The sequence below is a fragment of the Cataglyphis hispanica genome, chromosome 5 (assembly GCF_021464435.1).
Source record: "Cataglyphis hispanica isolate Lineage 1 chromosome 5, ULB_Chis1_1.0, whole genome shotgun sequence".
Classification (NCBI taxonomy): Eukaryota; Metazoa; Arthropoda; class Insecta; order Hymenoptera; family Formicidae; genus Cataglyphis; species Cataglyphis hispanica.
Genome location: NC_065958.1, coordinates 4882501 through 5112376, shown reverse-complemented (window position 1 = coordinate 5112376; position 229876 = coordinate 4882501). Strand labels below are relative to the sequence as shown.

Sequence of the window (229876 nt, the reverse complement as noted above, 5' to 3'; positions counted from 1 at the left end):
TATTATAAAGCATTATTTCTCATTTAGTTTCTCAAATGAATTCAAATTTAATTTTTATTTAAAATTTGTCTATAAAATTTATTTAATATTAAAATTTAATGTCAACATTAAAATTTAAAAAATTGTGACAAATAATAATATATTTCGAGTCCAAAAAAGAATTGAATTTATATTTTAAAGGAAAATATAAATTTTATATATTTGTGTCAGAATTCATATTCATATTTATCACAACTGTCAGAATTCATCATTGGCGTAATAAATTTTTCGAGGTGAAGCCGCTCTCTCCTGTTTGTTGGCAAAAATTCGTGGCCTTCTCGCGGCGTTTTCTGAACTTTCTGCCGCGGCCAGTTCCTTCGTGAATTAACTGCCTTGTTCAATTGAATAATTGCGCATTAACTGTTACAACGTATAGCGAACGGGTCGACCAAAGTGATCTGTTATTATGGCCTCTGACCTCGGGCCGCGCCGCGACAAGCAGCGCCGGTAATCGGCGCTCTCCGGACGATAATTATTTTGCTTACAGTTATCTCCGATCAATCTCGTAATGAGAGTGCATGGCACTAGGTTTTTAATTATCGAGAAATTGCGCGCGTGTCTGACGATGATTGCCGCTAATTGCCGCGCTGAATATCGCGTTAATTTCTGATTAATATCTGCGTCCGCAGGATGGCGGAAGTGCGAAAGTGGATGATGATGCGTTTCGGTGAAGCTTCAAGATATCTCTTATTTTACTGTAAGTAAATACTCCCACGTTGATGAAACGTCTCTTGAGCAGTATTTGAGCAAATATAAACTGAGGAAGTTATTCTTCAATATTTGTTGCGAGGGATCTCGAATATTAACTTTAAAGAATATAAAGATAAATAAAAGAGGTTGAAGAATTGCAAGAAATTGAAAGCTTCCAAATAATTTGTAATATATTATAAATAACCATTTTTATTTTTTTTATTAGAATATTGTTTTGTAATTAAACAATAAAAATAAAAATGTTAATTTTGTTTCCTGGTGCCATTAATCTAATCTTTCCCGGTCAATAGCCCAGTTATTTGTCTAATTCAGTCTGCGTGCAAGACACGAATATAATTATCGCAGGCGCCGCCTTGTTGATGTAATAATATGAAGATAAATGGAACTCCTCCCCTATTGATCCTTTTCCGGCCAAATTTATAAACATGAGAAACGATTAAAGGGACAATTATCTGATAGTAGTTGATAAGAATCGTTTGATCGTCGAATTTAACTGATCGAATGGAAAATAACGTTTCCGCTATTATATAGTATATCCGATGAATAGAGAGAGATGAATAGAGATGAATAGAGATTCAACCCATTTCTTTTCATTTCTATATAAAAAAAAAAAATCAAAATGACCTAAAAAAAGATTGCGATATGAATGAACTCACATGTCGTCGATTACGTATTGTAAATTTCGACAGAATCGACGACGGGACCATCTTCCACTGTGGCCACTTTTATCAGGAAATGCACAATTTAACAATTGTAGCCAATTATTTTTCTAGCGGTCTCGTCTTTGATTGGTCATCTGAGACCGCGCCACGTTGTGGGCCTTTACATCGCGCAGTATGTCACCGTGTGTGACTGACTGAATGAACGATCGTCGAACTCTTATATTTTGTCTGTCGGAGGAATACCTTGTATATAGGCCGAATCACATGCTCGCAATATGATAACTTTGTATCGTTGGCAAACACTCCATATATAGTTATATATATATATATATATATATATATATATATATATATATATATATATATATATATCAATGCACAAATAATTATTATTATGTATTAATAAATGTTAATTAATATATAAATGTAAATTATATATATTTAATAAAATAATCATATTCTTGATCAAAACATCAGTTTTTTCTATAATATAACGAACAACAAAAATTATTTGCAAATACATATACGCGCGAGCGCATACAAAAATAAAATAATATATATATATATATTATATTAGAAACAAGAAAACATTTTCTAATATATATTATGTACTTTTAGCAATTTTCTCAGATAGGTATTTTACAATTGCATAAAACTTTGATCGATTTTCGTAAATAAAGAATTTCACATTATAAGGTGCGATCAATTTACATCTAAAAAATATAGATTCCGCTAATGATATTTTAATGTTTCTTTCATGTTCAGTTCTACTTAAAGAATTGCACACGACATTACTTAGCGATAAAGCTATTTATGTATAACTGAAATAATTATGTCACAAGAATACATACTTTTATTTTTTAAACATATTGTAATTTATGTGAATTATATTATGTAACTTAATTATTCTATTAATAAAGAATATAAGCGATTCTATTCCATATTTCAAAATTGCATATTTTGAAATGTTTAAGAAATGTATAAAAACACGATTCTGATAAAAATAAATTTATAACTTTTTGAGAATTCACAATGGTGAGTTCGGACTTAGCAAAATTGAAATATCGGAGTTATCCAATGCTTAGAAATTTATTAACCAAGCTATCTATAATTCAAATTATTAAAGTGACAAATAAATATATAATTATTATAAATGCAAGTTAAAGACTGAACGCCTAGATACTGCAGAAATCATACACATATAGAACTTTCCTCTTCAATCAAAAATCATTCAAATATAATTTTATAAATACAATATTATATAAGTCGAGTTCTTTTTTTTCATTCCACATACATGAGTCTTTAATATTTTAAGAGATTTAAGAGAGATGAAAAATTGCTTGTATCAAACAGAAACCAATTTTTAATGACATTTATCTAAAACAATTATACAAACTGCTTAAGAATTATTGATAAATAATAATAGTATGGTTTTTGTTAAGTTATTTATTAATAATTATATTATGATAAGAATTTATCATGTTTGACATAAAGTATAAAGGCAATAATGAAAGATTGCATTATTAATACGGATATATAGTTTATTTTATTAAATTATTGATCGGTGAATTATAATCATTGTGAAGGATGACATATTGGATTTAAGAACAACTTCACTTCACCAATTTAATTTGGAACATAAAACAGCACTCTTGCTCTTGCTCATTCCACAATTTCCATTTGAGATCATACGTTCGCTGTAATAGAAATATAATGTTTTAAATAATATTTTTAGATTTTTTTCTTCCACATAAAAAATATTTATACATTGTGAATCATATTTTTACTCAAATTACATTTAAATTTTCTATTATTTTATCGTTTCATTATTAAATTTTTATATTTGAATACATTTCAACGCAAGAAATTGTGTGTGATCAACATTTATATTACTCATACATACATAAAAAATATTATATATAAAATAAAATAAAATACAACTAAGAAAAAGATAGTTGTAATAAACAAGTACGTATTATAAAATGTTTATAATTATTTATACATGTACATAAATGTAGTATAAGATAAGAATGAAAAATAGCGAATATATATAATCAAATAATAAATCAATAAATAACTTACCGTAGGGAATTTCTTGGAGATCGGCAATATAACTGAGTATGTTTGTTGTTCACCAGGCGTAGCTGGACAAATAGTGGATTCGCAAGCATCAAGTGGCATACCCAAAAATGGTAAATCTACGATTTCCGAAGCCCAGTAAGCTCTGCTGAATAAATTACCACTGAACTCTGAAATAAAATATATATTATTAATACAATATTATATTACAATATCTTGAGTATTAAGATTGATATTTTTTTTTAATTCAAAGTAAAAAGTATTTTCAAAGATAAAATAAAGAATTAACGTCATCTTCTAAAATTTATATAAATTAATTTTTATCACAAAATGTTTTAATATAAGCGTTAACACATAAATATTAGGGCCAATACATTGATTTTTCTTATTAATAATATTATTTAAAAAATTTTTCTAATTTATAATATTTTATTAGAATATATTGTTACAATTTGTAATAATATTTAATAATTGTTACATAATTTTTAATGATTATTATGTATTCTATTTTTTGATATATCTTTTTTATACATATAAAATTCAAACTTCAAACTATGCATATAATTATAAATAAAAGACCAACTTGTTCATGTTTCTAAAATTCGAAATTATCTTATTGGTGTTCTTGCAATATATTTTTATTACTTTAATATGAAACATTAAATATCAAGCATATAAGAAACTTTGATTTTACTTACCGGAAGTGTAGTCAAAAATTATGCTCGCATTGCGACCCTTTTTTAAAGAACATGGCTTTCTCTCTGAAGCTTCTCGGCATGGATTTACACGTACTTCATGTATAGTACAAACAGAAGTGACATTTTCAGCTGAAACATTGAAGATAAGATTTCATAGAGAATCTATTCAAAAAGTTGTGTGTCTTTTAAAATTCTCACATCTCATTTACTGCCTATAACTTAAGTAATAACAGAAGGCATTATAAGAATAAGAACTATCATGATATGTTGAAAATGTTAAATAAAAACAGATTATTTTATAAAATATTCAATATTTTTAAATAATTTCTAAATTTTATTTTAAGTTTTTTTTATAAACAGATAATCTATATATATATATATATATATATATATATATATATATATATATATATATATATATATATAAAATATGTATAAAAAGAAAATATCATTTTACTTGCATAAGATGTTATGAATGAAATAGCAGATATTATATATTTATAATATTTTTAAGTCATCATTTTGCATCTTCATATAATCCGTTGTTTCTTTCTCGTATAAGAAGTAATGAGATAAGCGCGCGTATCATCGATGGCGTAATTTTTTTATGCATCGGCGCAAACTAGATCAAAACTGTAATCTAGCAAAATTTTCCAACCCTAGATGAAGCGAAATGATTACGACATCTTGATCTTCTTTTTCGTTTTTTTTTTTTTTACAAAATCGTATACCGAATGTTCGGTTCATTCTTCGAAAATAAACTCAGTTATAAATTACAATACGCGGAAAAAAACTCTCGCAGACATTCGGTGAATACACGGAAAATTTATTAAATTATATTTCAAGCGAGCATATCACCTCTATCTATGTCAAAGTTTTGCTTCATTGATTTAGCAGATTTTTTTTCAAACTATTTTATCCAGAAAGTTAAAGTTTAACTGCTCTTTTCCACGAACAATAAATTTACGTCTTCGATGCTGCTTTCATCTATAATAATTTTTGCTTTTATCAAATTTTTGCTCACGGAGAAATTTCACGTAAGCTTTTAGCTTCGTTGTGAGATTCATTTTAATTTTTTTATTCCTGGAATAATAATATTTTTTTTTCGGATTAACTTATCATTTGATGCGTTTCTAAGTTCACTTTTTTGTAATTTTAATCAGGTTACTTCATTATCGTTTCCATAATGTTCCACGTGAATTAACTTTGAATTAAATACATTTCTGCGAGCATCAACATTTCAATTTCATTCATTTAATCTAAACAGCATGTTTGTAACAAATGTTTAATAAATCGTTCAATGCATGTACATTTAATTCATCACCATTAAGTTGATTATAATATTGATATTTTATTTTTCTAATATAACAATGTTCGAAATTAATTTTCTATAGAATTAAAAATTCTATTATAAAGTGAAGAAAATAAAACATTTCAAAAATGTTTCTTTTCTTTAAAAAACTATTCAAAATTTGAAAATAATGAATTTTAATGTAACTTCGAGCACATTTTATTGAAAGATTCATAACTCATGTAATTAATAAGTGAGAAAGGAAGACTAAAATTAAGGCGATGCTATTTTAGTCTAACAATTCCTTTTTTGCATAAAAAGAGACACTACTGCTTCAATCTTCGTTTCTTTCTCTCTTTCTCTCTCTTGCTAATCACACATTTATAGATCATTTATCGTTTAAAACTGTGTTGCAATAATATTTAATCATCTCTCATATGAAGAGTACATTCTCTAAATTAAAATCTTACAATAATTGATTTATTAATTACAATTTCATATATTATCATACTTTTGTATATGTCGTAATAAATATATTTTAATTTTGCAAAAAATATCAAATCTAAAATTTAATTAAATCAATTATGTAAAACTTTTTCAGAAATATTTAAATATTAAAAAAACACTTAAAAATGATATTTTTAAGCATAATATTATTAAAAAATTTCCAATTTAAATTAATTTAATTTCTTTCAAAATGGCAATAATCTAATACATACAATATAAATTTTTTATTTTTCTCTTAGAGAGCTTAGCTTAATTAAAATTTTCTCTTTATACAAACAATATGTATAACGTATATATATATATATATATATATATATATATATATATATATATATATATAAACAATACTTTACAGTAGCAATCAGATTCGTAAATAATCATTTCCCGAAATACGCACTATAGATGCATCAAAACTGAAAATAAAAATAAATAAAAGTGATCGCGGAAAGTCTCATTTTAGTTTTAGATACTCCAATTTATTTACACGTCCGCACACGACTCGATATATGGTAATCGCGTTAAATAAGAGTTCGTCGCTCCGAGAACGATAAAAAAAGCACGCGATCAATCGTATTCGTCAAAGGATTTAACCCCCATATTTTTCCCCGACTTTCTTGTTGATTGACGTCAATTGCGTGTTGATCAAGGATCGTTGACGATATTATGCTGAGCAAGAAACGTGCCGTCACTTTTCTTTTTATTACGGAGCCCTCTCCGTTTAATTAGTAAATCGCGTAAAGGAGAGATACTCACGGTTAGGACATGCCGTCCAGTGTACAACTTCCGCGTAGATCGTGCACAGAGTCAGAATGAGGAAGAGTGCGCTGTTTCGGATCATCTTCGATGGATGGTGGTTCGTAGCCAAGTGAAAGAAGATCGACGTGAGGGTCAGTCCACACAGAGGCAGATAACGGAGCGGTGAATCGGGGAAGGGAAAGGGTAGTGGGGCCGTAGGTCAATTGAGATAGCGTCTTGATCACGACAGAACTTATGCGCTATGGTCGTGTCTCTTCTTCCAACAAAACGCGTCACAGAATTCCGTTCCTGTCGCCGATGGCTAAGCAGCAAACGATCTCACGATAACCCTTCATATCCGGGATGGGAGAAAGAAAGTGAACGATATTTTTTTTTGTGTCCATAAGAGTCTTTGTTAAAGATAATCGAACCATTCTATCTAGTCTCACATAGGGTGGATATTATTTATGCACATTGTTGATCACATAAATATGGATTTGTTATGTATATTTTGAAGTATCTTTTTAAAGTGCCAATGCATAATTTCAATTTCATAAATTTATATTTTTATAATCATCCATCGACAATATTTTATAATTTGTGACTGAAAAACATTCATAATTTACATAATGTATAATGTATCAGAGACAAGCTAGCAACGATACGTCAGGCAATAGAAAGCGAATAAAAGCGATAATAATGAAGAATATTGATAATACAGCATAATTGTGTACATATATATAATATAATATAATGTATATAATATATAATATAATATAAATGTCAATTTCATAAATATTACATAAAGTAGCATAAAGAAACATCCAAATAAAAAAAAAATAAACGCTGCGGACAGGATTCGAACCTGTGCGGGCAAAGCCCATTGGATTTCGAGTCCAACTCCTTAACCACTCGGACACCGCAGCTATTGGTATCATAGTTATGTACGTTAGTATATAAAGCACATCTGTCACTCCAAGAATAATGTTGTTAATTTATTTCGAAAAGAATGATAATACAATATTGTATTTAAAATTATATTTATTTAATAATAATATCAAATAAATTTCATATAGAAATTTAATATAAATAAATAAATTTTTACAAAGATATATGTATATAAAAATAAAAAAATTTGTAAAGATAAATAAATAGTAAAATCATTATATCTTTACAATATTTTTGCTACAAGTTGCAAATGCAAAATGCAGATAATAAATTATACAATAATAAATATACTTTATTAAAACAAATTGAAATTGACATGATTATACACAAATATATTATTACATATATTAATCTTTTACTGATCTCTTCTATATAGTAGGTGGATTATTGATCTTTATTAGATGTTTTAAAAATTCAATAATGTACTACTGAAATATGACCATGAGAATCCTTTAAGATGGCGTCATCTGTCGGGAAACTATCAATAAATGCATACATTTCTTTTCTTATTAAATTCTCCATCGGTAAACTAATGAAAAAAAAAAATATATATATATATATATATATATTTATATATATATATATATATATATATATATATATATATATATATAACATATATGTAATGACTTTGCATATTAATTTAATTTAAATTATTAAATAGATTTATATTTTTAAAACACAATAATCTATAATTAGTAATAATTTAAAAGTATACATATAATAATAAAAATAATAATTTAAAAGTAGCATAAATTTTTAAATAATAATATTTAAAGTTAAAGAATTCATACACATAACTCGTCTCCATATGGTATCAATTTTCATAACAATATTTTGGAAGAATTTATTAATTTAATTTTTTGTCTATTTTTAAATATAATATATATTAACGTCAAATAAAATAAGACATAACTTTATTAATTTTTACAATAAACAATTATTCATAAATAAATAAGATCAGAGCAAATGAGAAACAAAATGCTGGGTGAGGAATGTCAAAAATATGTTATTCCTTGTATGTGTAATTGTATTTATTAATTAGACGTTTTGGTCTGAATATTGGATCATCTTCAATAACTGCATACAAAAATAATAAATATAATTGGAGTGTAAAAGAGATTTACATAAAAGAAATGAACGTACGTACTTTGACATAATAAAAATAATGTCAGGAACGTGTCGAGTGAGTCGTACTTGTCAATGTTGATGATACTAATGATGTGTGAATTTTCAAAACACAAACGTTACGACCAAAATATAAACAGACATACATAACATTGCGGAGACTTAAATTTTCCCCAAGTTGTCTATTATTAATAAATATCGTATTGGCCTCATTTGCCTGTCTCACTTTATTTATTTGTGAATATTATTATATATTTATATTAGAATCTAATATACTAACAATAAATTATCTTTATACAATTACTTTATCTTAAAACACTTTTTAAAACATTGTAAAGCATTTTTGCGCTAAAGAGATAACCGTAATTTAACTTGTAATAGATTATCTTTGTAATATCAATAGAATTCATAATGACATAAATTGCGTCAACGAGATTATGACGCAAAGAGATACAAGTTAAGTCGGCTCCGATATGGATACACTAACATGATAAGAATTTAAAAATCATATATATATATATATATATATATATATATATATTCAGAAATCGAATTTTATCGTATTAGTCAATATCGTTTAGATATGTTGTTTTTAAAATTGATAACATAAGCTCTCTTTGGTGTCTTATTAACTAAAATTAATAAAGATTATATTTTTGTGCCTTTTTTGATACATCTTAAAATTTGAAAAATTGCGCAAAAACGTTTATGTACATAATGTATATTATATACATATTAAAAAATGCAGACGGCGCCATATCCGATCATAGAAGAATGAACCGTTCCCACGCGTAAAAAAATGTGACAATCTTTACACTTTGATTATGTCACTTTGATGCTGTAATCACCGTAAGAAATAGAAACTACTTGTGAAAATTATACGGAAGGCGTAGGCGGATCGGGAGGATCAACTCACAAGATAATAAGGTGATGGCTTCGTGAAGCACTTTCGGAATGCGAAATCGGCTGGGTGATTTGAATAGAAGATTGTGCAAAAGCAGCCGGACGTCTTTCGAGCACTTTTACTTTGTACGAGAAAGAAAGCCATTAAAGGAAGTTAGGCAGTGTTAAAAACTACACATTCGATATAAGAAATACTTGTTCATTGTAATATTCATTGATTTATATCAAATCTTCCTCTTTGCCTTCCTAGGTCAAAATTTTTATTTAGTGTCTTTGAATATATATTTTTATATACATATTGAAGCAAAATAATGTAAATGATGTTTTCGGATACTGCATTGCTTAAAATTTGTACTAATAAATAATCAATTAAAAATTTTAGGCGAGATTTTTTGCTAACAATAAATAAGCCTGCTATTTTTGTCCAAATTTTATAATTTATGCGTTAAATAATGTCTATGCAAAAAAAATATTTAAAAATAACTTTCGTGAAGACATCATGAACAAATTCTATTTATAAAAAAATTATTGTTCTTTATTATAAAAATTATTAAATAATTAAATCTGATTATATCTTTATTTTAAAAGTCAAGTTGACCAAAGAAGATAATGGTTTTGTGTTTAAAGCATATGTGCTTTTTTAATATTTAAGTGAAAAATTTTATCCGTGGAATTCCATTCATGGAACATTAATAGTAGATTATAACCCGGCTATAAATGAACATAACGAAAGAAAGAGGCATAGAAGGTGCATCAGATTAACTATAGAATTCGCATAATAATAAACGTAATAACTCACATTTTTCACTGCCTTTAACGTCATCAGAGAATCTATTCTCATGTGAATACGTAAAAATTATAATTTTCAGATAAGTACTTATATGTGTAGAGACAGTAAGGTGATATTAATTACTCTCTATTGTAAATTAAAATATAGTAACTAATAATTTAATCTCTTATTTCAATGCACTATATGACTTGATAAATTGTAATAATAACAAAAAATCAATAAACTATTTACACAATTAAAATGTAAAATAAATACTATAAAACAGAGATAATAAAATATAAGAACTCTCGATATGTTTCGCGAAAATTGTTGTACATTTGCCGGACAAATGAATGTAAACTACGCATATCATAAAGAAATGCGGATGCAGAAACTTCGTGTCGGAAACCGCGATCACGTCGATATTTATGAGAAGCGGCGGAGCGTCAGTGAATTATCCGGGAACATTTGTTCGACATATGTTTCTTCCGGATTCGGAGAGAACCGGTTCTCTTCCATAAAGCTCTACAATTTAATTCAAGATCGATTCAACAAAGATTCAAATATTTTATAATATTTATAATTATTAAATATATCGATTGACTCATCTATTATCTTTATTGATTATTTGCCTTTCTTTTTTATTTCTTTATCTTACGAGTTTGTTAATTTTTTATATTGTATAAATATAAATATTACGATTTAAAAAGCCCAAACAACTTTTCCTTATAATTTTAATAATAAATGGCCAAAAATCTGTTTTATTTATTTTTAAACTCTCTCTCTCTCTCTCTCTCTCTCCCTCTCTCCTTTTCTCTCTTTCTTTCTTTATTATTGTTTCTGAAATATTTTTGTATTATTCATAAATATTATTTCATACGTAAGACACAGACTAATCTCAGATCACAGACTCTCAATGAACTTTCAAACATGCATATGTTTCTGCTTCTCAGGTAGAGAAATGCAACTTTTATACATTGTCCCCTCTCATTCTTGTCAATTCGATTGAAAACAGCAAACCGACACGACGTGTCAGGTGAAGTTTAAAGCGGCAGATTACGCTCCTGACATCGCGCTGCGGCATCGCACCTTGCCCTCGGCAGGATACCAGCGTGATACACCACTGGCCGTAAACCGCTGGCATGGCTCACCTGTTGGCCTCAGCAGTACTTGCTGGGTTCTCGACCGTGCGGCACCTTTCGCCCGTCGTTGCCGACGAAGCGACGACGACTTTCCGTTTCTCAAAGTATTCTCCAAGTATTCGCGCGTGCGCGTCTAGTTTGACGATTTTCGCCAATCTTCGAATTCCAATATTCCTCATCGAGGAATTCCGATACATCCGGTACCGGAAGAAGGAACCGGAAAAAAAGGGGCCCTCGGAGCGAGGCCCTTCGCCTTCGATCTGAAGAAACACGACGCTCCTCATCGGACGAAGACGAAGAGAAGGGAAGGAAGGAAGGAAGGCGGGGAAGCTAACCGGTCGGTCGCGCTTTCCGCGGATTCCGGAGCCGGATTGTATGCAAATAACTTGCGGAAATATCTTCGTGCGAATTGCAGCTGGCCAAAAGGACTCGGTTGCCCCATTCCTCGAGCAAGAATCTTCCTTCTCGTGCGGATTTTCGCGATCCTAAACAGGTACGTGTGTCAACCATGTGCGAAACTCGGAATTTGCCTTCATGTATGCGAGAATTTTCGCAAGAGACAGGCGAAATCGATAGTCACGCGCGTGAACCAGATCGCTCGCATGTAACGATCTATTTATTCTGGAGCATTAGAAACGAGATTAGTAAAAAGAGATCGCCTGTAGAAGCGAGATTCAAAGCAATTGATTTTTTAAGTTGATTTTACTTTACAATCAATTTGAATTTAAAAGTGTTTTAATTTATAGAAGTTGATATTTGTATATATAGATGACATGATATGAAGAAATGTACTTTCTCTCTTTTAACGATAAATTTTTTAATGGCTCTCTCTCTCTGTAACAAAAGCATAATTAAGACGCATGATTAAATGTGATTTAATCTTTATTATTGAATATTTTGATAATTAATTCTAATTATTATTTAACAAAATAATTTAAATTAATTAATTGTTATGTATATGAATAATTTATGAAAAAAAAAGATATTTTTCTAATACTAAATTACTTAATTTAGTGTTGAATTTCTTTGAGTAGAAATTTTTGATTGGAAATTATTTTGTTGTTTGCAATAATCTTTATTATTAAATATTTTGTGCTAATTAATCGTGAATTAAATTTTTTAAATAAGAAAAAAATCTTAACTCTAAACTCAGAGAACAATTTCCTTCAAATTAATGAAAAAATCTATAATTGAAGTTTTTTAGACTTTCGATATATTTTGTATATAATCAATAATTTATTTCGTCATAACTTACATCATAACTTACTAAGAATCAGAAAATCTGAGCATATTTAGTCATTTTTATTTAAAGATGCAGTATTTCCTTCATGATTAATGAATTTTTTTCTCAAGATACTATAGCAATACAGATACATAGATAATCACAGGTAATGCATCGGCAATGCTCTTAATCGTAGAAAGTTGATCGTGTCGCTTGATAAAAAAGTGTTTTAACCTTTCACAAGCTTTTTATTTGCATTAATCAAAAATACAATTAAATTTCCATCACGATATATCAAAATATGTGTGTACATTCCATACATGTACAATAAATATTATATCGATGATATAGATATCTGTTTGTCTGTAAATCAATTTTTCAAAAAAAAAAAAGAAATAAACATTTCTCCCTCTCTCTCTTTCTCTATTAAAAATATATAAAGTATAAAAAATACAGTATTTAGAGTATTATAAAATAAGTATTTAAATACTATAAAATTAAATATAGAAAGCTATATTGATTGTTTCATTTAATTTATTCATTCATAATTACATGATAAAAGAGGTTACGTCAAGATTTTATTTAATCGCACAAAATTACTTTGAATATATATGCATAAATCATTAGATCGAATCTGCAAGTACAAATATTATATTTCTGCGCGAATATTTTATTTCTACATCACGAACATGTATTAAAATATTGCGCATTTACCGCATTCTTCTTCACACGAAATCGTTTAGCAAAACTTTGCATGAGATGGAAAATTTTAAAGTTGTTACAAACTGTTGACGCGATAATTCGATAAGGCCGAGGAGAAAACTCAGCTGTTCATGCGAGCGTTGTGAAACGCTTTACGGGAAACAGTATAGCCTCCCTTTAATAATTATTCCGCTAATATTCCGATAGAAAAAAAAATAACGGTAAATCCTTTTTTATAAAGTTTAAACATAAAGTAAACTTTCTTAAGTTAAGATTTTTCTATAAATTATTCGTAACAAGATAATCAAGATTATCATTTTAAGTACATCGCTCATTAAGAAACGGACTTTTAAAAGAAAAATTATATAATAAAAGAAATTAATTTATTTTCGAAAACTCTAGTAGCAAAATTATCTTATTTCTCTTAGGGGACGGCGAGGTAAACGGTAAAATAAAATGCATACTATGCAAATGCTACAAGCGTGTTTTATATAATAAAATCTGCAAGTGTCCTTGTAAGAATTTATGTTAGTTTTGTGCGATATAAACAAATATATTTTTGTTTTTTTCCTCTTGTGTCTAGTACACGCGAAAAAATGTGACGTTTCAGCACAAGCCGCAACACAGTCAGAATGTCTTGAGCAACAACACATGTTTTATCTCTTTTTCTATAGCTTCTTCAATTTTGTAAAGTTAGGTGAAAGAGGGGTTTCACACGGACGTTTCTGCGAAGAAACCGCACGCGTTTCCGTTCAGATTATCCTAGCTCTCACTCGCATATTTGACGCAGGACGAAAAAGGCCAAAGATCTCGAAATCCAATTATGCGGTCTGTTCTGACAATGAGCCAACGCCGGGTTCACCGGGTTCACAATATATATTCGTCGGCGTAATTTCTCTCGCCATTGTTTAAATCGTGACGTGCGGAGAGCGAGACTCTCATGAGGCGACGAAAAAGCGGAACATAACGGTGCGGCAGCGGAAAAATTGCACGTCATTGTCACGTCATTGCCATAACTCGAAAGAAGCTCGATTTTTGTTATCGACGACGAAAATAGGTATCTCGTCATTGCGACGCGACGCAATCGCTGTCGATTATCCGCGCTCCCGCGCGTGATAACGCGACGTGCGAAACGGCTAATTATAGCTAGCGTACGAATGAAAATAGGAAAACATATTTTCAACATTTTTGTATCGTGTCATTCGTGCAAGCTAGGTATTCGAACATGCGAATGACGCGACAGGCAACATTAATATGTTTATGATATTCTTCGAGAGATCGAGAGAAAACTAATAAAGATCTGGTAGCGAAATAAAACAATTACGGTACAGTTAGTTAGACGATTTTATCATGACAAAATATTTATCCTTTACTCTATTTTAATCAATTGGCACTTACCACACGTTTTGAGAAAACGCCAATGTTAATAATAGTGCGTTATACATAGAAACTTTAAATTATTTTAAAGTTTGTCTAGGAAACTCTTAAATCATGTCAAAAGAAATTTTCTCATCAAATTACAATATCTATTCAAGTTTTCGATTTTCCTATTTGTTTTTTGCTTTCTTTAGATCACTTCTGAGACTCCCTTACTTTATTGTCTACTATTCGAGATACTCAAGCTGTATTAAGTAGATAATACTATCTGATAATACTGTCTGTATTAAGTAGATAAAAATTACTTGTTAAATAGTTAAATACTCTCTCTATTATTGATGAACAGTATGACAGGTAAATTTCAACTAGCTAATATCGTTAATACTGCAATAGATCGAATATAATAAATGATGATTAGCTATATTTACAAATTCGATTCAGCTGACGGATGCGAGAAATCAACCAGATGTCAAATTTGCTACAGTTATGTTAAAGCTGGGAACACAATAGCGAAGTATGTAAAAATGCAGCATCTACTTGAAAAATATCTCGCAACTTGTCTTGGTGTACTTTAGCTACTCTACGAATACTATCTTATGCCGGTGTATCTCGATTATACACAAGAAAATGAGATGGCGATTTGAATAAATTTGTTCTTGCGTTTTAAGACTGCAGCGAGATGTGTAATCTTCTGGCTTTCTAGCCTTAGACAACGACAGTTATGTTCAGAGATGGAAAACAAATGTAATAAATTGCTTATGTTTTTTTTTGTATATAAAAATTTTAGGAAACATTAAAAGAGCGAGAAAAATGTATACATATTATTGATAAAATGCAATTAATTGTGTTCAAAAATTATGTATATTGATAAAATAAAAAGAGAGAGAGAGAGAGAGAGAGTGTGTAAATTAATGATGTAAAAATAGTATTTATTTATCGTAATATCAGACATAAATTTAAATTACGGATTTGCAAAATTTATTAAAATTTGCGCGATATTAAATAGATGCATTAATAGATTTAGAAAACAAGATTTTATAGTTTTACCAATTTGTCTAATGTCACATATTAAATCGTACGCTGTGTGCATCCTGCTTTTATACAAACATTCCATTAAATTTTATTGCACAATATATATAAGAAGATAAAAAACAGTATATAACAAAAGTATATAAAAGTATATAAAAATAACAATATATAAAAGTATATAACAATATAAAACAAAATGACAAATTGTATAATGACCGTAAACGTGCAATCAAAAGCCTCGACGATAATCGAGATAAGAATTTTATTTCTTCTTTATTTGTGTTATGCACAGTCGACTTTAACAGTCGCCTACAAATTTGTTTCGCAGGAGATAGGGTGCAGAGATTCCCACGGGATCGCGATTAACTCGACGGAAGTTACGAGGAAATCGCGACGTGATATCATGCTTCCTTATCGTTCGTAGGGGGAATTTCAAACAAAAAGGTGTACATTTTCGTGTCGAAGCTCATTATCTACTTGCGATAAGTGTCAAGGTCGCCAATCGTAGGTTCTGTCAAAAGTTCGCAGCATTTAATTATCACTGTTTTTAGACTGGCGACCTTGAAAGAAAAATCAAAATGTTAAAAAAGAATTTGCACTATCAATTAGTCGGAATTTGCACTGAAAAAATATTTGAAAAAGCATTGATTTTTTTTTTCACGTAGAATGAAAAAATTTTCAGTAGTTTTTATGCAGACATTTTGCAAAAAAAAAAAAAAATAGACAAAATAACGGATTATTTTGTCTATTTTATATTTAAACTATTTAAATTATATATAAAACAATACAAAAGAGAATCCACTATATATTTATATTTTTTGGTAATTTAACAATTTATACAAATTGTTTTTTAAAATTAATACAATTATTCAGTTTCATAAAATTTATAATTAATAATTATGTAATATATTTTTTATATTAATGTCAGTCAATTTAATACGATGAGAAGATGATCATGATACAATGCTGAGAGAGAAGAGAAGAGACTTTTGGCAACATATTCTCGACCTTCATTCGCATTCCTAAATATAGCCTAACATGGATATAATTTAACGACCCTGACTACAAATGAGCACTTTTATTTTCTTTTGCAATGAAATTCTTGTCCGATACACAACATCACTCACCTTTAAACCGACTCCAGTCTCGAACAGAAACAGAATATTTTTAGAAATTGTGCGTACGAATTGTCACTATTCCAACATACGCTTTTCATATTATTATAGAATTAATTAATATAATAGAATTATTGATATGTATATAGAATATTTTAATAAATATAAATTATAATAAATGATTCAATTAACAACATGATGAATAATAGTAAAAAAAATTCTCATTTTAAGAAATATAAAAGTAATTTTATTTTATTAATTTTGGAATATATAAATTGTATTAATATAAATTGTATTATATAATAAAAAATCACATAAGTAGGTTCCAAAAATTTAATTTTGTATTGTTTTTATTTTATTATTATAATTTTTAATTTTACAGAAACGGGATATAGCTACGTATAAATTTGTAGCAATGATATAACATATAAAAATAATAATATAACATGCAAAAAATTATATATCAGAGCTATAAATACCATGCATAACTTGTACGAGTTTGATAGATGCAAATACTTACAGTGCCATTGGTGTGCACAGTGAATATGGAGGTCAATCAACTGCAACGCAATGTAAAGTATGCATTTGCATGTGCGGGATTGACACGTAAACCTTTCCTTCGACTGTCACGACTTTCTCGATATTAATTCGCGCGATCCATGAATAAATTAAACAAACACTTCATTGAATTTCCTACCAAAAACATACGCATTTTAACTTTAATTTATTTATTTAATTTATATATATATATATTTATAAATATTTTATTTTATAATAATAACTTTAAATATGTATTATACAATTTTATTAAAAATATTGATTAAAACCGTTAAGAATTTCATAACACGCAGAATCAGAAAGAGGACTGCGATTGCAAATTAATTCTGTAGTGAAAGATAAAATACATTTATAGTTTGCAAGCAAGCATTAAATAGCCATAATTTCAAGCACGGAATAACAGAGATTATATTCACTGATTGGTATATATTACTTAACGCAATGTATTAATATGTATACAACAGAATATGTGGATAGGCTTAAAGGTAAACTGGATTAAAATCCAGAATTGATGCCTTGGGGAATATATAATAACCGAGCGTAAGCCTACGTATTTCTAGACGATTAAAATATGATATATGGTTATTTTCATAAACATTAATTAAAGTTATATACGGTTAAACAGGTTTTCTGTTCGTTCAGTCAACTTTAACTGAGCTATTTATACAAACAAGTCACATAGTACTAAAATAAATGAAAGTAGATGCATCAGTTAGTTCTCAATTTATAAAATTTGAGAGAGACTTATTTTTACCTATCCATTGTAAACGGAGTCTTAGAATAGACATTGTACTTTGGCATTAAAGTATAATAAATTCACCTAAATTAAATAATTGCGATTATATATGTTAGAGTTATTGATACGCGAAGAATATATGGAATTGCTCGCTATCTTATCGTTTCAGAAAATGCGTAGACGTAATGTGACAAGGTGTGACGCGATTTCGAGACCGTTCCAATCCATTTCATGAAATTACATTTCAATCGTAACAATGTTTAATATGAATTTAATCTCCAATAATTATCTAGAAATGCTTATCTTTGCCAACTAATAACATTTGCCGCATCATTCAGCAGATAAGAAAGAACCAAGCCTGCCGCGCGAATATGAATTTGCATTGCATAAAGAATGCAGCGGGAGATTTTGTACGTAATATCATGCTGCAACTTGTTATCCGGAACAAGATTTAAACGTCTAACAGGAACGGGAGAGTTTCCACAACGGGATCTCGTGGTTGATAACGTTATCGATCAATTTCATCTTTATAAGTCACGACAGGTCTTGCAATCGTTCACTTTTGAATTGCTGCGCGATCATCCGTGAATATAAAAAGAAATATTTATATAATTAATGATATTTAAATAAGTAAACAGAATTTTTAATAAATTTTTAATAACAAAGTTAACAATTGAAGAAATTGAGTAATTTAATGACATTTACAACCATGTATAGAGATTCTTTATTTTAAAAATCAATCGATTATTATTATATATTTTATTTTGCTTATTTTTCGCTTTTGCTTTCTCACAGTAACAATAAATAATCCACCAATTTGAGTCGGAATACCTTCGATTTATCCATAGTCCGTGCCTGTTCCTATTTATTTATCTTGACGCTATTCACATGCGCTCACGATCGTGTCATTGATGCGAAGGATGCTGTGCCGAAATTTGCATAATACTCGCCCACGTCTTGTTAACTGGAAACATCTCTAAACTCTAAACACGAGATGCGAATAGTTTAATGTTATTTCTTTGTGATTAGCCGCAGTGATAATATATATTTATATTTATCGATTAATATTAAATTGCTACAATTTTACTATATTTCATTTATTTTCTAATTTCAACAAGTTAACTTCTAAATTTTAATAATTATGAATCCGTTTTAATCGAAACTTTTACATTTTGATTTTACTTCTTTTACATTTTTTTTATTTTTTACATTTTAAAGCTAAGAAGTTTTATTATTATCTGTCAGGAATGTATTAAGAAATATAAATGAAATAATAAAATAATATTTGTATGATTTTACAATGAAGAATGAAATGAAAATATGTGATAGCTTCAAAAATATGAAAAAATTTAAATATTTTCTTCTTGCCTGAGTTTTTCTTTCAATATGACTTTTTCTTTTAATGTAACGTTTTCTAAGATGCATTGTTCATAGAAGATAATTATAATAACAAATTATATGAAAGGAGAAAGTAATTATCATAGCTAATTTAAAAAGAATACACATAAACTACATATAAACAAAATATAATTTAATATTAAAATATAATTAAAATATATAATTTACATAACTATAATATATTTTAATAAGCAAAGGTAATATGTATTCTATACGATAATGCGCGTTGCCAGAGGTTTAGATTTAAGATCGTCATTACATTTCTCGATGCAGCGTGCGTAGAGAGGAAATGCGTGATTAGAAACTGAAAAGACGCGGATTCTATGCGCATAGTCGTTTTATTTAGCTCTGACTACGCGCACAGCTATTAGCGCTTTGTGGATGAGCTGCCGAAATTTACATAACCATCCACCTACATATCGCTGCCTGAAAGGAGAGACTTCAATGAATATGCCGAAGAGATTATCTTGATGCTTAGCGATGAAATTACATAACATCGTATGTATAGTTTGATAAAGACAAAAAACAAACTTATAATTTTTTTTATCGTCGTATATAATACCTTCATCCAATTAATTCAGATAAGTATACCTACTTTATTCTTTATTATTAATATCAATTCACTAGCCACAAATTTATTTATTTACAAAATAAAAAATTCCTGTGCAAGAAGAAAAAAAGTAAATTAAGTTGCTAAATCAAGTAAAAAATATTTATGCAAATATATTAATATTCTTATATTGTATATTTATATATTTTAATAAATTACTTAATTATTAATAAATAATTAATAAATAATAAAAAATTAATAAAATACATTAATAAAATTAAAATATACTAACGAATGGTTTGGAAACTGCAAGAAAGGTATGTACGACGAGAAAGTGCATTGCACGCAATTAATTAACGCGAACACAAGATGAGGAACACGGAATTGCGGTATCTTGCAGCGTCGTGAGAAAGTAAAGCAGTTTACCTTGTAGTTGAACGTCTTTGCAACTCTGATTGTGAGACGTTGCACGCGTAAAATATTGTTACATTCAAATTAAGTTTATCATATTTTCTCATTTTTCCCGCGTGCTTGTTACAAAATTGAAATACATTTTCTAACGTACACACTAACTTATTTTTAATTCTTTTTTTAAGTAAAAATTCAACAAGTTTTTAATTTATTATTTTATTTTATTAATTTATTATTCCATTTCAATTTAGAATGTTAATAACATTTGGTATTTTGTTATCTCTGTAATTTTACATCCTTAAATTTTTATCAAACATTTGAAAAAAATAAAATCATATACATGTAAGTAGAAAGCTTAAAAAATAAAATTATTTTTCTATTTTATTTATCAAGATTGCCAAGATTGTCCAGAAATTGACAAATATTTCAAAAATATATATGTGATGTTTATTTTACTTAATAATATTTTTTTTTCTTGAAAATTATACGCTGTTGCTCTCGAAGAGGATAATTGAGAATATTCAATTTAACAAAGTCATTTTGCTTAATATAAGATGTTCTAGATTAATTAACTAGTTGTTTCATTAGATGTAATGCGTCCATGTGATATATTGTGCCACTCACGCATGTGAAATCATGTCATAATTACGCAAGAAATTTATACGAAACTGCTATCATATGATATTCTATTTTTCGTGATTATAATTATCAATTATTAATTAATTATGTAGGAATAGAAATGCAAATCATCTTATGCAAATATCTCTATTAAGAATATTCTACATATTATGACAAAATAATATATAGCAAAACTTTATAATTAACGCAAAAGAGGAGAGAGAGAGAGAGAGAAAGATAATAGCGCTAAATTACAAAAAAGATACTGCTCAACTAGACTTATAACATTTTACTTTATACGCGTGTAAAGACAGACATAAAATGGTTAAATATTGTGAAACCTCGAGCATTCCCGTCGCCATAGATTTAACGTCGGTCCACTTTTGTCGGCTGGCTGTCTGTTAACTACCAGCTGTGTTTAACAAGTCCTATTCGAGCCAACTAAGCTCTACCGCCATCCGGACGTCGCCGGTTCGTCATCTCATGACATTAATTCGCGTGTATGCAAATTCGTTTCGCATTGTTATAGCGCGCAAAACGCGCAATCGCCCTCACCTACGAAAGGCATTCTTGATTTGCCGCTTGATTTCCACAACTTCGTATGAGTGCATGTCCTTATTAGGTATTCTGCCGCAAGTATACTGTGTATAGTCAGTTAAACGGATACAGCTGCAAAAATTTTCCCACAATAAAAAGTTTAGTTCGCTCTTTTCATTGTGCAATCTGTAGAATAAAAATTTAAATACGTACAATGCTAGAGTAATTCAATAAATAAGATAATATTAGCAACTGTATTAGTAACCGCATGTAACATGTCTTGTTATCTTATTTATTGAATTGTCCTCGTACGTGTTATCTATTTAACGCTTTTAAACATGGATCGAATTAATAACTCTTTCTCTCTTTAATCTAACTTATTTAATTTTATAAAATACACATAAAATACATTGTTGCGCAATTTACTGTCATTTGATAGTCCCTTTATCACTTTCTTTTACAATATTATTTAAATATAATTAATTAACAAATAATTTTCAAAAAGAAAGAGAAAGAAAGAGAGAGAGAGAGAGAGAGAGATAGAGAGAGAAAGATCTATTTGATTTCAATTTTAAATTTATTAGAAATATGCTAACAGACATAACAGCTAAATATGTAGATTACCAAAATGCTATAAAAGTTAAATACCGCTTTACTTCCCAATCATATATTATATAGACGTGTTCATATGCCTCGATCGTAACTCACATGTAGACTCTTACTTTTTATGCTAATTTTTGCGATGTATTAAACGGTAGATACAATTGCAACACAACGGTATTTTGCCAACCTAATGCAATCATCGTGCAATTATTTGCGATTCGATGGGGTTAAGTTAACGGCGTTTACCTTAACACAGAGGGACAAGAAAGATATCGTAAAACGATATCTTAACGTATATAATAAGACCGTAGGCGCGACTATATTTATGTAATGTCACTTGACTGGCTCGAGAGAGTTTTAACATTAGCTCTCAACAGCACGGGGGCTACCTACAGACGAGAAGCGGTGAACCAATTATCCATGTCGTGTGTAATATGTATATAAGACGCGTATATACGACGTGCTTACGACGGATAACAACATTCATTGTGTGTGCCACAAATGATATCGCGTAAAATAAGCAGCGTGGGGTCCGGTCTTATGGCACCAATAAGGCAGTGTTCTGGTCGGGTCAATGCTTACTGGTTTTGTGTTTCGAGTCGCTCCCTCGAGAGCTCCTTTCGCGCTCTCGGTCCTTTGCCTTTCCTTTTCCGAAGATAGGCTTGTTGGCGTTATCTTCGATAGATCATTCGGTTTCTTTCTCGAGAAAATACTGTTATATTGGAGCAATCAATCTAGAAAGAGAATTTGGAAATTTTAATTTTTCATATGTAAAAATTCAGAATATTTTTTCAACTCTTCCAGTTTTATTTAAAGTAATATGATAAAATAATATGTATAATTATGAAAGCATGTACGTATGTTATAGAGCTGTTAAAACAATTTGTCTAAAAATGGAAATAAAAATTTTTTGAAATGGTTCAATGCAAAAATAAAAAAAGTGCTACATTAAAATTTGGCGATGACAAAACAGAAGATACATTTTACAATATTCTAATCCATAAAAACCGCAAATCAAAGTTATTATGTATCAATAAAGATCAGCATTAAATAATTACAGTATTGCTCGTTACATTGCCTATATTATTTATTTGTTATTTTTATTGTAATCCATAATATGATAGTTAAGAAACATCGGTATTTTTTTATAACAAATTGTCTTAAAACGAAGAAACACCAATCATCTTAAAAGTAAATAAATCGCACATTGAAAAGAATTCCTAAAATAAACGTATACGTCTCTTATGCTGATTATTATTGCACGACGATTCACAGAGTTTGTAGCAGCTTCTTTGATTCAAGAGTTGATAGTTGGCATCAGGCTGCATCAAGTGAGATTGTAAGCCATCGAGTCTGCCACGTATCCTGGCCATATTCGCTGAGTAATATATTCATCGTGTCCCAGATTGCGATAATGCACTTCAGATCTCTTTCCGACACACATTCGCTCGAGTGAAGTAGATATCGATAGTTGCAAATGCGTAAAAGCAGAGCGCCGTACGTAAGACGCAAAAATGGAGCCAACGACGTCGAGATGAGACGATGTCTCTCAGCGAGCAATCGAGAAATTGCGCGAAAGCGGAACAAATGACAAAGGATATGTGCGAAAGCATGCCAGAAAATTTATTTCCATTTATTTATTTCCACTCTGTGAAATGTCAAAAAGAACAATTCAGATATTCGCACAGGAAGACTCTGAACGTGGCAATCTCTATGTAATGATTGTGAATTTAAGTTAATTAACAAATTATTTATTCGTGAAAAAAAAATATAGAAATTAACATTGTTTGACAATAATTATTTTTTGACGCCACTTGCAGACAATTTTTAAAGCAATATTTCAAATCGTGCAAGCATGCTTTGTAAATACTTTTCTAATTTTTATTTATCCAATACGTGCCTAATTAAGTTTATGTCTGTGTACTTGATTGTATTCGTAACATAATTCGTGAATCTTACTTGCACTCTTCACATTCGGCATTCAATTATTGATAAAAGAGTTCGCTAAGAGTTTTCTCTTAGAGCGGCTATAAACATGAAAGGTGCAACGCGTCCTACATTCTCTGGCGTTTCTTTATGCACGCACACCATCATATATCGCAATTCGTTTTCATTGACCAAGGTCGTTTTACGTTGATGCTCCTCCTTGGAGGAACGAAATTGCCGGCAATTCACGCTCGCGGGCAAAAACGCGCCACGGAAAAACGTGCGCGCGTACGTTTAAAAGTTACGAGATTTTGTTGCTTGCGGCTACGATCGATGCTTACGTAAAGGCCGAACACGCCGACGTTAGCCTCTTGCAGAAAGTCTGTACCAAGAATTGAGAGTTACGAATGTGATTTACAGAAGAGGGACATAGGTATGTAAAAATTTTTATATGCGCGATATTTTCGAAAGTCGACATATAATGAAAAAAATATTGGAATTTTGCAACATGAGACCTTTTATAAACACATTGCGAGTGCATTCATTATATTATTTAAATTAAAAGAGAATAACATTTATTTTAAATATCAATTTTTCATGTTCAGAATTTTATTCTCTTCTCGATCTTATATATGTGTTATAACAATTTTTTTATATGCATATATACGTAATCATTATTAAATTATTGCTAGCTTTCAATTATTTGAATTGATTTTTTGTTTAATGCATAGCAAAGGTTTTTATAAAATAATCATTTTTAAAAGCTGGATATATATAATCTCAACTATCGATAATCACCCACTGCATCCTTGGCTAAGACCATTGTCTTCGAACAATGGCGTGCTCCGTTCCGGGGGTAATTACGGAAACAATTAATAGGGAGACGCGAGATCGGAAGTAGCGCGTGCGACATTTCGATGCAACGGGATATGATGCGCGCAGTGCAAGTGCATTCGATGCACAATACAATCTATATATGTATATATATATATATATATATATATATATATATATATATATATATATTTCAATAGCTTTTCTTTTGCAGACGCGGGATCTTCAATCAAGGCGCTTCACAAGTATGAAAAGGAAAGTCCGAAGTCGACGATGCGCGTAAACGGGCATTCGGAACACAGTGCGAGGCAAGAAATGGGTAAGACTGCGCTTTCCACAATAACAGCACTATCGTAACGAATCGCTTATTGCAAACCGCGACAAAGTAGCGGAGCTTTCTTTGTCGCAGCACTTCTAGTTAAGCATTTTAATCCTAGTAAGATCTGCAGCATACGTAAGAGAGAAAAGAAAAATATTTAAAAAAAAATTTTTTTAAACTTTTTCTATTAGGCACATTCAACTTTGAAACATGGATTGAAATCGTTGTTCCATAATCTATATTTCATTTGAACGTACCTAATAGAATGTAAAATAAAAATGAGGCAGTCGCAATAAATCATAAATTGAATTGAATAAAATATATTTTCTCTCTTTCCATGTTGGTGAATTTTTAATCGAATGGCAAATTGCTTCAGATAGAAACATAGATATAGTATATCGTATTTGAGATGAAATCCTCGTATATACAAGGACGCGAAGCGATGAAAAAATGGCGTCGAAGCGAGACAATGTACATGCTCGCATACGAGTCACGTAGCGCACATTGTCTACAGCACGGTGGCACTTGTTATATAAGCCATTCAAGGTGGCACGATGACGTTACTCGAAGGTGCGCCGAGAGCTCATCCTGTTCTTTCATTAATAACGATCCTCGGCGCGCGCGGCTTCTGTGCCGAGAAGCGCAGTTAACGGTGCCTTCTGGAATTTCGACGAAATTCCTCGTCTTCTCCTTTGGTTCAATTTTCTGCATGGCGAATACCTTTGCATACCACAGTATGACAGAATTGCTTCGTATTAGTTGCGCTATTCAAGCAAAATGCCAATCGATTTTTCGACAGAAAGTCGTACCGCTAAACACACAATCATGATTCTAATATTTTTGTAGAAAATTAATTTCAAATTTGTCATTAATAAGCAAATAAGATAAAATAGACGAAACACATATTCAATTATATTAAATTTTATAAATCAAAAAACTAATATTAATGTAATATATTTTTGCGAGTTTCTAATTAAGTTTGCACATAAAAAATGATGAAAGAAATTCAGAAACTTGATAAAGACCGAAGAATATTATTCATCATAAAATCATTAGATTAGATTAGATATCGAAAAATATTCTCTCGTAAATAAAAATTTAACATAATGCGGAAGTAAGTGATGGAACCATATAATTTATGCGTAACAATCATTAATTTTTTTTTTTCGCTCCGTTGTCAATATTATGTATTTCATTTTAAACTGAACTTCTTACGCCTACGTATCAAATCCTGCAGATTGTAGCTAAAAATATCACTGGTAATCGATCCTCGATCAATTATTTCAATTAATAAAAGTAATCTGTTAAGAGGCACAAAATACAAAGTAAAGTAAATATACTGACTGAATTTATGACTAGTAATTTTGAATTTATCAGCGGATAAAAAATACGCGAATTTATCAAAGTAGAATTATATTGATAATATAATTATTTAATAGACAATTGTATTAATAAATGATTTTTAAAATATGAGATTTATAGAGAAATCTGTACATCTCTTTATACTTTATACATGTGTTCTCGATATACCAGTTTAAATTTTTTTGAAACTTTAAACAATGGAGATTAAAAGAATATCTTTTAAGTAGAATTAATATTTTATCATTTTATTATTGTTCTTTGTTATTTTTATTTTTCGTAATAATGTACGCAATCATTATACAGCCTGAAAGTTTGTGAAAGCCGATAGCACGTCGAGAAAGAGATACGATTAAAATGCTTGTGTGTAGCTCGCTGTAATTAAGACCGTATTGTCTTCCAAGTAATTTATTATTCCGAAAGTTTCTGAGTAATCATAAGAAAGAGCAGATAGACTTGCATCGACGCTTCTCTCTCACTACAAGTAATGTTTCAATCTCTAATGAAATTCAGTCGAAAAAATATGTATAACCTTATAATAGAAAATAATATATAACGCTATTATAACATTCTTTTTCCCTGAATTTTTAATGGATAAATAACTCCAAAATTTCATTTATTCAACTTCTCCGTTTCTTACTTTCGCGTTTTTTTCTCCCATCAATTCTCCCCAAATGCAATGCAATTTTGCAACAAAGGGTCGAGCCCCACCTGCCAATATATCGCGTTAATTATCGTATCTACAGATGATGTAACGGCGATATTTTTAATGGACTAGTTCGGTATAGGATAGAACTATTTCGAAGAATTGCGAGGGTGCGCCGTTATACAGAATACGATCGTCATTTAGGATCGCAAAGAGAGTCGGGCAAAATCGAAACTAATAGATAATTCATCCATAAAGTTATCTAATGTTTCAAGTCTTGAATCTTGAATTATGAATATAACGCGCATCTTTAGAAAATTTATTAGAAGAAGATTATATTATATATGTATAATTTATTATCGTACATGAAAAAAAAATTAAATGAAAACAGAAAAAAGACAATATCCAACCTAAAATAAAAAGCTGATCCGTCCAAAAATAATTTCAAGTTAAAAATTATCTTTATTATATTTATGTAAAATTTTTATCATAAAAAAATATTTACAAAAACAAAATTTCCTGAAAATATAACACACACATACATACATGCGTGTGTATATTCATGCTCATATTAATCTTAATTATTATGCAATTGTCTCCAAAAATTTACTAAAAATTCCTAAATTATCTAAAAGCGTTCAACAATAATTCATAATGAAAAAAAAAAGAATAGAAAATTGTTCATTCAAATGTTTTTTTTAAAATAATAAATTAATAAAGATACGATAAAATTCATTCGGAAAGAATTAAAATCCAGAGGCATAATAAATCCGTTAAAAATCTGGCGTTAATACCACCTTGTGATTAAATGACGATTGATTTCCGCCGGGTAATCTGACAAATCACTTATCACTGGGGCCAATCTCGCACTATGTACGTCCTATCCACAGTCAATGGCACGGCGTAGCCCGCCGTCATCTAGATCATCTCGACTATCTAGACCGTATTGATCGCGGCCAAAGCAGCTGTAGCCGTAGTCTGACAGTAACGTTGGGGCGGCCGTACGGAAAACACACGTGTTACACGAGTAGCGGTCACGATGGAGTCAAACTCGGCGTCCCTTTCGATGAACAAAGAAAATCGTTCAAACCTAGTGGATACATATTGATCGTACGGATCTCATGTAAATGATTTCCGGTCGGTTTTTCCGAGGCGGAAGCATCTCGGCGGCGGCGCTTCCGTCAGTCGTGAGATGCGTCGCGGAAATTCCCGCCGTCAGAAAGTTCGATAAATCTCATTCGATTTGATTGCGATTGATCAGCTTTTGTAATACTTGACAACATGTGCGGAAATAAATTCTGCTCGTCGATTAAACGATTTATTTCACCCCTGTTTTATGTTTTTTTCGTGTGATAAGTGAAAGGTCGTGAAGTTATCAGGGTTGATGTTCTGCTATTCTTCATTTACTACGAAAGTGATTTCAGTGTGGATAGCTAGTTCCTAGACAAATTATTATATATATAATTATTATAATATAAGTAAATCAATCGTGTTACATTTTTTTTTATTTGATTCGCGTCAAATTAAACTTTTTGTGTTTATAATGTGTGAATTCGTCTTTCTCAGCTTTCAAAGAATATATTTTCCAATTTTATATATATATTTTTAAATAAATTGTGTCTGATTAATTATTTTTGAAAAATGATCGGTAAGCCACATTACACCAGACATGGATAATTTATTATCAGCGCACGCAGCTGTCACCACCCACCAAAACAGTAATGTCTCGTAAAATGTTTATATTCGAAACCAATTAAGTAAACATCATATTGTATGCATGAAGTCAGTGCATAAAGTGCATAAAATACATAAAGTCTGCGTACAATAATTTTTCGTGATAAAATTTTATTTTAATCGCGAAACTCCGCAAATAAACGCACACTCGAGTGTTCTCATACTTTATATTAAAAAGATTTACCCTAGCAGATATTTCCATTAATGTATATCTTGCTATAAAAAAAAATCACTTCCGTATTAGTACTCTATCGATTATTAAGCATTTTTCTGCAAGGTACGAGACACAAAGAGGACGTGTAAGCACGAGGGTAAAGAGCTTACGGTCGATTATCGTTCATCTCGCTGAGTGATTATCGCATCTTTCAGTAGGAAAAGCACTGCCGCGGAAGAAGAGAGGAGTACAAATTCCACGTTCTTTTTTAGGCTTTACAATAGAGATTGCATAATTTTTACTACATTTCTGCAGATATCACACGTTTCGCAACTAGATATCGTATTATATTTATCAAGTTCAAAAGTCATACTAACTTTTGAATTATTATAATGAACTATTAATATAAACCCGTGTTCGCATCTCATAATTCTTTTTTTTAATTAAAAATATTATTATGTATTCAAATCGATCAAAAATTAATTAAAGAATTTTTAACCAAAAGAAAACGCGTTAGTCCTTTGGCATTTTTGTAATTTTTCATATGCATTTACCTACGTGAAAAATGTATATTTATAAATGTCAAGAACGGCGTACATGTCTTTTTTTAGATAAGATCATACTGTGAATATAAATTTTTATTTTACTTTTAGAATTTTACATTTATTTGCGTAAAAACGTTAGTGACCGATATATCTACATGCTGAGTTCACGTGACACGCTTGGCATATTCGAATTCTTGCTGTTCGCGACGTTTCAGTTTCGACAGTATCAGCGGTAAGAAATGACGTTTAAAGTATCTGTCCCGTCTCGCGCTTACTATAATTTTTTTTTCTCTTGTCATTACGTGTTGACGAAAGAATCGTGCTAATTCAATGACGTAATACTTCCACGTGCTAATCGCAAAACGTTAATTGACGTTCAAAATGCTGATTAATGATGATGTTCACTAGTGCTGTGAAATTGTGTGTAAAATAGTAAACGTGTGTAAAGATTTATGATTAATATTTCAATTTTTTTACACTTTGTTCCAGTGTTACATTATAAATTTATAAAAAATATATAACTTTACAATCTTAATTAGAGAATTTCTTCTGTTTTCTGATTAAAAGATATAAAAAATTATTGCATAAATGTATTACGTTTTTATTTTTTATGAAAATTTCAAATGAAAACATAATGATAATTAAACATTTATAAGATATTTTATTTTTGTTTAGAACGCAGTAAAATTTTCGTAATCAAATTTCTCTCTGCAATTAACATGCGTTTAGCTGCAAAATTTTTCCGTCCTCACATTGTTTCTTTTGACCTCGTATTATTAATAAATTGTGCGTGAGAAACGCTATTTACAAGTTTTACCAACTTTTATTTACATAACATACATAGATAGGTATTATATATAGTTGTAGGCGAATGAGCTGAGCTCGTCGAGGTTAAAAGAAGGCGTTAAACAAACTGGATATTAATTGTTTTGAAGAAGAATCGTTGAAACTGTGGCGAAAGAGACATGTTGGTAGAGAGTGTATTGGTTCTGTTTGTGCTCATTAATCAATTCAATTGAATAACGTATTAATACTCCGGGGTCATCGCGAGGGTTAATCGCAATGTCCACGCCGGAGACGATGGATACCATCGACGAGGCGGAACAAGCGTGGCGTGAGTACAAAAATAATTCAGCCTTTTTTTTTAGATACCGTCTCTTCGAATCGCAAAAACGACTGATTCTTCGGCGAAACCAAAAGAATTTATAACAAGAAAATCCGCGAAAATTAATAATGTACAAATAGTATATGCGTAATAAATTTGATAAAAGAAATTTTTTCGGTTTATATGTATGTATAATTTTCCAAATAGTGCTATAAAAAAGAAAAAATTTTTACTGTGTATTTTTAATGTGTACGAACAGCATCATATAAGATAATTGGAAATCATCTTTTAAAATTTATCTTTTATTACTACAAAGATTTTACGAGTTTTTGTAATGCATAGAGTGTAGACGGCATTCTGACAAGTCGATTTGTATGTATTGTATGTAGCGATGATTTATTGCTGATATAAAAATGCGAAAACGGAATGATTTATTCTTGACTTATGGATCTCCCACAACTTTTTGTTTAATATATTCCATGAATTTCAAATTGCCAGACGACACACTGTGCGGGGTAGTAAATCGTGCAACGGAAAAAATTTTTTTTTATCACGAGTACTGTTTGCGAGATATGAGGTATAAAAGATCCAACCGATAGACATGCGAAAATGAACGCTCGACTCACGCATGCACAATTCATGAGTCGGCACCACGTGGTTCATCTGCTATCTCGCTCGAGGGGGAAGAGTTTAATTTTTATCTTGACAGAATGCGGGGAAACCATGACCTAGTTCTCTCTATTTCTGTATGAAGATGTTCGTAAACGCGTATATTTTTAACACGCTAATTAAAATACGTCAAATAAATCGCGTGATTCCCGTTTGCCAATTGAATTGCGCGAACGCCATAATAATCAGGTCTATCTATATACATGGCATTGTAAATTATGAATATCATCATATATACTTGTCGCGCAAGGTTTGGTTAGTATATACGTCGTGCGATTGATAAGAATGATATTGACACGCGTTTAACGTGATGCTATGCTTACTTGCGGCAATATTGATAGAAAAGTATAAGAGAAAAATACATTCGTTACATTTGTAATAATATGACGTCTTTAAATATTTCTTTATATTAGTATTGAAGTATACGACAAGATAAACACACATAAAAAATTTACATACATATAAAAGAGAAATGTTATATTGAAATGTTATATAATCTTTATTTTTTTATTAATAAATATGCTATATGTATGTATATTTAAAAGTAACAAATTTTGTTTGTAATGTTTTCCTGTTTATCAAAAATATAAAATTGCTTATTATTCTAAAATTTGACAGGAGCCTGCTTGTTGGTTCATTCGAACGATAATTGAAATATTTATTTTACTTTTATCAAATTCTTGCTCTGCAGAAACAAAATTATTTGTATGTATTTTTTAATCCCATTAAACAATAAATTCCGAGAAAGATTAAAAGGGATTGGCCAGGGATCAATCTTGCAAAAAGGGGATAAAATGGTTTGGAGCCAAATTGCCGCGTCTTTGCGACATGGTAAATAGCAATCCTCTTTTACAGATGAGATGCTGGAGTGCGAGACCGGGTCTCTTTTGGGCAGAGTAGCGGATCTCGAGAGGCAATCCTTGGCGCAGAGGGACGAGATAGTATGTCTTCGCGCCACTCTTGCGGACGCGCTAAGACGAATCGCCCAGCTCGAAGCGAGAGAGAAGCGGGAGGATGATAGGAACGAGAGGAGAAACGAGAGGATGGTGTCCTCGCCTCTAAGAAACGGCCATGTACCTCTCAGAAGTAAGTTGGCAAAGTTGCACATCGATTACGGAAGCCTAATGTTGAAACGCCTTAATCCCTCGTAATTCGCGTCCAAACCGCAATACTTTCTTCATGTGTATGTGTGTATATAAAATAATTAAATAAAATAATCAGGTTTTTTAAAAATTTAGAGTACACATGGTATATTATCAACTTTTAATTTTATTATGAAATCGATTTACATTAATATACTTATTTGCTGGAGTGATTAATCTTTCATTCTGAATTATTTTACTTTCTTCTTTCTGATAAATCTCTGTTAAAAAAAAAACTATCCTGATTATCGAATTTATCTTTATAACTTGAATCGATAATTGACAAGCATGACTAAAAGCGTATGTTTCGTTCGCAATAACGAAAGGAAAGTTGATTCGATTGATTGATGCGTGACTCGTAAACAGCATCGGATTAGCACCGCACCTTCGTCGGTATCTAGGCCACAAAGACGCACTCCATTTCTTATAATAATCGTTAAATGAATATTTCAGTTATATCATTGATGCGTTAAGTTATAATCAAACAATAATAAAAACCATATAATCAATCATGTGATACAGTTTAATATGATATGATATCACGTATTAAATTTTTTATCAATACTTACTAATTTTAGAGATCCAATTATTAATAAAATTAAATTTATACAATACAACTTTGTTATCTCAAAACTTTAATAATTATTAAGCTCTAGAAAATTGTTTTGCATTTTATTCTTGCAATTGAGAATATTTACTTTTTCTCTATAAATTTTAAAGTATTCTGTTTCTTACTTATGTCCAAAATGCAAATAATACAATATTGTCCCTTTTGCTCTCACTTGGAGCACTAATTTTATCTACAATTATTGAGAATATACTATTTTATTCTGACGTGTATTGTCGTATCGGGTTTTGCAAGATTGCGGAACGGATGCATATCGATGTTGCGAGGCGCGAATTAATACATCGATGTAAGTGCGAGCGCCGATCGCATACCTACGATATGCAACCTAAGTCAAGCGTGCATTTCTAACGGATTTGTGCGCGCTAGTACTTCTAAAGTTTCGATCATTAGGACAACAATCGCGGACACGAGGAAGCCTTGCGAGATTGTCTGGAAACGAACTCGATATATTGTACCTGTTGGCACGCGACGGTTTTAAGGTCACGTTCGGTTTCGCCCGGCGCAATCGAGAAGCTCGCTCACGAACGTGAATGGATTCGTAATTGTTTGTCGGTCTTCGCCATTCGTGCAGACCTTGGGAGAAGATAAAGTGTTTGAATCGGTATTTGAATTCGCTGACAAGATAGAAAGAAGAAACATAAAGGATGCATTAAATATCATATATTGACAGCATTGCATATCTCGAATATTGTAAAAAATAATCTTAAAAATAAATATTATTTGTTAATCGATCATATTAAAATACAATTTGATAAAAATAGAATGTTTAAATTTTTTTATAGTTTTTAAAATATGGAAAAAAAAATGAGGCCAATTTTGTATTTCATACTTCCAAGAGCAAGCATCACTAAAATTCGCAAATATTATTCCGAAATATATTTGAAATTAAAAAATGCAATTCTAGCAGATATAAAACAGCAAGTCATATTTACAAAGCTAACAATGATTGGAATACTTTAAAAAAAATAATTTTAAAATATCAGATCTTTATTATATATGTATATCTGTAATTATTTAATTAATATTTATTTAATATTGTTTTTCAAATATATCCAAAAATTATTGTAGACATTTTTTAATATCTTCAATTTTAAAAGTTTTTTTTTTTTCTCTTTCTATAAAATATATTATAAAAATGTCAAATATTTGATCATTTTTATGTACATTGCAAAAAAATATATGTAATTCTAAACTTTTTTTTATAATATATATTTATATTATACATATATCATTTGACGTTTAATTTTTACTTCTAAATCGAATTCTGCTGCCATAGTAGAATTTATCGGGAAAGAAATTGAAAACGAAACAGAAGAATCGTTGTTTTGACGATCATTAATTCTCTCGTGCAATTAAAGTGTCTGTTCGCAAACGTGAATGGTTTTCTAATTATTCTCTGTGTTGTCCGCATTCCTGCGATCGAAAGCAGTGTGAATATTCCTCTAACCTTGCGTCAGATGATCTGCAGGAAATGAAAACGAGAACTGCTGATGTGCATAAATTACAACAGCCGACAGCACTCGTAGCTCTTAACGATGAATGCAGGAAAGCTGTAATACACGCGGAAGACATTTTAAATATCGCGCACCGTTATGCACTGCTATTGAAACTCAATTATGCGTTTTGCAATTGATAGTCACGCGTTATTTATACAATATTCCAAGTTAATGCGAGAAATAGAGCTTGAAATTTTAAAGTCAATTTATAGCAAAAATATTCTTATTATAAACGAACCAATATTTAAAAGAAAAACCATTCCATGTTTCCTCTCTGCAGATTATAAAAGATTTTATGAAATATGTACAAAATTGAGATAGTTGAGAAAGAGGACATTAATATGCCAAAATATGTAAGCATATATGCAAAAATGTTGTCGTAAAGTTTGAAAGTTTTAAGTAAGGTATACAGAATATCTTTCACTTGCTTGAAATGTTCCGAATGAGAGAGAAAAGTATTTTTAGGTAGTCAAAATTCGGTGCCACAAAAGGACTTGAGGTTACGCCAGACTGGCGGTCCCAGAAATTCCACCACTTCTTCAGGATCGTCGCAGGACATCCGCGACGCGACGTTCAGTTCGAGACGGCCTGCCAGCTATGTACATCCCTCCCAACTTCCTCAAAGGTGTGAGCTGTATTAATTATAAATGTATAAAATTGTATTTGATTTAGAATTCAATTTTTTCAAAAGATGTCAAACTGAATTCAATTTTTTCAAGAGATGTGAAACTGGGCAAACAGATTAAACAAGACATCTGTTTTCTTTTTTATAAAAAAATTTATTTCACATTTTCATCTTTTAATTATCTTTTGTTTTAGGAGATCCGTCCATTATCAGTCAACGGGCTCTTTGCATTCGGATAGTCCGAGTAGTAGTAGTGTTTCTCCGGTGCCATCGCCAAGTCCTAGAGCTACACCACTGCCTGTAGCCAGGTAAGAAATCTAATTAATTTGACATATATGTATATATAAATTCACTGTAAAAATTAAGTTATGAATATTTTATGCCGTGAAGTAGAAACCAAGCTAGGAATTTCTAATGCGAATATAAGTCCGTTTATATAAATCAATTCCGATTCGATTTTCGCAGCAACTTTAATTATATCAATAGTTATTATCACTGCACTTAATAGTATGTTGCGTGTATAATCGCAACAAGTATGCGCATGTACTTCTGTGCTTTCATATCATCGCCACCAGTAATGTATCTCTCTATTAATTAGTATACTGATTTATTTCGATGTAGTTATTACGATGTTATGCGATGCGTAAATGTTATGCATGGCGCTGTTGTACGAGAACAGAATTCGATGTCTTAGATCGCCCACGGCAAGATCAAACGGACCGCCGCAAAGTAGCTTAAGAAGAGCGAAGAGATGGTCGTCCACCGGCGATTTTACACACTCTCCGCAAAACCAGGGAAGCAATTCCCAGCTCGTCGGCACCAGGTTAGCTCACGGCTAATGATGCAACAGTAAAACGCACCGTTTGCTTGCTATTTGTGATTTTCTTCACATCACACTGATTAGACACGAATTGAATTTTTTGTCAAACATAGCCAGTTCTCTTGCTTTCTTTCTCGCACGGATTTTCCCGTCAAAGCCATCGGTCGTTTCATTGACTACCAGATCGTTCTTTTCTATACTGTTCTGTTCTTTTCGTACATAATATATTTTGACAATACATTGAAATGATTGAATATTGTTTTTTCGTATCAATTGTTAATAATACAGTCATTAAAAACACCTGTGAAAGATAAATTTTGGATACCTCGCAATAGGCAGAACAATTCAATGATAAATTCCTAATAAAAGATTTTAGTACGCAAAAATGAAATAAATCTACAATATATGCAAAGTCTATTTTGACATGTCTATTATGATGTAATATTTAAAATGGTATTCACAAATTATATATTTAACGAGAATTAGCGAGTCGTTTTTCAAAAAAATTATGCTCGAAGCACGTCAAATCGATAAGGAATTTTGTCAATCCGTCAAACAAAGCAAGAAAACGATAGTAAAACACAGTTCTCCGTCTTTCTCTTTTTTCTTCTGGTCTTGTTTTTTGCACCGCATGGTTTTCGTTTGCATTTTCATTCATTATAGATTGTCTGCGTCTACCAAGTCCCTGTTCAACCTGTTTAAGCCACCGGCGATGAACAACGTCAAGCACGGGTAAATAATACCAAGTATAATACTTTAGAAAAAAAAAATATATATATATATGCATGTGTAAATTTGTGTACTTTCCTGTGACTTTATGCACCTGCATTTAGGCGACTCATATGTTGCTCGCCCGCCGATGCACGTGCGCATCGACACAGTCTTAAGATGCAATTTCGGCAGGTGAGCATGCACGGTAAAACCTCGCTTAAAAGCGACGCGAGTTAAATGCACGTGTAATATTTCCTGTGGATTATCATACGATATACATCTGTATGACATATAATCTGTGAGATATATGATCGGCGGCGGTTGATTCCGAGCTCATAGAATGAATGGCGGTTTACCTGTTTATGATTAAATAACTCGAATTTTATGACATTTTGCAAAGAAGGATTCATAAATTTAAGTAGGGCTAATACCACTATTAAATTTTGATACTAATTATTATTAACAAAATTTTTGATAATTTCAAAATTTTTCTTATAACTTGATTCTACCTCAATATTTCGTTAAGCTTTTATTGAAATTGCAATACTGAATGCAATGGCATTCATACACCCCGTGCATGTTATAGTTTCGCTTGTAATTCGTAGATGAATGAAAGATCTTTCGAGGATGTATAAAAATAGATCAATTTTTACAACTTTTATGATTTAAACAGTAGAAGAATTTGTTTATACTGACAAATACTAACTTCTTCGCTTGCCAATTCGTCGAACGTGTTGCGAGGAATGCCCGTTAAACGGGAAATTTAACGGGCCGCACGCGTTTGCATGTACATAACATAGCATGTATTATCACTGTATTGGCATGCCGTTAATTATCATGATACGTGTTACTTTCGACCTTCGATTTCATGCATGCAAACATCGCGCCGGTATGATGTACGAGATTCTCTTATGAGACCATGGAACCTTTAGCTTGTCAAAAGTACATCAATTCAAAGGGGCGTCCATATCTGATGTGAAGTGTGAAAGCTACATTTTAAATTTAAATGCCACGCCTGAAATTGTTTGATGTCATATCTGGATTACGATCAAAGCTAATCGCTAGTTTTCTAAAACGTATTCTCATAGAATTGATATGGTTATTCAATATATAACAATATTTCTATAAAATATTGATATGATTATTCGCGATTATAAATTTTATACTAAAATTTAGTTTCTGGCGTTTTTCATTTAGTAATAAAAAACTAATACACGTAAAATTGTTTTATATCATAGTTACGATATTTCTCTTGCGAATAAAATAGACGCAGGATAAAGCTATGATATTTCATAGGAATTGCTGTGAAAAAAAGAATAAAATAGCAATAAGGTTATTCTGATATGATTTCTTAATATATACACGTTAAAAGTATAGATATGTGTATATTTTTTACGATTTAAACAAGATTAATATACAAATTAATGGATTTATCTCTGTGTAAGTTTTATTTTTTTTAAGTGCATAAATAAATTCCATAATTTATTAAAATAATTATTCCTTATATATTGAACTATATAATGATCACAATAATTTTGTGCAACTTCTGTACTTCAGTTTATTATATGCATGTTTTGCAATTAATTTATATTACTAAAAAATTATGGAAAATAATTGTTTTCTGAAAAAATAGAATTTTGATAATCCAACGAAATTTATAATTATAAATATTCATATGATTTATTTGTAAATTGAAGAATTTTCGAGAGCAATTTCAAACAACGTCGTTTTTTTGCCGTCATTTCCGGCATGTTCGTGACACCGTGACGTCGTACGCACCAGGAAACGCATGGTTGTGCAACGGCGAGAATCGCGATTCACTTTCTTCGTTAACGCAATAGCGTGTTTCGCACTAGGACGCTAAATGAACCACGTGGTCATACCTGTTGCCTTCCTGCATCGTTCAACGTCAAAAATGTACTCGGAAGTACTTTGTCCCTTGTCCGCTCGTTGCATTATTGCGGGCGAACACGACACGAACTTCATTTGAATATATTGATCGTATCAAATCATAGACATCACACCATGAGAGTTTATAAATACGCTAGTTTCTTTAAAAATGTGATGATTCGTCTCACGGAGAAATATGCTAATTTTTAGAATTATTTATTCGGAGAAAATTATATTCTATTATATTCTAGAAAATTTTATTACATTCTAATCTTATATAATGAATAGTTTGAATTTCTTTTATATATATGATATTTTCTTCATCGCAAATATTGATTGAAAGTTTCAATTATTAAAAGTTTTTATATATAACTATATTCCCAAACATTACAGTAGTGAAGGTATCGAATTGTCATTTCAAGAGGAAAAAATTCAGTCAAGGCTCCTTCATTTCTTCATTTCGCATTGACTCGCTTTGCTCGTCTACTGCTGCATCTTTTCTTCAAATACACGCTTTGCACTACGGGAGAAATTTGGAGAAACAGGCTCGTTGCCATCAGAATAGAAATCGCGAAATTCGAAATAGTAACGCGTTTTATGAGCCCAGACACTGAAATTAATTAAAAGATTAAAATTTGCACGAAAAGGGCGCTGTTTATTCGCAGCTTTACGAAGCGATCCTCCTCGTGCCCAATCGAGTCGATCGTTAAAACGAGGTCTGAAGGAGTTAACCTTGAATTAATTCTACTCGGGACGAGCAGATATCATGGGTGCGATATTAAAAATATGAAAAAAGAACGCAAAATGATGTAACGCGGTGCGCGCGGCGCAACACGCTTCGCGAAGTAATAATGCCGATCTCATTGCTCGCGTGAGTCATTCGTCGTGTTTACCAGACCACATCGACACGGAAAGTCTGACGAATTCTCTCAGTCTAGCGCGAGCAGTGCGATCAAAGAGTACGGTCGGTCTCTGCGAATTTTCGAACAAGATCGCGAAGCTTTCTCGTGGGAATTCGCACGGGGTGAAGAACGGATCGTCGTTATTTGCAATAAAACGTGAGAAAAAAAAAAGCAAATCGTCGACTTTCGTTTCCTGGGATCACATTCTTGTAACTACATAAGTTAGAAATCATATTAAATATATAAAAGAAATTTCTCAAAATTTCTCTCTTGCAAATTATGGTTTGATATCGAGAAAACGGGGAAAATAACATCGAGAACGCAAAGGAAATTCATTAATTAGATCATATTTTATTCAAAAATTTATTTTTCTTCGTAAAAAATTTTTACCGCAAAAGTATCTTTATATTTTTCGTTGAAACGCTATTAAAATTAAAACAAGAAAACAATCGGTCCTAAGGTACAGCTAGACATAAGTAAGAATAAGCGAGAGGCGAATGTAAAAAACGAGCGATCTTTTCGCAGCACCAGAGATATGCAGTACAACGAGGAGGAGGGCACCGTTCGCATGTATTTGCGCGGCCGACCGGTCGTCCTTTACGTCCCTACGCCCATGGTAGAAACCTACGATCTTCACAAAGTTAGCACACCGCCGCAGAGTAAATTGAAGCTCGACTGGGTGTACGGGTACCGGGGCCGAGACTGCCGTAGTAATTTACACCTGCTGCCGACTGGCGAGATCGTATACTTCGTCGCGGCGGTCGTCGTTTTGTATAACATGGAGGAACACAGTCAGAGGCATTATTTAGGTCATACGGACGACGTTAAGTGGTGAGCGAGAAATTAAAAAGAAAGCGATAAATATTTTGCGGATGATTAAAATATTTGGCCGTTATGATTTATGCCGACAGGTATTTAAGAAAAAAACAGCCATATAAAAATATATTCTATAGATGTATATAGAATTCTCAATATATATATTTTTCCCTCATATATATTTTATAATTAAAATTTTTGTTATTTAAGTTTAAGCTTTATTTCAATAAAATCATAATAGAAAGATGTGTCTCTTTATAATGTTGAGAAATAAAAAAGCACAAATTCTTTTTTCATCTGTTGCATATGAAGAAAGGAATCTTGTGGGCAATCTACAGATTATATTAAATAATATTAATTTGATATTTTTTGTTACAGCTTAGCGATTCATCCTAACAAATTGATCGTCGCGACAGGACAGGTGTGCGGGACGGATCGTCGAGATGCTATGGTAAAATATCACCGAACAAATAAATAAAAAATAAAATAAATAAATAAAGAACATTCTAATTGTATGTAATTTACATCTAAATTATGATGCAATAAAAATATCTCGACATCTTGACATTTTAGCCACACATCAGAATATGGAACTCCGTGAGCCTAACGACTCTCAGCGTGATCGGCAATGGCGAATTTGACGGATCGATTTGCTGTCTGTCATTTTCCAAGGCTGACGGTGGAAGTTTCCTGTGCGCCATCGACGAGACCTCGGATCACAATATATCGATCTGGGACTGGCAGAAGAGTGACCGCGGCACCAAAATGACAGAAACTAAGGTACGCGACAAGCACGCAACGATACGACACGCACGTAACGATCGTAAGAACGCGATAATAAATTCTTGTGACACACACGCATATATGTACCTATTCATAATATCGCGAATATAATCACGATTCGCGTATATTCTGGCCGGAAGCAGGCTATTTAACGGCCAATGACTGCCGATTACAGTGCTCTGTCGACACGGTGGTTTGCGCCGAATGGCATCCGTTGGAACGAAATCAGATCGTCTCCTGTGGAAAAGGACACGTGTCGTTCTGGTCCTTGGACAATGGTGGTATGTTGTACAAACGTATGGGCGTCTTTGAGAGCAGGGATAAACCCAGGTATGTTACCTGTGTCGCCTTCAATCAAAACGGCGACGTTCTCACCGGCGACAGCAATGGCAACATCATTGTTTGGGCTCGAGGTAGTTTCTATAATAATCATAATTCCGTAATAATCCTCGTTAATTTTTTATTAGAATAAAATACAAAAAGGTATCTTGATTTCAAAAATGGATATAAATAAAAAAAATTTGTTATAATGATTAAACTATTTCTTTTTTTCTATTAGGATAAAGATTCTTTTTTAATAATATTTCTGCTTATTTATAAAGCCTAAAGTTATATTTTATGTTTCATGATATTTGTTTCATGTTTGTAATGTATATAGGCACTAATACAATCTCAAGGCTAATGAGGAATCTTCACGAAGGATCAATTTTCTCAATATGTGTTCTGAAGAATGGAAACATTATAACGGGAGGCGGAAAGGATGGTCGGATTTTACATTTTGATGCATCCTTAAATCTGACTGGAGAAGATGCCCAGGCAAGTCAGAGAAACTTGACATTAAATTTAAGACGCATGCTTGTTCGGTTTTATTTATGCATGATATTTTCTTATGTTATAAAATAAAAAAAAAAACGATATTTATTTAATAGATCGAGGATCATTTTGGAGGAATTCGGACGCTTTCGGAAGGAAGGGGCACTCAGTTGTTAGTCGGCACGACGAGAAATTGCATTCTCGTCGGCGACGTTGAAATGGGTTTCAACCCAGCTATGCTAGGCCACGCCGAAGAAGTTTGGGGACTTGCGGCTCATCCGACTTTGCCACAGTTTGCGACCGCGGGACACGACAGATTATTGCAGATGTGGGACAGTCTGAGCCACACCGTGGTGTGGAGCAAAGACATCGGGGTATATTGTCTTTATTTATTTAGGAGAAATAAAGAGCATGTTTAAACAGCTGAAAAAATGAAAAATAGAAAAATATTTTTTAATTAATATCTATAAAATAAATTACGAATATCAATAAAATAAAATAAATGATGATTTTAACTCTTATTTCTTAAGAGAAACAAAATCTCTCTCATTTCTAGAAATTAATATTTTGAAAATGTAATTTGGTTAATAAAATAAAATACGAGATTTATAATAAAAACTCAATATATAATATATTTTTTTAATTTATAAGTAATATGTAAAATAAAATAATATAAGAATAAAATTGTTTTAATTGTTGATTTTTACGCTTTATTTAGGAACAAGCACAAAGTATCGCTTTCTCGCCGGATGGCAATATCATAGTTGTCGGTTGTGTGTCCGGGAAATGGCTAGCTATTGATAGTGAAACACGAGAATTGTACACACATCATAGCGATGGTTCGGAGCCTATTCAGGTACAGTCTCATTACAAATTAAAAATTGCTTCAAAATCAATTTCTCTGAAAATAACTTAATGATGTTTTTAATTAAAATATATACAAGCATGACAAATGTAATGTGATATGATTGAACTTTATGATGAAAAAGTCATTTTTTGCATCTTATTTCATCGTAATTTAATTTTTAGGTCGTTCAATTCTCACCTGATGGTACTCTACTCGCACTCGGCTCTAGAGATAATTATATTTATATTTATCAGGTGAATGAAGATGCGACCAAGTATAGCCGCGTCGGGCGGTGTATGGTAAGTTCTTAATGTTACTCATATACTCTTACTATATATATCAATACAATTTTTCTATATATTTTGTAAATAAAATATTTTTTAATCAAGCTATTATTTTATAAAAGATAATAATCGTATCGTTATAGTTTAATATTACATTTCAAATCAAATTTATTTTTCATGTTCGTAATGTCGTTTTATAATTTTTAATATTATCATAAAAATTATTATTTCTTTAATATTTTCTTTCATACTATAAAATCGCAATATATCTCATCTTACATTTATTTTATTACAATATGCTTGATACTACTTGTTATATGTGTTGTAAGAAATTTAAATGTAAGTACATATTTATCTCTTTATAATGAATCACTAATTGTCAGTTTTTATTAACAACTTGTTTATTAACGACTGTTAGCTTAAAATTGATAAAAACAACTTTAATATAAAAAAACATTAACAAAAATATAATATATCATTATTGATTATACTTGTTTCCATTGTTAAAAAAAATAAGCAATTTTTTTCTATCCTGAATTGTATATATGACGTCATTAACAAATGATTGTAGATGATTGTTAAAAAAGCTATAAATATATGTATATAGTATTAACTGTAAATATAATTTTTAGAATTAGCAATATAAATATGATGAAATATGTTTTATTAACAAATGTTTGATCGCTCAATCTTACGTAGCCTTATTGATACCTACTGAATACCATTCTTTTCCATTTCTAGCCAAAGCGGATTCGAAGGCACGGAGTAAGACTTGTGTTTCGGCCACTTGAAAACGTAGAAATCGACATCGCGTTGCGCACAAAATCGTTTTAAATAGATGCAATTTTTCGTAGAACAGCGCAACGCGATGCACCTATTTATTTTCATACACGAATAGAATAATCGTCAATTACGTAGCTAAATTTTTATCTGATCTTTTAGCACCCGCACGCACCTTTAACCACTGCTTATGCGTAAAATATTACGATTGTAATATGATTGATAATAGGATTGTACCGTATTAGTTATTTATTATAACATTATGTAATATTAATACTTATATAACATCAATTATTTAGTATTTTATAGAGCGATAAAAGAACGCAAGATATGCTTGCAATTTATTATAACAATATGTGACAGCGTATAGGCGTATATAAATGTATGGATTTTCTTTCATTTCAGGGACACTCGAGCTTTATAACTCATCTGGACTGGTCCGTGGATGGTCAGTACCTGCGTAGTAACAGCGGAGATTATGAATTGCTGTATTGTGAGTAAAATTATTTTTAATAATTTATCGAATTAAGCACAACTTATGACAAATTAAAGCAAAATAAGAAAGGAGAAAAAGGAGATGGCTAGTTGAAACAATGGTCGAAAAAAAATAATTATAATTATATATAGAAATATTATTGGAAGCTTGTACGTTCTATATATTTCTGGAGTGAGCAAAACTTTTTGTTAAAAATATTTAGCTTCTTTATGCAATTATTGCATTCTGCTACTTTAAAAAGTCTCCTTTAAAATTTGGAATTTTTGATTTCTATGCTGTATCTCGCAGATCCTTCTGCTTGGATAATTTAAATTTTTCGCATATACATCTGTTGCATTATTCTGAAAATTTTATAAATATTACAAGTTTATAATTATTATTTGTCTAATTATTATAAGATTATTATTTAAAGAGAGTATGGCTCCTCCAACAATTATGAAAAAATTTTTTCTTAGAAGAACAAGAAAAAATATTACAGTTTACATCAATCGGCAATCATATCGTTCTAAATTAAGGAAAGAGAGAGAGAGAGAGAGATACAACGTTTACTTGATTATGCGTATTTGAGATAAATTTAATAATTAGGATAAATTTTTATAATTTACAGGGAATCCAGGGGTGTGTCGTCAAATACCGCAATCTTCAACGTTAAGAAACGTTGATTGGGCAACCCATACCTGCGTAATATCATTCGAGACAATAGGCATTTGGCCAGAAGGTGCCGATGGTACTGACGTAAATAATTGCACTCGAAGTGGCGACGGTAAGCTCTTAGCTACGGGTGACGATTTTGGAAAAGTCAAGTTATTTTCTCATCCAGCATGTCAGCCGAAGGTAGTGTATTTAAATTATTTTATGTTACATGCTCGCATAAACTTTAGTACTTCTGTACTTTACTAATCTCAAAACTCTTAATACGTATTAAATTGCATTAATAAATACGTATATATTATTCAAATAAAATTAAATAAATCTTTAATTATTTTTTTCAGTCACTGTACCATTCTTATGGCGGTCATTCGAGTCACGTGACGAACGTCTCATTTCTGCAAGATGATTCCCGATTGGTATCGACTGGCGGTGCTGATACTAGCGTTCTTCAATGGATAGTTAATTAAGAAAACCGCCTGAAGCGAATAATTTTTACAAGTGCACTTCAAAATCAAAGAAAAGAAAAGAATGTCATCGCGCCGCTTAGAATGAAAGATACCGCACGATCTACTTAATTGCGACGATGAGCACATTGTGGCTTCTATGTTCTTTAAAAGATCAAAAATAGGATTATCCTTTCGCTTCGACTTTCCAACATCAGGATACCGTCCGCTGCACGATTTGCTTAATCGTGATAAACACGGTCTTTTTTAAACGGATTCTATCTATTTGAAGATGGAATCGACGTTTAACGCTTCAATTGTTAGCTCAATTGTTAACTTTGTCGTCAGACGGAAAATATTCAAATATGTTTTTCATACATATATTTCATTCATACATACATTTTTCATAAAACATCTCAATGCTCCATGTACGAATGCGTTTCCTTTTCGTATCAGTGTATGTGATAGCACCAATGTAATATTTCTCATATCATTGTATCTGACATGCACAACATTAATGGACAAGTGCCTCTGCACGATCAACATGGTTACTTTGAAAGCGATGGAGCAGTATTTTTTTGTTAATATATTGCGACAATTTTTGTTAATTTTATTAATTAAAGCAGAGATTCGTTCTGCGACGCTTTACTGATTTATCTTTACGTTTAGAGAAAAAGAGTCTCTTTATTTTTTTGCACATATACTGCTGCTCTGTTATTTTTGTACCAAACATTTTCTTTTCTTGATCACAATAAGAAAATTGTCGATTTAATAACGTAAAATAATTCGATTTTATTTTTAGTTAATTTTGTATGCATACATATAAAGCAAATGATCTTTGAATGTTTCCAAATAATACGTAAATAGATGTATTTTTTTTTTTTTTTCCTGAAAGTATACGTGCACACATATACACATGCACGCAGTATGTCGTGCATTAATCAGCGAGTAGAGATTTTGAAACATAGAAGCTATTATAAAATATCAATTCGAGATACAATTGAATTTTATTTAAAATATAAAATTAAACATATGTTTATCTAAAACTATAAAATTTCTCCAAATATATTTTATTTATGTACATGTATATTTTATATATGTATATACACACATATAAATATATATAAAACTAGGAGCGAAACGGAGAAATAAATTATTCTCTCAAAAATTATAAATAATAGAATATTTTAAAAAATTTACGTATATCATTCTGCATATAATTATGCGCGACATACTTATATGTGTGTGCATATAATATTCTTAGATTCAAGCTAAATATCTTAAATATATCTACGCGCGCAATATGCGATGTCGAAAGATACTACGATGAATCTCGAGCAGAGAAGCGTGCGCTTTTTCATAGAGAACGTACGAAAGCAACTTATCATGAACGAAGGACCAAGACTTTTCACGGTCAAAAGGACAAAAGACCTTTCTAATGCGAAGGGCTTCATAAAAGAGCTCGAAATGGCTCCTCGAAAAATCTCGCAAAAGAGAACGATTCACAGTGCCGTAATATGCCGTCCAATAGGAAATGTACGCAGCATAAGTCCATAATTCGTATATATGCTTTTGACGCGGCGAAACTGTCACGATCGAAACAGTAATGACGATTAAAACAGACTAAGTTGCGGATAGAAAAAGGGAAAAAAATAAAATTGTACTTTTTGAGCCCGTATGACGAATGTATATACGATACCTTCTCTGCTTTTCCCCCTTTTTGGCAAGAACTAATTTACCAAAGTGTAATAGAGAGCAAGAGAGAGAATAATCACTTTTTATTTTCACTCATCGTCAGCGTGTAAGATATATCTATATATTTTATTTATGTCACGGTAAGATGTATGCGTATACATTATGTATGTACCGTCAATAGATAATAAATCATCTTCAAGACGTCGTGAGACATTTAAGTTGAAAGGAATGTATAAAAAAGGATAACCCAACTTTACAGTATTAACATAATATAAGAGTTACATACAACGTTAAGATAGATTTATATCCATATGATAAAACATTTGCAATAAACAACAGTATAGCCATAAGTTCAATCACTAAATTGTAGCAGATTGACATTAACTACGTTCGCAATAAATTTATGTTCTGTTGATAAAAACTGCAGACGGCAGATTGATAGCAGAAATTGAGTACATCTGTTTCGTAAGCGTTTAAATAATATATCAATCTAGAATCTCTTCTTTCTTATTGTTACTATTATTTTATATTTACTTCATTTATATTTAATTTGATACTTTAATTATTTTATCAAACCATATCATCTAAAACTTTTTATTATAATTATTCGTGTCCCAATATTGTTTTCGTCTGCATATCTATTAAATCTTCGCGAGAGAATTACTTTTATGAATATTTAGAAAAAAGTTCAAATTTTTTAAAATTGATATTCTTCGATGTCTGAAAAGTCTAGATCAAAAATGTTCACGTTAAATAAAAAAATTTTAGACTGGTTTCAAAAATAATTAATTATGCATTATTAACTATTTTAATCAAATTAGCCAATAATTAAAGCTGATTATGATTGTGGATCCGGAAAGTATTTCTTTATCATTTACATTTAAAATTAATTTATATTACAACTTCAAATTTCGAAGAAATTAATAACAGATCATCTTGAAAATGAGATTACATTTTCATTAATAAAGCTTTTAATTTTTATTTATTTTAATTATTGTTAAAAAGCTCAACATTACGGTTTCAATAAATCTAAATTTATTATTTTACCTTCTTAATCCAAACAATTGATTGTTAAATTATTATTAACTTGATATTTTTCTTTTTGTGCAAATCGTAAAATTAATCCCTAGTAAAATTTCGAATTTGTCATAAACATTCAAATGGCAATTTTTTGGTGCGATAAAGGAAATACTATTCTCAAATGCATTTGAAATTGAAAGCGATGAAAGTTCAGTCATTTAATGCCGATTCGTTAAATCTCAAAGTCGTAGGAAGAGACGAAATGAAAGAAACGTGACGAAAAAGGTCAAGGTTGCGTGGGAATGAAAGCGAATCCCAGTTCGCGTAATGAATTTTCCAATTTAATTGCATCGCATTCAAAAAGCCGTCTTAATCGAACTCTTTTCGCCTCGAGCACCTCTTTCCGGCTAGGTTTACTTCCTGAACACGTGACTTCCTTCCGTGAATGACACAGAATTTTAGAGACACATTCTGTATCGATAATCACTTCCGCTTCGCTCGCTTTCTTTGGCCTAGAGTAAAGGTTTATACCGTGACAATACCATTAATAATTTTTACAATTGTTTAATTTAATTAGAGAAACCCACAATATATAAAAACAATAAATATTTATTATAAATAAATATATAATTATTAAATAAAACCTTTAAAAATGTCTTTGAAAATTATTAAAACAAAAAAATTATCAAATATATATAAATTTAAAAAATTGGCATTTTCAGGCATTCTCAAATAAATATTAAGTTAACAAATCTGTCAAATTTTTTTTTTTTTTTATTAATAATGTCTGCTTCACCATGTTTCGCAAATATCAGGACGAGTAATTGTTTTGAAATCATATCAATGCACGTATGATAAATATTAAATCATAACTAATTATTGTCAAAAAGCGTTTAAAAAACGCAAAAGTTGCGAAAAATGAAACGGAATAACCTCGAGACATCGAGGCAAAATTGAAATACGTTGATTATAAAGTTTACGTTTTTTTTTATGCGAAAGAGAAACTTACAATATTGTTGACGTAAGGATCGACACCTGGGCTTTCTTGCACGCAGCATCAGGCGACATTTCTTTATACGATTATAAAAATAAATGTTTAAATCCGGTGAGAGTTTGAAACATCCTGGGAGGATTTCATGAAGCTTACTTCGGCACGTTCACTTCGAAGGGGACCCCCGAAGTCACTTTCGAAAATAACTTCGTTTACAAGAACGACAGGATTCGACTTCGCTCGCTTTATAAATAATCTCGCTTTGTTCGTCGACTGTGTTGCCAACAGTCATGAACTCAAAACTTCGTTCCCCTCGCGTTCGCCGTGCGTTTTATGATGGTTTGCTTTTTTCGTCAACGGATATTCGATTTAATTAATCTTTTAAATTAGTAAAACATATAAAAGATGCGTATATGAGAATTTTTAACCACAAAACAATTTCCTAGAATAGGATTAAATAGATTACAAAAAATAATAATTTTAAAATAGTCAACTATTTGAATCCACAAAATCATATATCTTATTTTTAAATGTATAAATAATAATTCAGTACTTCTTAATCTTTTTCGTCATGATAGAAATCACGCAGCATAAACGGAAAATATACGAAATAAAAAGGTGTATAAAATATCATTAAACATCATTAGTGCATTAAGGATATTTCGGAAATCAATTCCATGCGCATCATTTATTATGTAATCTTATTTTTGAAAAAGAAATAAAAAGAAATAGTTATTTATAATCTCTATCTATCGTAATAATTCTTTCCAATGCACAATGTTTGAAAACGAATGAGCGACAGCACGTAATTTCGATGGGGGATTCGTTATGTACCAATAAAGATCGTTTATTTTTCGATCGGAGCAAACGAGATTGCACACGCGAAAAAATGACGACGACATGACGTCGTTACACTTCTCAGATTTAATTCGAGTCGATCGAGGCGGTCTGCCGAGCAGCTTCAAAACAACACCGCCGTCTCGTCGAGCAGTTAAGCACTTCTGGATCCGTTTGGCCGTTCGGTCGTTCGAATCATCGATCATGCTTAATTGTATCGCATCGCCGATATCACCCTGTCATGCGCTAATATATTATGCACGTTTATCGATCGCGATCCAAATGACGTAGTGGAAGGAAAGAAGAAGGAGAAAGAAAGACAGTACATTGAGAAAATATCAAACAATCATTTATCGACGTTGGCGATTGTGCCAATTGAGAGAGACGAAATTAATCGACGCGTTGCGAGAGAGATGCAACGAAAAAGTGCAATCGGAAATGACGTCACGATTGTGCACCGAATTCATGCGAATGTCAGATTCGAAGCTCACGTAATTCGCGCGTTGAGAGCTCATTATCAGAAATTATAAAGTTGTATTTTTTTTTTTTTTTAATAGTAGTGATTTCTTTTATTATATCTGCGATATCAGAAAGTCTTGGTGCGATTATATAAACAAAAACCTATTTTATTGGTTTCCTATTTCCAAAGAAAAAAAATTGTTTGATAATTCTAATTGATTAAAACCGCGTGTAATCGTCAGTTTTAAATTAATTATTACAAGCAAATACAAAGATATTATTTATTTTCGAGTATTATAAATTATCATGAGTTTTCTAATATTTTGCAAAATAAAACTGCAAAAATTTCATAAGAAAACTATACTTGGCTTATTTAAATTATTTTACTATACATAATTATTCCCTTTAAATTCTGTGTAATACAAGATCATGTGATAGATGTGAGACACGTAAGATTCATCGAAATTGTGTTGAAATTTTAATATTTCATTCTAACGATGCGGAAAGTTAAACACGATATAGCCGAGTAATACGAGAGAATACGCATAGAATCAGAGCGGAAACGGCAGTGAAAATCTTGCGAAACCAAACGAAAGTACACGCCTAGAAGACAATTCTATCGTTTCGTCAATGTTCTCGCTCAGCGCTCATGACACAGATAGCCCGAAAAATTGGGAAATGTATTTAAATTCAATACTCTCTTTAGGATGTGCAATCCTATCTGTGTAATATAACCGGGCGGTGAGCAATATTTCTAATTAATTTTATAACTCTTTTGCAAGAAATCGTAAAAATCCACGAAATGTTTTATTTATAGTTTTAATTAGATTACCCATTGTTTTAAATTAAATTAAAAACATAAGTTAACGGTCCGCGACACATGATATTTATAAGATCGAAAAGCGGCGTTATGCGAGTTTAATTCACATTAACACGTGGCCGAGACAAAGGCGCTCGCCTTTCGTCAATTCATTTACCGAGATATGGAACGAGGCAATTAATGGCGCATACGGGTTGAGCAATAAAAATGGTTTCCCGGTCAAAGTTGTGTTCAGCCAGTCGGAAGGAAAAGTAGCCGTTTCCCACGACAAAGGGTCGATTACATCGAACCCGCTCGAGCTTTAAAGCAACTCTCGTTCTCGCTCCGTGTACGTGTGTGTTTATTCACAATCGCGCGTGTGTCGATGCGTGTACGTGAATACACGCGACGAAGCGCGCGAGCGAATTTAAAGGTGCATTCATACAAGCGACATTTTCCTTCTTAATTATTCTCCTAATTTATATGAGAATAAATGTTATATTTTCTATGTAGATAAAATTAATTTATAAAATTAAATTGTTTATCTAACAAAAAACAATATAAATATAATTTATTTACTTATTTTAATCATCATTAAAATAAGCAGACATAAGAATCTTAAATTACGCAAGACATTTTCTAAAAAATTACGCATTAAATATATCTATATGACATATAAATTTCGTGTAGATGTAATTTTGGATATTCTTTTAAATTACACTTACATATTGCTAAAATTATTATAATATTTTCATCAACAATTTGTTTTCTATTTACTTTAAACTTTTTTCGCGTTTTTGTAATTTAATAAATTTTTCTCTTTGCATTTATTCGAGATTGACTTCTTATGGCCTAAGTGTGTAATTCTCGAATTTGTCAGTGCAAATCCTGCTTAAAGAATGAGTCGAGCAATCTACTCAGGGAAAGTGCTGTCCTACTTGCGCGCCCACCACCATCGTACACATCACCGCACTCACTATCACCGTACCATAGTGTTACCAGCTACCATTGCTAATGTGTGGGTAGTTGCAACGAACAAACGCACCTATGCGAAGCACTCGTTTAGGACGCCTTTATGTAATCGAGCGTGTAACGCGGCGCAAGCGTGTCGCAAGATTTCATGAATGAATCGTGTGACTCGTGTATCGGCACGTCCTCGAAACCGATCGGTGATAGCGAGGAGGAATCTTTGCCTCGATGAAACATCGTCGCGAAAATACGATAGTGACAGAGCTTTCGCTAAGAGAAAATATATACATTTAACTTTGTCGACAATTTTATTACGATACTTAAAAGTATTAGATTTATATCGTTATATTATTATATAATTTATATCGTTATATTATTATATAATTTATATCGTTTATATTATTATATAATTAAAAATCGAAATCTGTTTAAATAATCCAAGATTACTAAGAACTTGACTACTAGACTTGAGATAGCGCGTAAATATCAAATAATCAATATTCAATTTTAGTCAAAAAAATTATTCATATGCGAGCTACGAAAAAAAGAAAATGCCTCGAGATATTTTTCGCAATCTTCTCACTACACTTATTATACGGCTAAGCCTTTGTATTGAAGTACGCGCTCGCTGATTATCGCTTCTCTAATCACAGGTCACTGTTACAGTCACGTAATCTGTGTATTCGATGTTCACACGATACAAAATATTTTTATGAATTAATGCATGAGAGTAGAGATATGCCGGGTGCAACAAATCAAATGCGCATACAGTCGCAGTATTCCGCTTAAGCTCAATCTTAGACTGCATAACTTACGAAACTTGATGGAGGATACAGTCGTCCCGCTTTCCCGAGAATCAGACGACCGGTTTTTTGCCTCATTCCGGGAAAACCTGCTGGCACGCGTAATGGAACAAAAAGATTTTCAAAGATGGAAAACGGAGAAAGTTCCGTCAATTAATTGACCGCTGACAGATGAAATCATTTTAGTCAGGTTTGCGTGATTAAAGCATCAATATCGTTGTAATTAATCTAAAAATAAATATTTTGATGCATATTATTTTTCTTAGCAGTGTTATTTTTTTCTTTTAACTCTAAAGTATCATTTCATTAAAAGCAAAAATAATTAATTTTTATTTTCTGTTCTTATATGTTCTACAATATGCAATTTTTATAGTTAAGTATCCTATACATTTATTTTTTAAATGCAATATTCAATATTAAATATGTAAAAATGTGACACATTATAGTTAATTAAAGTAGCAATCTTAATTTTGAAATAATATTAACTGATTACAGATTCTATCATTTTTTAGAAAATCTCGCCATCTCTTTTAATACAATCTTAATATAGATGCATACAATTTAACGATGAATAAAATGATTAATTGATAAATAAAGATAAGACCGATCAATCTAGAACTAATTACAAAATTATTTTCCAATTATCTTTTGATGAAGTAAACTATTGAAAATATGATGGTTCAACGTTACACGGCAAATTTTATCCATGCATTTTCGCAAATAAATAACCATTAAAGAAGAAAGTTAATGCCACTTTTGTATTTTTAAATATTCAGTCCTTAATATATATTATTAACGTTCAATCGCACAGATATCGCGACACGTATCGTATGCATAAAACGCAAATGAAGCTTTAATACTCCTCTTTCTTTTTGTCACTCACGTCGTAAAGTTATTACATATCACTGTAACAACGCGGTTGTTTTGCAGCATGCATAATTACTTGAAATGCGAGACGAAATCATCGCGGTAATTAAGCAGCTCCTTTCTCCGTGCTACAGGGACGAATTAACTGTATATAAAAAGCCCGCAATAATTACGGTGCACGAAACGGTTCAACATTAAGTTTCGCGTGTGAAACATTGAATCGCGCGATTCCTACCACATCTCCGTCTTGACACTTTCTTCTCAACATTGTGCCAGCTTACGCAACCGCTCCAGTTTTCGTGTCCATGGAAATACGAAGGAGATGAGCTATTATTTCTGTAATCGATGCAATTAGCGCGTTCTTTGCGCAAAGAATCAAACACATCGATTATATGGCAAAATAAATGTTTCATACAAAATATTACAAAAAAGAAATCGCCTCAGTCAGTAAATTTAAGTAGAATGTCATATCACATATTTAATCACTTATATTATTGAAAGATAGAGTACATTAAAAAAAATAACGTCTTCAAGAATAAAAAATTAATAATCTTCACGACTGAGAGGCAGATCTCCGTCACGTTGGATAGACCAAATCAGGAAGATCACAGGAAGTCAATGCAAGAGAGACGGAGGACAGACAATGTTGGAGTCATAAAATCCTCCAATACTCATAACCATGTATCACGACTCTTCTGACAAGAAGATACGACTTGGAGAAAAAAAATAATAATCTTCACAATATATAAGCCATTAGAAACTAAAGGAAGTTTACTGAAAATTAAAGTTACTCAAAATTAAAATTGAGTTAAAAAAATATACAAAAATTTTTAGCGGTAAAAATTTCCGTGAAATAGTTATATGATTATATAAAGTGTAAGAGAAGCTTCTTTTATAAATATATATACTTGAAGTTCTCTTTAATGAATATCTTTAATGAATATATTGATTACAATAAATGCAAATACAATAATAGTTTTTGTCCATTTTATATAAATCGATTTCAAAACTTTTTTACAAAGAGTTGATCCACATTTTATGTTTAAATTTTATGTTTGATTTTATGTCTGCAATTAATCCCTTCGCTCCCATCTCTTTGCTGTTTAACGGGGGCGACCCATTTAACAACGCGACGCAAATTGAGAAGGGACCATTGAACCAATTAGAAAAAAGCTCGTGCGTGTAGCGAGGGTAAATAAATTCTACGGAGGTGCAACGCGCAACCACCGGGACGGTAGCAGGCAACGCCCTTAAAAGCGAAGCGAAAACGATCGCGATGGAACGGCAAGAGGGGTCCATTCCTTTCGGAATGGAAAAGGACGAGGGGCGGCGGGTGGGATACGGGGGGTCGAGGCAGGCAGGGGGAAGCGAAGGGGAGCGTAAAAATGGAGGAAAAAGAAGGAGGATACTCTCTCGGCTTCAAATCAAGGGACCAGACGAACCGGTCTACCCCGTCCGCGAGATGCGTCTCATTTTTTTCGATTCCTTTTTGCCCCAGGGCGTATCCTCCCTTTTTCTCCTTTTCCTCCTTCTCACGTCTCTCCCCCTCTCCCCCCCCCTCTCTCCTTCTCCCTGATCTGACCCCTTCTGGCCGCCCCTACAGTCCCTCTTTTCTTCTCCCGGCCAAATCCTCGCAGGTGTCCGAGGCAAGAGCAATCCAAAAGTCACGGACTCCGATGGGCCCAGATTCAAGACCCCCGCGTTGTTATCCTAAGGGAGGGAGAAAAGCAGGGATAAGAATTGGCGAATGGTTCAATCTCGCAAATGATTCAGCAAGTTAATGTGTATGTATGTATGATTCGATTGACAGAAATATGAAGATCTCTTCCTCTCACAAATATTTGTCGGAATAAAATCATCGACTCTCGTCCTTTTTTCTTATCTAGCCCTATATATGTGGAATTATAAAAAATCTTTTCTCTTATTAAAGCAATATATATATATATATATATATATATATATATATATATATATATATATATATATATATATGAAGAATAAAAAAGTTAATCTCAAATCTTTTTTTGCGAGAGGCAAAATATAAATTATTATTATTAATAATTATTATTACTAAATCCCAATTATTATTACTAATATTATGTACATCACGTACACAAATTCTGTATGTGTGCGCGCAGATGCAATTAAATATTTAACAGTAGAGCACAATATTCGCCGAAGCAATCGTTCAGAAAACCCAATTTTCTTTAATAACACCTTCTGTCACGGTGTCCTGTTTCAGTTGCATATTCGTTGCACGCCCACTTAAAAGGACAATTTCTCGATCGTGAGAGCCTTGTACGAAGCTCGCCTTATTTCTTTTGCGAATCGCAACGTGCGCACAGGTGATCGAACTCCGTCAAGGGTTGCGCGAGGATCTTCAAGGAGAAGGAAGAGAGGAACGCCTCTCTCGTGAGCGCTTGTTGCTGCTCTCAAGAACCGCCTTTCGCGCAAACTTTTTATTCCCTCTTTTATGACTCGGTAATTTAAATTTTCGGAGCCATCCCGAACGAAAGACAGACAGAGAGAGAGAGAGTTAGAGATAAAGAGGAAGATACTACGCAGAGCGAATGAGATGTACGCGAGCATGTTTTTCTTCGTCGTGCGACACGTTCATTCAGAGTCGCGTCCGTTCTCCATCGATCGTGAACCAGGATCTACTTCAAAAATACTCGTCCATAGGAAATCGTACGATGATCGAAGCTACACGAGAGGAATATCTAAAAAGACGCATTGTTGCACGGCTCCTCAATTTGAATGCAAAGCCGTGGCATAAAAGGCGAAGCGAATCTCTCTCTCTCTCTCTCTCTCTCTCTCTCTCTTTCTCTCGACTTTATGCTATTCGCGAAGATACAACAGGCTATTCCAAGATCATCGATTCTAATTTGAATAAAAGATACTTCGATGTATCTGAAGCTATTTTCGTTTTGACTAAAATGTGATATAAATTCAACAATATAAATTTGTTATTAAATTCATAATATATTAAATAATAATACAATTAAACAATAACACAATTTTATCATCCGATTCATGTTATACGATTATTGGTCAAATCCTACACTCGCGGAATCGACCTCGCACGATCTTTGGCAATCAGTGGTACAGCCATTTGTTATCAACAACGCGGAAGCGACTTCCGGTCATTCTCAACGTTTCCTTCCGGTCAGAATTATTATTCGCAAAATTATGCCTCGCAACAGCGCGAAATCGCGGCGAGCGACATTTTCAAGTAAAAATAAGCGGAAAGGGAAAATGCAGATGCGACGTTATTTATCGATGTTTATATTCATATTTTCGGTATCCATTGCATTATAATGCATCTATGCTGATACATGCCGAAGGCCCGCACGGCGATGGCGTAACGGTGAGCATATAAACATTTTACATTGTTGCTTCTGAAAGGAAGAACGCGCATATGACAACATCGAAAGCGAACGATAGCTCGTGAGAGGTACAAGGTCTCCAGAATAAAGCAACCTTGAAATCAGGAGGAAGAGGAAAGTGATCGCATACATGAAACTGGCGTCTCATTTTGTGGAAACTTATTAATTGTTGAGAACATTATTTTTAATAGTTCTAAAATTCTTAACAGAACTATTAAAAATGAAACCTTTTCGAAAACTAATTATATTTCGATCAAATGCTGCACTTGTTATAACCGATATATCTTAGCATGTGAAGAGAGAGCAAAATACATCTTAAATTTTCTAAAACACTTAATGAAATACAAATACGAATTCATCTTTGTTCCTACAAAAAGGAAAAAAGAAATGCACGGGTCTCTGTTTGTCAGCGTATATAATGCTGCATGATTAGATAATCGACGTGGCATTTACAAAGATAAAAGTAACGCCTCTGTCATAAAAATCATTCGCTACGGGAAACCTTGACGCAACTGCACCTGTCGCGTTTAATGGACTTTCACCCAGTTTTAAGGCTGATGTGTGTAACGAGGAATTGCCACGTGTAATCTAGCATAAACACAAATTGTCGGTTACGTACGTCGCGAGCCGCGCTTCACCAACCGCGACTCTCCCGTGGCATGTGTAATGCGCAGCGCATTTAGAGGCGCGTACGAGTGGAACGCCTTTATCTACTTTAAAGCAATTTGTATTAATTTAACAGCCCGTATTTACATTTTATACGTATACTTACGGTTGCTTATGTTTGTCATAAATTTCCCTATTTTTTGCTAATCTTTCACAAACATCAATGATATATTTTTTTATAAAGTTAATCGTTTTTTTTATTTGAAAAAAAAAAATAGAAAATTTGTACGCAGAAAAATTTATATAAAATATATACAATCATATATATTGTCTATTTTTTTGTCTATTTTCTTGTCGTTCTTCGAAAGATGATAGAATCAAGCACTAACAAATTAAAATTATTTCTTAATTGCTAATTACTAGTTGGCAGAGTCGCTTGTTCGTAAATTACATAAGAACAATTACGTAAGAAGGAGGAGTTCCTATAACTCTGCTATCGTGGGGCAGATAAACAAGTAAATAAAATGTCAAGATGCGCATATCGCGCGGAACACCTTCTCGATCTAATTAAAGGCTTATCGCAACTCAGCGGTCGCTCGAGGAAGATCGTCGACGATCATGTAGGCGAATCACGCACGGATCGTTCAACATACCAAGCACGAAGTGCGAAAATCCAATACGTTTGCACGAATTATTGCCGTGGTCGTTGAAACCGGAAATCGTGGACTTTTCCACGTCCAGCGAGCGCGCGCTCGTTGCAGCATCGCGGCGTTTAACACGAAAGATCGTGGAGAGGCCTCCGTGTAAAAAGGCCAGCAAGAAGGGACCCCTGGGGGCCAGAAGAGAACCCGTTTTACGACTCTTACTTCTTCCCTCGCGGCCCTCGCTCCTCCTTTTACACTTTTCTTTTTTTCTTTACTCCTCTTCCTCCTCTTCTTTACTTCCTCGGCATCGGCTTTCGTTGCGGTTGACGTATTTTCGAGGATTCGAGCCGCGGCGAATTCGCGAAATCCTCGCCGATGCATTAGCCGAAATATGTGCTTATCACATCAGTAAATTGTATACGTATCGGCAAAAATCGGCGCTTGTATAATGAGGAGATGACGCGAGAATTACGAATTAATGAAAAATGTAACGTGAGATTGCCAAGATTAAATCATATTTTTAGCATATTTGCATTTCTTTTTCGTTTATCTTCAACATTTCAAAAATGTGTACTTATATGACTTCATTTCTTACGTTGATTTGCATATTTTTGATACTCTCAGATTTCTTCAAAATTATTTGAGTTTTAACGTGATCATCTGTGTTGTCAAGAGCGTACAAGAGCTTAACATATTATTGCTGTACATTTAAGCTTTGTTTATTTTCTCATATCAATTCCTTATCTTTTGTATCGTTCATAACAGACAAATTGTATAGATATGTATTATCAAACTTAAAATTTTCTGCACGATTTTTAATCTTTCATTGATTTGAAATATTATATAATATATATATATATATATATATATATATATATATATATATATAAATTTATATGTCGCCATTGTTTACAAATATGTTGTTTTAGTAGTCAAACATCATATAGTCCATAAGCTTGATGTTTCTGCGCCGAGGTTCTTTCCTTTTATTCATAATAATTCAGTAGTTAAGAAAAATTATCGTTCTAATAATAACATTTTGACGAAACATATAAGAATAATAAAATATACACTTAACATGTTGATTAATAAATGTTATTCTCCGCATATCCGGCGTTTTAATCTCTTTAGTATGACGCAGTATACAATATACAGGGCTACGCGACAAAATACTCTTATCGGCCGTCGTCAGTCCGCGGCAATTTATACCAATTGAGGAGCCCGTATGTCAGCAACACGCGACCTGGTCGTCTGGTACCGGAGCATTAATGCAAGTTAAGGGTGACGACGGGGTGCGGAGAGGAGCAGGCAATTTCTAAATCACACTTGAATGGGGTGGCGCGCGGGAACGTCATCATGCGGGTTGCAATAATAATGGGGAATCGGGAAAACGAGCAGATCGACGCCCTCGCGCAGATCGGCAACGTGAATGTCCATCGAATCACCTTCCCAGATTCTCACGGAATTATGGTGGCGATCGCGTGTGCTTCAATTTGATGTAAATATCGCGATAAGAAATAAAGAACAAATATCAAAAATTATAATCTATCAAAATATAATCTATAAAATATAATCTATATAATTATAATCTATAAAAATTATTAATCTTCACGGGTCTAATATTACAGATATATTATAAGAAAGTACACACGTTTATTAATAGATAAATTATATAATTTTTTCTGCAATTAAAAAACACATGTTTAAAAATATTTTAGTAACTAATTGAATAAATCGGAGAATCAAGAGAAAAACAATTCTACTATAAAAATCTATAATAGAAAATGAAATTTTTTTGTATGGGAAATCATGTGTTATAAATTCATTCTTCGTTAATTAATCATACATTGCCTACGTAATCAAGATCTTAAAGCGACGCTATGTCTCATACATAAATTAGAAACTTCGATCTTCCTGCCTTTTTTTTCAATTCCAGATTGGCCAGCACATTTATATCTTAACTATCATCATTTCGATATTAAAAATAAACTTGTTCTTTAAAAATATAGAAAAATTTCCGCAGTCAGAATTATTTTCAATGTAGCAGATATAACTTTTTTGCTATAAGTATAATTTGCAATTCTGATTTCACTATTGCTATAGCTCTTATCCTAAAATATTCAAAATCTGAAATTATCACGCAAAATTACATAAGAATCATTTATTTTAGCCATTTATGCAATTAAATATTAACTCGACTTAAAAAAGTTTGATTTTATTCATTTATGTTCAAAGTAAAATCAATCTATTATAATATTTAAATACAGTTAATTACAATTATAAAAATCACACTAATTATTATAGATTTTATCATTCTTGTTAATCATGTCAAAATAAATTTAATAATACACAATTTAACAATGATTTAACTCGGTGCTTCCCAAATAAAAAAATTATATACTGACGATATTATATTTTGCACGCTTTCAACATTATTACCTTATGATCGCTATATTATTGCTAAATAATCGAGATGATAAACTCATGGAAAAGACTTACTTAATCAATTAATGGCCAAATATAAAATTACAATTCGATGGTTATAGATGATTCGCGCTTTGATGAACATCATTAGCGACGCATCGATCGTAATCGCGATTGGAAGTTAATTTCTCGGTCGTTTATTGGCAAACGCGACCGCGTTTTATGCATCGTCCACCAGAATCATCAGCGCGACTGCTTCGTTTAATTCGACATGTCGTTATTTATTAGTATCGCATCCACTAGCCGCATATACAGAGCAGGATCTCAAATACGTACCGCGTATCCTCTTGTAAATATGATTGAATAAACAGCCGGGCGGATTTTTAGCCGCTATTTCAGTTCATCTTGGATCCGCCGTTGAGTTTCTCAAGTTCCGCGATTGCGACGACAAATCGCGCGTATCCATAGATATTTACTTGTTTTTTGCTTAATCTCACGACGAGAGGAAATTGCAAAAACTCATACAATGCCGGCCAATGCGAGACTGTAATTAGACGTTATTCAAAGCGAAATTTTTAAACAGAGCTTTCGAGAGCTGCCTTTCCTTTTATTGTATATAATTCTCTTGCGTAAATATTTGATAATTTATAAGATATCGTTAAATGTTAATGTGAGATATTGTCATACATATTTATGCAGGATAATTTCTAATTGCAAGTAATGAAACGTGATATTTTGTATCTGGAGACTCAATGTGTTATTAATGTATGTCAACTTGGCTTCTTTGACACAATATTTTTAATTTAATAAAATGCTATTGTTTACTAAGTAAATTATTTTTTCATAAATTTTTACAGTGTTATTTATGATAAATTTAACAAAAAAAATGTTTTAAGTTACACTACCTTGTGAAGAATTATTATTCAACTGTATATTAATTATAAAATTATACATTTATGAAATTTTAACACATCATTGATCTTGCAATATACTTTTACAGTTCCTTTTGAAGTCCCTTGACCCTGCTCGCGGAAAATCTATCATGGCGTCTACTTCTTTTTTATCGAAGGCCTCTTTATAATGCACGTTGGCGAAGAGTGCATGCTGTGGCATTTCAATCGTGTCGGCTGCACATCGTGAGCACAGCTATTGCGAATGCAGCGATTTTTATTTTTCTCTCCGCTGTTATTCGATACTGACGATATTTTGCACGCACACATGTCACGCTTGCAAAGATAATATTATCATCTTTCTATGTCATAAATTTCGCAGAATTATTAGATTGCATTTTAATTTTATGTATTTTGTATCTTATGAAACAATTTGAATCAGACATCATATTTTTCTAAGCATATTTATCATACGATTAAATCTCATCGTTTTTAATTGTATCTGCTTGAATTGCAACTAATGTAATTAATTCATACTTCGTTACATCAAAATAATACTTATACTATGTTTCTTTTGCTCGCGCGTCAATTGAATAAAAAAAGCTGCAATAATAAATAATCTAGCATCTCGATACGCGAGTCATTTTGCAGTAGAAATAAAATCGTGATATAAAAAGACATATAAGAATTTGACATCAGTGATATCTCGTAGCGGTCTTTTTTTTTAAAATATATTTGACATTTTCTTAATTGAAATAATTGTGGTGGTTGAAAAAATGAAATGGAGGAATCGATTAAGACAAGGTTGAAGTTTAGCGAGTTGATGTTACCTCTATCTCTTCCGCATTAGCGTTACTTTTACTCGTACGAAACATAGTCCATCGATGCGATTGCAATTCTAACGGGTCGCGGGCCACGCCGCGCCGCGGCGTTTTTCGCTTTTCGATTGCTTTACGACTCGCTTGATGTAACGGTCACCCGCAGCGGACTTTGTAAGTAGCCGGTTGTTAGCCGGCAATTTTCAACAGCAGGCGCTTGTCATTAAACGTCAGCGTCACTCTTAACCACTTGAGGCCCATCACGCTTAAAGCGAATCGGCCAATCGTGGCCTGTAAATAACGATCGTCGTCCTAGCCGGAGGTCTTGCGCCGCGAGTTGCGCGCGGCTAATTCTCTTATGCGGCGCGCGTCTCGACCGCGGTTTATGCAAGCGTCTGGCATGCCTAATAAACGATAAAAGATCTTTTTTTTCTTCTTTTGGTCGCCTGCCGCACAACTGAGATTATGCCTCGCCGGAGTTGAAATCGTCTCTCGTGGGAGGTGGACGCGCCACGGCCATTGCTTCGTCGCTCGTAATCATTGTTCGCATAATCCACGCCAGCAATTCTCTCTCTCTCTCTCTCTCTCTCTCTCTCTCTCTCTCTCTCTCTCTCTCTCTCTCTCTGTCGTGTCGATTACGAGAGATTAGGCTCGTCGCCGTCGGGGATTATATGTATATAGGTGATTGCTCGGGGATGCGAGAGGATCGTTCTTTCCTATGGATATTCTCCTCGTGAATGATCTTGTGCGTTAATCTCATTCCTATCACTATATTTACATTGCTGTAAATTATATGTTACATGCACTAATAACAAGCTGCAAATTGCTCCCTAATGAAACGCATTGTAAATTAAATTTATACGCGTTTTTATCAACCAAAGAGATAACATACTGTGTTTGTAAGTAGAGTTTTATATGTTTCTCGTTATTCTATTTATTATTTATTTTATTATAAAGCAGTTATGCACGCGGAATAAGTGGTTATAATGTTTCAAATAAACGACTGTAATAAAAAACATTTTGAAATCCTGACGAGAGAGAAAGCAATGGATTTCAATTGACATTTTAACTACTCAATGATGTAATTTCAGCAGTTACTATAAACAGACTAATGCAAGTAAATAATAAAATGTTACCTTTCAATTATTTTTATGTAAAGTTCGATATAATGTTGAAATAAGACGAGGTTGCCATTAGATCAATCTTCAGAATTTCCAAAGAATTTCACGTCTTATTAAATATTGACAAAAAAAATTAGTAAAAAAAAAAATTCTTTTCGTCTCAACTCTTTCTCTTAAATAACGTCTTATTCATCAAACTTACTGATTCTTAAAAAAAACAAGTTTTTTTTTTTTAGTAACAACTGTAGCACGGGAAATTAAGGAAATTCTTGCTATATTTATTAAATAGATTCTTAGCATGAAGACAGATTTTTTTTTTCACGCTGTACCATCTGCTGAAATACGGAGAGTTTATAAATAGGATGAAATGGCACAAGCGCAAGCAAGGAGTAGACTCCACCTGTCGGCCGCCTTCTACATGCCGGCACGCAATTTCATTCATTTCGATTCGCATTTAACTTTTCAGTCGCCAACGAGCCCGATATAGACCGCGTTATGAATAGTGCAACGTCGTTCTCGGAGCGTTCAGCATCGCTGCCCCACGGTGTATCGTAATTCTCTTTATCACGTCGTGTCTGCAGTCTCTGCCTCTCGCTCTCTGTATATCAATGCGATACGAACGTATATGCAGAACTGCGCACTGCATACATACATGCATGCAGTGCACAAGGAAAATCGCGCCGGAGCCGATAAGAAGAAATCCAAGCGGCACGTATCCTCTCGGCGAATGCAATGCCTTTCGTCGTCTTTCGCAAACAAAGCAGTGTTTTATTAAAGAAATTTTTGCGAAATATATTATCTTAAATTCTCTTCTAAAAATAGGAAGAGATTTCATGTAAAATATGTTTTAGAAAAAAAAGGATATTCTAATCTTTAAATATAAGAAATGCCTAAATAAGTGAAAAAAAAAATATTTTAATCTAAGTAAAGAGAATTCTTTCACTTAGTTAACATTTTTTCTATAAATGGTAGTTGATGACACTCAATATATAAGTGATAATCATCCCGAAAATATCGCTAATGAAATTGTCTTGTAAAATATGTTGATTTACAATGTTCCTGAAATGAAAATCAAGTTGTGCTAAAAAATCAAATCAAGAAATCATTTAATATCCTAAAAATAAACATATCTGCTGTATTTTTTGATTCTGCTATTTCGACATCTTGTATATGTTTTTCGAAATCTGAGCATGATCGTTTCATTGTGAAAGAAAAAAACAAGCGTATCACAATCTCGCGGAAAATTTTCTGTTAATACGCGCAATCTTACACATACAATTGCATGCTTCCTCGATAAATAAGCATCAATCATTTAGTACGCATACAACGATATGCTCATCTCCTACTACGACAGTTATTTATAAATATGTATCAACGATTGAAAATGGCAAATCATTGTGACGTCACGAGTTTGCTGTTTTCTAGATGAATGTTTATTATACATTCACGATTTACTAAAAATAACGATGGTGTTATCGCACGATAATGACACATATTGGTTCAAAAGATAATTTCATGAGTTTTTCATATTTATCAAACAAATTAATTGTGCAATATAAAATTTTTAACGATGTACATACAAGTACTTACGTAACAAATATATATATATTTGCATAAACATACATATGATATTTGTACAATAATATTCTGTATAAAACACAAAATCATTTTATTACTCATAAAGAGATATATTTTGATAATTTACTTTAGTTATTATTTATATAAAAATAATAACATATAATTTTTAATATTAAATTAAATATAAATAATAACAAAATTTTTAAGTACATGTATTAAGATTTCCAAGACAGCTCATTAAAATCTTTCAAATTGCAATTCGAATGTTTCTATTACAACTCATTATAGAAAGTAAATTTTGATTTTGTGATGTAATAATTTTTTTTTCATTTTCTTTATTTTTTATTTTAAATTATCTATGATTTCGTTCGACAGATTATAGAAGGAATTATTCGGATAGATTATAGGAGGCATACAGGAAGGATATCAAACTTTATTTAGCAAGCACGATTAGAGCTCCGCGAGATCTTAATCTGACTTTAGCGATAGTAGACATTTGACACACAGCTCTCGGTTTCCGCAATAAGATATCGAGATGTTTTACCCATCTAATGGGATGATGTTCAAATAGAAAATTATTTCTCCCAGTTGCAAGCATTTTGCATCACGCTGTCGATTTACATAAATTCCAGCTCAAAGAGAAGAACGAGACGCAAACTATCTTATTACTCGCTCCCATGTGACGGTTGCGTTAAAATAAACGCGGCGACTAATTTCCTCGAGGGCAGCGTCGTCATTACAGTCTGCTTTCGACATCGTAAATACTTGGGGTATACTCACAAAAGCAAAGTATTCCAATCGTGTTTGAAGTGTTGACGAGAGAAGGATGATATAAGATATACAAGATATCCAGGCAAGATGCGATTCTCGCTTGAATAAATATTTTCTATATTAATGTTAAGAAATAAGAACAGATTTTGTAAAAATGTTTAGAGAAATTTAAATCCTTAATTAAAGTATATTCATTACGAAAACAGTATTGGAGAAATAAAATTTCCCGCCTCGGTTACATATTGAGATTTATATTCATATATTTATTTTAGAAAAAAAAAATACATCAACCTACAATTAAAAATTCCAAAAGATATTAAAAATTTTTACGTTTATATAAATATATGAACTTACATATACATGTATCTCTATGAAGCCTACGATCAGGTCTTTCTTGGACATTCCGCATCGCGTTTCCCGCTCGCGCGGATGCAGTCGGGTAGGGAATAAATATTTCACAGCCACGTCTAGTCATTTGCACAGTCGCCACCGCTATTCCCGATGCGGTCCCGCGGATTCAATAAGTCTCGTAAGGGCCAGTCTCGTCTTCTCGCTCTCCGCCTTGTCGGCGACGATACAACCGCGCGTATCCGCCGCCGGGCTTTACACGCAGGATGTCCCGTTTAAGAATATAAATGTGGATTTATCCCGCTCGCGAATACGTATCCTTCCTCTCTGCGAGAAAACATTTTTACGAGACATTCGTAAATGTATATGTGTCCGGACTTATTATTTAGCTTTTGATCTCTTGAATGGTCCATTGATTCGTATTATTTGTCGGTTCTATCACTCCAATGCGATTGATTTTTTTTTTTAATACAAAAGTTAACTAATTTTATTTAAATAGCAAAGCAAGCGGAAATATTTTCTGAAAAAATGTATTTAAGAAATTATATTATTTTTTTATTTCATTCAGATATATTATTTATTATAAGATATATAGAGAGTAATCTCTCTGATAACGAATTATCCAAATAGATTTTATAAATGCATTTTTATCATTAAACTATTATCTTAATTAATTATTATTTAGCTGCATAAAAATTTTATACCAATGCTAATTTCACGTTTGAGGTATGATGCGCACAAGATGGATATCGGGCAACCATCTTACGTTCATGTGCATAACGGCTAAAAAAAAAAAAAGAAAGAAAGGGACGAAGGTCCGCATTTTTTTCAAGTCGGATGGCGCACTTGTCAACGAGACTGTACCTTGCCCGAGTCGCTTGAAAGCCCGTGGTTCATATACGGTTGTGTCGGTGAAGGAGCTCGCGTGTGAGACTTAATTTGTGGTTTTGTGACGCGTGCACGTACGAGTCACGTACACGGGGAACTGCGACAGCGCGGCGTGCGTGTGAATGGACCCCGAAGACTCACCTTGAAAAGGAGCGAGGAGTATCGAAAGAGAGTCTTATGCCGCGGCGCGGTATATAACGTGTGCGACAAATACGTGTGCGCACCGCGGCCGTTGCACGCGAGACGAACAAGACGCTTTTTTACAGACGCGAAAACCGTTAGGGCAACGCCGTAATTGTTAGCGACGGCTGATTGAAAGTGCGACCGGATCCATCGCTACCAGCCAATCGCCTCAATGATCGATAGACTCGAGTACTATGATCTTTACCGGACAAAATGATTCATTGTCAAGGCAATTGTGATTAAAGTACTCTAGACCATGATCCTTCAATTGGATGATTTCTATACCGAAGAATGCGTTCGATCGCGATATTTTCATTGGTCGTATAAACTTGTCTATTAATTTTGATTATAGATATTTCGGAAATTATCCAATATATTTTGAAAATATGTATCTTAATTTTCTAAATATTCATGATCATTTAAAAAGTAAATTACATCAAAATCAAGAGGCATTGAGATTTCAATAATGATGTGGTGATATATGATTGCAAGTATCAGTGTAAAATTTAATTAATCTTGAGAATCATGAAAGTCGCGCTAATCTTGTTGTTTCCAATCGCGAGAATAATGCGTATGAACCTGTGTGTATCGCCCGTTGTCTGCGAAGGTGGGAGTGTAATAACATTTTACGAGGAGATGCGCGCGCGCGTCAAGTGAATTTACAACCTGACAGAGAGAAACACGGGTGTAAATTTATAATGGAATTAGGAGATACCGTAAAGAGATTATTTTTTCAAGTACAAGCTCGTACGCTCGTATCATGTGTATCAGACTTTGCATCTATCAACAATCTTATTTTATTATGTATATTGTAAGAAAAATGAAAAATAATATTTTATGTACATTAAATTCTTAATTCACGTATATATCCCGATATATAAATAAACGATGATCTTTCATCAAATTTAATACTTCTTCCTATGTTTGGCACTGATTGTAGATAAAAGCAGATAAGTCTCGAACGTATGTCACGACAAGCAAAAGTTTAAATTGTGGTGCCCTGTAACTCGCCGTTCCTTTGTAACGACTCATCACGTGAAAGTAGAAGTAGTTTTTATGTAAAAAAGCATATGCATAAAATCCTGTTTTATAGAAAACTCGAGATATATTCTCTCTCTCTCTCTCTCTCTCTCTCTCTCTCTCTCTCTCTCTCTCTCCGAATTCCCCGTGAGAAGGATCGCCACGACAGGATTGGGAATTAGGTATTCAGGAAAGCGCGCGGTTCATAGGAAGTCTGCTACGTGACGACGATGTCAACCCAGGGTAAAGAAACGAGAAATGATTAAAAAAAAATAAACAGAAAGAGAAGAGAAAAGAGGAGCGCGGGTAGAGAGAAACGGCGAGGCGGGTAAGGCGACGAAGAGGCGTTCGACCGTTCCATCTCTCGCATATGTAATGCATCCTTAAGGAATTTTTTTTAGCTTCGCTACACGTTCTTATCTTGACTTTTTACCCGGGCGACAATTTCGTCGGGGGAAAACTTGTTTTTCTATCCTCAATTATATTTGCGACGAGGTCCAATCTTGTTTAAAAAAAATATAAAATATGTTATCTTTCTTTGATTTTTTTTTTTTTTTCTTTTTTGCTTTCTTCGTAATTTTACATGTGACACTAATGCTTCCTATTATTATGACAAGTAATGTAATATAAGTAGTAATAATTATGTTATTCATTTGTTGGAATTATTATTGGATAATTGCTTGTCCTGTCAAGTATGAAAAGATTTCGGCACGCGAGAAACAATGTGACTGGAGGCCGCTGTTAACCTTGTGATATTTATGGACCAAATGGAGCGCCAAAACAGAGGACCCCTCCAAACCTCCGGAATTATCTTCAGGATGACGCGGGTCCATACACTGCTACTCGCACCTGCCAACTCCTTAAAAATTCCAAATAAAAGAAATGTTCGACCATCCATTGTATACTTTAAAGCTGATCGAGGGACTATTATCTTCTTGGTATTTTAAAAAATTTTTTTAAAATTAACTCAGAGTATTTTCAGTACATAAATTTAAAATTTCGTTAATTCGAACTTTCCTTTTTTCTAGAGAGCGTTATTAGACGCATTCATTTTGAAAAAAAACCGAGCAATATCAAAAATTTTTTCAGCGGATGCTATTTATGTTTTCAATAAGGAATAAAAGTCTATATATGTACCGCCTAACAATTTAATAAGCAAATAAACTCCAGTTTTTAAATTGTCAAGAGCGTAAAAATTTAAATGGACGGCTGATAATTTCGGAGACAAAGTGACGTCATGACCGACGCCAACGAGGGTTGGTACATTATGACAAGAAGGGACCATTTGACCCCACTCATTGTTTCTAATCCCACAATAAATTGAAGCAGCTGTACCAGCAATTGATACAAATTTACGTACAGTCCAATTCATAAGGCGTAGTTCTTACTCGTTACGACGCTGTTATGTGCAACTTAGGCTCTGCATGCATGACTTGTTTATTAAATTGTATTCTGTTCTGTATTCTACATAATACAAATCATCTCTTCGATTCTGATGAATCATAAGCTATTAAGAGCAATATAAACATCAGAGCATTCCTATCATCGAAATAAAAAAACGAATATAATACATGAGTTTCAATTATATATATTAATATTACATGGAAATATTTGAAAAATAGTCTTTAAAGTTTTTAAATTTTTTCCATTTCATATAAATTTATATGCGTCAAATTTATAAATTATTATGTTAGCATATATATATATATATATATTTAATATATATATATATATATATTTAATATATAAATAGTATTGTAAAACTATTTATATAGAGAAATATTATATTTGAAAATATCGAAAAAAAGTAAAGTTTTTCAAAATTATAAGCATAATTTTGCATTTATAATCTTAATAATTCAAATAATTTGAGCTTTGATGATGATCATATTATCGTACATAATACTTTGTTTCGTCGACTTGGCGACAGGTGAGCAGAAATTTTATGCAATCTTAGTTCTTATGCGAAAAGTGAGTACACATATTTATTAATTAACGTCAGCGATTAAAAAAACAATCGGTTTTTTTTTTCATTTCCTTTCCGCATATCACATTCGCATTACTTTTAACATTTGTCTATTTCGCGTAATATGATCTATTCAAAAATATTTCAAGAGTCCTGAGTTCTAGATTCTGATGACTTTAAGTATATTGTATTACTGAAAGATTTCAGAAAAATTCTATCCTCAAAGAATCATTTTTAAGATCATGTTTTATATCGTTTTATATGTTTTATATTTTTAAAAAATGCAATGTGCAACAAGCGTAAACTTTTCACCTTGAAAAGTCACGTGAAAAATGCACGTTGTTTTTTTTTTTTCTTTCGAAAAAATAATGACGAATATCAAAATGTGGGTGCAGAAGAAGAATCTGATTTATCTTATACATACGATTCACGCCACCCGCGATGGTTTCTGGCTGCCACGTATCTGCAACGAAGATAACACGGATTGACGCGGGCAGGCCGCGCGATAACACACGGCCGTTGATTTTTCTGTGGAGTCAGTTAAAAGTTATCGGACAGCCTCCGGGAGGTCAGGCGGTCTCGACTCGGTTTACAACCATTGCTTCTCTTCTTCCACGCTCCGGATAACCCTATGCACGGTCATCTTTCTTCATCCATCCGTCTGTAAAATGTCAGAAATAAAGCGATGCTGAGTGCATAATATATACTCACATTGTGTATGCATTTTTTCATATAATACACATGTCTTGCAATATTATACTTTTTCGAAGACATCTGTAATATTTCTGATTGTCTTATGATATTGATTCTTGCATAATTGAAGAGAAATACGGCATGAACATTTTTTCTCGATATTTGTGAATTAATTCACTCTCTCCCTGAGCTCTCTAACAATAAGTTTTATTTTTAACCTTTCACTGTTTAATTTATCAAAAATGATTTATCTGTCAAATATATTTTTTATATATATATATATATATATATATAATTAACTATAATTAATTATGTTTTATCGCAAACAAGAATTTTTTTTTTAATAGGTCTGACTCGATTTAACCACTTGGCTGCGTGATGCAGGCCATTATTTATTTTTATTCTTTCCGCAACAATTTCAGTATCGGACTGATTGTAGGTTGCATCTATTGCAGGAGAGGCTTTGTTTTCGTGAAACTTTGGCGGTTAGTTGATCACCGAGCGATGACGACACGCGATTTATCGTGCGCGTATAATTATAACTTGCGAGAAAAAACATCGGCCGGTTTTAATAGTGAGATTGGTCGATTATGTGTCGGTCGGTATTATTCAAATTAATTTTAATAAATGATAACCGGAGATAACCTCCCTTGCAGGCTAGATAACGCTAACAGAAAATCAAGGAACCTTTCTGTTTCTCTGCTTCGCTCAATCTTTCTATAGATCTTCTATGGTAATTGTAGGCGAGAGTCGCGAGATGTATTTCTCGATTCTTAAGCACGCTCGATGAACATGATGATAACTCGATCCGCTGTTTTATAAGCTATTTCTACCGCATTTTTAATTTCATAAAATTAATATTAAAAACAAAAGTTTTATTATTGATGCAAAAATATTCATAGCAGATTCTTGAAGATCTTTTAAAGTTTTCAACCTCTATTTTAAAATTTCTTTTCTTTTATGTGTGATTAAAATTATCTCTAAAGAATATTAATAGAAATAAAATAACCGTATTAATAGAAAGATCAATTATTTTTATGTTATCAAAAAGTCAATATATACATAAATAGAAATTCATATTTGGTACAAAAGAAAAAAGCGTAAACAATGAAAAACATTTTTGTATTATTGTAGAATAGAATTTCAATAATTTTTGACAAGAAAGAAAATTACATAAAAGTACCCGTACACTTTCCAGGGCTTTTCAACGCTGATACGAAACAAGTATTCGTTCGATAAATTCTCGATCCATGATTTCGGTGGCCCTGATAATAATCGTGAGAAGAAGGTCGCGATTGTGGGAAAAACAGCGCGCGGGAAACGAGTTAACGCGGTCACCTCATCTCTTTCCGGGGCGCGAAAATTAATTAACCTGCCGTCGTGTAATTTCACGAAGAAGTATGATGGTAGAGATCCGATCAACAGGTGACCACTGCAGTCGTAGCATTAATGCCGAATACAATATCGCGATACAATGTCTACGGCAAATCGTTCCTGCTTGCAGGAGAACTTATATAATCTACGAAATGAGATGGGATAGAAGAGCGCGTGCGCATGAGCTCTGCGAGTTTATCAATGGCTCGCGGAGAGAGCAAAGAGAGCTCTTCTCTCTCGATGCAACGGACGCGTCAAGATTACTGTGCGCGCGAGAAAGGAGAACCTTTGATCCGGGCGTTTCATCTCGAAAAGCCTCTCTCGAGGACTCTCTTGGCGTCTCGCGTCTCGTGTATTTATATGTGAAAGCGTGCCCAAAGTTCGCCTTCGCACATTAAATACGTAACTTGTTTCTCTGATATTTTTTTTAATGAACAGTAATAAATAATATCAGGGAATTAATTATCACTTATATAACACTTATATAACAATGCACTTCATGTATTTCATTATTTATATATAAGAGCAAAATACATTTGAAATAGAAATCACTCATTCTGGAAAATGCAGCTTGTGATAATTATTTCAATGACTATAATTAAATCCGTCGGGAAAGATATATTTTTTCACTGCATTGTGAATATTTCTTCTAGAAATAAATGTTACTTATATTGCCTTTTAATTATCTTATCGTAAATGTTAATCCATTTATTCTTTATACATAAATTTTTGTAAGATAAGTATTAGAAATATAATTTTACTTCTTATTTTTCATATTTAAAGTGTCTTCTTAAAAAAATATTTTTTTAAATTTATATTTCTCCTCTGTTTATAGTCATATTATATTCATATAATATTTTTTCGAACATACAAGATTTCTAATTTTTAAGATTATTATTTATATGATCTTATACGTACGTAATAAGTATAGACTAAGATTAAATTTTTTATTTATGTTATATACTATATAAATCATACGTAATCGTAACAGAACGTAAATCGGAATAAATTAAGAAACCCTAATTGCTCAAATTATATATTCTGATTTATATATACTCAGAGTTATATTCTGTCATGTATATATATATATATATATATATATATATATATATATATATTGTTGCAAGCTTCTTTGTTCCATCATAATATACATGTGCAGGAAAACAATATATAATATAACGGTCGACATGGCCGAATTATCTCCTCTCATTTGAAATTCAAGCTATTTCTATGCCAATTAAGCCACATCATCAAAAAGCATCGTTAAACCTTTCACTGCCCTTACACGAAATACTGTTAAGGCAATGCGTGCTGAATATGTTTAACATTTGGGACGAGACCCCATCTAATTGACTTAAAATTATCTCCTTTTACCCGAACTCGACCTTAACGAATTATGGAGGCTATGTTCCTCATCTTTCTTGAGCTATTTGTATTTCGATATTTTATAAACACAGTTGTGTATTTTCTTTATAACAAGCATTCGTTGGTCTTACCGACATTGTATTTTAATGTAAATTTCTTTCAAATAAATATATTAAAGACAAATTGAAATATTAAAGACAAATTTGTTTTTAAAACAAAAACCTTTATAGATAAAAAAAAAAGTACATACAAATCAATCAATAATTTTTATGTTATATACATAATTTACAAAAAAGATAAATTTTATATTCAATTATGTAGCTTCAAAATGCAAAACTCTTTAAATGTTCTTTCGAGTAAATTATGAATCCATAAAAAGATAAGATCCTTCCTTCTATCTTCCATGGCAACATTTGCGCATCAAAAGGCTGTTATGTATTGGAATATTTTTTAGTTACGTTCGTTTAGCATCTCAAGGGGCTTCGTGAGCTACGAAAGCTCGTTGATCCTGACAGCGAACGATCCTTCCCATGTTGTAGAGAAGGAATAAATTGAAAGGATCTAACTGGCAGCGGTGGAGGATCGATGGTTATAAAACAAGCGAGCCACTACGAAGTGAGAAAACGAGATGAATGACTGGCTGCGAACTGGTCTGGTCGGGTTCGAGTGTCCATCTATGTATTGTATAGAGTCGGAAGTATCGAAGTGTATGTCTACGAGATATGAAAACTCAAGCAACGTGACATATTCTGCCAAAAAACATTTAATATAAAATAAATCTCGCGCTTAAGCGTAAGAAATAACGACATAAATCTGTATCGAATATCAGAAAGTTGGAAGCTAAATTTATATGAATTTATACAATAAATAGAAAGAAAAAGAGTTACATAATAATATGTGCGAGATTTAAATGAAGCTATTTTTAAAATTTTCCATTTTTAATTTTAGACTAATTTTAAAAAACAAAATATTAATATTTTTTTAGCAATTACATGTTATAAGTATTATCCAAAAATTATATAATTTCTGCTTCATTTGAAATATATTCTATACAAATTCGTCAAACATAATTTAAATACTGTAACTCATTTGTTTACATTAATTTATATATTTTTCATTATTTACGCAGATCTTTTTTTATGAACTTTTATTTATTTTTTATGGTGCATAAAACATGTCTAAATATGTATGTATGAAGCGGCGTATTCTCCTGCGGAGCAAAACTGTTATCACAAAGTCTGTAAAACTAAAGCAACAGGAGCGTGACAGGATGGAGTTATGTTAAAAGAGCAAGAACGCCGTCCACCCCTTTCCTCTGATAGCGGAACAAAGGAAATATACGGTGGCGATAGTGAAGCGACTTTCAACACAATTCTTTCCCTCGTTCTCTTTTTCGTCTTTCAATAATTGTCCGCTAATGATATCAACCTTGTGTATAAAAAAGAAAAACGTAAATTTTTTTATTAAAGGCAAAATTAATCATTTTACGATTGTACTATATAATTTTTTAATCTCTATCGGACATTTAAAAATCTGCTGAAAAATTGTCAATTTATTATCCAGTTTATTAGCGAAACCAAGGAAGAAAGAGAACGCTGTTGAGTCCAGTGTCTGAGAAACACTGCTGCTTACGACCAATGGACCAGACCCACACGCATACGTACACACCCGTACGGGACACATGCTCTTATACGAGAGAGATCCGTAATTCCAAGAAGCGTACAGTCATCGGAAAAAGTGAAGGAGCTTTCTGGCGAAGAAATATGGCGGGGGTGAAAACGCTGGACAGTGCTGGTGCGTATTTTTTATTCGTTGAATATATACATGAAAGTTCCTTGACATCGCCAGCGGTTGCGGGAGGTCGGTCGAAGATCAAAAAGGAAATGCGTATTTCCTATTGTGACCGGTGTGGTTTCGGTCGCGAATTGGTCGTATTAGATTATGGCTTTTATGTTCCATCGCTATAATATTCTGATTGTAATATAGAGGTAGGTATTTTGAGATGAAAATATACGATGCACATAAATATATATATGTGTACCCCTTTGGTAAAATTATATATGCTCAATTATTAATTAATCCTAATGTCACATTGTTAAAATACAGTAATAATAAATGAAATATACATTATGTCTTATCAACATTCCTTTTATTACGAGAGAATTATCTAAGCAATCTGCAAATTGTTTGTGTGTAATAATTTTTTTTTTCAATTATAATCTTCTGTGTGTCGTAAGATTTTAATTTTCAATTTTAAATATCTTTTTTCTGTGATGATCAAGCATTAATATATAAATAGTTTATACAGTTTAATAAGTACATAAAACATACGCATAAAATAGAATATTCATAAACCTGATGAAATGAATGCAAATGCATAATTTTAAATATCTAGAAATAAGAATTATATATACAGGGAATTTTTTTCAAATATCAAGCAACAAAGTTTTTTCGTTTATTTCGCATAAATGCGATATTACTATTAAACAGCGGTGATAAGATTAAATAGCAGATTATATACATTAATCAAATCTTCTCTTTTGCATATAGTAACTCTGCTCCGCAAACGTTTACATTGATATTCAATATTAGTTGTAGAAGATATAAAATATAGATAGAGAAAGAGTATCTACATACAAAGTCCCATTTTTCACCCAACAAACACCTTCGACCCTTCCCAACCCCGTTCGCATATATGGTTCCTCCTTTTTGCTTTATTTCCATGTCCGTTAGCATGAAAGCAGCATATTCATGAAAGATTTTTTTTTTTCATGTCGACGACCTCGCGTAACCGTGAAGGGACATCGAAGGAAGAGACAAGGAGCCGCTTGTGCCGCTCACACGTGACGCGCACTAATCGGACGATTTCTCGAAGGGCTCGCATCGTCATTTTCCAAACAGCGCCTATTTGCATCCCGATAAGCCTATTCGATACACAGTCTCCTCCTGTAAAATCATAATACATCGCGTCCTATGAATTTTACGTACATATATGATATTCATTTGGGAGAGATATAGTTTCTTTTTAACATTGTAACATCTTGACACCTACAAGTTCTTTTTATCTCTCACATATGTTCTTAATATTTTTTATAATAGTAAAATAAATAAAATATAGTAAACCTAAAATAAGTTTCAAAAAATAGACGATATTCTAATTTTTATTATAATAAATTTAAAAAAAAAATTAAAACTCCTTGAATCTGATTACTTTTCGTTATATCAAACAGAGAAAAATTATTTTACATAAAATTATGAAGGTCTTACAATGAACAAGGGTTAGAATTAAATTATTACGATAGTGTCGCAATAGCTTTACGCGCGAATATATAAATAAGTTTGTATGTTTTAGCGTGCGTCATCTCGTTAGCAAAATCTCAAGAACGAGAACACGATTAAAAAATTTGGTTCGCTCGGTCCTAGCTAACTTATCATGTTTAATTATGCGTCATTGCAAAGACACAACAGTGTGTCAGCAGTTAAACGCAGCTGTCGGCTTTAGTAAACGCAACCTCGATAAATCTCGGTATTATTATGAAATAGTTGCTACAATTTAATAATATCAAAATGATTCTTTAAAATAAACAAGTACGATCAAAATTAAATCAATTTGATGATTAAATCAATTTAATCTAAACTCTTACTTATTGTTAAATGAAAATAATAGGCTTGAAAATAACTTCAATAAATATTACTAATAAATTTAAATATTCGTAATAGTATTGACAAAATCACATTGGAAAAAATCTACGTGTGATATTGTAATTACTAAATTTATAAAAATAGTAACAAACGTGGCGTGAATAGGTTTTATTTTTCCATTAATGAGATTCAGAATAAATAGCATTCGATGAAGTTTTTCTAATCATAATTATTGAACTTCATTTACGTTGCATTCACGCGATGCACTCTCGCATGATGTTCTGACGTCTTTGCAACGATTAATTCTGCGTAAACAAGCTTTAACCTCCTCCCCACGTAATAATGCGCCATGCGTACTTTGCAAAATTTTCCTATGTTCGTATTTTAAAATAAAATCATAACTTTCATAAAATGTTTTTTAATCACACTTATCAATGCGATAAACATAAATTCTGCGAACTGAAATGATATCAAATATATTATTATAATATATGAAATATATTATAATATATTTTACATCATTTCAGTTCGCAGAATTTATGTTTATCGCATTGATAAGTTCGATTCAAAAAAATTATAATATATTTTACCGCACTTATCAACTATAATATATTTTATCGCACTTATCAATGCGATAAACATAAATTCTGCGAACTGAAATGATGTAAAATATATTATAATATATTATAGTTGATAAGTGCAGTAAAATATATTATAATATATTATAATATATGAATCAACCTCACTCAATTTCTTTACACATCCTATATTATATATATAATTATTATATATATATATATTTAACGAAATGACTCTTCAAATTTTATATATATATTTGATATTTAAAATGACCGAATATCACATATATAATAAAATAATTTAATTGCTCTTATGCATAATATATATGCAATTGATTAGATATTATATCAGGCCGCATATGTTGAGCATGCAGCATTTTTACAAATGTACGATCGTACTAAAAACTAGCAATAAATAATGGATGATTCTAGCGTTAATGATTAAATTTCTATTGACTAGCTAAATATGTGTTTTCGCGGACAGCTGATTTACGCAGATACTTTCTGCGTATAAATTTATATAAGCATTTTATGCTCTAAATAGATTAAATGAGCAATTTATGATGTATATTTAATTATATCTCAACACACGTGACTTGCATTCGAGATATATTTGGATGAGAGGCAAAAACGTATGGACTTAATATGCATTTACAGTGTTAAAATGTTATACGAGATATTTATAACTCTAAAAATATAACAACAAATGTTAAGATTAAAATTAAAAAATAAAAGCTAGAAATTTATATTTATGTAATAACTATAAATTACAATTTCTTGGGCCATTAAAAAATATATATAAAAAGAAAAAAAAATATATATATATCATATAAAAGTATATAAAGATAATAATAAAGATAATAATATCTATAATATATATATATATCAAAATATGACGACAAAATTGAATTTAGATGTCAATTCCTAGGAGAATAACATAGAATACTTCATTTATCTCTTACTTTTTATAACTGGTTATAGTTACACTTTAATGTTATAGTAAATATATATCTTAAATAATTTTAAGTTTTAGTTTCACGCAAATTTTATCAGCGATACAAGTTTGAAATATCATTTTTTCGACGAAGAAATTAATCTGAATGGCACGATTTCGACAAAGCGTCTCAGATTTGGAGATTTGCTTATTTTCGGCACCGATCGTTTCCAGAAAGAAGAAACGATTCGGGTTCAACGATCATCGACCCGGATCGGCAATTAAGATGAAGTAGACCACACGCGAATCTGACCTCTGGTTTCACGTGGTCGCGCGTTTCATCGGCGAACAAAGGGCAGAATTTGTTTCGCTGGACGATCCATACACGCGAGCGATATACCTGCGTATGCGTAACGGATACGCAACATGTGCGTGCGAGAGGGATCAGTGCTTTACGGTTTACGACGTACACACACGCCGGCGGCCACACGTGGCCCAACATTGGCGTCTTTGACGAACAAAGAGAGCGATATGCTTCGGTAATAATCGACCCTCTCTCCCGCCGGAAGTCACCGTATTTTTTCGCCGATGTCGTGAACTCCGGCCTCGACCCTGCCTAAGGTGAATTCCTTAATAAGATACGGGTAGATAAAAAGAGAGGGAGAAAGAAATACTTATCACAGCATATTGTATCTATGTAATATCTTCTGATTTCGTTTGCGAGTCAAAATGATTTACATCTGCAAAATATATAATCCTTTCTATGTATATGTTATATATATAGAGAGAGAAAAATATAATTTTTTAAGCTATATATATAATAAATTTAAAATTAAATGTAAAGAATAGATTGAAATATTTCTAAAATATAATGTTTTTTTCGTGTTGATTATAATTATTTGAATATAATAGTTTTCAGAATAAAAAAGTTAAAGCCTAGAATTTCTGATTTTTTTATTATTATATTATTATACCATCTTTTATATTAATGATATTTATATGCGTCTCTTACATATAATAATCACTAAATAATACTTAAGATCATGTCTTCTGTTATAAGGATTCTGCACATATACATACACACAATCAAGATCATGTAGATCACCACAAACAAAATTACAGTTTCTAAGATCTATTGCTCGATTAGTCGGTATTTCAATTCGACCCTGTATATTCTGGCTGCTCGATTAATAACCTACGTAGAAATATGAGAAGTGCTGATCAACGACCCGCGTGGTGCAACAGCTGAAACGGTCTGCTTTTTCTCATGTGATGATGTCACATAACTGGCATAATCGCGCCTTCTCTTTATCCTTCTTAGATGGAGAAAAACGCCTCCGAAGAAGCCTCCCGTCCACTCCTTTTCTTCGTCTCCGCGTAGCTTCGCTCTCGCATCATTTTCCCTCCTCGGAGTGTTTCTTCGTTTCTCGGCCGTGTTTTTGTCCGCGTCCCCCGACAAATCGTTACTGCTAAAATTACACGAACCGCGCCGAAGTAACCGCAAGGCATAAGTCGACCTATAGTTTGTGGCAACTATGGTCGATCAACGAATCGGTTTTAGAAGCAAGGCGCGCGATGTCTCGCGCCTTTAAGAATGAAGAAGTTTCATCGAGAAATGCAATTGAACTCTGCATTTTAATATTAAAACATATCTAGAGCAAAACAAATTCTAATTTTAATCGATATATTTTCGAGTCAATAAGTCAGATTCATATAAATCATCGTGTCAAATTATATCATTTTGTCAAATCATTTTATTATTTTAATATCTTGGCTTGATAATTTAATATCGATATTCTTGAGAAAAGTCTATAGAAAATAAAAAATTAAGAATTAATAATAAAGTTTTAATTAAACTATATTTTAAATTATTATATGTAAATTATTATATGATAATTAATGAATGTATCGTAAAAAATTACCAGATTTCACATGTGAAAATAGTTTTGGTTATTGAATATGATATATACTCAAGAATTAATTGAAAATGCGTGAGACGACGATTAAACACGAGCTCGCAATGGACAGTTGACGGATGCATCAATGCAGAACGTTAAACTGCGGCGAGCTCCGCCGCAAATAACCAGTCATAACCGCGAACAACGTGAAAAACGCACTTCTCAGTTTATTGACAGATAACATTATGATAAACGAGTCGATCGATCGAAAAATAGCATGGAAACATTCCAAACAGTAATAGTAGATACATTATGGTACATGATATATTATTTATTATTGTGATGTAAAAAAATGTTTTTAAAAATGGAATAAAAATGATTTATTAAATGTAATAATTAATTCATTATACTATTCAGATTTCTCGCCGGATTGCAGATTTTCAAAATGTTTACGTATTATCAAAAGGGATGCTGATTTCACAAGAAGAAAAATAACAGGCTGGCAACAATTATATCCATCGTTAAAAAATGGTTTAAATCATATATCTTTTATTTTAAAATTATTATTATTTGTTTTTGTACACATATTAAGAATATAAAAAATAGATAAGATTTTTGAGAATAAATATTTAAATATACTTCTTTAAATAAAAGCGCGCATATATTCTTGGTATGCACTCGAGAAATTTAAGAAATTTAAATTATTTGAAATTATTATACAATATATCATATATTGTGTTTTCGTAATTACAAAATTTTATTTCATAATAATATGAAAAAGATTCCGCGAATGACTCAATTTTCTTAATTAGTATCTCAAGCTCCTTTCACAATCGTGATAATTACATTAATATTATCGACAATCTGTTATTTTATATATCGAACATTATCACGTATTGTCAATTAAAAAAAAAAAAAAACCATTTCGAACTTCCTTGAAACTGACATATCATTATTATTCAGCGTGAAATATATTCTTAGTGATGAAGTATTTATTATTAACGTTGTTGATTTTTCAATGCCGATTTCATCGATAAATCATTATATAACCGAACTTTGAAATTCTGAAAAAAATACCAGGCGAGGAAAAACACTCAACATGTTTTTTTTTTTTACAACGGCAGATTGAGTTCTTTTTCATATCATATCACAAGTTGAATATCATCACGACTATTTCCTTGCCAACTGTTCTAAATAACTCACAGAAACTACAATTAAATTATTCTTTCAAGTTCCATATAAAACTGTGACATTTCCTGCCAAACATAATTTTTTATACTTACAATTAAAAGAATTAAATAATAATTAATGAGTGAAATATTATGCAATTAAATATTTTACACGTATTTAATATTTTATGCCAATCTGGAATACCATATGTAAAGACAAAATAAGATAATTTCAATAGATACTGACATTACAATACAGATAATAGCACAATAGAATTAGTTTATATTAATTTTTCATCTATTGTTTCTCTCTTTTCTATTCTTACTTATTATACATATATCTTAAAATGCAACATTTTTTGTGGTGCGATATGTCTAGTTTAGACATCTAACTAATAGCAAAATTAATAGCCAATTTGCATAGTGAAGTTGCGTGATCGACTTGACGCATTAAAAGCTTGCTCGCGCTCTGCAATGCATGTAACATGCTTACTAGCATCGTATACAGCGTATGTACAATTTTCCAAACTGGTTTCTCGATAAAACAAACGGGTTTGCTACATCATGCATATATTTGCCAACGAATTTTTGTTGGCGAAGCGTGCACAAATAATGCGAAAACCGATCGCGTATGCATTCACTTTCCACTTCTCTCGATTCCTACTGTTCATATATTCGATTGAACTTTAAGAAGCAAGATAAGATGAGATTTACAAACAAATTGGAAATATATCGGTTTAAAAAATTTTGAACGACATCAAGAATAACTTGAATCTGTTTTTCTGAAGTTGTTTATGCATATGAAGGCAATAATGCAAAAACTTTAAACTGAGATTTAAAAAAAAAGTTAATAAAAAGAATATATTTAATAATTCAAAACGGCAATAAGATATATTTTAATCTTTACATGTGTTTGTAATACCAGAAACTCTGCTTTTTTAAAATTTTCGTATAATTTAAATCTTCATAAAAATATACAGCTTTTAACAAATATTCAAAAAAGTCAAGAAAAAACTTCGTTAAAACCGATGTGAAATAATTAACACCAAAATCTTATGTAAATTAAACAATCCAATGTTAAAATGAAAAATTAGAAGAATAAGAAACTCAAACTAGCGCCATCAAAGTTCATTATAACGTTTTTGCAAGATCGTATTTTTCCCGTTACATATTACTATAGAAAAAATGCCAAGAAGTCACATCCGGGTTTATCAAAGAGCTATTTACAAATTTCTTTTTGTCAGAATTCTCTCACGGAAAGAGTTGTCATTACTGTATAATAACGCGAAACAAATTGAACTTAAAACAGTCGTTATATTAATTTTCTTTCTTATTTTGTACACATGGTGTCTTATTTCTAATTAAAATTTTTAATCGCGCGTAATCTAAGAACTTTATAAGAGCATTGATATTTGATTTATTCGCGTAACGAAAGCTTAGCATTTTTAAGAAGATATAAAACTTTCACATTTGGAATGTGTTGATCTCACTAAAAATATATTTAATTTCTCAAATAAAAGAACTCATAATTTCTTCTAAAATTACATTTACCGGAATACTAACTTGTGATGCTTAATCGCATTTAAAAATAAAAGAAAATAACTATGTATATATAAAAATTTATATACAATTTTTATGAAAAAATAGAATTAAAAAAAATAGAGAGAAGTATTAATGCTTATTTTTATTGTAAAAGCCATACATATGTAAGCCACAACACAATATGCCTTTGAATAATTATTCTACGAAAGGATGACTCTACATCGAATTTATTTATGTGCAAGAAGAATATATAAGATCGCAGCACACGCAATAGGACAAAGATGAAACGATAAAGTAATTTGCTCCTGGCGCTAGAATGAAATTGTTTACTCCAATCGAGGATTCTACGAATCGATAAACTATTTCACGGTAACGATATGAGTGCACCCTGCATCCGCGGGTGTTTCGCAATATTCATTCATGCCCATTGCAGCGCGCACAGATACGTAATGATGCAATTATTGTAATTGCGTCTTATCCATAAATAATGCTGTTTACTTCACATGATCTTTCTACTTCTCATATCAAATATACATATATAGTCAATTATTATGAAGATCGTTTTGCAACGATCGTAATCTTCTGATTACTTCTGACAGCGCAGTAGTGGAATCAATTCAATACGTTTGCGGATTCAAGGTAATGCAAACTATGTTCACTGTTTTTACAATTCTTTTTTCATGACTCAAGAGGTCTGCTATTCTCTGCTTTTTTGAAAGCGCAATATTATAGACTACGTAATAAAGTGTTTCTCGCAATCGTAAAGATCCGCGGAGCGTATAAATTATATAACGAGATAAAATATAACGAAATAAGCGATAAACAATTTACAACTTTAATATAAAAGAAAAATTTTTTGCTACATCACATTGTAGTCAATATTAAGAAAACATCACTACTTTGTAAATATTTACGTAGGTAAGAATAATATTTCTGTGACACGAAGCTTTTAAACAGGAAAATTGTCAAATATTCAGAACGAATTTCCAAGACATTGCTGATGCATATAGTTCGACGACTATGTTTTCATTTGCAGGCATGCTTTATTTCGGATGACTCGGCCGGGGGAAAACACATTCGACATCAGTACTCAGCGGGCATTTCGGAAACTTGAATGGACGCCAAAATCCGCGCGCTAAAATAGGCACAGAAAGATAACATCTTTTTCTTGCACGTGGACGGAAACGAATATTACTATTTATAAACGTCAAATATTCTTTATTATTCTTCGATCCTTCGTGTCCTAGGTCTCTTCCTTTCGTGCAAATATTTAAACTATGTACTCCGTGTACACTCCATGATATACTTACACAGGTTTCTATTATTTTGGCGATATGAATTAAATCATTTATTTTAAAAAATATTTTTTTTTTTAATTATAAAAGAGAATAAAAAGATGTCAAATATATTCAAACTTAAAATTATATTCTGTAAACTGTTTATCCAAAACTGTACAATATATGTATTTTTTAAATAATATTAATTCAAATAATCAATTACTACTATTGTCTTAATAACTGAAGCAGCAAATTTGAAAATTGAAGACTAGTATAATCATGTCCCATTATCAAGAATACCAAATGATTGCGATAATTAGTTGAATCATAGTAAAAGTCATAATTTCGCACTGGTAAAAGTGACTCTGAAAAGACAAGCAGAATTCACATCTAGTGAATAATTGCAATAGCAGCCAATCCATGATTAGCACCGCTCAAGTGTGATGCATACTTTGGTTACCGAGCAGTTATCTTTCATTATAACTGCCTCGGTATTTTTCAAAACCGGTCTACCGCAATCCGAGCATGAATGCGTAGTATCCTCTGTCATCTTGAAAACACCTTTCCATCTCGAAAGACGATGGAAAAGATACCTTTGTAAAGACACTTATTAAGTGAAAGCTTCTTGAATAAATGTCACCATGTAACGCATCGTTAATTATTATCAAATTAAAATTTAACCTAGTGATATAATAATTAAATAAAAAATTTAATGTCACCTTTTTCGGACTAAATTAATGAAGCCAAGCAAAAATCAGAGTGAAAAAGAACACATGGCAATGCATGTTGGAAACATTGCTTGATCAGGGAGAAGTCACGAACGCAAAAGAAAGACGAGATGAGGAAAATAGTTTTGTTTGAGTAGAGAAAGAAAAAAAATGGGACGACTCACAAAAGCCGCGGAGCACGTTCGATTCTTTGTTGAAGATTTAACCATAAGTTTATGCAGTAATTACGAAATGGAAATTTTTGGGAGATAAATACTCAACTAAGGTACGTATATATTGCAGATGTAGTATATATGTATGTATTGTGTGCGTCCATGTGTTTGTGTAATTGCTAATAAAATATCTATGTTTTAGCATATAATAATGTAGCCTAAAATTATTATTAATATGCAATTTGTGTTGTAGAACTTATACGTTATTAATATATATTATTAATATATTATATATATATATATATAATAAAATACTTTTTCTATTAATATTTAAATTATATACCGCACACAAAGAAATAAAATAAACTTGAATTTCTGCGAATAATAGAACTGCAATAATAACATATAGATATTCACATAAAATATCAACTTTAGTAGAAAACGGGTTTTCTTTGGCAAAAAAAAAAAATATAACACATTATACGAAGTAATCGAGAGAATCTGTATTGAACGCCGAGACAAAAAAACGAACGAGTATCTTGATGGGGCAATTTCGAGATTTAATAAACGACTTCTCTCACTATCGAGGGTTGCTTAATGAGCAAGAAAATATCCTGAGTGCGTTTCCAGTGCGTGGTAGATATCATGTGTTTCTCCGAAATCGGGGGAAAAGCGGGGGAAAGTTTCCAGGGGAACGAGAAGCATGGGGAAAACTCGGGTACTCGATCGTTATTTCTAGCATGCGGGACATCGAAGTGGTCGGTCTGACAGGTCAAAATGGTTTCTGACCTGCTAAAACAAACCCCGGACCTATCTTGGACCGGTTTTTATCCTAGTCCCCGTCTTCCTTGGGCCTAGCCACGTCTAAAACGAGTGGATACCCCACTGTGTTGTCTTAGTCCCAGGTTAGGCCGTTTCTCGAACGGATATGCGAAGCCTGGGTCGAGTTTACTCTGGAAGACTCCCGCTCGAGTACGAGAATATCCACATTTAAACAGCAATCTCCAAAATATCGCTTGCGAAATAAAACAGAATTTAATTCATCCTTCGGCAAATTTCTCGAACGCTTTCGTAACGCTCGTGTAATGCTAGCTTTGTGGTGTAGAATTTATAGTTACGAGAGAAACACATTTCAAGATTGAATTTATAGATCTAATACATATTTTTTTGATAATCGTTTTCTTCTCTCTTTTATGCAGCTTAGTTCTAAACAAATAAATATGAAAATTTAGATAAAAATTGAACACATATTTAAAAAAGTATGCTCTCTATAAATTTTATAAATAGCTTATACATTTAATACATTAGTTTCATTAGCGCAGAATTTTATAGAAGACTCTTTTAAAAAAATTTACAAACAAGTTTATAAACTAGATTGCCTTCTTTCTCTTTCTACCTATATATATATATATATATATATATATATATATATATATATATATATATATATTATATATATAGCTAATATTCTATAAAATTTTAAATAATTGCAAAAAATACAAAAAATCGTTTAAAAGAAATATAAATATATTTTAATTATGCCGACTCTTTATATTATAATAAAAATGATTTTATATATCACTTTTTCTCTGTTGCACAAACAGTTTATAAGATTATATCTTAACGATAATCGCAAATGTGTCATTTGGCAATTTTTAAGTGTTGAAAGTAATCGTGTAACAAGATAACGAAATTTAATTCGTTGTTTAAAGTTCTTGAAATGTTCTGATGCGGCCTCGTAGGCATACACATCCTGGTAATTTAATCGTGACGCTCATATTAACTCCACCACCTAAACCTCCATTCGTGTTTTGACATTCCATAAACAGGCCAATGGTCATGGACAAATTTAACTATCGTGAACCAATCCAGCAGCGAGCCTCTTACTATGCTCCTCACACACGAAACCTTACATATAAATATTTTTCATTGAGTAATCGAGACATTGAGTATGTCGTGATTATATAAATGTTACTCAATGTATGTATGAGTTTGAAGAGATATCATCTATTAATTGTGTAAAATCAAATCATAAATTAAAATACAAATTAAAGTTTTACGTAATGCATTATATCGATGATCATTCAATAAGTACTTATATTATTTCATTGAGATAATTAAAATAATTGTTAAATATAAATTTAATTAATATTTAATTTTTTCATTTTGTTTAAAATATAACGTTATCATGTGTTTATTTTTATGTACAAATTTTTACATCAAACAACTGCCAAACTGTATAAAACGATGAGGATAACATTGAAGATAAGATTAAGTCGCAATTTCTTTTGATTGTACCGCATTTTATTGCAGTTCTGTGGAGCGGATGGTGTACCAGCATTACGTGAAAATAAAAATACTAAATCAAGTAAAGCGGCAAACTTACGTTACACGCGATGCAACGCATACTGCACACGAAACGCATACTTTGAGTAAACGCTCGCTCCCGTCCGCTTGTAATAAGCAGTGGCTGCATCGCGCGCACGCGCGGATGTTTTATGCATCTTCCAAACGAAAGATTACATAAATTTTTATTGTGCGTATCGACGAAATTAATGCCGCATTAATACTACATGAGAGTGGCATGAGACTGTAAGCAACGTTGAAACGTTCGTCCGCTCGTTCGATATTCACGTTACATATTATCGTGCATCACATATTATCAAACATTGCACGCGCTTCTCTTATTCTCTGATATTTTTCTAAATGTTTATTATCTGCATAATTTTATATCAGAAAGATCTGCTTTATTGAAATGTAAGGTACGACAGATATATAATTTCGAGAAAAATATATTATCCTGTTTTAATAATATATATTTACAAGCAATAATATCTACTAATTATAATAACTTAGATGTGCTGTTCGCAAGTAATACAATCGTAAAAATACACTACAGCACAATAAGTCGATGCAGGCGCTCAAGCCGAGCCAAATAAAATTAGAAAAGAGACGAAGGAGGTAGTAGCTTTTTCATTTTTAACGACCTCATGCTGAGCGGCAAGTGCAGGGCACGCAGTGTATAGCCAATAAAAAAGGAAAAAAGTGGGGAGAAAAGAGTCATCCTCTCCTCCCTCGCAAGAAATAGTTTTTTTTTTCTTCAGGACATGCCGCGAGCACACAAGAGAATCCGCTCACTTATCATGTGACTCTCCGGGTTAAAGGTACATTTTAAAGTCAAGGAAATATATAAGAAGCAAGAAAACAGATGAGATTTGTTTTTAACTGTCGCAACACACCCTTTGCTTCTTTATTTCTTCTTTTTTAAATATACATCTTTTATGTAAATTAAGATATAAAAATATAAATCTTAATTTATTTTAATTTAATTTAAAAATTATTTTAACATTTTCAATCTTTCACTATTGTATTTGCTTTACGCGTATCACATCCGCATTGCGTAACTATACATTCAAGTTTATTCGACAAAGTTATGACTATGACTCGCAAAAATTCATTCAGAATAATGGCTCGTTCCCTGTTATACACGAGAAAATTCTCTCTAAATTTACTTTCAACACTATTCAAAAGTATGTCTCAATTACACATTTAATATTTCTCTTTAAGAAGTCAAAGATATTCTATATAAAAAAATAATATTTTTAAATAGATTATATTTTTTCTTATTCTTTCTTCTCGTCAAGACAATTCAAAAAAAGATATATTTTCTTCGAGAACGATTGTCCGCTCTAAAACAAGATAATTATATATATTTTTTTTCTTCTATTCTAAATATTCGTTTATATAATATCAGGGAGTGATCCCTGAATCAAGCGCCGTATTCGTATTATATTTCATGGAAAAAACGAATCGCCGTCGAGCCATTCGGTCGGTGATTACAACTTGTAACATGAGATTCGGCTGAACTGGTGGTGCTATCGCTTTGCAGTGTAAACGTATGCATGGGGAGGCACGAGGGACAAAAACATTTGCCTCGGCGATCGTACGCATCAGCGAGGGTGGGCGAGATCTTTGGCTCCGGGCTCGAGGAAAATACGAAGATTTCGAGAGCGATTGACGAGAAAAGCTATCGTTTAACTGGCATATGGCGCTTTTCTCGCCTAACATACGGTTTCTGATGATGCAACCTTGAATCTGTGAGAGGAAATGTGTAATTTCAAATCTCGACGAAGGCAACGAATCGATCAGGAAAATAAACGCGACTACCGCTGAATGTTTTTCACGGACGAGCTTTCCAAAGTTTGCGTGCAAACTTGCGTGTATAGATATTTAATATTAGTTCTATACTACGAAAATGATTATGTATATCGCCTATAAGTTTTATTATTTTATATGTAATTCGTTTTTGATATTTTAAAAATACACAACAAAATACTTATATGTACATTTTGGCAACAATATGTCAATAATATGCTTTTTTAAAGAGTCCTTGTAACCACTACTTATGACGCATTCCTTTAGTTCAAAAACTAAGAATCAAGGCAAATGAATCCAACTTTGTATGATCGATGATACAACCGTAAATACGGGATGTTAAAAAAAGAAAACACATAATAACTCTTTTTACAAATCTTTTGATTATCTCAAAATTGATTATTTTTTAAATATAAATGTCAGCTGTATATATCGTATACCTTGTACTAATATTAATCGTAATAATATTAGTATTATATCGCATATAGTATACTAGTAATATGAAAAATATTATATAAAATATATTATTATTAATTACAATTTTAATAATTAATAACTTATTATAATTGACTATAATATACATATTATACCATGAGGTAATGCTACAATTAGAAAAACCTAGATATTGTTCATGTAATTTTAAAACAAAAAAAAACATGATTATTTCCAATTTTTAATTTCTCAAATTACGTGAATAAAGATGGTTTTTAGTTTCTCGCGAAGATATCTCGTACCTCAGTCTTTTTCTATTTTGTAACAGCTGCGGCAGTAGATGTGTTTGCACCTGCTGAAAAGTGACATATTAGTGTCGTCATCATGATACAAAAACACGCAAGCAAAGTCACGTTCTGTTGTTTTCACACTCGGGCGTAAGCGAAAAGCGAGTCTCTTATCATCCACATCTGCATTCACGTATGGATGATGGCGCGAGAAACGTGAACGGATAGTTTAGCAGCATATATTTCCCATTTTTCTCGTTAGAATTTTCTATCTATTGTAACATAAAATGAAAATCCACGATTACGAAAAAAAAAAAACGTGCTCTATATCAATTGTTTAATTTTTATTTTATTCCACCTCTTTAAAAATAATTTCAGAATTATTAATTAAATTGATAATGTAAAGAAATAGATTTAGAAAAATATATAATAAAACATTTTATAATCTTATAATATAATCTATGTTTAATCTTTATCCGTCTCTTTTTTAATTTAACGCAAATATTAATCAGAGATACTTTTACAGATCAAACACTAAATAAAACATAATATTGTACGTGTTTTTTGGTAAAAATTATAAAACCTTTTTTTTTATATTGAACATTCTTTTATTTTTTTGTATAATTGTGATAGTAAAAATTATTATATCTATTCAATTTATCCGACAGACTTATTTTTTGCAATTCAGGCAGCAAAAACGAATTGAACGACCGATTCTAACAAAAATTTATCTACATATGTATATCTGATTTTATATAATGATGAGCGTAGCAATCCGGTTGATTGTTAAAAGTTTCTAATGAATATTTTTTAGCGAACCGATCGTAAATTAGAGAAAAATTGTACACTCCTGATAATCTAATGTGAATTCGAAAACAACCAGAGAAGAAAGTCGCTACGTACATTTGAATAAATTTCTATTCCGCGAAAAAGTAGAAGGAAGATAAAAATGTCGCAATATCGGTTTGGCTCTCTGACATTATTGGCCTATCCAATGAATAAACACCCTGACAGATCATGCCGAGCGAAATGGCAATGGCTGACATTAAGTCCTGGAGTCGTTGCGCGAAAAAAGAGGGGACTAAATCTTTGAAAGTGTTTGCACATGTGTTGACGAAAGTCAAGAGATATCGTATGTGAGGTTCTTTTACTTTGATAGATTCATTATTTTTACCCACATGTTCTCAATATGCAAAAATTATATTCTCAAAATAACAATATCTACAGCTACAAATATGTATAAATATATATGTAGGCTATTATTATTGTTTCCCAACTATTATTATACAAGCTCATAGTTAATGATCGATATTATATGATTTTAATGGAAAGTGAAAATTTAAAAAACCATGGAAAATTTTGTGCTTATGAATCATCATTACAAATCAATGACGCATTCATAGATTACAACAATCTTTCTTTATGTGTATTTAATTTCAGTAAAATGTCTTTCTCTCTCGAAGTGACATCTTAAACTTTGAGAAATTCATAGACGGAATAGATAGAAATAAATCTAAAAATAAAATATTTATAAAACCATGATTATACAGGATGAGAAAGAGTAATGTCCAAAAAATAGAAGTTAAATAAATTCGAGTCCATGTATTATTAAACTTTACTTTATATTTAGAGAGAGAGAGAGAGAGCGAGAATTCAAAGATAAGATTACCGGATGAGAAACGGTAATATTTGCTGTTGGATAAAGAGTAACGATAATACTGTCGCATACATGAAAAGCATACATGAAAAGATAACACACATATATGTGCAATATATATTTAGAAACAGCCTTCCCTCTCTCTAAAAAAAAATATTTAAGTAAAATAATAATTTATAAAGATAAGTTAATCAAATTCTGTTATTACAGTAATAAATTCCGCACGCAGAATACTATCGTATATAATATAGATAATATATCGTACATAATATATCGTATTACCTTTTTTTGAATAAATTGAACATTTGCGAACCTAGAAACAATTTGTGTCTTTTAAACAATACTGGTATTATTTTTGTTAAATAACAAGATTGAAAGATTAATCCTGGGAATCGAAATAATACAGCTGTTATTTTTATCAAAAAGATTATCCGACGAACTCGACGTTTCTCATTTATCATAACTTCAACAAAGCCCGCCTTCACCATTTTTCATCTCGAATAATGCATCGATTTTCAAGGTCGCGAGTAAGACATTCCACTATAATTTTTAAAGATAAATAAAATAGTGTATTTAAAATAGAAAATAAAAATATTTAACTAAGTAATTATACTTAATTATTATTTTCCTATTGCATTATAAATGATTAATACAAATAAAATAATTTATTTGTATGTAAATTAACATTCTATTTGAAATATTCTTAAAATTTGCTACTTAACAAATCAAAAATAAATATTTCCAATATATATTTTTCATTAGAAATTTTGAATATTTTATTTTAAACTATAATATTATTTCAATTTTTAATAATTTTAATTTTGCATTTCACTATTATATTTTTAATAAGTATTTTCTATATATTCATACTTCTCTATTCATTTTCGCGATAAATAAAAATTTAAATAACATTTTATTTAAAGGAAACTATTTATAAATAATTATCTTTAATGTTCTGTATATGAAGTATGTTCACAACTGCCCATCGCAAAATTCTGTACGCGTGCGTGCACGATTACGAGCGCACAGATGCTTTACAATCGGCCATCGTCATAATTTACGTGATTTAATTTGCCGGCTTGTCAGTCATGTCGTCCTGTCAGCTATTAATCTGTAGGGGACATCGTTTTCATCATGTAACGATGTAGTTATGCATTTGTTTGATGCAGCCATCTCGATGTGCGCGTCAATGCCGCTCAAGGATTTCCGGCGTTTGGTGTTCAACATCCATAAATCCGTATATTTAATCGCGAAATCGACTGTGAGCGTCTAATCGATCATGCCTGAAACGAGCTTCAACATTTAAAATCAATTATGTATGTAATGTTATATCTAATAAATTTTGTTTCATAAAATATAAGATATTTTTTTTGACGTTTAGTTGAAAAATGATATAATTTCAATTAATCCCTCTATTTTTCAAATTATTTTATGATAAATCGTAATATACATACATTGAGCTGCAATTTATGTTTATTTAAATGATTAACCAAAAAAATGATTAAAAAAAGTTGCAATAAATAAACAGATTAATCATGCTGGGATACCGGCACCATATTAGGTTCTTCTAATAAATGGGCTTCTTTCGGAGTGCGTAATTTCCCAACAATCCGCGCATCGAAATTACAATACCATGTACGGCGATGCAGTAATCAAGGTACACCGTGTATATAAGGAAAACGGCGCGCACCGCGCGTGGAAGACTATGGCATTAAGCTAAGCCCCACGCGAGAGCCGCTTCGGTCATGGTTGGTTAAGGTCCTTCGAAAATGGGTGAACAGGACACGAGCCGTAGCGTCTCGTTGTTATGCGAGAAAAAATAGGAGGAAGGATAGATCGTGTGTGATATACTTCATGCCACCTCTCGTTACGTGTTTCTCGTCACGTGTGCAGACTAGCAAGGATGATACCATTCATTTGCTAATTGTAAGTCTCCATAAATGAAAAAATATGTAATTTTATATTATATTACTTCTAATATATATATATATTATATTATAATTAAATAAAAATATATAGTCGTATATGTATTTTGGGGAAATTTATTGAACGAAATTTTATATTCTTCTTTAAATTTCATTTTAAAGATTATTCTTAATTTACAACAAAACTTAAATTAATATTTATCGTGTCATGTATTTATAAATAAATAAATAAATATATATATATATATATATATATATATATATATATATATATATATATTGTATATTCTGATCATTTAAATATGTTTTTATCATAATAAAAGTATTGTTACTCATTACTAAATTCTATCAAATTGTCTAACAGATTGTCTAAAGTGAGCTTTAAGTAATTAATTAATTATACTTTAAAATGTGCGAAAGACGATAAAGAGTTTATATCTTAGCATGCTATTCTTATATACAACCGAAAGTTTATCAGTCTCGGATCCGATCGCATTTCAGAGATCTTTCAAAAGTAAGAAATCCGCCGCCGCAGTTTTTCGGAAATATTTAACGCGCATGTGATAAAGCCGGAAGTGTAATGTCCTGACAATAGAAGATTCCAAGACGACACGATTCATACGATTACGGTCACGACTTTTAACCGTACAGTGCGGCGTCAATGCATAAAGACGCTCGTAAATGCATGCGCCGACGTTGTTCTCTCGTTGGTCGTTACATGCCTGCATAAACGCGGGGTATCTCGACGGGTTTTAATGAGTTTCGCGGCGCGGCGAGACGAGGCGAGGGGAGGCGGGAACGGAAACGGCGCAAGGCGTTACGAGACACGACGCACATAGGTCTCGGTGATTTTTATTTCTAGTCTCCGGTTTTATTGTTACGCACCCTATTGTGCATCGATCGAGGGCGTGGTCGATCAAGAGACGTTGGCTCCTGCCTCGCACTTTCGCTGCTCCGATGCGCCGATCCTATCTCATCCCTTTAACCGTGTTGCCGGCAAACTCTCTGACGTACAACGGCGAGTTAAAAAGCCGATCGTGATTTGTGATAATTCACCATCCGATTGCGAACAATATCTAAAATATATATATATATATATATATATATATATATATATATATATATATATAACCATTCATCATACAATTAAATTAATCCGTAACTGATAAGTTATAGAATTTATCTTTCAAGTGTTTGTACAATTATCTGTGTTTTTTTTTACTTCATTTAAAATTTTTTTCAGTTTCTCGCTAATTATTAAAAATATTTTATAATTCGTTGAATAAATTATTCATTAATTTTGTGCATTTAATTTGAAAAAGAACTTTGAAAAGAACTGGAAACTAATTAATCTTCCATACAGTAGGCAAAATAACTTGAGAAAATAAAAAAAAAGAATAACAAAAGAAAAGATAAAAAAGTCTTTGTTAAGAACTACTTTGTCGAAAGGCGGACATGTTGAAGAAGGAAAAATCCTCTGTTATCTATAATCTTACTAGGGAAAAGTCCGAAATTTTGGATTTAATGATGCGGAAAGTTATGGTATTTACTGCAATTTATAAAATTCTTTGGAAAGTATTTATATCATGAAAGAGAAACGAAAAGTTATTTGTTCGTTTTTCTTTTGCCTGAGATTACTACTGAAGAAAGAGAAAATTAATAACACCCGTAACAAAAAGAACAAAAATCTCAAATACTCTGGGAATTTGTATGATAAGAAAACACAAAACAAATTCTTCTTCTAAATCGTAAAAAAAATTTACTTTTAATCATAGAGATAACTCTTATTGTTAACGTTATCCTTAGTATGATCTTACGTATCACGTAAACGGTAATAAACTCCACGAAAACATGGTGATACGTTGAAATCGCTCGGTCCGATTCATACGAAGCATACCATATTAAGTTTCAGTAACTGACAACGTGCGCGTAAGGGGAGCCGGATACGATAAGGTGTTATCGTTTGGGGGCACGGACGCGCGCGCGCGCACAGACGGACCTACACATACACACACACAAGATCTCGGCTTATACAGGCCTTCTTTATCTTTCTGTCTCTCGCTTGCACACCCGATATATCTTGCTACGGATATATGTACTTGGAAAACTCGGTGCGGTACAAGTTTCTTGGACTTTGACGTTACTCGCCGTGAGTTCCTCCACGAATAGGAAACCTTCGGAATGATAGAATAGCAATTGTACTACGAGCAATAATGTGGAATGAAATAACGCTTCATTAGCATTAAAGATGGCTTAAGGTTAATTTAAAGAATTTCAATGAGAAAAAAGATTTCATAGATATAAATTTCATATATTTTCTTAACGGAGAAATTTCTCTTGTAATTAATAAACATAAATAAAATAAGTACTAAAAAAAATATTCTGTTTCTAATGATAAAATTATGATAAAACATCAATTTACTATTATTTTCTGAATCGTACAATACACATAAACATGAATAAAAATTTATAACGTGAAACAATGATAATCGTGTAATTAGAGATATTCTTTGAATTCTATAATAATTTTTTTACATATTGCATTTTGATAGGACAGAAAGTTTGTGGCAACGTTTTTCGCGCATTTTCTGTGCTTTGTTGCTTCACGCATTAAAATATCTTTGCACATTGGAAAGTGTTTGCGGATCGGAGATATTTTTGGACGTGAAAATGTTTCCACGATGTGAAGAGGTCGACGAAGTCGCATCGTAAAAGAGAGACGGGGATAGAGAGGGATTCGCGAAGATGCAAATCTCCTGTCGCAATAACCAAACGTTTTCTTTTCGTTTGCGTCACGTCTCACATACCAAGAATAATCAATGACAGTTACACGTGTTTACGCTTGCAATATTATTTATTCCAATGATATTTACTATCAGAATAATAAATTGAACAAGCATCTACCAGCTCTTGATAAATATTAAGTTAATTAAAATATATTAATTATGTTTTTACGATAATATGTTATACTGAAATAGTTTTCAAAGAAAACAAAAATTCTGCACTCCACAACACTGCACAACAAAAACAGCTGTGACATAAGTTTATAAATATCGATCGAAACAAATGTATGTATCTATGGACTATTTTAATTTTCCACATAATTTTAATATATAAAAAACAGGTTTACATGGTAATAGAAGCGTGATTTTATATTTCAACAGATTTATCGTGCTTCATTCTCGGGACCTTCTGTAATTCGTCTTTCTTTTTCATACAAGTATGAAACTCGACGGAAGATACGCACTATCTACACGTGGCACACGGAATTTCAGAAAAATTATCAGAAAAGTCCTTTTATCATCGCTTAAGTGTTTACCGTAAAAGATAGAAAAATTTCGTAAAAAAAATTTGTCCGATCAATTGAATAATTTTTCAGTAAAGCTTTGATTATTGTTATCACACTGATCTCACAAAGTTTACTAATTATAGATAGATTAAATAATGAAAAAAACAATTACACAAAAATACATTCAAATTTTAATTATTATGTCTTAATTACTCTTTTTCGGATACGATTAATCTATTTTGAATAATTATGTTTATATAGAATCTGAAATAGAGAAATAATAAGTTGAAAAAATAGAATAAAACGCATTTCTTAATTTCAAGTTAAAGTTTTTGATAACTTGAAATAAATTTTTTTCCAATGAACAAAAAGCATTCTCTTATTCGAACAATTTTTAAATAATTTCAAAAGATATACGATAGTGCTTTAATTAATTTTATAAATGTGTAGAGATAAGATATCAGAAATTATTATTATTAAGCCATCTGTGAAGCATGCGATAAATGAAAACGTACATTGATCAAGTATATATTGCGTGTGTGAAAACATGGATGGCACATGGATCACCCGATAGATTCGCGTGAGATACGCTTATATATGATAAGATTTACAAATCCGACATTTAATTTCAATGATCATTGATTACGAGAGCAACGGGGATTAATACGAATTAATTTGGATGCATGCATTATTAAAGAATTAATTAATAAAGGACCTTCGATATGTGTGGAACCGGCAACAGGTCCATTAGACTTGGCAACATCGCCATCGGTTAAAATGTAAACAACAGAGTATAGTACAGTACCTGCTAGAAGTTTAAGAAATGCTGAATAGTACAATTCACTACAAAAGTATCACTTTACTTTATGTATTCTGCTGAGAATTTTTCATGAAAGGGATAAAATAAATTAATTTAACTTTGTTAGATTATATTTATTACAATTACTCACACGCTGTAACAGACAAATGAGAGTAAGTGCGTCTGGTATAGCCCTGAAAGGGAAAGAGAGGAGAAATTCATGAAGCGAGAAAGACGAGAAGAAAAATGAGGCAAGATCGTTGAAGGGAGCGGGGTAGTTACGAAAGAATGAGATGAAGAAGGATGGAGAGAGGACCAGTAGGTCCTTAAGATCTCTTGAAAAATGAATCTCCCACAGGTTCAGGGCCGCGGCAGGGCCTGATTTTTGGTCCGCATGAGCGCGGACTGAAAGGCATCCCTAACCTGCGTCAAAACCCTATAAAATCGAGTTTTTCGTTCCGGCGCGATTCTAATCTCAGAATTTACGAAAATATGATGTCTACTCGTCGAGGCACTTTCGTTACTTAAGCCTTCACAACGACTCCTATCGAGATTAGATTAACTTAAGTGAAGACTCCTCCGTCAAGAGAGAGTGAGAGACACTAGCTCAGAATTTGTCAAAGCTTTATTACGCTCTAAATTAACTCCTTGTCTTTGCTGGTATGTAAAAAAATTTTCATAATGGAAGGGAAACTCTTGTCTCATAGAATTTCAGGCTGGAAATCGTATAGATTTTTATGGTCACATTTTTCTTTTTTAATATATTTAAATTTATTATGTGCAAATAGAGAAAATTTTATATGAGATAGATTCAATTCTTCAAAGATAATCTTTGAGATTGTATCTATTTCTATCTTTTTTCATTACGTATTTATATTACGTTTTTGGATATTTTAGACTTAACTGCTTCATTTCACGCACACATACACACACACACACATACATAGTTCTTCAATTATATTTCATTAAAAACCGGTTGTTCCAAAAATAAAATATTAAATTCTTTATATGCGACGAAAGACAGACAAGTTTGTCATACAAAGGTGTACTTCAGCAATGATAAATGTGTGTCTAAAGATAGCAATTATCATCAAAATATGATATTTAAATCAAGCATACAAACAACAGCAGTGTCTTGTTATTCCGGAGCTAGTGTAAAGTGTTGTAGTTCAATTCGTGAATATTTAAAGATTCTATAGCTATAGTATTATTGCGTCCACTTAAATGTAAACCAAGATCTAAATTCAATCAAAAAATATTACACTACATTGCAAAATTTATCTATAATATCAAATATATATCCAATAAAAAATAGAGTTCTTTTAAAAAACTAATATTAATATTATCGTTAAATGTTTTCGGAACTTTGGTTGTATTTATCAAAAAATTCACGAATTTGAATATATATTGAACTTTTTATAAAAAAAATTGAAAGATCGCAACCTGTTATTTAAATAGCTTTTAATTACTTATTTACTTTTTTTCATGCAATTTTTTTCAATATTACCTAACTACATATTGATTATAATATATTAACTTGAATAATGAACAACGTTTTTGTAGGTAGCTGTTATTGTGATAGAACAAAGAAATTTGACACGAAAGAGAGGACATAAAACTTATTCATATCCTTTTCCTTGTCTCCCTCTGTGTTCTACAATGTGGCATTCTATATGCATATTCACAGAGTGTCGCGTACGATAATGGATTTCCTTGGTTGGAGCATTCACACAACGAGCCGCCTCTTGCATATTATAAGTGCCATCGAACATGGCGTGCCGAAGAAACTGGACATCATTCCATTCGATATCTCAAAGTCGTCGGTATATAATACCGAAGAGATGAGCAAATAATGACCCAGTTAAAATTGTTAAAGTTTCTCGCTCACGTGAAAAATGTAACTAAAATTACAAAAAACTATCATTCGTCTAAAATATTTTTCATTTATAATTATTATAAAGTTATATATTTTTCTTCGCGCTTACGTACATATATTCACAATTATTATAAATTTTTTGTCCAATAAATACCAAAGCTTTCATTTAAATTTTTTTTTTCTTTTTTTCTTTTATCTTAAGGATTATGTTTTAATTCATGTGAGGAATTAAAGGAACCATCGATCTTTCGGTATATGAGCTTCTTCACGTAAAAAGTTCGATTATGCGAACATCTATCCATACACGTACAATTGCATGATCGATTGCGATTGATAAGCACGGGCAAAAGCTTCGTCATGCAAATCAATCGACGACAAAAACACGCGATATGAATGGAAGATTTCACAGGGGACTTCGAAAACTTGTTCGCATCTTTGCAAAATTACCTCAATTGCAAAGTTACAGTCACGTTCTTACATCACATTGCGGTATTTGTGTCACGAAAGTCTTCGTGAATCCACATTCTTAAAGTTTTCCTAGTTTGATCCTAGAATACCGTGAGCTATATAAAATATTAATGTTGACAGAGAAGCGTAATGTGTCAAAATTTTGCAAAAGAATTTGACAAAATATCGTGAAATATTTTTAATATACATTCACCTATGTAAAAGAAAAGTTATAATTAAAGAAATGTAAGCCAGTGTGTGTAATGCTCACGTATGTAATGCTCTGTATAAAACCTCTGTATAAAATAAGATTTTTAAACCTTAGACGTGCTAGAAATAATTATCACGCGTAAACTATTGCATTTATATTGCAGAGTACAAAAAAAAGGAAGATGTACATATGCGTGCACCGACGTACTTTCATTCATAATCAAAAATAATAAGACATTTCTTGTGATTCAAATATTATAACAAATTCTTAAATCATTAACTCGAGCTAATAAAAAAGAAAAACATCAAGCCGATGTATTTACGTGATTTACATGGACACGATATCTACAATGAAATCGCAAGCAATATATATTATACTTCACTTTGAATAGATTTTATTTTGACGGTATACAAAATTATTAAATTATCAAAAAGAAAGATAACGATAAGAATCTTTCGTTATGTTTTTGAATTCCCTTCATTCAGGCGTAAACAAATTAATTAGTTTAGCTGTGTTATGGTGTTTATAGTGTTAAGCTATATCGATGCAATTTTCTCAGTATTGAATATCAAATATTAGAAAGATAAAAAAATTTCTTTTAATTCCTCTTCAATCAATTTATTTGTTCTAAAAATTGTATGTGTCAGCAAACAATAAAACAGACTACAAAAAAAAAAAAAAAACTCATATCCCTGAAGCCGACCAAGAAATATAATTTTTGAAAGCAACTGTACTGCTATCGTTCTGTTATTGCGGAGAAATTGATATAACCCTACCTACACCGGGCCCTTTGCGTATATGTAACCAAGTCCCGCCTGTGTCTGGCCCGATATCGCGGACATGAGAGAAAGAGAGAAGGAGCGAGCGTGAGAGAACGGAGAGTGGTCGAGACAGAGATTAACTACTCATAATGCCAGAACGAACAGGACGGAAACCTTCCACAAGATCTGAACTGGAGAGATATAGGCCCACACGAAAAGGACGCGGCACGAGAGTCTGAGAGAGACGCAGAGACGTCCATAAGATGAGATTACGAGAGACACGAATGATCCGTAAGATCGAGGGAGACGTACTGTTGGCGAGATCGGAGCGCGCGGAGTGAGAGAAATGGAAACATACGCTTCAACGAAGACTGAAGATCCTGCGGAGTGATGAAGGGAATCGGGGAGAGAAATGAGTGAGATCCCGAAGACACGAGAGAGAGATAGAGAGAAGGAGAGAAACAGAGAGGATAAAAGCGATAAGGAGAGAGAGAGAGAGGAGGAAATGACTGATTGAAGAAGTGGAGGGAAACCTGGTTCGAGCGAGAGGGACTGAACGAAACGAGGAGGGGAAAGTGCCTCGAGCCTTGAGGCATCTCGGGGGAGATTTTTTATCCCTTCAAGGTCAGACCTTCAATATGGCCGTCGTTGGACCACGGACTCTCCGAAGAACAAGAAAAAGATAGAGAGAAAGGGAGACGCAGAGAGAGAAAAGTTAGGAGTGTCGGGCGGCTTAAGAGCACCGTAAACACCTCGGCCGCCCGGTATCGACGGTGATACCGGCTTCAGAATACTCGACCGGTTCTCCTCGTGGTCGTATCTCGTCGCCGAAGAGGATACGTCTGGCAGGGCGACGCTAATTAAGCGGAATCGCGAACAAGCGAGTCATTTCGCGGTTGCGAACACGACAAATACGTCTCGTAAGCTGCTGTCGGGGAGGGAGAGAGAGAGAGAGAGAGAGAAATCCTCTCTCTCTCGTATAATAATAGAAACATAGATCCTACTGCGTATTGGATGGAGACTAGAAGATTCGCGACTTCATTAATTCGAGTCAAGATAAAATCATTTACTAAACTGAAAGCATGCAACGCAGCTTTGTAAAAAATATATTTGCATATCATTGTATTGATTTGTATAAAAAATTACAGAGAGAAATAAATTTATAAAAAATTTAATTTCTTTTCTGATATTTTAATATTATTATCTGTTTCTTCATACACATACTATATTATTAATCTAAACTCGAGAATTTTAAGAATCTTTTGTTACATAGAGTGATAAAATTTCGCGCGAATATTGAATATCTTGCTTCTATAAACAATTTCAAATGGCTAGCTTTTTTATTTTTTATAATATTATTCATATAAAAGCTATATTTTTTTCTTATTTAACACATACACACACATATGTAATAATATACTATTTTATATAAAAGTTTATTATATTATATATATTTTAAATATACACATATTATATTTTAAAAAATTCTAGAATAATAACACGATTTCGAGTCTACAATGAAAAATCATGTAAACAATTTTCTTACTAGAATGCATAATAAGTAGTCTTTAAAAAAGTGACGATAACGATGAATGTAATAACGAATTGTAAAGACTGTCATTTCTCTCGGATGCCGAATGTCGAAAGTCATTGGATTATAAATCACGCGACGTCCCGCCGTACTGCCCTACCGTTGCGGCTTTTTTCTATCTGCATATACGTCATTATAGGATATGGCAAACCGGAAACGAAACGGTCTAAGGAGATTCTGTTTTGTTTTGATTTAACCCACTTCTCGAAGGTCATGCCGAAATTAGAAACTCCTACGATTCGCTTCCGACTTTCATTTGCGCCCGCACTCGCGCGATTGCGAGCAAGAATTCGAAGTGGAGAAAGTATTTCTTCGAGATTCTTTCAAGAGAAGCGTAATGGTTTCATGAGTAGAGAGACAAGGATCGGAGAGAAAAAGGATAAATTCACTTTTTAAATTGTGGTAGTAATGAGAGGAGAGAGACACATATAATATCTTCAGCTTTTATCAGAAAAATCAGAAAGACATCAGAAAAATATTTATGGACAATTAGTATTATAAATATAGATAAATCCAAGAATGTAAATTAATTAATTAGTTAAATGATTAAATAGACTAAGCAATAATGTTTAATAAAAAAAATATGTAAGAAACACATATTTAAAATATATTAAAAGATCTTCTAACATATTTTATTAGACACTTGCATATCTCTATGCTATTAATATTGTCACGCGATTTTTATTCATGATAAATCATACAATAGGATTAAATAAATCTGAAAAAGAGAGGAGAACGAAGAGAGGATGTGTATATAACTGTGTGTAGGATTGTAATACGGATAAGCGACACGGTGACATCGAACAGTCCGATAAACGGACCGGTTCCTTGTCTGATTTCCGTTCCTGTAATCTTCTCGTGGGAGGGACACAATTTGGAAATTATAAAATAAATTTCAGAGGCTTCCCGAGTTCAAGCCGTTATCCTGCACGATGCGCAACTATGCTGGCGGAAAAAAAGGATCGCTGAACAAAAAAAGTATTGCTTTACAATGCTGCGGTAGTATTCTCTAGAAGAAGATCTCCAAGAAAGACATTCGTAACATTAGAAATATTATTATCTCTAATTTTATATTATTTTATTAAAAGTGAGAAACTTGATAGCTAAACTATCAATATTTGCACCGAAAAATACTCTAAATATTTATATTTATAAATCGAAATCAGTAATAAACTTCGTAATATCGACGTCTCATGGATGTGTACGGAGGTCAAATTGTTTATGTGAAATATCATATATATCTGAAGAAAAATATAACGTGACTAATGGTATTTTGAGTGTTACGCGATTGCCGGTAGGCTAGAATCAGCATGAAACATAACTTATCGGCGCTTTTATTTACATTTGTTTTATCACACAAGTATCGTAATATTTCTCCTTAATGTTTGTTATTCGATTGCGCGATATTGTCCCACATTGCTGATCCGTCATCGTTAACGGATGCATAAATAATCAAATTAACGAGATGTTAGCGAGTTCGCTGACGTAAATCACGCAAATTGTAATCGATTGTTACATAAGAGCAATAACAAGCAAACTTTGCGTAACGCCGATCAGAAAAATTACTCGTTGATTTTCTCTCTTTTGCACATACTCGAGTAAATCGAAAATCTTGATAATTTATTTCTTATTATTTTCACATTATAGAAAAAAATTGTTCTATAGATAATTTCTTTCACAACAATATTTTCAACAATAATCATTATATTCCGTATTAATCGTAGATATTAAATCAAATCTGACTGCTCTTATATCTGTAGTTGGAGCATCGCGGCATACGATGGCATCCCTCGGGGTCGCCATGCGAGGCACGCCGTTGATCGAGGCATTCATAAATTTCATAATGCAGGTCGACCGCGATTGAGAAAGAGAGAGAGGAGGGAAAAGAGAAAGAGAGAAATTCTATCGTCTGGATAAATAAATATATAGACGAGACGCGGTCGAGCACACAGGTGTCTCATAGAAACGAGAAAAAGGGATGGGAGAATGTTATGCGCGTCACTGACGAGACGTGCGAGCACCTTTAGATGGGATTGGTGTATAAGGGGACCGAATCCCACCACTGGACCCTCCATTTTAAAAGGGCCCGAAAACCATGAAGGTTCCCCACACGCATATTTCGTCGCATCCCTTTTCTTATTTCCCTTACCGTCTTTTTCGATTATACACCCCCGCATACGTTACGCAAAGAAATGAATTCTCAACGCTGTAAATAATGACAAATATATATGACGGAAAAAAAAAAATAGGAAAAAATGTCTGTTCCTAAAATTCTATTTACTATCCCTTACAAAATTAAGATTAATATTTCAATAAATGAGTTATTACAATAACACGATAAAATAACATGATTTTACACTAAAAGTGATAAAAAGTATAAGAAAGCAATTTTTGGCATCGATACAATAACTTTTTTTTTAATATTAATTAATTGGAATATTTAGATTATTATAAAAATAAAATTTAAAGATATTTGTGAATTTATATGTAAATTTATGAGTTATTGTAAGAAATAAATTTATTAATGTAAAAAAATAAATTAACAATTTTTTATCATTCTCTTCAATCTACAAATATCTATTTCCTGTTTATGTTGCACAACTAGCAATTGATTCAACTGAGAAATTTGATCGGCTGTAGAATTATATTCGACATTTGAAACGATCTCTCCACCTCGCTCAAGATCACCTTTTTTATCACGATATTCACCCCATCCACCTACAGTATATGTAGGGATGAAAGCCGCAGGTGCTGCAGTCTTCCCTAACCCCTCGTATTTAACCAATGGCGTCGTCATTACTAAAGGGCCGAGATATTTCTATGGCAACACGCGATTGATGGCGGTCCACGTATATAAAATCAAATGGAGGAGGGATTTCTATTTTCTCCCTTATATAAGCGGTTAAATCTCGCAAGCAGTGGCTAAAGTATCGTTTCAAAATTATATAGCGGTATAGTAGAAATATCATTCAAATAACACATAATATCATAAGAGATAAAATATTCACACAGACACAAACATATAATTAGTATTACTTTGATAAAAAATGATGACATCATTCATCTAATAATATTAATGATCAGTGAATAAATAAATTGCTTGTTCAAAAATCGCGATAATAATAAATGCGATTCTTTATATTTTTGAAATTATATTTTTTTTCTCTCTTTCTCTCTTCTCTTTTTCTCTTTCTCTCTCTCTCTTTTTCTTTCTCTCTTTTGTTTATTTAATTATACAAAACATAAAATTCTATCATATTTATAAAAAATAAAATGTATTTTTAAAATATTATGTACTAATATTTTAAAAACTCACATACACATACATATACATATATATACGTTTATGTATATAAGTTGCCTACTAATTATATATATATATATATATATATATATATATATATATTTTATTTAAATTACTTATAACTGTTGTACCTAAAATCATACTACAATCTGCCGAAAGGGCAAATTTATTTTCGTATAATTTTGTTATAAAGAAATTTACTTCAAAAGACGTCTACGCCCTTGCAAACGTCTTAAACATCTTAGGGATGCGACACACATGTACGCCCGTCGACTGAACAATTATTGGCCGCTTGTATCTTCAGCATCTTTCTCATTCACTCACAACTCTTATCGCGGCCATATATATTCTTAATCTGAACGAAAATTAATTACGTAATCGCACGTTTGTTTGCAATTAAATTTTTCAATCAAATAAAATTAGTTACGAAACTCTTACACCACAAAACAGACTGGTCTAAAGTATTCCGTATCGTAGACATCTTTCCCACGACCTCAAACGTATTCTGTACAACCGTTGGATGGTCCACGATGTCTACGGGGGTGCACAGGCCTGCTTTCACATATGGTTTGCGCAAAAAAGATTCTTATGCAGTATCATGTCGGATAATTTACAGGATATTTATGATGATATTTTGTTTTTTCAATTAAAAACTAGATTTTTTTCTCTGAAAACATATCTCTCTAATAATAAATAAAAAATCGATTTTTCTATCAATTCGCTCTCTGAATCGACCATAAATAGAGCATATATTCCAAAAAGTGATAAAAATACACACTTCAAGAGTGAATGAAAATGTGTTTGAAATAGTCAAAAGATCACAATAATCAAAAATTGAAAAAGTCAATCTCGCATAAAAAATAGAATATTAAAATTTGCAAAGCTATGCCCTATGTGTATAAAAAAATTATCCGACCTTAGTAAACCACCATTCCAATCACTACATTTTATAAAGATTGTGAGATTTTATAAAGAGGATCGCGCGATAAAAACCGTTTTCGAAGAAATTAAATTACCGCGCAAAGATAGTTATTCTACACCGGCGAATTATCGCTTCATCCTCCTCTAATAATGATATTAATTTTCTGGCAACCCGGTATTTCTCTCTCGATCATTACGCCCTCGCAAAACTAACGGGCGATTTATTTGATACGAAAATTGCTACTAGGCAAACGGCTGAAAAAGATTGTTATCCCATTTCGAGCTTGCGCGATCATTTTGCGATAAAGATCTCATTACAGAAGCATGAAATTGCAAGAAGATAGCAAGCGAGATAAATGACGAAACAAAGAGATAATCGTCGTAAAGATTAAACTTTTGCTCCGGAACAAATTAGGGTGTTACACACATGCTGCACAAAAATACATTATCTGTGTACGTTTTTCAATCTTTGATATCAATTTTCTTTTACAATTTTGATATTAGAAATATATACGATGGTGATTTAATTGCTATAATGTAATATTATAATTTTTATTAGAAATAATCAATGTAATTATGATCAACTAAACAATTTTTCAACTTTTAATTCTTTTCACTTTGATATTTTTGTTGTTGTTGTATTTTTATACTGTGCTTGCAATTTGCAATGCTTTTACACGTGCTGTACGACGGTACTGATGCAAGTATCGTATCTTACATAACGTTGTGATTTATGAATGATGGACATTAATTAGCCGGGCAATTTCCGGTAATCACCCGGTTTTTCCCGGGCGTCTTGGTGATTTCTCTCCGCAGAAGTACTCTCGCAACGCGCATGTAAGGATTAAAGTAGGAGGATTTCTTGCCGCGGATCGCGGAGGCGAGTTGGTCATAAAGGATCGCTTATTATTATCGAATTACACGTGACGAATCGCGGATGTGAACGACAGTTATGAAAGGATATTGTCTGAGTGAATCGATTTTACGAAGATATTAAAATTAGACATCGTGCACGAGCTTCGATCATCTTCGGCATTTACGTAAGGATTGAAAAACTGGAAGAGGAAGCAAATCTAATTCCAGTCATTTGTAAATCATGGATTATTTTTGATTACACGCTTCATAAATGTGCAAATCAGAAAATACATATTTCTTTTATTCTTTATGAAGATGGCACAAATAAAAATAAAATTTATTTCAAGAAGTACCAGTTCATATAATAGAATCAATTCTTTAATAATAAATAAATTTTACATCAACTTTCAATTAGCTAAAATCAAAGATTTATTGTCTTTAATAATAAACTTGGATTAAACGGTCTAATCCAACAATGATAATCGTATTTTATTTGATAGTAAAATTATTAAATTATTTTTAATATACGACGTTTTAATAGATAATATTTAAGATTTTTCAACATTTAAAAAAATATTTTTATCTGCAATATTATAATATACTAAGCAAACGTAATGAATCATCACGCTATAATTAACGAATTCATTATTTTCTTTCCAGACTTGCATATGTCATCGATAGACTTATCGCACGGATATTGTTTATGCATTATGTCACACGATATTTTGTATTCTGTCATACATATGTAACATCAAGTTAACCTATATTTGAGCGCATAACTTTGTATAAACCTGCCGATTTTTTCCCGCTCCGAATTCGATATGCGTATTTGACTTTTTAAACGGCGAAAGCATGCGTCAACGATTCCTCTCGTGATTCGTTAAAAAAAAAAATGCTCTGCAGCAATACGTCCGCACGATAATCGATACCGAGAATAATTTTTCGGTCATTGTTTGCTTCGAAAGTCGATGCGATAGCTCGCTTTAAAAAAAAAACGCGAATACAGATTTCTAATTTCTTGTTGAAGTCAATGAAGGAAAAGATGTAATTCAATATTGCATATCAGATAAAAGTAACAATGTTGTTTGAAAATATTCAATATATAAATATTGGTAGAATAAAAAGAAATTTGCAGATTCAATTCGCGTACGAAATGCAGGGATTAAGTAATGTAAAATTTCCGGAAGAAGAGAAGAGACAAGCCAAGGAGAAAAGAACGCTCGATGCGATATAGCAGCCGGCCCTCTCGACTTGCGTGTCGCGCAAGAGCAAGTCCCCTCGGTTCGTCTAAGGCCTTTCTTCATCGTGTATATGCAGAAACGTGCGAGTAAGTATCAAGCAAGGCCACGGGGGTGTATTCCTGGCCATGTATCAGGGACCGTAACGTTTCCCAGCCGCCACCATAACGGAGTCTACCCTTCCCGTGTTTCGCGCACAAAATGCATGGCGAAATGGTACATTCAGTCCAATGTCAGAAATTGCATATTGTTACTTGCGAGTTCGTCATATAGATAGAAAAATATCTTGTTCGAGATTATGGATTATCGTCTTGCCGATTGTAAACAGATAGTCGAACGTAAAAAATAATAATAACAAGTACTCGATACTGATAATCAATTATAGTTTTCTTATATTGTAACGTAAAAGAGATGTGCACTCTTGCTTAAACTGAAAAATGTTGGAAAAATTATAGAAAAAAGGCCAAATTGAAATGTTAATAGCATTTTTAATAGAGATCAGCGATAAAATTGAAGCATAATGGATATTACTTAATCCTAATTCGTCGAGCGCGAAACCATGTAATATTAGCCGCAGAGCGTTACCTTTTTAGCAAAAAGCCGCATGATTTAACGCTATTACAGCCATTGGAAATATAATCGAAATCTCCACAAGATGCGAACGAACGACAAAGAAATAATGGTTTAAAATATGATTGGAATAAATCGTCGCACCGCTCGTAAAATCTTTAATCGATTGCAAAGTATAGCGGAATCTAATACACTTACAATTAGTATGGACTGCGTTATTACAATAGCGTAATAGCGGAAGATGACGAGGTAATATATGTGTGTAGGCATGAACGCGGATAAAATATATCTTCTATCATGCATAGTGCGATGCTCGCGCTCGTCCCGTTATTGCAGACAGCATACGCAATAAAATCGTAAAGGTCTGAGAAACAATTTATGTTAATGGAGGCCTCCTTTTCACCACACGAGTCATTAGATAGAACGGCGCAATTAGCGTCGTAAGTTTAGGTCAATGTTACAACGGCGAACGCGCATTTTTTTTCACAAAGCTCTACTACTCGCTCCGTTTCAATAAACGATGCCGTCGATTCCTGTAAATTTCTCTCAACCAATAATGCAAATAATGCTGGCATTATTATTCCGGAATACAGAGTACGTCTGTGAAAACAGCCGTCAGTTTGACCGACTGAATGTCGCACGCGGGTGCATTTGGTGATAAGAACACCAGGATGTATTATACATGTCGATGTTATCGTCTGAGTTTACAAAAGTAGGGTGACGCGTAAACATATCGAGGAATATAAAAGGCAAGCGGGACAATCTGCATGAAAATAATTTTACTATTAAATAGGTTGAGGTTAAATAATCAATTAATGACGGATACTAAGTTTAGATGCATAAAGATTTTTAATGCATATTTTAAAAAGCAATATAGATAAAAGAAATATTTTAAGTGTACTCTTTTTATTATAAAAAAATAAGTATTATTTATACTGATATTTTGCTTATACTTTTTCTTTTTTCTGTTTAAATAAAAATATAATAACATCTTATATATAATTGGAGAATATCATCTTTAAAAAAAATAATTTACAAATAGTATAAAATAAAAATCTAATATATTCTTTATTTCGTATTAGAGAACTTATTTTATTATGAATTCGAATAAAGTCGATTCCGCTGTGCAGTTGGTAGTCAGGTAAAGCATTATGCGAGAGTTGAAATCAAGTTAATTTTCAATTTTTTAAAGATTACAAGAAAAAAATATATATATAAAAATTACAATATATAGAAAATTTTGTGATAAAATTGATAAAACATTCGAAATGCGTTAAAAGAATGGAAAAAAACTGTGTGATAAACCTTTAAAGCCGCACACTTTCGCTATGTAAGCATCTATTGGATGAACGGAGGCAAAATTATCTTAGCGAGTGACTTTCACCCGATTGACTTTCCCTTTCTCTCTACAGTGCGAGCAGAAATAATTGGACGCGTGGCTGGCTCTTTCTGGCATCGGAAGAGTCTGTTGGCCCACTTCCGGATCGAATATGGCCATATCTCTGATCGTTTAACTGTTTACGTTCACCAGTGAGACTACCAATGATACGCAAGTTTTAAATTCGTTAATTGGCACTGGAAAGCTTCAAACGAGTATGTTTATATGTTAAACATAAAAAAAAGTTCTTTTAACAAACATATGTCTGTAATTAGCTCATCCGTTTATTTATAGTAATCACTATTTGAAATCTAATTGTAGACTCAGTCGTTCTGATTCCGTTCTCTCTCCGATAATAGTTATTATATGTGATACTGTTATCTCTTTAAAATATTTTTTAATATGGGAATTCAAAATAAAAATGGAATTATAACTGTAATAACATTGAATTTTCGAAATATATTTGAAATATATTTGAGATATATTTGAAAATATATTTTTCACTGAGATTTCAGTGAGAAATATATTTGAAAATATTTCTCACTGATAAATATTAAACCTTAGGTTGCGCCACTTATTGAAGTCAGATAAGATATTTAATATTAGATAAGACAAAGACATTAGATTAAAATACATTAGATAATACATTAGATATAGTCACAATAATCTTATAGCAATAATATCACTTTTATTGTTCAACTTGATTAGTTATTGTTAATGTTCTTTTCACATTTTTTCAACAATAAATAATTTCTTGCACAAGTATCATATATTTTTAGCCTTGTTATCTATATCGAAAACCCTGAACAAAATTTTAAATAACCTCGTTATAGAGAATTGACTACGCAATCTATATAGGAGGTGATTAGAGACATAAGGATAATATAACGATATATCAGGAAAAACCATATCGTATTTCGAATGAAAATGATGCGGCAAAATTTATCGGAAAGAGTCATAGAACTTAATAAATTGTTATCAAAAAATGTATAATTTTGTGATGTCATATGGCGTGTTATTCGAATATATACAAAAATTTTATACTTGTTATTCCACAACAGAACGGTTTAATCCAACAATAAAATCATTTTTGTTTTATTAATAATACCTAGCCATTAACAGAATTTTTTTTTTTCATACAAAAGAGCATTAAAAAAATAAAAGTATCGAATAATTTTTAATAATTGTGAATTTGATCACACACATATTTTATTGTGTAATGCAACATTAAATTTTAAATTTGATAAAACAAATTTTTGTAATTCTTGTAAAAATCAGAATTGCTACGCTTTATTTTTATTTAATACACATAATTTTCTTCTAGAAATTTTTTAAAAGTTTCTTTGAAAAACTTTTAGAAAAGTTCGGTTGTGTGTACAGAAGGCGTTACCTCAGATCTTACTAGAAAGATGTAAGATAAGAAAAAATCATTTTAAATTATAGAATCAAGATATAGAAGGTCAAAGGGTTCCTTATCTCGTAGATATACGTCGAGTATGTCGCCGCTGGAAAGGCGCGCAGATAGATAGCATACTAGCCGGATATTATAATGTACTGTAAAAACAGGTTTAATGTGTATTCATTAACGCTAGAGTTAATAACGCGAATTTTAATTAATAGCTGCGTCCAGTCACGTAATATATTTGCAGCTCGTGATGAAAAGCGTATTAAAATATACATATAATATTCTAAACAAGATAAATTTTGCGCAAAAATAATAAAATTTTTAATTTTGAATAGACAACTGCCCGACGGAATATATAAATATTCTCATATTTTTCATAATATATTTTCATAAAATATAATTCAAACATAATCCTAATACAATAATTTTTCAGCGACGAAGAATATTCTAGAAAATGGACAGTGAAGGGCAGATCTTGCGGATCGAAGCGGTCCCAGAGGTTGTGTTAATTATCAATGTAAAGCAGCTTAAGCCAGCCGCTCTAACAGACTATTTTAATCCGTGAGGTCTGTTTTTGCCGTTGTGTCTTTCGACCACTTCCGCCCCCGAATTAGAAGCGCCAATAAACGCGGAGCCCTATAGAGACTGCGTTATTTGACCAAGTGCACACCAGAATCTATCCCTAATTTCTGTATTTATCTCTCTCTCTCTCTCTCTCTCTCTCTTTCTCTCTTTTTCATGCAACGATATGTGCCACTCTACGAGTCTCGAAAAATACCAAGAACACATTCATGAAAAAACCGACAATTCAAGATGGTTAAACATGAGCTGTCTGCGAACGTTGCAAGTGCTAATGAATGGAAGACATGACGCTGCATGATGAGATCTTTCGGAGCGAGGGAACGAGAGAAATACATACATATAAAACCGTTTGAAATTCGTATATATGTAAAGGAAAAACATGGGATGAGAAAAGGGGGAAGACAAGAAAGAAAAATGCGAAAGGGTCTTATGTTAATTAACCTAAAACTATTGGAGAGATTTATTAATATTTACAAATGTATGTTATATTAAGTATATATATATTAATATTATTTCCGCTCTTCCTCATTCTACTTTATTGTTTTATCATATTAGAATGTATACATATCATATTAGAATGTATATCACTTAAACACATCAGAAAAAGAGAAAAAGAAAGAGAGATGTGTCATATGTTAAATGTATAAAACTATTTAATGATTTCACTAATATACACTTGTAATCTATTATAATAAAATTAAAGTTAAAGTAAGTTTTAATATCTGGAGATAAAAATGTAAATTATTAAACTATTAAATTGTATTTAAACTGTATTTTGTCAAGTTACTTTTTAATATACAAATCATTTCTCAAAGATAACCGCAATTTAATTGAATATTTTTATCCTCCCAATGCTTAATTCAAATTTATTTGGTTATTATTAATTAATTATTATATTTTCTTTGATTAATATTTATTTTTAAGATATATTTCTCTTTAATTTTTATAATCATCTAATGACATTTATATTTTGTTCTAGTACTGACAAATTTTTTACAGATTTAGAGATCCGTAAAAAAATTCTGGTATAAACAAAACGAATTTTCGATTATTTTTGTGTATTTTCGACATTTAAAGGGTTTTCGACAATATTCAATAATTTAAAAAATTTTGATAGATTCTAAGATATTTATTTGCAACGTTTATAAAGCCTTGAAATTTAATTGATTTTGGAGGATTTTTGATGGATTTTAAGAATATTTTAACATTATGATTATTGTCATTGTGATAAGAACACTAATATATTTTTTAATGATCCTCTCTACAATGTGCACACGTTTCACGGAAATCAACATGCGATTCGTGCAATGCATAGGATAGAAAGGAAGCTTGCGACTGCGTACAGTAAAACTCGCGATGCGTATTGCAAAGATAGGCGGCCACTCTGAGTACGAAATTATTGTCGCCTGTAAAAAAAACGCGCAGAGGGTCACGCGTACATACATGTACATGCTGCCGATGTGACTCGTTCGTCTCGGTCATCACGGCTCAAAGTGCAATGACTTTGAAGCCCCGCACGGCGCTATCGCCGATCGTTCATTGCAACACGGGTATAACGATAGCGCCCTTCCAAGACCTGGCAATCATAACTGATTGTTGCACTTTAGCTCATGAGGAAATACTATGGGGTTTTTCGAGCAATCTTCCATGAAATAATAGAACTGATACAAGACTTTCTTAAATGTATTGCGAAATTTTTCATCGAAAAATTAATTTTTCAAGTTAAAATTACTTTGAATTTATTAATAATGTCAAGCATAAAAAGACATTATGACTGCTTCGTAAAAATCGCTAATGATTGTAGTGGAAAACTGACCACGCGTTGAATCGATGGAATAGAATAATGACCTCTAGTCCTCTGACTGACATTATTCTCGTTACTTTACTGTTGCATGCGGTCATTAACCCATTGGCATCAATGGGCGGAATAATCCGCGTTCGCGAGTCGATCCGTATCATCGAGAAACGCATTATTTTACAAAATGGTTATATATATATATATATTATAAACAGTTTTTAATAATTTTTCTTTCTACATAATTTTAGAATTATTGAATATGTAGAGTATCAATCTTTAGAAACTAATTTCTTGGCTAATTATACAATACATATGAGTCGTTTTTTATATAGTGAACTCTTGAACATTAATCTTTCTTTATAAAAAGAAAAAAATTATTTTTGCGCAGATTTTTTAATATAATTATTGCATGATATCTGTAAGAGACAACGCATTCCCTAATTATAAGATCAATTTTTGCTTCGGTTACAAAATCGCAAGTCATCTCCCTACATTTCGAAGGAACAAGTCTCAAGAACCTTATTTGATACCAAAAGCTAAAAAATAGCCTTTGTAAAGTTTCGCTTTATTATTTCACTCGTTCCCCGAATAAACATCTTATAACCAAGAAGCGCTATTCCATAAAAAATGCTTGTAATATAAATAAATATAAAAATTATTAATCATTGTAATCTGTAAATGTAACGTAATAGGAGAAATAATAATGATTTATGTAACACTTACACGCAGTTATCATTAATTTAAGATTAATGCAAAATGTGAAAGTTTCGATCAGAGTGGCGCCTGACCGTGGAAACGCCAGAGAATAAGAAAGTAAGAGCGCAAAAACCGCAGATATACGTAAGTGCTTACGCACTTATGCACCATTATTGACTATAGTGACGGCACTGTGCTGCGTAAACTAAAAAATTATGTAAAGGCTACGCTAATAAAGACGGCAAATATCAGAAAAAATATGTCAAAACGGCACCATTCTATTTTAAAATAACAATGTAGATAAAGATTATCAATTTTTACTCGATGTTCTACGTAACTCGCAATTTTTCCAGAATATTTTCTAATGACATTAATGATATGTATTATATTAGCAGCTATTGATTTCTTTCTATCTCCTCCTCTTTTCCTATTTTTCATTTATTTATTTTAAATAAATACATTTTTATTATTTATTAATTATTTCTTGTGCAAAAAATGCAAAAAAAATAAAAATTACAATTTTAAAAATATATATATGTATCTATAACTATAAAAAATTATATGTAAAAGCTTTTTGTAGTTAAAGAAATATATCCTTAAAATTATAACATTTATTTTTACTTTTTTATTATTCAGATTTTCAGTAATGTGTTACCATTATTATAACTTATATATTACTCGAGCATCTTCACATTTCTAAGTAAAAAAATATGATATCAAAATTATATTATCAAATCATCTTTCTTTCGAGCGCTCAACTGTCAAATAACAATTCAATATTTGTCAAACATATATTTTTTGTATACTCTAACTTATCTAACTTTCCTAAGTTTCATATATCTCCTCATCTCTTCACTTCTGTACAGCATGTTGAAATAGACACACAGATTAGCAAATGGAAATATCTATATTCTATATAAACATTAGAAATGAATAAATGTTGACTTAGTTACATTTCGATACCGTTCTCAGGTATATCCGAGAAAGGTTATCGCGAATGCTCTCTCACAAGTGGAGGTTTACGAGACACCATTCACAGCATGTGGAAAGAAATCACCAATGCGTACCAATAACGACAACTTTTTCGCGAAGCAGACTCCGAGAGAGCAAGCGGCTGTCTCAAGCCGACGTTACACAAGCCACCTTTCCGCTCTGTCCGGTTTAGCCGCGTGCATTTACCCGTGTTGTTATATGTCTACCTGCCCGCTTGTGTCGTTGCCTTGGCCTTTGCAATTCTCGGAACGATCTTCGCTCCGATCTATCGATCTGCAATCTACGGATGCAGGTACCTGTGCACCGACATCATAGGCGCCATAGTCTGCCGAAAATATTGGCTAGACAGTACTTAAGATAGTACTTAAGTCAGCTGGATATTTTCCAGGGAAATAAATTATATTTTGAAAACATAAAGAAAGAGAGAGAAAGTACGTCTTTTATCGTCAATTTATATAGTACGCGTTAATTACATAGTGGATGAATCATATGTTTCAGGTACATAATGAAGACTATCTTTAGATTTCTAAGAAACAGCGATTAGTAACATTTTCGATATCATATAAGCTTGTTGTCTCGAATATGATTCAGACGTTAAGTGAATTAATATAGGTTGAATTTTTTTTTGCTGCACACCTACACGCATCAATGACGAAACACGTTATAATATGATACAGGATCTGCATTGATTAATTCCACGACTTGAGCGCAGCATCTTCTGCATCTCGCTCGCCCTGTGACATTTTCATCGTGATATTTTACCACGCGATTCTCTAATTACATAACTTGAAAGTTTTATCGCAACGGCTTTTCTGTATTCCACGTATCTCGCACTCCTTTGAGGGAGAATAGAGAAAAATATTCGCGCGCGCGTTGAGTCATCACGCCATTCAGCATGTGACATTTCCAACGCGCTTTTCTTCTCATATTATTAAACATATTAGCAAAGTTATTACACAATCCCGATATAAATGTGTTTATTTATACTATATATTTTTTTCTTTTATAATACGTTTTGTTTCTTCGATCATTACATATTAGTAACATCTTCTTAAAAAGAAGAAAAAAAAGAATTTTTGAGCGATTAGTTAAGAAATTAGTTAGAAAAGCTAAATTCTTTTTTCATATTGATATAAGACGTTAAAAAACTTTCAGAAGTCTATTAATCTATATATTTTATTTTTATATCCAGCCTTATTTTTATGCCATGTCTTTGCAATAAATTGTAAAATAATCATTACAAAGATGCCTTTTCGTTATTCAAAGCTTTTCTCTTATAAAAACCCGAAAAAACTTTTGTATTAGTCTAAGAATTGCCTACACAAAAAAAGAGAAAACCCAGTGAACAAAGAGATCACAGGAGATATATATATATATATATATATATATATATATATATATATACAATAATATTTAAAAATCTGTTGCAGTAATATTAAAATATATTGCAAAATATCCACTACAGACGTATGTATGAGTCATTCTGACTGTGACGTACTTTGTTCGACATAATGACGTTATAAATTTAAAGTTACAGTAAAAATCCGTAAAGATTTGAATGACCTTGTGCTTCTAACACGTCATCGTTGTAGGACTGCAAGTGATGTCAATAACGGGAGATACGAACAAAGAAAGTGGAAATTTCACTTACGCGTGTTGGACACAAGATCTGTCAAGGAAAAAAAAGCTGAGTGACATCATACGATACTCTGCGTGTGACATTTCCAGCATGGCCGTTTTTATGACCTTCGTTTTTTCTTTGTCATCAAGAAACCTATAGATATTGTCGATTTTAAGTATGTTTAACGAACAGCTTTCCGTTTTAGAACGCCCAATATGTAGTTTTATTTATGGTATTGTTATTCATTTTGTTTACATCTTTGCCAAAGCATAAATGCATAAATACTATCAACTTATAAATATACTATTAAATATTCATATCGGATTGAATGATAGCAGTCATTAGTTCAATCGAAGTTTGCGCGTCGAATTGTACAAGATCGAGAGAAAAAGAATTATGCAAAATTAAATACAACTGTTGCCTGTGTTTCTCTTCGCCCCCACTTCTTTTGCGTCTGAGACACAGCAGTGCAAGACGTGATGTTGCAAGCAAACACCAGGTCCCTGGTTCGGTGCAGTAACGTTGTTCTGCGCACCACATGGTACGCCCATGCGCTTTTCACGTGCCTTCCCATAATATGAACTCGCGTATTCCCATGATAATAGATACATATACGCTACGCATGTGCTAAGAACATCCTCGGGGCTAGCCATTCTCTTTACTTTTATAATCCGTTGTATATATCGTTTTTTTCTTTTTTTTGTCTTTGATAAGTTTTAAAACTTGTCGAAATTGCGCACGAAATTATTTTCATGTCGCAATATTTGTGTATTTTCGCGTATTTTTTTCGTGTATTTTAATGTTTTCATTTTATATATACTACTTTTTATATCATGGATTGTTACAAAAAATTGTAAAGAAAAAAAGAATCATTTCTTTTTGCTATTTTTATCAGAAACGTTAATAGTGTCCAGGACGTTTACATTAATAATAAAATTTGTCTCTAATATCTAAGATATCTTTTACACATCATTAATTATATAGTTTAATTGTATTATATCCTAAAAAAACAAACAAATGGTAGGATCGTAAAGTATGATGAAATGAGGACGCATCGAACATGATTTTATTATAATGTTACAGCTATCTGTTGATTTTATCATCTTATTATTAAAACTTCAAAAAATAAGTTAAAAAATTTAAGGTTTAGAATCTCGTTATGAATTATGAAATATTATTTCCTCTAATATTGCAAAAGTATAAAACATTACATTAAAAATCATATATCAAAAATAGAAACATACGTCATATATAATATCAAATTATATATAATTTTCAAAGTATTTAAAATATAATCTATTTTATATATCCACTACTGTTTATGTGGTTTATGCGTATCAAAAATACCCTACAAAAAAAATCTCGAACTAAAAAATACACAATAGAAGCACAGTCGACTTATTTTTGGATTAATCTGGAAATTTCAATCATATATATGGTTGTGTAAACCTAGCCGGGGGTCTTTCTCTTTCTCTTTTTCATGCACCCGCCCTTCACAAAGAGCCCGCATGTTTGATATTTCTGTATATAGCTCAGCCATCATAACGAAAACTGACTCCCATTAGCTGTTATATATTTAGTGGCATGAGAATCTGTTCAGGGTTGAAAACACCTCTCTATGAGAGATTCGACAGTTCACCCTCATAAACCCATATGTTACAACGCATACCATGATACTCCTTAATTAGACAAGAGTCAGGTTTTGTGCCTATCCTGTACGGTCGATCAGATCTACGATAAGTAGCTAAATTTTCCCGTGTGATTAATAAATTGGTATTTTCCATTCGTTATCGCGAATGGGGCTTCCGAGTTTTCGAGCATGATATATTCATAATATATTCGATATATAGTTTAAAATTTATTACAACAAACGACAAATTATATTTTTTTCTTTTACATAAAAGAATTTTATTCTCTTTCAAAATTCTAATTGATTAAATGATTAAGAATTAAAATAGCTTTTCTTAGTGTTAGTTAATAAATTCATAAATTGTTTCCTTTAATTAAATTAATTTTGTTTCCTTTAATTAAATTAATCTTATCTTATTTTTCACTTACCTCATGAATGAGATTTCTGCTTAACACTTGACCTTTTAATCAGGACTTGACATTGCACCACCATGAAACCGGTGAGAAATCTAACTTCCTAGTCATGCGACTGAACTTCCGGCTTTCCCTTTGCGAAATGTTACTTCCTCTTTCGATCCTAACCGGTGTCTTTGGTACGCAAACGTTTCTGTAAACAAGTTTATTCCTGTTTTAGTTAACAAAAAAAAAAAATAAATTGATCAAAGTTATTGATCAAACATTGTAACGGTTTTCCCTAAACTGATATTGTGCTTTCGCATATTTTCGTTATATACATTTGAATAAATAATTAATTTATAATTTTTAATTTTATTATTTTTAAAAAATAGCATATAACATATTGATAATAAAATTCAATTAATCTTTCATAGGGCAATAATTATATTTTTTAGAAAAGCTTTTGCTCGTTTTAAAAACAGTTATACTGATCATATATTATTGTATATTATAATTTGCATAATAATAATAATACACTTTATGCTTTCTCTCTTCCCTCCCCCTCTCTTTCTCTCGATTATATATATATATATATATATATATATATATATATATATTTTAATTATATTGATTTCTAATAATTTCCATGTATGATAATGAATCGATTATTATAAAATTACGATTGCTATTAACAGCGTACGTATTTGTAATTGTAAAATCGTAAGCAAGATGGGCAATAAAAAAAATTGAAATAATCGTAGACAATTATTGCACAGAATCTGCAATCCATCTCGCGTAGATGAAATTAAACTATTCTTTTGTTGTAAAAATACTTTTGTATGTATGTACGTATCTTATAAAGTATTTGTTTGTATCTCAATCTCTTTAATATATCTCTTATTATTTTATAAAAAAAGATTGGTGTGATTTGAAACTCTTTTCCATTAATTCAAAAAGTGAAAGAGATGGAGAAAGAAAGAAGTGACTAATAATTTATGAAAAAAGAAAGATTACTTCGTATTCCACATGAAAGCCATGCGTCGTCCATCGCTCATATTCGAACCCCCTGCATTTTGCAAGGATAAGCGTGCCGGGGGGTTTGCGACACCACCCCAAATCTACCCCCCAAATCTACCCAATAAGAAATTCGAACCGCTACCATTGGAGATCGTAAATACGTTGCACGTTGCGACACTCGAAGAGCCGACGTGCCGACAGAGAGACAACTTCGCGTGAACCGAGCCGAGGGAACGCGTTTGCAAGAGGCGCACGCGCGCACGGTTGCCACGTCGAAGAGAGTGCCCCCTTCCCTCCTCCCCACCACGCTACGTAGTACGTGAGACGCGAAGCGGATTGGTCGGCACGTCGGCATCGCGGAGCACCCGTCTATACATGCTCGCTCGGCGGAGCACAAGCGGCAACTCTCGGTCAGCGGTAGTCTCAGTCAGCTATCGGAGGTTCTGCTGTAAACATTAAATCGGACGCAAATAATCGCGCTCCTCCCCTCCCACAATAAATTTCCGAGAACCCGGGTACTTCGCGTCGTCGAAAGAAAGTGCCAAGTTCAAGTTCAGTAACACGCAGACTGAGCAGTATCGTACGCGCGACGACAACAACGTCGACGACGATATATCGTAAACACGAGAAGAGACGAGTATTATTAACATCATCTGTGTGTTGTCGATCTAGGAAGAACCAGTTGATTCGTGCCAGGAAACACGAATCTCGCTCGCGTTCTCCATACTCGCTCGCTCGCTCGTTCGTTCGCGCGCGTTCTCTCTCGCCGCTTCGCCCGCGTTTTTATTATCAGCAACAACATCGTATCGGTATACACGTGTCGATTGGGACACGTACCGTCTATTTTCTTCTTTTTTTTTTTTCTCTGACGTTCTCGCGGGTGCTTTCGATGCGAGTTATAGCGACATCGTATAACGACGCATACGGTCGGAGTGGCAGTTTTATTGTGTTCTCCTGAGGAAAGTTTTCCTTTAGCCGCGACACCGCTGCTAAAAACTTCTCGACGCCCGCTGTGAAGGACGAGAGAAAAAGGCAGAGGGATTGGAAGAAAGAGGGCAGAAGAACATTAGGATCACACAGTGTTTTTGTGCGAAATCGAGAAACATGTCGACCGCCGTCATGAGTACTCCCATGTTCGAGTGCAGCGAGCATCTCTTCAAGGTAAGATTCATTGTCGCAATTGGCATATTTTTACATTGTCATTGTCGCGTCATCTTATCTAATCGGTCAATCGATCCATCTAGAACTTTGATATATAGAAAATACGAAACAGTTCGCAAACAAATCTGTCTCAGCAAATCTAGTTCCTGTCAATTATTTCGGAAACATATAAATGTTTAAAACTGCAAATTTATGTATGTGTGACGCACACAAAACATACAATAGGTAATACATTTTGCTATGCTTTAATCCGGTATTGCTAAAAAAATGAATGGCCCTTCAGTTTCTCAAACGGTATTGTGGAATATTTTATGGTACGGGCTGTGCAAGTCCCTACTGAATTTCTCCCAAATTTTTCTTTATCCCTTACCTTTTCTTGCTTTATCCCCGCCTACCCACTGCTTTTCAATTCAAGACGGATTCACCGGATATCCACAGGTAGATAGATGTACATTTTGGACGAACGGAACAATATACGAAACTTTGTCGTTAAACTTCGACGAATATGTTGAATATAAAAATAAAAATAAAAAAAAATATATATATATATAAAAAGAAAATTAAATTAAATAAACTTGATTTCTTTTTTAAATTCACGTATACTCTATTTCTTCGTTCTTTTTATTTGCTATATTACTATACATCTTTGTTCCGCAACTTGAAAACTCAAAATATAAAAATAGTTTTCGTAACAAATTTTAAAAATAATATTTCTGATAATTTGTGATAACATCATTCGTGAGGATTAATATAATTTATTTCTCTCAAAGTAGTAAAAAAAAATCTTATCAGACGTATGTATGTAATTGTACTATGTAAGTTCTCTTTTATCTGAAATCAAAAGGCCAATCAATCCATTCATCTCTCGATTCGCATATATATACATTATACATAATCAAAAAGACTTATTACTTTGTGTATATGTGTATTCGCGCGCGTGTGTGTGTGTGTGTGTGTGTGTGTGTGTGTGTGTGTGTGTGTGTGTGTGTGTGTGTGTGTGTGTGTGTGTGTGTGTGTGTGTGAACGTTTGTATCATTTGTTTTTCCTCTTTTATATATATATATATATATATATATATATATATATATATATAAATACAAAGCAAGATAAATCAGATACGTGCGATAACGATCGCGTATCCCCCAGGAATTATTTACAAGATACGATCGAAAATATGTAACGCCGTGTGTGTGTCGTCAGGAGGACACATTACGATCCTCGATCGTATCGTTTCGGGTCGGTTTTTCTTTGTATGCTAACAGATTAAATCTCATTACCATTACATTCGCATTTCCGATATTTCCGAGAATACGGCGAACGATGCCGCAGCTCGATTCTCTGAATCGAGATTTCGCACGCGATTACCGTAACAAGGTTATAAATCGAAGATAATGTAAGCATATGAGCGGAAAAAACATCGCTCATGAGGGTGACTGAATTGAGAGTTCATTAGTTTAACTCTACGCTCTAATATACACGAATGAAATATTGATACATACATCGCGGAAAATTGTTATCGAAATAATCCCACTTATCGAGATGATTATTAAATTATTATAATTAAATTCTCTACAATTTATTGTATTTTAAACTTTTTATTTATCAATTTATTAATAATCTCTTATATAGCGAATTTGATTAAATGCACTAGCATTATTAAAGACCTTGTATACAAATTTTTTAATAATATAAGTATAATAAAAACAGTAAGATAATTTATACTTTGAATTATTATTACTGTCATTTGTACTGAACTAACAATAATATTAATCATCTTACTACTTTAATTACATATATATATTTTGGAATATCAATATTTCAAAATATTATATTTATTATATTATATATATATTTTTTCATTAATGTGTATCCATTATCAATATATCTTGATTCAAATTGTAATACACTACGATATTTCTAAAGCTTTTTTCCTTGTCAATTGTAAATGTTTTCGATTATTTTGGATAGGATCAAATCGAATGTTCGTGAGGTTATTTTTAGTTAGTGTAGGTATATAAATTGAGCTTGATTTTTAATAAAGTTATAAAAAATTACTTATATTAATAACACTACAATCCAGTGAGATGTCAATCGAATATATTAATAGTAATCGTTCTCTCCATTTCGCGCTTAAGGATCGAGAGGCCTTCATCCGCGGCGCGGACCGACGAAACGATCGCACGTTCTCGCACGACGTAAATAAAAGGCTTGTCGCGCGCGAGTCAAGCCAGAGAGACTCTCACCTTAGAGAGAACTAGGCACAACACTCTCTTTGGTTTCTCCTCCGACGTGAGTTTCTCTGTGTGACGCGAGCGAGTCTCATGAGCGTTCGATTTAAGAAGAAAGAATGGAATATGATGGAATGATCTCAATCGTTAATATTTTAATATCATTAAAAAGTCCGATGACAGATATTAAACAATTCGTATGATAGCTCTTATCGTTAATGGCAGGCTGATTTAATGATCGAAATATTGCTGTTCTTTTATTTTTCTCCTTTCAATTTGACAATATGTCAAAGAATTGTCAATGTTTAAATCAATAAAAATTAATAATTTTAATAATCCGAGAATTCTTTCAAACACACTTGCTTTAATAGAACGCATTTCAATTAATTATTTTGATTTGATTGACAAAATCGAAAAAGAATAGGAAATTAATATTAATTGCTTCAAAGAACAGTTAATTCCATAATGGAGCCATTGTTTCATTATAAAAAAGAAGTCTTTAACATAACGAAAGTTAGTGCGCTGTTTTCGCTCTTTGATTAAAAATATACAAAGTCATAGTTTAATTCATAGTTAAGTCATAATTTAATCTGACATGTATTTCACAACTTCTTTGTATTATCATTAAAATAATGACAAGATATTTTTTATTTTAAATATATTTTGTATATTGATTATATATATATATATATATATATATATATATATATATACATATAATTATTTGTTTATACAAGATTTTACTTTACTCAGCATTCAAAGTATGTCAATTATTAATTTTATTTTTCTAAGAATAGCCAATCCAAGTATAATATAATGCAATATAAGATCAAGACTGATGAAAAGTAGGATAAATATAATAATTCAAACTACACTGATATATTAGAAACGCATTTATTACACGGATCTTTGCGTGATAATTGTATTCCTATGCTATTAATTTGAATATTGTTTTTCTCTGAAAATCAATTTATCAATCAATGTATTTATTGATCATCATCATCATCAATCAATCTATAATTCAACCTATTTATCAGCTACTATATCTACATAATCTTTTTCTTATTGTAATTTCTGGGAAATTCTTGACAATTGCAAATATTCTTCATCATTCAAGTATTATTTTCATATTTTATCGATTCTCTCTCGCGGGAAGATCTTTTGACACGTGTCAGCGGGAATTCGCGCGCTATTCTCCGCGCACGGAATATCACTGGTACTTGGTGCTTGGTGGTACCGCTTGTGCGTGTATTGGTGCGTATGTTGGATTAACAAATGCATTCTCGTTCTCACCATTCCGACTGCACGTATGCGCGATTGCGTCGTAATAGAGTGCGATAGAAATAGAGACGTATTTGTGATGGTACGCGTTTGGTACAGTGTTCCTCTCTTGAACGTTCCAGCTAAAATATATGAATATTTAATCGGAAATATTCTAGTATATAATTTAATAGAAACGAGTATAAAAACATTAAACGAGACTTGGATTTCCTAGCACAGAAAAGTAAATATGTATACGTTAACGGACAGTATATGAACTGTATACTTTAAAAGTATAATTTTGCTGATGAAAGGGAAAGAATTTCCTGACATGGGACGATAACAATATGAGCATTATTCTTGGCAATCAAGGTGTTGCTATTCCTTTTTAACACAACCGATATTTATATCTGCGATCTTTTCATAAATGTGTAGAGTTTTTAAGAATTTATAATCGTTAAATATTTTGATATTATATTATATTTATGTACACTGAGAAAAAAATCATTAACTCTTAAAAATGCGTTTAGTTGCTTATCATTTCTTAGATGAAATAAGTATTTAAGTATTTAAATCAATTATTTAAATATGTTTCAATTAAGGAACTTTTTTTTCTCAATGTAACATGTAGGTTTTGACTAATTTATTTTAATTAAAAAGAAATTGTTTCTACTAGATACATAAACAGGCGAAATACAAAATCATCGCTTTTCAAAGTACAAAATAACTTTTCTGAAGCTACGTCATGGGTAGTTTAAAATCGTATCCTAATGTTTTATTTATTCTCGAGTTTCACGTGTCGAACGGATGAGACGGCTGGTTTTGATGTGTTTGTATAGTGTTTTGCATATTTACGTATATCTTACGTGACCTTAACACGATTGTTCGCCGCGGTCTATTGTATGAAATTCGTACAGCAAGATGATCTCAATATTGAACTCATGGCATGTTTTCACAATTATTAAGACACATTGTACATAAAGTTATACAAAATTACGATCAATATTGATTTATATATTTTACTGTTATTTAAAAAATTTTTATACATTGGAAAGATATCTTTGTTTTGTGATACATATTGTCAAATGTAACAATCTTATCACTTCAATTTTATATGTGTAAAATATATTGGTTATTTATTTATATTTACAATAAAATTGAACATTTATGCAAATTTTTATTTCTCGAAGTAAAAAACGGAGAAAAAAAATGATAATGAATGATTCTAATTTAACGTAACATGTAGATTTTAATAAGTAAAAATACGATGAACGTGAATAAGAATAAACTAAACGCGTCTCATACATATATGTATGCCATTTAATTAATATTCAATTATCGGAGAACCTATATTGCGAAAGAAACGATTACGATCTTTCTGTAAATATCATTTTCATCCGTTGTTTAATCCTTCGCTTGTCCATTACGGGGAATAATACAAGGACACGAGGTTGCTTCACACAGAGATATTGCAAAACCATTTTTTCTGCGCGTATATATATATATATATATATATATATATATATATATGTGTGTGTGTGTGTGTGTGTGTGTGTGTGTGTGTGTGTGTGTGTGTGTGTGTGTGTGTGTGCGCGCGCGCGTGTGTGTGTGTGCGTGTAATGCGGTATCATCTATGCGTATCGTGTTTGTGAGCGATACCGATCGAAAGATTAAGCGAACGGAACGATGGTGCTTTGATATTTTTCCTCTCGATCAGTGTGCAAATGTGAAACGCATATGCGAGAAATCGTTGTTGGTGCCAGGCACAGACATTTGACATAAAACTCAATCCTTCAACAAAGAAACGACCGCTGTCCTTTTTTTTAGCTTTACTTGTGATCGTAAGGATATCCGGTGTGACCACTCGCGAATACCTCGTATAAGTACGCGAAACAGAAGAAACGAAAGACCATCGGGTTCGCGCAACAAAATCTCACGATATTAATTTTATTATTTCTGCAAGCGCGCGCTCGCATATGTCGCTTTACGCGTACTCGTCGTGTAATTATGCGTGTCGCCCGAGCACACGTGTATTATACGATTTCCGGTATGAGTCTACCGCTGTGCGAGATGGTTCACTTATCATTTCCCGTCTTACTATCATGCGGTTAAGCGTACGTAAATTCTATGAATTCTATAAAATGATAGAGAGAGGGGGGGGGGAGGGGGAAGAAACCGCATCGGAAATAATTATCGCGTGAGTGATTGCGACGTCGTTGCCGACCTTTACCAATGATGGCCTGTATAATCTGGACGAAATCGCAAATCGCGATACGTACTATAAATACGTATTGAAAATTACCGTCGTGTTTATTTGCGATAATGAAAGTACGTGAATTAGCGTAAGATGTATTTTTCCATGTACACGCTATCGAGAATTTATCTCATCAAAATTATACTTAGTTTCGCAATTCCGTTTCTTCGTTGCTGTTACAAGAGATGTATGATTATTCTCGATATATGTGTACAGTTTCGGAAATTATAAATATTTTTTTTATTCGATTCTTGTAATTTTCGATTTTTAATACCGCGTTGTGAGATCTATTATTAACGCTCAAACACATGATAAAATGTATTTTTGGAAGATAATTTTAGAGCAATTATCAGTTTTTCGGTTTCGTTTTTCCTTTCAACCACGCGATGTGGATTTCGCTGCGGAAACGCATCTCTTCTTTTTCTCTTCTTTGAATCGCGCGTAACTTTCCTCGGCAATTTCTCCTCGACTCAGTTTCGAAACTCGTTCGATTCGTGGACTTTCTTTTGACTTTCGATATTCGAGCGCAGTCAAAAATCGACATCGTCGCAAAATGTGGAAGTTTCAGTGGAATGGACCGATGTGACCCTCGTCATGGGTTTCTCCCGCTAAAAAATTCACCTTCCTCGATATTTACATCAATTAGCGTATGATAATTGATGGGACTTCGCGGAACACATTAAATGACATGAATTTTTTTATTCTAAATCAGTTATTATACATTCAAAACGGATGCTGTGGAATTGAGTCATAGAAATGAAAAATTAAAGAACTTCGTGACGAAAGGGAAAAAATAAAGCTGCGTGTTTTGTTTCTCGTAAATACAGGAATTTTCCCAACTCTCGCAAATTAATCCGTCTCAACCCTTTCAGCATTCTCTCTCGCGAGACTTACTTCCCGAAGCAGAGATGCCCGCCAACAGAAACCTCTGAATTTTTCTAAAAGCGGAAACCCCTCGCCTCGAGCGTATACATCGGCAACAGGCAACAAAAAGCCGCTCGGTGAACGCGAGCCACGAAGAAGGGGCGTAGGAACCTGTTGCTTCAGGTTTGCCGCCGGTGCTAAAGAAGGAGTGACCGAGAGAATGAGGGGATGTGAGAAGAAAGGAGGGGGGGGGATATCAGAGGGGGGGAACCCCTCTTTGTGCGCTGCTCTGCCTGTGCCCCTCCTGTACCGCCCGGGCTCTCGGCATCATTGGCGTAGCATGTACCAGGGGCTCCCCCACTCTTTTGTGTACTTCCCTTCGACTCGACAAATTTTCCCATATTTTTGAAAAGACCTGTTGTACATGCCATCACAAAAGGGGATAACGCGACGACTCGTCCGTTCTTTTGCAACTCGTTGCATCGATTTCTGAAATTGTTTTTTTTTTTTTTTTTTCGCGACGCTTTGTGTAATCTGGCAGGTTCGGCCAGTTTTTGTGCAGGGATTTTGGTGCGATCCCAATCTTTTATGCGGTTGACGAAATACGCCTGTTTTCGTTCACGACTTCTCACGATGCAAAATTAAACAAAGAACATTGCAAGTTGGAGTTTAAACGCGATGAAAGTTCGATAATTGTAATTTCAATAATGTATGTGTATGATTACTATTATATCACCAAACACACATTGTAGAAGTTTCTAAATTTTGTGAAAAAATTAAAATTAAAAAAAAATTGATTTTATTTGTGTGATTTTATAACGATTTAATTATCTTTAAGTGCAATGTTTTCAAGTTTATATTCGTCTTAAAGTGCGATATCTCAAAGCGATAATTTATAGAAATCTCAATTCTTGTATGTTACACATGTTTTGTGTAAAAATCTATCCATATATACTTCAAACAATATATTTACACAATTTTCCAAATGAGTACGCATTTAAAAAAAAAAAAAAAAAAATTTAATTTATTTGATTAATATAATTTGAATGTCATTCTTAATATCTCTGTTAAACACATGTGTGTTTCTTGTACATTTCAAATCTGTTGAGGCGCTTATTAAAAAGGACATTATTACAAAATGATTTATTTTTTATTGTAAATTGTAAATTTATGAATGGTTATGTGAACGGCAAAACTGCGTGTGCAACGGGTTCTTGTCACATTAAAAGCCAGTCTCTTTCCCGTATTCATGAAAAAGACTGGTAAACACAAAAGAGACATACAGGGGGAAGGACACGAGCCATTTCCGCGCACCTTGCACTTTCCGCACTGCTCGCTTTCGTTGATGCTTTTCGAACGTTGTGCCAGCTTAACCTTTCGCGATTCTCCGAGATAATCTCGAGAAATTACATCGAACGTCTTGTGTTTACGTCAATATTGTTATCGTTGCGTAAAGTTGATCAATTTTCGCATTACATGCAATAACAGATTATATAATCGAAAAATATCCGGTCTTTGAGAATCAATGTATGTCGATGAAAGAAAAATCAATTATATTTTGACGTAACAAAAATTTTTTGTTACGTCAAAATATAATTGATTTTTTTATTTTTTATTTAGAAAGCATATTTATTTCTTATATATAATTTTATAAAGAGTCATTTTTTTCATTCCTTCCTTTTTCTTTTCTCTTTACCTCGCATGAGAGAAAGCGAGAGTGCCGGGGAGCGTCTACTTCGCGGCTTTCGATTTCACTTTCACACTTGATTTACGCGATGATTTCTGAAAGTTTCCAATTCGGATTGTTTCGGTAGCTCCAGACATCGTCACGCTCTGGAAAAAATGGGGGACCGGTTTTCCGGACGGTCCTGTTTCCGCTCTCACATGAACGACGAGGTGTGTCGATAGCATTTGTTCGTACAGTTAGTAAAAGTGCAATAAAATAAAAATAGAAAACAAATATTGACGTATTTAACGAATCGCTAATTATTGTCATTATTTTTCAAGCGAAAGATATAAAATTATTCTTCTTAATGAAATAAAAAAATGTGAACTATCGGCAATTCAAAACCTATTATATACGTGTATAGAAAATTTATTATTTAATTCTTTTAATTTTTAATTTTGTTTTACTTTCTCGAGTATAAAAATAGAAAATATATTAAATTCAAATTTTATTAATGCTATAGATCAAAAAATTAAAAAAGATTAGACAATGCAGAAATTTGACGAATTATGATAATAAATACAAAAATAATCTAAAGTATATACAAATTAAGATCACGTGTAGCATACCATTAATTTAAATTAATGTCGACTCGAAAATGTTTGATTAAAATTTATCACTGTTGTATAAAATATGTTTATTCGCTCTTGACATCGTGATGAACTAAGAATTAAGCTAACCGCACACAAAAACAATACGCATTTTAATTACGAGGAAAAAAATTTCCATCAGAAAAATTTCCTTGACTCTCAATTGTCTTTTTTTTTTTTTATAAAAGTTGCTAGTTCTAAATCTTTGTATATACTTATTTTGTGTACTATTATTTTTTCGAAAATGTCGCGCGTTTATCGATGTAATTTATTTTCTTGACTTACCGAGCTGTAACATTAAGATATCAATGATAAATTATACGAGACCGTTCGCGCGAATATTCGTGTGACCTTCGTTATATTAGACTTCATTGCAGTTATCGTTCACCTGAATCGCTTCTTATGGTTGAGTCAGGTAAATTGCTGAGCAATTCCGACAACTCGACGAATGTTCATATTTCCTGCTGTCTCCAATTTCGATTGAAATTCAAACGAGTTTTTTGTCTTTAAACTTATTTACAGCAGATTCGAAATTATTTAAGATTTTGATCCCACAGCGAAAGATAAGATACGATAAGATTAATAATTACGTGGTTTGTTTTATTCAAGTAAAGCTCAAAACAGATATTTTTAAATTGTTGCTTCGATTAAGTTGTAAAAAATACAAAAAGAATTAAAACATATACCTACATTATTATATTTAAAATATTGTATTTAAAAATCAGTTCAAAAATTGCATAACATATTTTTGTATTATATTTTTATGATCGTACGGTAATCGTGCAATATTTTTTACGATCGTTTTTAACGCCACACGCGTAACAAAAGATAAGACAGTAATCCTAATGCTATTCGTGTACTGGTCGCGATTATTATGACAATGCTATCGCATGGTGCACGCTTATGATGCAACAGTGATATTCGAATGTCAAAAATTAAACGGTTTCATGAAATCGCAAGCTCGGTGGCGAAAAATTAATAAAATATTATGTCAATATATGCGAGACGTTTGGCTGACTAGCGTGAATTAGCTTCACTAAATATAATCCAATCATCAATGAATTCCATTAATTTGGAATTCACTTGGAGAACTTTTTTTTTCACACTTTTTTTCATTTACACTCTGAGCATTATTTATTTAGACACGAAATAGTTGGACAGTAATTGTTATCCGAAAAATTAATTATTATCCAATTATTTAAATTAATCCCGAAATAAAGATTCTTCGTAAAATAAACTAATTTTGAAATTATTTTTATGAATAGAATTAATTTTTTCGGCCAGTAGTACTCACACGCATGACACATAATAAATAAAAATACATAAAAAAATTAATTTTCCAAAAATTACAAAAGAAGATAAATAATAATACAAGTAACATATTGCTATTAATTCAATCTATAATTTGGTATGGTCTGTATCTTTAAGTGCATTGTGTAAGTTGCTTTGCGACTGATTTACACACGAATAAAAGGATACATTTCCTTTCACGAGCATAAAAGCAGAGATTAAATCTCGGTTATTGCGCTCAAAGCATCATTAATTTAGCAGGTAATAAAGAACGAAATAACACATACCTTTTAATATGAAACGGAAATGTATCGATGTAACACCCTCGAGCGAAATAATTGTCTACGTTTATTTTCAAGATGATCGTACGTTGAAAGTTACAATGCATAATCGCACGTGACCACAGCCGCGTAGTTTCCACGGTATATTCCAATGCCGGAAATGCTGTATATTACCGTTAATTCTCGTTCCGTGATACCAGCGATATGTCAACTCGGTCATTTTTCTGTCGCGGAAGACCTTCGGAAATAATTGAAACTGCCTTACATGTAGGCTTGGCTGCTACACGTATTGGCCTTACGATTTTTTATCTGCTAGAACGTTTTTTTTTTTTTTAGAGATATTAATTGTTATTCAACAAAACTTTTAAATAGAATTTTGTACGGATTTTAAATCTTGAATTTTTACATATAAAAATAATTAATATTTTATATTTTAAATTATTTATTATACAATCATATCTTAATCATATTCTATTGAATTTCAGTTACATATAATTTCTCTATAAATTTTCTATTTTTTATCTATGGATTTTATTATACATATATTGTTATCAAAAGTATAGATTTGATATATTAAAATTAATAAAAATAGTTTAAAATATAGCATAAAATATTTAATCTCTTTTGTGTAAAGTCACGCATGAAAAAAAAAGTGTATATATATATATATATACTTTTATATCATTTGACAATCGCAAGTAATTCTGGGAATAATTTTTATTGGTTTTATTCCTGAATAAACTAACTCGATCGTATAAAAATCGCGAATTGTGTCTAACATTCGTCGTCGAGAATAATAAAATGCGGAGAGCGACCCGAAAGTCTCCCACGTTCTTTATTCCTTTCTGTGAAGAAAAGAGCAAAGCGGGAAAAAGAGTACAAGAGTGTATGTATGTGGCGGCGAGAGGTGTGCGGGGTCACGAGAGGAGAGGAAAAAGAAGCAGCGAGAGAGACGCGCGAGAGACAAAGAAACCCCGGGGATAGAGCCGGGCATGAAGAAAACAGCGCAGGGGACTTCTTCGCGTGTGTATATACGTGCACGCACACGCGTACAGTGGCACGGATGTGCATCGCTCGTAAACGCACGTGTGCGGGCAGCGCGCGCGTTTTTACGCGCAAGAAAGTCTCTTCGCGGTCACGCGGCCGACCGACGCCTGAATCACGCGTCTTATTTTACGAGCAGTCGGGGCCTTCGCGCGCACACGTATATACGCACGTATTTTAGTATATCCATATATCATCCGCGCGTGTTTCTCGCCGCTCCCGTTCCTGAACCGCGCGCGCGATTTTACGCTCGACGCGTGCTTTTGTTCGTTAATTGACGCAGACATCTATTGTATAACTTCGATCATCCTAGATTTCAATGCTAAAGTATATATATATATATTTATATATATATATATATATATATATTTATTTATTTATTTATTTATTTATTTAATTGCATCTTTAATTAGTATATTTCTGGCGACATAACTACAAGGTTTTAAAAATTCAAGATATTTATAATTATTTTTTTCTATTCGTCTATTTATTATATTATATATAAATAATTTCTGAATGATTTTTCATTATTGCAATTGCGTTAAGATTATCACATTTAATTCAAATTAAACGAGTCATATCACTTTGCTTCTCGAATAGATGTATGAATGCGGACTTAAATTGCGTCATCTGCTTTCATTGTTCGCTCATCAAAAGTGATTGTGATAACATCGGCAACTCATGTATATTTGATAGTTATCACAGTCTTTCCGTGTGTCCACCGAGATTAAATCTAAATTTTGCGACATCAGCACTTCGATCAACGTGTCAAAGACACGTTCGAATCATGGTATAGTTTTGATATACTTGTTTTTATCACGAACTGACAAACTCCTTCGAGATTGGGGTGAAAAGACGAAGAAAGTGCTCTTTTCTTATCTATTTGCAAAGCGCTATGCTTGATTATCTCGCGCGAGCCTGGAAATTGCCAGTTAATTCCCGATTAATTTATGTGCGATCTCGCAGGGATTAATTGAATTCATAGGAGATTCACGAGGATAACCGCGACTTATGTATTATGCATATCGCTGTTTTATTCTATTTTTATTCTTGTTTATGTTATACAGATTGCATAATCACTTTTGTTTTTTAATCGGCGTTATGTTAGGATAAAAATAATTTTAAAATCTTTAGTAATCTTCTGCACGAGTTCTCGATGGGATATTAAATCGAACGTCGATGGAAGGACACTTCCTTCCAATTTATTTTATGTTGTCCATTTACAATTACTTTCAATTAACGCTGTATCTAATAATACGAGCGCAATTAAATTTCTAACAACCGCGCATGTTTTCTATTAAATTAAAGTAATAATACAAGATATATATTTCTCTAAAATTTTTTATTATGTTGAGTTATGTAATTATTGATATAATTTTCGATTTTTGCTTGGCGTTAAATTTAATGATTAATAAAGTTTTTAATATTGGTGCAAATTTACAAGAAAATTTAATAAAGAGTATTGGAAGATATTTACACTGTCATTATCATCATCTAATTCGTTTCGCATAAGACTTAATTTTATCGTATCAAGAAAGTAAAATTAAACTTCTGACATTTATGCGAATATTTGATAAAATGGAATTGAATCTGTATGAAAAATATTTCTCAATGATGCAATTACAAGAAGATGCTGTGTCGCGCGAACGAAAATACTTTTTTATGATTTCATTTACTTATAATGACGAATCATGGGAAAAACGGCGGAACGTATGACGAATGTACCGTGTCCGTTTTTCCCGCTAATTGCGGGAGGAGAAGAAATGAGTGCGCCGATAGAGGATTGCCCAGGGCACGACCCTTATTTGAGCTTTGCTGAGAGCATCTTAAATTATATTCATCTCCCCCTGCTGTTATATTCGCATCGATTTAATACACCTTGAAGTCATTAGGACGATACAAGTCTGAATCACGCGGTGATGCATTTCACGAGCAATTAAATCTTATCTACACGCGTCAAGGAAAAAATGTCGCCGGTTCCGCGATTATTCAACCGCGACTGCGGCGCTGACTGGCATCCGCGCATTGTCGAGCGTACGGTAATTCTCGCGAAATATACGTGGCACGATGTGATTACAAATTCGCTAACGTAAATTTATGACGACCTCTTTGAACCAGGAGACGGAATATGCAAAATCGTCTACCATACATGAATGTCAGAAGTTATGACTTTCTGAAAATTGCTATTCTCTTCGCATCTGCATTCTACATCAGGCATTTTTGAACTTCTTGAAAAATTACTTTTTGCTGCATTTTATAATTGCATTTATTATATTTTAGATCTAGAATGAGACATGAAAATTTTTTCGATAACATTTCGATGATTGTATACTATCTGCCCGCGTATAACCGCGACATATTTAGCAAATGCCCCTCCGGCTTCAGACAGAGAATATCCTACACATGCAAATTGCCCTACACGTATAAATTCATACGTGGTCGTGATCAACTGAATCGTGACTGACTCACGATGAAAGTGTCAATAACCGCTACGGCTTACAATAGTTCGTCTGCATTATTCTGTGTGTGATTCATAATAATCTGTATGTTTCGAAAAAGCTTTAACAATTTGAAAATTTCATTCTTGTGATTGTAAAAAAATGAAAGTTGTAAGTAATATACATTTTCTTCTAAATTGTTTAAAATCACCGCGTTTCTTCACAATTATTATGTGATTTATATATGTTTTATTAAATATTTATTTTATATAAGGAAGGGCAGCTGATATTTTCTCATTAAACAAAAAAATTCAAATGTTTCTTATTATTCCGGTTCTGTTTTTATTTTTTTATCTATTTTTATTCTTTATTAATATTATACATTAGTCCCGAGGACGACTCCGTCGAAAGTGGACAGAGAATATCGCGGACATCTTACGACATAGGGAACTTTGCCTTGCTGAGGGAGCTTGTCTATCAGCGGACAGAAATAGAAGGAGGGCTTCGATGCTGCAAAGTTCAAGACGGATTAAATAAAAATAATAGATAAATTAACATTTTATGTTATTAAGTTTAATAAAAATCGGGTAATATCCAAGTCACTTCCTCTAAAACAGATTTAATATGATTATTATAAATGTAACCTGCGGTTGATAGCAGTCGGAAGTAAAAAGATCAGAATTAAAAAAAGAATATGATATTAATGGTCTTTAGAAAATGAAAAATATAGAAATATAGAAAAATCTTTCTTTTTTTCTATCACGAAATGCATACTGTAATTTGTGTTAAGCAAAAAAACTGCTATATACATACTGGAACAACTCCGTCAATTTATTATTCTCTTTTTAGCTACATGTTTTGCTACATACATTAGATTTTCTGCGGATAAGCTGCAAGATGCCGAATAAAGTATGCTAAATCAGTGATAAAATCAGAAGTAAGTGTGATACTCGTAATGAAACTATCATTACGATTATTCCGACTATGTACCATTACAAAGTTCTATTTTCTCTTGCAAACTGTTTTCTCGCTTTATGTGGCGGCGAGTGCTTCTTTTAAAAGAGCGCGTTTAAAAAAAATGTACGACCGCTTTCCGATTTTTGGTTCCGTTGCTTTTTTGGTTGCGCAATAACGGTACTATGCACTCGGCTTGTTCGTGTCTGTCAGAGTTTCTTTACACGATTTCTTTACGAGACGTGGGCAGGCGGAGTCACTGACACTCGCCGCGGATACTTTGCTCGTGCATTTACCGTCAGCGTTTTATACCCGGCGTGTACGAAGGAAAAAGCGGCGCGAGTCGAGTGAACCGTGATGAAAATGTGAAAACCGCCGCGTGAAGAACCGGTAATTCTCTAATTCAAATAGATACAATGAAAGCGCTTCCGTGAAACGCACTGCTCCGCGATTATTGCGAACGCCGTCACGTGGAAAGTTCGCGGAAAAGCGCTGAATCGCGACTACTTCGTTGAGGGCACTCGCGCGTTTCTAGATCGAAGAGGAAAGCTTGTAATATGATACGATAGTGGCGATAATGCTAACCATTATTGTTGTTTGTTAACTTTATTCTGTATGTATGTAAAAAATATCTATAAACATTTATTTATGAATAAAAATATAAATTTTCTTTTAATTCTGAAAATTCTGAATAGAGTTTCTTATACATCTATTTAAAAACTACTTTGTTTTTTGGCGTAACTATATTTAGTATTCTAAATATCTATAAATTGTCGAATAGATCAACGTAAGAAGAAATATAAGTAATATGTTGCTAAGAATATTCAGCCATATTCAGAAAAGCATTATTTCAAATGACTAATCGAACATGAATCACACTCGCTTTCGGCGAAAACATCCGCTCATTAAATACTCTCTCTTTCACCGTTTTATTATTATAGTGATAATTGAGCGCGCGAGATAATTGCGATTCTCTAATCTTCATTGTCATCATGGATAATGCGCCGTTGCAATCTCTGCGTGATTTTTTTTTCGATACGTGCAATATATAGTTATATACATTCGACGTATTATATATTTTAATTATCTGGATAAAAATTGCAAATACGATTTAATCGACATCTCTCGGCAGATCGATATTTCCTAATCGTTTTCTTTCACCTCGCCTTCGATCCTAGAAGCGTTTTCCCCGTCCGCGGGAGAAAAAAGAAATTAAAGTTCACACTATGCACATATATACACGTACTTTCACTTTTCGCTATTGTGCATACGACACGCTCGCGCACGGCATAATTGCGCGAGGTGTGCGAGGTTGCATTGTTGCAGCCGCAGCGCATTCCGGTTTCCGTGTGTGCGGTTTCTTTACGACACCCGTGGCTCTCGAGTCTGATTCATATTACTCTTTTACTCATTCTGCAGTCGTACTCCGATCAGTTAGTCTCATACGCGTGCACCGCACAAGGTTCACGAAGGAAGTAGACTGGAAAGTCGCGCTTCTATTATTGGCGAGCACAAATCACGATGTTTTTCGAAAGCCGCCGTTGTGTGTCGCAAAATCAACATCCGGACACCGGAAGAGTAGTGGGTAAAACTCGCGTCTAATTATCGATGTCAAGTTCTCTAATTTTGTTCAGTCTCAAAAGCTATAAATAAGCTTGACATTGAAATCACACAGTTAGTCTTTTTTTAATCGGTGCCTTCTAAGAGGTGTGATTCGGAGAAACCGCGAGACTTTTAAGATACATCAAATGTCAAAAATTCTGCCGGCCTGAAATTTGCACGCATTCTTTAAACTTTTCTTCTAACTGAAGGCTTGTTTTCGCTTCGCACGCTCATGCTCAAGAAACTAGCAAAAAAGAGGCGCGAGAGAGTTTCGAGGGGCGACACGCTCTTCTGGGCCGGAAAGCGAAATGCTCATTGCTTTTCTTGTGCTTCTTTTGTTCGCTCGTCCACGAGGGAAAGACGAGGAGGAGAAAAAGACACGTAGAGCACGTCAACGGAACGAAAGAGAGCGAGACAGAAAGGGCAATCTATTTATTATTTTGAGTCAATGTCGAAAAAAATTTAACTACACAGTATAGCGTGTCAGATCAAACATATCTGTTTTTAGAAAAAAGTAAAAAAATGTATGTAATTCTTTTAAAAATATACAATATATATTAGGCCCCTATTTAACAGAGAAAAATATAATTTATTTTTGAAAAAGATTTTGTGAAAAAAAAAAATAGGATGAAATCCATTCGAAAAATCACTGCAAATCCTACGCTATTGCGTTAAAAATCGATGAAGATCAAGATCATGAGATACGAGGAGGAAAGAAATATTTTTTTCAGTCGATTATATGAAAACGCGAGACCTTTTATAGAGCGAAAAAGAAGGCAGCTAGCGATTGGCAAGAAAATTCAATGCGAATGTCGGGGCGTTTCTAAGCTGAACAGGCGGATAATTACGATAATTAAGAGACGCGACGCGTCGCTGAGCCTCTTATTACGTAAGGATCAATGCGCGAAGCACCGCCGTTCCATTCAGTCGGTCGACTGGCCGGCGCCATGCTCGTTCTTCTCTCATTGTCAGTTAGCCTCTGTCTCTCTCAATTCGTATGCCTCATCGTTCCTTGCGCGTTACTTTCACCTTTAACCTTCGATTCACGTTCTTAACCCGCATATACGTGCTCGGTTTCTTCTAATGCGGATGCACGTGATATGATTGTGCGTATGTGTATGTGTATGTCACATTTTTATTTTCAAGAGTGGAAGGTATAATTAAAATATAATTCAATTACAAATTTTAATTAAACTATATGTATAAATTATAACTTTGTAACTTTGAACTATTAATTCTCAATTCGTAATTTGTTTTATCTATAAATACGAATATATATATATATATATATATATATATATATATATATATATATATATATAATAGATTTTTAATTTAAATCAAAAAGCTATCATATACCATAAAAGAAAAGAATGGATCGATAATATCTATAAATAAAAAAATATACATAATTCTCGTAAGATATGAAAGTATTAAATTTTTGAAATGTAATCTTTCATAAAAAAAAACTGACTTGTATTCGAGTACTTTGTATATTTTTTTTCATTTCTTTGTAATGTATTTCGGCAAAAAAACATTGCATTAACATCAACTGTAAAATTTAACAAATATTTTATTAAATATTTAATTCAACAAATATTTTATCGATATTATTTGTAACACTTTGATCCTTGAGCTCGCTTTCACTACCGCCCGATCGAATGTCGATGTTACTAACTCAAGTAACGCGTATTTTTCGTTAGAATAAAGTGAAAGCGCATCGTGTGAGCGAGCCATCTTTGTATCTTTTTGGAAGATAGAGACATGAATATGTTATATTATATCTCGGGAATCGATGCTCACATCGTTCTGAATTGCTACACGTTAATGAGCAAGTTTCTCCGTCTTGATAGGATTGCCTTTAACCTATCGGCGCTTTTAAGTCTCTCGAAATGACACGTGTCATTCCCACGCGAAGAAACTACATATTTCGACGCGTACTGTCATTAATGCCTCTCTCGTGATTTCAACATTATTATAATGATATCTCTATAGATATTAAGCTACACAAAGCTATGGCGCAAAGTAATCAAATTCCGGATGTATCATGACTAGCTTTCTAAGTGCTTGTGAGTATTGTATGAGTAATAATTTATTTCAATTATAAAAATATTTTCAACTATTATTATATATAAATTATTATCTATTATTTTTTAATCATTGTGTGAAAAGATAATATAAATAATTCTCATTTATACATCTTATTGATTACGAATATTAAAAAAATATAGTTCTCTTTTTCAGTTACGAAAAAAATGTGTATATTTAATGTTGCAATATTTTTATATTTTATTTAATAAATGAATTATTTTTTAACTATTCACGCACACAGAATGTCGATATTTAAAAAATTGGAACAAACAAAACTTTGTTGTTAGTATTAGTGTTGATCGTTGTATGATATAAGAACTTTTCTATTTTTAATATTTGCATAAAAATTTAAATTTAGATGTAAAAAATTATTACTAGTAATTTTATATGAAATAAAAATTATCTTTGTATTTAGAATTTAGCTTATACATCACTTTCAAAATAAAAGAATCATAATCCTTCACAGTAATCATCTTTCATTGTTTGTTAAATTGCGTAAACAACATATGCGACAGTATGCATTATCGATTGCTATTCATCATTTTATCAAACATAAAAATCATCGTTCCTCCGTTAAAAAAAAATTCCATTAACCACTGCTGTAAAGATAATGGCACATTTGTTATTAAAAATAATCTTTCTATTGGCCCTGACGAACACATACAGATATCTATGAATCATACATATGTCGTGCGTATCAGGCCACTTTCGCACAAATAATGCTGTTCCATGATTCTCATTGGCTAGGATCGATATCTGCGAACAGCAACTGTTAAATAATCGTCATTGTTCGACATTCGATACGCGGAACGCGGCGTACAACGTGCATATTAAGTTCGCAAAGCGAATATAAGAGGGCAAATAAAGCGGAACTATTAACGCGCACGTCTATTATACACACTATTGATCATCCGATACATATTAACAACTTTTGAAGAATATAGATAAAGGTAAATGGAATATTAAATGTATATATTAAGAGTACGCGAGATGTGACCCAATATAAATATATATCCCATCTTGCATTACACTCTTCAGAAGCTTTAAAGATGCAGAAAAGACCAGAAAAGATTTAGGAAAAAAGTGAAAATATTCTTTTTTATTTATTTATTTTTTTTTTAATAAAAATACATTTTTTTTTTGTATAATATTGTTTGCTGTGAAACAAGTTTTAAACTTTTCCATTTCTTACAATATTCTTATTTTTTGTTTTATGTCCATAGAACTTTATTTAAAGTTTCAATAACTCACTACTTATATTACATTGTTGAATCTTGTGTTTAAAAATAGATAATATCATTTTTATCGGTACTTCACGTTCCACCGGCAAAAAGGATGAATGAAACGTCATATATATTACAATGTGCAGATAGAAATTAAATTCGTAGAATTGTGCGCTCATCCCTGAATAAATAAAAATGTAGTTTATTTCGCGTTTTTTTGAAACGAGCTAATTCTATTATAGTGATTCATCAACGAGATGTTGTTGTGTAACCGTCTTCGATTTCGCAGGATTGCAACGTCTACAAGGAAAATTTAATCAGTTTATTTTTCTATTACCAATATAGGCTGCCTTTTCTGCTCATCATGATATTACAAAATATACACTGCCAAAAGTATATGTATTAAAGGCGAAATTTATTTTTAGAAGGACCAATTTATTTTCTCTTCTTTCTCTCTTTCTTTTTGCGTCCTAATTTTTTAGATTAATCTAATTTTTATAAATTTAATCTATAGAGAGTTTTAGAAAATAGTTTTCATTACTTTCATATTTTATTTATGTTTTAAAAATTATATATATATTTTATTTGTTTAAAAAATTGTATATATATATATATATATATCTTTATAAACTTCTATTATTTTAAATATTTTAACAACTTGTTATTTTGTAAATAAAATAAAATAAAATTTTTCTACTAAAGAGAAGAGGTCAATAGCACATGCACACATATTATATGGTTATTTTAAGATACTTATTAATGTTTTTTCTTCGAAATGAAAGGAATTTGAGGAAGATAAATTCATAAACGATGACTAATTATGCTACATTTAGAACAGAGGACTTTAAACGATAATTCAGAGTAGGGAAATTTAGGAATTCTTAAAAGATGACTAATTATGCTGCATTTAGAACAAAAGAATTTAGACAATAATTAAATAGTTGCATGACTTGCGTTCAAAAAATTATTATTTACCGATGATTAACACATTTTGTGTTAATAATTAGATTGTAAATTATTACAACTATTAGTAATCATATTAAAAATATAATTATCTTAGGAAATAAATAATGGATTATTCATAGTGTCTTGATTTCTTTCAATTAAAATATAACATTCTTTTAATACATTCGTAAAATACAAATTAATTAATCCATATCGACTAATAACTTTTCTATCAGTAATTAAAATATGATTTTCCTTTGCCTAGGGCGAAAAGCATTTTCGAATCTATACTATCAATCTGCTTTAAATATATTATGAGCGCCGAAAACATATAATATTCTTTCGGAGATTATGAATCTGCACGATTAGATATATTATCAGCGTATATGGTGCGAAGATTTATGCATATGTAATCACTCACACACATGAGCGATAAAATGCGCGCGAATATTGTCCGCGTATACGTATGCGTCGTGCATGCGGCGTGCGAACGATTACCGGCGATCGTGCGCGCGCTTACGATAAACATACTCTTCAACATAGCGCAGGCTACGCGGGAATAATTACGAGGAGTTTGCGGATATATGTATGTGCGTATTGGCGCTCGCATACAGACATATGAAACAAACAAGTCGCTCTGGCACGTATACGCGCACGTGCTGATGGAAATTTCCAGACTCGCGTGAATTCTCCTGCGTGCGATCTCACGCTCGGAAAAATGCTACATTTTTTTCTTTTTTTTCTTTTTGCACATGTCATTGAATGCACGCGTCAATGATTAATCGCGACGGGTTTGTCTTTAACAAGACAGAAGGAGGTTTTGAAATAGTGGATATAACGTCAGATATACTCGTAGCTTGTCGCGATGTTTGTTAAAACGAGATGCTAATAAATTGTAGTCAAATATTGTAAATCAAGGCAAAATAATAATTAAAAATTTAATTCGTTTTTTGATTTTATAAAAATTGCGAAAGATCCTCTAATCTCATAATCAACATAGAAGAGGCTGGAATATGTTTGGACTGGGTCTTAAGAAACATCTATAATCAATTTTATAATTAATACAAAATTTTGATAATAAAGCCATATTACAAGTTTATTATATAAGAGCACTTTGCTACTACTTATTCGATTGTTTTGCGCTATCTTTTAAAAAATCCCATTTTTCTATTATCTTTTATATTAAAGTATAGCTGAAGAGATGATTATTATTATCAAAGTCGTTGATCCTCAGAGTCTTCAGCGCTCCCCTATATGTAATAAAATTTCGATAACCAGTCACGCCTATCAATCTTCACGACGCGATATACGAAGATTAAAAGCTCAGTTGATTTATGCCGTTATCTGCACGACACATCTAGACAGATTTACGTTCTGAAATATGTATTATTACATATGGTAATAATTATTGCACCACAAAATGAGGCGCAACAGATATTATGTAGCTCTTCCGTAATTAATGACATCTATTAAAAGAAGCAAAAATTTGTATTCCTATACGGATATGTATTTTAATAGATTCTTTTTTTTTTTGTAAAAAAATTATGAGTCATGAAGCTCTTTGATGTCGGCTTACCTCGTCAATTTGATTTATTTGATTTAGTTATTGCTTTTTTGTATGCATCACGTATCATTTAAGTTTTTTTTGGTCGAACGTTGATGATTATATTATCATTTGCGCGACTTATCATCAGTTTGCAACATTATATAAACGTTAAAAAAGATCATTAACATATAAAAACTTATGTTATTGAGAGAGTCATATAAAAATATTCTGAAATTTTCCACGCGAGTGAATAATATAAGGATTTCATTTCAACGTTTAATTTTTCTATTCACTTAATTTTAATCTATTCGTAAATTCAATTCTTTATTCTAAATATGGATTATCTTACAAAAAGAAATCTAGGCCACATAATTTATTTTCAAAGAGATAAATCTCGCGTATCAAATGTCTTATTAAGACTTTTTTACAACATGCTTATAAAATGATTTTTAATTTAGGATATAGTTTAGACCTCTCTTATATCATCATGTTTATCTCCGTGTAATGATCTCTATTATATATATTACATAAGAAAAACTTTAATATAGGGGGAATCTAATAAACGTGAGAAGAATTTCTATCAAGGTGTATCAAAATGATAATTGTCAATTGCTTCAATCCAAGAGTGAGCAGAGCTATTTTTAAAGTGTTATTTCACTATCACTACATACACAATCTGTACACAGTATCTTTTAAATCCACTATATCTGACTACTTTAACTTAACGGCAAAGAACCGTTAGATTAGAAAGTTTTGAAGGGATTATAGGGACTAGTTTTATGAACATCGGCAAATGGTATCTTTCTAATTTTTTCCAGAAATATTAAAAATTAATCAAAAAGAAAGAGAGAGAAAGTGATTATACAAAAACATGAAACTGATTTTTTTTAAGCCTATGAAAAAAGAAAAAAATTTTACGAGACAAAATCTTTTGGGAACGTTTATACAATCTGAATAAATCGTGGATTGAACAGAATATATACGGGATTCTTGAAAACTTTTAAAAATAATCTTAACGTATCTGCTTATTTTCTTTTTCTTTGTCTACTTGACTTTATCGTTCTTTAGATTTGAAATCTATGATTATCAATTTATTCTCGCATTATTAAAATAAGATTAATTAGATAAAATGTTTACACTACCGAAGGAAAGATCTGAATCAAATATAGAGAAGGTTAATTATATTATATATATATATATACATAAATTTAATTGCAACGAATTGTTACAATCGCAGTTGAAGAGGTATCACTTGAGATACACTACGATTTTATCTAGTTTTATTTATTTTCTGTTATCTGTCGACTACGTTGAGCGATGAGAGATAAGATGATTATCGACTCGTAAACGATATCTTGCTGAGATTTTTTAATACGCATGTTGTTTGTGAGCTATGAACTCATTTTCGTGCATTGAACTATGTTATTGTTCTCATTTGCTAAAGACTTTTTGATGTTTCAATTGTGATAATAGTCAATTCTTATCGATTCTACACACACACACACACACACACACACACACACACACACACACACACACACACACAGATAAATACATATATACATGAACATGTATTTCGATAAATAGCAATTATCATTTATCATGATTTTCAAATTTTTATATAAATAAATATTAATATTGGACGAAATTTAATCATGCAATATTATTGTAACGTTGTTATGCATTGCAATTTAAGAAATTTCTTCAAAAACAGTGAAAATCGCGTTAAAGAGTGTTGAAGTTAGATATCATTAAATAGAAATCTTAACACACACACTTTCGAATCTTCCCAAACTTTATCTGTAACAGCCACTTGCATAAGTGACTTTGCAACGTCTACCTTCCGTTTTCGAGCAAACGGCGCATTGTTCAAGTTCCCATTGAAACGATCAACAGTGCCAGCGGCGATAATCCGCCGCTGACTTGTATGGCACGCTATCTTGTCGCAACGATGACGTTGCGGAATTGCCAAGAGTCTCGATTATCATCCGCGCCGCCATTTCAAGCGTCAAATTACTTGCACGACATCTCCTCTCCTCATTCACCCGATAACGCACATTATTCCCACACACGAATGACTATAATTTTGGAATAATATTTTAATCAAACGTGTTTTTTTTTTTTGGGCTTGCAGAACGCAGCCTCGACCAAGGCAAAAGAATCACCGTCGTCTTCGACAACGTCGGGCACCGCGAACGGCGGCGCCGCCGTCAGTAATGTCACCAACGGACACGCGCCACTGAAGCGCAGCTATACTTCCTTGGTGACAACATTGATCGAGCAACACCGGAAATTGGATCGCAGCGTGAGCGAGCCGACATCGCGCTACAAGACAGAGCTCTGCCGACCGTACGAGGAAAGCGGCTCGTGTAAGTACGGCGACAAGTGCCAGTTTGCACATGGCTACGGAGAGCTGCGCAATCTGGCGCGTCATCCCAAGTACAAGACCGAATTGTGCCGCACTTTCCACACAATCGGCTTCTGCCCGTACGGGCCGCGCTGTCACTTTATACACAATTTCGAAGAGGCGCGCATACACAATCAACAGGTTAGTGCTCAATTAGGCTCGACACAGCCGAGCTTAATCGGTCTGAACCCATTGATGAGCGCGGCAGCCGCTGCTGCGGCGGTGACCGCGACCGGTAACGGTGCAGCCATCGCTAACAACAACGGTACCACTGTCAACAATAACGTCAACGTCAGCCTGTTGGAGCATCTCGTTGGAGCGTCGTCCCACGTAGCCGCTGCGGCTGCGGCAGCGGCCACTACGTCGAACCTTATGCGAACTAATTCGTTGAGCTTAGGTAGCGCCGCCAATGCAAACGGCTACAATCAGCCACCATTGCTGCGAACGTCATCGCTGAGTTTGGCTACGAATCATCATCACGCGGTGCATCATCATCATCATCATCAGGTGAATGCCGTCAAGTCGGTCATCGGCGCGACGAAACCGAAACCGCTCAATCTCAGCCCGACCTTCTCTCTCGGCAGCTCCGCCGATTCGGTGTCCCCGTCGTCTAGCCTCAGTCAGTCACCGACAAACTCCATGGCGAGTTTCTTCAGTGATGATTGTAGTCAGCAAGCGGCATCTTGCACAAATCTGCCGACAACGCCGTTCAGTTTTGGTCAGGATTTCAGTCTACTCGCCTGTTCGAGACAAAGTCCAAGTCCGCGCAATAATGGTGTGTGCAGTCCTCTCGCCTCCGATGAGGTAACGCCCAGAACACCTTCCCCGTTGTCACCTAATACGGAGTCTAGATTGCCGGTGTTTAATAGGATCAGCAGCACCTTGGGTGATTTTGATAATCTCAAGATTTAGAGCGATTGCTGCGCGAACCGTGAGGAAGGCGAAACTTTCGATCAGTTTTGCATTCCGAAGAGGAAAAGGGCTTCAGGGGGATTGTGACTCGGGATTTGAGCGAGGATAACTTCCCCGCAGTGAATTCTGTCGGAGGAAAATATTTTCTTTGATTTTTTTTTTTTTTTTATATATACGAGATATCGCTGTTCGCGCGATGCGATTTTCTTTATCCATATCATCTAACTTTCTCGAAAGATGATGTGTCTTTTTAGGCATACGTCAGGTTTCTTTTTTACCTTTGAAAACCCTTGTCTCTTTTTTTCTCCTTTTTATATATTATTACCATATCATAATCATCATATACATCATATCATTACTATTGTAATATATTACTATATTACTACATATATTATATTATTATTATATTATTATTGATATATTTGTCATCTTATTCCTTTTTCTTTTTCTCCTTCTTTTTCTTTTTCATATTTTATCGTTAGGCGGGAGTTTAGCAGAAAAGTGAGATCAGCCCGGAAGTCTCAACTCGCTAGGCCCGAAGACTAAAGTGCTTGGAGGAAGGTATAAAAATGGAATAAGGGGAATGTGTGAAAGGATTAGAGGGCGAAAGAGGATACCGAGCGCAAATTTATTCCGAAGTGTGACTTTCCTACGAGCAAGTTGTTTATTGATCTCACTTGGTGAATCTTTATTACGCCTTCCAGTCCCCACGAAATTCATTGCTCACGATCCATCGCCTTCCTCCATCGGATTTTCGAGCCTCGAGCATCACGGCGCACCGGGGCAGGTGAAATGTTGCAATATCCAAATAGCACGTACAGTTACGTTTCGAGTTTCTTCTCCGTAGGAGGAAGGGTGGGGAAAGTTGTCTCGAGAGTGAAAGGAGAGGCGAGAGTGAGCACTCCGGTGAGCGAAAGAGTGTGAGAAAGAGAGAGAGAGAGAGCGAGAGGGAGGGAGAGGAAGGGCATGAGAGAGCACGATGGAGCCGAGTGAAATCGATTAACGCACTGCAAACGATGCCACCCGCCAAAACGATTCGTAAAATTATATGTCTGGATCAAGAATAACATACATTTATCGCCGTCGTTCTCGTTTTGATCCCAGGAAATTTTTTTAGCACGGATGAACTAGCCCGATAATTCGGCGTCGTGAATTCGTGATAACATTTCCAGTTTTCGCAAATTTTTAACGTTGGCATAACGCGACAACGTTTCAGTACAGGGTTATCGTGAAACGCATACGACTATGTGTTTTAAACACCATGCACTGACTGGAACAAAAGATTTCGTTGCTGACAATTTTCACGAATGGACTGTAGAATAGAGATGATAGCGAGTAAGTTTTAGGATCTTCTCCTATTTTTTTTCTTTTTTCGTTTTTCTTTTCTTTTTTTATTATTTATATAAAGAGCGACTCCAGAGAACGAATAGATAGAGGTTTTCTCCTCGAATATATTAAATATAATAAATATATTGAATACATACTCAGAAATATAATAGCATTCGTTTTTCAGTGCGTTAACAAGTCATAAGTGGGTGCCTTTTGTAAACTTCGATTGTCTTCCATATTACAGTGATTAGCCTACACGGTGAGAATAGCGGGAGAATGAATGTTGAAGGAAAGAGAGAAAAATAATTGGAGATAGAACTAGCTGGAAAATAATAATTCTGGAAAGGAGCGGTGTGATTGGGTGTATGCGCTTGCGTGCTGTTGTGTCTGGATAGCAAATGTATAGGTATGTATGAAAAAAATAAGTAGAGTAGAGAAATATGTTTTATAGAATACATAAACACATATATATGATACACACACGCGTTATACACACATACATTGAGAAAGAGAAGATATATTTCGTGCGATTGAATCGTCCGGGACACCTATATATCGGTTCCCGACGAGCGTTTCTCCTCTTTTCAAATTGAGGAAAGCGTTTCTTTCTCGTCGCGAGACTCGTAGACTTCTGCCTTTCATTTTTTTACGTACATATGTATATGTTATATATTTAACGATTGTGTTTATTACACCCGTGATCGCGACGAGGAGAGAGAGAGAGACTCACTTCGGCGTGAACGACAGAGCTATGGTGATGCCGGTCTATTTCGTATGTATTGTCCTTTTTCCCCAACAAAAAAATGTGATAACTCTATAATACTAAAATATAATAATAAAAAATGTGGTAACTATATATTGCATATAGAAATATTTACTATTATAAAAAATATATTATTATAAAAAATGTATGTGCGCGAACGTATGAAAAAGAGAGAGAGAATGAGAGGGGGGATAGATAGATAGATAGATAGATAGATAGATAGATAGATAGATAGAGAGAGAGAGAGAGAGAGAGAGAGAGAACGAGAAAAGATGAATGAATGATCGAATGAGAGGAAAGAAAAAGAATAGCGTGAGAGAAGCGAAAGTCGGAATGCTCGCGCGGGCCGAGCGATTTCTCGAAGGGATATTTTCGATGTTTGCGTCTCATTCGAAACACAAGTTCGAATTTGTAGAATTTTGAAAAGTTTATTTCGCCGTGAATCTCGACGGGAAAACGTCGACCCCGCGTCGCTTCAATGGAAATTAATGATTACAGAAAGGAAAGCAAGCGCCTGTAAGCTGACGTGGTTTTCAAAAATCGATATCATTCTGTATATATATATAAGTGCTAAACTCTTCTTATGCTTACACAAGAAATATTTTCATTTAATTTATATTTGAAAGCATACTTTGTTATAGATTTAGTTTATAATTATTATAATTATTATTATTATTATTATTATTATTATTATTAATATAATTATTTTTCATTAATAATTATTAACTAATTATTATTGCTATTATTATTATATTATTATTATTATTATTATTATTATTATTATTATTATTATTATTATTATTTGCAATAATTTTCGTAATCAGCGCCGCCCAACCACTCCATAATCAGCGCCGCACACGAAATTGTTATATTAAACGTAGTTCGGTCTTGCCCCTCATTTTTACTCCCACTTTTTCTCTTCTTCATTCGAATAAACGCGAGTGTTTCTTAAAATGTACCTTATGCATCGGATCATCACGCGAGTGACGTCAATCGTCGATGATGCTCTAATTGCTATGATCATATTAATATATTATTATTATTACTATTATTATTTTATTATCGTTATATCTATTTAGCAGCAACTATTTTTCCCTTATCACCGTCGTCGCGAAGCCGAAAAAGACCACCGCCACTCGTACATTATTTATAATCAATTGTATATTTAGTTTATGCTATATATAGAACCTCAAAATTATTAATTTATGTGCATTCATATTATTAATGCATTAATTTGGGAATATGAATGCTATTCTCTAATTGAAAGTGTTATCGTAATATTATAATTGCATTTTATCTCGTTTAGAAATATCGACATGCAAGATTAATTTAGGAAAAATATAAGCTATTTAAAATATCTTCATGCAGCAAATCTATCTATCTAGAGATATATATATATATATTTCGTTCTGATATTCATATTCGGAGATATTTGTCATTTCTATATTTTATATTATCATACATTTAGCTCAAGATTCTTAAGAAAGAAAAGAAAACACTGGATTTTAAATCAGTCATTCTGCGATCAAATTCAGCTCTAAATGTATATGATACAATTCAAAGTTTATTACTCTGAAAATGCAATTTGAACACTGTTAAGATAACATCTTCTCCGATCGCAGCGGATTGAAAATCAGCACGACATCAGAAAAAAAAAAGAAAGAAAGAAATAAAAACAGACTGACACAGAAACGCAGATAATAGAAGTTTCCCTCTCCTTATTCAGAAACGAATCGCAAGATGCGTGAATTTCGTAATAGGATTAGAGGGTACGGAAAAAAGTACGCGGCGCGATTTCTTTCGTCAATTATTTTTCATAAAAATCATTCTTCATAAAAAAAAAATTTCGACTCGTCCGCTGCGAAATTGAAACACGAAGTCACGAGCAATGTACGTTTCGCGATCGACGAGGTTGTCATCGGAAGCGACGACGGTGTTACCAATATTTCCCTTCCAAAGTAGCAGTAATTGTTGAAGACATCTCATTTGGAGTCCTGAGAATGCGTTCCGAAAATCGCGTGACATTTCGATTCTATCTAATTATCGAACGAAACGGCAATTTACCGATTTTCTCATCATGGACTGATCTTTAATTTTAGCTGGACTTGTGAGATTTTTTTTTTTTTTTTATTGAACTGAATGCATGTGAGCACTTTTATTTTATTTTGTTTTTTTTTTTTTTTTTTTTTCATTGAGATTGATATTACCGAGGTATTTGATAATCCTTAAAAGATAATTTTTTTTACATAAATTTTATTTCCATATAATATCTCTTCATTATGAGAATCAGAAACATTTAAATTCAGGAAGGTCTTGAAAATAATAGCATATTTAACTTTTATAATAATTTTAATAAAGAAAAGATATTATATGTATTTATATCTTTTTGTTTGTGAAATAAGATGAAGATGATAATTTATCGCATCATTTAATGGAAAAGATAGAAAAAAAATTTTAGTTTAGTTTCATAATCTCAGAAGTTATTTTTTTACAGATAAAATTAATTTTGAGTTTGGATTATTCATAGATTATCTTTCGGCGTTTGTGTGATACTTTTATATACATAGTTCAATTTTTTCTTTCAAATTAATTTACTTATTAATCGCACAATATATTCACAGTTCGTCTAACGCAAAATTTTGTTAAAAAAGTTAATGCTTTTAATCCTTTGATTGTGAACATTATAGGTGCATATACGCAGATATATATATATATAAGATTAAGAGCTTTCTCTCTAATAAAAGCAAATAAAATTGTAATAAATAATACTAAACTCTTATAAATAATTATAATTCCTCATTTTTTATTTTATGATTATTTTGCAATAATTAATTCGAAAATAATAAATTCAAACAGTCGTACGTACACGTCGTAGTGCATTTTTATTTCGTTGGAACTTTTGTTTCGTTTTGTTTTGTTGGAAACTTTGAAAGAACAGTTTTTTTACGTATCACAATCAAAGGGTTAATTATGTTTGAATTCGGACGCATCACAAGGGACTCCATATTTACCAAGCCAACCTCGCGTTTATCCTTCTGTTATAGACTTGACCTGCATATCTCTGCATATCAAATACCTAATATTTCTGCGTATAAATATCTAATGATAAATGATTAATAACAAATAATATACCTTATGTGTATGTCTCTTTTTTAATTTAATATATTTATTTTTTCAATCAAGTATTTATATATTTATACAATATTTTATACTGCGTTCTTCACACATACACAGATTAGATACACGCTATATGTAATGCGCGTTACGATGTAATGTGAAACAGGTCGATCTCTTGGCTCTCAGAGGAAATATGTCCCGCCTGCACACGACATATATATATACATATATATATATATATGTACATACACACACATGCATATACATATATACACATACACGAATACATATTCCGCGTATACAGGACGAAAGCGTTTGCGCTCGTTTTTGCGGCCCGTTTCTTCCTTTGTAACGCTTCCAAGTCCATTTTTCCAATTTTCTTTCGTCAGCTAATCAACAATCTGCTTTTCCGTTCGGCCAAAGGCTGACACGGAAGACATGGCGAAAGTGAAAAAAAAAAAAAAAAACAGAGAAAAAAAAGCGAAAGCTTTTCGCGTATACTTAACGCCTCAAATGTGATACACGGCCAATTATCCTCGCTCGTGAAGAAGAGATATTCTTTCGCGAGCAAGATATTCAGCTGTGAAAGAAAAAAAGTGTGTCTTCGTTGATATATACTAAATATATATTATATATTTGTGCGACAGTCGAAATATATATATATGCGAAACAATGGGAGCCAATTGATAGGCTGGCGGGAGTCGTTCGAGTTTTATCCGCGCAATTAAAGTCCAAAAATTATTCTCGATCCTACGTCCGAATCTATAAATGTAGTTTTGTAGAATTTATGATCGCCTTCGTCTTCGTTCTTACTTTTTTAAGCTTCATTTGTACAGTTTATTTAAATCGTGGTGGATTTTGCGTGTCCGCATTTTTTGATTCGCCATGAATTCGACTTCTTTATCCTTTCGATTTTAAATGTACACGCACACTTTTTTTGACAGAGTCGAGGGCTATTGGCGATCATCAATAGTTCTACAAAAGATAAAATGGAGATTCGTCTCTTTAGACGGGCATGCTCGAACGACTTCGGTCTAATCCACAATGGGACCACAACCAATGATAACCGTGAAATGCGTTTAGGTTTTCGTTGTCAAAGGACTCGCGGGCTTGGAAAAAGAATTGTGACGGGAAGAGGAATCGGAAAACGCCGTTCGTTTCGAAGAGAGATCGCGAAAAGGGAAAGAATAGCGAAATGTCGATTATTTGTTTTGAATTTTTTTTAGTTTTGTTCTTTTTTTCCGGTTTTTCCTCTTCGAGACTCTCGGTCGACCGTTTCCTCTCCCCGATAATTTTTTCTTTTGTTTTGTTACGTAAAGTAACGCCTCGGTATACACGGAGTATACAGAGTCGAAGTCTCATATAACACACGGAAACGTAAAATATAGTTTGATAAGTATTGCCAACGCTATCTATTTAATACATTTTATTATTACAAAATAATGAAATTGTGGGTGTTATTTTGATCCTAAACTTTTTACCCAATCCTATGATCCTGTCTTATGATTACTATTTGATCGCTGTTTGACAAATAGACCATGTTCAAAGATTAGTGGTATCTATAAGAGATTTTTGTTTTCAAAACAAAGCAAATTATATTATTTTATACCAATATTTTGCGAAGCATTTTATTTGCATTATTTTTAAAATAAATAACTCGATGTTTTATTGACGATTTAATTTTATTGACAATTTAAAACAAGATTTTTTATAATTATAGATTAGAAGAATTACATAATAGTTTTTAATTACAATTTTTTAATTTATACACGCGTATACATACTTTTGCTGTTATATATTTTATTACTTTGTATTTACAATTATCATGCTGCAACAAATATTTCAAAATAAGATAAATCGATCTTTGAAAATAATATTAATAATATTACTTGTCATATAACTTCTTTACAAGCGTCGCCGTCGCATCGGACTAAGGTTTACAATTTTCTCTCGGTCAATTGGAATATATACAAGGTAAGTTAATGACAGTTTCATTAAGTATATAAAACGTTTTTTTATATCTTTCATAATTTTTTTTTAAAGATTTAAAAGAAAAATTTATACATCTCTCTTTATATAAATATTAAGTATTGGATAAATATTTTCAATTTTTTATAAATAGAATTAAAGGAACATGTATCTATCTTAGATAAATATTGATTAATATGCAATCATCTTATTATAAAACTTACGTGATTTTACCAATACTTACAATTGCCGAACTTTATAAAAATGAATTGATAAAAAAAAGTCTCCGCATAGAAAGATGAAGAAACTTTATATAAGGTATTTATTTTTTTTTTAACTTTATAAAGTACAAGAGTTGATCTTTCACTATTTGTACATTAAATATTCTAATGTAAATTTAGATTTCATTAATCTATCTGCAATCTCGAGAAATTTTCCGGATAATCCATTTTCTTCCCGATTATGTAGCTCGCAACGAATGCGACGAATGACGCTAAACGGAATATACAAAATGAAACTACCTACACAGGTAAAACGCGACGTTCCTGTTTTTCATCATCGCGAAATTACGCTCACGCGAAATGATCATTTCTGTCGATATGTCGGAAAGATACCACGCAAATAATTTTTAAATTTAGCGATGCTGACTGAGATATCGATATTTTTATGTTCGTTAAAATTACATAAATTACATTTTTACGTGATGCAAAATTTTTTATCAACCGACATATATACGTAAATATCCGACAGAATAGAAAAATATAATTGTAAAGATTAAGATTTTTTCCGCGAGAAGTTTATTCATTTTTTCGCTCTGTTCTCTTAAATAATATTTACAAAAAATTTTTAGATGCAATGAAATGAATAGAATTAAAATTGATATATAGCTTTAAACTTGCTGCTTTTTATCTTTCAATATCAGAATATATCTATTTTTGGCGCACGCACAAATACACATATATTATTATTATTCACAATATTATTCATAAATATTATTCACAATCGTGAATAATATTTCCATTAAATTTTGAAAACACTTTTAATTGAGTCAAATTAAATCGTTATCTTAAGTAATGCTAATGAAAAAAAAGTAAGTTAAAATGCAATATTTCAAAAAAATATTTCAGCAAAAAATTTATAATTATCATAACGTTTTTGCCTTGAGTTTGTTCGACGTAAGTTTGATGTAAAAACTTAAAATGGAAATCTTAAGAACAAATATGTTTGCGCATTTTTTTAATGCTATTTGCTCAGTTAGGTGTTTGCGCGATTGTGCCACGCGGACTTGCGAGTTGTGCGATATGACAGGGAACAGCTGATTTATATAGTCACGTGAGATGCGCGATAGTGCGCCGCGCCGTGCGGACACGCGATTTGCATGACTCGAGTATTATTTACTTAGACAAAAATATTAAAAATCACGTTGTGGAAAAATCAAATTGCCACTTGAATGAAGCCGATATTACGATTGATAAACAATCAAAAATAAAATCTATTAGAAACATTTATAGATAAGAAATTCCTAAAGATTTGAGAGAGATGCTGCTAACAGAAAAATTATTTTAAAAGCTTTTATATATTTAAATAAAATAAAAATTATTAAAAAATATTACTTCTAAGAAATTATAATAAATCTTTTAAATGTTTATATGTAAATAATAAAGTAACTTAAATATGTAAATGATGCGCGCAATGTGCTCTAGTCTCCTTAAAGTATGAAAAATTTGAAACATTTTGTAAAAAGTCTTTATTCTCCAAATGCCTTACTATATTTTTATACGTAGATTATTCAGAAGAATCAATATGTGCACAATTAATTGAGTAATTTAGATTTAAAAAAACAGTGCAATTCTACATACACACTTTTCCGTGTATCGTTGCGAGCAAAAAATGAGGTAATAGAAAGATAGTCACTGTTACGTTCAACATTTTCTATTTTTTTTTCTACTGTTAACCATTTTCGAGAAAATCATAATGAACAATTTCTTATAAATATAATTTTTAAGGCAGATAAACATGACAATATAACAGTCATCAATAAAATATATTGACCGGATTTTTAAAAAATTATCAGATTAAAGAGATAAACGATTTGCCAATTTATTTGCTGATCACTAACGCCTATTGATCAGCATCGAATAATTTATTTTTAATTTATCTATAAATTCTAATGGCCGCGATGTGTCATTACGAAGCAGGAAATGCCGTATTCTACGTCAGCTTATTTTCTCATTCTCGAGAATGACGTCACAAGGTCAATCCATAGTAGCTTCCTAGTTTGCGACTCGTTCAACAGCTAGACTTAAGTCCACCGACTGCAAAAATATCTAGCAATATTTTTTACGCGCCAATAAAATATGCATATCCAAGTGATTTGATTGGACATATGAGAGCGATAATGCCGTATGAAAATCATCGTTAAAATCGTTCGACAAATCAGTCGCTGCGGCGTCGTCTTTATATTCGCTTCGTCTCGTCAATCATTCATTAACACCCTTATTGTGACCGCATGTTACACGCCGACCATTTAGACAATAATGGAATTAATTTGATGGGATCATTGAACCTTGTCAAGAATAAGTTAATTGTGTATTAACTGAATGAACAATTCCTTTCACATCTATGTATATAATGTGTCTACTGTGATAGAGATACATAATTCTCTTCACATCTTCATTTTAACGTCAATTCAATTCATTTCTAATACAACATCTTTATGAAGATGCATCGACTAAAGCAAAGTATTCTACAAATTTTTTGATAAAACTCGCGAGTGAAATGAAAGTCCGAGGAAAGCGACGCGGCTAATCGTGTCCGCCGTTATTCTACAGGCTTTTGTAACAGACAGCATTCCGCGTGCATGCATTTTTCTCATTTTTTCTCAACGGCGAGATAGCGGGCTAATATAAAACCAAAAAAACGTCACGCCTTACGTCATGCTATTCGCACTTTTACGAATCTGTACGCACAACATAGTAGCATTTAATTGCATTCGATCAATGGCGTAACTAGGCAAACAAGATTGCATTCGCGTTGCATTTAGCGTTCTACGTACATTCTTTCTCCTGCTCTCGACATATATTTTTCTCTCCTCAAGGCGCAAATATAAAGTTATTATAAATAAAACTATGTAATATTCCTCTACTTAAATATTTCTCTAATTATATGTTACATATAAGAACCATTTTAATCTTATTTGCTGTTTTTGATTTTATTATTGAGAGTAATCATATTAATCGTCATTAGTAATATTTTTTTATGTATAAAAATGTAATCATACGTTTATGTACAAGAGTGTAATATCACGTCATGCATTATTCATCGTATTATTAAATAAATAGTATTATGCATAATTCTAAATTAAATATAAAATCCCTACCATGGGTTTTGACATCAGTAAATATAAGCAACAATATCTTATGCTCGATCATATCAGATCCTTGCTTGCCGGCCCTGACCGTTCCGGTCTCGTTGCTCCTACCGTCAGGAATTATGCAGAAAAAGACCTAATTTATGTTTTTCACACACATTGATACTTAACTCATTTAAGGTTGTTTCAATTAGTACGCTATATATTTATTTTTAAGCGTGAATATAATTAAATGCAGAAAACGGAAATCGGATAAATCTATGGAGAACGAATATGAACAAGAAAATATCGTTTGAAAGACTGGCTAACACATGCATTTTTATTTACTTTTGTAAATTGCAATAATTTTTTTATAAGATGGTGTGTGTGCATATAATTTTTACATTGATTTAAAAATTAATACAAATTTAAGTTTAATTGTAAAATTTTGAACAAATTTGAAAAATTTCAATTTTAATTTTAAATACAACGATAAATTAAAAGTAAATGCTGCAATTTAGAGAAAAATGAACAATAAATGATTGAAAAAACAAGATTCTAAATAATTCGCCGAATACAAACCACACGTGTATTTAGCCTGAAAAAAATTCTTCGAAATGATATTCAAGAAGTTTCTGACATGTCGCGCGTGAGAGTCACGTTCCAAGGCTTGCTGGTATGGTTTGCACATCCGGTTACACTTAACGTGGGTGCAACGCGTGGTGCATAGCGTATGACGAATCAAAGTGTGGTTGGTGTGCTAAGTTGACTTTTATTAGCAGATCGATCTCTAAACGCCATTTAATTAACAACGTTTATAACGCGATGTCGCTTGGAATTGACTTACGGACTTAACGATTTAAAAATCGACAAAGACTCTTGTGGGAACTGAATTATACGCTGTGGTTTTCTCCGAAAAAAATTAAAGCCAATGGAATTAAGTAAAGACAATACATTAAACATAATATATGTCAATATTATATCAATTATATATATGATTTTTTATAATTTGATATGTCGTTGAAACAGAGAGAGATAAGTGCATGGAAAATATATCAAAGAATTGTCTCGTATATTAAAGGATATTACTAGGAGTTTACTATCCTTTACAATTTAAATTTGAAATTGGAAGATTATTTTTTTGGAGCAATATATTTTTTTATTTAATTATTATTGTAAAATTTTTTAAATTTAGAATCTTTGAGCGATCAAACTTAGATTAAACTTCAATTAATTTAATCAATGATTAATTTAACTGATCAAATTGCCTACAGCAAACTTTCTAATTACATAAATAATTTATTGTTTTTAATCTAATCTCTTTCTTCTCTCTTCTCATATATCAGACAAAGAAAATTAATAATGCTATCCATATAATAAAATATCGCAGGTATTATTTATTAAATCAATCGTCGATTAAATTAATCGGAGGTCGATTGAAAAATGGCTTTTAGATTTTTTATTTTTTTATTTGACTATCTTTTAAATTTTTTTCTGTGTGCCATTATAAATATAGAAATGTGACGTGTTCTGCTTCGATAAAGTTTACTTCAGTCAACAATGTTTCAGTCAGTATGGACATTATGCTGGTTCGAATTCCCTGTGGTTTCCGCGACGCTGCACTGACTCTTTATCACCGCTGTGTTCCAGAGGTCATTAACCTTCTCCACCATCGCTCTTTTTCCTCGTGCTGCTCTTTTCGAGCTTCTGCTTGGTCGACGCTGCTTCTTCCTCTTCTTCATCTGCCTACATCTCTTCTTACCCATGATCCTTCGTTTAGGTCCGACGCTGTTTTCTTCCACGGTTCTCTCTATGCTCTCAGTCGTCTCTCCTCTTATCTCGTTTTCCCCCTTACTCATCTCGCGAGTCCATGATGCGTGGCTACTTGGTCGCTTGGTTACTTGGTTACTCGGTTACGGACTATGACGGTACCGTCGAGAAAAAAAATTTTAAATCGCTCACGTGTATTTACGTAATCTTCATTTTATTGTATGGAGAATCTTAAAAATTGTCAGTATTTACATTTTTTAGCACAGAAGGCAGGGATGAACGTCAAAAATTATTATATACATATATATAATTTACGTATGAGTGAAAATTCCGGATCCTAATTGTTTTATTAAGTTGTCTTTACTATAAAATCTCCTAAGAAATATCAGTGTAGTATATCATGTAATAGTAATTGTTAATTTTTTGATATGAAATTTTAAGATTTCGTGTTTTTAGCTTTTTTGTTGCTTATTCATCTGAAATTTATGCTTTCTATCATAATACTATCATTTTATATGTATTTGTATTTTACTGATGTTCTTGCGAATTTATAATTTATCATCTCCAAGAAACTCTTCAAAATTCAACGACGTTTGAATATTAAATAATAATCATGCCATATGAAATACGTAATCTTGTAATACCTGTTGCAAGATCTATTATATAAACCTGTATCTTGTTACACGTAAAAAGTATGGCACGTATTAATTTTTGAAGTGAGATAGCAATGATTTATGAAGCCATTTTTATTTTTACTCGAGTAGAGCGTTTTTCTTATAAATGACCTCGTTAAAGATCCCCTGGCTCTTTCCGTTTTTTTTTTCTCTTCTTCGTGCTTCATGCTTACATTTTGACTGCCCTAAAATTAATGGAAGACACACACGTACGCGCATTTTTATGTCATAAAGTTAATAAGAATTTATAATTATATTGCCGGACTCGGCAAAGGCGGCGTAAGAAACCAATAGCCGTCACTGTAGAGGAGTTACCCGTGAAATAATAATCTTTTATTTTTATTGTTCGTAAAAAGTCAGTAATAGGTAATAAATTTATTCCCATTTTCGATATATCCGGTTTCTAAAATGGATCAGCCCATTAGACAATTTTTAATCGAATTTATTACAAACTTTTGCAGATATGTAATTTTTGTTGAGTTCAAAAAAGACTACAAATATCTTTCAGCAAAATGTATAATCAGAAAGATTATTATATTAATTATATTACTTCAAAAATTATTTCAGTTGTCTTCATATATAAATTATATACATATATAAGTTAAAAATCATTACAAATCTTATGTATGCCTCCTAATTTTGCTATCATGACATCGTAGCAAGTTCTCGATTTATAAAATGCGAATCTTGCAAGTCTTGCTAGTAAAGCTCGCTGTTAAATTAGGATTACCTCTATGTGGTATGTAATTGCACTTTCAAGAATTGCATGTTACATTACGCGAGATAGTATATAGTGCGCAACGAGCGACTGTTACGTGTCGTAAGCCGTTAATTTAAAAGAATTGGTGAATTTAAATCCAAATAATTTCCACGAAAGAATATAATTTCCTATAGCGAACGAGACATTGCAACCGCGTATAATAGTTCCATGTAATAAAACGAATTTTGTGCCGTCAATATTTGCCTTTAACATCCGGGTATGTATGCGCGCCTCACTTTAATGACAGGATTATGTAAACCGTTTCTTGATTGTCTAAACACGACTCGAAATATATTCAAATATTATTTATTCCATAATGATAACGGTCAATATCAAAATTGCAAAATATTTCCTTTTTAAAACAAATACATTCACACGGACACTTCCTATTTTTATAGTCTTATGTATATAGTTAATGTTTTTGCATTATCTTAGTCGCCGATTGACAGAAAACTTTTTCCCAGACAATGAAAGATTACAAGAAAAGAACCAGTTTGACATTATAAACTGATGACTTTTTTGGTTTACGTCTCCAATACAATACAGTATGTAGTTTATTTGAATATTAGCATATTTATATTTTAATACGATTATGAAACTTACAAATTATTTATACTTTTAGTCAAAAATTTTTAAAGCCGTAAGAAAACTATATGTATGTATCAACAAAACAAAGTTATACAAAAAAAAAAAAACAATATTCAAAATAACTTCTATCTCAAAAAATAATTATCATGCGCAATTAAATTTTTGATTTGTCTTTTACATACATATGTAAAACAAAAATTACTTAATTCTTGAAAACAAATTTTTTAGTTTTTAGAATATAATAAAACTGTTGGAGAAAATTAATATAAATTTTGAATAATTAAATTAATTTTTAATATAAGTAGTAGTTATATAAAATAAATTATTATAGCACGAAGAGAAAGAGAGATAAATACAAATAATTCATTCCACAACTAATAAATAATAAATTAAATAAGTTACATGAATCACTTACCTTAGCGTTGCTTTGTACGATACCATCCTGGGGATGTCTTTTTCCTCTTTTTATCCACATCGTGGCACTCACTCGCGAAAACATGGATAATTACAATCGCACGCGCACTCATCAGCAGAATATGACAATTACGCGGCACTTTGGACGATACTGCCGTTAATCACACGCGAAGCACACTTTATTATATCGCAACGGAAAACTATATGCTTGGCACTTGAAAATCACGTGATTGTATTCGCGCACCACAAACTCTCGTTGTAGAAATACGTACTATTCTTTTTACTATGAAAAGTATGCATCGTAAAGAAATTTTATTATTACGTGTTATAATATTAAATAGACAAAAATGTAAATTAAAATAAAAAATAAATATTCACGGATTGCAATAGTGTATCGAAAATATAGTTTACCGACTCTTCGTACGATAAATCGATCGAACGAATCTCGCGAAATACGTATTTTGATTTCACAAATCACAACAATGACGATGAAATGCAGAATTTATATGTTTTACGCGATTAATAAATATTAAAACGTAGCATTAATAGTAACTATTGTTTTTTTTTTTAAATATAAATGTAGCGTAATATTGGACTCGATCTGTACTGTACTAACAATGTTTACGCGCGAATTGAGTTAATTACTAGTTAAAATATAATAAATCATCGGAAAATTTATAATCTAAATTAAATATAGATACAAGAATAATAGATCTCCAAGGCATAAATATCGCGAAATATATGCGTTATATTAATAAATAGTCCATGTACGTATTACGTATCACGCCTTTTCATTTACTTGTATCAAATAGCTACTGCGATACTTTCACATACCGTTCTAAGATACGAGGGTAAATTATTTATTAAATAAGAGAATTGATCAAAATTGCACTGGACTGATAATGCCGCCTACTATATTTGATAATTGTGATAATTATAAAGAATAATCATATTCCGAAGAATATAATACGACACACGGAGCGGCTCAGGCCACTGCCTGTTCGCTCGAATCGCACTGCGTGAATGGCAAGGCCACGGCACGGTATGTAAACAACAGCGCGGAATGTAAACAGGGCGCTAAACGGCGAATATTATATGGCGACCAATTCTCGTTGCCATTACAAAATATTCCATAGTCTACAAAAAAAAAGAAACGTGTGAGGAATGTTATGTTCCTTGAACTTCTTAAACTTTTTGATTCGTATCTTACAGAAAATCGTTGTATACTACATACTACTGTTGCATTGTATTGATGAATGTTAGATTGATTAAATTTTATTTAATATCGAGATAACGGACAATTATATGTATAAGATAAGCGGAAAAGAAATAGTGGAATAGAAGAATCAAAAAAAGAATTTTTAAAAATCATCTTTTTCTAGCGTAATTATCAAAAAATTTGAATTTGCGAAATCGATAATCACAATTAGATGGACCGTGTTTATATACGTAACTTGCTTTGCTTTATACTGCATAAATATACTAATAAATTTTATGTGATATACGATGACGTTTCTTGACATTCAAAATAATTAACTTGCAAGATTGGCATTTTAATGATCAATGGTTTTTCAACGGAATCAAAGTATTAGCTGCGCATATTTTTGGTCTTATTATATTTTTACATATTTAAACTATTCTCTATAAGAGAATATTACGATTCACAAATACCATACTAATGCCATTCATATTTAATAATAACAAGATATAATTGTTTTGTTTTTGTACGCATGATAAATGATTAACATATGATCTCGGCCATTTCAAAGTTATCTAGTTGAATTTTTTTTTTAGTATATATGAAACGTGTGGAAAATTACTGAGGCCGGTTAAGGCTATTGAATACGGAAATAAGATAAACTCATGGAGGTCTGCATTTAAATGATGCATATTGAATGCCTAATACATAAGATTAGCATTATTTAAAAAAAAAACCATATCTTTATAGAAAATTATATAAAACTATTTTTCATATGACTGATTTGTGTGTTATCTTTTATTACAGCTGTTATCTTTTTGCATATTTTCTGCAATTAAAATTGATTGAGAATATAGAAGATTATTTTAAATTTTGCATATATGTATAAATATCAATGTACAAAATATTCTAATAGATATATCTAAAAATATATAATATTATAAAGTAATAATAGAATATTTTCTATAAAATAATATGCAATCTTTCAAAACAAAAAGACAGAAAAAAAAAGATTCTGCTTCTTTGCACCACTGTTTGCAGCAGAAAACAATTATCATCGGAAGAAAATCGATCGAAAATTATTTAAATGGAGACGTCGATAAACTGATCGCGTTTCCATGTAAAAAAACGAGAAAATTAAGCGAGAAAGTCGGCAACGCAAATTGATATCAATTTACATGGGTTATGTCTCTTCTCCCGTGACGATGACAAGCACTAAATGCGCGTACGAACGCTGTCACATGTGAGCAAACAGACAGAGCAAACGATCGGACGTATGTGCGCTCATTGGGATACAGACGACGATGCGAGAGAGGACAGTTGATTATTTCAATATTACGTCATGGAATGAGCGAGTGATTTGTATTTGTACGAAAATTACAACAGGATACTCAATATTTCCAAATGTACATGTAAATGAGAATGGACATCTGCGATGTACAAATAATAACGTCCGTTCGTCACTTATTTGATGGTGGATGTTAGACATTATCAAAACACTGTTTCATGTTAATATTAATGCACTGTTAAATTTTTTATTTTATTTGTAACAATAAAATTTCTAACATACTTTAATTAAATTATATTCGAATATAATATTCATATTCACCTAAAAAATTCCATGCTGATTATTCTCTCACAAAAAAATTAATTCTTCAGTATTACACTTGTTTGATTGTTTTCATAGTAAAAATTTAAGAATTAAAATTGAAAATCAGCAATTTATAATTGAAATAGCACTTGTATAATAAAAAGTTAAAATAATATCTCTTAAAATAATATCTTATAAGTAACAGAAGTAGAAAATATTTGTGCAGATATATTACATAAGTAAATGCGATAACGTAAATGATGTAATAAAAATCTCCAATATATATATTGATTCTAATAATGATTATAACATAATTGTCGATATCGTATCAAATCGATATATTTGTGGAATATTCATATCTCCTTTTCCCCTTCCAGTGACAAGAGAGAACACGCATATCCGAATATGGGAAAGAAAAATCTTTTTGGCGCGACAAACTCATGTGCGCCGTCGACCGGACTGGTTGCGCGCGAAGTTTTTTGGCCTCCTCAAAAAATAGATAAAAATGCGCAAATAAACGCCGGTCGCGGCTCAGGGACAACCGGTTGCCATCTTGCGTTCTTATATAAGTCCCTCCTTGGTCTTAAAGACGTTCCATCGCCATGCACTCGCTAACATTTGACTCGCCTTCGACTCTCGCTCTCTCTTCTTTCCTTATTTCTCCTTCACCCCCAATATGACCGTTTCTCTTTCTTACTTTTTCTTTCTCTTTTTCTCTCTCTTTTCCTCTCAATGCTACCACTATAATCGTTTCTTTCTCATTCTTGCCTGCCCTTATGCGCATCCTTTCCTTCTTCAATTTCCACCTTTCTTTTCTCTGTTTGCCTCTCTCTCTCTCTCTCTCTCTCTCTCTCCTTTGCTCCCTGACACCGCTATCTTCTTCTTCTTGCTGCCATCTCCTCGCCTTCGAATCTCTCGACTCGGTCACATTTTCAAACATACTCATCTCCACGAGAGTCCACGGACGATTGTTGCAAACGCGGCCAGATTGAATTCACTGATGAATGTGAGAATAGCCACTCGTTTCTGCTGCTCTACGTACATCTGGAATGAATTAACAGCCGGTTACTTCCGTAATTTATTTATGTTAACTCATAATTAGAGCTATTAGACTATATGACGAGTAGAAATGAGACTCTTTTCTCTAACTGCATCGCGATAGTTTCAAGTTACAGAATTTCAAAGCTGCAGTATCTGTGGAAACTCTTTAAATTAAAACAAATTAATTGAGAGATCATGTATGTAACAATGACATGCAATAACTATAAAGAATCTTTTTAATTTAAAACGAGAATAAATCTATATTCAAAACTTTAAAACAATATTTCGAAAATTATACTTTTCCTTTTTATTTTCCTTATTATTTTACGTCTTTAAAACTTTCTCCTCGAAACATTTCCATTTTTAATGTTAGAAATGCTCATGTAAAAAAAACTGAATATTATAAATGTTTTATAATGATTTTTTTGAGAAAAAATCAAGAAAGCATATACATAAATTGCTAGTAATTATTAACAATAAAATGATTTTCTTTCAAATATCTTAATTTTTTTTTCGGTGCATATGTACGCGTCGTATTCTTTCCTACATCGTACATAATAGTTATAGATGTTTATATATACAATCTTAATTTTTGCAAAATTGTGATTAATTATACTGATGATTTCGATTAGAGAATTAGGTGTAACATGCCGCAAATTATTACCATGTAATTACGAAATAATGCGCTGTGCTCAACTTCAGAAATTAAACGATTGCCATTAACATACAAGAAACTGCAGGGCTGTATATTATTTTTTCTGTCCAAAGAATTGTTATTAAACTTAATTATTAAGGCTAATTGTGTCACTGGAATAAATGTGACGTTGCAATGCTTCCTAATGACATACTTTAGAAAGAATAAAGTTCAGACTCCGAAAGTGAAATTGTTCAGGAGAAAGCTTAAAAGACTTGTGAAGCAATGATACAGGGAGAAAGTGATAAATATTATTTAAGAATTAAAAAGAAATGATATAAATTATTCTTTTTTATATTTAATGTTATATTTATATTTTATGGATCAATAGAAAACATGTAATTGAGGATAAAAATCTTACGTTATAACAGTTTTGTGTTGAGATCTTACGAAATCATTGTTTTGATAATTCGATATATGACATTCTTTTAGAACGTAAAAAGTACTTACATAGATGCAAAAATTCATAAAATTAATTTTTGTCTACGGTGCTCATAACTTTTCTCTTTAAGAAATGCCATATATAATAGATTAACGCTATGATTAATAATAATATGATTAAATTGACCATTAAAAAATATTCTAATTTCACAATTATTTTAATTGACTTATCTAGGGTCATTTAAAGTTCATTTACATATTGTAATATTTCTTCTTTTATTTCTCACTCTTTCTCTCTCTACTCTTTATATAACTTAAATTTACAATATCGGCCGTGAATTTTGGAATATTACCACGCAAGGACCAATTCATAGATCTTAACGATGAAGATACGTCACGATAAATATATTGTTTAGTGCATATACGCTGTTCGACGGTATTTTTCAACGTTCTAGGTTACAAGGTAAGTTACCGCGGTTAGCAACACTTGACTCCACGGTGCAAGGTTACGGTAGACGGACTCTATCTCCTGTTTGAAGACACGGCTATATATAGGGTGAGATCATCAAAAGACTGAATTTTAAAAGTTAATTTATATTATTTATAATTTGTAATTTGATATCAGTTTTGATATACATACTATATAATTGAAATACAATATTATTTGTAACATTTTCTCAATAGATTAGAATCAGAAAATAAATTCTTCTTACACTATTAGTTTTAAAATATTTATCTTTACATTATCATTTAAATAATTGAATTATTTTACATACTAATATAAACAGCGTAATATAAAAAAACAACACAATATTCTTCCTAATATTCAATTTCTTCGTCTTAACTATCAAACAAAGTTATCTAAAAAATAATTATTTTTCTATTCTCTTCATTATCTTAGCACTAACACTGAAAAGAATGCTAGTTAATTATTTTATATATTACGATAATAATTTTTGCAAACTGTGATAAGTATGTACGATTCGAGAACAAATTTGCATTACATTTTATGTCACATTTATTAGATAAGATACTACAAATATCTGTTATCATAGAATAAAATCTCATACAAAATCACAAATTTGGTCATCCAAAAGTTTTATCTTTGTTTACAATTTAAGTTTGTTCACATGCTTGTTATTGAGAGAAATTTAAGTATTTTAAATAACATCTAAAACAACAAGTTTGGCTTTACTTCCTCTTGGATATTTTCAATATTTTTATTGGCGTAGAAAATAAAAGAAATATGAAAACGTTCCTCGGATAACAGCATCGCATATATATATAAGTCACCATATATACTCCTCCGGTTCCTCGTTTGTCAGCGTGTGCGTTGCTCGCAAGAAAACACATGGGAAGATGAAGGAGGATGGATACTCTGTGGTAGAGAAGAAAAATATATGCACGTAAGCGACGAAGATAAAAGAGAAGAAAGAAAAGGAAAGACAGAAAACAGGAGAAGAGAAAAGGAAAAGAAAAAGATTGACGATGAACACAAACAAAGACGGATTTTCTACACGCGAGTGTAGTCATGCTACACTTGCTGCTAAAACATGTAAGCTTATCAATGGCACGTCGTCAAAGACGAAAAAACGTATGATATTGCAATATACTATAGCATCAGGCGTATCTCTGCACTCTGTTTTTCTCTTTCCTTCTTAAGATAAATGATATCAAAGCGTTTGCGTCATTTGCGACATTTTATTTATCGTAACCCGATGAAAATATACTTATCCAACGTATCATTTATATTTATATTATACAATCCGTGAATTTTCTAGAATTTAACTTTTCTTCTTCGTTTTATGATTTTTTTTTCGAATTAATTATACACATTTAAAATTCGTTTTGAATTAGAAAATCATGAAATGCAAAATTTGAGAAATTACGATATAAAAATATTTCAATAAATAATGACTTTAGTGAAATATTGATTGAGGATTAAAATTATTAAATTTTTACTTTTGAATATAATATAATAATGAAAAATATTTCATCTCTTTATATAACTTACACAAATCAATCAAGAAGATATATTTATAATGTAATTTCCACAGTTTCAATAATGAAAAGATTAAAGATATCTACACATACTATAAATATGTATATATTATTATATAAACAATTACATTCATTAATTCTATAACGTTTTATTAATAATAATGATCAAAAATCATTTACCAATTTACTCACATAGACGAAAGAAGACTAAAAAATTATAATAGCTTAATTTCTACATTTTATTTACTATTAGGAAATATGTACAAATGCGCTGTCGTATGTAATTAACATGTTAAGCATGCTTAATTATTCGGTTTTTTAAACAACCACTTTATAATCTAATTTATAGTCCATATGTGAGCATAGAGTAAAACTTTTTGATTAGCTAATTTAATCAGAATGTCTTAAAACCATAGGTCGCGCATAAACACGCACGCATGTATCTATAATGCACCTCATAACCGCGGGACATAGGAATACTGCAATTAATGTATAACGGATTCTCTTTAAACTTATCAATAAATTTAACGAGAGAGAAAGAAAAGTCATTAAAATTCCAATTGAATTATTCACCGAGGACACGGTCACAAAAAATATAAGAAAGTATACATCGCAGCGACAACGACGATTGAATGTCTGGCATACGTTAAGTATATAAAAAACATAGATAACTATGACATTAATGTTAAATATTAATCGTCGCACATATACACAAGCACATATTCTTCGAATAAAGAAATAATGCAAAAATATATAATACAAGTTTGTATCAAATCTTTATTTATTAGTTCTGTGTCTTGTTAATACGAGATAAGCGATGCAAATAGTAGAATCCAATCTTTTTCCAAGGAAAATGCATCTTCGCGTCAATTTCGAGATTAATCGCAACGAGATGACAAATAATGGCACGCTACGAGCGCTGTGCATAAATCGCACTTAATGCAATAAAGCCGTATAAAAATATGCAATAATATATATCTTTAGAGACAATATACTGAAAATGGTATTAGTACAACAGGAATTTTTGCAGCAAGCTTGCAATTTTTTTTTTTAAGAAACATTTAAGAAATATTTTTAAAAATATCAATTTAATAATTACATTTTTGAAATTACACATATTTTATTATAGAATATTTTATTATAGAATAAAATATTACCATATTAAATTTTTAAAAAATTCAAGTTTTTTCTAACTAGACGCCATTGTGCGGTAGATTAGCACAGCTCATTCTGGAGACTCGGTACCAAACGTTCCTTGAGAACAAGGCTGCCGCCATTTAACGCGCGAGGGAGCGTTGTACTCGACAAGGACGGTCTTATGTTTTCAAAACTCTATTAATGAAACGTACGCGAAATATTCCCTCTCTTTCATGCGTGCACCTCTCTCTTTATATAGCGGTCCGTCAGTGCGTCATTGAGGAAACAAGGGAGACATTCGTTGAATTCGCGCACTATTTCCAGCGAACGGACAGAACAATGCGTTCGTTTTCTTATGCCGTATTTAAGCGCACACATATCAAGTATACTACTTAAATGTGTGTATATGAGAAGGGGTCCAATAATAAAATAACTCTAGAATTAAACTATATGTACAAGATAAATTATTGCTTTATATTATTCTTTATATTATTATTAACTATATATATATATATATATATATATATATATATATATATATATATTTAATATACATATTATTTTAATATTTCTTTTAATATTCTTCGGCTCGACTCCTATCGAGGAGAAATCGGTCAGATCAAGTAGATGAAATTAATATAATTCAAGAATATCAGTCACTTTATTAAAACTATAATAAGTGGTTTCATCATAACAAAAACAATAAAAACGCAGTAATCATAAGGATACGATCTAATCTATAATGATTTTGTTAATGAGAAATCGATTCGTGAAACGCTCCCGCGTTCAATCGTTCTTTATCGCAAACGGAGCACGGAATACATTGCTGAAATCGGTATTTCAAGCGAGAGCAACTATGTAGGCGTGTTCGATTGCAATTTATTTAGGCATAGATATAAATGTTTGTTTCAAAGTGCGAGTACACGCGAACGTACTACCGATTTCTTAATAGCACTTTAATTCTTGCTTCGATGCATTTTAATGCAATTTGCTGGTACACTGCCAGACGACTCAATAAACAGCTCGCGTCGGTAAAGCTATTGATGTCACAGCTGACATAAGACGCTTTATTTATATAAAAGATCTGCAGATTGCGCATAAATACATATAATAATAAATTGTTAAATTTGTTACGCAAGATGGATATTAGAAATGATATTCGTGGATGTAAAAGTAAGTTTCGATGTGATAAGAATTTTGTGTAATTATGATAATGCCAAGATGTGACAACATTCTCATAAAGCAATTTAAAAACAAATACTGAAACATATCTAACAAAAACAAAGAATGGATATTTTCTGCTTAATAATGCTCTTGTAAATTTCATTAATAATGATTTGTGCATATACACAAGGCACAAAATAATTATTCACAATTTAATTAATCGATTTTAAGTTAATAATGAATCGACGAATATAATTAATGAATTAAACACGTCGAAATAAACACTCCGTCAGTGCCATGTTGAGACTTGAAAGAGCTTTTGCATTCTATTTAATTATAATAACAATAGTATCAGGATGACTAAAATTAAAATGACTCGTGTCGACTTCATCGGCTCACTTCGTTGGCGGCATAATAACAAGATAATGAAGCTTACCATATTAAACAACACGCGATAAGGCATAAGACGATAAGACAACCGATAAGAGTGAATCTCTCGAACGAGCGATAGGTTTCAGCAAGTTGGGACAAATGCGACTATAAATGCATTCTAATGCTGCTACAAAGATGTAAAATATAATAATACATATTTTTTGATTATATATCTTATTGATTTAATTATATATCAATTTATTTCATAAAATAATTATTATTGTAAAATTAAAATTAATTTGCACTCTATGACATATTATCGCAGTTTATTGAAATATATTACGAGTGATAATGGTAAGAAAAAATTGTCAGCTATGCACAATAAAAATTTATAAAAATATGTAATTATTTTTAACAAAAAAATATGAATCTAATTTTGTAAAAATACGCTCGCATATTTTTTTTCAATTTTTTTCTATATACACATATATCTCTCTCTCAATTTTATTATATAATACATGCGATTGATGTAAAAATTATCATATTTTTGTAGCAATATTTTTTTAATTTAAACGCAATTAATTTTAATTATAAGTCATATATAAATAATACTTTTTTTTACTACATATATGTATATTTCAGACAACTCCGCAAATCAAACGTGCAAGGCCAACCGTGCCAATCTTTCTTAATTATACGTTACATTATATCTTATAAAAAATTTACGTAACTTTACTTTAGACCATTACCGTACAGTTGCGAATTAAAATATGCAAGGGCGAATACGCGAGGGCACATTATACATACAATGAGATTACGTATTAAAATACGTCCTTAAATGTCCTTTGTAATTTGGGCCTATTTATTAGCGCAGATGTAATTGAATTGGATGGAGGTGTGTACAGGTGTAGTTATCAATAGCGCAGTGAAATGTGAGAAAATTAAAAGAACGGCAGTCTCTCTCTCTCTCTCTCTCTCTCTCTCTCTCTCCGATGAAAAGTGTTTCGTTGAATACTGCTTATTTTAAAACTATGTATTAAAATTGCAAGCAAAGTTATTTCTTAAGCACCATAAACATTATTTATAAATTTTTCAAAGATCTTACAATAATGTTGATGAAATCAAAAGAAAGAAATTTATTCCAAGATTTACAAAAAATCAAAATAAAGCAATATTTAATGATTTTTTACGTAAAAATAATTGCAAAATAATCCTTAAATATAATCGTATTAATTTTTGTATTGTTTATATTTTTTAATATTATAAAATATAGCATTTTAGAAATTATTAATATATAAGTGAGATACAATACACAACGGCGAATTTTTAATGTTAAATGCGCGGTATAATTTAGATTTTTATGCTCTTTCATCGTTCCTTATTACAAGTGACGTTACAACGCTGAATCTGTCCTGGAAAATGGTGAAAAAAAATTTTACGATTTGTTTTGAAAAATAAGCGATTGTATGATAACCGACGCTTATTTATTGTCTGTGTAGAACGCGCATCAAGTGTCGATTCGAGAATAAGCTGGTATATTCCAAGCACTTGAGGTTCTAATTAGCTCTAATTGGCTGAGGAGACGATGCATAAGTGTTGTAGAAAATACGAGATGAAATAGTGCTTTTTTTAAGAAATTGCATTTTAATTAGAAAATTGTTAAAAAGAAACTTATAACTGCAAAGTTAAAGTTTTATTTATATGATACATACAGTATCAAATACTACATATCAAGCGCGACAAAGCGGAAAATCAACTCTCTATTCAAGTTTGAGAACTCCAGACGATGAAAAGAGACAACTCGAATTTTTTCACGATGATAACGAAGAATGAAATATTTCGCACTGTACAAGAACTCGAGTACGTATGTTCAAGCGCGATTTCGTTCAATATGTACATTCGATATGTTCAAAGTGCAATTTTGCGTCGAGCTAGCAAACCGTGACGTGTCCGGTTTTGCCGGCAAAATTTTCAGCATCGAGGCATATTTTTCCAATTGCGTGTTTACAGAATAAATTTGCATTAAGTTAATGCGTGTTGGGAGAAATTCCCTAAGCTTAGAGCGCAATGCAGTCGAGGAGTGGCAAAACGTCTTTGTGCCTCGATATCATATTCTCGGTTGTTGGCCGTTAATTTACATACAACAAAAGAGAGCAAAGTACTGGCAGAAGGCCTTGGTGAGCCGATGTGCAAGTCGAGTTGTTATATTTTGAGCTTGGTGTTGTGTTTGCACTGGAGAACGCATCCCGCGGATATTCGTCACTTTATGTAAACTCATCAAACATAATGAGAACATTATGATGTTTTTCAATAATTTAATAAATGTAACTTTTCATTGATTTTTTAATAATTATTTAATACATTAGAAAATATTATCTTGTTTTTTAACGATTTCATAATTACTTTTATTGTCAGAAAATGTTGCACATTTCTTCTTTTATAGATTTGCTAAAGAATAATGGAAATTAATTTACGCAGTGGAAATAAAAAAGTGTTCAAATTTATTTTAAAGAAATAAGAGAGAGAGAGAGAGAAAGAGAGAAGATACACAATGATACTTTTTATTTTATTTCCGCACACCTGACTTTATCAATAAATAAACTTATGAAGAAAAATATAGTCTAGTTGTGCTACATTTGAGATTCATGCATTTATATGAAATTAATAAAGAAAGACATTAAATTAAGTTATTTGTAAATATATAGAATAAACAAGAATTATTATTTGCATTTTGATGTTTTTATTTATTTCGTAATGCAAATTTTCGTTTATCACATTCGTTTGCAGATATTTAATTTAATGCCGCTACACAATTTTTTTTACTATCGATTTTTTTTATAATCGATGTACAAGTATTCACGAACATGCTCCAGTAATTTATTATTCATGCTATGTTATGACGATAAACTTTTACGCGTCACGGTTTCATAATCGCTTTGGGGGACGGATTATAGATGAATGGATTAATTTTATATAATCGTCGAAACATTGTAATAAATAGTAAAGTAGTCAAGTAAATGATCAATGTAATGTCAAATGTATGTGTAATGCCAAAAAGGTTATTTTCAACAGAGAAACGAGTCTCTTTGAAAAACTTCGTTATAATATGTCAAGTCAATATACATAGAAAATGACAAAGTTTGACTTTACCTTGGTACATGTTATGTTGATTCTGACACAAACAATCTATACGACATTCGTAAAAATCAAATGAGAAGAATGATGAAAATGTGACGCAAAAATTAAAAGACCAAAAAAAAATAAAAGACAATAAAATGAAAAAGACAATTAGTTAAAGATAATTCCTGTAATGAAAGACACACAAAGTAATAGAGCAAAGTAATGACACGATAAATATAAATTCTTGCGTGTCTAATTTACTGATGAACACTTTACTTAATAATGGAAAGAAATATAAATTACAATCGCGAGAAATAGATTCAGCTCCAGATATCGATGTCTTTAAATTTAAGAGTTAATTAGAAGCGAGATGTTATAAAACAAATAGGTGTACAGCTCCAATATAGCTAATTATACTTTTAAATCTATGTATTAAACAACATGTGTGTTTTGCTATTGCTATTCGTGTGATTTTTATACGCGGTGTTTCAACATACGTAAGACAGCATTAGCATAATATAATGTGTTTATTGCAAATAATTTTATGCCATATGTTTCGTTCTTTCGTATAAGATCAAGCACAAAGATTTTACTTCTTTAAGTCCATGACTAATATCTATGCGCAGAGAAGATTATTTATGCTGCTACTTATTGATTGTCGCAATGTATTCTCAATATCTGTTCTTATTGAAAAACATATTTCTCTTCGTATGATTCATTAAAAATAATAAAAGAAGATTATTTGTTTTATATAAATCATTAATTAAATGTCTAGTGAGATTAATGTATGGGAATAAATGATATCATATTTTTTGTAATTTTTGATAGAGAAATTTTGTGAATTATTAATTTTTATTCATCTGTATGTTCCTTAAATTTGCACCTAACTGAAGAAAATTTAACAGTGATATTTGATTTTTAACTCAGAGTGCTTAAAATTTACAAAATTTACAAAGCATCATGAGGTGATGATTTTCAACAGTGTACAAAAGCAGAGTCTCATCTGAAAGGCTCAATGTGTTTCAAAGAAATATTATAATTCAAATTAGCATCTCTCTATTTTACGATTGACTACAGAGAATAAGGAAAAAAATAAGTAAATATAGCGCAAAATGTCGCGCAAATATTATCGTCGCAACATCAAAATTATTAATATTATTTTATTTATAATATTATATTATAATATTATATTTATAATATTATACAGAATGTTTCTCGTAAAGTCGAATATCGAGTAAGATCGCATATATTTTAGCTATTAAAAATTATATTCCCAGTATTACAATCGTTTAAATCTTATTAAATTTAACTATTATTAAATTTTATGTGCACTTTGATGTCTTGATGGATGATATATCAGAGAATTTTAAAGGCAAAAAGTTCTTCAGAAAGCAGATATCCGCGAATGCGTCATGTAGATAGACATTTTAAGACCGACGTGTTATACATTTGCATTGCAGAATGAATGTTGTATATTTGTAGATTGCGGATTTCCGCTTGGGTGGCTTACGAGTTTCTACAATCGTTTCTGTATTAATATTGATAATATCGAAAATATTGAAAATATGGTTAAAACTCTTCATAAATGTCAACTGTGCAACTTTATATATTCCTCTGTTTTCTAAATTAAATTTTCATTAAATAGGTTAATAGATCTGATATAGATCAGATCATAAATTTGATTATTGCATTTTTTGATGAAACAGTTTAATTTCTTTAAATTAATGCAATTTTTTTCTTTTAATTATTTTTATTTAATTTATTTTATTTAACATATTTAACTTGCATGAAATTTTTATTGCAATAATTGTGTAATTAAATTTTTTGGATTATTTTGTATTTTTGTTTTTTTCTTAAAGATAAATATGACATTTTCTCTCTCAAGATTTCTTACAAATAAGCGAAATTATCTGCGAAAACCTGTTAGATGATTACTATTCGTCATGCAACAATGCAGCGGAGATGGTGTGAAGTGAAATCGGTCGCGGTAAATGAAAATGACTGGTACCTGCATTATGCCAGACCGTATGCGACGAGTTTAATCACGTCTATGATTCTAATTTTGTTTATTGCGTAGAAAGAAAGCGCGACTAATGCATTTTTGATTGTCGCAAGTGTTTTACCATCGGATAAGTCGCAATACTTGATGCATCTAACATTATGACAAATGTAACGTCAATATCAATAAACGAGACGATTCTGTTAAATAATAGATAAAAAAGGAATATGCGTTGATCTCGAAGAGATCTTCGCTGAAGCGAAGAATCTCGGTTCACCGGAAAATTGCTTTCCTTTCTCGGAGCGTATTCTATTGCGTACATAGAACGCAAACACGTGATTTATCGGTACTCTATACTTTATTCGAGAGATTACATTTTATCGTAAGATATCCGGTTTCCAAGAGATATTTTTATCAGTATTTGAAATTTTTCAGTGGGCTTCTCGGAATTTGAGTAACTTTCTCATATCGTTTATTATCAAACCTATCTAGTCACATAGGACTAGCAATATATACTTATGTAAATAAATGACTGGTTAAAGGATCACTAAATAAAGTAAACGATTTTTAACAAATCAGTAAATATTTCAGTCTTTGGATAAATAAAATCAGAAGGCATCAACTCACATTTAAAAAAATAGAAAAATATTAAAAAAGAAACTTTAAATTTTCAATTTCTTTAAATTAATTTTCGTATTGCAAAAATATTTATATTTAAAAAACATTTCTCTCTCATTAAAAATATTAATTATTTTATTGCATATTATAGATAAAATATATTATTCATGAAATAATGTATAATAATTAAAATTTAGTGTATCATTATATTTTTAAGATGACGATTGTATTATAGAAGATAATGGTAATTTATATCATTATAACATATACACGCAGGCATGCACTATGCTACCAGCGTTACCTTTTTTATTTGTTTATCTATAATCACTGTGTATATCTGATGTTTCCGGTAGATTTTCCCCTCAATGTTTGCATGACACTCGTCATGCCTTACATTCATTACATTACATTGCCTTAGACATTTATGACACCGCATCAACACTTTCTTTTAGGAAAAGATCGCAGCTTTTAGAAAAAAATCAATAATAAAACCTAAGACGTTTCTGAAAGCGAAAGTTGATACAAATAATATGTGATACACATAATTGCCATAGATCTTGCCCCTTTTGCATAATTTTCTCATTCACGATATATTGCAATTTACAGGATATTTATTAGATTGTATCGTGTGTGTGTGTGTGTGTGTGTGTGTGTGTGTGTGTGTGTGTGTGTGTGTGTGTGTGTATTTTCGTATACTGTACTTTATTTTATCTAAATAAAATAATTGTATTATTTTTTGTACAAATACAAATTTTTTTCATTAACTTTCTCTTTACCGAAGATGACTCGAAAGAGTTTCAAATGTAATGTAACATTATACGAAAGGATCAGTAATTGAATAAATTGTCAAGAATTTATGATATTTGAATGTTGATACAAGTTTTTACGCCATATAAATTAGATAAACTAGATATAGATAAAAATATAATCGAGGTATAAAAAAGATGCTTGTAGTTCTCTTTACATCATCAAGATATACAGGCCTTCGTCCGTAAAATCGAATACGATGGGTTCGAGGCGCCTCTTGATCAAAGAGGAGAAGAAAGTCCGCCAAGATAAGTGGCGCACACAGCTTTCGAAAGCGAAAGTCCTTGTTGTGCGCTTTCTCGCGCATGTTCACGCGACAAAAACACTGGGCACAACCGGATGTCGTAGCCCTGGCCACGAAAATTTGCCAGGTCTCTCTTTCTCTCTCTCTCTCCCTCTCTCTGTTATTTTCTCGGCTTGCCGGCCTTGACGAGTTTCGTGACTCCCGGTTCTATTTTCAAATGTGCCCATTGCCGAGCCTCGCGTTCGTCTTTCTCGCATCCTCCACGTTTTCAAGCTAGATTGCACCAGATGTGCTTTTAAAAACATAAGCTAACACTATATGACAAGTTCAACAAATTCAACTTTAATCTTACAAATCTTCTTTCATAAATCTTGAAAATCCTCTGGTTAATACATTTCTATAACAACATTTTATTAATTTCAGAATTTTTGTAATTAAAATCGTCAGAGCAATTTTTTTTATCACATTTGAATTCTCAAGCAAAAAAAATTTTCATTTTTCGCTTATAGTTTAAATAAGAAAAGAAAGTGGCAGAGAATTGCTATAATATTATTGAGTAAAACATGTTATCTATTTCATTTAACAATTTCATTGTTAATTTATTTCTCAGTTTAAAATAATATCGATAATATAATTTCTAGGATCGCTATTTTTACGAAATGACAACAAAAACGCATAATTGATGTGAAAACGCAAACAATGTACTTTGATGAAATTGCGTGCATAATAATTACATATCATAGTTATATACATGTTATATATTCAAATCCTGTTCTCATTTTAAATGCTATTGTTATTGAGATATTTACGAGTTTGGCGACGGGCTAATGCTCTTTAGATTGCGCGTTTACATGCTCCCGCGCACGAATGGCGGGAATCGAGATGATTAAAGTTCGGACTGATGGATTTAATTGGATAGTCGGAGTAGTGGAAACGCGCAGTAACGAGGAGGTAATTAAGCAATTATCGTGGTAGCGGCACTCCGCTTCTTCTGGACAGTTGGCTTCGCGAACGCTCGTTCCATCGACTTTAGAATTCTAACAAACCCGGGAAATCGTGAAACCGGGGGAAAATTTCGCTGGATTTCACCGTGATTCCTTCGTGCTCGATTTTGCGAATCGAGGCCTCTGATAATCTTTCATCGATAATGTAAGCGTTTTTTATATTTTATTTTTTTATATCTCGCTATCTCTAAATATATATATATATATATATATATATATATATATATATATATATTAGTTTACCAAGTTTCTTTCTACAGATTTGTACTAGTATCCAAGAAATAAATTTTTTGAGAATTTATTTAGCTACATATACAATATCTTTGAAAAAAAAAAAAACATTGCTTAAATTTTTATTACCTCGATAATATTTAATGATTTATATATTTACACATTAAAAATATCGCAGATATATGAAAATAATAATTAAAAATTATATTTTTAATAAGATGGTTTGTAGACATTTCGGCATGTAAATTATCTCAATAGCCTTTCATAATTTAACAATAATTTTCTTGTCGATAACATTTTCTGCTAATTGCAACGTCAAAGCATTAACCGAATGCATAAAAATGCAAGCGTCTTAAATTATATATGTATAATATACGAGAAAGTTTGAAGAGATCGGTAAATCGAGGGGCAGACAATAACGTCGGTGGGAACTGGTGGCTGACTCTTCAAAGTATCGAGGCGTGTATAATACCTCATAGTCGCGTCTGAAAAGGAAACTGCGCGCTGGGCAAAGGCAAAACATCAGCCTCGCCATCAAGTGTAGGTTTGCCAAGTGCCTCTCCTCCTCGGTGCGTGCACCGCAGGACAAGAGGTACAATATCTTGCCAGTACGCCCTGAAAAAGTCGTAACACGCGCGAGCAAACAACAGCAGCAACAACCGTCGTGTACGTGCGTGCGTGCAGAATTATCCACGTACGTGCGATGGGGAATTTCATGGCGCGATGTCCGCGAGGCAAATGCGGGAGCACGTGAGATCGTATTTCGCACGAGGAGAAGAGCGGACCCACTTCGAGTTTAGCCGCAAGCTTGCGAAAACGGTTAACACTTTGCGGTGGCGGACGTCTTGCTGCGAGTTGCTGCGTATATATATATATATATATATATATATATATATATATATATAACCTATTCTTATATGCTTAAGAAATCTTTGGGGTTTTGTAGCGGATAGAGCATTTAAAGTTCTCTGATCAAAGCCAGGATTATAAAATAAAAAATATATAAAAATAGTAAATATTTATAACCGCCTAGGCTAATCGCTAATTACATGTATATAAAATTTTTAAAAAATATTTTCCATTAAAGTGCAAATTAATTTTTAAGTATTTAATAAATTTTTCGGTAGATAAACACGTGCCCTTGAACGTCAGATAAAATATATCGCTGAAGCATCTGTCAAGATAAAATTTTATGTACAGTACGTATTTACGTTGGAGATAATAAAATGAAAGATCTTAGCGGATTCGCGGTGTTTCGGTGCGCGCTAGCGTTTCTTACTCGATCGGAATAAAAACATTAAAACGTTCGAGAACAGTACCGGAGCGTGTGCGAATTTGTAGGCTCCCAGGAAGACTATAATTACACTTCCTACCGCGTGTAATGCGAATCGCGTGTAAATGAAGAATCAAGAATGAGTCACTTAGAGATTGCAGAAATTGAAGCAACTTCGTTAGTAGCTTTTGCTCGGAACTCTTTTAATGTACAACTCGTTCTCGCTCGTTATAAATGATCTTAACGTTTTCACATCTCATTAATAATATATGCAGCTAGTATTTAGCTCAAACAAAATACATAAATGTGCAACAATTTTTTGTATTAGTAATAAATATTATTAATCATATTAATCTGTAAAATTTACAATAAAAAGTTGGCTAGTTTTTCTATTTGATAGGAACGAAATATATATGTGTGAAATTATGTTTTTCAATATATAAAAATATTCATACTGACTATTTGTATTAAATTTAAAGAAGAATAAATTTCATTTACATGTGTATATTTTTTTTCTATTGTAGAATCAAAAATCAGCTAACTTTTTAACTTATTTGCTATTTAATTCATTTTTTAATTTACTACGATAAATTGTTTTTCTATGCAAATAATATTCGACTTTTTAATGTAAGAAGAATTTGCTCGTGCAGATTATTGAACAACGTATTAATTTTCTTCAAGCATTTCCATATATTTAATCCCTAGTGTCATTCATAACGTAGGTCATAAATAACAGTGAAATGATTTTCTACGGGTCATTTACAACCGGCGGCTGTAACCATCGGACATCAGAATTTATTCATTATTTCGGAAATATTTTATCGTAAAATAAATGTTTCCTAAAACGGATTTTTTCCATTTCTGTGAGACAGTGACGCAGTGAAATACGCGAGGTCGGACATGAGTATTTCTTAGACGAGAAACACGCGTGGGCGGTATGATCGTTGGAAAAATTGATCCGCGTACGCACTCGTAGAAAGCTAAAAATACAATAAGGCTGCCGACTACACAACATCGATCGGCGCGCGAAACTTCAGCCTCGCCCGTATGTTCTCGATTGAAGCGTAATCTCTTCCGCTTCCATATACGGTGAGTGCAAAGTAGTTTAATCTCTTACAGAAGGTCGATCATTGAATTTATTTTTGTCGGCTCGGTTTAACCGCGCCGTGTGTACAAAATTGATAGGCATGACTTTGATTCGCTCGAGTGCGTCAAAACATAGCGGTTTAAGGCGCTATTATAATTGTAAATTCCTCGATTTTCCTGACACGTATCGACATTAATGATCCTTATTCTCTAAGTGCAATTACACTGCCTCTTTATGTGTTCTACATTCGTTTGTTAACCGCTCGCGTAAATACGTATTATTGATCAGCCATCATCAATATAAGAAAGCGATCTTTCCGTTTTAAGGATTGCGCTATATTAGTTGCATAATGAATACGATATATCAATCTGCATGCAATTAGTTTGAAACGCTCGATAATTGCAGCGATTGTAAATCAGCTTTGCACGGCACACTTGGTACCGGAAGACTATCTATGCGTTCATTGTTACTTCACAATTTATAGCTAACAAGCATTCGCTATCAATACTTATTACAACGTGCTAAAATAATGCGTGACAATAAATTTATAGAATTTTTACTGCACTTTCCACTCAATATTCGAAAGTTATTTTAAGTAACTTGTATAGCCATACCAAGCATAATATATATTTCATATGTGATTAAAATTGCGAAATTTTTTGCAAATATTAATATCAAAAAACTTTTGTATATTTTTCTCTAAACCTGTAATTTCTAAAAATATTTTAATATATTGATTATACATATATATATATATATATATATATATATATATATATATATATAGGTAATATGATAATAATGTTATTTAAGCAGATAAAGCTGTAAATAGATAGATAGCAATTTTTTTAAATAATTCGAAAATAAAAAGAAAGAAGAAGAGATACATGGAGATGATATCATGAAATTCGTCTGTATAGCCAACACTCCAAACCGAAATCGTCGATGCCTTAGCCGAGACAAAAAAAATTTCCAAAAATATTGGTACACTCGAGTCGTTAGATGAGCTCGTTGATTGCAACCGCTATAAATCGGCTTTGCACGCGGGGTCAACTGAACCCCGGAAGACGCAGCATCGGTCGGGTGGGGATTAAGGCGAGGCCGCGATGTACAAGCGAATGTAGCGGACATAATAAAAGTCAGTTACGGCGTTCGCCGGAGGAAAGCAGCCAGGGACCTTCCTTGATCGTTCTCCAAAAGGTGCCAGTCGCACGTCACGGAGGTCGCGTTCCTTATGCTGAGTTCGCCAGGCGTCGTGATGACCTTGAGGCCAGTTTCCCTGTTCCGCATTCTAAAAATATTTAGCCGTATAGATAGACATACGATTTAAATCATCAGGATAAACTGATCACTATGCGTTTCATGGATTGGGAAAATAATTAAATTTCAATTTGCGTTTCTTTATGAGATGATCTTATCTTGACTTTTCTTGAATATCGAGAATAAAAATAAAGACCATTTAAAAGCAATTAAATATTAAGCGCCAACGACAAATTTTAGCATGCTAATACGATATACAAATACAAATAGAATTCTCTGTATAATAAAATAAAGAAAATGTAGATTTAATATATATGTGTAAAATAATCTTTAATGAAACGCGATGAGATCAAGTATAAATCGAAAGAAATGTAAAGAAGATATTGATGAATTCAAATGATCCATCCAATAATGATTATGTTATTATAAGGCATATATAAGTTTTATGCAATTTTGATTTTTTCAAATAAGTTTCTCCGTTATGTAATTATAAATTATTTATGCAGAATTATTTATATCACAATTCACAATTACAGTATATTCTCGTAAGGACCTGGGGCAATCAAAGGCTCAGGTCAACGACGGCGTAAAGAGACTTCGAATTAAACTTGCAAATTTACTGCCAGCAATAAGAGAAAGAGTGACTTTTAACTCTTATTGTATGTTTGGATGATCGCCAAGAATCCCGAGAATTTTCCACAGATTGTATAAACGTCGTGGACACGTCACAGACGAGCTTGTTGTTCTTTTACGTCACTAGTTTATGAGATCATCAAATTGCTCTCCCGAGTCGCATATTAAAATCGTCGATTCAAGAGAGAGAAAATCAAGTATGTACTTTCTAATTTATATATATATATTGCAGCGTTATATACTTGTTTTCGCGCAAAATGCTCTCTTGTACACCGTTTAATATTTGAGCAGACCTCGAAATTTTGCAATCTATCTTTGCCATCAACCTGCGAGAGAAGTTTGCGCAGAGAGACTCGCACATTTGGCCGGCTGAAATAAAGTTGTACGAGAAATTGCGACATCGAACGCTTTCTCGAAACGAGAAAGACCAGCAGAAGACAACATCGATTGGTCGAATCAACACGACACGAACGATATATTCGGAAACGCACCTGCGAGACGCATCGTAGCCAGACATGCGTGAGCAGCTTCCCGCTCGAAAATTTCGAAACTTCTCTTTGGCCGATGTCGTCTTGTGGCACATGTGTCGCGCATCTTATTCACGTATATTATTATCGAATTACCAGGTATCTTGCAACGCTGTTTCATAATCAGGCCATTCATCGCGTTAAATATTAAAGCCAATGTTATACGACGATATGAACTTGTTTTTGTGTCCTACTCGCGGACACGCGATGTAAGAATCTTCCTAAATGCAAACGCATGTACTCATCTATCTAATTAATACATCAGCACGCGGGATCTTTCTACGTTAAAGCTTATTCCTACATATTGAATTTATTCGCCGTTGTCAAAAATTATATTTTTTAAGTCCCTGAATTAGATTGCAGAAAAAGTTGTATATTTAAAACTTAGAGAAATTTTACAATAATGCAGAATTATGTAGATATTATAAAGAATGTATTGATTATGTATATCATAATCATTATGGTTTAAAAGTTTAACAAAAAACAAGGCTTCATGAAGACATTCTAAATATTTTTGAATTTACACAAAAAATGATATATGTATATAAAAGATATATATTATATTATTTTACACTTACGAGTAAAAAAATATTTTATTCATTTTATAATACAAATTATCTATGCAACGTTATACTCAGGTACTCGCGTATTGACAGTATTACGTATTTTCTTCCACAACATAAAGATTGTTAGTTAAGAAAATAGAAAACACAGAAGGAGATTACACTCGAGATTACATTTGTATAAAGTATTTGTTTTTGCCGAAGAAATGCAACTGAAATGCAATAAGCAATCGAAGAAATAAGAAACGGTGCAAACATAACACAGCAATATCTTGTAACTACTGCTTGAGACATTCCTCTTGTGTGATCAGCATTATTCGAGTTATTTTTCCCGTTGACAATTGTATCTCACACAGCGTATCTCACCTACGTACGTACGTACGTGATTTCTAATCGCATTGCGAAGAATACGCCGATATGAATTATGTTGTGTACGAATACGAACGACAATGTGATATGGTATATAAGTGAATATGAGATTTAAACACACTATTCATGAACCGGCATGTATGAGGACTCCTAAAACTGATTCGGAAAAGGGAAGAAAAAACTTTCTACTGTCTAGGATACAAACCAATCAACTTTCACATCTGTCTTCTTATATCTACTTTCCGAAACTGAAATTATCTTAAGCTCGAAACCTTCATCTTGATTATGTTTTAATTGAAATTATTAATGTTACCTTCATTTATTTCTTAACAGAGCAGTAAAAGAGTAATACTTGTCCGTGTTATATTACCGTGAATATATTTGAGAGCGTAATAATTTAATTTAGACGTTGATTATCGCACATGCATGTTTTGAGATAAAAAGTGCAAATAAGATATATTGCAAGGAAATGTATATAAATAGCATTCCTCAATTTGATGAAAACAAAAATTACGAGACACAGATATTAATTTCGAAACTTTACCCTCGCGATCCCGGTACTTGATTTCACTCAAATCGAATACGTGATTCCGTTGTATAAGTGGACGTAGGCGTACGTAAAGCAGCGTATACAGAGCTGAGGAGGAAATGCCGTTTAGATGGCAACCTCGCGCCAACCTCGTGTTGCACTAATTTACATTCCTGCTCATTTACTAATTAATACAATTCCTGCAAAAATGTTGAAATGTACGTTTTTTACTTCGCTAAAGGCGTGATGTGTGAAAACATTATTTCTACGTTTTAATATAGATGATTATACCCTCTCTCATGTATATTCTACTTTAAATTTATTCAATCTTTATATTTAAACAAAAATTGTACCTAAAACAATACAATGTACTGATGAGAAAGAATCATTATTATCATGAAATGATTATTAACTATTGCATATATTATTTAAATGTTAGAAAATACTTGTTCTAACAAAAACAAACGGTGTAACTAGATATACATATAACTATATATATATATATCTTTTCTTCAAGACGACATTTTTAACAAATTAATGATGTCGATAATAGGCCGAAGGCTGCTTAATTTTGTAAAATAGTCTACACTGTATAGCTAGCTTAATATTCAGAATGTCGAACAGCGCATTACAAAACACATTACGATGCCCCTGCCAGGACGATAACATAATCTTTACACAACTCAGCTCAGGTAACTCTTGTTATGAACGTAGAAACGTATAAACGTGGCAGCAATCGTGTTCCTTGTGAATGCAAATATTCGTTATCCATGTTCTATTTGTAATATACTTTTTTTCTGTTCAAATGACTGTTTGCAACTTCATATTTATCATTTTATTTCTTATTCGAATGTTGCAAGAATTGTACAGATAAAAAGTCAAATCCTTATTACACGATAAAAAATGAAATCAATCAGTTTAATTTATTCCTCTATGTAAAAGAAATCACCATAAAACTTTTGTTCAAGGTGTTACAATCAAAAGATTTTAATTTGATTAATAAATCCATTCTGCGTTGTAAATACTTGCAACACATTATATTATGGTTAATTCTGTGAATTTAAGAGAATTTAAGTAATGCTTTAGAGAGACAAATTGCTACTTTGATCATTTTCAATTTGTCGAAGTGATTCGATTAGAGGACTTATCAAGTTTAATATTCTTAGCAAAGAGAAAAGCAATAATGACATGTGGAAGACAACTTCTAGTGGCTTTAATCGTGTATGTCGTTTAGCTCGCGGCGGTTTGCGCTGAAGAGATTATCGTCGCCGTTATGTCACACGACTTGACAGACCGACTCCCGTTTACGAGAAACATATTTCATCTACGCGCTTTTCACTTTTTATTATTCCTCTGACAACTGCGGTTACGCAGCGTGCATTCAAAATCGTCCAAACAGGAAGCACAGTAGTTTTAAGTTTATACACGCAAGTTTATCTCTTTGCATCCGCAATCTACAAGTTACGTCGATTAAGTATTTATCGACGTGTAACTTGATGTGTAATTCATTGCGAATGATCATTCGTGTATCAAACAAGACATTAGATTACTTAAGAAAAACTATAAATTTCGAAAATGCATAAAATTTTGAAAATTTTGAAAATACATTTAACTATGTACACAAAAACAAAGTTCAATGAATAGTTTTACGTTCAATACACATATATTTTTCTTTTTTTCTTTTATATTAAAAAACTTATACATTAAAAATATATTATATATGTAAAAATGTATTATATATATATCTATATATTATATTTTAAAAATACTTATAATCTTTATAAACATATATGTAAATTTATAATTAACATGCAAATTTCTCTCGCGCAATTTTCTTTTTTTTCTGTATATTTATCTTTTAGAAAATTTTTATTTTTAATCAAATAGCATACTGTAAATTCTTGAAATTATTATTAGCAGCATTAAATTCAAAAACTTAGATACAACTTATAAAGTTAAAATCTTACACAAAGTTTAATTCAATCTATCAAAATACAAATAAACATTCCAGCGAACAGAATTATGAAAGAGATCTAGAAAATTAATATCGCTAAATTCTCAATGAGTTATCATAACACTATTATTTGATATAGAATTCCTAATAACTATTTTTTTATTTTTGTAATTATTAATGAGAAGTATATATGCATACATATATACACAAAGCTTATTTATGTTTTCGAGCTGAGTTTCTAATATATGTACTTTCAACAACACTGTCAAGAAATTAATCTTGTATGATTATGTGCGTTATAAATAGTCAAACTTAATATAACAGACAAGATCTCATTGTTTCCAATGATTCCAATCACGTGATGTTGATCATTATTCTCTCATTTTGTGCCTTTGATATTTCTCGCACGCAATCTTCATCGCGGAATCTGAATGTAAATAAGAAAATATTGCTCATACTATTTTTATTTTCCGCTGAATCAATTACATACTGACATGTGAGCATCGAAAAAATTCATGAAAAATTATTTTTAATAAAATGAAACATTGTGAGAGTGATTTATAAATCTTGTAAAATGTCTAGACAACATTATTCTTATTTTTACGTGTGCTATTATATTTTTAAAGCTATTCTATTGTATATCATTTTGTTGATCGCATGCAAAATTATTACAGATGCTATAATTTATTTAGTTAATAGTGTAATATAATAGTGTAATATAAATATAAAAGATTCATTTATACATCTTAAAAACTGACAACTACTGATATAGTAGTTCTTAAAGACTGGCACATAACTACAAGATTCACAATGACTCATATGCATATGTGTATTATTAATTGACATATAATTCATAATTATATCAAAATTTTTATGATAAACTTATTCTCTCTCTTATTCTTATATACATAAAATATTAAAATAGAATAAATCATGTTTTTAATGCAATGCATATTCTTTTATAAATTTTATCCAACAATGGTAAATTAGTTAAAGTATATGACAAAGCAAAATTAAATTATTTACTATTCTAAATTAATAATATTTATTAGCTGGTCTACAATATAACATTGTAGCGACATCTGAAGTATCAAAGAATAGTCTTTCAATGTCTGCTTCATTGTCATTAACAAGTTGCCAACAGCTGATCTTTATTATATTATCAAAGATTAAATATTTTAAATATACGTCGTCGCCTAATTAAGTCATTATTTTCAGCAAAGTTAATTAAAATTATTCAAAGAAAATACTGTATGATACATAAAAAACTGTACTATATATTTACTAACTAATGAATCAGTATTTAATGTATGTATATAATTTTGATAGCAAAAGATTTTTCTTTTACTATCAAAATTATTACATTATTTTTAAATATAATAATATCTAACATTTATTTTTTATATATTTTTTAAGTTCTCGTCTTTCGAACAACACAAGATTTTCTGTATAAAAATATATTTAAATATTAAATATCAAACTACATTTTCAGTTTTATGAGACAAAAACAAAACTCTGTAAAAAATAATTGATTTTATGTTTTATTTTAAGATTTTATATTAAGATCTGCAGTAGTAGAATTAGTATTAGCAGATCAATTAGCATAATTCCTTAGTCAAATAAAATAATTGTTCAATTAATCGTCGAATCAAGACGTCGATAGTTCTCGGCTCTCCTCTTCCTTTATACGATTCGACTTCATTCAGTTCGACTTCTCGCTCGATATATCGCTGGAGAGACATCGATCGCGAGACTCATTCTAAACACTCATATACTGTCTTATCAGAAAACATTGTGTGCTACGTGGATTAAATGCAAGGTCATTTTTTCCACACAATTCATTCAGTTCCATACAAGCGGTTCCGTTCAACATATTAATCGAAAGTATGGTGCTCCTCGCGAGAAAAATCGCCAAGTGCGAGGTACTAGAAATATGTCACTGTCATACTTGATAGACCGGTTCTCATTTCACACATTCTTCAAAAATATGTACGTGTGTTGCCACTGCAGTAGCAGACTACATTTGTCTCAATTCAGGAAATTGAACTATCTCGTGGACATTCAACAAAATGTAAAAAGCTGCACCCACGTTAGCGCGAAAATCAAATCGCAAAGTGTTTCACACGCATCTTCCTATAATTCTTTTTAGTGCGCGTAAACATCTTTAAATTTAAACAATTTCTTTCATAGAAGTGTCGAGTGCTTTCGATAAAAATTGACATAGAAGTCTCGAAAAGTTATAAATTAGTATTTGTTTTTATTTACTATTTTTTTTTTACTTTCTCATGTTGACAATCTGTATGTTGCTTCATCATGTTAACAATTCTATGTCTTTTTCTTAATCGATAAAGTTACGTTTTATATTTTATGCAAATTGAATAATTAATCAATAAAATCTGTGAAAGATCTGAAGTAAATTTTGTGTATATTGTGTGTATTGTGGTACGATATTTATTCATATTTTATATTATCGGAAATAAATATCTATTATGTTTATAATATTAAAATAAAATTAATTTCTCTTTGTACCAGATGTTAATTTATTAATTGATGTGTTATTAGCAATATTATAATATATTTGATATATAGTATACATATTATAACATTTGAAAGAAAATTTTTAAAACAGAAATTACTAAAAGAGATTAAATTTTTACTTGTAAAATAATAAATATCTTATAATAACTTATATAATAATTAATTTATACATGTTTTCTTAAATAAAGATATATTCTATTTTACAAAAAAATCTTTGCGTGTGATATAATTAAACTTATTGTTAGTTTACAGATGTTATCTGGATGGAGTTGACATTTTTTATGATCGTGCTTAACAACATATGTATACTTAATCTGATAACGCAGAAAAACACGTTTTATTTAAGATTGATAACAACTTTTTTTTATTTTTTTTAAAAAGATCTCACTCATTTTCATTTGGTTTTATTTTTATTTATTTTTAAATATATTATCTTTCTGACAAATGTAGAATATATTTATTTTTTTATGTTCAATTAAAATAAATTATTAAAATAATCTTAAACGAAAAAGATATTTCAATTATTATTTTAAACGCGCCTAGAATGTGTTAATAATAATTTACGAAATGACAATTTTATCTCATGAATTGACCTTTTAATGATAATAACAAGGGGAAAATAATATCACTAATCTCGATAAAAGCTCTACAGTTTCATATAATGTGAAATAAATGATGATAAACAGTCGCCAGCTATAGTGACTCGTTATCCACTTATTGATTTAAAAGCTGCGTTATTTGTCTGCTACTTAAACGTATTCAAATATCTTGACTGACGCAGCTTTATTGACATTGACACATTTGCATTATCAATACTATAGAATCATACGATCATGTAATCTATTGCATAAATTCGTAAAAAACAAAATATTTGCACATAAACTTATATTTATAAATAAAAAAAAGACGTTATAGAAATAAATGCAGTAACAAATATTCAATCAGCTGGCAAATATTCAAATTTTACGTATATATTTATTAGAAAGCTTTTAAATGTTTATATTTTATTTTAAGCTTTTAAAGAGAGAGTAATGAATTCTGTATATTAATAAGAGTATTTTTTTCTATAGAATTTTTGTATTAATAGCACGCAGTTCGATGAGCGCATGGAAATCATTCAAAAATTAATTCAAAAATTGTGTTTTATTAAAATAATATTAAAAAAAATTATTAAAACAAAAATATGACACGATCTATTTTTTGCACGCGACAGATTATAACATTAAAATATTTCAGGCATGGTTTACCATCAGATCCTACAGTAATGCTGCTCCAATGGTCAAAATGTACATCGATGGGCAATTCGTAGGTAATCATTAACGCGTTTTATTCATTTAAATTTTTTTTCTCAAATTTTTCTTTTTCTCAGTTTATGTCATAAATGCGATTTATTCTTTCGGAGCTTATTTTTGTATTTTATTTTTGTATTTTTTAAAATTTATTTTTGATGTTTTTAACCATACAATTTAGATTTTTAGATTATAAGAGTTTATCAAATTTTTTTTTTGCAGAATCAAAGAGTACAGAGTTCACGGATGTTCATGATCCAGCAACGAATCAGTTGCTATGCCGTACTCCAAAATGCACGAGGGAAGAAATGGAAAATGCAGTACAGAGTGCACGGCAAGCATATGAGAAGTGGCGGTACACAAGCGTGCTAACGAGACAAAATTTGATGCTAAAATATCAAGCTCTCATCCGTGAACACTCGGTCAGTTTATTAATGCATTTTAAAGCTTAAATTAAATATTATACTGATTATATAATATCGCGTTGACAAAATGGAAAAGATGAAAATAGTAATATATTAATAATGGTAATATATTATAAATTTGGATAGTATTAACGAATTTTGCGAATATTAATCGACGAAGTGAAAAATCTGATATTATTGCGAGAATAATAACGGGCGAAAGCATTGATGACAAAATGCGGACATCAACTACCAAACAAATTTTTCTATCACCAATCAGTGTTCAATGAATATTTTACAATTTTACATAATCAATATTTTATATTAAAACTTTATATCTTATTCATTTATTCACAGAAAGAAATTGCGCAGAATCTTGTGAAAGAAAATGGAAAGACTATGGCTGACGCAGAAGGAGATGTACTTCGAGGTCTTCGTAAGTATTATGTTAGATTATATAACTTTATATGAATTATATAGACGTTAATATCCAAATTAACTTAATATCTAGTATGTTACTTTTAATGATTTCTCATTGATTAATCAAAATTGGTAGACGCTAATAAAAAGCATGTTAAAAATAAATATTATACAATAAATAAAATATATAAAAGCAAAAAAAATTCAGAATTAGTCCCGTTTTTTATGTAATTATTAAAAATTAATCATTTCACACATATGATTATGCTTTATGTTTATAAAATTATAATATCCATTTACAGATTTTTTATTTTTAATGCACAAAAGTTATTTTTAATTTTTTCAACGATTTACTAATTGCTAATATCATTCCCATATTGATTAATATTTTATAATGAATATTTAATATTGAATATATATATATATATATATATATATATATATATATACATATACATATCAATCGATGCTTATTTGTGCGGTGACAGAGGTCGTCGATGCCTGCGCGTCGATTCCGACGCTCCAGATGGGTGAATCCATGGCCAACATTGCTACAGACATGGACATCATCTCGTACAAAGTTCCTCTCGGCATTACTGCGTCTATTTGTCCCTTCAACTTTCCTGCCATGATACCACTTTGGTCGTTCCCAATATCGGTCGCTTGCGGAAACGCTGCAATTCTGAAGCCATCGGAGCGGGTACCAGGTGCGTCCATGATCCTCGCTGATCTCTTTACGAAAGCCGGCGCCCCAGCTGGCCTTTTAAACATAATACACGGTCAGCACGCAGCAGTGGACTTCATTTGCGAGCATCCTGATATCAAGGCTGTTTCCTTCGTTGGTTCTGATCAAGCGGTAAGCGAAGATAAAAGCAGGACCAAAAATAATATCTGTTTTTCGTGCTTCATCGCAAATCGGTCTTCTTTTTTTGCTTACATTTCACAGAAAAAAAACAAACTAAGACAATATATTTAAAAAAAAAAGTTAAAAGAAAACCATAAAGTTTTATACTTTTATACTAATCGAGAAATTTCTTAAATATACATCTACAGGGTAAATACATCTACAAGCAGAGCAGCGCACATGGCAAGAGGGTACAATGCAACATGGGTGCCAAGAATCACTGCATCGTTTTGCCAGATGCAAATAAGAACAAGACGCTATCGCAAATTGCCGGTGCGGCTTTTGGTGCCGCCGGACAACGGTGCATGGCACTTTCGGTGGCCATTTTCGTAGGCAAATCTAAAGAATGGATACCGGAATTAGTAGAAGCGGCAAAGAGATTAAAAGTAAATGCCGGTCACGTGCCCGGCACCGATCTCGGACCTGTTATATCGCCCCAAGCAAAGCAGAAAATTTGCGAACTGGTGGAATCCGGTGTTAAAGACGGCGCGAAATTAGTTCTCGATGGAAGAGACATTATTGTACCTGGCTATGAAAATGGAAACTTCGTCGGACCTACCGTGTTAACCGATGTTAAGGTAAAATAATGTTTATGCTGTAATAAAAGGATTAATTAAGACTGCACGCAAAGCAAATTTTTGTGCAAAAATTAATAAAAATTAAGTTTTCAAAATTTATGATTGTAGGAGTAAAGCGCGCTCTTGCAAAGCATGTCTTTTAAAATAAAAAAAATAAGTTTTTATAATTGTTGACATCTGAGAGTATTACCTATATTTTTGACAGAAACTTTCACGTATACAAAATAAGAGTGACGTATTTTAATTCAAAATATTGTTATTATATTTAATTTGGATATATTTTAGATTGTTTGATATGTATATTACAGCCTACGATGAAGTGTTATACGAATGAAATATTTGGGCCCGTTTTATCATGCATGTTCGCCGACACTACCGACGAGGCCATCGACATCATCAATAAAAATCCTTATGGCAATGGAACGGCAGTTTTCACGACAAATGGCGCGACAGCCAGAGCATTCGTGAACAGAATCGAAGCTGGCCAAGTTGGCATTAATGTACCCATACCAGTACCCCTACCAATGTTCAGCTTTACTGGTAACAAGGGTTCCTTCCTCGGCGATAACCATTTTTATGGAAAACACGTGAGTAGATAAACTTTACATGAAACTTCATTTTGATAAATTCATCTATTTATCAAAATATGTCATATTTATAACTCCTTACAATAATTCTTCAATTTTTTAATTCTGATCGATTATTTTCAAGATAATTGAAATTGATTATTTATTTATAAATAATAAATATATTGGTGATAAAACGATATACAGATGGAAAATATATCTTATTTATATAAAATTTAAATTCTTTTTTTGCATTATATATTGGATATATACAATTTATAGAAAGATAGGAATAAATAGTAATAAAGCTTAATAAAATTTTTGAACAATTAATAAATGTATATGCTAATGCTTTTTTATTATTGTTACTATATTTTAGGGTGTAAATTTCCATACGCAAACAAAGACAATAACTCAATTATGGAGATCTGGTGATGCTAGCGATATAATATCATCGACTGCGATGCCTACAATGCAATAAGACTGTAATTGTATGTAATTATACAATATAACAAACTATCATTTAAATATTTTCAAATTTTACAAGTATAGTTGTACAAAGCTCACTTCTGCAACTTCGTTATACGGTTATAAACGATGTCTTCCATTTTATTACGTACAAATCTATTATACTTTAAATGAATGTATTGTTATAAGCTAAATAAACTATATATATGTTTTATAGTTTAATAAAATATAGTCCATCTTTGAAAATATTGGTATTTTTATTTACTCAAAAATAAAAATTGATTCATTGGCAGAAACTATAGATATCACATGACATACAAAATTTATGTCATTATCAATAAATCAAATTATGTAATATCATTATTAAAAAAATCATTATTAAAAAAAATATATCTCGCAAATAAAAGTTTTTTAGTTTTTAATGATTCTTTATCAAAACAATTTTATTTTGTATTAAATTATTTACTTATGTTGATAAACAAATTAAAAAGTGAAATAAACGGTAATAAATTTTATATTAACTCTTAACTAAAAGCGCTTTGTTAAACATAGCATTGCATTTTATTTTTAAGAATATAATTCATAGAACAAAAAATAGCGAATGCGATTTTTTTTCTCTATCGATCAGTTTCTCATCTAGTGCCAGTCGCGACCGTAATTTAGCGCGCGAGCGGTGCCAGGCAAAAATATGCCTAAAACTCGATAGTACAAGCGCCAAAAGAAGTTCACGGTCGACACCTCCTAATTCGTCCTTGAACCCTCGACTCCGCGAACCCGCGCGCGGACATCTATCCCTTGGATAGATATTCGAAGCAACTTCCGGTAGTCGGGCACGACGTATGCGCCGACGCGCGAACCCTGTCGTCGTCGTCGTCGTCGTCGGGTCGCATCTGCGCATTTTCCAGCTGAGTTTCCTTCACAGGCGAGGTTCTGCCTGTCCCGGATTGTCGTGTACGCGTCGACACACTAGACCGGCAGGGAAAACTACGGGAAAATCTTCGATTACCGTTTCACATATCGTGAGTATCGTCGATTCATCTGTGCTTTCAATTCTTCCTCGATTTAGCTTTTATTTTCTTCCGTTTCCCTTTCTCTCGTAGAAATCAGCTTTATTCTATGTATGGAAAAACCTGTCAAGAATAATTTGTCTGATTTTCTGAGGAAGACTATCGACGTTTCTATCAAATAAGTTATCCATAATTAGTAAAGATTCGTTATGCATTAACACTAGAAGCTATTAACCATTCAAAATGTCGAGCATAGAGAGATTGTTGTTTTTCTTGTTTCTGACATTCAATAAACCTACGATAATTTTTTAAACATGTTGTCAACGTCAACACCGGTTAAGCGGAGTGTAATTAATCATTTTGGATTTAATTTTCGGCATGTAATACTCATTCGCCAAATGTATGCTTTATATCGTAATGTCAATAGCGTCGATATCATGACTGCCAGTGTGTTTATTTTTAGGATTTTTGTATTAAAAAATGAAATTTGTATTAATATATATTTAACAATCTTCGAACCTTTTTTTAATCATATTATTCAGTTTTAAATTTATATCTATCATATCTTTATCTTTTTACAAATCATATAATTTTTCTTAATAATTTAATTGAATCGACTAATTAGTACAAAAATTACTTTGCCCATATGTGTAAGAAGGATGTTGTTTTCTCAATCAGACTGAATAATGGTATTGATTGTATTTGATTATGATTTTACTCTTTATTGTCATATCGAGTGATTATTAAATCAGAAATATTAATCATATATATTTTAGTTTTGCCTTTCCACATTTCCGAACTTGTTGACATGCTTTAAACAATTTAAAGGACTTAAAAGGGACTTTTAAATGTCAAGCGCTTTCTATGCGAACTAATTTACAAACGCTTTCTATTTCCGTTATACTTTATGTCTTAATTAAACATTGTTTCACAATTGAACTTTATTAACGACCTGCCGAGTTTATTGCAATTTCAAAGACTGCAAAATCTTTAATAATAAATAAAACGTAAATGACCCGTTTATTTTTTTAAATATTAAAATTATTTTTAAGCAAATTTTATTTTTTTAATATTTTTTAAATTTATAATTAAGTCTAAAAATGTCAAAAGCTGTGACACAATTTTCAAAAAAAAAACCTGCACAAAATATTTATAAATGTTTTATAAAATTCTTACAAAGCAATATAACACAAAACAGAAGAATTTTCTCTATTTTTTCCCTTTGTAAAATGCATATTTAATGGAGTAATTTGTTATACAAGAAAATGCTCATGCAAGAAAATATCGTTTCGAAGTAATCGATTTAATTAAAGTCCTTAATATATTCATTAATTCTCCCTTCACTATTTTGAAAAATTTCTAAATTCGATCTTCTAATTAAGCATTTTTATCTCCCAAACAGCTTTCTCAGAAAAAATTATTTAAACACCTCTAATTTCGGCTCGCGAACATTCATTTCATCACCTTTTCTTTGCTTTAGTACAACGAGACTCTTTCTGACAGCATGAGTAATTATGTATAAAATAAAAACGTGATGCCAGAGAGGTTGCACTACAGCGATTTGTCGAGAGACAAATTATCTCGTATACTTTTGTATATCTATCTTGAATGTTTTAAGACTGATTCTTTACAAAATAATAAATGCCAGAAACATCGTTTCAAGAATAGATTTTTGAATCTGACAAAACTCGAAAAAGCCAAATAATATTGTCATACATAAATGTTTCATATTGATATAAACTCATTAATTCATTCGAACAATCGAAGTACATACTTTATTATAATGTGATAGATAATTTTATTACACCGAATGTTATTGCTCTGAATGTTCTACGTTGCATAAAAATAAATCAGTAAACATAAAATATATCATATATCATATATAGAGATCTATGAACAAAATTGTTCTGAAATTGAGATATTGATTCCAAAAGTAAACGCACACGTTATTTATAATTTATATTACAGTTTATTGCAATTTATTTTATAAAATATTATTTGATGTTAATCACTGTTAAGTGGATTGTCAGAAAAAATTTTCAGAAAAATTTCTTGATTAATCTCTTTTAAATATAATATCGCAAACACAATGATATTTTGCGATAATATCCTGTATAAAATCATTGATTTAATTTTCTTTTCAAGATTGATTTTAAATATCATACATGAGTGACTTGTTTCTTTCCTTTGATTTGTTTTTCTTTACAATAAAATTGGACATTTTGGACAGAGTGCAGAAAATTCCGCACTGAATAACGCGCTCGTAAAAATAAATATGTAAAACGATTCGACTAACAGAATCATATATTCCGGCCAGTTGAAGGATCGCTGACGTGTATCTCTAACAACCTCTATCCTGACAGGTTGAATAATTATGTACAAAACGGTGCGGAAAGGCGATGCCAGCCTGCAGTACACGATACTGCCACAGACGGATCAGTTCTCGTCCGGCGGATTTCCGCAAACTTCCGGTAAGCCCCGGCCGAGGATCATCAAGTATACGATGGGCACTGTGATGGTGCTCATCATACTGTCTTGCGTGGCCACGCCGTTCCTGATGAATCAGAATGATCACAACCTTTTCGCCAGCACGATGCTGGCGATGAGCCGAGTCGAGCCAGTCAGAAACACATCGAGAAGCCAAACGAAGGACATTGGTGTTAGTAAGAACAAAAGCAGGATTCCGACTACGATGGTGTCGACGACCGAGGTCACTAGGAGGAAAGACCTCGAAGATAACACGACCCCTTTCAACGGAATTCTCCGAGAGAAGGAAGAGGAGGAAGAGGCGGTAGTTGATGATACCACGTTAGCAGGTATTGTTTTGCTTAAATTCTAGAGAGAAACGATGATACATACGAGCGGATAATATGACCAAAATATTTTTTTAAAGTAATATAAAATGGGATTTTTTATATACTGATAAATAAAAACATCCCATATTTGATATTTAAATTCATTGTTCCGTATTGAAAAATGATATCTCTGTTTTCATAAAATATATATATACATATATATATATATATATATATATATATATATATATATATATATAATACCTCTGTTTTCATAAAATATATATTTCATTTGTCATCATAAAATAATATTGTACATCTAAAATGATATTATATTACACAAAGAACTATATAATCTCTTACCTTTGTCTACAAAAATTCTCTCTATTTTTTATTTAAATTAGAACGAACGTTATGAAACCGATCACAAAATTTAATTTTAACATTTTTAGAAAAACTCAATAAAACATATAAATATCGGATTTAAAACGGATTCTAACTTTACGTAAATTTATTAAGACACTCACACACACGCACACATTCTGTAATCTTTTCTTATCTATTAATTTTCCAATTAAGTTAGCGACAATACATATAGATACTAGATACTCACAACATAATTATTATTCCTGCGCAACTCATAAACTCAGACAATTTTCTTCTTTCAGATACATCGGAAATTAGTACGCAAGCAATTCCCAGCACGGAAACGTCGATGAACGGCCGTCATACGGTGAGGACTTCCGCTCTACCGCCGACAACGGCCCTCTCAGCGTCTTCGAGCGGCACGACAGAGGATACGAAGACGGCGAGCACGTCAAAAAAGCCAAAAATGCCGAGAGTGACTTTAAAACTGCGCGAAAACGAAACCATACCGCAGATGTATATGAAGGCTGGCATAGCTTCGTACAAGAAAGGCAACATCACCACTAGCGTTCTCGCGCCGCGCCTGAGCCTTGAGGGCCTAATATTCAAAACGCCGGAGGGCACGATAAAGCCCTGGCCTCAGAAGTGGTTCTTCAGCGATCCCTCGGCCGACTTTCAGTGGAAGGTAAGTGCTCCTCTATTTCTCGATCAAATGCTCAATACGTCCTCGGAAATGAATTGCGTTCAAGGGGACTTTCGGGGTATATAGCGTACATTTTTTAATAAAGTGCATCGAGTATCGTGCAAATCATCTATGCAAAAATTTGCTGACTTGTTTTTTTGCGCGTCTCGACTTTTTCTCTTTCCGGAATTTCTCTTTAAAATATCTTTCCAAACAACATTTTTTTTAAACATTCCACTTCTATAGTTTTTTCTTATTGTAATTTTTATTATATATTTTTTTTTTAAATAAAACTCGCCGGATATTGTCAAAACTCGACGTGTTTGTTTACATTAATTTATACTTACTTTTTATATAAATAAAAGCACTTTTAAAAATCTATTAATCTTTAAAAAAAATATATCAATGTCTCGAAATTACTTTCCACTGAAAACTTTTATATTTCTCGTTTTAAAGGATTTCTAGATTTATCAAATTCGCTCACAAAAACTCATTTCGTTGCCACCGTTATTATATTCCCCGGTTGATATCACAAGATATATCATGCATTCTTCTTATATTTTTAAGTCTACTAGTCGTCTAACTGTCGACTCGAAATTTTGCGTCCTGCATAAATATTGATCGCATTGCACCAAAGACATCTAAACTGAAGCACTCTGCCCGATCGATAGGCAGAGCATGTTCGTGAATCTAAAAGCAGACGAGCAATCGTTCGGAGCCTTTATTTTTCCCGTACGCTTCCCACCGGGACAGCAGATGTACTTTTATTTCTCTCTTGGAAAATTGTAGAACGTGACGTTATATATAACAATTTCTACAAAATGTCTCATGATATCGAGCCGATATATATATATATATATATATATATATATATATATATATATATATTTCTTTTCTCTTATATTTTCTCCATCTCCCTTGCAGCGAAAAGATTTTCTATGCAAATAAATTCACAAAAAAGAGAAAAACTGCTTTCTTGGAACACCGACCTGTTGTTGACCAATCAATATAAAAGCCTGTGTTTTCTCTTGATCCGATAACGCTTACTCGTTGCCACCGAGAATGCTTGCGCTGCACTCAAAGATTATTGCGAAAATTGCACGCGTGTTATTTAAAAAAAAAATTACTAATCGTGCGAAACAGAATGTTTTATACTTATGAAAAAAATATAATTTATATTTTTTTAAATTCACTCGAAATTTCTCACATAACTTTGCTAAAAACTACAAGTTTTCTTTTTGTACGAGAGCATATTTTATAATTAGTAAAAATTTAATAATCAAAATTAACAAAAAATAATTGTCTTATTAAAAATTTAGCGACAATAGAAATAATTTTGGTTTTCTTGTTAAAAAAAATTATTTTGTCACATATTTTTGTTACTATATTATTCATTAAATGCATTAGATCTTTTTAGCTCTAATATATATTTAATTTATCAAACTAAAAGCTGCTCGTCGAATAGGCATCTTATTACTTTTATCCAATTTTCATATATTGTGTAACATATAATAATACACTTTAGTTTATAACTTGCCGCACCTAAAACTTTTACAGATAAAGTGCTTAATTTATGATTGAATTAAAAATTCCAATAACGCAGCGTACAAGAAATTAAGAGAATCTTGAATATCTGCTAATTCATATATTTATCGGTATCCAATTTAATGACGCAATGTTGGATACAACGACGTCTCTGCCAGTTTGTGTTCTGCATATTGAACAGTAATTGGGGTAACAGAGAACAACATTTTCCGATGAATATTCATCTTCTATCTCTCATGGATAAGTAAGTAGTGTGGATTATAACGCAAGATAATACGGGCATCATCGATGAAAATCGCAAAAGTGTATTTTGGAGTTTCTTGATTTAAAAAATATCGATATAAAAAACAATAACTTCATAAAATTATATTAATCTTGATGTATCGGAATATAGAAATAATTAAAATCCAAATAATGTTTGTAATAAATTATAACATGTCTCAATCGAAATATTAAGTCGGATTCCACGAACGACGGAAATTGTTGTTCAGACGAAGGCTCGGTGGCATTAAATAGAACACTATCGTGAATTCCGCGCATTACACGATGCACAAATCAGAATTTCAAGCAGGTTATTGCGCCGATGGCTGACGAAATGGGAGCTAGCAAAAACGTATTATCGTGCACGCAAAGCTGACGTTTGACCTAATGGCGAATTAAAGCAGTCAGTGTACAATCGAGAGATTTCAAAGAATGTTCATTTATTCAACAATGTGAATATTGTATAAAAACTGAAAAATAATCTGAAAAATGCTCCTTTGCGGGGAAAAAAAGCTATTTTTAAATAGTTAGGATACCTAAAAAACACAATTCTAACAAAAATAAAGTGTGATGTTTGACTTCACTGATCCAATTTATATTTTTTTAGACTATTTTTCTTTTCAGCTATCATTCTATTTAACTCTAGGTTATATATATATATATATATATATATATATATATATATATATATGTATATGTATATAAATATGTTAATTATAAAATTTTATATAAAATTTTATATTATATAAATTAATATTGTTGATTAAATTAATAACTTTTATAATATTAATGGTTTACTAATTGAGTTGTTATCGTAAATGACATGTACATTTAAATATGGAAATATATAATAAAAATGAGAAAAAAAAAAGAAAAAGAAACATTACATGATATTTCAATTAAATAAAAATATTTCACACAATGGAAATTTATGAAAATATAGAAAAATATAAGAAAGTGAAATACATTATTCATTACTTCAACTTGTCACGCAACGAAGATATCTATCGTATAATGAGTACGTTTAATTAACCGGATTAAACTAATGTATCATTGAATTTGCAGGGCTCGACTCAAATGCCGGTAACAATTTACATCGTCCTTGCGGGACTGGCCGCTTTGGCAAGCATCAGTATCGTCCTAATGTTTTATGTGCAACGTAAAGCATCGAGACGTCAACGGCCGAACATAGAGGAGCCGGAAGTCGAGGAACACGAGGAAGACAAGTCGACTCTTTTGGGTGCGGAGAGCCAAGAGATCGAGGAAAAGGAGTAATTGCTTGGCAAGACAAACACAACGCATCCGTACATATAGCGCGCGTAAGACTTGCCTATTTTTACAACACATCAGTTAGGTTTAGAGTCTTCCAGGTCGAAGGATTGAACCTTGAGAAACGAAACAGATACGAGAAGGATTTTTTTATGATGCAACCGGAATTAACTAGAATCGTATTAGGACGAACGCGCTCCATAATTCGATTGCCTGAATTAAGAATCTGCACGATTTTTTTTTTTTTGCGAGATTGCTCACAATATTGTTGTTACGCCCGTAAGTTTACCTCGCGCGATAACGGATTTTTAAACAAGGGATTTTTCCGCACAAAAGTGGAAACAATCACATTGTACAATCATTCTTAGCATGGCACTTTCATTTAGATGCCCAATTTACATGTTTGTTAAGAAATTAGCAACGGACCAATTAAGTTTGTTGCAATTGTGGTATATCTCGACTAGCGACTATGATTAAAACGATAACGATACGACAATGAATCTTGCGATAGTCGAGTTGATCAATGAAAAGTTACATAAAGAGATTCTGTTGTTAATTGAATAAGTTTGTGATGAAGTAGAGCAGGTTTTAAAGACCCGCCACGGATGGACGCACGATGTTCGTAAAGACAAACTACATATATACAGAGAAAAAGTACCTGGCGAATTAAGAAGACCGAAGTTTATAATATCCTTCACAAAACTAAATGTAGAACTCTTTCTTGACATTCACTCCCTGGGTGAAAAATTTTTTGAAGTTTTTATACAAAATTTATAAATATTTAACTCGACAATGCCTAAGAAAAGAAGCGTCTTAAAAATTTAAATATTATCTTCAAAATTCCGGTTACTAAACACATAGGACATATGTTTTTGTAATAAAGGAGAATGCAAGAAGTAAGTGATTTTAAATAAGATTAAATGAAGAATTTAAATTATACAGAGTGCAGTAAGATAGATTAAAATTAGTCTGAAAATCTAAAGGAAAAAAAAAAAAAAATACAAATGTACATGCGATAGCACATGAAAAAATAAATATATTATAGTCTTGAAAGAATTTTAGAAGCCCACAGAAAGGTCTCCTTAATTCGGCCATCTGTATTTGCTAAACTTTCTATAATGTACATGATATGCGTATATATATATATATGATTATAAGATATTATGTATACGTGTGTCATCGACTTTTTTAGCGAATCTCGAAAAAACAACGTGCTTTTTGACTTTCTGACGGCAGTCGAATTCTATCTGCGTACAAAAGTAGCTATATTGCCAGCTACAATAAAGAGCCAGCTTTCAAACTCCTCGTTTAATTAAAAGTGATGTTTGACGAACGTACTATCAGATATATTGTTCGATCGATATTCGCGCATCGTTCACTCGACGATATCTATCGTATGGGGAGAAATATAATACCATATTTTTTTTGCAAGGTCTCTCAAACAGCTTGACGCGATATCGCGTCAAAATATATGTATACATGACTCATATTAAATTAACCCGAGCTCTACGCAATATCGAAGTTTAATTATAGATTGATTCAATCAATGTCGTTTTATTAAAATATGATACATTATTTGTAAAAATCGGGACACAGAATTTTATTAACCGGTTAAAATTTGCAAAAAAAAAACACTAAATAAATTATATTTAATTAAAATTGAAATAATTAATGTAGAATAATAAAGATATGTATTATATTTGTCAATATTATCATAAAAGTACGTCACTCAGAAAATTATATATTTAAAAACACAATATGTTGCAAACAAATAGACATAATAATATTTTCAAAATAAAAGTAAAGTTTCAGCTTTTTAATTTATTTAATATTTTTGAAAAGCCTAAATTGTCTTTATATCACACATGTTAAAATCTAAAAATAACTAATATTTCTTTTAAATTAAATTTTGTTTTGCTAGATTAAATAAGTCAATATCAGACTACTGATATTATATATCATACTATAAAAATAATTACAATCTCTTATATCAATTCCTTAATATTTTATATTTGTATCTGATTATCAAAATAATTCTTATGTTTTCTCAATGCAAAATTAATAAATTTTGAGATGTTATCAAGCAATTTATCATAACATGCAAAACAAGACTTATTCGAGTTTTAACCGAGTTTTAAGGATGCTTTTCAAGATTGGTTCTAAAGATCAGTTTTGCCACTTTATTTTCTTCAAGGCAGAACGCATAAGATAAAATTGTGCCGATAATTTCACGCTTAAAGACCAACGCTTGTACAGGCGTATCGAATCTAGTGTATATTTATTACATAATGACGATAACAAGTTGACCTAACATTGTGCAAGTTGTTTACTCTGTGTGTCTATAAGATCCATTTTATCAGTAGATATTTTCTACAATATCCGTGCGCACATAGTTCCATCTTTTTTCAATTTATTCTATACTCTATAATAGTTATTACGGATATATAAATCTATAAAACTAAAAAAATCGCTTTAAATTGTTATAATGTACACACTTGCTTCAAAGCATCACGAAAATATATTAAAAAGAAATGATACTAACATCAACAGATAATAAATTCTAAACTTAAAAATTATTTATTCTAAATAAAAATTCATCTATTTACTTACAAAAATTTATATTCAGTTTCATGTGATTAAAATGAAAAAAAAAAAACGGGTACAACAATTTTTCGATGCTTGCCATTAAAAATATAGACTGTTACTAATAAAATTAAAATGTATAAATTAACAGAAAATCGAAAATGAGAAGTGTTTAAAATAATTGCATTTTTATAACTACATCATTATATTAATTTAATTACAATAATTTTATTCAACATCTTTGATCGAAAGATAGAGAATTATAAATATATGATCTTACAAAATTAAGCAATTTCACAGAATCCATCTAATTTTGTACATATTGCACATGCCATTTGCGCAGTTAAAGTCAAACTCACACACACAGTATCACAAATTCACCTAGAAATGTTCATGAAAAACATAAGTATAATGTTTATCAATTGTCACTTACACTGTTTTGTATATTTTATAATAATGAGCCACTCATTATGCTGTAATTAATAAAAGGATTTATTTATGCATAGATTCTTCATATTTAGTTTAACAAAATAAGATTCTTATTTATTATTTCTAAATAAGAAGTAATCAGTGCAATTTTGACTTTTCATCATACTTGCTCGAATATATCTTGAAATATTAATAATAATCTTTCAATATTTGATAATTTTATTTATTTATATAAATATTAATTATGGTAAATATTATATCAATATTTGTAAATGTCAATTATTTGGATTTGCAAATAATATTATTGAAATTCTATTAATCTCCTATATTAGAATTTGTGTGTTTGGAATATACGATTTGATTTTGTGATTTATTGTGCTATTGATTTCTTCTAAAATATAATTCATTTTATCACATAAAATAATACTTATCATATTATAATTTATATTATATTATTTAAAAAAATGCGTATCATATATTACTTATTGTTTTAAAATACACTAAGAAATTAAAAATTTATTTTTAATTTAAATTTTTTATTTTATTGAAATAAATTTTTTATTTTATTTTATTATCTGAGATTTAAAATTAATGATTTAAAAATAAAATTAAGTTGCTTACAAAAGCATATTAACTGTAATTTACAATTTGTAAATTTTATGTAAATAAATAAGTTAAATAATTAGTTAGTAATATAATAAGTTAAGATTAAATTTTAAGTATATATTTGTGGAATTGTAACTAGAGCTAAATATCAGAGATGTATATTTAATTCGATATATTAAGTGATACACACACGGCAAAAATTATGTATAAATTATAATCATTATGTTGCAAATGAATAAGAACGCAAGAAAATCGATGATTATATGTACGGAATATTTAAGAGATAGTTAAGGATATAAAATTCGAACCGTATACTAATTCACTATTCATGTGACTTTTCGTGTGTTAAACAACTTTTATGATATATGTATTGAAACATGACTGCAAATTTTATTAGAGGCACTTTGAGAAGCTCATTGCAAAATTATTTATAAGACATTTGAGAGATAAATAATTAAAGTGAAAAAGAAATATAATACGCTCATCACAAGATAAAACACTTTCCTTGTACCAATTTTTCGTCACGTTGTACTTACTTGAATATAATAGGTCAGTTTTTAATGGAGAAATTGTTAGGAAACTTATGAAAGATATAACGCTCAATCAATTATTTTTCGAGACTCTTACCGTGTCGTAGAAATCGCGCGAAAGAATCAATGGGAAAGAAAGAATAAAAGGAAAAATTATTTGAGAATCGATCGCGTGATTTTCGCGAGATGGATGTCCCGACGACTTCATGTCGATAAACAGCAGTATGCACAGGTAGATATATAGGAAAAAAAGATAATGTTCGATGCGTTTTCGAAAGAAATAAAGAATTCATAAGTGACACAATAGCGCTGTAGCTGAAGAGAAAAACGGTTATAGTTTCTATTTTAAAGATTATATTTTTTTAACTTTATTAATTTTTGACTTCCACGTACGTATAAATAAAAAATAATAAAAAAATATATATATACAAATTATAAATATAAAACTGTAATGGACTATTGTATATACATATATACGTATTTTTAAATCAGACCGTGTAGCGTGCAAAATCACGCGAGATGCTTTTATTTAATGACTATTAATGAAATATTTAAGAAAATGATAGAAAGATTTGCAAAATATTAGATAATTCTTAAATTATATAAAAGCAAAATGTATAATAATATTTTACTGTCAAATAAATTTGTAAAGAATTATGTTTATTATTAATTATATGTATAAAATGAATTAATCCAAACAAGAAAATAATTTTCTTCACGAAAACAGAAATATTTCTCTAATTTGAAAAATGAAATTCTTCAAAAAAAAACCAAAATTTCGGTGTATGATAAACTTGATTCAGTAATCAGTACAATGCGCTTCCAAGAATCTTAACATCTCTTGTTAATCAAGTGATGATTATATTGACGCATTTTACAAGATTAAGGGCTGTATGTTGCGGGATTACACGTTGTACGGACCGCGTTACACGGTCTATTCACATTAGCTAGCTTAGCTAAGCCAATCAATTTTGTGTACATATATTATTATTATTGTATGTACGACTCGAAGTATCTGTTAAGAATACGGCGGATAATGTAAACAATCGATTAATTGACGTTAAAATTCATATACAAACTTATATTGGAAACTATTTCAATGATAAACAATAACGAAAGCTTTATTTATTAAAAAAAGAAATAGAAACTACAGACTTGTTATTGCATTTAAATATACTTATGCTGACAAATATTAAACAAAATATGATTTTTCATAGCAGAATCAAGTACTTAAACCGCACATGTGTGTTATCTCGCCATAATCCTATCAGATGTTTCGATCCTACACATATATCTCGAGAATCACGATAGGGCTTACCGAATGTGATCCGTTTATTATGAAGAATTGAATTGTTAATTCAAGTTGGGAATGGACTAGCTCACGCCTAATTAGGGCCTATAAGTGTACACGAACAAATAAAACGTTGAGAAACAATGCTGCATTATTGATATGAATTTCAGCAACTTTGTTGTTAAAACTTAGGTAATATTTTATCTAAAATTGCATTAGTGTTTTGCAAATCTTAAAATGTAATTATTTAAAAATCTATACTACAATCTAAAAAAAAATATTTTATATATTTTTCCTAGCAGTTCGGATTTAAATAATTGTATTTCTTCAAAATAATAATCATAATCATCAAATGAATAACAGCCAACAAAGATCTACATAAACTATCATCTCACATTTAGGTTTCTGTCAATTTTATTGTGCCTTATTTAAATTTCAACATCGTTTAAAAATTTTGATATTTCCAATTTGTCAATTATTTTTATTTATTGGAATATCCCTCTTTTTTTGTCTGACTTGTTAACTACATTTTCTACTTAATTTTTTTTTCTTTTTTCAAAGCGTAATAATATATATTTTCTTCATGTCAAAATAAAAATATAAAAAAAGTATTTAAAAAAAAAATTCAATTTTATCATGTTAATCAACAGTGATAATCTCGTCGCGCAGGAAATAATCAGAAAAGCTCGGCGAGCATTTGCATCGGAGAGATGGCAGCAGCACACTCGTTATAGTAAACAGATTCTGTACGAGGCAAAGCGCAAGTTCGACTACCAATACCACCTCTATTTCTGTAGACGTCGAGCGCGTGTGCCGGGAAGATCGTTCAGTGTTCAGTGTGGCTTAGACTTCAACCGGACTGAGTCTGGCCAATCCTGTCTCCGGCGTGTGATACAGTAAGTATACGAAATCTGACTGAAGTCGACAGATTTGTCCGCATGATCACCTTGACCGATATATCGTTGATATTTGGATACCTTTTTAACGTACGTGTTTATCTAAATTGGAGTGTAATCGCTCTAAGAATTTGGAGTGCACACGAGTAGTGAATGGTATTTGGCAAATGTGCGGAAAAGTGTTATATACGTTGTTTCACAATGAGGAAAATTCGTTTCCCGACCAATTACGTGATGAATTTTTCCTTGTGGTTACTTTATTAATGTCGCATAAATAAATCAAACATGATAAGAATGATATATTCTTATCATTTTTGTGTGGACATGCTCTTACATAATCTGTTATAAAATATTTAATTAGTGACTGATGAGTTCTCGATATTCTCAATATTCACAAAGTATACAAATAATATAATTATAAAATAAATCTAATATTTTAAATATTGTTTGATAATGTTGATAGAATTGATAATTTAACCGATGGCAAAATTTTGTGGAGAAAAAAATAGTATTTTATATATTGTGTTTTCTGTTAATAATATAAATATAAATAAATAAATATATATATATATATATATATATATATATATAAATTTAATATAAATTAAAAAAACACTCTTAAATTTTTAAACTTTAACAAATAAAAATATCAGCTTTGAATTTAAATCATGTAAGAAGTCATGTGTGTGTACACTTGTGCCTATATTTCTACACATCTTATAGTTCACTAACATTTTTTTTCGAGTTTACTTTCTAATGTTCAAGGTTATATGTTTGAATTTATTATTATATATATATATATTTAATTTATAATTAACTTTATTATGTAAAAACAAAGAATAAAATGTTTAACTCTCTTGAGAGTTTAAAAACTATTATATATAATAGCAAATAATTCTTTGCGCGCGCACACGCATATAAATATCTTGGCTTTAAGCTTTTGGCAGTTATGTCATTTACATACTTACACAAATGTTTTACAATTTGAATAAAGTCGTAGAAATTTTCTCATAATAAGTGATTGCAAATTTTTCGTTCGCAGTAAAACAAGATCAAAGGTTGCGCTCTTTAATATTAAATAGTATTATCAAAAAAACAATCAGAGCTACATTCTTATCGTTAAAATTGAAACTAAAAATTGAATTTTTTTGAGTGATCAAGACGTAGCAACTTCGAAGAAACCAAACATAATAAAAAAAAAAAAAAACACACATTGCTGCATATAATCATACGTAATACTGAGACTGAGGCAATTTACATAACCAGTTCCCATTAATATACATATAATATATTTGTCTTGCATTTATATAATAAAAATTGAGTCATTCAGATATCGATATAATACTTGATAAAGATAAATAAAATAATAATAAATAGTGTGCAAAATTATTGTTAAGAGTATATATAAATAAAAATATTAGAAAAATTCATATAACGCAAATACATAAAAACATAAAAACAATACGTAAAAAAATGTATATAAAAAAAATTGCAAAATAATTATTTTTTATTAGGTTTAATCCTTTTTTCAAAATTTATAGCAGATATACATACACATATATTGATAGCTGCCTCATCTATCTAGTGCTAAATATATTTGTCTAACTGTCTCATGACACTATATGTAATTCGAGTAAAATCACAAGTCTTAAATTACGTATATACTTTCCTCGTTACATTAACTTTAGATTGTGTAAACATTTTTTTAATTTTCTTCAACAGTTAGTTTAACCATTATGGATTATAGAGTTAGAGTTCTTTGTCCCTGAGAAAATCACATATATAATCACATACTAGATTAAACGCTCACATACGGCACAGTCAGTATCATTATTTTCCATTTTTTTAATGATCACAATGAGTGATTCAGGTAGATCAAGGCAGACTACTAGACGCTACTTTGACCGCGTAACCTTTATTACGGTGCATTTCGAGATTCATTCGCGTGCGCACGACTGTGATGCAATGTGTAAATTGTAGATAGCACGTGCGTAGCGTGTCCTATGCGCGAGACTGCTTGATATTTTTCTATCTCATTCTCCCTCGCAATACTTCACTGTCATAATATTTTGTTTACGCAGCGCTATCTATCATGAACTTTGTCCTCCTGTTTTAAGCTGATTATTTGTCTCTCTTTTATGATCTTTTTTTCTATTATGTACTTTATTTTTTTCGTTTTTTAACATATTTATTTATCATATATTTCTTTTAACTTTAAAGATAGAAGCAAAGACAGATCTTCTCTACGATCATTTTTATTTTCTCTACTTAAAGTATATATACATATATTAAAATAATAAAGATCTAGATAATAAATATCAGTAGATTCTCTATACAAAGTTTTTATCACAAGGGATCAATATAGCTCCAGCGTACATATTGTGTGTGTACGTGTGTGTGTATGTATATGTGACCCACTCTTATTATAATATATATCATTCTTCTAAAAGTTGCCAAGAAATGATGCCAATGAACTCTAATGATTTTTCTGCAGCGCATTCTATTTTTACTTGTTCTCATCCATTGCGATTATCCATTGTGCGTCATATTTCTTTATCATGCAGTTCTAAACTATGTCGATAAAAATATTTTCTTGCGTAGATGAAGTTAATGATGACACAACTAAATATTGATCGCTGATGTGAAAATAATCCCTTCATATTTGACTTTACTATATGTATCATTCACCATTATTTTGTTTTTGACACTTTATAATAAATATTATTTATTTAACACTTTATAATAAAAAGACACTCTATGTTTAATTTATTTTTAATTTGATTAAATCACATCGTTAAGTTAATTGAATAAATTAGACAGTTGTCATGACACACGTTTACTATTAATCATGTTCTATTTGCGTATCAAATGTGCTTATATTTTACAAACAATTATACGTATGAAAATGCCAGACCTATGTTATGTATATAATAGATAGCGGATCAGCTGTTTCTGACGCTACGGTGCTGTCATTACTATGGATCAATATACCTCTCCCCTGCCGCGAAAATATTTTACATTGTTCTATATGCGTAATAAATAAAAATGTTTCTTAATAATACATAATGTTATCAGTGATGAGAGTATTTATTATCGGTTTTGATCAAATAGCTTAATTATATTAAGTTATTGTTTTATTATGCAATTATGTAGGCGTTATGTGATCTAAACTTGTATAATCCATGATGATAAAAGTTCAATGGAACAATCGATAACAATAAATAAGTACAAAATCTATGTTTTGTATGTATAAAAACAATGTACGAGCAACAGTTAATACATACAGAAACTCTCAATTATCAACTCAATCTGCACATCCAAACCTTAAAAGATTGATTGGTGAAAATAAAGCCAATCATAGATCTATCGTCTGATTGAATCGCAATCGTACAATTAATTACATACATAGAAAACAAGTATCAGACTAATCAATCCAATTTTAGGTCTTCAGTTAGATCTTCACCGTGATCTATAATTAGATTCATATAACAATTAATTCCATTTTATTTTCTTTATTATTATATAAATAAATAATAATATAAGTGATCTAAAAAGTGAACAAAGAAGAAAGTGAAAATGTTCGAAACATTCTTTATAAGTAGTCAAAGAGGGAATAAATAAGACAGTTAAAATATTTTTCTTTCATAAAATATTAAAATGAAGAGGATCAAAAAGTAAATATAAAATTATATAAATATTGTGTGTGCCTTTACATTATAGTTATTAGCAAAAATAATTTAATTATATAAAGAATAAAATACTTGTTTTGTAAATTCGGATTAGCTAATATGTGATTATCTTCTCTAAAAATATTCACTCTTTCTTTCTAAGTTTGTATAAGTGTAAATACACATTATATGTGTACATTTTTTAATGTTTAGAATTCAATTAAATGTGTTAATTCAGTTACAAGGTCAACTTCATGTAAGTTTTGACCATAACAATCATTACGCCACGGATATGATAAAATATGATTTGTACAAATTATAAAATGTTTTCATAAAATAACTATGGTATGACATATGAATAGAAAAATAATTATAATATATTTTTTCTTTGAAATTTTGAGAATATTTAGTAATGGTCAACAAAGAAACATACTATAATAAATATTATTTTATTATATATGCACTGCCAAAACATGTAATATAAAAATCTTAAAAATTTTTCTAATAATCATTATATAGGAAATCATTCCATATTTCAATTTTTATAATATTACATTTTCGAATATATTCTTATTTTCATCTATAATATTTTATATAATATATATTAATTTTGTCAAGTTTCTCTTATCACAAATACACAGACCATATTATGTTTTTATTTTATCTTATTTAGTCTAAATTATTAACTTTAATTCTAATGTCTTATCGTAATGCAATATAAAATAATTGCAAATGCTCAAAGTGTGCATGCGAGTATCAGTTACATTTTTGAAAAAAAAATTGCATTACATCATTTACGGGTACTAAAGAAAAACGAAAGAAATTGAGGACACAGAAACACGTGTTTGGCGAATGAGAGGTGAATAGTTCACGCGATTAATATTATAGATGTCTCGATTTTGTCATTGACAGTTCATTACGGCGATTGGAAGTTTTGAGATCGAGCAAAATTGTATATATAGACACACAATCTTGTGAAAATTCGTAGACACGATTTTTCGATCAAAAGAGTACAATAAAATTTCAGAAGGTTGATTACAGGATTACATTTAACAGTGACTGTTAGAAGAACATGTCATGAATACGAAATCAGATAGAAATTCTGATAAAATTCAAATAGAAATATCTTCCGTTCAACAAATTTTATAATTCATATTATGCAATTTTCATATTGTCTGTGAATAATATTATATATAATATATATTATATATAAAAGGCAATCTTATTTTATGTAATAATATGTTATATTGTCGACTGACATACGTTCTTACGGCATACATATGTTTTGTAAATCGTGAACGGAATATATTAGTTCCATGTATATTGATATACAAAAGTACTTCTTATCGGTGACATGTGATTTTTCCAGTAATTCCAGTATTACAAAAGGCGCCAATTATTCTCTTATCGCTTGTTATGCATATCAGGCAAAGGATTTAATACATATGAATCACTGTTGTCTGAAGATATGAACATACATCTTGATTTTCTTGTGGTTACCGCATTAATAGATAATATCGATTATCTACATATTCTACATATAAAAAAATATATGTTTTATAATATATATGATACTTATCCCAAAACAATACTAATTTATTTAATGTTACAGATATATGTAATTAATATTAATCTATTTAATATATGTATTTTTAAATCTATATATAAAACGTTATATTAAAACAGAAAAAGTAATCAATTAAATTAAATTTTAAATAAAATATCTCTCTAATATATTAAATAATTTTTTTTAAATAAAAGAAATATATCGAGATTTAATATTATTTTTTTAAATATAATTCAATAACTTTATTGCTTGTTCAATTACTTTAACGATCATGAAAATAGCATTAAAATATAATTCTATTCCAGTTTTAAATTTCGCTATCGTAGCATTTAGTTTACAGTTTATTCATGATGGCTTTTCACCTCGCCAACTTCTAATTATGTCGCAAATTTATATTGTGTTGCATCGCGTGCAAACAACTTCTCAATTTATATTCACTTAAAATGATTTTTTTGCACGAGATATATTTATATCTTTTTATGTAAACGCAATAGTGTGTTAGCGAAAGTTCATGATATATGTAGATTAACAAAATACAAATTGTTATATTTGCTCTTTTAAATTAATTTAGCCAATTTACTGCCATGCTCTTTTATTTGCATTGATATGTTTTAACATATTCTACATATCATAAACAAATATTTTATGTTATTAATAAAATAGGTTTAAAAATTATATAACTTAATTATATAACAAAAATTCTTTTATTCATGAGAAAAGTTTCAAACAAATATATATTTTTATGTCAAAACCATAAAACAATATTGCGTCACTAGAACGATTTAGCACTATTAAATTGATAACTTATTGAATGGTCATTGACCATTGATCATGCCGCTTTAGATAGAGCGCATATAATCATCGTCATAAAAAGCATTGTATTAACACTAAATTTATCCCAAACATTCATAAGAAAATTTTATGTTTAATGTTATACTTATATAAAATTTTATCTAAAATAATTTTCTTTCATAATTTCTTTCTATATGTGAAATTCATTCTATCAATATTAATTTTTTTTTTTTGAGGCTATAAACACAATAAATATATCATAACATCGAACATATTTTTTATTATTCTCTGTTATGCGCACAATCATTATCCATTTTGTTTTCGATATGTCATTTTCAATTGCATCTGTTTATTTATTGCAAAGCATAAAATTTTCGCGAGAATGTCTCTGCACTGCGCATTTCCTTCACGTTCAAGTAACGTGAATCAATTACACGTGACTATATCATGTTATAGCAGTTGGTGCGTCAAAAATATGAATCAATAAATGCCATATCGTACGATGATAAACTAAACTACACTAACACGCTAATTCAGATTTGCGCTTGCAATTCATTCGGTGCAACATTACGCTCAATGTCAGCCACAATGCGTCAATGATCTAATTTGAAGACAATCTTCTGTATATTGCTATAGTGCGATAATGCATAGTGCGATGTTTTGTTAACATTGTTTTATATTGTTTCTTTTTTGTCAGAAACTTTCTCAATATTTTAATTTATATAAAATAACAAAATAAATTTTTCAAATAAAATATTATTTAATAAGAAATTAGAGTAAATTGATTTCTTCAAGAAGTATATAAAAAATAAGATATATTACTTTCTATCACAATACAATATCTATTTCCTGTAACAAAATAATTTCCTCTTTAAAAAAAATGGCATTTTAATTCAAAGATATATATAGAAAAAAAATTATAATAAAATAAAAAAGTTAGATAAATCTCACTTCAAATGAATTCTAATCAATTATACAAGGTAAAGTTAACCTGAAGCGAAATCACCTATTATCGTATATGCAAAGGGTATACTATTGTTTTAAATATAATCTGTAAAAAATTATAATCTACATACAAGAGAGTGTAATTTATTAATGTACAAATAAAAACAAGATAAAAGTTACAAATTATATTTAGCTGTCATAATTATAAAAGTTAAAAATATATGTATACATATACACATATACACACATAACTATATTTAAAGAAAGTCATTTGTCTGTTTCAGAAATACCAGAAATAGTTGGCAGAACATCAACAGATCAACAGATAAGTGATATCTTATTTTAAGGAATAAAAAGTGACGTTTTAGTGCCTAATGAGGATTGTCGCGTGAGACGAATGTTAACATTTTCCGATAAACTGGAAATTCTGTTCTTATCGATAACTACCGAAAACATAGTTATCGCGACCAAACGAAGATCATTTGTCGAGTTTGAGCTTGAACGTGAAACGAAACACACGCGCGCGGAAGGAAACAGCTTTAAAACGCAAATACTAGTCACAAATATTTAAAGCGGCCTAAATATCTATAAGAAAATAATCTATGCGAGGGTAAAATAATTAGATAACTAAATTCGTTTTTTAATTTTATACGATATTCAAATTAAAGTATCAAAATAGTGGTAATATTGTGATTTTAACGAAAATACAGCGACCGACAAAATGCATTCCATACGCGCTCATCAATCGTTGAACAAACATAGAAGTGCTTTACAAATATGGAAGATTGCTACAAGATACTTCGCCGCAGATGTAGAATACAAACCAATCAGAAGTGTCCTCGTCGCCAATCGAGGTAAATTGTCACTAATTCTTAATAAAAAGAAATTAAGCATTTTTTTTAAATAGAAAGTATCAAAAATTATAAGGTTTGTTAATTTGTTTTTTTTTTTTTTTTAATTTAGAATATAAATTTTCTTAAATAAACTAAAAAAATATGTTTGATATGGTTGAATTATGTATATACGCACAAAGTTATAAAAATTTTTAATAGTAATCTTTCTGTCTTGTTTCTATACACATTATGAAATTTTGCATGATTTTCATCTTCTAAAATATCAAATTGTGCCATATTAATCTGCTCTGTATTTATCTATAAAACTATTTAAATAATGACTTATATATGTGAACAGATTTTGAAAGATCTTAAGAAGAAACTTATTTTGCGTCTAAAAAACTGATAAGATTTGTATCACATGCGTTATTACAAAATTATTCTCGATCACAGACTCATTAACATATTTGTTTATGGCAATGTCTACAATCATTCATATATTTACATTTAGCATAAATATAAATGATCTACAAAATTTATAAAATTTAAATCTGTTTTTATTTTATTATATTTTCATGATGTGCATTGCTATGTTCTAATTACATAATTGTTATAATAATCACTATAAACTTATTAGTATTTAGTACTGTAAATAAGAAAAAAAAAATTATTACGCTTCCTAAATAAAAGTGTAAGTAATGTTTGCACGGTATATTGCTCGAATACTATCGACAAGTTAATGAAAGTTGTTAGGAACTTGCTCATTTTTGTAGAACAAGGTTACGTAATTAATCAAGATGTGTAACAGCGTTATTCTTGATGTAGAACCAGCATGAAATGATTTAAAACTAGAGAGGCAGTTAATTAAACGAACTATCTAGCATTGCTAGATACTCCGTTTAATTAATCCCTATCAACACGTGAACTCCGCGTGTTGAATTTCACACAAGAAAAAGTGATATATTTTACTATCCCAAAAAAATTATTAATATTTGATTTAATTATTATTTATTCATTTCTACTTATCATTATCGTAGAAATACTACGAGATCATTAAAAAAATAAAACGTATAAACTTTCTCCTTTGTATATCCGACTTCTTACAATTATATTTGAAATTTTAATGCATAATTTTAATAATGTTACAGGCGAAATCGCCATTCGCGTGTTTCGTGCCTGCACGGAACTCGGTATTCGCTCCGTGGCGATTTATTCAGAACAAGATAAGATGCAAATGCATCGGCAAAAAGCAGACGAAGGTTATTTAGTAGGCAAAGGATTACCTCCTGTTCAAGCTTACCTGAACATCCCCGAGATCATTCAAATTGCCATGGAAAACAACATCGACGCCATACATCCCGGTTATGGATTCCTTTCGGAGAGATCGGATTTTGCTCAAGCAGTGACTGATGCTGGTATCAGATTCATCGGACCTCGTCCTAAAGTCGTTCAGCAAATGGGAGATAAGGTATTTTAATCCTTAATTCCATAACATTCCATATCATTGATTCTCCAAATACTCGTAGTTCTCCAAAAATTCTTGAGCCAGAAGTCAAAAGTATGGTATATACATCCAATCGATAGGTGGCTGCTAGACAAGCCGCGATTGAGGCTGGAGTTCCCATCGTTCCAGGAACGGACGGACCGGTAACGACTTCCGACGAGGCGATAGAGTTCTGTATGAAACATGGGCTTCCGGTAATCTTTAAGGCAGCATACGGAGGAGGAGGACGAGGTAGGTTTAATATATCAATCTTTCTTCACTAATTATTCTGCTTTTGTCTAAATAAATATAATAAATAAATATAAAAAAATACTTATATTTTTATAAAATAATTTGTAAGATTTTTTTCAAGATTTCTTAAAATCTTGATTATACTTCAGATTTTAAGATAAAAATGTAAGTCTTAATAAATTGATTAAATCTTAAATCTTAAATAACTCAAGTAAATAACGCCTTATACTTCATCAAAATTAATGGTGCTTATGTAAGTTATGTTAACTCTTATTTTATGAAAACGAGACAAGATTATTCGATCACTAAAAGCATTTTGAAGAGAGACTACAGGAAATACATAGAATATTATGCAAAATACGTTTTAAAATTATTAATACTCAAGCTGTCGTAATATATCGCTTTAAGCTAGCAATAAAGTTTTTTCCTGCTAAAATGTTTTTTTTTTTAAATTGTTAATTTAAAAATAATTCGATGTTTTGGCATTATTTGATTTACCATATCAGATTTATTTAAAAAAAGATTATTTGATAATTTTTCATTAAAATTATTAATATGTGAATTTATTTGAAAAATAAAAACAAATTAACCATAAAGCAATACGTATTTCTATCAAAGATATAATTAAGACATAAGAATGTATAGTACATATGTAAATCACATAAATAAAAAAATGTACTTTTCGTTATAATGTATAAGTGTATGGAAAACGCGTTCATTCCTTATTGAATAATGAAAAATTTATTTTCACACAAAATATGTTACGACAGATTGTTTAATGGCACAATACGATAAATTGGCATTCATAATAGAAGAAAAACAAGTAGTATTTGACTGATAATAGGTATAGATATTTAAATATGTTACATAAAATGCATAAAATTTTTTTTTAAATAAAAATATGTTGTAAGTGTTAGCTTAAAGCTTAAAAATGTTCTTTTTTTTTCCTAATTAAGATCATCGTTGATGAGAAATTTCCCTTACAATTTTTACACAAAGTTAAATAAAACGGATATAATATTAAAGATAATTAGAAAAGAAGCTTTGATCTATATTTTAAGAAATGAATTTTATAAAATATATTTTTTTAACTTTTTTAAGTATATTTATGTTGAACATGTGACATTCTTAAAAATTTTATTATTATTTAGGTATGAGAGTCGTAAGACAAATGGAAGAGGTCCGTGAGATGTTTGATCGTGCATCTTCAGAAGCCGCGGCTGCTTTCGGAAATGGCGCGATGTTCATCGAGAAATTCATCGAGAGACCACGTCATATTGAAGTTCAATTACTCGGAGATAATGCTGGCAATGTCGTGCATTTATATGAACGCGACTGTTCTGTGCAGCGTCGTCACCAAAAGGTAAACTGATTAAAGTAAACTTAATTTAACGCGTGTAATAATTAATTATTTAAGCATTATTGTGAGCATTGCAATGAGCACTGCTGTCGCAATATTTTCGGCAGTGTTTGTTATTCTTCTATATAAAAAAACACATATATATAGCTTTTTATTCTTATTTTAAAGAATATTTATTTGTCTTTGTATATTTAGTCAATTAAAAACTTTGTATATTCACAGTAATATAAATTATAAATAAATCTAATAATACGAATAATGACTTTAAAAACATGAGATTCAGATATTTTATCAACGCAGTTCTATGTAAGTTAACTAATTATTATTTAAAACAGAGCAAGGTTATTCGACTATTAAAAACATTTTTAAAAAATATAGGAAATACATAAAATATTATGCAAGATATGTTTTGAAATTATTATCGCTCAAGCTGTCGTAATATATTGCCTCGAGTTAGCAATTTTCTCCTGTGAACAGATTAGGAGTAGATGAATTTTTTTACAAAGTTTCCTCAAGGATGCCTGAATACAAAAGGCAAGAACTTATATTCTCTGTGACTATCTTGTTCAAAACAAGGACAATGACGCAATTACACAAGATTCATGATTATAATAGCAAGTACATATTATAGATCAAGTAGTTTCCAAATTAATAACTCGGTTTAACAAAATGCGACGTCCGATTTCATTTTCGACTTATGAAAACACTTTCTCGTAAAATTTACAGGTAGTCGAGATCGCGCCAGCTCCATCATTATCAACCAAGATTCGTGATAAGATGACCGAATATGCAGTTAAATTGGCAAGACACGTTGGTTATTCGAATGCCGGTACCGTGGAATTTTTGGTCGACGAATCCGGAAATTTTTATTTCATTGAAGTCAACGCAAGATTACAAGTTGAACATACAGTAACCGAGGAAATAACCGGGTAATGAGTCAGATATAAAAAATACATATCTCTTTTCACATTTTTTACATTCAATTTGAACCTCTCTTTCAATTGTCATTCTTCCCTTCTATTTTTTTAATAATTAAATATATAATTATAACATTTAAAAAATTGTGTGTGTTATATATAATTGTAATATTACTGTAATATTAAAATATACAATAATAATATTAATATGTATGTATAATTGTAATATTAGATATATTCATTTGCTTTGCATAAATGTCAATTATGTTATGTTATTTATATCGTCTTTACTTTTTTAGAATCGATCTTGTGCAATCTCAAATTCGAATCGCCGAAGGCATGACATTACCCGAGCTCGGTATGACACAAGAAAAAATTAAGCCTCAAGGATTCGCGATCCAATGCCGAGTGACTACGGAAGATCCAGCTAAGAACTTTCAACCAGATACCGGAAGAATAGAAGTCTTTCGTTCTGGTGAAGGCATGGGCATTCGATTGGACGGAGCTTCCGCGTTTGCCGGAGCTATAATCTCGCCATTTTATGATTCACTTCTCGTTAAGGTAGGATTAACGAATATAAAATAATGATTATTATTGCAATATGTTATCAAATATCTTTAAGATATTTTTAATAACAAACCACACACAAATGTTTTGTCTAAAGATACTTTATGAAATTACTGCCTGTTAAAATAATTAAAATAAAATATTATTTTTTAAATAAAACTTATAAAACTTATTCTAATAGATAGTTCACAATATCAAATATTTTTATACATATTTTAATAATTTGATTTTTTATTTTATCAATATTGCATAATACAGATCAACTAATTTTTATCACCTGAATAGTTTTACAATATTTTAAATGGTACATGATATTTCTCTCTTTATCATTTTTTTTTGCAAAATTTCCAAATATACTTATATGAAAAATTTTTATTTGAAAGCCGTTCTCCGCAAAATGCATATGTGAGTGCAAAAAGATCTTATATTCAAAACATATTAATATCTTTTATTTTTCCTCAGGTAATCGCCCACGCTGGTGATCTTCAATCATCCTGCGCCAAAATGAATCGAGCTCTCCGCGAGTTCCGCGTGCGCGGAGTAAAGACAAATATCCCTTTTCTATTAAATGTTTTGGAGAATCAAAAGTTCCTTAACGGTATCATCGATACATATTTCATCGACGAGCATCCTCAGCTTTTTCAGTTCCAGCCAAGCCAGAATCGAGCGCAAAAATTGCTAAATTATCTCGGTTCGGTTCTAGTAAACGGCCCGAGCACACCATTAGCTACTCAGCTGAAGCCGGCGGACATCAAACCGCACATTCCACAGATTGCTCTAGGTATATGAGCGGTTATTAATGAATATAATAGTAATAATCTGGAATTATGCCGACTAAAAGATCCCAAATATTACTTTTGAATTTATATCCAAATGATATATATATTGCATCTCAGTAATGCGATTCCCATTTAAAGTGTACACTTCTTAAGATATAACCATAGAGCATTCGATAGATTGAATCCGAACCCTTATTATAAATTTTGGTCTTATAAACATTTGATTCACATTATGTGACGAAATTATTAGCAGTAATTAGAACAGAGGCGTACAGAAGATGTGCCTTCATGCGTGGATCAGCTAATCAGGGGTTGTATTTTTTTTTTGTTTTTTAATTTCTTTATGTAAATGGGATGTCTATTAATTCTTTGAGCAAATTGATTAACATTGATATGAACGTTGCTAACATAGATTAAGTTTTAAATTTAAAGATCACTAAAAATATGACATTTTCAAAGCGTTATAATCCTAATACTTTTCAATTTATTAACAAATAAATAAAAAAATTTATATAAAAATAGTTTTATATTCTCATCATATATTACGTTTTCTGATATATAATGATTCACTCTCTCTAATATTTTTATCAACTTACAAATATCAAATTTAATATAATATAACGTATTAACATTTTTTTAATTAATTTTTTATCAATATACTTTTATTTTTTTTAATGAAAGCAAACGATAACACAAATATTATAATACAATATAATACAATATAATATTTAGAAAAGAAATAATAAACATCCTTTTTGCTTATTAATAACAATCCGTTTCTGCTTTTTTTGCTGGGTTTACAGGAGCACTCGATTAAAATGTTATACTAAAGATTTTTATGTTCATTCCTGGTATGTTCTTGTCTTTAAATTCAAGCGTGATTACTGCACCGCGCCGCATTAAGCACTGCACACTGTGCGAATTTGTAAATGGGATCACAAAACATACTCATATGTGTCTCTACTTATTATCATTACATAAGCAACATAAAAAAATAATAATAATAATAAAAATAAAGCATGCTGTTTTTATCTCGTTAGTGATTAATATTATTCGTCAATAATTTTCAATATCTCATTCTATGCATAATTAAGAGAAAAACGTATTGATAATTAAAATGTCATAGCGTTTACAAATAGAACAAATTTTAAAATAAATCGTGATATCTTCGATTATTTGAAGATTTATCATCATAGTTTTACACATAGTGACTTACAATTTTAGATATATTAATTTCCTTCTCATACACACTGCATTGTTTATAGCATGCTTTTATTTTTTTTGTTTGGCAATTTTTAGACTTTGCTAAGCTTGCAGCTGCAGAAGAGACCAATGATCCCGATGTATCAGGTATGGTTACAGTATTATATGCAGTATTACATACTTTTTTTCTTAGCTTATATTATGTTAAAATCCAGTATTGTGCAGATTAAGAAGATAAACTCAACATAGGTATAGTATAATAAAGCAAAATTTTGCGTATTTTTTTATTTGTTCTTTTTTTTGAGATTGGCAAAATTATATTTATTGAAATTTAATTACTTTATTTTTTATCAAATTTGTTTAATTACAGAATTTAAAATACTGGATAAGTAATAAGAAATAAATCATGCTAATAAATGCTATTAATAATAATATAAATATATTGCTACAACATATTAAAACATGAATTCACTAATTAGTTCATAACAATATTAATTTGTAAATATGCTACGTTCGTTTTTAAATATTCTACATTTGCTTTGTAAAATATCTTTTTATTTTAAGTTTTGTGAAGCATTCTTCGAATACAAAAAATATGCTTAACAATCTTATATACAATAATATTTAATGAAGATTTTCACGCACACGTTCAAAATCTTTGTGCATATAATTGCAAAAAGAGTCAATAAAAAATAATCAATACAGATAATTAATATTTATAAATCAGAAAAAAGATGCTTTAAATATTTATAAAAAAATATTTAAAATATTTTATATAATTCAATACTAAATTAATAATTATAAACCTATCTACTTTATAAATAATTTATTTTTTATTGATTCCATTTTATTTATTTTGATGCGTGATAAATGTTGTAGCTTACCGCTTCTTAGAAATATTTTTTCGCGCTTATTAACAACAGCACGTATTAAATAACGATCCATTTTTTTCCCAAGCTTTAAACTGATCTTCTTCCGCGCTTTTTTCCAGATGTTTTGGATCCTCCAAAAGGATTCCGTCAAATTTATAAGCAGCAAGGTCCAGAAGCCTTCGCCAAAGCTATTAGACAGCACAAAGGTCTTCTTTTAATGGATACTACATTCCGCGATGCGCATCAATCCCTTCTGGCAACTCGCGTGCGATCGCACGATCTGCTAACGATCTCTCCATTCGTTGCGCACAAATTTAACAGCCTCTATTCGTTGGAGAACTGGGGTGGTGCGACTTTTGATGTAGCCTTGAGGTTCCTTCATGAGTGTCCTTGGGAACGGTTGGAGGACATGCGCAAGGCCATTCCCAATATCCCGTTTCAAATGTTGTTAAGAGGCGCTAATGCTGTTGGATACACAAATTACCCTGACAATGTGGTCTTCAAGTTCTGTGAATTGGCTGTGAAGACCGGCATGGATATCTTCAGAGTATTCGACTCACTCAATTATTTGCCAAATCTTATCGTTGGTGAGTTTAAACAAAACTTAATTATAACGTGACTTGATAATAAAACAAGTTCTCAAAATAAATATTCTTCTTTACTCTAATTTACTATTTATATTTTACAAAGCTGATCTATGTCAGAATGTTTTCTCATAAAAATTTCTTTATTGAATTCGAGTTTCTCTTCAGGTATGGAAGCCGCCGGAAAAGCCGGAGGTATCGTTGAAGCGGCAATTTCTTATACGGGCGATGTGAGCGACCCAAGTCGTACGAAGTATAACTTGAAATATTATACCGATTTGACGGATGAATTGGTCAAAGCGGGCACTCATGTCCTGGCGATTAAAGATATGGCCGGATTACTCAAACCAAGAGCAGCCGAGATGCTGATTGACGCGATCAGACAGAAGCATCCGGATATACCTTTGCATATACACACGCATGATACCGCTGGAGCAGGAGTGGCCTCCATGTTAGCTTGTGCAAAGAGCGGTGCCGATGTTGTGGACGTTGCCATTGATAGCATGTCCGGCATGACTAGTCAACCTTCTATGGGCGCTATTGTTGCTTCTCTTCAGGGTATATAGTTAAAAAGACAATTTTTATTTTTTATTAATTTCTAAGATAACTTTTCGTTTAACTTATTTATATTTAGATAACAATTTTTATTTAATTTTAAATTTAAAAACTGATGAAATAGCATTAATTATACTCGTTATTTAAATTGTCGCTGTAAATTTACTAATAATAAAAATCGCAATATTATATATATATATATATATATATATATATATATATATATATATATTATATAGAATTATTGAAATTGAAATTAAAATTAATAAAATTTTTAATTAATATCATGATAGGAACAGACATTGACACAAAACTAGATCTCTCTGATGTCTCGGAATATTCCGCATATTGGGAACAAACGAGAACACTCTATGCACCCTTCGAATGCACAACAACGATGAAATCTGGAAACGCGGATGTTTATCTCAATGAAATTCCCGGTGGACAGTACACAAATTTACAATTCCAAGCTTACTCGCTCGGTCTAGGCGAATTCTTCGAAGACGTGAAGAAAGCGTATAGGCATGCTAATCTCTTGCTCGGTGATATCATTAAAGTCACGCCAAGCTCTAAGGTTGTCGGTGATTTAGCGCAATTTATGGTTCAAAATAAGCTGACGGCCGATGATGTACTGAAGAGAGCCGAAGAATTATCGTTTCCTAAATCGGTGGTCGAGTTTCTTCAGGGCGCTATAGGTGAACCTTATGGAGGATTCCCTGAGCCATTAAGGTAAGAGATATCTCGCATACAAATGTAATGCATGTATAGCATCAAAAGCAATATTTTTAAGTAATTTTTCATTGAATTTAACTTCCATTCGTAATGCATTCAGGTCGAAAGTTCTCAAGGACATGCCACGCGTGCAAGGTAGACCAGGTGCGAGTTTGGCACCGCTCGATTTCGTTGCCTTGAAGAAAGAGCTGCAAGAATCTCATCCACACATCACCGAAGAGGACGTCATGTCGGCCGCACTTTATCCTAAAGTAACAAAGGACTACTTGAGTTTCAGAGAACAATTTGGTCCGGTAGATAAATTAGAGACCAGAATCTTCCTTACGGGACCTAAAGTGGGCGAAATATTTGATGTCACAATTGAGAAGGGCAAAACTCTCAGTATCAAAACTCTGGCGGTTGCCGAGGATCTCACAAAGAATGGTGAACGCGAAGTATTCTTCGAAATGAATGGCCAGCTAAGATCTGTATTTATCAAGGATAAAGAGGCTGTCAAGGTAAAGGCTTACAAAATTCGATACTATTTTATATATCGTCAGCCTATCAGAATACTTCAATTAAATCATAATTAAAATAAAAAAAATTAAAATTAAATAATAATTAGAGTATTAATAATTAAAATAAAATAAAAATAATAAATTAAAATAAAATTATCACTGCGAAATGAGATCAGAATGAAAATTAAAATAAAACGGCAAGTTTAAATTAAGATTGAATGAATATCAATTTTAAACAAAGTGCAACATGAATTTTTTATTCCCTATGCAGGAACTTCATGTGCATCCAAAAGCGATAAAAGGCGACAACAATCAGGTAGGAGCGCCGATGCCCGGTGAAGTAATCGATATCAGGATAAAAGTAGGTGATACCGTGGAAAAAGGTGCACCACTAGTCGTATTATCCGCTATGAAGATGGAGATGGTCGTACAGGCGCCAAGAGCAGGAAAAATCAAGAGCCTTGACATCAATTTGGGTATGAGACTTGAAGGAGAAGATCTTATCTTAACATTCGAATAAACTCTCATATTGATGAAATGTTCTTGCAAGGTAACTCCTTCGCACAAAAATGATATGAAATATTTATTGTAAAAACTGTTGCAAATTGTTTGCTTCGATAATGCGTACGGAAAGTAAAATCTTTATCATACGAAATCTTCGCCATACGACTAATCAAATAATTAAACAAAATTTCATGTAAACAAAATTATTTTTCCAAATTTGTCTTCATTTAAAAAAAATGTACTGTTTTATTTTAGAATATAATTCAAATATTCTGTGCATATAATTTGTGCATACGAAACAAATGCATGCCAATATGATTAATGTGATACAATCGAATGAAGCTGCCTAAGAGACATCAATTAATACCAGATATAAAGCATTCATTTAAAAAAATTTACTCTCTTAGGAACTTAAAAAATTCAATAATAATACTATCAAATATTCCAATAATTTGTTTTTTCAAGGATTTATATAAAATAAGCAATTGATGAGCGCTTGTGACAAATTTGACATTCGATTATACAAAAATTGAAAATATTGTATATTATATATATATTCTTTTTATATATTTTAAAATATAAACAGAAGTATTATATATATATATATATATATATATATATATATATATATATAGATTTTTAATAAAAATATAATTGCGATCAATTTGAAATAACATCGATATACTTAAAAAAAAAAGAAAGAAAATGATTGTAAAAATTATATTTTTATAAAAAACTTATTGAGCTCAATTATTTTTCACCGATCAATATTCAAATACGCTTTTGTATAAATCGATTACATTGGCGAGATTAACCTTTTTTGTTTTTATGATGAACAAT

General features: G+C 31.4%; 6 protein-coding genes, 3 long non-coding RNA genes and 1 other non-coding gene across 18 annotated transcripts in view; 6 read left to right on the top strand and 4 right to left on the bottom strand.

Annotated features, from left to right (window-relative positions):
• Positions 1-2932: 2932 nt before the first annotated feature.
• Positions 2933-6900, bottom strand: LOC126849506 (MD-2-related lipid-recognition protein-like). Its single transcript, XM_050591408.1, has 4 exons — positions 6741-6900; positions 4190-4318; positions 3495-3661; positions 2933-3109 (listed from the first exon to the last, which is right to left on the bottom strand). The coding sequence occupies exons 1-4, from the start codon at positions 6823-6825 to the stop codon at positions 3026-3028; spliced, it is 465 nt and encodes a 154-aa protein (XP_050447365.1). The 5' UTR covers positions 6826-6900; the 3' UTR covers positions 2933-3025.
• Positions 6901-7566: 666 nt separating this feature from the next.
• Trnas-cga (transfer RNA serine (anticodon CGA)) lies at positions 7567-7648 on the bottom strand. The gene has a single exon. It is a non-coding gene; the product is annotated as a tRNA-Ser (tRNA).
• A 3970-nt stretch (positions 7649-11618) lies between these two features.
• On the top strand, positions 11619-47785 carry LOC126849487 (echinoderm microtubule-associated protein-like 2). 5 transcript variants are annotated; one of them, XM_050591376.1, is made up of 18 exons: positions 11619-12105; positions 25443-25547; positions 32615-32845; positions 35491-35650; positions 35845-35958; positions 36345-36473; positions 37134-37202; positions 40499-40804; positions 41168-41240; positions 41363-41569; positions 41748-41985; positions 42231-42388; positions 42502-42759; positions 43104-43241; positions 43415-43531; positions 44702-44789; positions 45400-45626; positions 45785-47785. In XM_050591376.1, exons 2-18 carry the CDS (start codon positions 25502-25504, stop codon positions 45908-45910), a joined length of 2685 nt encoding a protein of 894 aa, XP_050447333.1. In that variant the 5' UTR covers positions 11619-12105; positions 25443-25501; the 3' UTR covers positions 45911-47785. The 5 variants fall into 5 exon arrangements, with proteins under 5 accessions (XP_050447333.1, XP_050447335.1, XP_050447332.1 ...); XM_050591375.1 differs by lacking the exons at positions 11619-12105; positions 25443-25547 and adding exons at positions 28545-28662; positions 30847-31099; XM_050591378.1 differs by lacking the exon at positions 25443-25547.
• Positions 47736-49964, bottom strand: LOC126849510 (uncharacterized). Its single transcript, XR_007687411.1, has 2 exons — positions 49611-49964; positions 47736-49113 (listed from the first exon to the last, which is right to left on the bottom strand). It is a non-coding gene; the product is annotated as an uncharacterized LOC126849510 (long non-coding RNA).
• A 5932-nt stretch (positions 49965-55896) lies between these two features.
• LOC126849511 (uncharacterized) lies at positions 55897-122501 on the bottom strand. 2 transcript variants are annotated; one of them, XR_007687413.1, is made up of 4 exons: positions 122152-122501; positions 121171-121348; positions 71394-71630; positions 55897-56036 (listed from the first exon to the last, which is right to left on the bottom strand). It is a non-coding gene; the product is annotated as an uncharacterized LOC126849511 (long non-coding RNA). The 2 variants fall into 2 exon arrangements; XR_007687412.1 differs by lacking the exon at positions 55897-56036 and adding an exon at positions 69560-69862.
• On the top strand, positions 108826-112287 carry LOC126849512 (uncharacterized). The gene is made up of 3 exons (XR_007687414.1): positions 108826-109016; positions 109492-110158; positions 112052-112287. It is a non-coding gene; the product is annotated as an uncharacterized LOC126849512 (long non-coding RNA).
• A 63-nt stretch (positions 122502-122564) lies between the features above and the next one.
• On the top strand, positions 122565-155627 carry LOC126849493 (putative E3 ubiquitin-protein ligase UNKL). Of its 2 annotated transcripts, XM_050591389.1 has the most exons (3): positions 122565-123315; positions 147786-148862; positions 149453-155627. In XM_050591389.1, the coding sequence occupies exons 1-3, from the start codon at positions 123259-123261 to the stop codon at positions 149462-149464; spliced, it is 1146 nt and encodes a 381-aa protein (XP_050447346.1). In that variant the 5' UTR covers positions 122565-123258; the 3' UTR covers positions 149465-155627. The 2 variants fall into 2 exon arrangements, with proteins under 2 accessions (XP_050447346.1, XP_050447345.1); XM_050591388.1 differs by having other exon boundaries at positions 147786-155627.
• Positions 155628-191290: 35663 nt separating this feature from the next.
• LOC126849489 (probable methylmalonate-semialdehyde dehydrogenase [acylating], mitochondrial) lies at positions 191291-196912 on the top strand. Its single transcript, XM_050591382.1, has 8 exons — positions 191291-191421; positions 193274-193346; positions 193549-193748; positions 194088-194166; positions 194639-195006; positions 195204-195632; positions 195941-196219; positions 196578-196912. The coding sequence occupies exons 1-8, from the start codon at positions 191386-191388 to the stop codon at positions 196677-196679; spliced, it is 1566 nt and encodes a 521-aa protein (XP_050447339.1). The 5' UTR covers positions 191291-191385; the 3' UTR covers positions 196680-196912.
• A 410-nt stretch (positions 196913-197322) lies between these two features.
• On the top strand, positions 197323-206362 carry LOC126849498 (uncharacterized). Its single transcript, XM_050591396.1, has 4 exons — positions 197323-197685; positions 200037-200489; positions 201137-201519; positions 204388-206362. Exons 2-4 carry the CDS (start codon positions 200048-200050, stop codon positions 204595-204597), a joined length of 1035 nt encoding a protein of 344 aa, XP_050447353.1. The 5' UTR covers positions 197323-197685; positions 200037-200047; the 3' UTR covers positions 204598-206362.
• A 4422-nt stretch (positions 206363-210784) lies between these two features.
• LOC126849484 (pyruvate carboxylase, mitochondrial) overlaps positions 210785-229876 on the top strand; it is a 19987-nt gene continuing 895 nt past the window's right edge. Inside the window, exons 1-15 of one of the 3 annotated variants that reach the window (XM_050591361.1) lie at positions 210785-210926; positions 218183-218508; positions 218609-218752; positions 219880-220199; positions 220316-220466; positions 221618-221829; positions 222553-222755; positions 223043-223304; positions 223773-224091; positions 225389-225439; positions 226284-226751; positions 226917-227306; positions 227597-228032; positions 228136-228532; positions 228804-229876. The exon at positions 228804-229876 is cut by the window's right edge and continues 895 nt beyond it. In XM_050591361.1, the coding sequence (XP_050447318.1) occupies positions 218620-218752; positions 219880-220199; positions 220316-220466; positions 221618-221829; positions 222553-222755; positions 223043-223304; positions 223773-224091; positions 225389-225439; positions 226284-226751; positions 226917-227306; positions 227597-228032; positions 228136-228532; positions 228804-229052 (3591 nt within the window). In that variant the 5' untranslated portion in view covers positions 210785-210926; positions 218183-218508; positions 218609-218619 and the 3' untranslated portion in view covers positions 229053-229876. Of the gene's footprint in view, positions 210927-218182; positions 218753-219879; positions 220200-220257; positions 220467-221617; positions 221830-222552; positions 222756-223042; positions 223305-223772; positions 224092-225388; positions 225440-226283; positions 226752-226916; positions 227307-227596; positions 228033-228135; positions 228533-228803 lie in introns of those variants that run through there. The other 2 variants (XM_050591362.1, XM_050591363.1) reach the window with 2 other exon arrangements.

Bases quoted from the DNA above. Each gene is read 5' to 3' on its own strand.
- LOC126849487 (XM_050591375.1), top strand. From the start codon at position 31,048: ATGTCCACGCCGGAGACGATGGATACCATCGACGAGGCGGAACAAGCG. The intron at 35,959-36,344 runs GTAAGAAATCTA...TCGATGTCTTAG, and splicing joins ACACCACTGCCTGTAGCCAG to ATCGCCCACGGCAAGATCAA. The intron at 41,241-41,362 runs GTAAAATATCAC...TTGACATTTTAG, and splicing joins CGGATCGTCGAGATGCTATG to CCACACATCAGAATATGGAA.
- LOC126849489 (XM_050591382.1), top strand. From the start codon at position 191,386: ATGGTGCTCCTCGCGAGAAAAATCGCCAAGTGCGAG. The intron at 194,167-194,638 runs GTAAGTATTATG...GTGCGGTGACAG, and splicing joins AGATGTACTTCGAGGTCTTC to AGGTCGTCGATGCCTGCGCG. The intron at 195,007-195,203 runs GTAAGCGAAGAT...ATACATCTACAG, and splicing joins TCGTTGGTTCTGATCAAGCG to GGTAAATACATCTACAAGCA.
- LOC126849493 (XM_050591388.1), top strand. From the start codon at position 123,259: ATGTCGACCGCCGTCATGAGTACTCCCATGTTCGAGTGCAGCGAGCAT. The intron at 123,316-147,785 runs GTAAGATTCATT...TTGGGCTTGCAG, and splicing joins GCAGCGAGCATCTCTTCAAG to AACGCAGCCTCGACCAAGGC.
- LOC126849506 (XM_050591408.1), bottom strand. From the start codon at position 6,825: ATGATCCGAAACAGCGCACTCTTCCTCATTCTGACTCTGTGCACGATC. The intron at 4,319-6,740 runs GTGAGTATCTCT...TCAATGTTTCAG, and splicing joins CTGGACGGCATGTCCTAACC to CTGAAAATGTCACTTCTGTT. The intron at 3,662-4,189 runs GTAAGTAAAATC...ATTTTATTTCAG, and splicing joins AATTTTTGACTACACTTCCG to AGTTCAGTGGTAATTTATTC.
- LOC126849498 (XM_050591396.1), top strand. From the start codon at position 200,048: ATGTACAAAACGGTGCGGAAAGGCGATGCCAGCCTGCAGTACACGATA. The intron at 200,490-201,136 runs GTATTGTTTTGC...TTCTTCTTTCAG, and splicing joins TGATGATACCACGTTAGCAG to ATACATCGGAAATTAGTACG. The intron at 201,520-204,387 runs GTAAGTGCTCCT...TTGAATTTGCAG, and splicing joins CGGCCGACTTTCAGTGGAAG to GGCTCGACTCAAATGCCGGT.